The sequence below is a fragment of the Pseudophryne corroboree genome, unplaced genomic scaffold, assembly GCF_028390025.1.
Source record: "Pseudophryne corroboree isolate aPseCor3 unplaced genomic scaffold, aPseCor3.hap2 scaffold_494, whole genome shotgun sequence".
NCBI classification, from domain to species: Eukaryota; Metazoa; Chordata; class Amphibia; order Anura; family Myobatrachidae; genus Pseudophryne; species Pseudophryne corroboree.
Window position 1 is genome coordinate 38,589 of NW_026970101.1, and position 239,334 is coordinate 277,922.

Sequence of the window (239,334 nt, forward strand, 5' to 3'; positions counted from 1 at the left end):
TAGGAAACGTTCTAGATGAATGCTTATTAGTCTTTGTCAGTATGTACTTTTTGCAAAGTGTCTCTGTGGCGCAATCGGTTAGTGTGTTCAGCTATTAATCAAAAGGTTGGTGGTTCAATCCCACCCAGGGACATAATTGACCTTGTGATCAGATTTTGGTGATATTTAAGTAGACAAGTCAAAATTTCGAAAACCCCTGTTATGGTGTAGGGTACCTGGCCTTCTCTGATGTAATCAGAGTTAGATTTGATTCAGTGATTTTATAAAAACAGCTAGGAAGCACAATTTAGCAGTGGGTTGCAGAGAAAAAGAAATATGCTGGCAAAAAAATCCAATTGACTGATTAAACAGCTCTTCATTTTCTGGCTTTATTTTTATGCTAACAAATTTGTTCTCTGAAAAGTGTCCACAAAGCCAAGTATCTGATTAACATCTTTGTAGGGATGGTTTTTCACCTATTACTAAATTAAACTTGCTTCATTGGAAAGGCAGCAAGATGCATCCTCATTTCAATATCTACTGAAATAATACAGGTTGACACCAGGAAACATTAACGCCACTGCATCCTTGCTGCTTTCTCATGTGGAAGTCTGTTTAATGTGAAAACAAGGTGATATCTAATTAGCACACAGGTAAGGAATTAAGAAAATCTTTATTTAAGGGTGAAGATGTTTCTCACAAAATCGTTGCCCCAATGCATCATTGAAATTCAAGCTGGAAAGATGATTTTAATATATCACTTGTACATTTTGTATTGCTCTTCTGGTGACAATGTAGTTTGCTTTTGTCAATTACCATTTTAATAATCGGGTAAAGAAAATTAATTGGATTTTTGAAAGAAAACAATACTGTCAATATACTATTAAAACAAATTAAAATGGTAAAAGTTATTGTACTTTAAGTAAAAATAAAAGAGCAAAAATATCAATCCCAGTTTTGGATTACTTTAATTAACAAAAAAAAAATGCATATAGCAGAGGATAGTTTCAATCTGCCTACCTCTGGGTTATGGACCCAGCATGCTTCCATTACAGTACTCTGCTGCACATGTAAGTGCAAGAGATCCTGAAGCACTCACTCATCATGGGAAAGTACCAATGTGTTTTTTCATTGGTTGATGGAAGAAACATCATACAAAAACTCTCCACATTATTGACTTTTTAAAATGTTTCTAGGAATCGTTCTAGATGAATGCTTATTAGCCTTTGTCAGTATGTAATTTTGCAAAGTGTCGCGGTGGCGCAATCAGTTAGTGTGTAAGGCTATTAACCAAAAGGTTGGTGGTTCAATCCCACCCAGGGACTTAATTGACCTTGTTATCAGATTTTGGTGATCTTTAAGTAGACAAGTCAAAATTTCAAACCCCCTGTTATGGTGTAGGGTACCTGGCCTTCTCTGATGTAATCAGAGTTAGATTTGATTCAGTGATTTTATAAAAACAGCTAGGAAGCACAATTTAGCAGTGGGTTGCAGAGAAAAAGAAAAATGCTGGCAGAAAAATCCAATTGAGTGATTAAACAGCTCTTCATTTTCTGGCTTTATTTTTATGCTAACTAATTTGTTCTCTGAAAAGTGTCCACAAAGCCAAGTATCTGATTAACATATTTGTAGGGATGGTTTTTCACCTATTACTAAATTAAACTTGCTTCATTGGAAAGGCAGCAAGATGCATCCTCATTTCAATATCTACTGAAATAATACAGGTTGACACCAGGAAACATTAACGCCACTGCATCCTTGCTGCTTTCTCATGTGGAAGTCTGTTTAATGTGAAAACAAGGTGATATCTAATTAGCACACAGGTAAGGAATTAAGAAAATCTTTATTTAAGGGTGAAGATGTTTCTCACAAAATCGTTGCCCCAATGCATCATTGAAATTCAAGCTGGAAAGATGATTTTAATATATCACTTGTACATTTTGTATTGCTCTTCTGGTGACAATGTAGTTTGTTTTTGTCAATTACCATTTTAATAATAGGGTAAAGAAAATTAAGTGGATTTTTGAAAGAAAACAATACTGTCAATATACTATTAAAACAAATTAAAATGGTAAAAGTTATTGTACTTTAAGTAAAAATAAAAGCTAAAATATCAATCCCAGTTTTGGATTACTTTAATGAACAAAAAAAAAATGCATATAGCAAAGGATAGTTTCAATCTGCCTACCTCTGGGTTATGGACCCAGCATGCTTCCAATGCAGTACTCTGCTGCACATGTAAGTGCAATAGATCCTGAAGCACTCACTCATCATGCGAAAGTACCAATGTGTTTCTTCATTGGTTGCTGGAAGAAACATCTTACAAACACTCTCCAGATTATTGACTTTTTAAAGTTTTTCTAGGAAACGTTCTAGATGAATGCTTATTAGTCTTTGTCAGTATATACTTTTTGCAAAGTGTCTCTGTGGCGCAATCGGTTAGTGTGTTCAGCTATTAATCAAAAGGTTGGTGGTTCAATCCCACCCAGGGACGTAATTGACCTTGTGATCAGATTTTGGTGATATTTAAGTAGACAAGTCAAAATTGCAAACCCCCTCTTATGGTGTAGGGTACCTGGCCTTCTCTGATGTAATCAGAGTTAGATTTGATTCAGTGATTTTATAAAAACAGCTAGGAAGCACAATTTAGCAGTGGGTTGCAGAGAAAAAGAAATATGCTGGCAGAAAAATCCAATTGAGTGATTAAACAGCTCTTCATTTTCTGGCTTTATTTTTATGCTAACTAATTTGTTCTCTGAAAAGTGTCCACAAAGCCAAGTATCTGATTAACATATTTGTAGTGATGGTTTTTCACCTATTACTAAATTAAACTTGCTTCATTGGAAAGGCAGCAAGATGCATCCTCATTTCAATATCTACTGAAATAATACAGGTTGACACCAGGAAACATTAACGCCACTGCATCCTTGCTGCTTTCTCATGTGGAAGTCTGTTTAATGTGAAAACAAGGTGATATCTAATTAGCACACAGGTAAGGAATTAAGAAAATCTTTATTTAAGGGTGAAGATGTTTCTCACAAAATCGTTGCCCCAATGCATCATTGAAATTCAAGCTGGAAAGATGATTTTAATATATCACTTGTACATTTTGTATTGCTCTTCTGGTGACAATGTAGTTTGTTTTTGTCAATTACCATTTTAATAATCGGGTAAAGAAAATTAATTGGATTTTTGAAAGAAAACAATACTGTCAATATACTATTAAAAAAAATTAAAATGGTAAAAGTTATTGTACTTTAAGTAAAAATAAAAGCTAAAATATCAATCCCAGTTTTGGATTACTTTAATGAACAAAAAAAAATGCATATAGCAAAGGATAGTTTCAATCTGCCTACCTCTGGGTTATGGGCCCAGCATGCTTCCAGTGCAGTACTCTGCTGCACATGTAAGTGCAAGAGATCCTGAAGCACTCACTCATCATGCGAAAGTACCAATGTGTTTCTTCATTGGTTGCTGGAAGAAACATCTTACAAAAACTCTCCAGATTATTGACTTTTTAAAGTTTTTCTAGGAAACGTTCTAGATGAATGCTTATTAGTCTTTGTCAGTATGTACTTTTTGCAAAGTGTCTCTGTGGCGCAATCGGTTAGTGTGTTCAGCTATTAATCAAAAGGTTGGTGGTTCAATCCCACCCAGGGACATAATTGACCTTGTGATCAGATTTTGGTGATATTTAAGTAGACAAGTCAAAATTTCGAAAACCCCTGTTATGGTGTAGGGTACCTGGCCTTCTCTGATGTAATCAGAGTTAGATTTGATTCAGTGATTTTATAAAAACAGCTAGGAAGCACAATTTAGCAGTGGGTTGCAGAGAAAAAGAAATATGCTGGCAAAAAAATCCAATTGACTGATTAAACAGCTCTTCATTTTCTGGCTTTATTTTTATGCTAACAAATTTGTTCTCTGAAAAGTGTCCACAAAGCCAAGTATCTGATTAACATCTTTGTAGGGATGGTTTTTCACCTATTACTAAATTAAACTTGCTTCATTGGAAAGGCAGCAAGATGCATCCTCATTTCAATATCTACTGAAATAATACAGGTTGACACCAGGAAACATTAACGCCACTGCATCCTTGCTGCTTTCTCATGTGGAAGTCTGTTTAATGTGAAAACAAGGTGATATCTAATTAGCACACAGGTAAGGAATTAAGAAAATCTTTATTTAAGGGTGAAGATGTTTCTCACAAAATCGTTGCCCCAATGCATCATTGAAATTCAAGCTGGAAAGATGATTTTAATATATCACTTGTACATTTTGTATTGCTCTTCTGGTGACAATGTAGTTTGCTTTTGTCAATTACCATTTTAATAATCGGGTAAAGAAAATTAATTGGATTTTTGAAAGAAAACAATACTGTCAATATACTATTAAAACAAATTAAAATGGTAAAAGTTATTGTACTTTAAGTAAAAATAAAAGAGCAAAAATATCAATCCCAGTTTTGGATTACTTTAATTAACAAAAAAAAAAATGCATATAGCAGAGGATAGTTTCAATCTGCCTACCTCTGGGTTATGGACCCAGCATGCTTCCATTACAGTACTCTGCTGCACATGTAAGTGCAAGAGATCCTGAAGCACTCACTCATCATGGGAAAGTACCAATGTGTTTCTTCATTGGTTGCTGGAAGAAACATCTTACAAAAACTCTCCAGATTATTGACTTTTTAAAGTTTTTCTAGGAAACGTTCTAGATGAATGCTTATTAGTCTTTGTCAGTATGGACTTTTTGCAAAGTGTCTCTGTGGCGCAATCGGTTAGTGTGTTCAGCTATTAGTCAAAAGGTTGGTGGTTCAATCCCACCCAGGGACGTAATTGACCTTGTGATCAGATTTTGGTGATATTTAAGTAGACAAGTCAAAATTTCGAAAACCCCTGTTATGGTGTAGGGTACCTGGCCTTCTCTGATGTAATCAGAGTTAGATTTGATTAAGTGATTTTATAAAAAATCAGCTAGGAAGCACAATTTAGCAGTGGGTTGCAGAGAAAAAGAAAAATGCTGGCAGAAAAATCCAATTGAGTGATTAAACAGCTCTTCATTTTCTGGCTTTATTTTTATGATAACAAATTTGTTCTCTGAAAAGTGTCCACAAAGCCAAGTATCTGATTAACATCTTTGTAGGGATGGTTTTTCACCTATTACTAAATTAAACTTGCTTCATTGGAAAGGCAGCAAGATGCATCCTCATTTCAATATCTACGGAAATAATACAGGTTGACACCAGGAAACATTAACGCCACTGCATCTTTGCTGTTTTCTCATGTGGAAGTCTGTTTAATGTGAAAACAAGGTGATATCTAATTAGCACACAGGTAAGGAATTAAGAAAATCTTTATTTAAGGGTGAAGATGTTTCTCACAAAATCGTTGCCCCAATGCATCATTGAAATTCAAGCTGGAAAGATGATTTTAATATATCACTTGTACATTTTGTATTGCTCTTCTGGTGACAATGTAGTTTGTTTTTGTCAATTACCATTTTAATAATCGGGTAAAGAAAATTAATTGGATTTTTGAAAGAAAACAATACTGTCAATATACTATTAAAACAAATTAAAATGGTAAAAGTTATTGTACTTTAAGTAAAAATAAAAGAGCAAAAATATCAATCCCAGTTTTGGATTACTTTAATTAACAAAAAAAATGCATATAGCAGAGGATAGTTTCAATCTGCCTACCTCTGGGTTATGGACCCAGCATGCTTCCATTACAGTACTCTGCTGCACATGTAAGTGCAAGAGATCCTGAAGCACTCACTCATCATGGGAAAGTACCAATGTGTTTCTTCATTGGTTGATGGAAGAAACATCTTACAAAAACTCTCCACATTATTGACTTTTTAAAATGTTTCTAGGAATCGTTCTAGATGAATGCTTATTAGCCTTTGTCAGTATATAGTTTTGCAAAGTGTCGCTGTGGCGCAATCAGTTAGTGTGTAAGGCTATTAACCAAAAGGTTGGTGGTTCAATCCCACCCAGGGACTTAATTGACCTTGTTATCAGATTTTGGTGATCTTTAAGTAGACAAGTCAAAATTTCAAACCCCCTGTTATGGTGTAGGGTACCTGGCCTTCTCTGATGTAATCAGAGTTAGATTTGATTCAGTGATTTTATAAAAACAGCTAGGAAGCACAATTTAGCAGTGGGTTGCAGAGAAAAAGAAATATGCTGGCAGAAAAATCCAATTGAGTGATTAAACAGCTCTTCATTTTCTGGCTTTATTTTTATGCTAACTAATTTGTTCTCTGAAAAGTGTCCACAAAGCCAAGTATCTGATTAACATATTTGTAGTGATGGTTTTTCACCTATTACTAAATTAAACTTGCTTCATTGGAAAGGCAGCAAGATGCATCCTCATTTCAATATCTACTGAAATAATACAGGTTGACACCAGGAAACATTAACGCCACTGCATCCTTGCTGCTTTCTCATGTGGAAGTCTGTTTAATGTGAAAACAAGGTGATATCTAATTAGCACACAGGTAAGGAATTAAGAAAATCTTTATTTAAGGGTGAAGATGTTTCTCACAAAATCGTTGCCCCAATGCATCATTGAAATTCAAGCTGGAAAGATGATTTTAATATATCACTTGTACATTTTGTATTGCTCTTCTGGTGACAATGTAGTTTGTTTTTGTCAATTACCATTTTAATAATCGGGTAAAGAAAATTAATTGGATTTTTGAAAGAAAACAATACTGTCAATATACTATTAAAACAAATTAAAATGGTAAAAGTTATTGTACTTTAAGTAAAAATAAAAGCTAAAATATCAATCCCAGTTTTGGATTACTTTAATGAACAAAAAAAAATGCATATAGCAAAGGATAGTTTCAATCTGCCTACCTCTGGGTTATGGGCCCAGCATGCTTCCAGTGCAGTACTCTGCTGCACATGTAAGTGCAAGAGATCCTGAAGCACTCACTCATCATGCGAAAGTACCAATGTGTTTCTTCATTGGTTGCTGGAAGAAACATCTTACAAAAACTCTCCAGATTATTGACTTTTTAAAGTTTTCTAGGAAACGTTCTAGATGAATGCTTATTAGTCTTTGTCAGTATGTACTTTTTGCAAAGTGTCTCTGTGGCGCAATCGGTTAGTGTGTTCAGCTATTAATCAAAAGGTTGGTGGTTCAATCCCACCCAGGGACGTAATTGACCTTGTGATCAGATTTTGGTGATATTTAAGTAGACAAGTCAAAATTTCGAAAACCCCTGTTATGGTGTAGGGTACCTGGCCTTCTCTGATGTAATCAGAGTTAGATTTGATTCAGTGATTTTATAAAAACAGCTAGGAAGCACAATTTAGCAGTGGGTTGCAGAGAAAAAGAAATATGCTGGCAAAAAAATCCAATTGACTGATTAAACAGCTCTTCATTTTCTGGCTTTATTTTTATGCTAACAAATTTGTTCTCTGAAAAGTGTCCACAAAGCCAAGTATCTGATTAACATCTTTGTAGGGATGGTTTTTCACCTATTACTAAATTAAACTTGCTTCATTGGAAAGGCAGCAAGATGCATCCTCATTTCAATATCTACTGAAATAATACAGGTTGACACCAGGAAACATTAACGCCACTGCATCCTTGCTGCTTTCTCATGTGGAAGTCTGTTTAATGTGAAAACAAGGTGATATCTAATTAGCACACAGGTAAGGAATTAAGAAAATCTTTATTTAAGGGTGAAGATGTTTCTCACAAAATCGTTGCCCCAATGCATCATTGAAATTCAAGCTGGAAAGATGATTTTAATATATCACTTGTACATTTTGTATTGCTCTTCTGGTGACAATGTAGTTTGTTTTTGTCAATTACCATTTTAATAATCGGGTAAAGAAAATTAATTGGATTTTTGAAAGAAAACAATACTGTCAATATACTATTAAAACAAATTAAAATGGTAAAAGTTATTGTACTTTAAGTAAAAATAAAAGAGCAAAAATATCAATCCCAGTTTTGGATTACTTTAATTAACAAAAAAAAAATGCATATAGCAGAGGATAGTTTCAATCTGCCTACCTCTGGGTTATGGACCCAGCATGCTTCCATTACAGTACTCTGCTGCACATGTAAGTGCAAGAGATCCTGAAGCACTCACTCATCATGGGAAAGTACCAATGTGTTTCTTCATTGGTTGATGGAAGAAACATCATACAAAAACTCTCCACATTATTGACTTTTTAAAATGTTTCTAGGAATCGTTCTAGATGAATGCTTATTAGCCTTTGTCAGTATGTACTTTTGCAAAGTGTCGCGGTGGCGCAATCAGTTAGTGTGTAAGGCTATTAACCAAAAGGTTGGTGGTTCAATCCCACCCAGGGACTTAATTGACCTTGTTATCAGATTTTGGTGATCTTTAAGTAGACAAGTCAAAATTTCAAACCCCCTGTTATGGTGTAGGGTACCTGGCCTTCTCTGATGTAATCAGAGTTAGATTTGATTCAGTGATTTTATAAAAACAGCTAGGAAGCACAATTTAGCAGTGGGTTGCAGAGAAAAAGAAATATGCTGGCAGAAAAATCCAATTGAGTGATTAAACAGCTCTTCATTTTCTGGCTTTATTTTTATGCTAACTAATTTGTTCTCTGAAAAGTGTCCACAAAGCCAAGTATCTGATTAACATATTTGTAGTGATGGTTTTTCACCTATTACTAAATTAAACTTGCTTCATTGGAAAGGCAGCAAGATGCATCCTCATTTCAATATCTACTGAAATAATACAGGTTGACACCAGGAAACATTAACGCCACTGCATCCTTGCTGCTTTCTCATGTGGAAGTCTGTTTAATGTGAAAACAAGGTGATATCTAATTAGCACACAGGTAAGGAATTAAGAAAATCTTTATTTAAGGGTGAAGATGTTTCTCACAAAATCGTTGCCCCAATGCATCATTGAAATTCAAGCTGGAAAGATGATTTTAATATATCACTTGTACATTTTGTATTGCTCTTCTGGTGACAATGTAGTTTGTTTTTGTCAATTACCATTTTAATAATCAGGTAAAGAAAATTAATTGGATTTTTGAAAGAAAACAATACTGTCAATATACTATTAAAACAAATTAAAATGGTAAAAGTTATTGTACTTTAAGTAAAAATAAAAGCTAAAATATCAATCCCAGTTTTGGATTACTTTAATGAACAAAAAAAAAATGCATATAGCAAAGGATAGTTTCAATCTGCCTACCTCTGGGTTATGGGCCCAGCATGCTTCCAGTGCAGTACTCTGCTGCACATGTAAGTGCAAGAGATCCTGAAGCACTCACTCATCATGCGAAAGTACCAATGTGTTTCTTCATTGGTTGCTGGAAGAAACATCTTACAAAAACTCTCCAGATTATTGACTTTTTAAAGTTTTTCTAGGAAACGTTCTAGATGAATGCTTATTAGTCTTTGTCAGTATGTACTTTTTGCAAAGTGTCTCTGTGGCGCAATCGGTTAGTGTGTTCAGCTATTAATCAAAAGGTTGGTGGTTCAATCCCACCCAGGGACGTAATTGACCTTGTGATCAGATTTTGGTGATATTTAAGTAGACAAGTCAAAATTTCGAAAACCCCTGTTATGGTGTAGGGTACCTGGCCTTCTCTGATGTAATCAGAGTTAGATTTGATTCAGTGATTTTATAAAAACAGCTAGGAAGCACAATTTAGCAGTGGGTTGCAGAGAAAAAGAAATATGCTGGCAAAAAAATCCAATTGACTGATTAAACAGCTCTTCATTTTCTGGCTTTATTTTTATGCTAACAAATTTGTTCTCTGAAAAGTGTCCACAAAGCCAAGTATCTGATTAACATCTTTGTAGGGATGGTTTTTCACCTATTACTAAATTAAACTTGCTTCATTGGAAAGGCAGCAAGATGCATCCTCATTTCAATATCTACTGAAATAATACAGGTTGACACCAGGAAACATTAACGCCACTGCATCCTTGCTGCTTTCTCATGTGGAAGTCTGTTTAATGTGAAAACAAGGTGATATCTAATTAGCACACAGGTAAGGAATTAAGAAAATCTTTATTTAAGGGTGAAGATGTTTCTCACAAAATCGTTGCCCCAATGCATCATTGAAATTCAAGCTGGAAAGATGATTTTAATATATCACTTGTACATTTTGTATTGCTCTTCTGGTGACAATGTAGTTTGTTTTTGTCAATTACCATTTTAATAATCGGGTAAAGAAAATTAATTGGATTTTTGAAAGAAAACAATACTGTCAATATACTATTAAAACAAATTAAAATGGTAAAAGTTATTGTACTTTAAGTAAAAATAAAAGAGCAAAAATATCAATCCCAGTTTTGGATTACTTTAATTAACAAAAAAAAAAATGCATATAGCAGAGGATAGTTTCAATCTGCCTACCTCTGGGTTATGGACCCAGCATGCTTCCATTACAGTACTCTGCTGCACATGTAAGTGCAAGAGATCCTGAAGCACTCACTCATCATGGGAAAGTACCAATGTGTTTCTTCATTGGTTGATGGAAGAAACATCATACAAAAACTCTCCACATTATTGACTTTTTAAAATGTTTCTAGGAATCGTTCTAGATGAATGCTTATTAGCCTTTGTCAGTATGTACTTTTGCAAAGTGTCGCGGTGGCGCAATCAGTTAGTGTGTAAGGCTATTAACCAAAAGGTTGGTGGTTCAATCCCACCCAGGGACTTAATTGACCTTGTTATCAGATTTTGGTGATCTTTAAGTAGACAAGTCAAAATTTCAAACCCCCTGTTATGGTGTAGGGTACCTGGCCTTCTCTGATGTAATCAGAGTTAGATTTGATTCAGTGATTTTATAAAAACAGCTAGGAAGCACAATTTAGCAGTGGGTTGCAGAGAAAAAGAAAAATGCTGGCAGAAAAATCCAATTGAGTGATTAAACAGCTCTTCATTTTCTGGCTTTATTTTTATGCTAACTAATTTGTTCTCTGAAAAGTGTCCACAAAGCCAAGTATCTGATTAACATATTTGTAGGGATGGTTTTTCACCTATTACTAAATTAAACTTGCTTCATTGGAAAGGCAGCAAGATGCATCCTCATTTCAATATCTACTGAAATAATACAGGTTGACACCAGGAAACATTAACGCCACTGCATCCTTGCTGCTTTCTCATGTGGAAGTCTGTTTAATGTGAAAACAAGGTGATATCTAATTAGCACACAGGTAAGGAATTAAGAAAATCTTTATTTAAGGGTGAAGATGTTTCTCACAAAATCGTTGCCCCAATGCATCATTGAAATTCAAGCTGGAAAGATGATTTTAATATATCACTTGTACATTTTGTATTGCTCTTCTGGTGACAATGTAGTTTGTTTTTGTCAATTACCATTTTAATAATAGGGTAAAGAAAATTAAGTGGATTTTTGAAAGAAAACAATACTGTCAATATACTATTAAAACAAATTAAAATGGTAAAAGTTATTGTACTTTAAGTAAAAATAAAAGCTAAAATATCAATCCCAGTTTTGGATTACTTTAATGAACAAAAAAAAATGCATATAGCAAAGGATAGTTTCAATCTGCCTACCTCTGGGTTATGGACCCAGCATGCTTCCATTGCAGTACTCTGCTGCACATGTAAGTGCAAGAGATCCTGAAGCACTCACTCATCATGCGAAAGTGCCAATGTGTTTCTTCATTGGTTGCTGGAAGAAACATCTTACAAACACTCTCCAGATTATTGACTTTTTAAAGTTTTTCTAGGAAACGTTCTAGATGAATGCTTATTAGTCTTTGTCAGTATATACTTTTTGCAAAGTGTCTCTGTGGCGCAATCGGTTAGTGTGTTCAGCTATTAATCAAAAGGTTGGTGGTTCAATCCCACCCAGGGACGTAATTGACCTTGTGATCAGATTTTGGTGATATTTAAGTAGACAAGTCAAAATTGCAAACCCCCTCTTATGGTGTAGGGTACCTGGCCTTCTCTGATGTAATCAGAGTTAGATTTGATTCAGTGATTTTATAAAAACAGCTAGGAAGCACAATTTAGCAGTGGGTTGCAGAGAAAAAGAAATATGCTGGCAGAAAAATCCAATTGAGTGATTAAACAGCTCTTCATTTTCTGGCTTTATTTTTATGCTAACTAATTTGTTCTCTGAAAAGTGTCCACAAAGCCAAGTATCTGATTAACATATTTGTAGTGATGGTTTTTCACCTATTACTAAATTAAACTTGCTTCATTGGAAAGGCAGCAAGATGCATCCTCATTTCAATATCTACTGAAATAATACAGGTTGACACCAGGAAACATTAACGCCACTGCATCCTTGCTGCTTTCTCATGTGGAAGTCTGTTTAATGTGAAAACAAGGTGATATCTAATTAGCACACAGGTAAGGAATTAAGAAAATCTTTATTTAAGGGTGAAGATGTTTCTCACAAAATCGTTGCCCCAATGCATCATTGAAATTCAAGCTGGAAAGATGATTTTAATATATCACTTGTACATTTTGTATTGCTCTTCTGGTGACAATGTAGTTTGTTTTTGTCAATTACCATTTTAATAATCGGGTAAAGAAAATTAATTGGATTTTTGAAAGAAAACAATACTGTCAATATACTATTAAAACAAATTAAAATGGTAAAAGTTATTGTACTTTAAGTAAAAATAAAAGCTAAAATATCAATCCCAGTTTTGGATTACTTTAATGAACAAAAAAAAAATGCATATAGCAAAGGATAGTTTCAATCTGCCTACCTCTGGGTTATGGGCCCAGCATGCTTCCAGTGCAGTACTCTGCTGCACATGTAAGTGCAAGCGATCCTGAAGCACTCACTCATCATGCGAAAGTACCAATGTGTTTCTTCATTGGTTGCTGGAAGAAACATCTTACAAAAACTCTCCAGATTATTGACTTTTTAAAGTTTTTCTAGGAAACGTTCTAGATGAATGCTTATTAGTCTTTGTCAGTATGTACTTTTTGCAAAATGTCTCTGTGGCGCAATCGGTTAGTGTGTTCAGCTATTAATCAAAAGGTTGGTGGTTCAATCCCACCCAGGGACGTAATTGACCTTGTGATCAGATTTTGGTGATATTTAAGTAGACAAGTCAAAATTTCGAAAACCCCTGTTATGGTGTAGGGTACCTGGCCTTCTCTGATGTAATCAGAGTTAGATTTGATTCAGTGATTTTATAAAAACAGCTAGGAAGCACAATTTAGCAGTGGGTTGCAGAGAAAAAGAAATATGCTGGCAAAAAAATCCAATTGACTGATTAAACAGCTCTTCATTTTCTGGCTTTATTTTTATGCTAACAAATTTGTTCTCTGAAAAGTGTCCACAAAGCCAAGTATCTGATTAACATCTTTGTAGGGATGGTTTTTCACCTATTACTAAATTAAACTTGCTTCATTGGAAAGGCAGCAAGATGCATCCTCATTTCAATATCTACTGAAATAATACAGGTTGACACCAGGAAACATTAACGCCACTGCATCCTTGCTGCTTTCTCATGTGGAAGTCTGTTTAATGTGAAAACAAGGTGATATCTAATTAGCACACAGGTAAGGAATTAAGAAAATCTTTATTTAAGGGTGAAGATGTTTCTCACAAAATCGTTGCCCCAATGCATCATTGAAATTCAAGCTGGAAAGATGATTTTAATATATCACTTGTACATTTTGTATTGCTCTTCTGGTGACAATGTAGTTTGCTTTTGTCAATTACCATTTTAATAATCGGGTAAAGAAAATTAATTGGATTTTTGAAAGAAAACAATACTGTCAATATACTATTAAAACAAATTAAAATGGTAAAAGTTATTGTACTTTAAGTAAAAATAAAAGCTAAAATATCAATCCCAGTTTTGGATTACTTTAATGAACAAAAAAAAAATGCATATAGCAAAGGATAGTTTCAATCTGCCTACCTCTGGGTTATGGGCCCAGCATGCTTCCAGTGCAGTACTCTGCTGCACATGTAAGTGCAAGAGATCCTGAAGCACTCACTCATCATGCGAAAGTACCAATGTGTTTCTTCATTGGTTGCTGGAAGAAACATCTTACAAAAACTCTCCAGATTATTGACTTTTTAAAGTTTTTCTAGGAAACGTTCTAGATGAATGCTTATTAGTCTTTGTCAGTATGTACTTTTTGCAAAGTGTCTCTGTGGCGCAATCGGTTAGTGTGTTCAGCTATTAATCAAAAGGTTGGTGGTTCAATCCCACCCAGGGATGTAATTGACCTTGTGATCAGATTTTGGTGATATTTAAGTAGACAAGTCAAAATTTCGAAAACCCCTGTTATGGTGTAGGGTACCTGGCCTTCTCTGATGTAATCAGAGTTAGATTTGATTCAGTGATTTTATAAAAACAGCTAGGAAGCACAATTTAGCAGTGGGTTGCAGAGAAAAAGAAATATGCTGGCAAAAAAATCCAATTGACTGATTAAACAGCTCTTCATTTTCTGGCTTTATTTTTATGCTAACAAATTTGTTCTCTGAAAAGTGTCCACAAAGCCAAGTATCTGATTAACATCTTTGTAGGGATGGTTTTTCACCTATTACTAAATTAAACTTGCTTCATTGGAAAGGCAGCAAGATGCATCCTCATTTCAATATCTACTGAAATAATACAGGTTGACACCAGGAAACATTAACGCCACTGCATCCTTGCTGCTTTCTCATGTGGAAGTCTGTTTAATGTGAAAACAAGGTGATATCTAATTAGCACACAGGTAAGGAATTAAGAAAATCTTTATTTAAGGGTGAAGATGTTTCTCACAAAATCGTTGCCCCAATGCATCATTGAAATTCAAGCTGGAAAGATGATTTTAATATATCACTTGTACATTTTGTATTGCTCTTCTGGTGACAATGTAGTTTGTTTTTGTCAATTACCATTTTAATAATCGGGTAAAGAAAATTAATTGGATTTTTGAAAGAAAACAATACTGTCAATATACTATTAAAACAAATTAAAATGGTAAAAGTTATTGTACTTTAAGTAAAAATAAAAGAGCAAAAATATCAATCCCAGTTTTGGATTACTTTAATTAACAAAAAAAAAATGCATATAGCAGAGGATAGTTTCAATCTGCCTACCTCTGGGTTATGGACCCAGCATGCTTCCATTACAGTACTCTGCTGCACATGTAAGTGCAAGAGATCCTGAAGCACTCACTCATCATGGGAAAGTACCAATGTGTTTCTTCATTGGTTGATGGAAGAAACATCATACAAAAACTCTCCACATTATTGACTTTTTAAAATGTTTCTAGGAATCGTTCTAGATGAATGCTTATTAGCCTTTGTCAGTATGTACTTTTGCAAAGTGTCGCGGTGGCGCAATCAGTTAGTGTGTAAGGCTATTAACCAAAAGGTTGGTGGTTCAATCCCACCCAGGGACTTAATTGACCTTGTTATCAGATTTTGGTGATCTTTAAGTAGACAAGTCAAAATTTCAAACCCCCTGTTATGGTGTAGGGTACCTGGCCTTCTCTGATGTAATCAGAGTTAGATTTGATTCAGTGATTTTATAAAAACAGCTAGGAAGCACAATTTAGCAGTGGGTTGCAGAGAAAAAGAAATATGCTGGCAGAAAAATCCAATTGAGTGATTAAACAGCTCTTCATTTTCTGGCTTTATTTTTATGCTAACTAATTTGTTCTCTGAAAAGTGTCCACAAAGCCAAGTATCTGATTAACATATTTGTAGTGATGGTTTTTCACCTATTACTAAATTAAACTTGCTTCATTGGAAAGGCAGCAAGATGCATCCTCATTTCAATATCTACTGAAATAATACAGGTTGACACCAGGAAACATTAACGCCACTGCATCCTTGCTGCTTTCTCATGTGGAAGTCTGTTTAATGTGAAAACAAGGTGATATCTAATTAGCACACAGGTAAGGAATTAAGAAAATCTTTATTTAAGGGTGAAGATGTTTCTCACAAAATCGTTGCCCCAATGCATCATTGAAATTCAAGCTGGAAAGATGATTTTAATATATCACTTGTACATTTTGTATTGCTCTTCTGGTGACAATGTAGTTTGTTTTTGTCAATTACCATTTTAATAATCGGGTAAAGAAAATTAATTGGATTTTTGAAAGAAAACAATACTGTCAATATACTATTAAAACAAATTAAAATGGTAAAAGTTATTGTACTTTAAGTAAAAATAAAAGCTAAAATATCAATCCCAGTTTTGGATTACTTTAATGAACAAAAAAAAATGCATATAGCAAAGGATAGTTTCAATCTGCCTACCTCTGGGTTATGGGCCCAGCATGCTTCCAGTGCAGTACTCTGCTGCACATGTAAGTGCAAGAGATCCTGAAGCACTCACTCATCATGGGAAAGTACCAATGTGTTTCTTCATTGGTTGCTGGAAGAAACATCTTACAAAAACTCTCCAGATTATTGACTTTTTAAAGTTTTTCTAGGAAACGTTCTAGATGAATGCTTATTAGTCTTTGTCAGTATGTACTTTTTGCAAAGTGTCTCTGTGGCGCAATCGGTTAGTGTGTTCAGCTATTAATCAAAAGGTTGGTGGTTCAATCCCACCCAGGGACGTAATTGACCTTGTGATCAGATTTTGGTGATATTTAAGTAGACAAGTCAAAATTTCGAAAACCCCTGTTATGGTGTAGGGTACCTGGCCTTCTCTGATGTAATCAGAGTTAGATTTGATTCAGTGATTTTATAAAAACAGCTAGGAAGCACAATTTAGCAGTGGGTTGCAGAGAAAAAGAAATATGCTGGCAAAAAAATCCAATTGACTGATTAAACAGCTCTTCATTTTCTGGCTTTATTTTTATGCTAACAAATTTGTTCTCTGAAAAGTGTCCACAAAGCCAAGTATCTGATTAACATCTTTGTAGGGATGGTTTTTCACCTATTACTAAATTAAACTTGCTTCATTGGAAAGGCAGCAAGATGCATCCTCATTTCAATATCTACTGAAATAATACAGGTTGACACCAGGAAACATTAACGCCACTGCATCCTTGCTGCTTTCTCATGTGGAAGTCTGTTTAATGTGAAAACAAGGTGATATCTAATTAGCACACAGGTAAGGAATTAAGAAAATCTTTATTTAAGGGTGAAGATGTTTCTCACAAAATCGTTGCCCCAATGCATCATTGAAATTCAAGCTGGAAAGATGATTTTAATATATCACTTGTACATTTTGTATTGCTCTTCTGGTGACAATGTAGTTTGTTTTTGTCAATTACCATTTTAATAATCGGGTAAAGAAAACTAATTGGATTTTTGAAAGAAAACAATACTGTCAATATACTATTAAAACAAATTAAAATGGTAAAAGTTATTGTACTTTAAGTAAAAATAAAAGAGCAAAAATATCAATCCCAGTTTTGGATTACTTTAATTAACAAAAAAAAAATGCATATAGCAGAGGATAGTTTCAATCTGCCTACCTCTGGGTTATGGACCCAGCATGCTTCCATTACAGTACTCTGCTGCACATGTAAGTGCAAGAGATCCTGAAGCACTCACTCATCATGGGAAAGTACCAATGTGTTTCTTCATTGGTTGATGGAAGAAACATCATACAAAAACTCTCCACATTATTGACTTTTTAAAATGTTTCTAGGAATCGTTCTAGATGAATGCTTATTAGCCTTTGTCAGTATGTACTTTTGCAAAGTGTCGCGGTGGCGCAATCAGTTAGTGTGTAAGGCTATTAACCAAAAGGTTGGTGGTTCAATCCCACCCAGGGACTTAATTGACCTTGTAATCAGATTTTGGTGATCTTTAAGTAGACAAGTCAAAATTTCAAACCCCCTGTTATGGTGTAGGGTACCTGGCCTTCTCTGATGTAATCAGAGTTAGATTTGATTCAGTGATTTTATAAAAACAGCTAGGAAGCACAATTTAGCAGTGGGTTGCAGAGAAAAAGAAAAATGCTGGCAGAAAAATCCAATTGAGTGATTAAACAGCTCTTCATTTTCTGGCTTTATTTTTATGCTAACTAATTTGTTCTCTGAAAAGTGTCCACAAAGCCAAGTATCTGATTAACATATTTGTAGGGATGGTTTTTCACCTATTACTAAATTAAACTTGCTTCATTGGAAAGGCAGCAAGATGCATCCTCATTTCAATATCTACTGAAATAATACAGGTTGACACCAGGAAACATTAACGCCACTGCATCCTTGCTGCTTTCTCATGTGGAAGTCTGTTTAATGTGAAAACAAGGTGATATCTAATTAGCACACAGGTAAGGAATTAAGAAAATCTTTATTTAAGGGTGAAGATGTTTCTCACAAAATCGTTGCCCCAATGCATCATTGAAATTCAAGCTGGAAAGATGATTTTAATATATCACTTGTACATTTTGTATTGCTCTTCTGGTGACAATGTAGTTTGTTTTTGTCAATTACCATTTTAATAATCGGGTAAAGAAAATTAATTGGATTTTTGAAAGAAAACAATACTGTCAATATACTATTAAAACAAATTAAAATGGTAAAAGTTATTGTACTTTAAGTAAAAATAAAAGAGCAAAAATATCAATCCCAGTTTTGGATTACTTTAATTAACAAAAAAAATGCATATAGCAGAGGATAGTTTCAATCTGCCTACCTCTGGGTTATGGACCCAGCATGCTTCCATTACAGTACTCTGCTGCACATGTAAGTGCAAGAGATCCTGAAGCACTCACTCATCATGGGAAAGTACCAATGTGTTTCTTCATTGGTTGATGGAAGAAACATCTTACAAAAACTCTCCACATTATTGACTTTTTAAAATGTTTCTAGGAATCGTTCTAGATGAATGCTTATTAGCCTTTGTCAGTATATAGTTTTGAAAAGTGTCGCTGTGGCGCAATCAGTTAGTGTGTAAGGCTATTAACCAAAAGGTTGGTGGTTCAATCCCACCCAGGGATGTAATTGACCTTGTGATCAGATTTTGGTGATATTTAAGTAGACAAGTCAAAATTTCGAAAACCCCTGTTATGGTGTAGGGTACCTGGCCTTCTCTGATGTAATCAGAGTTAGATTTGATTCAGTGATTTTATAAAAACAGCTAGGAAGCACAATTTAGCAGTGGGTTGCAGAGAAAAAGAAATATGCTGGCAAAAAAATCCAATTGACTGATTAAACAGCTCTTCATTTTCTGGCTTTATTTTTATGCTAACAAATTTGTTCTCTGAAAAGTGTCCACAAAGCCAAGTATCTGATTAACATCTTTGTAGGGATGGTTTTTCACCTATTACTAAATTAAACTTGCTTCATTGGAAAGGCAGCAAGATGCATCCTCATTTCAATATCTACTGAAATAATACAGGTTGACACCAGGAAACATTAACGCCACTGCATCCTTGCTGCTTTCTCATGTGGAAGTCTGTTTAATGTGAAAACAAGGTGATATCTAATTAGCACACAGGTAAGGAATTAAGAAAATCTTTATTTAAGGGTGAAGATGTTTCTCACAAAATCGTTGCCCCAATGCATCATTGAAATTCAAGCTGGAAAGATGATTTTAATATATCACTTGTACATTTTGTATTGCTCTTCTGGTGACAATGTAGTTTGCTTTTGTCAATTACCATTTTAATAATCGGGTAAAGAAAATTAATTGGATTTTTGAAAGAAAACAATACTGTCAATATACTATTAAAACAAATTAAAATGGTAAAAGTTATTGTACTTTAAGTAAAAATAAAAGAGCAAAAATATCAATCCCAGTTTTGGATTACTTTAATTAACAAAAAAAAAATGCATATAGCAGAGGATAGTTTCAATCTGCCTACCTCTGGGTTATGGACCCAGCATGCTTCCATTACAGTACTCTGCTGCACATGTAAGTGCAAGAGATCCTGAAGCACTCACTCATCATGGGAAAGTACCAATGTGTTTCTTCATTGGTTGCTGGAAGAAACATCTTACAAAAACTCTCCAGATTATTGACTTTTTAAAGTTTTTCTAGGAAACGTTCTAGATGAATGCTTATTAGTCTTTGTCAGTATGGACTTTTTGCAAAGTGTCTCTGTGGCGCAATTGGTTAGTGTGTTCAGCTATTAGTCAAAAGTTTGGTGGTTCAGTCCCACCCAGGGACGTAATTGACCTTGTGATCAAATTTTGGTGATATTTAAGTAGACAAGTCAAAATTGCAAACCCCCTCTTATGGTGTAGGGTACCTGGCCTTCTCTGATGTAATCAGAGTTAGATTTGATTAAGTGATTTTATAAAAAATCAGCTAGGAAGCACAATTTAGCAGTGGGTTGCAGAGAAAAAGAAAAATGCTGGCAGAAAAATCCAATTGAGTGATTAAACAGCTCTTCATTTTCTGGCTTTATTTTTATGATAACAAATTTGTTCTCTGAAAAGTGTCCACAAAGCCAAGTATCTGATTAACATCTTTGTAGGGATGGTTTTTCACCTATTACTAAATTAAACTTGCTTCATTGGAAAGGCAGCAAGATGCATCCTCATTTCAATATCTACGGAAATAATACAGGTTGACACCAGGAAACATTAACGCCACTGCATCTTTGCTGTTTTCTCAATTGGAAGTCTGTTTAATGTGAAAACAAGGTGATATCTAATTAGCACACAGGTAAGGAATTAAGAAAATCTTTATTTAAGGGTGAAGATGTTTCTCACAAAATCGTTGCCCCAATGCATCATTGAAATTCAAGCTGGAAAGATGATTTTAATATATCACTTGTACATTTTGTATTGCTCTTCTGGTGACAATGTAGTTTGTTTTTGTCAATTACCATTTTAATAATCGGGTAAAGAAAATTAATTGGATTTTTGAAAGAAAACAATACTGTCAATATACTATTAAAACAAATTAAAATGGTAAAAGTTATTGTACTTTAAGTAAAAATAAAAGAGCAAAAATATCAATCCCAGTTTTGGATTACTTTAATTAACAAAAAAAATGCATATAGCAGAGGATAGTTTCAATCTGCCTACCTCTGGGTTATGGACCCAGCATGCTTCCATTACAGTACTCTGCTGCACATGTAAGTGCAAGAGATCCTGAAGCACTCACTCATCATGGGAAAGTACCAATGTGTTTCTTCATTGGTTGATGGAAGAAACATCTTACAAAAACTCTCCACATTATTGACTTTTTAAAATGTTTCTAGGAATCGTTCTAGATGAATGCTTATTAGCCTTTGTCAGTATATAGTTTTGCAAAGTGTCGCTGTGGCGCAATCAGTTAGTGTGTAAGGCTATTAACCAAAAGGTTGGTGGTTCAATCCCACCCAGGGACTTAATTGACCTTGTTATCAGATTTTGGTGATCTTTAAGTAGACAAGTCAAAATTTCAAATCCCCTGTTATGGTGTAGGGTACCTGGCCTTCTCTGATGTAATCAGAGTTAGATTTGATTCAGTGATTTTATAAAAACAGCTAGGAAGCACAATTTAGCAGTGGGTTGCAGAGAAAAAGAAATATGCTGGCAGAAAAATCCAATTGAGTGATTAAACAGCTCTTCATTTTCTGGCTTTATTTTTATGCTAACTAATTTGTTCTCTGAAAAGTGTCCACAAAGCCAAGTATCTGATTAACATATTTGTAGTGATGGTTTTTCACCTATTACTAAATTAAACTTGCTTCATTGGAAAGGCAGCAAGATGCATCCTCATTTCAATATCTACTGAAATAATACAGGTTGACACCAGGAAACATTAACGCCACTGCATCCTTGCTGCTTTCTCATGTGGAAGTCTGTTTAATGTGAAAACAAGGTGATATCTAATTAGCACACAGGTAAGGAATTAAGAAAATCTTTATTTAAGGGTGAAGATGTTTCTCACAAAATCGTTGCCCCAATGCATCATTGAAATTCAAGCTGGAAAGATGATTTTAATATATCACTTGTACATTTTGTATTGCTCTTCTGGTGACAATGTAGTTTGTTTTTGTCAATTACCATTTTAATAATCGGGTAAAGAAAATTAATTGGATTTTTGAAAGAAAACAATACTGTCAATATACTATTAAAACAAATTAAAATGGTAAAAGTTATTGTACTTTAAGTAAAAATAAAAGCTAAAATATCAATCCCAGTTTTGGATTACTTTAATGAACAAAAAAAAAATGCATATAGCAAAGGATAGTTTCAATCTGCCTACCTCTGGGTTATGGGCCCAGCATGCTTCCAGTGCAGTACTCTGCTGCACATGTAAGTGCAAGAGATCCTGAAGCACTCACTCATCATGCGAAAGTACCAATGTGTTTCTTCATTGGTTGCTGGAAGAAACATCTTACAAAAACTCTCCAGATTATTGACTTTTTAAAGTTTTTCTAGGAAACGTTCTAGATGAATGCTTATTAGTCTTTGTCAGTATGTACTTTTTGCAAAGTGTCTCTGTGGCGCAATCGGTTAGTGTGTTCAGCTATTAATCAAAAGGTTGGTGGTTCAATCCCACCCAGGGACGTAATTGACCTTGTGATCAGATTTTGGTGATATTTAAGTAGACAAGTCAAAATTTCGAAAACCCCTGTTATGGTGTAGGGTACCTGGCCTTCTCTGATGTAATCAGAGTTAGATTTGATTCAGTGATTTTATAAAAACAGCTAGGAAGCACAATTTAGCAGTGGGTTGCAGAGAAAAAGAAATATGCTGGCAAAAAAATCCAATTGACTGATTAAACAGCTCTTCATTTTCTGGCTTTATTTTTATGCTAACAAATTTGTTCTCTGAAAAGTGTCCACAAAGCCAAGTATCTGATTAACATCTTTGTAGGGATGGTTTTTCACCTATTACTAAATTAAACTTGCTTCATTGGAAAGGCAGCAAGATGCATCCTCATTTCAATATCTACTGAAATAATACAGGTTGACACCAGGAAACATTAACGCCACTGCATCCTTGCTGCTTTCTCATGTGGAAGTCTGTTTAATGTGAAAACAAGGTGATATCTAATTAGCACACAGGTAAGGAATTAAGAAAATCTTTATTTAAGGGTGAAGATGTTTCTCACAAAATCGTTGCCCCAATGCATCATTGAAATTCAAGCTGGAAAGATGATTTTAATATATCACTTGTACATTTTGTATTGCTCTTCTGGTGACAATGTAGTTTGCTTTTGTCAATTACCATTTTAATAATCGGGTAAAGAAAATTAATTGGATTTTTGAAAGAAAACAATACTGTCAATATACTATTAAAACAAATTAAAATGGTAAAAGTTATTGTACTTTAAGTAAAAATAAAAGCTAAAATATCAATCCCAGTTTTGGATTACTTTAATGAACAAAAAAAAAAATGCATATAGCAAAGGATAGTTTCAATCTGCCTACCTCTGGGTTATGGGCCCAGCATGCTTCCAGTGCAGTACTCTGCTGCACATGTAAGTGCAAGAGATCCTGAAGCACTCACTCATCATGCGAAAGTACCAATGTGTTTCTTCATTGGTTGCTGGAAGAAACATCTTACAAAAACTCTCCAGATTATTGACTTTTTAAAGTTTTTCTAGGAAACGTTCTAGATGAATGCTTATTAGTCTTTGTCAGTATGTACTTTTTGCAAAGTGTCTCTGTGGCGCAATCGGTTAGTGTGTTCAGCTATTAATCAAAAGGTTGGTGGTTCAATCCCACCCAGGGATGTAATTGACCTTGTGATCAGATTTTGGTGATATTTAAGTAGACAAGTCAAAATTTCGAAAACCCCTGTTATGGTGTAGGGTACCTGGCCTTCTCTGATGTAATCAGAGTTAGATTTGATTCAGTGATTTTATAAAAACAGCTAGGAAGCACAATTTAGCAGTGGGTTGCAGAGAAAAAGAAATATGCTGGCAAAAAAATCCAATTGACTGATTAAACAGCTCTTCATTTTCTGGCTTTATTTTTATGCTAACAAATTTGTTCTCTGAAAAGTGTCCACAAAGCCAAGTATCTGATTAACATCTTTGTAGGGATGGTTTTTCACCTATTACTAAATTAAACTTGCTTCATTGGAAAGGCAGCAAGATGCATCCTCATTTCAATATCTACTGAAATAATACAGGTTGACACCAGGAAACATTAACGCCACTGCATCCTTGCTGCTTTCTCATGTGGAAGTCTGTTTAATGTGAAAACAAGGTGATATCTAATTAGCACACAGGTAAGGAATTAAGAAAATCTTTATTTAAGGGTGAAGATGTTTCTCACAAAATCGTTGCCCCAATGCATCATTGAAATTCAAGCTGGAAAGATGATTTTAATATATCACTTGTACATTTTGTATTGCTCTTCTGGTGACAATGTAGTTTGCTTTTGTCAATAACCATTTTAATAATCGGGTAAAGAAAATTAATTGGATTTTTGAAAGAAAACAATACTGTCAATATACTATTAAAACAAATTAAAATGGTAAAAGTTATTGTACTTTAAGTAAAAATAAAAGAGCAAAAATATCAATCCCAGTTTTGGATTACTTTAATTAACAAAAAAAAAATGCATATAGCAGAGGATAGTTTCAATCTGCCTACCTCTGGGTTATGGACCCAGCATGCTTCCATTACAGTACTCTGCTGCACATGTAAGTGCAAGAGATCCTGAAGCACTCACTCATCATGGGAAAGTACCAATGTGTTTCTTCATTGGTTGATGGAAGAAACATCATACAAAAACTCTCCACATTATTGACTTTTTAAAATGTTTCTAGGAATCGTTCTAGATGAATGCTTATTAGCCTTTGTCAGTATGTACTTTTGCAAAGTGTCGCGGTGGCGCAATCAGTTAGTGTGTAAGGCTATTAACCAAAAGGTTGGTGGTTCAATCCCACCCAGGGACTTAATTGACCTTGTTATCAGATTTTGGTGATCTTTAAGTAGACAAGTCAAAATTTCAAACCCCCTGTTATGGTGTAGGGTACCTGGCCTTCTCTGATGTAATCAGAGTTAGATTTGATTCAGTGATTTTATAAAAACAGCTAGGAAGCACAATTTAGCAGTGGGTTGCAGAGAAAAAGAAAAATGCTGGCAGAAAAATCCAATTGAGTGATTAAACAGCTCTTCATTTTCTGGCTTTATTTTTATGCTAACTAATTTGTTCTCTGAAAAGTGTCCACAAAGCCAAGTATCTGATTAACATATTTGTAGGGATGGTTTTTCACCTATTACTAAATTAAACTTGCTTCATTGGAAAGGCAGCAAGATGCATCCTCATTTCAATATCTACTGAAATAATACAGGTTGACACCAGGAAACATTAACGCCACTGCATCCTTGCTGCTTTCTCATGTGGAAGTCTGTTTAATGTGAAAACAAGGTGATATCTAATTAGCACACAGGTAAGGAATTAAGAAAATCTTTATTTAAGGGTGAAGATGTTTCTCACAAAATCGTTGCCCCAATGCATCATTGAAATTCAAGCTGGAAAGATGATTTTAATATATCACTTGTACATTTTGTATTGCTCTTCTGGTGACAATGTAGTTTGTTTTTGTCAATTACCATTTTAATAATAGGGTAAAGAAAATTAAGTGGATTTTTGAAAGAAAACAATACTGTCAATATACTATTAAAACAAATTAAAATGGTAAAAGTTATTGTACTTTAAGTAAAAATAAAAGCTAAAATATCAATCCCAGTTTTGGATTACTTTAATGAACAAAAAAAAATGCATATAGCAAAGGATAGTTTCAATCTGCCTACCTCTGGGTTATGGACCCAGCATGCTTCCATTGCAGTACTCTGCTGCACATGTAAGTGCAAGAGATCCTGAAGCACTCACTCATCATGCGAAAGTACCAATGTGTTTCTTCATTGGTTGCTGGAAGAAACATCTTACAAACACTCTCCAGATTATTGACTTTTTAAAGTTTTTCTAGGAAACGTTCTAGATGAATGCTTATTAGTCTTTGTCAGTATATACTTTTCGCAAAGTGTCTCTGTGGCGCAATCGGTTAGTGTGTTCAGCTATTAATCAAAAGGTTGGTGGTTCAATCCCACCCAGGGACGTAATTGACCTTGTGATCAGATTTTGGTGATATTTAAGTAGACAAGTCAAAATTGCAAACCCCCTCTTATGGTGTAGGGTACCTGGCCTTCTCTGATGTAATCAGAGTTAGATTTGATTCAGTGATTTTATAAAAACAGCTAGGAAGCACAATTTAGCAGTGGGTTGCAGAGAAAAAGAAATATGCTGGCAGAAAAATCCAATTGAATGATTAAACAGCTCTTCATTTTCTGGCTTTATTTTTATGCTAACTAATTTGTTCTCTGAAAAGTGTCCACAAAGCCAAGTATCTGATTAACATATTTGTAGTGATGGTTTTTCACCTATTACTAAATTAAACTTGCTTCATTGGAAAGGCAGCAAGATGCATCCTCATTTCAATATCTACTGAAATAATACAGGTTGACACCAGGAAACATTAACGCCACTGCATCCTTGCTGCTTTCTCATGTGGAAGTCTGTTTAATGTGAAAACAAGGTGATATCTAATTAGCACACAGGTAAGGAATTAAGAAAATCTTTATTTAAGGGTGAAGATGTTTCTCACAAAATCGTTGCCCCAATGCATCATTGAAATTCAAGCTGAAAAGATGATTTTAATATATCACTTGTACATTTTGTATTGCTCTTCTGGTGACAATGTAGTTTGTTTTTGTCAATTACCATTTTAATAATCGGGTAAAGAAAATTAATTGGATTTTTGAAAGAAAACAATACTGTCAATATACTATTAAAAAAAATTAAAATGGTAAAAGTTATTGTACTTTAAGTAAAAATAAAAGCTAAAATATCAATCCCAGTTTTGGATTACTTTAATGAACAAAAAAAAAATGCATATAGCAAAGGATAGTTTCAATCTGCCTACCTCTGGGTTATGGGCCCAGCATGCTTCCAGTGCAGTACTCTGCTGCACATGTAAGTGCAAGAGATCCTGAAGCACTCACTCATCATGCGAAAGTACCAATGTGTTTCTTCATTGGTTGCTGGAAGAAACATCTTACAAAAACTCTCCAGATTATTGACTTTTTAAAGTTTTTCTAGGAAACGTTCTAGATGAATGCTTATTAGTCTTTGTCAGTATGTACTTTTTGCAAAGTGTCTCTGTGGCGCAATCGGTTAGTGTGTTCAGCTATTAATCAAAAGGTTGGTGGTTCAATCCCACCCAGGGACGTAATTGACCTTGTGATCAGATTTTGGTGATATTTAAGTAGACAAGTCAAAATTTCGAAAACCCCTGTTATGGTGTAGGGTACCTGGCCTTCTCTGATGTAATCAGAGTTAGATTTGATTCAGTGATTTTATAAAAACAGCTAGGAAGCACAATTTAGCAGTGGGTTGCAGAGAAAAAGAAATATGCTGGCAAAAAAATCCAATTGACTGATTAAACAGCTCTTCATTTTCTGGCTTTATTTTTATGCTAACAAATTTGTTCTCTGAAAAGTGTCCACAAAGCCAAGTATCTGATTAACATCTTTGTAGGGATGGTTTTTCACCTATTACTAAATTAAACTTGCTTCATTGGAAAGGCAGCAAGATGCATCCTCATTTCAATATCTACTGAAATAATACAGGTTGACACCAGGAAACATTAACGCCACTGCATCCTTGCTGCTTTCTCATGTGGAAGTCTGTTTAATGTGAAAACAAGGTGATATCTAATTAGCACACAGGTAAGGAATTAAGAAAATCTTTATTTAAGGGTGAAGATGTTTCTCACAAAATCGTTGCCCCAATGCATCATTGAAATTCAAGCTGGAAAGATGATTTTAATATATCACTTGTACATTTTGTATTGCTCTTCTGGTGACAATGTAGTTTGCTTTTGTCAATTACCATTTTAATAATCGGGTAAAGAAAATTAATTGGATTTTTGAAAGAAAACAATACTGTCAATATACTATTAAAACAAATTAAAATGGTAAAAGTTATTGTACTTTAAGTAAAAATAAAAGAGCAAAAATATCAATCCCAGTTTTGGATTACTTTAATTAACAAAAAAAAAATGCATATAGCAGAGGATAGTTTCAATCTGCCTACCTCTGGGTTATGGACCCAGCATGCTTCCATTACAGTACTCTGCTGCACATGTAAGTGCAAGAGATCCTGAAGCACTCACTCATCATGGGAAAGTACCAATGTGTTTCTTCATTGGTTGATGGAAGAAACATCATACAAAAACTCTCCACATTATTGACTTTTTAAAATGTTTCTAGGAATCGTTCTAGATGAATGCTTATTAGCCTTTGTCAGTATGCACTTTTGCAAAGTGTCGCGGTGGCGCAATCAGTTAGTGTGTAAGGCTATTAACCAAAAGGTTGGTGGTTCAATCCCACCCAGGGACTTAATTGACCTTGTTATCAGATTTTGGTGATCTTTAAGTAGACAAGTCAAAATTTCAAACCCCCTGTTATGGTGTAGGGTACCTGGCCTTCTCTGATGTAATCAGAGTTAGATTTGATTCAGTGATTTTATAAAAACAGCTAGGAAGCACAATTTAGCAGTGGGTTGCAGAGAAAAAGAAAAATGCTGGCAGAAAAATCCAATTGAGTGATTAAACAGCTCTTCATTTTCTGGCTTTATTTTTATGCTAACTAATTTGTTCTCTGAAAAGTGTCCACAAAGCCAAGTATCTGATTAACATATTTGTAGGGATGGTTTTTCACCTATTACTAAATTAAACTTGCTTCATTGGAAAGGCAGCAAGATGCATCCTCATTTCAATATCTACTGAAATAATACAGGTTGACACCAGGAAACATTAACGCCACTGCATCCTTGCTGCTTTCTCATGTGGAAGTCTGTTTAATGTGAAAACAAGGTGATATCTAATTAGCACACAGGTAAGGAATTAAGAAAATCTTTATTTAAGGGTGAAGATGTTTCTCACAAAATCGTTGCCCCAATGCATCATTGAAATTCAAGCTGGAAAGATGATTTTAATATATCACTTGTACATTTTGTATTGCTCTTCTGGTGACAATGTAGTTTGTTTTTGTCAATTACCATTTTAATAATCGGGTAAAGAAAATTAATTGGATTTTTGAAAGAAAACAATACTGTCAATATACTATTAAAAAAATTAAAATGGTAAAAGTTATTGTACTTTAAGTAAAAATAAAAGCTAAAATATCAATCCCAGTTTTGGATTACTTTAATGAACAAAAAAAAAATGCATATAGCAAAGGATAGTTTCAATCTGCCTACCTCTGGGTTATGGGCCCAGCATGCTTCCAGTGCAGTACTCTGCTGCACATGTAAGTGCAAGAGATCCTGAAGCACTCACTCATCATGCGAAAGTACCAATGTGTTTCTTCATTGGTTGCTGGAAGAAACATCTTACAAAAACTCTCCAGATTATTGACTTTTTAAAGTTTTTCTAGGAAACGTTCTAGATGAATGCTTATTAGTCTTTGTCAGTATGTACTTTTTGCAAAGTGTCTCTGTGGCGCAATCGGTTAGTGTGTTCAGCTATTAATCAAAAGGTTGGTGGTTCAATCCCACCCAGGGATGTAATTGACCTTGTGATCAGATTTTGGTGATATTTAAGTAGACAAGTCAAAATTTCGAAAACCCCAGTTATGGTGTAGGGTACCTGGCCTTCTCTGATGTAATCAGAGTTAGATTTGATTCAGTGATTTTATAAAAACAGCTAGGAAGCACAATTTAGCAGTGGGTTGCAGAGAAAAAGAAATATGCTGGCAAAAAAATCCAATTGACTGATTAAACAGCTCTTCATTTTCTGGCTTTATTTTTATGCTAACAAATTTGTTCTCTGAAAAGTGTCCACAAAGCCAAGTATCTGATTAACATCTTTGTAGGGATGGTTTTTCACCTATTACTAAATTAAACTTGCTTCATTGGAAAGGCAGCAAGATGCATCCTCATTTCAATATCTACTGAAATAATACAGGTTGACACCAGGAAACATTAACGCCACTGCATCCTTGCTGCTTTCTCATGTGGAAGTCTGTTTAATGTGAAAACAAGGTGATATCTAATTAGCACACAGGTAAGGAATTAAGAAAATCTTTATTTAAGGCTGAAGATGTTTCTCACAAAATCGTTGCCCCAATGCATCATTGAAATTCAAGCTGGAAAGATGATTTTAATATATCACTTGTACATTTTGTATTGCTCTTCTGGTGACAATGTAGTTTGCTTTTGTCAATTACCATTTTAATAATCGGGTAAAGAAAATTAATTGGATTTTTGAAAGAAAACAATACTGTCAATATACTATTAAAACAAATTAAAATGGTAAAAGTTATTGTACTTTAAGTAAAAATAAAAGAGCAAAAATATCAATCCCAGTTTTGGATTACTTTAATTAACAAAAAAAAAATGCATATAGCAGAGGATAGTTTCAATCTGCCTACCTCTGGGTTATGGACCCAGCATGCTTCCATTACAGTACTCTGCTGCACATGTAAGTGCAAGAGATCCTGAAGCACTCACTCATCATGGGAAAGTACCAATGTGTTTCTTCATTGGTTGATGGAAGAAACATCATACAAAAACTCTCCACATTATTGACTTTTTAAAATGTTTCTAGGAATCGTTCTAGATGAATGCTTATTAGCCTTTGTCAGTATGTACTTTTGCAAAGTGTCGCGGTGGCGCAATCAGTTAGTGTGTAAGGCTATTAACCAAAAGGTTGGTGGTTCAATCCCACCCAGGGACTTAATTGACCTTGTTATCAGATTTTGGTGATCTTTAAGTAGACAAGTCAAAATTTCAAACCCCCTGTTATGGTGTAGGGTACCTGGCCTTCTCTGATGTAATCAGAGTTAGATTTGATTCAGTGATTTTATAAAAACAGCTAGGAAGCACAATTTAGCAGTGGGTTGCAGAGAAAAAGAAAAATGCTGGCAGAAAAATCCAATTGAGTGATTAAACAGCTCTTCATTTTCTGGCTTTATTTTTATGCTAACTAATTTGTTCTCTGAAAAGTGTCCACAAAGCCAAGTATCTGATTAACATATTTGTAGGGATGGTTTTTCACCTATTACTAAATTAAACTTGCTTCATTGGAAAGGCAGCAAGATGCATCCTCATTTCAATATCTACTGAAATAATACAGGTTGACACCAGGAAACATTAACGCCACTGCATCCTTGCTGCTTTCTCATGTGGAAGTCTGTTTAATGTGAAAACAAGGTGATATCTAATTAGCACACAGGTAAGGAATTAAGAAAATCTTTATTTAAGGGTGAAGATGTTTCTCACAAAATCGTTGCCCCAATGCATCATTGAAATTCAAGCTGGAAAGATGATTTTAATATATCACTTGTACATTTTGTATTGCCCTTCTGGTGACAATGTAGTTTGTTTTTGTCAATTACCATTTTAATAATAGGGTAAAGAAAATTAAGTGGATTTTTGAAAGAAAACAATACTGTCAATATACTATTAAAAAAATTAAAATGGTAAAAGTTATTGTACTTTAAGTAAAAATAAAAGCTAAAATATCAATCCCAGTTTTGGATTACTTTATTGAACAACAAAAAAATGCATATAGCAAAGGATAGTTTCAATCTGCCTACCTCTGGGTTATGGACCCAGCATGCTTCCATTGCAGTACTCTGCTGCACATGTAAGTGCAAGAGATCCTGAAGCACTCACTCATCATGCGAAAGTACCAATGTGTTTCTTCATTGGTTGCTGGAAGAAACATCTTACAAACACTCTCCAGATTATTGACTTTTTAAAGTTTTTCTAGGAAACGTTCTAGATGAATGCTTATTAGTCTTTGTCAGTATATACTTTTTGCAAAGTGTCTCTGTGGCGCAATCGGTTAGTGTGTTCAGCTAACCCTTGTGCACTATCCTGACTTCTCCTCCTGTCTGCTTACTTTGTGCCTTCCAATGCACAATGCAAACTACAGGTAGTGCTGCAGGGCCCACACCCTTTTACTTGCCTTACGGAGCAGCTCTGGAGCTGTTTCAGTGCCAAGCTGCTGTAAGAAATAAGCTTGAATGCTTCAGAGGCTGGGGCATTGTCAACATGAGCCCCACACCAAAGGAGGGTGGAGGTGTTTAATGCGAACTAGGGGTCATCCAAGCGCCGCAAAAGGCCGCCATACCCTGCACGCCCCTTTTCTCTTTTCATATGCAGATGAGGATTGAAGCCAACTTTGACCCACTGCTTGGATGACATCACCATATGCAAATCCATCTGCTGCAGGCCTTCCCCCCGGAATGCTTGCACTAGTTGTTGCATTTGGTTTGTTGTTTGGGGGTGCTTCAGTATTAGGCAGCCTTCTGCCCTCCCATGTTCATCTGAAAATATGTGTTCTCCCTGCAGTTGTTGTCCCCAGATGAGAGTTCCCTTGTGCTGCCTCAGTTGAATCTCCTTTACTTGACAGAGATGTGCCTGAGCAGCGGCCCTCCCCAGCCCTATCCCAAATCATACTTATTTTGCATAGGAGATACCATGGTCATGAAGATTGTTCTCCCAGGGTGAGGTTCATTCATTGCATTTTGGGTATGCTGACCCCTGTGATTTCCCCAAATGTGGATAACTCGACTGCATTATTTGTGGTAGTGGGGGACTGTGTTTGTGTTTTCCTCTGGTCAGCTCTGGTAAAAGTCAGATTTCTTTGTTTCAGATCTTCCTCTAGCCTTGTTCTTCTTTCGAGAGTTCCCTTGTGCTTCCTCAGTTGGATCTCCTTCAGTTGACAGGGCGGTGCCCGAGCAGCGACCCTCCCCAGCTCAAGCCGAACTCCTACTTACCTGCCAGGTGAGATACTATGATCATGAAGGTGCGTCTTCCAGGGCAAGGCTTACCCATTGCACTCTGGGTGTGCTGCCCCTGCGATTTCCCCAAATGTGGGAAACTTGACTGCATAATTTGTGTTTCCCCTGGTCGGCTCTCGTATAATTCAGATCTCTTTGTCTCAGGTCTCTCTCCAGCCTAGTTTGCTGTCTGTTTCCACTTCTTTTTTCTTGAGCCCCTCCCTTTTATACCCTTGTGCACTATCCTGACTTCTCCTCCTGTCTGCTTACTTTGTGCCTTCCAATGCACAATGCAAACTACACACCCTTTTACTTGCCTTACAGAGCAGCTCTGGAGCTGTTACAGTGCCAAGCTGCTGTAAGAAATCAGCTTGAATGCTTCAGGGGCTGGGGCATTGTCAACATGAGCCCCACACCGAAGGAGGGTGGGGGTGTTTAATGCGAACTAAGGGTCATCCAAGCGCCGCAAAAGGCCGCCATGCCCTGCATGCCCCTTTTCTCTTTTCATATGCAGATGAGGGTTCCAGCCAACTTTGGCCCACTGCTTGGATGACATCACCGTATGCAAATCCGTCTTCTGCAGAACTTCCCCCAGGAATGCTTGTACTAGTTGTTGCATTTGGTTTGTTGTTTGGGGGTGCTTCAGTATTAGGCAGCCTTCTGCCCTCCCATGTTCATCTGAAAATATGTGTTCTCCCTGCAGTTGTTGTCCCCAGATGAGAGTTCCCTTGTGCTGCCTCAGTTGAATCTCCTATACTTGACAGAGATGTGCCTGAGCAGCGGCCCTCCCCAGCCCTATCCCAAATCATACTTATTTTGCATAGGCGATACCATGGTCATGAAGATTGTTCTCCCAGGGTGAGGTTCATTCATTGCATTCTGGGTATGCTGACCCCTGTGATTTCCAAAATGTGGGAAACTCGACTGCATTATTTGTGGTAGTGGGGGACTGTGTTTGTGCTTTCCTCTGGTCAGCTCTGGTAAAAGTCAGATTTCTTTGTCTCAGATCTTCCTCTAGCCTTGTTCTTCTTTCGAGAGTTCCCTTGTGCTGCCTCAGTTGGATCTCCTTCACTTCACAGGGGGTGCCCGAGCAGCAATCCTCCACAGCTCTGGCCCAACTCCTACTTACCTGCCAGGTGAGATACTATGATCTTCACTGTTAGGGCAATCAGGATGTGGAATTCCCTGCCAGGGAAGGTGGTAATGGCGGACTCTGTAATTGGATTTAAAAAAGGAATGGATACATTTCTGAATGAAAAAGCTATCCAAGTTTATAATACTTAAAATATCAACATGGTTAATCCGGGGGTAACATGAGTTGTAGTAGCTAACTAGTCATAATACATTATTAAGCAAGTATGTAGAATCATCACAACTTAAAACAGGTTGAACACGATGGGCAATTTGCCTCTATTCAACCTCAAAAACTATGTTACTATATGTTACTATATTACTATGTTACTGTAGTATACAGAACACCACAATGCAATGAGCAGTGATAGTGAGCACTGATGAGGATACTAGAACTGACACTGAGCAGCAAGATGCAGCACTGGACTATTAGTAATGTACTGTAGTATGCTGAGCACAACAATGCAGCACAAGACAATGAGCAGTGATACTGAGCACTGATGAGGATACTACTGAGAACTGACACTGAGCAGGAGAGACACACTACTAGTATTACTGAGCAGCAATAAGTATCCACTGATACTGAGCACTGATATTGAGATTTCCACTGAGAGAACATAGCCACGTCCTCTCCGCTCTCTCTTCAATGCACGAGTAAAAATGGCGGCAACGCGCAGCTCTTTATATGGAATCCGAATCTCGCGAGAATCCGACAGCGGGATGATGACATTTTCCCTTGTTCATAGAATTTGGGAGTCATTTTGATCCCAAAGTATTATTAACCTCAATAACCATAATTTCCACTCATTTTCAGTCTATTCTTAACACCTTACACCTCACAATATTATTTTTAGTCCTAAAATTTGCACCGAGGTCGCTGGATGACTAAGCTCAGCGACCCAAGTGGCCGACACAAACACCTGGCCCATCTAGGAGTGGCACTGCAGTGTCACGCAGGATAGCCCTTCCAAAAAACACTCCCCAAACAGCACATGACGCAAAGAAAAAAAGAGGCGCAATGAGGTAGCTGTGTGACTAAGCTCAGCGACCCAAGTGGCCGACACAAACACCTGGCCCATCTAGGAGTGGCACTGCAGTGTCACGCAGGATGGCCCTTCCAAAAAACACTCCCCAAACAGCACATGACGCAAAGAAAAAAAGAGGCGCAATGAGGTAGCTGTGTGACTAAGCTCAGCGACCCAAGTGGCCGACACAAACACCTGGCCCATCTAGGAGTGGCACTGCAGTGTCACGCAGGATGGCCCTTCCAAAAACACTCCCCAAACAGCACATGACGCAAAGAAAAAAAGAGGCGCAATGAGGTAGCTGTGTGACTAAGCTCAGCGACCCAAGTGGCCGACACAAACACCTGGCCCATCTAGGAGTGGCACTGCAGTGTCACGCAGGATGGCCCTTCCAAAAAACACTCCCCAAACAGCACATGACGCAAAGAAAAAAAGAGGCGCAATGAGGTAGCTGTGTGACTAAGCTCAGCGACCCAAGTGGCCGACACAAACACCTGGCCCATCTAGGAGTGTCACTGCAGTGTCACGCAGGATGGCCCTTCCAAAAAACACTCCCCAAACAGCACATGACGCAAAGAAAAAAAGAGGCGCAATGAGGTAGCTGTGTGACTAAGCTCAGCGACCCAAGTGGCCGACACAAACACCTGGCCCATCTAGGAGTGGCACTGCAGTGTCACGCAGGATGGCCCTTCCAAAAAACACTCCCCAAACAGCACATGACGCAAAGAAAAATGAAAGAAAAAAGAGGTGCAAGATGGAATTGTCCTTGGGCACTCCCACCCACCCTTATGTTGTATAAACAGGACATGCACACTTTAACCAACCCATCATTTCAGTGACAGGGTCTGCCACACGACTGTGACTGAAATGACGGGTTGGTTTGGACCCCCACCAAAAAAGAAGCAATTAATCTCTCCTTGCACAAACTGGCTCTACAGAGGCAAGATGTCCACCTCATCATCATCCTCCGATTCATCACCGTGTACATCCCCCTCCTCACAGATTATCAATTCGTCCCCACTGGAATCTACCATCTCAGCTCCCTGTGTACTTTGTGGAGGCAATTGCTGCTGGTCAATGTCTCCACGGAGCAATTGATTATAATTCATTTTAATGAACATCATCTTCTCCACATTTTCTGGAAGTAACCTCGTACGCCGATTGCTGACAAGGTGAGCGGCGGCACTAAACACTCTTTCGGAGTACTACTTGTGGGAGGGCAACTTAGGTAGAATAAAGCCAGTTTGTCCAAGGGCCTCCAAATTGCCTCTTTTTCCTGCCAGTATACGTACGGACTGTCTGACGTGCCTACTTGGATGCGGTCACTCATATAATCCTCCACCATTCTTTCAATGGTGAGAGAATCATATGCAGTGACAGTAGACGTCATGTCCGTAATCGTTGGCAGGTCCTTCAGTCCGGACCAGATGTCAGCATCAGCAGTCGCTCCAGACTGCCCTGCATCACCGCCAGCGGGTGGGCTCGGAATTCTGAGCCTTTTCCTCGCACCCCCAATTGCGGGAGAATGTGAAGGAGGAGCTGTTGACCGATCAAGTTCCACTTGACTTGATAATTTTCTCACCAGCAGGTCTTTGAACCCCTGCAGACTTGTGTCTGCCGGAAAGAGAGATACAACGTAGGTTTTAAATCTAGGATCGAGCACGGTGGCCAAAATGTAGTGCTCTGATTTCAACAGATTGACCACCCGTGAATCCTGGTTAAGCGAATGAAGGGCTCCATCCACAAGTCCCACATGCCTAGCGGAATCGCTCTGTCTTAGCTCCTCCTTCAATGTCTCCAGCTTCTTCTGCAAAAGCCTGATGACGGGAATGACCTGACTCAGGCTGGCAGTGTCTGAACTGACTTCACGTGTGGCAAGTTCAAAAGGTTGCAGAACCTTGCACAACGTTGAAATCATTCTCCACTGCGCTTGAGACAGGTGCATTCCACCTCCTATATCGTGGTCAGATGTATAGGCTTGAATGGCCTTTTGCTGCTCCTCCATCCTCTGAAGCATATAGAGGGTTGAATTCCACCTCGTTACCACTTCTTGCTTCAGATGATGGCAGGGCAGGTTCAGGCGTTTTTGGTGTTGCTCCAGTCTTCTGTACGTGGTGCCTGTACGCCGAAAGTGTCCCGCAATTCTTCTGGCCACCGACAGCATCTCTTGCACACCCCTGTCGTTTTTTAAATAATTCTGCACCACCAAATTCAAGGTATGTGCAAAACATGGGACGTGCTGGAATTTGCCCAGATATAATGCACGCACAATATTGCTGGCGTTGTCCGATGCCACAAATCCACAGGAGAGTCCAATTGGGGTAAGCCATTCTGCGATGATCTTCCTCAGTTGCCGTAAGAGGTTTTCAGCTGTGTGCGTATTCTGGAAAGCGGTGATACAAAGCGTAGCCTGCCTAGGAAAGAGTTGGCGTTTGCGAGATGCTGCTACTGGTGCCGCCGCTGCTGTTCTTGCGGCGGGAGTCAATACATCTACCCAGTGGGCTGTCACAGTCATATAGTCCTGAGTCTGCCCTGCCCCATTTGTCCACATGTCCGTGGTTAAGTGGACATTGGGTACAACTGCATTTTTTAGGACACTGGTGAGTCTTTTTCTGAGGTCTGTGTACATTTTCGGTATCGCCTGCCTAGAGAAATGGAACCTAGATGGTATTTGGTACCGGGGACACAGTACCTCAATCAAGTCTATAGTTGGCTCTGAAGTAATGATGGATACCGGAACCACGTTTCTCACCGCCCAGGATGCCAAGGCCTCAGTTATCCGCTTTGCAGCAGGATGACTGCTGTGATATTTCATCTTCCTTGCAAAGGACTGTTGGACAGTCAATTGCTTGGTGGAAGTAGTAAAAGTGGTCTTACGACTTCCCCTCTGGGATGACCATCGACTCCCAGCAGCAACAACAGCAGCGCCAGCAGCAGTAGGCGTTACACTCAAGGATGCATCGGAGGAATCCCAGGCAGGAGAGAACTCGTCAGAATTGCCAGTGACATGGCCTGCAGGACTATTGGCATTCCTGGGGAAGGAGGAAATTGACACTGAGGGAGTTGGTGGGGTGGTTTGCGTGAGCTTGGTTACAAGAGGAAGGGATTTACTGGTCAGTGGACTGCTTCCGCTGTCGCCCAAAGTTTTTGAACTTGTCACTGACTTATGATGAATGCGCTGCAGGTGACGTATAAGGGAGGATGTTCCGAGGTGGTTAACGTCCTTACCCCTACTTATTACAGCTTGACAAAGGCAACACACGGCTTGACACCTGTTGTTCGCATTTCTGTTGAAATACTTCCACACCGAAGAGCAGTTTTTTTTGGTATTTTCACCAGGCATGTCAATGGCCATATTCCTCCCACGGACAACAGGTGTCTCCCCGGGTGCCTGACTTAAACAAACCACCTCACCTCCCCAGCGCCAGCAACACCCATATCCTCCTCATCCTGGTGTACTTCAACACTGACATCTTCAATCTGACTATCAGGAACTGGACTGCGGGTGCTCCTTCCAGCACTTGCAGGGGGTGTGCAAATGGTGGAAGGTGCATGCTCTTCACGTCCAGTGTTGGGAAGGTCAGGCATCGCAACCGACACAATTGGACTCTCCTTGTGGATTTGTGATTTTGAAGAACGCACAGTTCTTTGCTGTGCTTTTGCCAGCTTAAGTCTTTTCATTTTTCTAGCGAGAGGCTGAGTGCTTCCATCCTCATGTGAAGCTGAACCACTAGCCATGAACATAGGCCAGGGCCTCAGCCGTTCCTTGCCACTCCGTGTGGTAAATGGCATATTGGCAAGTTTACGCTTCTCCTCCGACGATTTTTATTTAGATTTTTGAGTCCTTTTTTTTACTGATCTTTTGTGTTTTGAATTTTACATGCTCTGTACTATGACATTGGGCATCGGCCTCGGCAGACGACGTTGATGGAATTTCATCGTCTCGGCCATGACTAGTGGCAGCAGCTTCAGCACGAGGTGGAAGTGGATCTTGATCTTTCCCTATTTTTGGAACCTCAACATTTTTGTTCTCCATATTTTAATAGGCACAACTAAAAGGCACCTCAGGTAAACAATGGAGATGGATGGATACTAGTATACTTATGGATGACGAGTGACTGACGACACAGAGGTAGCTACAGCCGTGGACTACCGTACTGCGTCTGCTAGTATAGAGATGATAATTAATGATATAAAAAAAATATATATATAACTACTGTAGGTATATATTATATAATGACGGACCTGGTGGACACTGTCAGCAGACTGCTAAACTACTAGTATGATGAAGATAGAAAAAAAAACCCCACCACAGGTAGGTAGGTATACAATTATGGACGAGCACTGACGACACAGAGATAGCCACAGCCGTGGCCTACCGTACTGCGTCTGCTAGTATAGAGATGATAATTAATGATATAAAAAAAAATATATATAACTACTGTAGGTATATATAATGTAATGACGGACCTGGTGGACACTGTCAGCAGACTGCTAAACTACTAGTATGAAGAAGATAGAAAAAAAACTTCACCACAGGTAGGTATACAATTATGGACGAGTGACGACACAGAGGTAGGTACAGCCGTGGACTACCGTACTGCGTCTGCTAGTATATATAATATACTAAATATATTACTACTGTAGGTATATAATATAATGACGGACCTGGTGGACACTGTCAGCAGACTCCTAAACTACTAGTATGAAGAAGATAGAAAAAAAAACCCACCACAGGTAGGTAGGTATACAATTATGGACGAGCACTGACGACACAGAGATAGCCACAGCCGTGGCCTACCGTACTGCGTCTGCTAGCATAGATAATATACTAAATATATTACTACTGTAGGTATATAATATAATGACGGACCTGGTGGACACTGTCAGCAGACTGCTAAACTACTAGTATGAAGAAGATAGAAAAAAAAACCCCACCACAGGTAGGTATACAATTATGGACGAGTGACGACACAGAGGTAGGTACAGCCGTGGACTACAGTACTGCGTCTGCTAGTATAGATAATATACTAAATATATTACTACTGTAGGTATATAATATAATGACGGACCTGGTGGACACTGTCAGCAGACTCCTAAACTACTAGTATGAAGAAGATAGAAAAAAAAAACCCCACCACAGTTAGGTATACAATTATGGACGAGTGACGACACAGAGGTAGGTACAGCCGTGGACTACCGTACTGCGTCTGCTAGTATAGATAATATACTAAATATATTACTACTGTAGGTATATAATATAATGACGGACCTGGTGGACACTGTCAGCAGACTCCTAAACTACTAGTATGAAGAAGATAGAAAAAAAACACCCCACCACAGGTAGGTATACAATTATGGACGAGCACTGACGACACAGAGATAGCCACAGCCGTGGACTACCGTACTGCGTCTGCTAGTATAGATAATATAATAAATATATTACTACTGTAGGTATATAATATAATGATGGACCTGGTGGACACTGTCAGCAGACTCCTAAACTACTAGTATGAAGAAGATAGAAAAAAAAAACCACCACAGGTAGGTAGGTATACAATTATGGACGAGCACTGACGACACAGAGATAGCCACAGCCGTGGACTACCGTACTGCGTCTGCTAATATAGAGATGATAAAGATGATAGAGATGAAAAAAAAATATAACACTACTGCAGGTAAATATTTATATAATGTAATGTATGACCGACCTGCTGGACACTGTCAGCAGAATGCGTTTATAGAATAAAATAAAAAAAACACCACAGGAGTGTTTAACTTTTTCAGGCAGACAATATACTGGTGGTCACACTGGCAGCAAAAGTGTGCACTGTACTCCTGCTATAACTGCTCCCCAGTCTCCCCCACAATTAAGCTGTGTGAGCAGTGAGCACTCAGCACAGTCAGATATACATAGATGATATATCATGCAGCACACTGAGGCTGAGCACATATATGGTATGTGTATCGTTTTTTTTCAGGCAGAGAACGGATTATAAATAATAAAACTGGTGGTCACTATCAGCAAAACTCTGCACTACTGAGTACTCCTGACAAGTTCAACTGCTCCCCAAATTAGTAGTAAATCAAATGTCACTCGTCTCTATCTTCTAATCTAAACGGAGAGGACGCCAGCCACGTCCTCTCCCTATCAATCTCAATGCACGTGTGAAAATGGCGGCGACGCGCGGCTCCTTATATAGAATCCGAGTCTCGTGAGAATCCGACAGCGGGATGATGACGTTCGGGCGCGCTCGGGATAACCGAGCAAGGCGGGAGGATCCGAGTCTGCTCGGACCCGTGCAAAAAAGGGTGAAGTTCGGGCGGGTTCGGATTCCGAGGAACCGAACCCGCTCATCTCTAATGGCCACCCAGCATGACGCCTCCCTTCTTGACCATGCTGTAATTGCAGTCGCACTGCAGTTCAGCGTGATCATAAAAAATGGTGTAGCCTCCTGCTGGTGCAGACTGTATGTGCGCGCAGGAAGCCGCCACCATTTTTGTGATCACAGCGGCTGAATGTGATGTAATACAGCCGCTGTGACCACGCCCCCTGTGTCTCCTCCATTGCAGACCCCATTTTGAAGCCTTGCCCCCGCACCGCTCCATCCCTGACTTGGAAATGGAGTGTTGCTGACCCCCCTCTCCCCCCCTGCCCCGATTGACAGGCAGAGGCGATCGCATTCTCTGCGGGGTGCCGCAGAAAATGCAGGCACATGCGTATGCTCTTAGCAATTTTTGCAGTTGGATCGCTTATTGTGATTGCAATCCAACCTGAATCAGGCCCTATTACCTATCACAATGCGCTGCGGGCAGTACAAAATTGGTTTAATATAGGAGAAAAACCCCCAGACCTGTGCTCCTTAACTGTACCTGGTGGCTAGTGGAGCGGCTGCCCAGTAATCAGTGTCCACGCCAGTGCGCACACGGTCCACCCCCTACGGCCACGCTCCCCTTCATCAGCGGCCTCGTGATCCGGAAGGGCGGTGTGTGTGTGACTGACCTTAGGAAGAAACCGGAGCCTCCGCTGCAGTGACCCAGCAACCAGGGCACGGGAGTATACAGCGCCGCTGGGAGTGATGAAGCTGCAGTAAAGATGTCTATTAGACCTAGCCTGCTGCAGCCCTTGTAGATTCTCATAAAACAAGTTCTTCTTTTCTTGTCAAAATTAATAGCTAAGAATAGGCTGCCTGAGGCAGGCCCCTGTTAAGTGGCCTGCTACTGAAGGCACCAACTGCAAACTGAGCTCCCTGTTCATGGAAGCGGGGTTATAGAGGAGAATGCACTGAGCTTCTTGGGAACAGTCAAAAGCTTTGAGCCGGTTGGTGCCTCAGATCAAGATCCTACTCTACACCCCAATGTGAATCCTTGTGGAGTCCAGTGTACCCCACAGAAGAAATTAATGTGTCACACCCATTGGCAGCAACCTTAGAATAGCTGCTGACGGGCACAATTGAGAAAGGAAGTGGGGGGGGGGGACATTTGAATCCAACACATAGATGCAATTCAAATATGTAATTTGTACCTTCCTATTTTAAAATATAATGGATGAACCTCACCCTGTGAGAACAATCTTCATGATCAAGAGATCTCATATGCAAAATAAGTATGAGTTGGGATAGGGCTGGGGAGGGTGGCTGCTCGGGCAGCCCCTCCCCCGTCAAGTTAAGGAGATTCAACTGAGGAAGCACAAGGGAACTTTCGTCTGGGGACAACAACTGCAGGGAGACCACATCTTTTCAGATGAACATGGGAGGGCGGAAGGCTGCCTAATACTGAAGCACCATCAAATATCAAACCATATGCAACAACTAGTACAAGCATTCCTGGGGGAAGGTCTGCAGAAGACGGATTTGCATACGGTGATGTCATCCAAGCAGTGGGCCAAAGTTGGCTGGAACCCTCATCTGCATATGAAAAGAGAAAAGGGGCATGCAGGGCATGGCGGCCTTTTGCGGTGCTTGGATGACCCTTAGTTCGCATTAAACACCCCCACCCTCCTTTTGTGTGGGGCTCATGTTGGCTCTGCCCCAGCCCCTGAAGCATTCAAGCTGATTTCTTGCAGCAGCTGGGCACTGTAACAGCTCCAGAGCTGCTCTGTAAGGCAACTAAAAGGGTGTGGGCCCTGCAGCACTACCTGTAGTTCGCATTGTGCGTTTGAAGGCACAAAGTAAGCAGACAGGAGGATAAGTCAGGATAGTGCGCAAGGGCATAGAAGGGAGCGGCTCAAGAAAAGAGAAGTGGAAACAGACAGCAAACTAGGCTGGAGAGAGACCTGAGACAAAGAGATCTGAATTATACGAGAGCCGACCAGGGGAAACACAAATTATGCAGTCAAGTTTCCCACATTTGGGGAAATCGCAGGGGCAGCACACCCAGAGTGCAATGGGTGAGCCTTGCCCTGGGAGAAGCACCTTCATGATCATAGTATCTCACCTGGCAGGTAAGTAGGAGTTGGGCTAGAGCTGGGGAGGGTCGCTGCTCGGGTACCCCCCTGTAAAGTGAAGGAGATCCAACTGAGGCAGCACAAGGGAACTCTCGAAAGAAGAACAAGGCTAGGGGAAAATCTGAGACAAAGAAATCTGACTTTTACCAGAGCTGACCAGAGGAAAGCACAAACACAGTCCCCCACTACCAAAAATAATGCAGTCAAGTTTCCCACATTTGGGGAAATCACAGGGGTCAGCATACCCAAAATGCAATGAATGAACCTCACCCTGGGAGAACAATCTTCATGACCATGGTATCTCCTATGCAAAATAAGTATGATTTGGAATAGGGCTGGGGAGGGCCGCTGCTCAGGCACATCTCTGTCAAGTAAAGGAGATTCAACTGAGGCAGCACAAGGGAACTCTCATCTGGGGACAACAACTGCAGGGAGAACACATATTTTCAGATGAACATGGGAGGGCAGAAGGCTGCCTAATACTGAAGCACCCCCAAACAACAAACCAAATGCAACAACTAGTGCAAGCATTCCTGGGGGAAGTTCTGCAGAAGACGGATTTGCATACGGTGATGTCATCCAAGCAGTGGGTCAAAGTTGGCTTCAACCCTCATCTGCATATGAAAAGAGAAAAGGGGCGTGCAGGGCTTGGCGGCCTTTTGCGGTGCTTGGATGACCCCTAGTTCGCATTAAACTCCTCCACCCTCCTTTGGTGTGGGGCTCATGTTGGCCATGCCCCATCCCCTGAAGCATTCAAGCTGATTTCTTGCAGCAGCTGGGCACTGTAACAGCTCCAGAGCTGCTCTGTAAGGCAAGTAAAAGGGTGTGGGCCCTGCAGCACTACCTGTAGTTTGCATTGTGCATTGGAAGGCACAAAGTAAGCAGACGGGAGGAGAAGTCAGGATAGTGCACAAGGGTATAGAAGGGAGCGGCTAAAGAAAAGAGAAGTGGAAACAGACAGCAAACTAGGCTGGAGAGAGACCTGAGACAAAGAGATCTGAATTATACGAGAGCCGACCAGGGGAAACACAAATTATGCAGTCAAGTTTCCCACATTTGGGGAAATCGCAGGGGCAGCACACCCAGAGTGCAATGGGTGAGCCTTGCCCTGGGAGAAGCACCTTCATGATCATAGTATCTCACCTGGCAGGTAAGTAGGAGTTGGGCTAGAGCTGGGGAGGGTCGCTGCTCGGGCACCCCCCTGTCAAGTGAAGGAGATCCAACTGAGGCAGCACAAGGGAACTCTCGAAAGAAGAACAAGGCTAGAGGAAGATCTGAAACAAAGAAATCTGACTTTTACCAGAGCTGACCAGAGGAAAACACAAACACAGTCCCCCACTACCACAAATAAAGCAGTCGAGTTTCCCACATTTGGGGAAATCACAGGGGTCAGCATACCCAGAATGCAATGAATGAACCTCACCCTGGGAGAATAATCTTCATGACCATGGTATCTCCTATGCAAAATAAGTATGATTTGGGATAGAGCTGGGGAGGGCCGCTGCTCAGGCACATCTCTGTCAAGTAAAGGAGATTCAACTGAGGCAGCACAAGGGAACTCTCATCTGGGGATAACAACTGCAGGGAGAACACATATTTTCAGATGAACATGGAGGGCAGAAGGCTGCCTAATACTGAAGCACCCCCAAACAACAAACCAAATGCAACAACTAGTGCAAGCATTCCTGGGGGAAGGCCTGCCGCAGATGGATTTGCATATGGTGATGTCATCCAAGCAGTGGGTCAAAGTTGGCTTCAACCCTCGTCTGCATATGAAAAGAGAAAAGGGGCGTGCAGGGCATGGTGGCCTTTTGCGGCGCTTGGCTGACCCCTAGTTTGCATTAAACACCTCCACCCTCCTTCGGTGTGGGGCTCATGTTGGCTATGCCCCAGCCCCTGAAGCATTCAAGCTGATTTCTTGCAGCAGCTGGGCACTGTAACAGCTCCAGAGCTGCTCTGTAAGGCAAGTAAAAGGGTGTGGGCCCTGCAGCACTACCTGTAGTTTGCATTGTGCATTGGAAGGCACAAAGTAAGCAGACGGGAGGAGAAGTCAGGATAGTGCACAAGGGTATAGATGGGAGGGGCTCAAGAAAAAAGAAGTGGAAACAGACAGCAAACTAGGCTGGAGAGAGACCTGAGACAAAGAGATCTAAATTATACGAGAGCCGACCAGGGGAAACACAAATTATGCAGTCAAGTTTCCCACATTTCGGGAAATCGCAGGGGCAGCACACCCAGAGTGCAATGGTGGGCCTTGCCCTGGGAGAAGCACCTTCATGATCATAGTATCTCACCTGGCAGGTAAGTAGGAGTTGGGCTAGAGCTGGGGAGGGTCGCTGCTCGGGCACCCCCCTGTCAAGTGAAGGAGATCCAACTGAGGCAGCACAAGGGAACTCTCGAAAGAAGAACAAGGCTAGAGGAAGATCTGAAACAAAGAAATCTGACTTTTACCAGAGCTGACCAGAGGAAAACACAAACACAGTCCCCCACTACCACAAATAAAGCAGTCGCGTTTCCCACATTTGGGGAAATCACAGAGGTCAGCATACCCAGAATGCAATGAATGAACCTCACCCTGGGAGAACAATCTTCATGACCATGGTATCTCCTATGCAAAATAAGTATGATTTGGAATAGGGCTGGGGAGGGCCGCTGCTCATGCACATCTCTGTCAAGTAAAGGAGATTCAACTGAGGCAGCACAAGGGAACTCTCATCTGGGGACAACAACTGCAGGGAGAACACATATTTTCAGATGAACATGGGAGGGCAGAAGGCTGCCTAATACTGAAGCACCCCCAAACAACAAACCAAATGCAACAACTAGTACAAGCATTCCTGGGGGAAGTTCTGCAGAAGACGGATTTGCATATGGTGATGTCATCCAAGCAGTGGGTCAAAGTTGGCTTCAACCCTCGTCTGCATATGAAAAGAGAAAAGGGGCGTGCAGGGCATGGCGGCCTTTTGCGGCGCTTGGATGACCCCTAGTTCGCATTAAACACCTCCACCCTCCTTCGGTGTGGGGCTCATGTTGGCTATGCCCCAGCCCCTGAAGCATTCAAGCTGATTTCTTGCAGCAGCTGGGCACTGTAACAGCTCCAGAGCTGCTCTGTAAGGCAAGTAAAAGGGTGTGGGCCCTGCAGCACTACCTGTAGTTCGCATTGTGCGTTGGAAGGCACAAAGTAAGCAGAGAGGAGGAGAAGTCAGGATAGTGCGCAAGGGCATAGAAGGGAGCGGCTCAAGAAAAGAGAAGTGGAAACAGACAGCAAACTAGGCTGGAGAGAGACCTGAGACAAAGAGATCTGAATTATACGAGAGCCGACCAGGGGAAACACAAATTATGCAGTCAAGTTTCCCACATTTGGGGAAATCGCAGGAGCAGCACACCCAGAGTGCAATGGGTGAGCCTTGCCCTGGGAGAAGCACCTTCATGATCATAGTATCTCACCTGGCAGGTAAGTAGGATTTGGGCTAGAGCTGGGGAGGGTCGCTGCTCGGGTACCCCCCTGTCAAGTGAAGGAGATCCAACTGAGGCAGCACAAGGGAACTCTCGAAAGAAGAACAAGGCTAGAGTAAAATATGAGACAAAGAAATCTGACTTTTACCAGAGCTGACCAGAGGAAAACACAAACACAGTCCCCCACTACCACAAATAAAGCAGTCGCGTTTCCCACATTTGGGGAAATCACAGAGGTCAGCATACCCAGAATGCAATGAATGAACCTCACCCTGGGAGAACAATCTTCATGACCATGGTATCTCCTATGCAAAATAAGTATGATTTGGAATAGGGCTGGGGAGGGCCGCTGCTCATGCACATCTCTGTCAAGTAAAGGAGATTCAACTGAGGCAGCACAAGGGAACTCTCATCTGGGGACAACAACTGCAGGGAGAACACATATTTTCAGATGAACATGGGAGGGCAGAAGGCTGCCTAATACTGAAGCACCCCCAAACAACAAACCAAATGCAACAACTAGTACAAGCATTCCTGGGGGAAGTTCTGCAGAAGACGGATTTGCATATGGTGATGTCATCCAAGCAGTGGGTCAAAGTTGGCTTCAACCCTCGTCTGCATATGAAAAGAGAAAAGGGGCGTGCAGGGCATGGCGGCCTTTTGCGGCGCTTGGATGACCCCTAGTTCGCATTAAACACCTCCACCCTCCTTCGGTGTGGGGCTCATGTTGGCTATGCCCCAGCCCCTGAAGCATTCAAGCTGATTTCTTGCAGCAGCTGGGCACTGTAACAGCTCCAGAGCTGCTCTGTAAGGCAAGTAAAAGGGTGTGGGCCCTGCAGCACTACCTGTAGTTCGCATTGTGCGTTGGAAGGCACAAAGTAAGCAGAGAGGAGGAGAAGTCAGGATAGTGCGCAAGGGCATAGAAGGGAGCAGCTCAAGAAAAGAGAAGTGGAAACAGACAGCAAACTAGGCTGGAGAGAGACCTGAGACAAAGAGATCTGAATTATACGAGAGCCGACCAGGGGAAACACAAATTATGCAGTCAAGTTTCCCACATTTGGGGAAATCGCAGGAGCAGCACACCCAGAGTGCAATGGGTGAGCCTTGCCCTGTTCGAAGCACCTTCATGATCATAGTATCTCACCTGGCAGGTAAGTAGGATTTGGGCTAGAGCTGGGGAGGGTCGCTGCTCGGGTACCCCCCTGTCAAGTGAAGGAGATCCAACTGAGGCAGCACAAGGGAACTCTCGAAAGAAGAACAAGGCTAGAGTAAAATATGAGACAAAGAAATCTGACTTTTACCAGAGCTGACCAGAGGAAAGCACAAACACAGTCCCCCACTACCACAAATAATGCAGTCAAGTTTCCCACATTTGGGGAAATCACAGGGGTCAGCATACCCAAAATGCAATGAATGAACCTCACCCTGAGAGAACAATCTTCATGACCATGGTATCTCCTATGCAAAATAAGTATGATTTGGAATAGGGCTGGGGAGGGCCGCTGCTCAGGCACATCTCTGTCAAGTAAAGGAGATTCAACTGAGGCAGCACAAGGGAACTCTCATCTGGGGACAACAACTGCAGGGAGAACACATATTTTTAGATGAACATGGGAGGGCAGAAGGCTGCCTAATACTGAAGCACCCCCAAACAACAAACCAAATGCAACAACTAGTGCAAGCATTCCTGGGGGAAGTTCTGCAGAAGACGGATTTGCATACGGTGATGTCATCCAAGCAGTTGGTCAAAGTTGGCTTCAACCCTCATCTGCATATGAAAAGAGAAAAGGGGCGTGCAGGGCATGGCGGCCTTTTGCGGCGCTTGGATGACCCCTAGTTCGCATTAAACACCTCCACCCTCCTTTGGTGTGGGGCTCATGTTGGCCATGCCCCATCCCCTGAAGCATTCAAGCAGATTTCTTGCAGCAGCTGGGCACTGTAACAGCTCCAGAGCTGCTCTGTAAGGCAAGTAAAAGGGTGTGGGCCCTGCAGCACTACCTGTAGTTTGCATTGTACATTGGAAGGCACAAAGTAAGCAGACGGGAGGAGAAGTCAGGATAGTGCACAAGGGTATAGAAGGGAGCGGCTGAAGAAAAGAGAAGTGGAAACAGACAGCAAACTAGGCTGTAGAGAGATCTGAGACAAAGAGATCTGAATTATACGAGAGCCGACCAGGGGAAACACAAATTATGCAGTCAAGTTTCCCACATTTGGGGAAATCGCAGGGGCAGCACACCCAGAGTGCAATGGGTGAGCCTTGCCCTGGGAGAAGCACCTTCATGATCATAGTATCTCACCTGGCAGGTAAGTAGGAGTTGGGCTAGAGCTGGGGAGGGTCGCTGCTCGGGCACCCCCCTGTTAAGAGAAGGAGATCCAACTGAGGCAGCACAAGGGAACTCTCAAAAGAAGAACAAGGCTAGAGGAAGATCTGAAACAAAGAAATCTGACTTTTACCAGAGCTGACCAGAAGAAAACACAAACACAGTCCCCCACCACCACAAATAAAGCAATCGAGTTTCCCACATTTGGGGAAATCACAGGGGTCAGCATACCCAGAATGCAATGAATGAACCTCACCCTGGGAGAATAATCTTCATGACCATGGTATCTCCTATGCAAAATAAGTATGATTTGGGATAGAGCTGGGGAGGGCCGCTGCTCAGGCACATCTCTGTCAAGTTAAGGAGATTCAACTGAGGCAGCACAAGGGAACTCTCATCTGGGGACAACAACTGCAGGGAGAACACATATTTTCAGATGAACATGGGAGGGCAGAAGGCTGCCTAATACTGAAGCACCCCCAAACAACAAACCAAATGCAACAACTAGTGCAAGCATTCCTGGGGGAAGGCCTGCCGCAGATGGATTTGCATATGGTGATGTCATCCAAGCAGTGGGTCAAAGTTGGCTTCAACCCTCGTCTGCATATGAAAACAGAAAAGGGGCGTGCAGGGCATGGTGGCCTTTTGCGGCGCTTGACTGACCCCTAGTTTGCATTAAACACCTCCACCCTCCTTCGGTGTGGGGCTCATGTTGGCTATGCCCCAGCCCCTGAAGCATTCAAGCTGATTTCTTGCAGCAGCTGGGCACTGTAACAGCTCCAGAGCTGCTCTGTAAGGCAAGTAAAAGGGTGTGGGCCCTGCAGCACTACCTGTAGTTTGCATTGTGCATTGGAAGGCACAAAGTAAGCAGACGGGAGGAGAAGTCAGGATAGTGCACAAGGGTATAGAAGGAAGCGGCTGAAGAAAAGAGAAGTGGAAACAGACAGCAAACTAGGCTGGAGAGAGACCTGAGACAAAGAGATCTGAATTATACGAGAGCCGACCAGGGGAAACACAAATTATGCAGTCAAGTTTCCCACATTTGGGGAAATCGCAGGAGCAGCACACCCAGAGTACAATGGGTGAGCCTTGCCCTGGGAGAAGCACCTTCATGATCATAGTATCTCACCTGGCAGGTAAGTAGGAGTTGGTCTAGAGCTGGGGAGGGTTGCTGCTCGGGTACCCCCCTGTAAAGTGAAGGAGATCCAACTGAGGCAGCACAAGGGAACTCTCGAAAGAAGAACAAGGCTAAAGGAAAATCTGAGACTAAGAAATCTGACTTTTACCAGAGCTGACCAGAAGAAATCACAAACACAGCCTCCCACTACCACAAATAATGCAGTCAAGTTTCCCACATTTGGGGAAATCACAGGGGTCAGCATACCCAAAATGCAATGAATGAACCTCACACTGGGAGAAAAATCTTCATGACCATGGTATCTCCTATGCAAAATAAGTATGATTTGGAATAGGGCTGGGGAGGGCCGCTGCTCATGCACATCTCTATCAAGTAAAGGAGATTCAACTGAGGCAGCACAAGGGAACTCTCATCTGGGGACAACAACTGCAGGGAGAACATATATTTTCAGATGAACATGGGAGGGCAGAAGGCTGCCTAATACTGAAGCACCCCCAAACAACAAACCAAATGCAACAACTAGTGCAAGCATTCCTGGGGGAAGGCCTGCCGCAGATGGATTTGCATATGGTGATGTCATCCAAGCAGTGGGTCAAAGTTGGCTTCAACCCTCGTCTGCATATGAAAAGAGAAAAGGGGCGTGCAGGGCATGGTGGCCTTTTGCGGCGCTTGTCTGACCCCTTGTTTGCATTAAACACCTCCACCCTCCTTCGGTGTGGGGCTCATGTTGGCTATGCCCCAGCCCCTGAAGCATTCAAGCTGATTTCTTGCAGCAGCTGGGCACTGTAACAGCTCCAGAGCTGCTCTGTAAGGCAAGTAAAAGGGTGTGGGCCCTGCAGCACTACCTGTAGTTCGCATTGTGCGTTGGAAGGCACAAAGTAAGCAGACAGGAGGAGAAGTCAGGATAGTGCGCAAGGGCATAGAAGGGAGCGGCTTAAGAAAAGAGAAGTGGAAACAGACAGCAAACTAGGCTGGAGAGAGACCTGAGACAAAGAGATCTGAATTATACGAGAGCCGACCAGGGGAAACACAAATTATGCAGTCAAGTTTCCCACATTTGGGGAAATCGCAGGGGCAGCACACCCAGAGTGCAATGGGTGAGCCTTGCCCTGGGAGAAGCACCTTCATGATCATAGTATCTCACCTGGCAGGTAAGTAGGAGTTGGGCTAGAGCTGGGGAGGGTCTCTGCTCGGGCACCCCCCTGTCAAGTGAAGGAGATCCAACTGAGGCAGCACAAGGGAACTCTCGAAAGAAGAACAAGGCTAGAGGAAGATCTGAAACAAAGAAATCTGACTTTTACCAGAGCTGACCAGAGGAAAACACAAACACAGTCCCCCACTACCACAAATAAAGCAGTCAAGTTTCCCACATTTGGGGAAATCACAGGGGTCAGCATACCCAGAATGCAATGAATGAACCTCACCCTGGGAGAATAATCTTCATGACCATGGTATCTCCTATGCAAAATAAGTATGATTTGGGATAGAGCTGGGGAGGGCCGCTGCTCAGGCACATCTCTGTCAAGTTAAGGAGATTCAACTGAGGCAGCACAAGGGAACTCTCATCTGGGGACAACAACTGCAGGGAGAACACATATTTTCAGATGAACATGGGAGGGCAGAAGGCTGCCTAATACTGAAGCACCCCCAAACAACAAACCAAATGCAACAACTAGTGCAAGCATTCCTGGGGGAAGGCCTGCCGCAGATGGATTTGCATATGGTGATGTCATCCAAGCAGTGGGTCAAAGTTGGCTTCAACCCTCGTCTGCATATGAAAACAGAAAAGGGGCGTGCAGGGCATGGTGGCCTTTTGCGGCGCTTGTCTGACCCCTTGTTTGCATTAAACACCTCCACCCTCCTTCGGTGTGGGGCTCATGTTGGCTATGCCCCAGCCCTTGAAGCATTCAAGCTGATTTCTTGCAGGAGCTGGGCACTGTAACAGCTCCAGAGCTGCTCTGTAAGGCAAGTAAAAGGGTGTGGGCCCTGCAGCACTACCTGTAGTTTGCATTGTGCATTGGAAGGCACAAAGTAAGCAGACGGGAGGAGAAGTCAGGATAGTGCACAAGGGTATAGAAGGGAGCGGCTGAAGAAAAGAGAAGTGGAAACAGACAGCAAACTAGGCTGGAGAGAGACCTGAGACAAAGAGATCTGAATTATACGAGAGCCGACCAGGGGAAACACAAATTATGCAGTCAAGTTTCCCACATTTGGGGAAATCGCAGGAGCAGCACACCCAGAGTACAATGGGTGAGCCTTGCCCTGGGAGAAGCACCTTCATGATCATAGTATCTCACCTGGCAGGTAAGTAGGAGTTGGGCTAGAGCTGGGGAGGGTCGCTGCTCGTGTACCCCCCTGTAAAGTGAAGGAGATCAAACTGAGGCAGCACAAGGGAACTCTCGAAAGAAGAACAAGGCTAAAGGAAAATCTGAGACAAAGAAATCTGACTTTTACCAGAGCTGACCAGAGGAAAGCACAAACACAGTCTCCCACTACCACAAATAATGCAGTCAAGTTTCCCACATTTGGGGAAATCACAGCGGTCAGCATACCCAAAATGCAATGAATGAACCTCACCCTGGGAGAAAAATCTTCATGACCATGGTATCTCCTATGCAAAATAAGTATGATTTGGAATAGGGCTGGGGAGGGCCGCTGCTCATGCACATCTCTGTCAAGTAAAGGAGATTCAACTGAGGCAGCACAAGGGAACTCTCATCTTGGGACAACAACTGCAGGGAGAACATATATTTTCAGATGAACATGGGAGGGCAGAAGGCTGCCTAATACTGAAGCACCCCCAAACAACAAACCAAATGCAACAATTAGTGCAAGCATTCCTGGGGGAAGGCCTGCCACAGATGGATTTGCATATGGTGATGTCATCCAAGCAGTGGGTCAAAGTTGGCTTCAACCCTCGTCTGCATATGAAAATAAAAAAGGGGTGTGCAGGGCATGGCGGCCTTTTGCGGCGCTTGGATGACCCCTAGTTCGCATTAAACACCTCCACCCTCCTTCGGTGTGGGGCTCATGTTGGCTATGCCCCAGCCCCTGAAGCATTCAAGCTGATTTCTTGCAGCAGCTGGGCACTGTAACAGCTCCAGAGCTGCTCTGTAAAGCAAGTAAAAGGGTGTGGGCCCTGCAGCACTACCTGTAGTTTGCATTGTGCGTTGGAAGGCACAAAGTAAGCAGACGGGGAAGTCAGGATAGTGCACAAGGGCATAGAAGGGAGCGGCTCAAGAAAAGAGAAGTGGAAACAGACAGCAAACTAGGCTGGAGAGAGACCTGAGACAAAGAGATCTGAATTATACGAGAGCCGACCAGAGGAAACACAAATTATGTAATCAAGTGTCCCACATTTGGGGAAATCTTAGGAGCAGCACACCCAGAGTGCATTGGGTGAGCCTTGCCCTGGGAGAAGCACCTTCCTGATCATAGTATCTCACCTGGCAGGTAAGTAGGAGTTGGGCTAGAGCTGGGGAGGGTCGCTGTTCGGGCACCCCCCTGCCAAGTGAAGGAGATCCATCTGAGGCAGCACAAGGAAACTCTCGAAAAAAGAACAAGGCTAGAGGAAGATCTGAGACAAAGAAATCTGACTTTTACCAGAGCTGACCAGAGGAAAGCACAAACACAGTCCCCCACTACCACAAATAATGCAGTCGAGTTTCCCACATTTGGGGAAATCACAGGGGTCAGCATACCCAGAATGCAATGAATGAACCTCACCCTGGGAGAACAATCTTCATGATAATGGTATCTCCTATGCAAAATAAGTATGATTTGGGATAGGGCTGGGGAGGGCCGCTGCTCAGGCACATCTCTGTCAAGTAAAGGAGATTCAACTGAGGCAGCACAAGGGAACTCTCATCTGGGGACAACAACAGCAGGGAGAACACATATTTTCAGATGAAAATGGGAGAGCAGAAGGCTGCCTAATACTGAAGCACCCCCAAACAACAAACCAAATGCAACAACTAGTACAAGCATTCCTGGGAAAAGGTCTGCAGAAGACGGATTTGCATACGGTGATGTCATCCAAGCAGTGGGCCAAGGTTGGCTGGAACCCTCATCTGCATATGAAAAGAGAAAAGGGTTATGCAGGGCATGGCGGCCTTTTGCGGTGCTTGGATGACCCTTAGTTCGCATTAAACACCTCCACCCTCCGTCGGTGTGGGGCTCATGTTGGCTATGCCCCAGCCCCTGAAGCATTCAAGCTGATTTCTTGCAGCAGCTGGGCACTGTAACAGCTCCAGAGCTGCTCTGTAAGGCAAGTAAAAGGGTGTTGGCCCTGCAGCACTACCTGTAGTTTGCATTGTGCGTTGGAAGGCACAAAATAAGCAGACAGGAGAAGTCAGGAGAGTGCACAAGGGCATAGAAGGCAGGGGCTCAAGAAAAGAGAAGTGGAAACAGACAGCAAACTAGGCTAAAGAGAGACCTGAGACAAAGAGATCTGAATTATACGAGTAGCCGACCAGAGGAAACACAAATTATGCAATCAAGTGTCCCACATTTGGGGAAATCGTAGGAGCAGCACACCCAGAGTGCAATGGGTGAGCCTTGCCCTGGGAGAAGCACCTTCCTGATCATAGTATCTCACCTGGCAGGTAAGTAGGAGTTGGGCTTGAGCTGGGGAGGGTCGCTGCTCGGGCACCCCCCTGTCAAGTGAAGGAGATCCAACTGAGGCAGCACAAGGAAACTCTCAAAAAGAGAACAAGGCTAGAGGAAGATCTGAGACAAAGAAATCTGACTTTTACCAGAGCTGACCAGAGGAAAGCACAAACACAGTCCCCCACTACCACAAATAATGCAGTCGAGTTTCCCACATTTGGGGAAATCACAGGGGTCAGCATACCCAGAATGCAATGAATGAACCTCACCCTGGGAGAACAATCTTCATGACCATGGTATCTCCTATGCAAAATAACTATGATTTGGGATAGGGCTGGGGAGGGCCGCTGCTCAGGCACATCTCTGTCAAGTAAAGGAGATTCAACTGAGGCAGCACAAGGGAACTCTCATCTGGGGACAACAACTGCAGGGAGAACACATATTTTCAGATGAACATGGGAGAGCAGAAGGCTGCCTAATACTGAAGCACCCCAAACAACAAACCAAATGCAACAAATAGTACAAGCATTCCTGGGGGAAGGTCTGCAGAAGACGGATTTGCATACGGTGATGTCATCCAAGCAGTGGGCCAAAGTCGGCTGGAACCCTCATCTGCATATGAAAAGAGAAAAGGGGTATGCAGGGCATGGCGGCCTTTTGCGGCGCTTGGATGACCCTTAGTTCGCATTAAACACCTCCACCCTCCGTCGGTGTGGGGCTCATGTTGGCTATGCCCCAGCCCCTGAAGCATTCAAGCTGATTTCTTGCAGCAGCTGGGCACTGTAACAGCTCCAGAGCTGCTCTGAAAGGCAAGTAAAAGGGTGTGGGCCCTGCAGCACTACCTGTAGTTTGCATTGTGCGTTGGAAGGCACAAAGTAAGCAGACAGGAGGAGAAGTCAAGAGAGTCCACAAGGGTATAGAAGGGAGGGGCTCAAGAAAAAAGAAGTGGAAACAGACAGCAAACTAGGCTGGAGAGAGACCTGAGACAAAGAGATCTGAATTATATGAGAGCCGACCAGGGGAAACACAAATTATGCAGTCAAGTTTCCCACATTTGGGGAAATCGCAGGGGCAGCACACCCAGAGTGCAATGGGTGAGCCTTGCCCTGGGAGAAGCACCTACATGATCATAGTATCTCACCTGGCAGGTAAGTAGGAGTTGGGCTAGAGCTGGGGAGGGTCGCTGCTCGGGCACCCCCCTGTCAAGTGAAGGAGATCCAACTGAGGCAACACAAGGGAACTCTCGAAAGAAGAACAAGGCTAGAGGAAGATCTGAGACAAAGAAATCTGACTTTTACCAGAGCTGACCAGAGGAAAGCACAAACACAGTCCCCCACTACCACAAATAATGCAGTTGAGTTTCCCACATTTGGGGAAATCACAGGGGTCAGCATACCCAGAATGCAATGAATGAACCTAACCCTGGGAGAACAATCTTCATGACCATGGTATCTCCTATGCAAAATAAGTATGATTTGGGATAGGGCTGGGGAGGGCCGCTGCTCAGGCACATCTCTGTCAAGTAAAGGAGATTCAACTGAGGCAGCACAAGGGAACTCTCATCTGGGGACAACAACTGCAGGGAGAACACATATTTTCAGATGAACATGGGAGGGCAGAAGGCTGCCTAATACTGAAGCACCCCCAAACAACAAACCAAATGCAACAACTAGTAAAAGCATTCCTGGGAGAAGGTCTGCAGAAGACGGATTTGCATACGGTGATGTCATCCAAGCAGTGGGCCAAAGTTGGCTGGAACCCTCATCTGCATATGCAAAGAAAAAAGGGTTATGCAGGGCATGGCGGCCTTTTGCGGTGCTTGGATGACCCCTAGTTCGCATTAAACACCTCCATTCTCCTTCGGTGTGGGGCTCATGTTGGCTATGCCCCAGCCCCTGAAGTATTCAAGCTGATTTCTTGCAGCAGCTGGGCACTGTAACAGCTCCAGAGCTGCTCTGTAAGGCAAGTAAAAGGGTGTGGGCCCTGCAGCACTACCTGTAGTTTGCATTGTGCATTGGAAGGCACTTAAGAAAAGAGAAGTGGAAACAGACAGCAAACTAGGCAGGAGAGAGACCTGAGACAAAGAGATCTGAATTATACGAGAGCCGACCAGGGGAAACACAAATTATGCAGTCAAGTTTCCCACATTTGGGGAAATCGCAGGAGCAGCACACCCAGAGTGCAATGGGTGAGCCTTGCCCTGGGAGAAGCACCTACGTGATCATAGTATCTCACCTGGCAGGTAAGTAGGAGTTGGGCTAGAGCTGGGGAGGGTCGCTGCTCGGGTACCCCCCCTGTCAAGTGAAGGAGATCCAACTGAGGCAGCACAAGGGAATTCTCGAAAGAAGAACAAGGCTAGAGGAAGATCTGAGACAAAGAAATCTGACTTTTACCAGAGCTGACCAGAGGAAAACACAAACACAGTCCCCCACTACCACAAATAATGCTGTCGAGTTTCCCACATTTGGGGAAATCACAGGGGTCAGCATACCCAGAATGCAATGAATGAACCTCATACTGGGAGAATAATCTTCATGACCATGGTCTCTCCTATGCAAAATAAGTATGATTTGGGATAGGGCTGGGGAGGGCCGCTGCTCAGGCACATCTCTGTCAAGTAAAGGAGATTCAACTGAGGCAGCATAAAGGAACTCTCATCTGGGGACAACAACTGCAGGGAGAACACATATTTTCAGATGAACATGGGAGGGCAGAAGGCTGCCTAATACTGAAGCACCCCCAAACAACAAACCAAATGCAACAACTAGTGCAAGCATTCCTGGGGGAAGGCCTGCAGCAGATGGATTTGCATATGGTGATGTCATCCAAAGCAGTGGGTCAAAGTTGGCTTCAACCCTCGTCTTTATATGAAAAGAGAAAAGGGGCGTGCAGGGCATGGCGGCCTTTTGCGGCGCTTGGATGACCCCTAGTTCGCATTAAACACCTCCACCCTCCTTCGGTGTCGGGCTCATGTTGGCTATGCCCCAGCCCCTGAAGCATTCAAGCTGATTTCTTGCATTAGCTGGGCACTGTAACTGCTCCAGAGCTGCTCTGTACGGCAAGTAAAAGGGTGTGGGCCCTGCAGCACTACCTGTAGTTTGCATTGTGCATTGGAAGGCACAAAGTAAGCAGACGGGAGAAGTAAGGATAGTGCGCAAGGCCATAGAATGGAGCGGCTTAAGAAAAGAGAAGTGGAAACAGACAGCAAACTAGGCTGGAGAGAGACCTGAGACAAAGAGATCTGAATTATACCAGAGCCGACCAGGGGAAACACAAATTATGCAGTCAAGTTTCCCACATTTGGGGAAATCGCAGGGGCAGCACATCCAGAGTGCAATGGGTGAGCCTTGCCCTGGGAGAAGCACCTTCATGATTATAGCATCTCACCTGGCAGGTAAGTAGAAGTTGGGCTAGAGCTGGGGAGAGTCGCTGCACGGGCACCCCCCTGTCAAGTGAAGGAGATCCAACTGAGGCAGCACAAGGGAACTCTCGAAAGAAGAACAAGGCTAGAGGAAGATCTGAAACAAAGAAATCTGACTTTTACCAGAGCAGACCAGAGGAAAGCACAAACACAGTCCCCCACTACCACAAATAATGCAGTTGAGTTTCCCACATTTGGGGAAATCACAGGGGTCAGCATACCCAGAATGCAATGAATGAACCTCACCCTGGGAGAACAATCTTCAAGACCATGGTCTCTCCTATGCAAAATAAGTATGATTTGGGATAGGGCTGGGGAGGGCCGCTGCTCAGGCACATCTCTGTCAAGTAAAGGAGATTCAACTGAGGCAGCACAAGGGAACTCTCATCTGGGGACAACAACTGCAGGGAGAACACATATTTTCAGATGAACATGGGAGGGCAGAAGGCTGCCTAATACTGAAGCACCCCCAAACAACAAACCAAATGCAACAACTAGTGCAAGCATTCCTGGGGGAAGGCCTGCAGCAGATGGATTTGCATATGGTGATGCCATCCAAGCAGTGGGTCAAAGTTGGCTTCAACCCTCGTCTGCATATGAAAAGAGAAAAGGGGCGTGCAGGGCATGGCGGCCTTTTGCGGCGCTTGGATGACCCCTAGTTCGCATTACACACCTCCACCCTCCTTCGGTGTGGGGCTCATGTTGGCTATGCCCCAGCCCCTGAAGCATTCAAGCTGATTTCTTGCAGCAGCTGGGCACTGTAACTGCTCCAGAGCTGCTCTGTAAGGCAAGTAAAAGGGTGTGGGCCCTGCAGCACTACCTGTAGTTTGCATTGTGCGTTGGAAGGCACGAAGTAAGCAGACGGGAGAAGTCAGGATAGTGCGCAAGGGCATAGAACGGAGCGGCTCAAGAAAAGAGAAGTGGAAACAGACAGCAAACTAGGCTGGAGAGAGACCTGAGACAAAGAGATCTGAATTATACGAGAGATGACCAAGGGAAACACAAATTATGCAGTCAAGTTTCCCACATTTGGGGAAATCGCAGGGGCAGCACAACCAGAGTGCAATGGGTGAGCCTTGCCCTGGGAGAAGCACCTTCATGATCATAGTATCTCACCTGGCAGGTAAGTAGGAGTTGGGCTAGAGCTGGGGAGGGTCACTGCTCGGGCACCCCCCTCTCAAGTGAAAGAGATCCAACTGAGGCAGCACAAGGGAACTCTCGAAAGAAGAACAAGGCTAGAGGAAGATCTGATATAAAGAAATCTGATTTTTACCAGAGCTGACCAGAGGAAAGCACAAACACAGTCCCCCACTACCACAAATAATGCAGTCGAGTTTCCCACATTTGGGGAAATCACAGGGGTCAGCATACCCAAAATGCAATGAATGAACCTCACCCTCGGAGAACAATCTTCATGAAAATGGTATCTCCTATGCAAAATAAGTATGATTTGGGATAGGGCTGGGGAGGGCCGCTGCTCAGGCACATCTCTGTCAAGTAAAGGAGATTCAACTGAGGCAGCACAAGGGAACTCCCATCTGGGGACAACAACTGCAGGGAGAACACATATTTTCAGATGAACATGGGAGGGCAGAAGGCTGCCTAATACTGAAGCACCCCCAAACAACAAACCAAATGCAACAACTAGTACAAGCATTCCTGGGGGAAGTTCTGCAGAAGACGGATTTGCATACGGTGATGTCATCCAAGCAGTGGGCCAAAGTTGGCTGGAACCCTCATCTGCATATGAAAAGAGAAAAGGGGTATGCAGGGCATGGCGGCCTTTTGCGGCGCTTGGATGACCCTTAGTTCACATTAAACACCCCCACCCTCCTTCGGTGTGGGGCTCATGTTTGCTATGCCCCAGCCCCTGAAGCATTCAAGCTGATTTCTTGCAGCAGCTGGGCACTGTAACAGCTCCAGAGCTGCTCTGTACGGCAAGTAAAAGGGTGTGGGCCCTGCAGCACTACCTGTAGTTTGCATTGTGCATTGGAAGGCACTTAAGAAAAGAGAAGTGGAAACAGACAGCAAACTAGGCTGGAGAGAGACCTGAGACAAAGAGATCTGAATTATACGAGAGATGACCAAGGGAAACACAAATTATGCAGTCAAGTTTCCCACATTTGGGGAAATCGCAGGGGCAGCACAACCAGAGTGCAATGGGTGAGCCTTGCCCTGGGAGAAGCACCTTCATGATCATAGTATCTCACCTGGCAGGTAAGTAGGAGTTGGGCTAGAGCTGGGGAGGGTCACTGCTCGGGCACCCCCCTCTCAAGTGAAAGAGATCCAACTGAGGCAGCACAAGGGAACTCTCGAAAGAAGAATAAGGCTAGAGGAAGATCTGATATAAAGAAATCTGATTTTTACCAGAGCTGACCAGAGGAAAGCACAAACACAGTCCCCCACTACCACAAATAATGCAGTCGAGTTTCCCACATTTGGGGAAATCACAGGGGTCAGCATACCCAAAATGCAATGAATGAACCTCACCCTCGGAGAACAATCTTCATGAAAATGGTATCTCCTATGCAAAATAAGTATGATTTGGGATAGGGCTGGGGAGGGCCGCTGCTCAGGCACATCTCTGTCAAGTAAAGGAGATTCAACTGAGGCAGCACAAGGGAACTCCCATCTGGGGACAACAACTGCAGGGAGAACACATATTTTCAGATGAACATGGGAGGGCAGAAGGCTGCCTAATACTGAAGCACCCCCAAACAACAAACCAAATGCAACAACTAGTGCAAGCATTCCTGGGGGAAGGCCTGCAGCAGATGGATTTGCATATGGTGATGTCATCCAAAGCAGTGGGTCAAAGTTGGCTTCAACCCTCGTCTGCATATGAAAAGAGAAAAGGGGCATGCAGGGCATGGCGGCCTTTTGCGGCGCTTGGATGACCCCTAGTTCGCATTAAACACCTCCACCCTCCTTCGGTGTGGGGCTCATGTTGGCTATGCCCCAGCCCCTGAAGCATTCAAGCTGATTTCTTGCAGTAGCTGGGCACTGTAACTGCTCCAGAGCTGCTCTGTACGGCAAGTAAAAGGGTGTGGGCCCTGCAGCACTACCTGTAGTTTGCATTGTGCATTGGAAGGCACAAAGTAAGCAGACGGGAGAAGTAAGGATAGTGCGCAAGGCCATAGAATGGAGCGGCTTAAGAAAAGAGAAGTGGAAACAGACAGCAAACTAGGCTGGAGAGAGACCTGAGACAAAGAGATCTGAATTATACGAGAGCCGACCAGGGGAAACACAAATTATGCAGTCAAGTTTCCCACATTTGGGGAAATCGCAGGGGCAGCACATCCAGAGTGCAATGGGTGAGCCTTGCCCTGGGAGAAGCACCTTCATGATTATAGTATCTCACCTGGCAGGTAAGTAGAAGTTGGGCTAGAGCTGGGGAGAGTCGCTGCACGGGCACCCCCCTGTCAAGTGAAGGAGATCCAACTGAGGCAGCACAAGGGAACTCTCGAAAGAAGAACAAGGCTAGAGGAAGATCTGAAACAAAGAAATCTGACTTTTACCAGAGCTGACCAGAGGAAAGCACAAACACAGTCCCCCACTACCACAAATAATGCAGTTGAGTTTCCCACATTTGGGGAAATCACAGGGGTCAGCATACCCAGAATGCAATGAATGAACCTCACCCTGGGAGAACAATCTTCAAGACCATGGTCTCTCCTATGCAAAATAAGTATGATTTGGGATAGGGCTGGGGAGGGCCGCTGCTCAGGCACATCTCTTTCAAGTAAAGGAGATTCAACTGAGGCAGCACAAGGGAACTCTCATCTGGGGACAACAACTGCAGGGAGAACACATATTTTCAGATGAACATGGGAGGGCAGAAGGCTGCCTAATACTGAAGCACCCCCAAACAACAAACCAAATGCAACAACCAGTGCAAGCATTCCTGGGGGAAGGCCTGCAGCAGATGGATTTGCATATGGTGATGCCATCTAAGCAGTGGGTCAAAGTTGGCTTCAACCCTCGTCTGCATATGAAAAGAGAAAAGGGGCGTGCAGGGCATGGCGGCCTTTTGCGGCGCTTGGATGACCCCTAGTTCGCATTACACACCTCCACCCTCCTTCGGTGTGGGGCTCATGTTGGCTATGCCCCAGCCCCTGAAGCATTCAAGCTGATTTCTTGCAGCAGCTGGGCACTGTAACTGCTCCAGAGCTGCTCTGTAAGGCAAGTAAAAGGGTGTGGGCCCTGCAGCACTACCTGTAGTTTGCATTGTGCGTTGGAAGGCACGAAGTAAGCAGACGGGAGAAGTCAGGATAGTGCGCAAGGGCATAGAAGGGAGCGGCTCAAGAAAAGAGAAGTGGAAACAGACAGCAAACTAGGCTGGAGAGAGACCTGAGACAAAGAGATCTGAATTATACGAGAGATGACCAAGGGAAACACAAATTATGCAGTCAAGTTTCCCACATTTGGGGAAATCGCAGGGGCAGCACAACCAGAGTGCAATGGGTGAGCCTTGCCCTGGGAGAAGCACCTTCATGATCATAGTATCTCACCTGGCAGGTAAGTAGGAGTTGGGCTAGAGCTGGGGAGGGTCGCTGCTCGGGCACCCCCCTCTCAAGTGAAAGAGATCCAACTGAGGCAGCACAAGGGAACTCTCGAAAGAAGAACAAGGCTAGAGGAAGATCTGATATAAAGAAATCTGATTTTTACCAGAGCTGACCGGAGGAAAGCACAAACACAGTCCCCCACTACCACAAATAATGCAGTCGAGTTTCCCACATTTGGGGAAATCACAGGGGTCAGCATACCCAGAATGCAATGAATGAACCTCACCCTGGGAGAACAATCTTCATGACCATGGTATCGCCTATGCAAAATAAGTATGATTTGGGATAGGGCTGGGGAGGGCCGCTGCTCAGGCACATCTCTGTCAAGTAAAGGAGATTCAACTGAGGCAGCACAAGGGAACTCTCATCTGGGGACAACAACTGCAGGGAGAACACATATTTTCAGATAAACATGGGAGGGCAGAAGGCTGCCTAATACTGAAGCACCCCCAAACAACAAACCAAATGCAACAACTAGTGCAAGCATTCCTGGGGGAAGGCCTGCAGCAGATGGATTTGCATATGGTGATGTCATCCAAACAGTGGGTCAAAGTTGGCTTCAACCCTCGTCTGCATATGAAAAGAGACAAGGGGCGTGCAGGGCATGGCGGCCTTTTGCGGCGCTTGGATGACCCCTAGTTCGCATTACACACCTCCACCCTCCTTCGGTGTGGGGCTCATGTTGGCTATGCCCCAGCCCCTGAAGCATTCAAGCTGATTTCTTGCAGCAGCTGGGCACTGTAACTGCTCCAGAGACGCTCTGTAAGGCAAGTAAAAGGGTGTGGGCCCTGCAGCACTACCTGTAGTTTGCATTGTGCGTTGGAAGGCACGAAGTAAGCAGACGGTAGAAGTCAGGATAGTGCGCAAGGGCATAGAAGGGAGCGGCTCAAGAAAAGAGAAGTGGAAACAGACAGCAAACTAGGCTGGAGAGAGACCTGAGACAAAGAGATCTGAATTATACGAGAGCCGACCAGGGGAAACACAAATTATGCAGTCAAGTTTCCCACATTTGGGGAAAACGCAGAAGCAGCACACCCAGAGTGCAATGGGTGAGCCTTGCCCTGGGAGAAGCACCTTCATGATCATAGTATCTCACCTGGCAGGTAAGTAGGAGTTGGGCTAGAGCTGGGGAGGGTCGCTGCTCGAGCATCCCCCTGTCAAGTAAAGGAGATTCAACTGAGGCAGCACAAGGGAACTCTCATCTGGGGACAACAACTGCAGGGAGAACACATATTTTCAGATTAAAATCTTGGTCATGCTCTGGTTTCTCTTCAGAACGAACAAATCTTTCGCCTTTTACTAAAGATTTCCGTGGAGAGGAGCAAAACCGAGTTTTATCTCAATTTTTGCATGCCCCATCTTTTTGGGGTTTCTTTTATCGGTTTAAAGATAGAATGAGTGTGCTTTAATGTAAGCTCATTTGCATAGAAATGACAGTAAATGTTTGTTTCTTTTCAAACAGAACTTTCTTGACCATGCTACTTGCTTGAAAGATCTGGGAGCACATGGAATACAGTACAAACCATGCTTATAGCAAGGAGAAGACAGGTGAGAAATCTGCTTTCTTTCAAATTGGGCGCTCACTTTGATCTGAATGAGGACTGCTGGCACGGCACTCAGGCGACAGGTGGAATCTTGGTCATGCTCTGGTTTCTCTTCAGAACGAACAAATCTTTCGCCTTTTACTAAAGATTTCCGTGGAGAGGAGCAAAACTGAGTTTTATCTCAATTTTTGCATGCCCCATATTATTGGGGTTTCTTTTATCGGATTAAAGACAGAACGAGTGTGCTTTCTTGTTAGCTTTAATGTAAGTTTATTTGCATAACAATGACAATAAATGTCTGTTTCTTTTCAAGCAGAACTTTCTTGACCATACTAATTGCTTGAAAGATCTGGGAGCACATGGAAAAGAGTACAAACCATGCTTATAGCAAGGGGAAGCCTGGTGAGAAATCTGCTTTCTTTCTTTCAAATTGGGTGCTCACTTTGAGCTGAATGAGGACTGCTGGCATGGCACTCAGGCGACAGGTGGAATCTTGGTCATGCTCTGGTTTCTCTTCAGAACGAACAAATCTTTCGCCTTTTACTAAAGATTTCCGTGGAGAGGAGCAAAACTGAGTTTTATCTCAATTTTTGCATGCCCCGTCTTATTGGGGTTTCTTTTATCAGTTTAAAGATAGAACGAGTGTGCTTTAATGTAAGCACATTTGCATAGAAATGACAGTAAATGTTTGTTTCTTTTCAAACATAACTTTCTTGACTATACTAATTGCTTGAAAGATGTGGGAGCACATGGAAAAGAGTACAAACCATGTTTATAGCAAGGGGAAGCCTGGTGAGAAATCTGCTTTCTTTCTTTCTTTCAAATTGGGTGCTCACTTTGAGCTGAATGAGGACTGCTGGCATGGCACTCAGGCGACAGGTAGAATCTTGGTCATGCTGTGGTTTCTCTTCAGAACGAACAAATCTTTCGCCTTTTACTAAAGATTTCCGTGAAGAGGAGCAAAACTGAGTTTTATCTCAATTTTTGCATGCCCCATCTTATTGGGGTTTTATTTTATCGGTTTAAAGATAGAACGAGTGTGCTTTAATGTAAGCTCATTTGCATAGAAATGACAGTCAATGTTTGTTTCTTTTCAAACAGAACTTTCTTGACCACACTAATTGTTTGAAAGATCTGGGAGCACATGGAAAAGAGTACAAACCATGTTTATAGCAAGGGGAAGCCTGGTGAGAAATCTGCTTTCTTTCATTCAAATTGGGTGCTCACTTTGAGCTGAATGAGAACTGCTGGCATGGCACTCAGGCGACAGGTGGAATCTTGGTCATGCTCTGGTTTCTCTTCAGAACTAACAAATATTTCGCCTTTTATTAAAGATTTCCGTGGAGAGGAGCAAAACTGAGTTTTATCTCAATTTTTGCATGCCCCATATTATTGGGGTTTCTTTTATCAGTTTAAAGACAGAACGAGTGTGCTTTCTTGTTAGCTTTAATGTAAGTTTATTTGCATAACAATGACAGTAAATGTTTGTTTCTTTTCAAACAGAACTTTCTTGACCATGCTACTTGCTTGAAAGATCTGGGAGCACATGGAAAACAGTACAAACCATGCAGTATCACAAGAGCCTTTATTTGATCTTTCATGAAGATAGAGCAGAATTGAGGACACGTCAACAATTTCTGCCAAAGGTGGTTCATCTTTCCACATGGTGCCTTTGGCCACTGACACCTTCGTTGAGTCAAAGTCTCTGGCTGTGGTCAGAACTTTGAAAATTTATGTCACCAGAATGGTTCAGATTAGGAAAACAGAGGCTCTGTTTGTCCTGTATGCTCCCAACAGGATTGGGTGTCCTGCTTCCATGCAGACCATTATGCGCTGAATCTGTGGTAAGATTCAGCATGCTCATTCCACGGCAGGATTGCCGTTACTGAATTAGGTGAAGACCCATTCTACTAGAAAGGTGGGTTCATCCTGGGCAGCTGGTCGGGGAGTCTCAGCATTGCAACTTTGCCGAGCAGCTATTTAGTAAACACTTTTGCTAAGTTTTACAAGTTTGATACCTTGGCTGATGATAACCTCAAGTTGGGTCATTCGGTGCTGCAGAGTCGTACGCACTCTCCCACCCGTTCAAGAGCTTTGGTATAACCCCATGGTTCTTAATGTGACCCCAGCATCCTCTAGGTCGTATGAGAAAATAGGATTTTAATACCTACCGGTAAATCCTTTTCTCTTAGTACGTAGAGGATGCTGGGCACCCGTCCCAGTCCATACTGTGTCTGCAGTTATTACTTGTGGTTATACACATGTTGTGTTACGGTTCTGGTCAGCTTTTTGCTGCAATTGTTCATGCCGTTGGCTTGTGTTCTGTTGAATGCCACGTTCTGCGGCATGCTTAAGGTGTGAGCTGGTAAGATGCTCACCTTAGTTTAACAATAAATCCTTTCCTCGAAATGTCCGTCTCCCTGGGCACAGTTCCTATAACTGGAGTCTGGAGGAGGGGCATAGAGGGAGGAGCCAGTTCACACCCTTTGAAAGTCTTAAAGTGCCCATGTCTCTTGCGGATCCCGTCTATACCCCATGGTTCTTAATGTGACCCCAGCATCCTTTACGGACTAAGAGAAAAGGATGCCCTTGTGTACTATCCTGACTTCTCCTCCCGTCTGCTTACTTTGTGCCTTCCAACGCACAATGCGAACTACAGGTGGTGCTGCAGGGCCCACACCCTTTTACTTGCCTTACAGAGCAGCTCTGGAGCTGTTACAGTGCCCAGCTGCTGCAAGAAATCAGCATGAATGCTTCAGGGGATGGGGCATGGCCAACATGAGCCCCACACCAAAGGAGGGTGGGGGTGTTTAATGCAAACTAGGGGTCATCCAAGCACTGCAAAAGGCCGCCATGCCCTGCATGCCCCTTTTCTCTTTTTATATGCAGATGAGGGTTCCAGCCAACTTTGGCCCACTGCTTGGATGACATCACCGTATGCAAATCCGTCTGCTGCAGACCTTCCCCCAGGAATGCTTGTACAAGTTGTTGGATATGGTTTGATATTTGATGGTGCTTCAGTATTAGGCAGCCTTCCGCCCTCCCATGTTCATCTGAAAAGATGTGGTCTCCCTGCAGTTGTTGTCCCCAGACGAGAGTTCCCTTGTGCTTCCTCAGTTGAATCTCCTTAACTTGACGGGGGAGGGGCTGCCCGAGCTGCCACCCTCCCCAGCCCTATCCCAACTCATACTTATTTTACATATTAGGTCTCTTGATCATGAAGATTGTTCTCACAGGGTGAGGTTCATCCATTATATTTTAAAATAGGAAGGTACAAATTACATATTTGAATTGCATCTATGTGCTGGATTCAAATGCCCCCCCCCCCTTCCTTTCTCAATTGTGCCCGTCAGCAGCTATTCTAAGGTTGCTGCCAATGGGTGTGACACATTAATTTCTTCTGTGGGGTACACTGGACTCCACAAGGATTCACATTGGGGTGTAGAGTAGGATCTTGATCTGAGGCACCAACCGGCTCAAAGCTTTTGACTGTTCCCAAGATGCTCAGCGCATCCTCCTCTATAACCCCGCTTCCATGAACAGGGAGCTCAGTTTGTAGTTGGTGCCTTCAGTAGCAGGCCACTTAACAGGGGCCTGCCTCAGGCAGCCTATTCTTAGCTATTAATTTTGACAAGAAAAGAAGAACTTGTTTTATGAGAATCTACAAGGGCTGCAGCAGGCTAGGTCTAAAAGACATCTTTACTGCAGCTTCATCACTCCCAGCGGCGCTGTATACTCCCGTGCCCTGGTTGCTGGGTCACTGCAGCGGAGGCTCCGGTTTCTTCCTAAGGTCAGTCACACACACACACCGCCCTTCCGGATCACGAGGCCGCTGATTAAGGGGAGCGTGGCCGTAGGGGGTGGGCCGTGTGCGCACTGGGGTGGACACTGATTACTGGGCAGCCGCTCCACTAGCCACCAGGTACAGTTAAGGAGCACAGGTCTGGGGGTTTTTCTCCTATATTAACCCAATTTTGTACTGCCCGCAGCGCATTGTGATAGGTAATAGGGCCTGATTCAGGTTGGATTGCAATCACAATAAGCGATCCAACTGCAAAAATTGCTAAGAGCATACGCATGTGCCTGCATGCGATCGCCTCTGCCTGTCAATCGGGGCAGGGGGGGAGAGTGGGGTCAGCAACACTCCATTTCCAAGTCAGGGATGGAGCAGTGCGGGGGCAAGGCTTCAAAATGGGGTCTGCAATGGAGGAGACACAGGGGGCGTGGTCACAGCGGCTGTATGACATCACATTCAGCCGCTGTGATCACAAAAATGGTGGCGGCTTCCTGCGCGCACATACAGTCTGCACCAGCAGGAGGCTACACCATTGTTTATGATCACGCTGAACTGCAGTGCGACTGCAATTACAGCATGGTCAAGAAGGGAGGTGTCATACTGGGTGGCCATGCCCTGTCACTGTGCAGGAGCCAGCACCGCTTACACACTAGTCCCCGGGTGCAGCACCCAACCCCCGGGACACCCGGAGCAACAAAATGTAGATTCAGGCCACCAGGCCACGCCCCTACCTATGAAATCATGCCTCCTTTTTACCATTGCGCTGCTTATTTGCACGCACTGCATTACAATCTCCCTCGACACCTCTCTGGGTGTCACCAGTGATAGTGACACCTCTGCCATGCTTGTAGCAGCTAGTCCAAAGATCTATGCCTCAAGCCCTGAGTGTTTGCCCTTGTGACTTGTTGATCATCATAGCGAAGCAGATGCTTACAGAAAACTGCAGGGGCTTAGATTGAAAATAAAAAAAATTGATGGGTATAAGGTAGAGAGGAGCGGGTTCGGTTCTCCGAGAACCGAATTCCCCACGAACTCCACGTGGTTTACACTGGTCTGAGGCAGGCTCGGTTGTTCCCGCCTGACTCGGAAAACCTGAACAAGGGAAAATGTCATCATCCCGCTGTCGGATTCTCGCGAGATTCGGATATTATATATAGAGCTGCGCGTTGCCGCCATTTTTACTCGTGCATTGAAGAGAGCGCGGAGAGGATGTGGCTATGTTCTCTCAGTGGAAATCTCAATATCAGTGCTCAGTATCAGTGGTTACTTATTGCTGCTCAGTAATACTAGTAGTGTGTCTCTCCTGCTCAGTGTCAGTTCTCAGTAGTATCCTCATCAGTGCTCAGTATCACTGCTCATTGTCTTGTGCTGCATTGTGGTGCTCAGCATACTACAGTACATTACTAATAGTCCAGTGCTGCATCTTGCTGCTCAGTGTCAGTTCTAGTATCCTCATCAGTGCTCACTATCACTGCTCATTGCATTGTGGTGTTCTGTATACTACAGTAATATAGTAACATATAGTAACATAGTTTTTGAGGTTGAATAGAGGCAAATTGCCCATCGTGTTCAACCTGTTTTAAGTTGTGATGATTCTACATACTTGCTGAATAATGTTTTATGACTAGTTAGCTACTATAACTCATGTTACCCCCGGATTAACCATGTTGATATTTTAAGTATTATAACCTTGGATAGCTTTTTCATTCAGAAATGTATCCATTCCTTTTTTAAATCCAATTACAGAGTCCGCCATTACCACCTTCCCTGGCAGGGAATTCCACATCCTGATTGCCCTAACAGTGAAGAAACCTTTCCTCCATTGCGTTCTGAACTTTCCTCCAGTCGCAGCGAGTGACCACGTGTTCTTTTAATAAATAATTCCTCTGATAACTCTTTGTTATGTATCTTTACATATTTGAAGATATTAATAATATATCCTCTTAGGCACCTCTTTTCTAGTGTATACATATTCAGCCTAGTAAGTCTTTCCTTATAGTCCAGTACTTTTAGGCCTTTAATCAATTTAGTCTTCAGGATCTCTCGGACTTCCATGAGCAGCAGAGTAGTGCAATGGAAGGATGCTGGGCGCATAACCCAGAGGTCGATTAATCGAAACTATCCTCTGCTATGTGCATTTTTTTTTATAATTAAAGTAATCAAAAACTGGGATTGATATTTTGGCTCTTTTATTTTTACTTAAAGTACAATAACTTTTATCATTTTAATTTGTTTTAATAGTATATTGACAGCATTGTTTTCTTTAAAAAAACCACTTAATTTTCTTTACCCTATTACTGAAATGGTAATTGACAAAAACAAACTACATTGTCACCAGAAGAGCAATGCAAAATGTACAAGTGATATATTAAAATCATCTTCCATCTTGAATTTCAATGATGCATTGGGACAACAATTTTGTGAGAAACATCTTCACCCATAAAGAAAGATTTTCTTAATTCCTTATCTGTGTGCTGATTAGATATTACCTTGTTTTCACATTAAACAGACTTCCACATGAGAAAGCAGCAAGGATGCAGTAACGTTTATGTTTCCTGGTGTCAACCTGTATTATTTCAGTAGACATTGAAATGAGGATGCATCTTGCTGCCTTTCCAATGTAGCAAGTTTAATTCAGTAATAGGTGAAAAAACATTCCTACAAAGGTGTTAATCAGAGACTTGGCTTTGTGGACACTTTTCAGAGAGCAAATTTGTTAGCATAAAAATAAAGTCAGAAAATGAAGAGCTGTTTAATCACTCAATTGGACTTTTCTGCCAGCATAATTTTTTTTTCTCTGCAACCCACTGCTAAATTGTGCTTCCTAGCTGTTTTTTATAAAATCACTTAATCAAATCTAACTCTGATTACATCAGAGAAGGCCAGGTACCCTACACCATAAGAGGGGGTTTGAAATTTTGACTTGTCTATTTAAAGATCACCAAAATCTGATCACAAGGTCAATTACATCCCTGGGTGGGATTGAACCACCAACCTTTTGGTTAATAGCCAAACATGCTAACCGATTGCACCACAGAGACACCTCGTAAAAGTCCATTCTGACAAAGGCTAATAAGCATTCATCTAGAACGTTTCCTAGAAAAACTTTAAAAAGTCAATAATCTGGAGAGTTTTTGTAAGAAACACATTGCTACTTTCCCATGATGAGTGAGTGCTTCAGGATCTCTTGCACTTACATGAGCAGCAGAGTACTGCAACGGAAGCATGCTGGGCCCATAACCCAGATGTAGGCAGATTGAAACTATCTTCTGCTATATGCATTGTTTTTTGTTAATTAAAGTAATCCAAAACTGGGATTGATATTTTGGCTCTTTTATTTTTACTTAAAGTACAATAACTTTTACCATTTTAATTTGTTTTAATAGTAAATTGACAGTATTGTTTTCTTTCAAAAATCCACTTAATTTTCTTTACCCTATTATTAAAATGGTAATTGACAAAAACAAACTACATTGTCACCAGAAGAGCAGTATAAAATGTACAAGTGATATATTAAAATCATCATTCCAGCTTGAATTTCAATGATGCTTTGGTGCAACAATTTTGTGAGAAACATCTTCACCCATAAAGAAAGATTTTCTTAATTCCTTACCTGTGTGCTGATTAGATATCACCTTGTTTTCACATTAAACAGACTTCCCCATGAGGAAGCAGCAAGGATGCAGTGACGTTTATGTTTCCTGGTGTCAACCTGTATTATTTCAGTAGACATTGAAATGAGGATGCATCTTGCTGCCTTTCCAATGAAGCAAGTTTAATTCAGTAATAGGTGAAAAACCATTCCTACAAAGGTGTTAATCAGAGACTTTACTTTGTGGACACTTTTCAGAGAGCAAATTTGTTAGCATAAACATAAAATCAGAAAATGAAGAGCTGTTTAATCACTCAATTGGACTTTTCTGCCAGCATAGTTTTTTTTCTCTACAACCCACTGCTAAATTGTGCTTCCTAGCTGTTTTTTATAAAATCACTTAATCAAATCTAACTCTGATTACATCAGAGAAGGCCAGGTACCCTACACCATAAGAGGGAGTTTGACATTTTGACTTGTCTACTTAAAGATTACCAAAATCTAATCACAAGGTCAATTACATCCATGGGTGGGATTGAACCACCAACCTTTTGGTTAATAGCCAAACATGCTAACCGATTGCACCACAGAGACACCTCGTAAAAGTATATACTGACAAAGGCTAATAAGCATTCATCTAGAACGTTTCCTAGAAAAACTTTAAAAAGTCAATAATCTGGAGAGTTTTTGTAAGAAACACATTGGTACTTTCCCATGATGAGTGAGTGCTTCAGGATCTCTTGCACTTACATGAGCAGCAGAGTACTGCAACGGAAGCATGCTGGGCCCATAACCCAGAGGTAGGCAGATTGAAACTATCCTCTGCTATATGCATTGTTTTTTGTTAATTAAAGTAATCCAAAACTGGGATTGATATTTTGGCTCTTTTATTTTTACTTAAAGTACAATAACTTTTACCATTTTAATTTGTTTTAATAGTATATTGACAGTATTGTTTTCTTTCAAAAATCCACTTAATTTTCTTTACCCTATTATTAAAATGGTAATTGACAAAAACAAACTACATTGTCACCAGAAGAGCAGTACAAAATGTACAAGTGATATATTAAAATCATCTTTCCAGCTTGAATTTCAATGATGCTTTGGTGCAACAATTTTGTGAGAAACATCTTCACCCATAAAGAAAGATTTTCTTAATTACTTACCTGTGTGCTGATTAGATATCACCTTGTTTTCACATTAAACAGACTTCCCCATGAGGAAGCAGCAAGGATACAGTGACGTTTATGTTTCCTGGTGTCAACCTGTATTATTTCAGTAGACATTGAAATGAGGATGCATCTTGCTGCCTTTCCAATGAAGCAAGTTTAATTCAGTAATAGGTGAAAAACCATCCCTACAAAGGTGTTAATCAGAGACTTGGCTTTGTGGACACTTTTCAGAGAGCAAATTTGTTAGCATAAACATAAAATCAGAAAATGAAGAGCTGTTTCGTCACTAAATTGGACTTTTCTGCCAGCATAATTTTTTTTCTCTGCAACCCACTGCTAAATTGTGCTTCCTAGCTGTTTTTTTATAAAATCACTTAATCAAATCTAACTCTGATTACATCAGAGAAGGCCAGGTACCCTACACCATAAGAGGGGGTTTGAAATTTTGACTTGTCTATTTAAAGATCACCAAAATCTGATTACAAGGTTATTTACATCCCTGGGTGGGATTGAACCACCAACCTTTTGGTTAATAGCCAAACATGCTAACCGATTGCGCCACATAGACACCTTGCAAAAGTAGATACTGACAAAGGCTAATAAGCATTTATCTAGAACGTTTCCTAGAAAAACTTTAAAAAGTCAATAATCTGGAGAATTTTTGTAAGAAACACATTGGTACTTTCCCATGATGAGTGAGTGCTTCAGGATCTCTTTCACTTACATGGGCTATTAACCAAAAGGTTGGTGGTTCAATCCCACCCAGGGATGTAATTGACCTTGTGATCAGATTTTGGTGATCTTTAAGTAGACAAGTCAAAATGTCAAACCCCCTCTTATGGTGTAGGGTACCTGGCCTTCTCTGACGTAATCAGAGTTAGATTTAATTAAGTGATTTTATAAAAAACAGCTAGGAAGCACAATTTAGCAGTGGGTTGCAGAGAAAAAAATAACATTTTAAACCTACCGGTAAATTTTTTTTCTCGTAGTCCGTAGAGGATGATGGGGACTCCGTAAGGACCATGGGGGATAGACGGGCTCCGCAGCAGACATGGGCACTTTAAGAAAGACTTTAGATCTGGGTGTGCACTGGCTCCTCCCTCTATGCCCCTCCTCCATACCTCAGTTAGAGAAACTGTGCCCAGAGGAGACGGACAGTACGAGGAAAGGATTTTTGTTAATCCAAGGTCAAGATTCATACCAGCCACACCAATCACACCGTATAACTTGTGATATACTACCCAGTTAACAGTATGAAAACAACATAGCATCAGTCCAAGACCGATGAAAACTAACATATAACCCTTATGTAAGCAATAACTATATACAAGTCTTGCAGAAGTAGTCCGCACTTGGGACGGGCACCCAGCATCCTCTACGGACTACGAGAAAAAGATTTACCGGTAGGTTTAAAATCTTATTTTCTCTTACGTCCTAAAAGATGCTGGGGACTCCGTAAGGACCATGGGGATTATACCAAAGCTCCCAAACGGGCTCCTGCGGATGACTCTGCAGCACCGATTGAGCAAACAGGAGGTCCTCCTCAGCCAGGGTATCAAACTTATAGAACTTTGCAAAGGTGTTTGAACCCGACCAAGTAGCAGCTTGGCACAGCTGTAGTGCCGAGACCCCCGGGCAGCTGCCCAAGAAGAGCCCACCTTCCTAGTGGAATGGGCCTTGACTGAATTAGGCAACGGCAATCCCGCCATAGAATGCGCCTGCTGAATCGTGTTACAGATCCAGAGAGCAATAGTCTGATTTGAAGCAGGGGTGCCAATCTTGTTGGCTGCATACAGGACAAACAGTGCTTCTGTTTTTCTGACTCTAGCCGTTCTGGCCACGTAAATTTTCAAAGCCCTGACCACATCAAGGGACTCGGAATCCTCCAAGTCACGCGTAGCCACAGGCACCACAATAGGTTGGTTCATATGAAAGGATGAGTCCACTTTTAGCAGGAATTGAGGACGGGTCTGCAATTCCGCTCTATCCATATGGAAAACCAGATAGGGGATTTTATGTGATAAAGCTGCTAATTCCGACACTCGCCTAGCGGAAGCCAAGGCTAATAACATGACCACCTTCCAAGTGAGATATTTAAACTCCACCATTTTAAGTGGTTCAAACCATAACCTTAACACCACGTTAAGGTCCCAAGGGACCACCGGAGGTACAAAAGGAGGCTGAATATGCAGTACTCCCTTCACAAAAGTTTGTACTTACTTCAGGAAGAGAGGCCAATTCCTTTTGAAAGAAAATGGATAAGGCCAAAATCTGAACCTTAATAGAGCCTAATTTTAGGCCCAAATTCACTCCAGTTTGTAGGAAGTGAAGGAAGTGGCCCAGGTGGAATTCTTACGTATGAGCATTCCTGGCCTCACACAAAGAAACATATTTTCGCCATATACAGTGATAATGTTTAGATGTCACGTCCTTCCTAGCCTTTATTAGCGTAGGAATGACCTCATCTGGAATACCCTTTTCCGCTAGGATCCGGCGTTCAACCGCCATGCCGTCAAACGCAGCCGCGGTAAGTCTTGGAACAGACAGGGCCCCTGTTGCAACAGGTCCTGTCTTAGAGGAAGTGGCCACGGATCTTCTGTGAGCATTTCCTGCAGATCTGGATACCAGGTCCTTCGCGGCCAATCTGGAACAATGAGAATTGTTCTTACTCCTCTTTTTCTTACTATTATCAACACCTTGGGTATGAGAGGTAGAGGAGGAAATACATAGACCGACCGGAACACCCACGGTGTCACTAGGGCGTCTACAGCTACTGCCCGAGGGTCTCTTGACCTGTTGCAATACCTCTGTAGCTTTTTGTTGAGGCGGGACGCCATCATGTCTATCTGGAACAGTCCCCACCGACTTGCAATCTGTGCGAAGACTTCCTGATGGAGTCCCCACTCTCCTGGATGTAGGTCGTGTCTGCTGAGGAAGTCTGCATCCCAGTTGTCCACTCCCGGAATGAACACTGCTGACAGTGCGCTTTGATAAAGCTAAATATTTATCTTATTTAAAACCCTTTGTGAGGTCTAAGAACACTGTACGCTATTTGCGTATGGAGTACCGTAAGGGTACGCTCGTTGCGTAACAATCGCTTAGCCGTGGTCGAGACGCTCAAGCGTCACGTTCGCTCACGGCCAAGAGATCACAGGCAGGCACGCTATTGGCTGCTGACTAACGTAATGGTTCGCTATAGCGTAACGGACGCTGTATCGGGAGCGGGCTGCTCGAGCGATACAGACGCTCACGAGAATACGCTGTTGGTATCGGGCACACTTATAGGTGAGCGACTACCGTAATGCTACGCTATCAGCGTAGCGGACGCTCGAGACCACGAGGAGATCACGAGCGGCGCCGACGCTCACAATGTTAAACCTTTATGTCTAAACCACAAACAATGTAATTTGCTGTAAAACCTTAGTGTAGAGATAGGGTGTAAATGCAACACTGTATAACCTTATTAACTCAAAAGCTGTTCGAGCGTCACCGACGCTCTGAGAATACTTAACACTATAAGAAATACACAAATACCGTGCTTAGGGTCCAACGCCTAATATATATATTATGAATGTTATACTTGCAAAAGAATTAATACAATACAAGTCATACACTACAATATAACATAGACTAACTAACCAGGTAACTACACAGTAAATACAATACAAGTACGTTTAAGAGAAAATGAGAGAAAGAGAAGAGAGAGAGAGAAAGATATGGCCCATAATAACAAGAAAAGACAATATGATTACGGAGAAAACTTACGCACAAAGGAAACGATCGCATGCGCCTCTGGACATCCAGCTCCCGATTTTCAGCAATGATAACCGATGAAGAGTGAGTGCTGGATGTGATCGGCCTGTCTATTTATGCCCCACACACAATACAATTCAATGGTCCCTACAATCTCATTGTTCATTGGACACAGGAATTCGTCTTCGCATTATAACAAAAGGTCATAGGTTGATTCATACAGGTGGGCTGTGACTATTTCCAACAGCTCAGGTGGGAGGGAAACTGGGTTTCCCGCCGCATGGATAAGTAAGTGCAAATACAGTAAATGTTCATAAACTTCTTATGTCCATAACTATTCGCACGAGCGATTGATCCGCTTCAAACCAACACCGGAATATTGCTAATTAAATACTCTTCCGATGGATACTAAACACCACTGTATTACTCCTGTCTGACCCTTCGTATCAAACAATGAGGGATCTCTCTGTCCAGGAACATACTACATTAACTAAACTTTCAGAATCTATCAAAGGGACCATAATCTACAAAATGCATTATATGGTGAAAATATGTAACGAAAGAGTCGCCCGCTAGACGCACACAATCTCTACCGTAAATGTGCATACCGTGCGCCTGCGGGTGCCCGCAACAGCGAGTATGCGCACGCACGGTAGAGCGCACGCATGCGCAGCAGGGACACATATGAGGTGCAAATATGGCAGTGTGCATCGTGATATTTTTCTGACTTTGACAGTCCACCCTTTGGCAGTCAACAATAACTGCCACTTCCTAAAACATTTCAAAAAGAGAAAAATATATGTCAGGGGTTAATACATTTACATGGTTGGGTAGGGGAGGAGAGGAGAAGGTAGGAAAAGGGTATGACCTAGTGAGATAGCAGAAGCATGTGTGTATGAATCCATGTTTGGGGGGTCATGTATCATCGTGCCGTACGTGTTTTAAATCAAGCTTTGAGGTATTGCGAAGTATACATTTGAATTCCTTCTTATCCCGTGGTACGGGTCTGTGGATGGGCTGTCAAACTTTACCGAGCTTTTTTCGGATTTTGGTTGTAACAAAAATGGGGAGCACATTTTAGTTGATGATACATGAATGGGGGAATATGTGATTGCTGATATCTGTGCCTGTATTCCCTATACTATGTGTGTAATTACCTGAAGGTTGTAGAGATGAAGAAAATACATAGTTACGGTAAATGCAGTGGTATTCTATGTCAGGTTAATGAACATTCGTCGATTGAGGTCTTGTTTGGTGTCTGTTGAATGCAGTCTTCTTTGTGCTTTTGCCCATAAGGTGCGAGCAAAAAGCTTTGTCAATGTCCATAGATTTACAAAAGTGTTGGGCTAGAGTAATTTTAAAATTTCTAGGGAAACTGGGGATCTATGGCATAGTTCATCAAAAATCTGTGTATAAGGTTGTCAAAACTTCTTCTTTAATCCATCTGTTGTCTGTATATCGGCTCATCAAATTCCTCATCCAAGTGGGTCTTTTTACCTCAGAGGAAAACGGAAAAACAGGTGAAAGAAACGGACCGTAGAAATCGCATTACAATTTCCTCACTCCTTAAACTCATCACCCTGGTACTTCGTTTGCACTTCGTTAAAGCCTGACCGCATCTAAATATCAAGCCAATCGTTATGATAACACCTAAGATACATAGGAGAAACTTCCCTACATCCATTATAACTCCTTGAGCCCATTCTCCTAAACCGGAGAACCAATTTCGCGGGTTCAACCATGACACCCAACTAGTCAGCTCATTACTCACAGCAGCAAGGGTGAGATTGTGTCTCCTGCGAAATTCCCACTTCAATTGGAGAATATCGTCCATCTTTTGGTCTATGACCTCGACCGGGTCCTCGGTACTATTCGTTATATATGTGCAGCATTTCACGCCGTACTGCGTTGCCAGTGTGACACAATATCCACCTGTTACTGCTGTGAGATAATTGAGAATCATTCTATGCTGAACTAGTTCTGTTTTATAAGCTTGAAGTTCTCTTCCAGTATACCTAAACGTGTCATCATACATTTCTGTGATATTGTCTAACAAATTTGCGAGCGCAGATATGTATTTATAATTCAACACTCCTCTGGCGGTGCGAGTGAGGTCTAACGCAAGTAGAAACTGAATCCCGGTGGATTCATGGATCATGTCAGAGGCCGGGTGCTCTGTTCTTTCTATCAGGTGCCGTTTAACTACGTGCTCGTAATGGGTGTGAGTATAAGGAGTTTGGGCAACACGGTGTATGTCTTTCATTTTGGCATGTGATACAGTCATTACCTCAGGCAATACTTTTCCAATATAACACAATCCTTCAGAGTTTGGGGCAAGCCACTTATACGCCTTCCTCCCGCATATGAAATATGCATCATCGGGGAGAACATATGGGACGGAGTAGGACATAACCATATTACACATTTTCCATGTGAAATCTCCTAACCCTAATTCTCCCATCTGTCTAGTACACGTATCAGCTTGTACGATATGTGCACAGTATCCTGGTGATACCTCTCCAACTCTCGTAATCCTACTTCCTAGGGTATACCTATACCGGAAAGATTTTCCTCTACTGGCTATGTGGCGTATAAGCTCTGTATCTGTCGGCATTCTATCTGCTCTATATGAAAAGGTCATGGTTTGGTTACTCCATGACACTTCCCAATTTCCCGGCTTTCGGGGATTGGAAATGTTAAAACATATGAGGGATCTATCCACATGATATTGGTGGAGCTTCAAACTAGGAGGACTGGAGATATTAAACCTCCTGTCCACCGGTCTCCCACCACTTAGCTCAAGTACCTCCCCTATCGTTAAAGGAAATGGTACTAGTCCTGATTTGCTATGACCTTGAGGTACTTGAGAGCATACCCAACAATCTGTTTGATTTAACACGCTACCCACTAAGGAGTGATAGTCACTCAAGGGATGCCGGTCCATGTGGATATTAAAACTGGATTGGCATTTCTTAATGCACCCATCCTCGACTACGTTGTCACAGAGCCTACAGATACAGTTTTCTTCAGCTAACAATCCTTCACAATTCCTTCTATTGTCAATGCTATCGGATCGTTTTCTGATACTCGCCTTTGCTTGTTGATTATGTTGTTCTCGGAAAACTACGCCTCCATCTCTGTCATCAGAACCCATTCCAGAACCTCTCTCGACCTCCATGGTACTCTCGCCGGAACAGACTGCTCTGGTCAACATCATGGTCAACAGGAAAATCCGGATCACAGTCTCTTGGGGCAAGTCCATCTTATAGGAGGAAACGAAGAAGAATGAGAAGGGGGGGGAAATAATTTGAGGGAGAGGGGATGGGAAGTTGGAGAAAAACAATAAAAGGGAACAGGGAATCGACAACTGCTTTTGATCTTGTGATTTTCAATGCTCAGGTGCCGCCTCAGTCCTCCTGGAACAGACACTCCAGTGATACAACGTCCTCTACCGTCTGTTCCTTATCACGGGACCTCTCTGGATCAGCAACCTTCTTACAATGGGACGAATGAACCCAAGTCTCTCTCTCGGCAACTTTCAATGCTGTAGTGCTAGTCAATAAGACTTGGTATGGTCCTTCCCATCTGTCAATAAGGCAACCTGAGCGTAGAAAATTTTGTATCATTACATACTCCCCAGGTTCAATGTCATGACAATTACTATCTGGTAAATCAGGAATCACCAACTTCAAATTATTATTTTGATTCCTTAGCTGTTAACTCATATTAACCAGGTACTTTACAGTCACTTCATTGTTACACTTCAAATCATCCTGAGGGTTAATCATAACATGCGGTTGTTGACCAAACAAGATTTCAAAAGGGGACAGATTAAGAGGGGACCTGGGAGTGGTTCTGATGCTGTACAGTACAATGGGTAAAGCTTCTGGCCATGTCAATCCTGTTTCTGCCATAACTTTGCTCAAATTATTTTTAATAGTGCTATTCACTCTTTCCACCTTCGCACTCGCCTGTGGACGGTATGGAGTGTGCAGCTTGCTATCAATTCCCATCAACTTACACATTCCTTGAAAGACATCACCTGTAAAATGGGTACCCCTATCACTTTCGATAATTCTAGGGATACCATATCTACATACAAATTCCTGCACAATTTTCTTAGCAGTAAACATAGCGGTATTTGTGGCCGCCGGGAATGCTTCAACCCAATTTGAGAACACATCTATACAAACAAGTACATATTTCAAATTTCGACAAGGGGGTAATTGAATGAAGTCAATCTGTATTGCCTGGAAAGGACCGCCTGCAGGTGGGATATGAGATGGTTCTGTTGGTATTGCCTTTCCGATATTCTTTCTCAAACAGGTAAGGCATGACATTGCTCTCTTACTTGCATGAGATGAAAATCCTGGGGCGCACCAATATGCTCTTACCAACTTGCACATTCCTTCCTTGCCCAGATGAGTCAGCCCGTGAGCTGCCTCAGCTAAACATGGAAGATATGCTCTGGGGGCCACCGGTTTACCTTGTCCATCCGTCCAGAGTCCTGAGGACTCCTGGCCATATCCCTTCGCCTTCCAGACTGCCTTTTCCTGTGTGGAACACAAATTTTGCATTTCACACAACTTCTGTGTGTTGATGGTATTAAATACCATCAGTTGTGTGGTGTCTGTCTGTCTGGGGGTACCAGCTGCTAACTTAGCTGCTTCGTCTGCTTGGCTGTTACCAAGTGATACTGGGTCCTGGCTATATGTGTGTGCTTTACACTTGATAACAGCCACTCTGTCGGGTTCCTGTATCGCTGTTAGAAGCCTTTTGATGTGAGCTGCATGCGCTACCGGTGTACCAGCTGCCGTCATGAAATTTCTGAGGCGCCATAGGGCTCCGAAATCATGGACTACCCCGAATGCGTATCTAGAGTCGGTGTAGATATTGGCTGATTTGCCCTTAGCCAATTCACATGCTCTGGTTAGGGCGACCAGTTCAGCAACCTGGGCTGAGTGAGGTGGGCCTAGCGGTTCCGCTTCTATGGTGCCTTGGTCATCTACGACTGCGTATCCAGTACACAAGTCTCCCGAGTCTGACTGTCTGTGACAACTACCGTCCGTGTAGAAAGTTAGATCTACATTTTCCAGCGGGTTGTCACTGATGTCAGGCCTTGCGGTAAAATTTTGGGTCAAATATTCCATACAATCATGTGTGTCCTCCTGTGTGTTAAATTCTCCTTCCCCACCACTCTCATCCTCCACCCTTTGTGCCTGTCCAGGCACACCTGGGAGATATGTTGCAGGATTTAATGCACTGCATCTCCTTATGGTGATGTTTACGGGGGCCATTAGTGCCAATTCCCATCTTGTAAACCGCGCTGATGAGACGTGCCTGGTTTGGGCAGAATTTAGCAAGGCTGACACTGCATGTGGTGTATGAATTGTGAGGTTGTGACCTAGCACTACATCTTCGCTTTTCGTTACTAGCAATGCTATCGCAGCGACGCTTCGCAAGCATGTGGGGAGGGATCGCGCTACCGTGTCTAGCTGAGCGCTGTAGTATGCTACTGGCCCGCTGGCATCACCGTGCTTTTGGGTTAAGACGCCTGCCGCGCAACCAGCACTTTCTGTTCCGTACAGCTCAAAGGGTTTCCCATAGTCTGGCATACCTAATGCTGGTGCCTGCGTTAGGCACTGTTTAAGTCTCTCAAATGCCATCTCGGACTCGTCTGTATGCGAAATCCGATCAGGTTTGTTTGAGGAGACCATCTCCTGCAGAGGTAACGCTAGAATGGAAAACCCTGGGATCCAGTTACGGCAATACCCACACATTCCTAAAAATGTTCTGATCTGTTGCTGGGTTTTTGGCAGAGTCATGTCTCTAATTGCTTGAATTCTATCAGTGGTCAGGTGTCTCAGTCCTTGTGTTAGACAGTGTCCCAAATATTTTACCTTAGTTTGGCATAATTGCAACTTGTCTTTGGAAACCTTGTGTCCTGTGTCTGAAAGATGAAACAGGAGCTGTTTCGTATCCTTCAGGGATGCTTCCAATGAATCAGAACACAGTAGTAGATCATCCACGTACTGTATTAATACTGATCCACTCTCTGGTTGGAAAGACTGTAAACAATCATGCAAAGCCTGGGAAAATATACTTGGACTGTCTATGAAACCTTGTGGTAATCGAGTCCATGTGTATTGGACTCCTCTGTATGTGAATGCAAACAAATATTGGCTGTCAGGGTGCAGAGGTACCGAAAAGAAAGCGGAGCAGAGGTCAATAACAGTGAAAAATTTCGCAGTGGGAGGGATTTGCATAAGGATGACAGCTGGATTTGGCACTACGGGGAACTGACTCTCAACTATTTTGTTGATCCCCCTTAGATCCTGCACTAGCCGGTAACCCCTCCCCCCACTCTTTTTCACAGGGAAGATGGGACTATTGGCAGTGCTGGACGTTCTTACCAGAATACCCTGTTGTAGCAAGCGCTCTATTACGGGATACACTCCTAACTCCACCTCTGGCTTCAGAGGGTACTGTGGGATTTTTGGAGCTATCCTACCATCTTTTACTTGTACAACTACTGGAGCTACGTTTGCCATTAATCCAGTGTCCTGTCCATCTTTAGTCCAAAGTGACTCTGGTATCTGGGATGTCATTTCTTCTACTTTGGATGGAGTCCTATTTGTCATAATGGTATGTGACATTAATTTTGATGGGGAGTCTAACATGTCTCGCACTTCCTGAGCGTGATTCTCAGGTATGTCCAAGAATACACCTTCAGGAGTACAATAAATGACGCACCCCATTTTACACAATAAGTCTCTTCCCAGGAGATTAGTCGGTGCCGATGCAGCCAGCAAAAAGGAATGCTTGGTATGTAAAGGCCCTACTGTAATCTCGGCTGGTTTGCTAACAGGGTAGTGCTGGACTACTCCCGTTACCCCTATGGCTGGAATTGTCTTACCAGTGGTTCTCATGCCCACTGTCGAATTTATCACTGATTTGGCCGCCCCTGTGTCTACAAGAAAGTTTAATGATTTACCAGCTACATTGATTGCAATTTCAGGTTCACTCCCAAGGCTTGCAATCAATTTTACTGGCTGCAGATTACAGGTATGGCTACACCCCTATTGGGTATGGTGACCTCCCTGAATCCCGCTGGCAGCAACTACTTGTGAAGGGGTTAAATGGGAACTGCCAGGAGTTTGCCAGTCTCTGTTCGGGGGGTATCTTTTTGTTTCTCCTGCATGTGGCTCATAACTCCGTCTCTGCGGACCTTGCTCCCAATGTCGTGTGTCGTGTCGTTGTCTAGGGGGTTGGTAAGATCTTTGCGAATTTTTCGCTCTACAGTCTCGTGCTATGTGTCCCTGTTTATGACAAAAATAACATGTTACCACATTTGACTTACCCACAGGGTTTGGTGATATAAACACAGGCTGTTTTGTGGTCAGGGCCTGTATACTTACTGACATTAACTTATCACCTTGCGACTCCCTGTGTCTGGTGATATTCCGGTCGTGATCAATAGCAGCCTCTCTCAAAGTAGCCACTGACAGACCTCGCCAACATGGTTGCGTGGTCTGTACCCTTGTCTTTAATGCTTCTTTTAAACCATCCATTAGCACAGATACTGCTACTTCTTGATGGTTTGCATTGGTCCTAATGTCCTCTATGCCAGTGTACTTTGCCATTTCTAATAATGCCCGGTGAAAATAATCAGCAGCTGTTTCTGTCTCTTTTTGTTTAATGGAAAAAATTCTATTCCATTTGGCTACAGCTGGGAAATACTCCTTTAACTGTAAATTTATTCTTTTTACGTTATCTTTGTTGTACACATCTGTAAGAGGTACATCCAGATCCAATCCACAGTCAGCTAAAAATTGAGCTGAGTCGACATTGGAGGGTAAACATGCCCTCAGCAATATCTGCCAGTCTTTGTTATTGGGCTCTAAAGTGTTTCCTAGGTCTCTGATGTATTTTTGGCTAGCAACTAAGTCTTTTCTGGGGTCAGGGAATTCAGACACTATGGTCCTTAATTCCATTCTGGAAAATGGGATATACATGGCAATGTTCCTGATAGGAGTGACTCCTGATGTGTCAGTTTTCCCATTTGGAACAGCTATTACCCTAACAGGATTAAGTCTACTAACATCATTCTGTGTAGATTCTACAGCCTGTGGTGAAATGGTTTCAGCATAGTGTAAGGTGCCGTACTTACCCGTTGATACGACCTCACCTGTCCCTCCGCTAGGGGGCTTTGTTACTAATCTTATGGGTTGGGCCGTGCCTACTGTCGTTTCTGATATAGTGGCTGCTAGAGAGAGCGCCGATATTGTTGCCGATTCGTCCTCTTGATCACACTCCTGGGGAAAGTTCAAAACAGGGTACAACTTGCACGGGTTAATGCTTGCATTGGTTAACTTATTAACATTATCCTTAACATTTATACAGTTGCTAAGTGCCTGTTTGTTACCCCCTGATGCGTCATTCTCCGCAACCAATTTCTCTCCTGATATGTATGGTGGCGGCGGGGCCGTGGCTATCAGTTTCCTGATAGGGCCAGATCCCGCCGCCAGAGCCAATCCTCTCTGTATTTCACCCTCCTGTTGCCATAGCTGCAAATAATCATAATGTTGGATTTGTCTCTTTGTTGATTTAATGAGACATATCCTCCTCCTTAAATTCATTAACACTTCTGGGCTGAAGCTACCTACTCTTGGGAATTTCTCCCCGTCATGTACTGTCATTCTCTCCCATTCATCACATAAAATTTCTGTATGTAAACCATATTTTTCACACATTACATACCTTGCCGACCCGACTGGTCGGTTTACTGAATCAACCCGAACCGAGGTTGATCGCCCCCTTCCTGAACAACTGGCCCCCATAATTTGCAGGTGTTGCTTGCTCTACCTCTGACCTTTATCTCAGGGTCTTCAGCGAACCCTTACAAAAAACCAAAATATTAAAAGATAGGTTGACGGTGAAGTTTACCGAGCACCTCACTCACTCGCCCACGCCGACCAATACGCCCACACACTGATATAGCGCTGGCGTACTCGACCCAGGGCCCCTATGAACCTCTATTTACTGGAACATGCGAGAGATATCCGAAGAACACTTACTCTTTCCAGTAACTATTGGTTGTTGGACAATTCCTGAGTGACCAGCGAACTTCCCTTCAGAAAATAAAAAATTACACAAATAACGTCAGAATGTACAAATAGTTTTATGACCGGGTTTGTACACAAATGGTACTGGTCAGACTAACTTAATGCACACAATTACGTGCGGTACAATCGTTCAGCACATAAGCAACTAATCTTATGTACGGAGCGACCAGTGGAATCGACATTCAGCAGCTGCGAATTCCTTCAGCCTGAGCTTTTTATGGCCTATATGGGTGTCGCACCAACCCTTCTTGGTGTTGTGCCTTGTCTCTATAGCGGACTTCCTTGTCTGCTGTACTTGGACCTCCTGGTCTGTTATGCGACCTCCTGGTCTGACCTCCTGGTCTGTTACAGTATGACCTCCTGGTCTGCTACACTCTAATGCTCAAATTTTATGTTTAACCAGAGATGCCTCCCTAGCCACCACGTATGTCACTTACACGTATGTACTTCACGAGAACTCGATGATTTCTGTGGTTCAATCCCCAAAATTGTAAAAACAAACACTCACTCACCACATACACACTTTTGTTTCTATTTCTATTTCTGCGCAGAAATTTTTCTTTAGACCAGATGTGTTGTAAATTTGGAGAAGGATCTGTTAATTTAAATTTCGGATTTAAAATAGATTTGCGCTATTTATCGCCTGTTGCGCTATTTATCGCTTGTTGCGCTATTTATCGCCTGTTGCGATATTTATCGCTTATTGCGCTATTTATCGCTTATTGTGCTATTTAAAAATCAACACTATCGTGTGATTTGAGTTACGTGGGCGTACCCAGACGCTCCGTTGCATAATTTACGCTGCGTGCGTCGGCCTTTGCGTACGCGAGTCTCAGCCTTTTGTTAGAGACACGTGTATACAAAACCAATGTCCACCGTAACACAACTAACACGTTTTATCAATGTAGATGATCCTCAGTCGTCTACCGTGCAACACACCAATCTCTCCTTTTACCTTTAGGTAGAGCTGCGTGTGTGCTTTACACTTTATCCCTTAACGCATTACTTTTACACTTTAACTATGAAATAGCGACAAATCTCTCTTAGCACGTTTTATCAATTATAAAATGGCAAACAGGAGAGTGATATATGAAAATACACGAATGAAAAAGAAATGCAGATATGCGTGTGTGCGTACGCAAGATAGAAATAAACAGTTTTAAAAGACACTAGTGTGTTGTTCTTACCTCCGGTTCCCGGATTCCTTCAGCACCCTTTACTAAGCGAAACAGACGCTTATCCCGTCAGCACTGCGAAGAATATGATCTCCCGCCCTTTGCTGATGGATAATGTCTGCTGAAATTACCTAGCAGAGATATGTGAAGGACAGGACGAGCCGCCAATTGATAAAGCTAAATATTTATCTTATTTAAAACCCTTTGTGAGGTCTAAGAACACTGTACGCTATTTGCGTATGGAGTACCGTAAGGGTACGCTCGTTGCGTAACAATCGCTTAGCCGTGGTCGAGACGCTCAAGCGTCACGTTCGCTCACGGCCAAGAGATCACAGGCAGGCACGCTATTGGCTGCTGACTAACGTAATGGTTCGCTATAGCGTAACGGACGCTGTATCGGGAGCGGGCTGCTCAAGCGATACAGACGCTCACGAGAATACGCTGTTGGTATCGGGCACACTTATAGGTGAGCGACTACCGTAATGCTACGCTATCAGCGTAGCGGACGCTCGAGACCACGAGGAGATCACGAGCGGCGCCGACGCTCACAATGTTAAACCTTTATGTCTAAACCACAAACAATGTAATTTGCTGTAAAACCTTAGTGTAGAGATAGGGTGTAAATGCAACACTGTATAACCTTATTAACTCAAAAGCTGTTCGAGCGTCACCGACGCTCTGAGAATACTTAACACTATAAGAAATACACAAATACCGTGCTTAGGGTCCAACGCCTAATATATATATTATGAATGTTATACTTGCAAAAGAATTAATACAATACAAGTCATACACTACAATATAACATAGACTAACTAACCAGGTAACTACACAGTAAATACAATACAAGTACGTTTAAGAGAAAATGAGAGAAAGAGAAGAGAGAGAGAGAAAGATATGGCCCATAATAACAAGAAAAGACAATATGATTACGGAGAAAACTTACGCACAAAGGAAACGATCGCATGCGCCTCTGGACATCCAGCTCCCGATTTTCAGCAATGATAACCGATGAAGAGTGAGTGCTGGATGTGATCGGCCTGTCTATTTATGCCCCACACACAATACAATTCAATGGTCCCTACAATCTCATTGTTCATTGGACACAGGAATTCGTCTTCGCATTATAACAAAAGGTCATAGGTTGATTCATACAGGTGGGCTGTGACTATTTCCAACAGCTCAGGTGGGAGGGAAACTGGGTTTCCCGCCGCATGGATAAGTAAGTGCAAATACAGTAAATGTTCATAAACTTCTTATGTCCATAACTATTCGCACGAGCGATTGATCCGCTTCAAACCAACACCGGAATATTGCTAATTAAATACTCTTCCGATGGATACTAAACACCACTGTATTACTCCTGTCTGACCCTTCGTATCAAACAATGAGGGATCTCTCTGTCCAGGAACATACTACATTAACTAAACTTTCAGACTCTATCAAAGGGACCATAATCTACAAAATGCATTATATGGTGAAAATATGTAACGAAAGAGTCGCCCGCTAGACGCACACAATCTCTACCGTAAATGCGCATACCGTGCGCCTGCGGGTGCCCGCAACAGCGAGTATGCGCACGCACGGGAGAGCGCACGCATGCGCAGCAGGGACACATATGAGGTGCAAATATGGCAGTGTGCATCGTGATATTTTTCTGACTTTGACAGCTTACATGATTCTCCGCCCAGCGAAGAATTCTGGTGGCTTCCGCCATCGCCACTCTGCTCCTTGTGCCGCCTTGGCGGTTTACATGAACTAGTGCGGTGACGTTGTCTGACTGGATCAGAACTGGTTGGTCGCGAAGTAAGGTCTCCGCTTGACATAGGGCGTTGTATATGGCCCTTAGCTCCAGGATGTTGATGTGAAGACAAGTCTCCTGACTTGACCAAAGACCTTGAAAATTTCTTCCCTGTGTGGCTGCTCCCCAACCTCGGAGGCTCGCGTTCGTGGTCACCAGGATCCAGTCCTGAATGCCGAACCTGCGGCCCTCTAGAAGGTGAGCACTCTGCAGCCACCACAGGAGAGATACCCTGGCCCTGGGGGACAGGGTGATCAACTGATGAATCTGTAGATGTGACCCGGACCACTTGTCCAGTAGGTCCCATTGCAAGATCCTCGCATGGAACCTGCCGAAGGGAATGGCCTCGTATGATGCCACCATCATTCCCAGGACTCGAGTGCAGTGATGCACTGACACCTGTTTTGGTTTCAATAGGTTCCTGACCAGAGTCATGAGTTCCTGGGCCTTTTCTATCGGAAGATAAACCCTTTTCTGGTCCGTATCCAGAATAATGCCCAAGCAAAGTCAGACGAGTCGTAGGAACCAACTGCGACTTCGGGATATTGAGAATCCAGCCGTGTTGCTGTAACACCTTCAGTGAAAGTTATACGCTGTTCAGCAACTGCTCTCTTGATCTCGCTTTTATGAGGAGATCGTTCAAGTACGGGATAATTGTGACACCTTGCTTTCGCAGGAGCACCATAATTTCCGTCATTACCTTGGTGAAAATTCTCGGAGAAAATTCTGGAGAGACCAAACGGCAACGTCTGAAATTGGTAATGACAATACTGTACCGCAAATCTTAGGTACGCCTGATGAGGTGGATAAATGAGTACATGAAGGTATGCATCCTTTATGTCCAGAGATATCATAAAATCCCCCCCTTCTAGGCTGGCGATGACCGCTCTTAGCGATTCCATCTTGAACTTGAACCTTTTCAAGTATAGGTTCAGGGATTTTAAATTTAATATGGGTCTGACCAAACCGTCCGGTTTTGGGACTACAAACAGGGTCGAATAATTTCCATTTCCTTGTTGAAGCAGGGGAACCTTGACCACCACCTGTTGAAGATACAATTTGTGAATTGCATTTAACACTATCTCCCTTTCCTGGGGAGAAGATGGTAGGGCCGATTTGAAAAACCGGCGAGGAGGCACCTCTTCGAATTTCAGCTTGTAACCCTGAGAAACAATTTCTATTGCCTAGGGATCCACCTGCGAATGAACCCAGATGTGGCTGAAAACTCGAAGACGTGCCCCCAACTGGGCGGACTCCTTTAGCGGAGCCCCAGCGTCATGCGGTGGATTTTGTAGAGGCCGGGGAGGACTTCTGTTCCTGGGAACTAGCTGTGTTGTGCAGCTTCTTCCCTCTGCCCTTACCTCTGGCAAGAAAGGACACACCTCGTACTTTCTTGTTTCTCTGTGATCGAAAGGACTGCATTTGATAATGTGGTGCTTTCTTAGGCTGTGAGGGAATATAAGGCAAAAAATTTGATTTACCAGCTGTAGCTGTGGAGACTAGGTCCGAGAGACCTTCCCCAAACAATTCCTCACCCCTGTAAGGTAAAACCTCCATATACCTTTTTGAGTCGGCATCACCTGTCCATTGCCGGGTCCATAGGACTCGTCTAGCAGAAATTGACATAGCGTTTATTCTAGAACCCAGTAGACTAATGTCACTTTGAGCATCTCTTATATATAGGACAGCATCTTTTATATGCCCTATGGTCAATAACATAGCATCCTTATCTAGGGTCTCAATCTCTGCTGATAAGGTATCTGTCCATGCTGCCACCGCGCTACAACCCCGGCCGACGCAATTGCCGGTCTGAGTAAGGTACCAGAATGTGTGTAAATGGACTTTAGGGTAACCTCCTGCTTGCGGTCAGCATGGTCCCTGATGGTAGCCGTATCCTGGGATGGCAGCGCTACCTTTTTGGATAAGCGTGTCAATGCTTTATCCACCCTAGGGGAGGATTCCCACCGTATCCTGTCCATTGGCGGGAAAGGATACGCCATAAGAATCCTTTTGGGAATCTGCAGCTTTTTGTCTGGAGATTCCCAAGCTTTTTCACATAATTCGTTCAACTCATGTGAGGGGGGAAAGGTTATCTCAGGTTTCTTTCCCTTATAGATGTGTACCCTCGTGTCAGGGACAGGGGACTCTGTGATGTGCAAAACATCTTTTATTGCAATAATCATATATCGAATACATTTAGCCAATTTTGGCTGTAACTTTGCATCATCGTAGTCGACACTGGAGTCAGAATCCGTGTCGGTATCTGTGTCAACTATTTGGGATAGTGGGCGCTTTTGAGACCCCGAAGGTCCCTGCGACATAGGGACAGGCATGGGTTGACTCCCTGACTGTTCCCTAGCTTCTGCTTTGTCTAATCTCTTGTGTAATAAGTTTACATTAGCACTTAAAACATTTCACATATCCATTCAGTCAGGTGTCGGCGTTGTCGATGGAGACACCACATTAATTTGCTCCTGCTCCTCTCTAGGAGAGCCTTCTACCTCATACATGTCGACACACGTGTACCGACACACCATACACTCAGGGAATCCTCTTATCTGAGGACAGTTCCCCAACAAGGCCCTTTGGAGAGACAGAGAGAGAGAGTATGCCAGCACACACCCCAGCGCTATATGACCCAGGAAAAAAACACAATAATTTTATGTTTACCCAGTAGCGCTGTATTTCCATATATATATGCGCCTAATTATGTGCCCCCCTCTTCTTTAAGACCCTCTTTCTACCGTGGTATAAGCAGGGGAGAGTCCGTGGAGCTTCCCCTCAGCGGTGCTGTGGAGAAAATGGTGCTGGTGAGTGCTGAGGGAGAAGCCCCACCCCCTCAGCGACGGGCTTCTGTCCCGCTCAAATATAGTAAAAAAATGGCGGGGGCTCTTATATATATATACAGTGCCTAGCTGCATATATATTTATTTTGCCAAAGAGAGGTCTATATTGCTGCCCAGGGCGTCCCCCCTGAGCCCTTCACCCTTACACTGACTGCCGTGTGTGAGGTGTATGGGAGCAATGGAGCACAGCTTTACTGCTGTGCGTTACCTCAGTGAAGATCATGAAGTCTTCCGCCGCCTCTGAAGTCTTCTTTTCTTCTCATACTCACCCGGCTTCTATCTTCCGGCTCTGCGAGGGGGACGGCGGCGCGGCTCTGGGACGGACGGCGAGGGTGAGACCTGCGTACCGATCCCTCTGGAGCTAATGCTGTACAGTAGCCTAAGAAGCAGAGCCTATCAACTCACAGAAGTAGGTGTGCATCTCTCCCCTCCGCCCCTCGATGCAGGGAGTCTGTTGCCAGCAGGCTCCCTGAAAATAAAAAAATCTAACAAATATACTTTCTGTCAGGAAACTCAGGAGAGCTCCCTGAAAAGCACCCAGTCTCCTCTGGGCACAGTAGTAAACTGAGGTCTGGAGGAGGGGCATAGAGGGAGGAGCCAGTGCACACCCAGATCTAAAGTCTTTCTTTAAGTGCCCATGTCTCCTGCGGAGCCCGTCTATCCCCCATGGTCCTTACGGAGTCCCCAGCATCCTCTAGGACGTAAGAGAAAAATTATGCTGGCAGAAAAATCCAATTGAGTGATTAAACAGCTCCAGAGCTGCTCTGTAAGGCAAGTAAAAGGGTGTGGGCCCTGCAGCACTACCTGTAGTTTGCATTGTGCATTGGAAGCCTAGTTTGCTGTCTGTTTCCACTTCTTTTTTCTTGAGCCCCTCCCGTCTATACCCTTGTGCACTATCCTGACTTCTCCTCCCGTCTGCTTACTTTGTGCCTTCCAATGCACAATGCAAACTACAGGTAGTGCTGCAGGGCCCACACCCTTTTACTTGCCTTACAGAGCAGCTCTTGAGCTGTTACAGTGCCCAGCTGCTGCAAGAAATCAGCGTGAATGCTTCAGGGGCTGGGGCATGGCCAACATGAGCCCCACACCGAAGGAGGGTGGAGGTGTTTAATGCAAACTAGGGGTCATCCAAGTGCCGCAAAAGGCTGCCATGCCCTGCACGCCCCTTTTCTCTTTTCATATGCAGACGAGGGTTGAAGCCAACTTTGACCCACTGCTTGGATGACATCGCCATATGCAAATCCATCTGCTGCAGGCCTTCCCCCAGGAATGCTTGCACTAGTTGTTGCATTTGGTTTGTTGTTTGGGGGTGCTTCAGTATTAGGCAGCCTTCTGCCCTCCCATGTTCATCTGAAAATATGTGTTCTCCCTGCAGTTGTTGTCCCCAGATGAGAGTTCCCTTGTGCTGCCTCAGTTGAATCTCCTTTACTTGACAGAGATGTGCCTGAGCAGCGGCCCTCCCCAGCCCTATCCCAAATCATACTTATTTTGCATAGGAGATACCATGGTCATGAAGACTGTTCTCCCAGGGTGCGGTTCATTCATTGCATTCTGGGTATGCTGACCCCTGTGATTTCCCCAAATGTGGGAAACTCGACTGCATTATTTAATGCGAACTAGGGGTCATCCAAGCACCGCAAAAGGCCGCCATGCCCTGCATACCCCTTTTCTCTTTTCATAAGCAGACGAGGTTTGAAGCCAACTTTGACCCACTGCTTGGATGACATCACTTGCTGCCTTTCCAATGAAGCAAGTTTAATTTAATAATAGGTGAAAAACCATCCCTACAAAGGTGTTAATCAGATACTTGGCTTTGTGGACACTTTTCAGAGCACAAATTTGTTAGCATAAAAATAAAGCCAGAAAATGAAGAGCTGTTTAATCACTCAATTGGATTTTTCTGCCAGCATATTTCTTTTTCTCTGCAACCCACTGCTAAATTGTGCTTCGTGGCTGTTTTTTTTATAAAATCACTTAATCAAATCTAACTCTGATTACATCAGAGAAGGCCAGGTACCCTACACCATAAGAGGTGGTTTGAAATTTTTACTTGTCTACTTAAAGATCACCAAAATCTGATAACGAGGTCAATTACGTCCCTAGGTGGGATTGAACCACCAACCTTTTGGTTAACAACTGAACACGCTAACTGTTTGCGCCTCAGAGACACTTTGCAAAAGTACATACTGACAAAGGTTAATAAGCATTCATCTAGAACGTTTCCTAGAAAAACTTTAAAAAGTCAATAATCTGGAGAGTTTTTGTAAGATGTTCCTTCCATCAACCAATGAAGAAACACATTGGTACTTCCCCATGATGAGTGAGTGCTTCAGGATCTCTTGCACTTACATGTGCAGCAAAGGACTACAATGGAAGCATGCTGGGCCTATAACCCAGAGGTAGGCAGATTGCAACTGTCCTCTGCTATATGCATTTTTTTTGTTAATTAAAGTAATCCAAAACTGGGATTGATATTTTGGCTCTTTTATTTTTACTTAAAGTACAATAACTTTTACTGTTTTAATTTGTTTTAATAGTATATTGACAGTATTGTTTTCTTTCAAAAATCCAATTAATTTTCTTTACCCGATTATTAAAATGGTAATTGACAAAAACAATCTACATTGTCACCAGAAGAGCAGTACAAAATGTACAAGTGATATATTAAAATCATCTTTCCAGCTTGAATTTCAATGATGCCTTGGTGCAACAATTTTGTGAGAAACATCTTCACCCATAAAGAAAGATTTTCTTAATTCCTTACCTGTGTGCTGATTAGATATCACCTTGTTTTCACATTAAACAGACTTCCCCATGAGGAAGCAGCAAGGATGCAGTGACGTTTATGTTTCCTGGTGTCAACCTGTATTATTTCAGTAGACATTGAAATGAGGATGCATCTTGCTGCCTTTCCAATGAAGCAAGTTTAATTCAGTAATAGGTGAAAAACCATTCCTACAAAGGTGTTAATCAGAGACTTGGCTTTGTGGACACTTTTCAGAGAGCAAATTTGTTAGCATAAACATAAAATCAGAAAATGAAGAGCTGTTTAATCACTCAATTGGACTTTTCTGCCAGCATAATTTTTTTTCTCTGCAACCCACTGCTAAATTGTGCTTCCTAGCTGTTTTTTATAAAATCACTTAATCAAATCTAATTCTGATTACATCAGAGAAGGCCGGGTACCCTACACCATAAGAGGGGGTTTGAAATTTTGACTTGTCTACTTAAAGATCACCAAAATCTGATAACAAGGTCTATTACGTCCCTGGGTGGGATTGAATCACCAACCTTTAGGTTAATAGCCATACACACTAACTGATTGCGCCACAGCGACACTTTGCAAAAGTACATACTGACAAAGGCTAATAAGCATTCATCTAGAACGTTTCCTAGAAAAACTTTAAAAAGTCAATAATCTGGAGAATTTTTGTAAGAAACACATTGGTACATTCCCATGATGAGTGAGTGCTTCAGGATCTCTTGCACTTACATGGGCTATTAACCAAAAGGTTCCCACCCAGTGATGTAATTGACCTTGTGATCAGATTTTGGTGATCTTTAAGTAGACAAGTCAAAATTTCAAACCCCCTCTTATGGTGTAGGGTACCTGGCCTTCTCTGACGTAATCAGAGTTAGATTTAATTAAGGTGCACAAGGGAATAGAAGGGAGCGGTTTAAGAAAAGAGAAGTGGAAACAGACAGCAAACTAGGCTGGAGAGAGACCTGAGACAAAGAGATCTGAATTATACGAGAGCCGACCAGGGGAAACACAAATTATGCAGTCAAGTTTCCCACATTTGGGGAAATCGCAGGAGCAGCACACCCAGAGTGCAATGGGTGAGCCTTTCCCTGGGAGAAGCACCTTCCTGATCATAGTATCTCACCTGGCAGGTAAGTAGGAGTTGGGCTAGTGCTGGGGAGGGTCGCTGCTCGGGTACCCCCCTGTCAAGTGAAGGAGATCCAACTGAGGCAGCACAAGGGAACTCTCGAAAGAAGAACAAGGCTAGAGGAAGATCTGAGACAAAGAAATCTGACTTTTACTAGAGCTGACCAGAGGAAAGCACAAACACAGTACCCCACTACCACCAGGAAACATTAACGCCACTGCATCCTTGCTGCTTTCTCATGTGGAAGTCTATTTAATGTGAAAACAAGGTGATATCTAATTAGCACACAGAAAAGAAAATTAAGTGAATTTTTGAAAGAAAACAATACTGTCAATATACTATTAAAACAAATTAAAATGGTAAAAGTTATTGTACTTTAAGTAAAAATAAAAGAGCAAAAATATCAATCCCAGTTTTGGATTACTTTAATTAACAATAAAAAATGCATATAGCAGAGGATAGTTTCAATCTTTCTACCTCTGGGTTATGGGCCCAGCATGCTTCCATTGCAGTACTCTGCTGCACATGTAAGTGCAAGAGATCCTGAAGCACTCACTCATCATGGGAAAGTACCAATGTGTTTCTTCATTGGTTGATGGCAGAAACATCTTACAAAAACACTCCAGATTATTGACTTTTTAAAGTTTTTCTAGGAAACGTTCTAGATGATTGTTTATTAGCCTTTGTCAGTATGTAATTTTGCAAAGTGTCGCTGTGGCGCAATCAGTTAGTGTGTATGGCTGTTAACCAAAAGGTTGGTGGTTCAATCCCACCCAGGGATGTAATTGACTTTGTTATCAGATTTTGGTGATCTTTAAGTAGACAAGTCAAAATTTCAAACCCCCTGTTATGGTGTTAGGTATTTAGACTTCTCTGATGTAATCAGAGTTAGATTTGATTCAGTGATTTTATAAAAACAGCTAGGAAGCACAATTTAGCAGTGGGTTGCAGAGAAAAAGAAATATGCTGGCAAAAAAATCCAATTGAGTGATTAAACAGCTCTTGGATGGTTTTTCACCTATTACTAAATTAAACTTGCTTCATTGGAAAGGCAGCAAGATGCATCCTCATTTCAATATCTACTGAAATAATACAGGTTGACACCAGGAAACATTAACGCCACTGCATCCTTGCTGCTTTCTCATGTGGAAGTCTGTTTAATGTGAAAACAAGGTGATATCTAATTAGCACACAGGTAAGGAATTAAGAAAATCTTTATTAAAGGGTGAAGATGTTTCTCACAAAATCGTTGCCCCAATGCATCATTGAAATTCAAGCTGGAAAGATGATTTTAATATATCACTTGTACATTTTGTATTGCTCTTCTGGTGACAATGTAGTTTGTTTTTGTCAATTACCATTTTAATAATCGGGTAAAGAAAATTAATTGGATTTTTGAAAGAAAACAATACTGTCAATATACTATTAAAACAAATTAAAATGGTAAAAGTTATTGTACTTTAAGTAAAAATAAAAGAGCAAAAATATCAATCCCAGTTTTGGATTACTTTAATTAACAAAAAAAAATGCATATAGCAGAGGATAGTTTCAATCTGCCTACCTCTGGGTTATGGACCCAGCATGCTTCCATTACAGTACTCTGCTGCACATGTAAGTGCAAGAGGTCCTGAAGCACTCACTTATCATGGGAAAGTTCCAATGTGTTTCTTCATTGGTTGATGGAAGAAACATCTTACAAAAACTCTCCACATTATTGACTTTTTAAAATGTTTCTAGGAAACGTTCTAGATGAATGCTTATTAGCATTTGTCAGTATGTACTTTTGCAAAGTGTCGCTGTGGCGCAATCAGTCTGTGTGTATGGTTATTAACCAAAAGGTTGGTGGTTCAATCCCACCCAGGGACGTAATTGACCTTGTTATCAGATTTTGGTGATCTTTAAGTAGACAAGTCAAAATTTCAAACCCCCTGTTATGGTGTAGGGTACCTGGCCTTCTCTGATGTAATCAGAGTTAGATTTGATTCAGTGATTTTATAAAAACAGCTAGGAAGCACAATTTAGCAGTGAGTTGCAGAGAAAAAGAAATATGCTGGCAAAAAAATCCAATTGAGTGATTAAACAGCTCTTCATTTTCTGGCTTTATTTTTATGCTAACAAATTTGTTCTCTGAAAAGTGTCCACAAAGCCAAGTCTCTGATTAACACCTTTGTAGGGATGGTTTTTCACCTATTACTAAATTAAACTTGCTTCATTGGAAAGGCAGCAAGATGCATCCTCATTTCAATGTCTACTGAAATAATACAGGTTGACACCAGGAAACATTAACGCCACTGCATCCTTGCTGCTTTCGCATGTGGAAGTCTGTTTAATGTGAAAACAAGGTGATATCTAATTAGCACACAGGTAAGGAATTAAGAAAATCTTTATTTAAGGGTGAAGATGTTTCTCACAAAATCGTTGCCCCAATGCATCATTGAAATTCAAGCTGGAAAGATGATTTTAATATATCACTTGTACATTTTGTATTGCTCTTCTGGTGACAATGTAGTTTGTTTTTGTCAATTACCATTATAAAAATAGGGTAAAGAAAATTAAGTGGATTTTTGAAAGAAAACAATACTGTCAATATACTATTAAAACAAATTAAAATGGTAAAAGTTATTGTACTTTAAAGTAAAAATAAAAGAGCAAAAATATCAATCCCAGTTTTGGATTACTTTAATTAACAATAAAAAATGCATATAGCAGAGGATAGTTTCAATCTGCCTACCTCTGGGTTATGGGCCCAGCATGTTTCCAATGCAGTACTCTGCTGCACATGTAAGTGCAAGAGATCCTGAAGCACTCACTCATCATGGGAAAGTACCAATGTGTTTCTTCGTTGGTTGATGGAAGAAACATCTTACAAAAACTCTCCAGATTATTGACTTTTTAAAGTTTTTCTAGGAAACGTTCTAGATGAATGCTTATTAGCCTTTGTCAGTATGTAAGTTTGCAAAGTGTCTCTGTGGCGCAATCGGTTAGTGTGTTTGGTTATTAATCAAAGGGTTGGTGGTTCAATCCCACCCAGGGATGTAATTGACCTTGTTATCAGATTTTGGTGATCTTTAAGTAGACTAGTCAAAATTTCAAACCCCCTCTTATGGTGTAGGGTACCTGGCCTTCTCTGATGTAATCAGAGTTAGATTTGATTAAGTGATTTTATAAAAAAACAGCTAGGAAGCACAATTTAGCAGTGGGTTGCAGAGAAAAAGAAATATGCTGGCAGAAAAATCCAATTGAGTGATTAAACTGCTCTTCATTTTCTGGCTTTATTTTTATGCTAACTAATTTGTTCTCTGAAAAGTGTCCACAAAGCCAAGTGTCTGATTAACATCTTTGTAGGGATGGTTTTTCACCTATTACTAAATTAAACTTGCTTCATTGGAAAGGCAGCAAGATGCATCCTCATTTCAATATCTACGGAAATAATACAGGTTGACACCAGGAAACATTAACGCCACTGCATCTTTGCTGTTTTCTCATGTGGAAGTCTGTTTAATGTGAAAACAAGGTGATATCTAATTAGCACACAGGTAAGGAATTAAGAAAATCTTTATTTAAGGGTGAAGATGTTTCTCACAAAATCGTTGCCCCAATGCATCATTGAAATTCAAGCTGGAAAGATGATTTTAATATATCACTTGTACATTTTGTATTGCTCTTCTGGTGACAATGTAGTTTGTTTTTGTCAATTACCATTTTAATAATCGGGTAAAGAAAATTAATTGGATTTTTGAAAGAAAACAATACTGTCAATATACTATTAAAACAAATTAAAATGGTAAAAGTTATTGTACTTTAAGTAAAAATAAAAGAGCACAAATATCAATCCCAGTTTTGGATTACTTTAATTAACAAAAAAAAGGCATATAGCAGAGGATAGTTTCAATCTGCCTACCTCTGGGTTATGGACCCAGCATGCTTCCATTACAGTACTCTGCTGCACATGTAAGTGCAAGAGATCCTGAAGCACTCACTCATCATGGGAAAGTACCAATGTGTTTCTTCATTGGTTGATGGAAGAAACATCTTACAAAAACTCTCCAGATTATTGACTATTTAAAGTTTTTATAGGAAACGTTCTAGATGAATGCTTATTAGCCTTTGTCAGTAAGTACTTTTGCAAAGTGTCGCTGTGGCTCAATCAGTTAGTGTGTATGGCTATTAACCAAAAGGTTGTTGGTTCAACCCCACCCAGGGACATAATTGACCTTGTTATCAGATTTTGTTGATCTTTAAGTAGACAAGTCAAAATTTCGAAAACCGCTGTTATGGTGTAGGGTACCTGGCCTTCTCTGATGTAATCAGAGTTAGATTTGATTCAGTGATTTTATAAAAACAGCTAGGAAGCACAATTTAGCAGTGGGTTGCAGAGAAAAAGAAATATGCTGGCAAAAAAATCCAATTGAGTGATTAAACAGCTCTTCATTTTCTGGCTTTATTTTTATGCTAACAAATTTGTTCTCTGAAAAGTGTCCACAAAGCCAAGTATCTGATTAACATCTTTGTAGGGATGGTTTTTCACCTATTACTAAATTAAACTTGCTTCATTGGAAAGGCAGCAAGATGCATCCTCATTTCAATATCTACTGAAATAATACAGGTTGACACCAGGAAACATTAACGCCACTGCATCCTTGCTGCTTTCTCATGTGGAAGTCTGTTTAATGTGAAAACAAGGTGATATCTAATTAGCACACAGGTAAGGAATTAAGAAAATCTTTATTTAAGGGTGAAGATTTTTCTCACAAAATCGTTGCCCCAATGCATCATTGAAATTCAAGCTGGAAAGATGATTTTAATATATCACTTGTACATTTTGTATTGCTCTTCTGGTGACAATGTAGTTTGCTTTTGTCAATTACCATTTTAATAATCGGGTAAAGAAAATTAATTGGATTTTTGAAAGAAAACAATACTGTCAATATACTATTAAAACAAATTAAAATGGTAAAAGTTATTGTACTTTAAGTAAAAATAAAAGAGCAAAAATATCAATCCCAGTTTTGGATTACTTTAATTAACAAAAAAAATGCATATAACAGAGGATAGTTTCAATCTGCCTACCTCTGGGTTATGGACCCAGCATGCTTCCATTACAGTACTCTGCTGCACATGTAAGTGCAAGAGATCCTGAAGCACTCACTCATCATGGGAAAGTACCAATGTGTTTCTTCATTGGTTGATGGAAGAAACATCTTACAAAAACTCTCCACATTATTGACTTTTTAAAATGTTTCTAGGAATCGTTCTAGATGAATGCGTATTAGTCTTTGTCAGTAAGTACTTTTGCAAAGTGTCGCTGTGGCGCAATCAGTTAGTGTGTGAGGCTATTAACCAAAAGGTTGGTGGTTCAATCCCACCCAGGGACTTAATTGACCTTGTTATCAGATTTTGGTGATCTTTAAGTAGACAAGTCAAAATTTCAAACCCCCTGTTATGGTGTAGGGTACCTGTCCTTCTCTGATGTAATCAGAGTTAGATTTGATTTAGTGATTTTATAAAAACAGCTAGGAAGCACAATTTAGCAGTGAGTTGCAGAGAAAAAGAAATATGCTGGCAAAAAAATCCAATTGAGTGATTAAACAGCTCTTCATTTTCTGGCTTTATTTTTATGCTAACAAATTTGTTCTCTGAAAAGTGTCCACAAAGCCAAGTCTCTGATTAACATCTTTGTAGGGATGGTTTTTCACCTATTACTAAATTAAACTTGCTTCATTGGAAAGGCAGCAAGATGCATCCTCATTTCAATGTCTACTGAAATAATACAGGTTGACACCAGGAAACATTAACGCCACTGCATCCTTGCTGCTTTCGCATGTGGAAGTCTGTTTAATGTGAAAACAAGGTGATATCTAATTAGCACACAGGTAAGGAATTAAGAAAATCTTTATTTAAGGGTGAAGGTGTTTCTCACAAAATCGTTGCCCCAATGCATCATTGAAATTCAAGCTGGAAAGATGATTTTAATATATCACTTGTACATTTTGTATTGCTCTTCTGGTGACAATGTAGTTTGTTTTTTTCAATTACCATTATAATAATAGGGTAAAGAAAATTAAGTGGATTTTTGAAAGAAAACAATACTGTCAATATACTATTAAAACAAATTAAAATGGTAAAAGTTATTGTACTTTAAGTAAAAATAAAAGAGCAAAAATATCAATCCCAGTTTTGGATTACTTTAATTAACAATAAAAAATGCATATAGCAGAGGATAGTTTCAATCTGCCTACCTCTGGGTTATGGGCCCAGCATGTTTCCAATGCAGTACTCTGCTGCACATGTAAGTGCAAGAGATCCTGAAGCACTCACTCATCATGGGAAAGTACCAATGTGTTTCTTCGTTGGTTGATGGAAGAAACATCTTACAAAAACTCTCCAGATTATTGACTTTTTAAAGTTTTTCTAGGAAACGTTCTAGATGAATGCTTATTAGCCTTTGTCAGTATGTAAGTTTGCAAAGTGTCTCTGTGGCGCAATCGGTTAGTGTGTTTGGTTATTAATCAAAGGGTTGGTGGTTCAATACCACCCAGGGATGTAATTGACCTTGTTATCAGATTTTGGTGATCTTTAAGTAGACAAGTCAAAATTTCAAACCCCCTCTTATGGTGTAGGGTACCTGGCCTTCTCTGATGTAATCAGAGTTAGATTTGATTAAGTGATTTTATAAAAAAACAGCTAGGAAGCACAATTTAGCAGTGGGTTGCAGAGAAAAAGAAATATGCTGGCAGAAAAATCCAATTGAGTGATTAAACAGCTCTTCATTTTCTGGCTTTATTTTTATGCTAACTAATTTGTTCTCTGAAAAGTGTCCACAAAGCCAAGTGTCTGATTAACATCTTTGTAGGGATGGTTTTTAACCTATTACTAAATTAAACTTGCTTCATTGGAAAGGCAGCAAGATGCATCCTCATTTCAATATCTACGGAAATAATACAGGTTGACACCAGGAAACATTAACGCCACTGCATCTTTGCTGTTTTCTCATGTGGAAGTCTGTTTAATGTGAAAACAAGGTGATATCTAATTAGCACACAGGTAAGGAATTAAGAAAATCTTTATTTAAGGGTGAAGATGTTTCTCACAAAATCGTTGCCCCAATGCATCATTGAAATTCAAGCTGGAAAGATGATTTTAATATATCACTTGTACATTTTGTATTGCTCTTCTGGTGACAATGTAGTTTGTTTTTGTCAATTACCATTATAATAATAGGGTAAAGAAAATTAAGTGGATTTTTGAAAGAAAACAATACTGTCAATATACTATTAAAACAAATTAAAATGGTAAAAGTTATTGTACTTTAAGTAAAAATAAAAGAGCAAAAATATCAATCCCAGTTTTGGATTACTTTAATTAACAATAAAAAATGCATATAGCAGAGGATAGTTTCATTCTGCCTACCTCTGGGTTATGGGCCCAGCATGTTTCCAATGCAGTACTCTGCTGCACATGTAAGTGCAAGAGATCCTGAAGCACTCACTCATCATGGGAAAGTACCAATGTGTTTCTTCGTTGGTTGATGGAAGAAACATCTTACAAAAACTCTCCAGATTATTGACTTTTTAAAGTTTTTCTAGGAAACATTCTAGATGAATGCTTATTAGCCTTTGTCAGTAAGTACTTTTGCAAAGTGTCGCTGTGGCGCAATCAGTTAGTGTGTACGGCTATTAACCAAAAGGTTGGTGGTTCAATCCCACCCAGGGACGTAATTGACCTTGTTATCAGATTTTGTTGATCTTTAAGTAGACAAGTCAAAATTTCGAAAACCCCTGTTATGGTGTAGGGTACCTGGCCTTCTCTGATGTAATCAGAGTTAGATTTGATTCAGTGATTTTATAAAAACAGCTAGGAAGCACAATTTAGCAGTGGGTTGCAGAGAAAAAGAAATATGCTGGCAAAAAAATCCAATTGAGTGATTAAACAGCTCTTCATTTTCTGGCTTTATTTTTATGCTAACAAATTTGTTCTCTGAAAAGTGTCCACAAAGCCAAGTATCTAATTAACATCTTTGTAGGGATGGTTTTTCACCTATTACTAAATTAAACTTGCTTCATTGGAAAGGCAGCAAGATGCATCCTCATTTCAATATCTACTGAAATAATACAGGTTGACACCAGGAAACATTAACGCCACTGCATCCTTGCTGCTTTCTCATGTGGAAGTCTGTTTAATGTGAAAACAAGGTGATATCTAATTAGCACACAGGTAAGGAATTAAGAAAATCTTTATTTAAGGGTGAAGATGTTTCTCACAAAATCGTTGCCCCAATGCATCATTGAAATTCAAGCTGGAAAGATGATTTTAATATATCACTTGTACATTTTGTATTGCTCTTCTGGTGACAATGTAGTTTGCTTTTGTCAATTACCATTTTAATAATCGGGTAAAGAAAATTAATTGGATTTTTGAAAGAAAACAATACTGTCAATATACTATTAAAACAAATTAAAATGGTAAAAGTTAATGTACTTTAAGTAAAAATAAAAGAGCAAAAATATCAATCCCAGTTTTGGATTACTTTAATTAACAAAAAAAAAATGCATATAGCAGAGGATAGTTTCAATCTGCCTACCTCTGGGTTATGGACCCAGCATGCTTCCATTACAGTACTCTGCTGCACATGTAAGTGCAAGAGATCCTGAAGCACTCACTCATCATGGGAAAGTACCAATGTGTTTCTTCATTGGTTGATGGAAGAAACATCTTACAAAAACTCTCCACATTATTGACTTTTTAAAATGTTTCTAGGAATCGTTCTAGATGAATGCTTATTAGCCTTTGTCAGTAAGTACTTTTGCAAAGTGTCACTGTGGCGCAATCAGTTAGTGTGTAAGGCTATTAACCAAAAAGTTGGTGGTTCAATCCCACCCAGGGACTTAATTGATCTTGTTATCAGATTTTGGTGATCTTTAAGTAGACAAGTCAAAATTTCAAACCCCCTGTTATGGTGTAGGGTACCTGGCCTTCTCTGATGTAATCAGAGTTAGATTTGATTCAGTGATTTTATAAAAACAGCTAGGAAGCACAATTTAGCAGTGGGTTGCAGAGAAAAAGAAATATGCTGGCAGAAAAATCCAATTGAGTGATTAAACAGCTCTTCATTTTCTGGCTTTATTTTTATGCTAACTAATTTGTTCTCTGAAAAGTGTCCACAAAGCCAAGTATCTGATTAACATATTTGTAGGGATGGTTTTTCACCTATTACTAAATTAAACTTGCTTCATTGGAAAGGCAGCAAGATGCATCCTCATTTCAATATCTACTGAAATAATACAGGTTGACACCAGGAAACATTAACGCCACTGCATCCTTGCTGCTTTCTCATGTGGAAGTCTGTTTAATGTGAAAACAAGGTGATATCTAATTAGCACACAGGTAAGGAATTAAGAAAATCTTTATTTAAGGGTGAAGATGTTTCTCACAAAATCGTTGCCCCAATGCATCATTGAAATTCAAGCTGGAAAGATGATTTTAATATATCACTTGTACATTTTGTATTGCTCTTCTGGTGACAATGTAGTTTGTTTTTGTCAATTACCATTTTAATAATAGGGTAAAGAAAATTAAGTGGATTTTTGAAAGAAAACAATACTGTCAATATACTATTAAAACAAATTAAAATGGTAAAAGTTATTGTACTTTAAGTAAAAATAAAAGCTAAAATATCAATCCCAGTTTTGGATTACTTTAATGAACAAAAAAAAAAAATGCATATAGCAAAGGATAGTTTCAATCTGCCTACCTCTGGGTTATGGGCCCAGCATGCTTTCATTGCAGTACTCTGCTGCACATGTAAGTGCAAGAGATCCTGAAGCACTCACTCATCATGCGAAAGTACCAATGTGTTTCTTCATTGGTTGCTGGAAGAAACATCTTACAAAAACTCTCCAGATTATTGATTTTTTAAAGTTTTTCTAGGAAACGTTCTAGATGAATGCTTATTAGTCTTTGTCAGTATGTACTTTTTGCAAAGTGTCTCTGTGGCGCAATCGGTTAGTGTGTTCAGCTATTAATCAAAAGGTTGGTGGTTCAATCCCTCCCAGGGACATAATTGACCTTGTGATCAGATTTTGGTGATATTTAAGTAGACAAGTCAAAATTGCAAACCCCCTGTTATGGTGTAGGGTACCTGGCCTTCTCTGATGTAATCAGAGTTAGATTTGATTAAGTGATTTTATAAAAAAACAGCTAGGAAGCACAATTTAGCAGTGGGTTGCAGAGAAAAAGAATAATGCTGGCAGAAAAATCCAATTGAGTGATTAAACAGCTCTTCATTTTCTGGTTTTATTTTTATGATAACAAATTTGTTCTCTGAAAAGTGTCCACAAAGCCAAGTATCTGATTAACATCTTTGTAGGGATGGTTTTTCACCTATTACTAAATTAAACTTGCTTCATTGGAAAGGCAGCAAGATGCATCCTCATTTCAATATCTACGGAAATAATACAGGTTGACACCAGGAAACATTAACGCCACTGCATCTTTACTGTTTTCTCATGTGGAAGTCTGTTTAATGTGAAAACAAGGTGATATCTAATTAGCACACAGGTAAGGAATTAAGAAAATCTTTATTTAAGGGTGAAGATGTTTCTCACAAAATCGTTGCCCCAATGCATCATTGAAATTCAAGCTGGAAAGATGATTTTAATATATCACTTGTACATTTTGTATTGCTCTTCTGGTGACAATGTAGTTTGTTTTTGTCAATTACCATTTTAATAATCGGGTAAAGAAAATTAAGTGGATTTTTGAAAGAAAACAATACTGTCAATATACTATTAAAACAAATTAAAATGGTAAAAGTTATTGTACTTTAAGTAAAAATAAAAGAGCAAAAATATCAATCCCAGTTTTGGATTACGTTAATTAACAAAAAAAAATGCATATAGCAGAGGATAGTTTCAATCTGCCTACCTCTGGGTTATGGACCCAGCATGCTTCCATTACAGTACTCTGCTGCACATGTAAGTGCAAAAGATCCTGAAGCACTCACTCATCATGGGAAAGTACCAATGTGTTTCTTCATTGGTTGATGGAAGAAACATCTTACAAAAACTCTCCACATTATTGACTTTTTAAAATGTTTCTAGGAATCGTTCTAGATGAATGCTTATTAGCCTTTGTCAGTATGTACTTTTGCAAAGTGTCGCTGTGGCGCAATCAGTTAGTGTGTAAGGCTATTAACCAAAAGGTTGGTGGTTCAATCCCACCCAGGGACTTAATTGACCTTGTTATCAGATTTTGGTGATCTTTAAGTAGACAAGTCAAAATTTCAAACCCCCTGTTATGGTGTAGGGTACCTGGCCTTCTCTGATGTAGTTAGATTTGATTCAGTGATTTTATAAAAACAGCTAGGAAGCACAATTTAGCAGTGGGTTGCAGAGAAAAAGAAATATGCTGGCAGAAAAATCCAATTGAGTGATTAAACAGCTCTTCATTTTCTGGCTTTATTTTTATGCTAACTAATTTGTTCTCTGAAAAGTGTCCACAAAGCCAAGTATCTGATTAACATATTTGTAGGGATGGTTTTTCATCTATTACTAAATTAAACTTGCTTCATTGGAAAGGCAGCAAGATGCATCCTCATTTCAATATCTACTGAAATAATACAGGTTGACACCAGGAAACATTAACGCCACTGCATCCTTGCTGCTTTCTCATGTGGAAGTCTGTTTAATGTGAAAACAAGGTGATATCTAATTAGCACACAGGTAAGGAATTAAGAAAATCTTTATTTAAGGGTGAAGATGTTTCTCACGTAATAGTTGCCCCAATGCATCATTGAAATTCAAGCTGGAAAGATGATTTTAATGTATCACTTGTACATTTTGTATTGCTCTTCTGGTGACAATGTAGTTTGTTTTTGTCAATTACCATTTTAATAATCGGGTAAAGAAAATTAATTGGATTTTTGAAAGAAAACAATACTGTCAATATACTATTAAAACAAATTAAAATGGTAAAAGTTATTGTACTTTAAGTAAAAATAAAAGCTAAAATATCAATCCCAGTTTTGGATTACTTTAATGAACAAAAAAAAATGCATATAGCAAAGGATAGTTTCAATCTGCCTACCTCTGGGTTATGGGCCCAGCATGCTTCCATTGCAGTACTCTGCTGCACATGTAAGTGCAAGAGATCCTGAAGCACTCACTCATCATGCGAAAGTACCAATGTGTTTCTTCGTTGGTTGCTGGAAGAAACATCTTACAAAAACTCTCCAGATTATTGACTTTTTAAAGTTTTTTTAGGAAACGTTCTAGATGAATGCTTATTAGTCTTTGTCAGTATGTACTTTTTGCAAAGTGTCTCTGTGGCGCAATTGGTTAGTGTGTTCAGCTATTAATCAAAAAGTTGGTGGTTCAATCCCACCCAGGGACATAATTGACCTTGTGATCAGATTTTGGTGATATTTAAGTAGACAAGTCAAAATTGCAAACCCCCTCTTATGGTGTAGGGTACCTGGCCTTCTCTGATGTAATCAGAGTTAGATTTGATTAAGTGATTTTATAAAAAAAACAGCTAGGAAGCACAATTTAGCAGTGGGTTGCAGAGAAAAAGAAAAATGCTGGCAGAAAAATCCAATTGAGTGATTAAACAGCTCTTCATTTTCTGGCTTTATTTTTATGATAACAAATTTGTTCTCTGAAAAGTGTCCACAAAGCCAAGTATCTGATTAACATTTTTGTAGGGATGGTTTTTCACCTATTACTAAATTAAACTTGCTTCATTGGAAAGGCAGCAAGATGCATCCTCATTTCAATATCTACGGAAATAATACAGGTTGACACCAGGAAACATTAACGCCACTGCATCTTTGCTGTTTTCTCATGTGGAAGTCTGTTTAATGTGAAAACAAGGTGATATCTAATTAGCACACAGGTAAGGAATTAAGAAAATCTTTATTTAAGGGTGAAGATGTTTCTCACAAAATCGTTGCCCCAATGCATCATTGAAATTCAAGCTGGAAAGATGATTTTAATATATCACTTGTACATTTTGTATTGCTCTTCTGGTGACAATGTAGTTTGTTTTTGTCAATTACCATTTTAAAAATCGGGTAAAGAAAATTAATTGGATTTTTGAAAGAAAACAATACTGTCAATATACTATTAAAACAAATTAAAATGGTAAAAGTTATTGTACTTTAAGTAAAAATAAAAGCTAAAATATCAATCCCAGTTTTGGATTACTTTAATGAACAAAAAAAAAATGCATATAGCAAAGGATAGTTTCAATCTGCCTACCTCTGGGTTATGGGCCCAGCATACTTCCAGTGCAGTACTCTGCTGCACATGTAAGTGCAAGAGATCCTGAAGCACTCACTCATCATGCGAAAGTACCAATGTGTTTCTTCATTGGTTGCTGGAAGAAACATCTTACAAAAACTCTCCAGATTATTGACTTTTTAAAGTTTTTCTAGGAAACGTTCTAGATGAATGCTTATTAGTCTTTGTCAGTATGTACTTTTTGCAAAGTGTCTCTGTGGCGCAATCGGTTAGTGTGTTCAGCTATTAATCAGAAGGTTGGTGGTTCAATCCCACCCAGGGACGTAATTGACCTTGTGATCAGATTTTGGTAATATTTAAGTAGACAAGTCAAAATTGCAAAACCCCTCTTATGGTGTAGGGTACCTGGCCTTCTCTGATGTAATCAGAGTTAGATTTGATTAAGTGATTTTATAAAAAAAACAGCTAGGAAGCACAATTTAGCAGTGGGTTGCAGAGAAAAAGAAAAATGCTGGCAGAAAAATCCAATTGAGTGATTAAACAGCTCTTCATTTTCTGGCTTTATTTTTATGATAACAAATTTGTTCTCTGAAAAGTGTCCACAAAGCCAAGTATCTGATTAACATCTTTGTAGGGATGGTTTTTCACCTATTACTAAATTAAACTTGCTTCATTGGAAAGGCAGCAAGATGCATCCTCATTTCAATATCTACGGAAATAATACAGGTTGACACCAGGAAACATTAACGCCACTGCATCTTTGCTGTTTTCTCATGTGGAAGTCTGTTTAATGTGAAAACAAAGTGATATCTAATTAGCACACAGGTAAGGAATTAAGAAAATCTTTATTTAAGGGTGAAGATGTTTCTCACAAAATCGTTGCCCCAATGCATCATTGAAATTCAAGCTGGAAAGATGATTTTAATATATCACTTGTACATTTTGTATTGCTCTTCTGGTGACAATGTAGTTTGTTTTTGTCAATTACCATTTTAATAATCGGGTAAAGAAAAGTAATTGGATTTTTGAAAGAAAACAATACTGTCAATATACTATTAAAACAAATTAAAATGGTAAAAGTTATTGTACTTTAAGTAAAAATAAAAGAGCAAAAATATCAATCCCAGTTTTGGATTACTTTAATTAACAAAAAAAAAATGCATATAGCAGAGGATAGTTTCAATCTGCCTACCTCTGGGTTATGGACCCAGCATGCTTTCATAACAGTACTCTGCTGCACATGTAAGTGCAAGAGATCCTGAAGCACTCACTCATCATGGGAAAGTACCAATGTGTTTCTTCATTGGTTGATGGAAGAAACATCTTACAAAAACTCTCCAGATTATTGACTATTTAAAGTTTTTATAGGAAACGTTCTAGATGAATGCTTATTAGCCTTTGTCAGTATGTTCTTTTGCAAAGTGTCGCTGTGGCGCAATCAGTTAGTGTGTACAGCTATTAACCAAAAGGTTGGTGGTTCAATCCCACCCAGGGACATAATTGACCTTGTTATCAGATTTTGTTGATCTTTAAGTAGACAAGTCAAAATTTCGAAAACCCCTGTTATGGTGTAGGGTACCTGGCCTTCTCTGATGTAATCAGAGTTAGATTTGATTCAGTGATTTTATAAAAACAGCTAGGAAGCACAATTTAGCAGTGGGTTGCAGAGAAAAAGAAATATGCTATCAAAAAAATCCAATTGAGTGATTAAACAGCTCTTCATTTTCTGGCTTTATTTTTATGCTAACAAATTTGTTCTCTGAAAAGTGTCCACAAAGCCAAGTCTCTGATTAACACCTTTGTAGGGATGGTTTTTCACCTATTACTAAATTAAACTTGCTTCATTGGAAAGGCAGCAAGATGCATCCTCATTTCAATATCTACTGAAATAATACAGGTTGACACCAGGAAACATTAACGCCACTGCATCCTTGCTGCTTTCTCATGTGGAAGTCTGTTTAATGTGAAAACAAGGTGATATCTAATTAGCACACAGGTAAGGAATTAAGAAAATCTTTATTTAAGGGTGAAGATGTTTCTCACAAAATCGTTGCCCCAATGCATCATTGAAATTCAAGCTGGAAAGATGATTTTAATATATCACTTGTACATTTTGTATTGATCTTCTGGTGACAATGTAGTTTGTTTTTGTCAGTTACCATTTTAATAATCGGGTAAAGAAAATTAATTGGATTTTTGAAAGAAAACAATACTGTCAATATACTATTAAAACAAATTAAAATGGTAAAAGTTATTGTACTTTAAGTAAAAATAAAAGCTAAAATATCAATCCCAGTTTTGGATTACTTTAATGAACAAAAAAAAATGCATATAGCAGAGGATAGTTTCAATCTGCCTACCTCTGGGTTATGGACCCAGCATGCTTCCATTACAGTACTCTGCTGCACATGTAAGTGCAAGAGATCCTGAAGCACTCACTCATCATGGGAAAGTACCAATGTGTTTCTTCATTGGTTGATGGAAGAAACATCTTACAAAAACTCTCCACATTATTGACTTTTTAAAATGTTTCTATGAATCGTTCTAGATGAATGCTTATTAGCCTTTGTCAGTAAGTACTTTTGCAAAGTGTCGCTGTGGCGCAATCAGTTAGTGTGTAAGGCTATTAACCAAAAGGTTGGTGATTCAATCCCACCCAGGGACTTAATTGACCTTGTTATCAGATTTTGGTGATCTTTAAGCAGACAAGTCAAAATTTCAAACCCCCTGTTATGGTGTAGGGTACCTGGCCTTCTCTGATGTAATCAGAGTTAGATTTGATTCAGTGATTTTATAAAAACAGCTAGGAAGCACAATTTAGCAGTGGGTTGCAGAGAAAAAGAAATATGCTGGCAGAAAAATCCAATTGAGTGATTAAACAGCTCTTCATTTTCTGGCTTTATTTTTATGCTAACTAATTTGTTCTCTGAAAAGTGTCCACAAAGCCAAGTATCTGATTAACATATTTGTAGGGATGGTTTTTCACCTATTACTAAATTAAACTTGCTTCATTGGAAAGGCAGCAAGATGCATCCTCATTTCAATATCTACTGAAATAATACAGGTTGACACCAGGAAACATTAACGCCACTGCATCCTTGCTGCTTTCTCATGTGGAAGTCTGTTTAATGTGAAAACAAGGTGATATCTAATTAGCACACAGGTAAGGAATTAAGAAAATCTTTATTTAAGGGTAAAGATGTTTCTCACAAAATCATTGCCCCAATGCATCATTGAAATTCAAGCTGGAAAGATGATTTTAATATATCACTTGTACATTTTGTATTGCTCTTCTGGTGACAATGTAGTTTGTTTTTGTCAATTACCATTTTAATAATAGGGTAAAGAAAATTAAGTGGATTTTTGAAAGAAAACAATACTGTCAATATACTATTAAAACAAATTAAAATGGTAAAAGTTATTGTACTTTAAGTAAAAATAAAAGCTAAAATATCAATCCCAGTTTTGGATTACTTTAATGAACAAAAAAAAAATGCATATAGCAAAGGATAGTTTCAATCTGCCTACCTCTGGGTTATGGGCCCAGCATGCTTCCATTGCAGTACTCTGCTGCACATGTAAGTGCAAGAGATCCTGAAGCCCTCACTCATCATGCGAAAGTACCAATGTGTTTCTTCATTGGTTGCTGGAAGAAACATCTTACAAAAACTCTCCAGATTATTGACTTTTTAAAGTTTTTCTAGGAAACGTTCTAGATGAATGCTTATTAGTCTTTGTCAGTATATTCTTTTTGCAAAGTGTCTCTGTGGCGCAATCGGTTAGTGTGTTCAGCTATTAATCAAAAGGTTGGTGGTTCAATCCCACCCAGGGACGTAATTGACCTTGTGATCAGATTTTGGTGATATTTAAGTAGACAAGTCAAAATTGCAAACCCCCTCTTATGGTGTAGGGTACCTGGCCTTCTCTGATGTAATCAGAGTTAGATTTGATTAAGTGATTTTATAAAAAAACAGCTAGGAAGCACAATTTAGCAGTGGGTTGCAGAGAAAAAGAAAAATGCTGGCAGAAAAATACAATTGAGTGATTAAACAGCTCTTCATTTTCTGGCTTTATTTTTATGATAACAAATTTGTTCTCTGAAAAGTGTCCACAAAGCCAAGTCTCTGATTAACACCTTTGTAGGGATGGTTTTTCACCTATTACTGAATTAAACTTGCTTCATTGGAAAGGCAGCAAGATGCATCCTCATTTCAATATCTACTGAAATAATACAGGTTGACACCAGGAAACATTAACGCCACTGCATCCTTGCTGCTTTCTCATGTGGAAGTCTGTTTAATGTGAAAACAAGGTGATATCTAATTAGCACACAGGTAAGGAATTAAGAAAATCTTTATTTAAGGGTGAAGATGTTTCTCACAAAATCGTTGCCCCAATGCATCATTGAAATTCAAGCTGGAAAGATGATTTTAATATATCACTTGTACATTTTGTATTGCTCTTCTGGTGACAATGTAGTTTGTTTTTGTCAGTTACCATTTTAATAATCGGGTAAAGAAAATTAATTGGATTTTTGAAAGAAAACAATACTGTCAATATACTATTAAAACAAATTAAAATGGTAAAAGTTATTGTACTTTAAGTAAAAATAAAAGCTAAAATATCAATCCCAGTTTTGGATTACTTTAATGAACAAAAAAAAATGCATATAGCAGAGGATAGTTTCAATCTGCCTACCTCTGGGTTATGGACCCAGCATGCTTCCATTACAGTACTCTGCTGCACATGTAAGTGCAAGAGATCCTGAAGCACTCACTCATCATGGGAAAGTACCAATGTGTTTCTTCATTGGTTGATGGAAGAAACATCTTACAAAAACTCTCCACATTATTGACTTTTTAAAATGTTTCTAGGAATCGTTCTAGATGAATGCTTATTAGCCTTTGTCAGTAAGTACTTTTGCAAAGTGTCGCTGTGGCGCAATCAGTTAGTGTGTAAGGCTATTAACCAAAAGGTTGGTGGTTCAATCCCACCCAGGGACTTAATTGACCTTGTTATCAGATTTTGGTGATCTTTAAGCAGACAAGTCAAAATTTCAAACCCCCTGTTATGGTGTAGGGTACCTGGCCTTCTCTGATGTAATCAGAGTTAGATTTGATTCAGTGATTTTATAAAAACAGCTAGGAAGCACAATTTAGCAGTGGGTTGCAGAGAAAAAGAAATATGCTGGCAGAAAAATCCAATTGAGTGATTAAACAGCTCTTCATTTTCTGGCTTTATTTTTATGCTAACTAATTTGTTCTCTGAAAAGTGTCCACAAAGCCAAGTATCTGATTAACATATTTGTAGGGATGGTTTTTCACCTATTACTAAATTAAACTTGCTTCATTGGAAAGGCAGCAAGATGCATCCTCATTTCAATATCTACTGAAATAATACAGGTTGACACCAGGAAACATTAACGCCACTGCATCCTTGCTGCTTTCTCATGTGGAAGTCTGTTTAATGTGAAAACAAGGTGATATCTAATTAGCACACAGGTAAGGAATTAAGAAAATCTTTATTTAAGGGTAAAGATGTTTCTCACAAAATCATTGCCCCAATGCATCATTGAAATTCAAGCTGGAAAGATGATTTTAATATATCACTTGTACATTTTGTATTGCTCTTCTGGTGACAATGTAGTTTGTTTTTGTCAATTACCATTTTAATAATAGGGTAAAGAAAATTAAGTGGATTTTTGAAAGAAAACAATACTGTCAATATACTATTAAAACAAATTAAAATGGTAAAAGTTATTGTACTTTAAGTAAAAATAAAAGCTAAAATATCAATCCCAGTTTTGGATTACTTTAATGAACAAAAAAAAAATGCATATAGCAAAGGATAGTTTCAATCTGCCTACCTCTGGGTTATGGGCCCAGCATGCTTCCATTGCAGTACTCTGCTGCACATGTAAGTGCAAGAGATCCTGAAGCACTCACTCATCATGCGAAAGTACCAATGTGTTTCTTCATTGGTTGCTGGAAGAAACATCTTACAAAAACTCTCCAGATTATTGACTTTTTAAAGTTTTTCTAGGAAACGTTCTAGATGAATGCTTATTAGTCTTTGTCAGTATATTCTTTTTGCAAAGTGTCTCTGTGGCGCAATCGGTTAGTGTGTTCAGCTATTAATCAAAAGGTTGGTGGTTCAATCCCACCCAGGGACGTAATTGACCTTGTGATCAGATTTTGGTGATATTTAAGTAGACAAGTCAAAATTGCAAACCCCTTCTTATAGTGTAGGGTACCTGGCCTTCTCTGATGTAATCAGAGTTAGATTTGATTAAGTGATTTTATAAAAAAACAGCTAGGAAGCACAATTTAGCAGTGGGTTGCAGAGAAAAAGAAAAATGCTGGCAGAAAAATACAATTGAGTGATTAAACAGCTCTTCATTTTCTGGCTTTATTTTTATGATAACAAATTTGTTCTCTGAAAAGTGTCCACAAAGCCAAGTATCTGATTAACATATTTGTAGGGATGGTTTTTCACCTATTACTAAATTAAACTTGCTTCATTGGAAAGGCAGCAAGATGCATCCTCATTTCAATATCTACTGAAATAATACAGGTTGACACCAGGAAACATTAACGCCACTGCATCCTTGCTGCTTTCTCATGTGGAAGTCTGTTTAATGTGAAAACAAGGTGATATCTAATTAGCACACAGGTAAGGAATTAAGAAAATCTTTATTTAAGGGTAAAGATGTTTCTCACAAAATCATTGCCCCAATGCATCATTGAAATTCAAGCTGGAAAGATGATTTTAATATATCACTTGTACATTTTGTATTGCTCTTCTGGTGACAATGTAGTTTGTTTTTGTCAATTACCATTTTAATAATAGGGTAAAGAAAATTAAGTGGATTTTTGAAAGAAAACAATACTGTCAATATACTATTAAAACAAATTAAAATGGTAAAAGTTATTGTACTTTAAGTAAAAATAAAAGCTAAAATATCAATCCCAGTTTTGGATTACTTTAATGAACAAAAAAAAAATGCATATAGCAAAGGATAGTTTCAATCTGCCTACCTCTGGGTTATGGGCCCAGCATGCTTCCATTGCAGTACTCTGCTGCACATGTAAGTGCAAGAGATCCTGAAGCACTCACTCATCATGCGAAAGTACCAATGTGTTTCTTCATTGGTTGCTGGAAGAAACATCTTACAAAAACTCTCCAGATTATTGACTTTTTAAAGTTTTTCTAGGAAACGTTCTAGATGAATGCTTATTAGTCTTTGTCAGTATATTCTTTTTGCAAAGTGTCTCTGTGGCGCAATCGGTTAGTGTGTTCAGCTATTAATCAAAAGGTTGGTGGTTCAATCCCACCCAGGGACGTAATTGACCTTGTGATCAGATTTTGGTGATATTTAAGTAGACAAGTCAAAATTTCAAAAACCCCTGTTATGGTGTAGGGTACCTGGCCTTCTCTGATGTAATCAGAGTTAGATTTGATTCAGTGATTTTATAAAAACAGCTAGGAAGCACAATTTAGCAGTGGTTTGCAGAGAAAAAGAAATATGCTGGCAAAAAAATCCAATTGAGTGATTAAACAGCTCTTCATTTTCTGGCTTTATTTTTATGCTAACAAATTTGTTCTCTGAAAAGTGTCCACAAAGCCAAGTATCTGATTAACATCTTTGTAGGGATGGTTTTTCACCTATTACTAAATTAAACTTGCTTCATTGGAAAGGCAGCAAGATGCATCCTCATTTCAATATCTACTGAAATAATACAGGTTGACACCAGGAAACATTAACGCCACTGCATCCTTGCTGCTTTCTCATGTGGAAGTCTGTTTAATGTGAAAACAAGGTGATATCTAATTAGCACACAGGTAAGGAATTAAGAAAATCTTTATTTAAGAGTGAAGATGTTTCTCACAAAATCGTTGCCCCAATGCATCATTGAAATTCAAGCTGGAAAGATGATTTTAATATATCACTTGTACATTTTGTATTGCTCTTCTGGTGACAATGTAGTTTGTTTTTGTCAATTACCATTTTAATAATAGGGTAAAGAAAATTAAGTGGATTTTTGAAAGAAAACAATACTGTCAATATACTATTAAAACAAATTAAAATGGTAAAAGTTATTGTACTTTAAGTAAAAATAAAAGAGCAAAAATATCAATCCCAGTTTTGGATTACTTTAACAAAAAAAATGCATATAGCAGAGGATAGTTTCAATCTGCCTACCTCTGGGTTATGGGCCCAGCATGCTTCCATTGCAGTACTCTGCTGCACATGTAAGTGCAAGAGATCCTGAAGCACTCACTCATCATGGGAAAGTACCAATGCGTTTCTTCATTGGTTGATGGAAGAAACATCTTACAAAATCTCTCCAGATTATTGACTTTTTAAAGTTTTCTAGGAATTGTTCTAGATGAATGCTTATTAGCCTTTGTCAGTATGTACTTTTGCAAAGTGTCTCTGTGGTGCAATCGGTTAGTGTGTTTGGTTATTAACCAAAGGGTTGGTGGTTCAATCCCACCCAGGGATGTTATTGACCTTGTCATCAGATTTTGGTGATCTTTAAGTAGACAAGTCAAAATTTCAAACCCCCTCTTATGGTGTAGGGTACCTGGCCTACTCTGATGTAATCAGAGTTAGATTTGATTAAGTGATTTTATCAAAAAACAGCTAGGAAGCACAATTTAGCAGTGGGTTGCAGAGAAAATGAAATATGCTGGCAGAAAAATCCAATTGAGTGATTAAACAGCTCTTCATTTTCTGGCTTTATTTTTATGCTAACTAATTTGTTCTCTGAAAAGTGTCCACAAAGCCAAGTATCTGATTAACATCTTTGTAGGGATGGTTTTTCACCTATTACTAAATTAAACTTGCTTCATTGGAAAGGCAGCAAGATGCATCCTCATTTCAATATCTACTGAAATAATACAGGTTGACACCAGGAAACATTAACGCCACTGCATCCTTGCCGATGATAACCTCAAGTTGGGTCATTCGGTGCTGCAGAGTCGTACGCACTCTTCCACCCGTTCAAGAGCTTTGGTATAACCCCATGGTTCTTAATGTGACCCCAGCATCCTCTAGGTCGTATGAGAAAATAGGATTTTAATACCTACCGGTAAATCCTTTTCTCTTAGTCTGTAGAGGATGCTGGGCACCCGTCCCAGTCCATACTGTGTCTGCAGTTATTACTTGTGGTTATACACATGTTGTGTTATGGTTCTGGTCAGCTTTTTGCTGCAATTGTTCATGCCGTTGGCTTGTGTTCTGTTGAATGCCACGTTCTGCGGCATGCTTAAGGTGTGAGCTGGTAAGATGCTCACCTTAGTTTAACAATAAATCCTTTCCTCGAAATGTCCGTCTCCCTGGGCACAGTTCCTATAACTGGAGTCTGGAGGAGGGGCATAGAGGGAGGAGCCAGTTCACACCCTTTGATAGTCTTAAAGTGCCCATGTCTCTTGCGGATCCCGTCTATACCCCATGGTTCTTAATGTGACCCCAGCATCCTCTACGGACTAAGAGAAAAGGATGCCCTTGCGCACTATCCTGACTTCTCCTCCCGTCTGCTTACTTTGTGCCTTCCAACGCACAATGCGAACTACAGGTGGTGCTGCAGGGCCCACACCCTTTTACTTGCCTTACAGAACAGCTCTGGAGCTGTTACAGTGCCCAGCTGCTGCAAGAAATCAGCTTGAATGCTTCAGGGGATGGGGCATGGCCAACATGAGCCCCACACCAAAGGAGGGTGTGGGTGTTTAATGAGACCTAGGGGTCATCCAAGCACTGCAAAAGGCCGCCATGCCCTGCACGCCCCTTTTCTCTTTTCATATGCAGATGAGGGTTCCAGCCAACTTTGGCCCACTGCTTGGATAACATCACTGTATGCAAATCCGTCTGCTGCAGACCTTCCCCCAGGAATGCTTGTACTTGATGTTGCATATGGTTTGATATTTGATGGTGCTTCAGTATTAGGCAGCCTTCCGCCCTCCCATGTTCATCTGAAAAGATGTGGTCTCCCTGCAGTTGTTGTCCCCAGACGAGAGTTCCCTTGTGCTTCCTCAGTTGAATCTCCTTAACTTGACGGGGGAGGGGCTGCCCGAGCAGCCACCCTCCCCAGCCCTATCCCAACTCATACTTATTTTGCATATGAGATCTCTTGATCATGAAGATTGTTCTCACATGGTGAGGTTCATCCATTATATTTTAAAATAGGAAGGTACAAATTACATATTTGAATTGCATTTATGTGCTGGATTCAAATGTCCCCCCCCCCCCCCCTTCCATTCTCAATTGTGCCCGTCAGCAGCTATTCTAAGGTTGCTGCCAATGGGTGTGACACATTAATTTCTTCTGTGGGGTACACTGGACTCCACAAGGATTCACATTGGGGTGTAGAGTAGGATCTTGATCTGAGGCACCAACCGGCTCAAAGCTTTTGACTGTTCCCAAGATGCTCAGTGCATTCTCCTCTATAACCCCGCTTCCATGAACAGGGAGCTCAGTTTGTAGTTGGTGCCTTCAGTAGCAGGCCACTTAACAGGGGCCTGCCTCAGGCAGCCTATTCTTAGCTATAAATTTTGACAAGAAAAGAAGAACTTGTTTTATGAGAATCTACAAGGGCTGCAGCAGGCTAGGTCTAATAGACATCTTTACTGCAGCTTCATCACTCCCAGCGGCGCTGTATACTCCCATGCCCTGGTTGCTGGGTCACTGCAGCGGAGGCTCCGGTTTCATCCTAAGGTCAGTCACACACACACCACCCTTCCGGATCACGAGGCCGCTGATGAAGGGGAGCGTGGCCGTAGGGGGTGGACCGTGTGCGCACTGGCGTGGACACTGATTACTGGGCAGCCGCTCCACTAGCCACCAGGTACAGTTAAGGAGCACAGGTCTGGGGGTTTTTCTCCTATATTAACCCAATTTTGTACTGCCCGCAGCGCATTGTGATAGGTAATAGGGCCTGATTCAGGTTGGATTGCAATCACAATAAGCGATCCAACTGCAAAAATTGCTAAGAGCATACGCATGTGCCTGCATTTTCTGTGGCACCCCGCACAGAATGCGATCGCCTCTGCCTGTCAATCGGGGCGGGGGGGGGGATAGGTGGGTCAGCAACACTCCATTTCCAAGTCAGGGATGGAGCGGTGCGGGGGCAAGGCTTCAAAATGGGGTCTGCAACGGAGGAGACACAGGGGGCGTGGTCACAGCGGCTGTATGACATCACATTCAGCCGCTGTGATCACAAAAATGGTGGCGGCTTCCTGCGCGCACATACAGTCTGCACCAGCAGGAGGCTACATCATTTTTTATGATCACGCTGAACTGCAGTGCGACTGCAATTACAGCATGGTCAAGAAGGGAGGCGTCATGCTGGGTGGCCATGCCCTTTCACTGTGCAGGAGCCAGCACCGCTCACACACTAGTCCCCGGGTGCAGCCCCCAACCCCCGGGACACCCGGAGCAACAAAATGTAGATTCAGGCCACCAGGCCACGCCCCTACCTATGAAACCATGCCTCCTTTTTACCATTGCGCTGCTTATCTGCGCGCACTGCATTACAATCTCCCTCGCCACCTCTCTGGGTGTCACCAGTGATAGTGACACCTCTGCCATGCTTGTAGCAGCTGGTCCTAAGATCTACGCCTCAAGCCCTGAGTGTTTGCCCTTGTGACTTGTTGATCATCATAGCGAAGCAGATGCTTACAGAAAACTGCAGGGGCTTAGATTGAAAATAAAAAAATTGATAGGTATAAGGTAGAGAGGAGCGGGTTCGGTTCTCCGAGAACCGAATTCCCCACGAACTCCACGTTGTTTACACTGGTCCGAGGCAGGCTCGGTTGTTCCCGCCTGACTCGGAAAACCTGAAAAAGGGAAAATGTCATCATCCCGCTGTCGGATTCTCGCGAGATTCGGATTCCATATAAAGAGCTGCGCGTTGCCGCCATTTTTACTCGTGCATTGAAGATAGAGCGGAATGGACGTGGCTATGTTCTCTCAGTGGAAATCTCAATATCAGTGCTCAGTATCAGTGGTTACTTATTGCTGCTCAGTAATACTAGTAGTGTGTCTCTCCTGCTCAGTGTCAGTTCTCAGTAGTATCCTCATCAGTGCTCAGTATCACTGCTCATTGTCTTGTGCTGCATTGTGGTGCTCAGCATACTACAGTACATTACTAATAGTCCAGTGCTGCATCTTGCTGCTCAGTGTCAGTTCTAGTATCCTCATCAGTGCTCACTATCACTGTTCATTGCATTTTGGTTTTCTGTATACTACAGTAACATAGTAATATAGTAACATATAGTAACATAGTTTTTGAGGTTGAATAGAGGCAAATTGCCCATCGTGTTCAACCTGTTTTAAGTTGTGATGATTCTACATACTTGCTGAATAATGTTTTATGACTAGTTAGCTACTATAACTCATGTTACCCCCGGATTAACCATGTTGATATTTTAAGTATTATAACCTTGGATAGCTTTTTCATTCAGAAATGTATCCATTCCTTTTTTAAATCCAATTACAGAGTCCACCATTACCACCTTCCCTGGCAGGGAATTCCACATCCTGATTGCCCTAACAGTGAAGATCATAGTATCTCACCTGGCAGGTAAGTAGGAGTTGGGCTAGAGCTGTGGAGGATTGCTGCTCGGGCACCCCCTGTCAAGTGAAGGAGATCCAACTGAGGCAGCACAAGGGAACTCTCGAAAGAAGAACAAGGCTAGAGGAAGATCTGAGACAAAGAAATCTGACTTTTACCAGAGCTGACCAGAGGAAAGCACAAACACAGTCCCCCACTACCACAAATAATGCAGTCGAGTTTCCCACATTTGGGGAAATCACAGGGGTCAGCATACCCAGAATGCAATGAATGAACCTCACCCTGGGAGAACAATCTTCATGACCATGGTATCTCCTATGCAAAATAAGTATGATTTGGGATAGGGCTGGGGAGGGCCGCTGCTCAAGCACATCTCTGTCAAGTAAAGGAGATTCAACTGAGGCAGCACAAGGGAACTCTCATCTGGGGACAACAACTGCAGGGAGAACACATATTTTCAGATGAAAATCTTGGTCATGCTCTGGTTTCTCTTCAGAACGAACAAATCTTTCGCCTTTTACTAAAGATTTCCGTGGAGAGGAGCAAAACTGAGTTTTACCTCAATTTTTGCATGCCCCATCTTTTTGGGGTTTCTTTTATCGGTTTAAAGATAGAATGAGTGTGCTTTAATGAAAGCTCATTTGCATAGAAATTACAGTAAATGTTTGTTTCTTTTCAAACAGAACTTTCTTGACCATGCTACTTGCTTGAAAGATCTGGGAGCACATGTAATACAGTACAAACCATGCTTATAGCAAGGAGAAGCCAGGTGAGAAATCTGCTTTCTTTCAAATTGGGCGCTCACTTTGATCTGAATGAGGACTGCTGGCATGGCACTCAGGCGACAGGTGGAATCTTGGTCATGCTCTGGTTTCTCTTCAGAACTAACAAATATTTCGCCTTTTATTAAAGATTTCCGTGGAGAGGAGCAAAACTGAGTTTTATCTCAATTTTTGCATGCCCCATATTATTGGGGTTTCTTTTATCAGTTTAAAGACAGAACGAGTGTGCTTTCTTGTTAGCTTTAATGTAAGTTTATTTGTATAACAATGACAGTAAATGTCTGTTTCTTTTCAAGCAGAACTTTCTTGACCATACTAATTGCTTGAAAGATCTGGGAGCACATGGAAAAGAGTACAAACCATGCTTATAGCAAGGGGAAGCCTGGTGAGAAATCTGCTTTCTTTCTTTCAAATTGGGTGCTCACTTTGAGCTGAATGAGGACTGCTGGCATCAGGGCCGGCTCTAGGCATGTTCGAATAGAGCGGCCGCGCAGGGCGCCACCCTTAATGGGCGCCACGCGCTGGCGCCGCCATATTCGATGCTGGAGCCGGCCCTGTGTGTGTGCTGCTGCAGCATTTGGCGGTCGCGCTGTGTATGCGCGCTGCGCGGCGCCGGTATCTAACGTCAGACGCCGGCGCCGCGCATAGCCCGCCTGCACAAGTGGCCGCCCACCCGCCCGCCAGCCCGGACCCAGGCTCAGGCTCACTCGCCCGGCCTCCCGCCCGCCCGCCAGCGCTCCCACACAGGCGGACAGCAGTACTCCTCCCCAGCGCCGCAGGTATTTTTTTTTTTGGGGGGGGGGGGAGATCCGCACTGTGGGGGCATTTCTGGCACACAGGGGGCATTTTTGGTTATGTGGGGGCATTTCTGGCACTGTGGGGGCATTTCTGGCTCTGTGGGGGGCATTTCTGGCACTGTGGGGGCATTTCTGGCACTGTGGGGGCATTGCATATCTGGCTCTGTGGGGGCATATTTGGCACTGTGGGGACATATCTGGCCCTGTGGGGGCATATCAGGCACTGTGGGGACATTTCTGGCACTGTGGGGGCATTTCTGGCACTGTGTGGGCATTTCTGGCACTGTGGGGGCATTTCTGGCACTGTGGGGGCATTTATCTGGCTCTGTGGGGGCATTTATCTGGCTCTGTGGGGGCATTTATCTGGCTCTGTGGGGGCATTTATCTGGCACTGTGGGGGCATTTCTGGCACTGTGGGGGCATTTCTGGCACTGTGGGGACATATCAGGCACTGTGGGGGCATATCTGGCACTGTGGGGGCATATCTGGCACTGTGGGGGCATATCTGGCACTGTGGGGGCATTTCTGGCACTGTGGGGGCATTTATCTGGCACTGTGGGGGCATTTATCTGGCACTGGGGGCATTTATCTGGCACTGTGGGGGCATTTCTGGCACCGTGGGGGCATATCTGGCACTGTGGGGGCATATCTGGCACTGTGGGGACATATCTGGCACTGTGGGGGCATTTATCTGGCTCTGTGGGGGCATTTATGTATCAGGCACCGTGGGGGCATTTATGTATCAGGCACCGTGGGGGCATTTATGTATCATGCACCGTGGGGGCATTTATGTATCATGCACCGTGGGGGCATTTATGTATCAGGCACCGTGGGGACATTTATGTATCTGGCACCGTGGGGGCATTTATGTATCTGGCACCGTGGGGGCATTTATGTATCTGGCACCGTGGGGGCATTTATGTATCAGGCACCGTGGGGGCATTTATGTATCTGGCACCGTGGGGGCATTTATGTATCTGGCACCGTGGGGGCATTTATGTATCTGGCACCGTGGGGGCATTTCTTGCACTGTGGGGGCATTTCTTGCACTGTGGGGACATTTCTTGCACTGTGGGGGCATATCTTGCACTGTGAGGGCATTAATGTATGTGGCACTGTGGGGGCATATCTGCGCTGTGGGGGCATTTATCCATCTGGAACTGTGTGGCCATTTATGTAGCTGGCACTGCTGGGGGGCATGTCACGTGTAGCTGGCACTGCTGGGGGGCATGTCATGTGTAGCTGGCACTGCTGGGGGGCATATCATGTAGTGTTCCCGCTAGGCGTCTGTGGCTGGGCAGTGTGTCTCAGTGCTCTACCTGGCGCAATGTGTCTAACGTGCTCTTATAGGAGGTTCTACCTGGTGCAATGTGTATTAGCTGCACTACTGTGTGGTGTAATGTGAATTGCCACTATAATGTGGCTACGCACCTTCCCCACGAAGTAACTCCCCTAAATTTTTGCTGCGCGCCTTTGGCGCGCACTGTCCATGCTTTAGCGTGTGGAAATGGGAACAACAAGCATTACAGTATGTACATCATTTTGCCCACCTAACTTAAAAATGTGCCCTCCCTGTGATCAGCAACCTGCCCTAAAAAGTGAACACTAGCACGTGTAGCTGGCACTGCTGGAGGGCATGTCATGTGTAGCTGGCACTGCTGGGGGACGAGACCACGCCCACTTTTTCAAGAGGCCACGCCCACTTTTCCAAGGGCGCGCGCGCCTTCGGCGCGCGCATGGGGGGGGGGCACTTTTACATTTTCTCGCTCAGGGTGCTAGTAGGCCTGGAGCCAGCCCTGGCTGGCATGGCACTCAGGCGACAGGTGGAATCTTGGTCATGCTCTGGTTTCTCTTCAGAACGAACAAATCTTTCGCCTTTTACTAAAGATTTCCGTGGAGAGGAGCAAAACTGAGTTTTATCTCAAATTTTGCATGCCCCATCTTATTGGGGTTTTATTTTATCGGTTTAAAGATAGAACGAGTGTGCTTTAATGTAAGCTCATTTGCATAGAAATGACAGTAAATGTTTGTTTCTTTTCAAACAGAACTTTCTTGACTATACTAATTGCTTGAAAGATCTGGGAACACATGGAAAAAAATACAAACCATGTTTATAGCTAGGGGAAGCCTGGTGAGAGATCTGCTTTCTTTCTTTCAAATTGGGTGCTCACTTTGAGCTGAATAAGAACTGCTGGCATGGCACTCAGGCGACAGGTGGAATCTTGGTCATGCTCTGGTTTCTCTTCAGAACGAACAAATCTTTCGCCTTTTACTAAAGATTTCCGTGGAGAGGAGCAAAACTGAGTTTTATCTCATTTTTTCCTTGCCCCATCTTATTGGGGTTTTATTTTATCTGTTTAAAGATAGAACGAGTGTGCTTTAATGTAAGCTCATTTGCATAGAAATTACAGTAAATGTTTGTTTCTTTTCAAACAGAACTTTCTTGACCACACTAATTGCTTGAAAGATCTGGGAGCACATGGAAAAGAGTACAAACCATGTTTATAGCAAGGGTAAGCCTGGTGAGAAATCTGCTTTCTTTCATTCAAATTGGGTGCTCACTTTCAGCTGAATGAGAACTGCTGGCATGGCACTCAGGCGACAGGTGGAATCTTGGTCATGCTCTGGTTTCTCTTCAGAACTAACAAATATTTCGCCTTTTATTAAAGATTTCCGTGGAGAGGAGCAAAACTGAGTTTTATCTCAATTTTTGCATGCCCCATATCATACCTCCCAACTGTCCCGATTTTCGCGGGACAGTCCCGTTTTTTGGGGACTGTCCCGCTGTCCCACCTGCGGGCCGCAGTGTCCCGCGGTGGGGAGGACAGTTGGGAGGCTCTGTCTGTCGCTGCCCTGCTTAGCAGAGCAGCGGTGAATAGACGCTGTGCGCATGCGCACAGCGTCTATTCACTGAAGTCAGAGGGAGAGGTGGCATGCCAGCGGCTCACAGAGCGCTGGGCATGCCCCCTCAGTGCCGAAAACGGGGGCGTGACTCGCGATCGCGGGTCCTCCCGCGAAGTCACACCCCCTTTTACTTAGGCCACGCTGCAATTGTTCATGCCGTTGGCTTGTGTTCTGTTGAATGCCACGTTCTGCGGCATGCTTAAGGTGTGAGCTGGTAAGATGCTCACCTTAGTTTAACAATAAATCCTTTCCTCGAAATGTCCGTCTCCCTGGGCACAGTTCCTATAACTGGAGTCTGGAGGAGGGGCATAGAGGGAGGAGCCAGTTCACACCCTTTGATAGTCTTAAAGTGCCCATGTCTCTTGCGGATCCCGTCTATACCCCATGGTTCTTAATGTGACCCCAGCATCCTCTACGGACTAAGAGAAAAGGATGCCCTTGCGCACTATCCTGACTTCTCCTCCCGTCTGCTTACTTTGTGCCTTCCAACGCACAATGCGAACTACAGGTGGTGCTGCAGGGCCCACACCCTTTTACTTGCCTTACAGAACAGCTCTGGAGCTGTTACAGTGCCCAGCTGCTGCAAGAAATCAGCTTGAATGCTTCAGGGGATGGGGCATGGCCAACATGAGCCCCACACCAAAGGAGGGTGGGGGTGTTTAATGAGAACTAGGGGTCATCCAAGCACTGCAAAAGGCCGCCATGCCCTGCACGCCCCTTTTCTCTTTTCATATGCAGATGAGGGTTCCAGCCAACTTTGGCCCACTGCTTGGATAACATCACTGTATGCAAATCCGTCTGCTGCAGACCTTCCCCCAGGAATGCTTGTACTAGATGTTGCATATGGTTTGATATTTGATGGTGCTTCAGTATTAGGCAGCCTTCCGCCCTCCCATGTTCATCTGAAAAGATGTGGTCTCCCTGCAGTTGTTGTCCCCAGACGAGAGTTCCCTTGTGCTTCCTCAGTTGAATCTCCTTAACTTGACGGGGGAGGGGCTGCCAGAGCAGACACCCTCCCCAGCCCTATCCCAACTCATACTTATTTTGCATATGAGATTTCTTGATCATGAAGATTGTTCTCACAGGGTGAGGTTCATCCATTATATTTTAAAATAGGAAGGTACAAATTACATATTTGAATTGCATTTATGTGCTGGATTCAAATGTCCCCCCCCCCTTCCATTCTCAATTGTGCCCGTCAGCAGCTATTCTAAGGTTGCTGCCAATGGGTGTGACACATTAATTTCTTCTGTGGGGTACACTGGACTCCACAAGGATTCACATTGGGGTGTAGAGTAGGATCTTGATCTGAGGCACCAACCGGCTCAAAGCTTTTGACTGTTCCCAAGATGCTCAGTGCATTCTCCTCTATAACCCCGCTTCCATGAACAGGGAGCTCAGTTTGTAGTTGGTGCCTTCAGTAGCAGGCCACTTAACAGGGGCCTGCCTCAGGCAGCCTATTCTTAGCTATAAATTTTGACAAGAAAAGAAGAACTTGTTTTATGAGAATCTACAAGGGCTGCAGCAGGCTAGGTCTAATAGACATCTTTACTGCAGCTTCATCACTCCCAGCGACGCTGTATACTCCCGTGCCCTGGTTGCTGGGTCACTGCAGCGGAGGCTCCGGTTTCATCCTAAGGTCAGTCACACACACACCACCCTTCCGGATCACGAGGCCGCTGTTGAAGGGGAGCGTGGCCGTAGGGGGTGGACCGTGTGCGCACTGGCGTGGACACTGATTACTGGGCAGCCGCTCCACTAGCCACCAGGTACAGTTAAGGAGCACAGGTCTGGGGGTTTTTCTCCTATATTAACCCAATTTTGTACTGCCCGCAGCGCATTGTGATAGGTAATAGGGCCTGATTCAGGTTGGATTGCAATCACAATAAGCGATCCAACTGCAAAAATTGCTAAGAGCATACGCATGTGCATGCATTTTCTGCGGCACCCCGCAGAGAATGCGATCGCCTCTGCCTGTCAATCGGGGCGGGGGGGGGGGATAGGTGGGTCAGCAACACTCCATTTCCAAGTGAGGGATGGAGCGGTGCGGGTGCAAGGCTTCAAAATGGGGTCTGCAATGGAGGAGACACAGGGGGCGTGGTCACAGCGGCTGTATGACATCACATTCAGCCGCTGTGATCACAAAAATGGTGGCGGCTTCCTGCGCGCACATACAGTCTGCACCAGCAGGAGGCTACACCATTTTTTATGATCACGCTGAACTGCAGTGCGACTGCAATTACAGCATGGTCAAGAAGGGAGGCGTCATGCTGGGTGGCCATGCCTTTTCACTGTGCAGGAGCCAGCACCGCTCACACACTAGTCCCCGGGTGCAGTCCCCAACCCCCGGGACACCCGGAGCAACAAAATGTAGATTCAGGCCACCAGGCCACGTCCCTACCTATGAAACCATGCCTCCTTTTTACCATTGCGCTGCTTATCTGCGCGCACTGCATTACAATCTCCCTCGCCACCTCTCTGGGTGTCACCAGTAATAGTGACACCTCTGCCATGCTTGTAGCAGCTGGTCCTAAGATCTACGCCTCAAGCCCTGAGTGTTTGCCCTTGTGACTTGTTGATCATCATAGCGAAGCAGATGCTTACAGAAAACTGCAGGGGCTTAGATTGAAAATAAAAAAATTGATGGGTATAAGGTAGAGAGGAGCGGGTTCGGTTCTCCGAGAACCGAATTCCCCACGAACTCCACGTGGTTTACACTGGTCCGAGGCAGGCTCGGTTGTTCCCGCCTGACTCGGAAAACCTGAACAAGGGAAAATGTCATCATCCCGCTGTCGGATTCTCGCGAGATTCGGATTCCATATAAAGAGCTGCGCGTTGCCGCCATTTTTACTCGTGCATTGAAGAGAGAGCGGAATGGACGTGGCTATGTTCTCTCAGTGGAAATCTCAATAGCAGTGCTCAGTATCAGTGGTTACTTATTGCTGCTCAGTAATACTAGTAGTGTGTCTCTCCTGCTCAGTGTCAGTTCTCAGTAGTATCCTCATCAGTGCTCAGATCACTGCTCATTGTCTTGTGCTGCATTGTGGTGCTCAGCATACTACAGTACATTACTAATAGTCCAGTGCTGCATCTTGCTGCTCAGTGTCAGTTCTAGTATCCTCATCAGTGCTCACTATCACTGTTCATTGCATTTTGGTTTTCTGTATACTACAGTAACATAGTAATATAGTAACATATAGTAACATAGTTTTTGAGGTTGAATAGAGGCAAATTGCCCATCGTGTTCAACCTGTTTTAAGTTGTGATGATTCTACATACTTGCTGAATAATGTTTTATGACTAGTTAGCTACTATAACTCATGTTACCCCCGGATTAACCATGTTGATATTTTAAGTATTATAACCTTGGATAGCTTTTTCATTCAGAAATGTATCCATTCCTTTTTTAAATCCAATTACAGAGTCCGCCATTACCACCTTCCCTGGCAGGGAATTCCACATCCTGATTGCCCTAACAGTGAAGATCATAGTATCTCACCTGGCAGGTAAGTAGGAGTTGGGCTAGAGCTGTGGAGGATTGCTGCTCGGGCACCCCCTGTCAAGTGAAGGAGATCCAACTGAGGCAGCACAAGGGAACTCTCGAAAGAAGAACAAGGCTAGAGGAAGATCTGAGACAAAGAAATCTGACTTTTACCAGAGCTGACCAGAGGAAAGCACAAACACAGTCCCCCACTACCACAAATAATGCAGTCGAGTTTCCCACATTTGGGGAAATCACAGGGGTCAGCATACCCAGAATGCAATGAATGAACCTCACCCTGGGAGAACAATCTTCATGACCATGGTATCTCCTATGCAAAATAAGTATGATTTGGGATAGGGCTGGGGAGGGCCGCTGCTCAGGCACATCTCTGTCAAGTAAAGGAGATTCAACTGAGGCAGCACAAGGGAACTCTCATCTGGGGACAACAACTGCAGGGAGAACACATATTTTCAGATGAAAATCTTGGTCATGCTCTGGTTTCTCTTCAGAACGAACAAATCTTTCGCCTTTTACTAAAGATTTCCGTGGAGAGGAGCAAAACTGAGTTTTACCTCAATTTTTGCATGCCCCATCTTTTTGGGGTTTCTTTTATCGGTTTAAAGATAGAATGAGTGTGCTTTAATGAAAGCTCATTTGCATAGAAATTACAGTAAATGTTTGTTTCTTTTCAAACAGAACTTTCTTGACCATGCTACTTGCTTGAAAGATCTGGGAGCACATGGAATACAGTACAAACCATGCTTATAGCAAGGAGAAGCCAGGTGAGAAATCTGCTTTCTTTCAAATTGGGCGCTCACTTTGATCTGAATGAGGACTGCTGGCATGGCACTCAGGCGACAGGTGGAATCTTGGTCATGCTCTGGTTTCTCTTCAGAATGAACAAATCTTTCGCCTTTTATTAAAGATTATCCGTGGAGAGGAGCAAAACTGAGTTTTATCTCAATTTTTGCATGCCCCATATTATTGGGGTTTCTTTTATCAGTTTAAAGACAGAACGAGTGAGCTTTCTTGTTGGCTTTAATGTAAGTTTATTTGTATAACAATGACAGTAAATGTCTGTTTCTTTTCAAGCAGAACTTTCTTGACCATACTAATTGCTTGAAAGATCTGGGAGCACATGGAAAAGAGTACAAACCATGCTTATAGCAAGGGGAAGCCTGGTGAGAAATCTGCTTTCTTTCTTTCATATTGGGTGCTCACTTTGAGCTGAATGAGGACTGCTGGCATGGCACTCAGGCGACAGGTGGAATCTTGGTCATGCTCTGGTTTCTCTTCAGAACGAACAAATCTTTCGCCTTTTACTAAAGATTTCCGTGGAGAGGAGCAAAACTGAGTTTTATCTAAATTTTTGCATGCCCCATATTATTGGGGTTTCTTTTATCTGTTTAAAGACAGAACGAGTGTGCTTTCTTGTTAGCTTTAATGTAAGTTGCCATAGATGCAGTGAAACACGCGTGTAGGGCACGGCGTGTCCTCGTGTATTTGACTCATGTGAAATGTTATAAAACAAAAATATATGATTATGATGTTAGCTGTTAGTCTCCACTAATAGGGAATAGAAGCTGAGCTATAAGAAAGGAATACACTAGATATGATGTCACTTAGCAATTACAATGTCTAAAGTGCATACAGATAGCTACTAATAACTCTTGATAAGAAAGTATATCAGTGTGGGTATATTTATATGATGGGATATTGGGACTAGTGAATATATATCACTCCTGCTGTCCAGATTGGCAATAACCAGACAATTATGATAAGAGTAGAGATGTCACATGGGCTGCTATAGATATTAATTTAATGCTGTATGTGTCATTTGTTACAAATGGATACATTTTCTATGAGTCAGCCTAGCAGCTGCATGTTCTAACAGAACACTATCCTCACACAGAATCTGCTAACCTTGAGATAACTAAATGACAGTGTGTAACAGTCTCTTTACTATAAGACTGTTACAAAGTAATATATATATTTGAAGTCAGTCTAGCAGCTGTGTGTTCCAGCAGTTTATAAGACAAAGAAAATCTCCTATTGTGGAATCTAGACACATGGGACTGCTGGCCTGTGTCATACTATTTCTATGTAATACCAGTAACATGTATATAACTGTTACATAATTGTTACAAATGGATAAATCTTTGAGTCAGCCTAGCAGCTGCATGTCCTAACAGGACACCATAAATCCTTTACAGTGTAACAAATTGATTGGTAACACTTAAAGGCTGGAGAGCAGTTATATGCCTTACTAGCATACTCAATATACCACATTATTACACCAGTTACCACGATTATTGACAGCGCATTTGATATATTATATTACCCTCACACTGAGTCTGTTTACCTTTAGATAACTAAGTGACCGAATATGTAACAGTTTCTCTATCATAAGACTGTTACAAAGTGAGATAGATATATTTGGAAGTCAGTCAAACAGCTGTGTGTTTCAGCGGTTTATAAGAAAATTCCTCATTGTGGAATCTGGACCACTAAGGGTTATTATATATATATAGCACATGGAATTGCCACATCTCCCTATATGATAATTTCATTACACTGTAACATAATAAGAATTAACTCTTTAACAGTGTAAATAGAGAGTAATGAATCTCTGACACATGGAATATATTATTTCTTAGATGAATTGGATAAACCATTATGACAGACACTTTGCTTCCTAATAAGAATTGAGGTGGCTATACCTCTAAGGAAAGCATTATTGCCTACGCCTAGATCAGATTAAATAAGATCTGGCTGAATATATGAAGGAAGGTTGCTATTTATATGAGAATTGGAATTGCTATATTCCTTAAGGCAACCCCACCGATTGATATATGTTGTCAATTAAGTATATCTGAACGGCTATATCTGGACCAGATTTAATAAGATCTGGCTGATTATATGAAGGAGGGCTGCTATTTATATTGGAATTGCCATATTCCTTAAGGCAACCGCACCTGTTGGTATATCTCGCCAATTAACTATATCTAAACAGCTAAATTAAAGCTATTCATCATTTTTTTAGTTTGGATATTAATAAATATGATCTTTCCATGATGCATAGAGATTTCCCTATCAAGTGATTCCTTATCCGATATAGAAAGCTATCCCCCTATGGTATTGAATTTAGGAATATAGTCTTAGGGGACACAGAGAAATAAGTGATCCCCATCTACCTAAGCACCCCACAAATTGGAGGTTAGCTTACCGGTTATACTCAATCACCCCCACAAATTCGCCAATGGGGATGGCTTCCCGGGAGGTAACCCCTATTGAGTGAAGGGAGTATATAGGATACGACCCAGTGGTACCTGACGACATAGATACTAACAGCTATTTAATAACATTACGCTAGAAAGTGATTATTAGCAACATATATATCTATATAAACAACCCCGCCAGGGTTGTGCCTTCAAAAATAATCACACACGGACACGCTTTTTAAACCTTTTTTTCACATCTCTTTATTCTTCTTATGCACATGTATGTTAGTTCTGTGATTTTAACCTTTATGTTTCACTGCAGTTTGGGATAATAATATTAATATTTATCCAATTTTAATACATACTTAATAAAGGTTATATTTTATGATTCATTCATTCTGTCCAGTGCGTCAACAGTGCAGATTTCTTCTTGTTTTTTCTCCCAAATTCTATAACAATGACAGTAAATGTTGTTACTTTTCAAACAGAACTTTCTTGACCATGCTACTTGCTTGAAAGATCTGGGAGCACATGGAAAACAGTACAAACCATGCAGTATCACAAGAGCCTTTATTTGATCTTTCATGAAGATAGAGCAGAATTGAGGACACGTCAACAATTTCTGCCGAAGGTGGTTCATCTTTCCACATGGTGCCTTTGGCCACTGACACCTTCGTTGAGTCAAAGTCTCTGGCTGTGGTCAGAACTTTGAAAATTTATGTCACCAGAACGGTTCAGATTAGGAAAACAGAGGCTCTGTTTGTCCTGTATGCTCCCAACAGGATTGGGTGTCCTGCTTCCATGTAGACCATTATGCGCTGGATCTGTGGTAAGATTCAGCATGCTCATTCCACGGCAGGATTGCCGTTACTGAAATAGGTGAAGACCCATTCTACTAGAAAGGTGGGTTCATCCTGGGCAGCTGGTCGGGGAGTCTCGGCATTGCAATTTTGCCGAGCAGCTATTTAGTAAACACTTTTGCTAAGTTTTACAAGTTTGATACCTTGGCTGATGATAACCTCAAGTTGGGTCATTCGGTGCTGCAGAGTCGTACGCACTCTCCCACCCGTTCAAGAGCTTTGGTATAACCCCATGGTTCTTAATGTGACCCCAGCATCCTCTAGGTCGTATGAGAAAATAGGATTTTAATACCTACCGGTAAATCCTTTTCTCTTAGTCCGTAGAGGATGCTGGGCACCCGTCCCAGTCCATACTGTGTCTGCAGTTATTACTTGTGGTTATACACATGTTGTGTTATGGTTCTGGTCAGCTTTTTGCTGCAATTGTTCATGCCGTTGGCTTGTGTTCTGTTGAATGCCACGTTCTGCGGCATGCTTAAGGTGTGAGCTGGTAAGATGCTCACCTTAGTTTAACAATAAATCCTTTCCTCGAAATGTCCGTCTCCCTGGGCTCAGTTCCTATAACTGGAGTCTGGAGGAGGGGCATAGAGGGAGGAGCCAGTTCACACCCTTTGAAAGTCTTAAAGTGCCCATGTCTCTTGCGGATCCCGTCTATACCCCATGGTTCTTAATGTGACCCCAGCATCCTCTACGGACTAAGAGAAAAGGATGCCCTTGCGCACTATCCTGACTTCTCCTCCCGTCTGCTTACTTTGTGCCTTCCAACGCACAATGCGAACTACAGGTGGTGCTGCAGGGCCCACACCCTTTTACTTGCCTTACAGAACAGCTCTGGAGCTGTTACAGTGCCCAGCTGCTGCAAGAAATCAGCTTGAATGCTTCAGGGGATGGGGCATGGCCAACATGAGCCCCACACCAAAGGAGGGTGGGGGTGTTTAATGCGAACTAGGGGTCATCCAAGCACCGCAAAAGGCCGCCATGCCCTGCATGCCCCTTTTCTCTTTTCATATGCAGATGAGGGTTCCAGCCAACTTTGGTCCACTGCTTGGATGACATCACCGTATGCAAATCCGTCTTCTGCAGACCTTCCCCCTGGAATGCTTGTACTAGTTGTTGCATATGGTTTGATATTTGATGGTGCTTCAATATTAGGCAGCCTTCCACCCTCCCATGTTCATCTGAACAGATGTGGTCTCCCTGCAGTTGTTGTCCCCAGACGAGAGTTCCCTTGTGCGTCCTCAGTTGAATCTCCTTAACTTGACGGGGGAGGGGCTGCCCGAGCAGCCACCCTCCCCAGCCCTATCCCAACTCATACTTATTTTGCATATGAGATCTCTTGATCATGAAGATTGTTCTCACAGGGTGAGGTTCATCCATTATATTTTAAAATAGGAAGGTACAAATTACATATTTGAATTGCATCTATGTGCTGGATTCAAATGTCCCCCCCCCCCTTCCTTTCTCAATTGTGCCCGTCAGCAGCTATTCTAAGGTTGCTGCCAATGGGTGTGACACATTAATTTCTTCTGTGGGGTACACTGGACTCCACAAGGATTCACATTGGGGTGTAGAGTAGGATCTTGATCTGAGGCACCAACCGGCTCAAAGCTTTTGACTGTTCCCAAGATGCTCAGTGCATTCTCCTCTATAACCCCGCTTCCATGAACAGGGAGCTCAGTTTGTAGTTGGTGCCTTCAGTAGCAGGCCTCTTAACAGGGGCCTGCCTCAAGCAGCCTATTCTTAGCTATTAATTTTGACAAGAAAAGAAGAACTTGTTTTATGAGAATCTACAAGGGCTGCAGCAGGCTAGGTCTAATAGACATCTTTACTGCAGCTTCATCACTCCCAGCGGCGCTGTATACTCCCGTGCCCTGGTTGCTGGGTCACTGCAGCGGAGGCTCCAGTTTCTTCCTAAGGTCAGTCACACACACACCGCCCTTCCGGATCACGAGGCCGCTGATGAAGGGGAGCGTGGCCGTAGGGGGTGGACCGTGTGCGCACTGGCGTGGACACTGATTACTGGGCAGCCGCTCCACTAGCCACCAGGTACAGTTAAGGAGCACAGGTCTGGGAGTTTTACTCCTATATTAACCCAATTTTGTACTGCCCGCAGCGCATTGTGATAGGTAATAGGGCCTGATTCAGGTTGGATTGCAATCACAATAAGCGATCCAACTGCAAAAATTGCTAAGAGCATACGCATGTGCCTGCATTTTCTGCGGCACCCCGCAGAGAATGCGATCGCCTCTGCCTGTCAATCGGGGCGGGGGGGGGGGGAGAGGGGGGTCAGCAACACTCCATTTCCAAGTCAGGGATGGAGCGGTGCGGGGGCAAGGCTTCAAAATGGGGTCTGCAACGGAGGAGACACAGGGGGCGTGGTCACAGCGGCTGTATGACATCACATTCAGCCGCTGTGATCACAAAAATGGTGGCGGCTTCCTGCGCGCACATACAGTCTGCACCAGCAGGAGGCTACACCATTTTATATGATCACGCTGAACTGCAGTGCGACTGCAATTACAGCATGGTCAAGAATGGAGGCGTCATGCTCGGTGGCCATGCACTGTCACTGTGCAGGAGCCAGCACCGCACACACACTAGTCCCCGGGTGCAGCCCCCAACCCCCGGGACACCCGGAGCAACAAAATGTAGATTCAGGCCACCAGGCCACGCCCCTACCTATGAAACCATGCCTCCTTTTTACCATTGCACTGCTTATCTGCGCGCACTGCATTACAATCTCCCTCGCCACCTCTCTGGGTGTCACCAGTGATAGTGACACCTCTGCCATGCTTGTAGCAGCTGGTCCTAAGATCTACGCCTCAAGCCCTGAGTGTTTGCCCTTGTGACTTGTTGATCATCATAGCGAAGCAGATGCTTACAGAAAACTGCAGGGGCTTAGATTGAAAATAAAAAAATTGATGGGTATAAGGTAGAGAGGAGCGGGTTCGGTTCTCCGAGAACCGAATTCCCGACGAACTCCACGTGGTTTACACTGGTCCGAGGCAGGCTCGGTTGTTCCCGCCTGACTCGGAAAACCTGAACAAGGGAAAATGTCATCATCCCGCTGTCGGATTCTCGCGAGATTCGGATTCCATATAAAGAGCTGCGCGTTGCCGCCATTTTTACTCGTGCATTGAAGAGAGAGCGGAGAGGACGTGGCTATGTTCTCTCAGTGGAAATCTCAATATCAGTGCTCAGTATCAGTGGTTACTTATTGCTGCTCAGTAATACTAGTAGTGTGTCTCTCCTGCTCAGTGTCAGTTCTCAGTAGTATCCTCATCAGTGCTCAGTATCACTGCTCATTGTCTTGTGCTGCATTGTGGTGCTCAGCATACTACAGTACATTACTAATAGTCCAGTGCTGCATCTTGCTGCTCAGTGTCAGTTCTAGTATCCTCATCAGTGCTCACTATCACTGCTCATTACATTGTGGTGTTCTGTATACTACAGTAACATAGTAATATAGTAACATATAGTAACATAGTTTTTGAGGTTGAATAGAGGCAAATTGCCCATCGTGTTCAACCTGTTTTAAGTTGTGATGATTCTACATACTTGCTGAATAATGTTTTATGACTAGTTAACTACTATAACTCATGTTACCCCCGGATTAACCATGTTGATATTTTAAGTATTATAACCTTGGATAGCTTTTTCATTCAGAAATGTATCCATTCCTTTTTTAAATCCAATTACAGAGTCCGCCATTACCACCTTCCCTGGCAGGGAATTCCACATCCTGATTGCCCTAACAGTGAAGATCATAGTATCTCACCTGGCAGGTAAGTAGGAGTTGGGCTAGAGCTGTGGAGGATTGCTGCTCGGGCACCCCCTGTCAAGTGAAGGAGATCCAACTGAGGCAGCACAAGGGAACTCTCGAAAGAAGAACAAGGCTAGAGGAAGATCTGAGACAAAGAAATCTGACTTTTACCAGAGCTGACCAGAGGAAAGCACAAACACAGTCCCCCACTACCACAAATAATGCAGTCGAGTTTCCCACATTTGGGGAAATCACAGGGGTCAGCATACCCAGAGTGCAATGAATGAACCTCACCCTGGGAGAACAATCTTCATGACCATGGTATCTCCTATGCAAAATAAGTATGATTTGGGATAGGGCTGGGGAGGGCCGCTGCTCAGGCACATCTCTGTCAAGTAAAGGAGATTCAACTGAGGCAACACAAGGGAACTCTCATCTGGGGACAACAACTGCAGGGAGAACACATATTTTCAGATGAACATGGGAGGGCAGAAGGCTGCCTAATACTGAAGCACCCCCAAACAACAAACCAAATGCAACTACTAGTGCAAGCATTCCTGGGGGAAGGCCTGCAGCAGATGGATTTGCATATGGTGATGTCATCCAAGCAGTGGGTCAAAGTTGGCTTCAACCCTCGTCTGCATATGAAAATAAAAATGGGGTGTGCAGGGCATGGCGGCCTTTTGCGGCGCTTGGATGACCCCTAGTTCGCATTAAACACCTCCACCTTCCTTCGGTGTGGGGCTCATGTTGGCTATGCCCCAGCCCCTGAAGCATTCAAGCTGATTTCTTGCAGCAGCTGGGCACTGTAACAGCTCCAGAGCTGCTCTGTAAAGCAAGTAAAAGGGTGTGGGCCCTGCAGCACTACCTGTAGTTTGCATTGTGCTTTGGAAGGCACAAAGTAAGCAGACGGGAGAAGTCAGGATAGTGCACAAGGGCATAGAAGGGAGCGGCTCAAGAAAAGAGAAGTGGAAACAGACAGCAAACTAGGCTGGAGAGAGACCTGAGACAAAGAGATCTGAATTATACGAGAGCCGACCAGAGGAAACACAAATTATGTAATCAAGTGTCCCACATTTGGGGAAATCGTAGGAGCAGCACACCCAGAGTGCATTGGGTGAGCCTTGCCCTGGGAGAAGCACCTTCCTGATCATAGTATCTCACCTGGCAGGTAAGTAGGAGTTGGGCTAGAGCTGGGGAGGGTCGCTGTTCGGGCACCCCCCTGTCAAGTGAAGGAGCTCCAACTGAGGCAGCACAAGGAAACTCTCGAAAAAAGAACAAGGCTAGAGGAAGATCTGAGACAAAGAAATCTGACTTTTACCAGAGCTGACCAGAGGAAAGCACAAACACAGTCCCCCACTACCACAAATAATGCAGTCGAGTTTCCCACATTTGGGGAAATCACAGGGGTCAGCATACCCAGAATGCAATGAATGAACCTCACCCTGGGAGAACAATCTTCATGACAATGGTATCTCCTATGCAAAATAAGTATGAATTGGGATAGGGCTGGGGAGGGCCGCTGCTCAGGCACATCTCTGTCAAGTAAAGGAGATTCAACTGAGGCAGCACAAGGGAACTCTCATCTGGGGACAACAACTGCAGGGAGAACACATATTTTCAGATGAACATGGGAGAGCAGAAGGCTGCCTAATACTGAAGCACCCCCAAACAACAAACCAAATGCAACAACTAGTACAAGCATTCCTGGGAAAAGGTCTGCAGAAGACGGATTTGCATACGGTGATGTCATCCAAGCAGTGGGCCAAAGTTGGCTGGAACCCTCATCTGCATATGAAAAGAGAAAAGGGGTATGCAGGGCATGGCGGCCTTTTGCGGCGCTTGGATGACCCTTAGTTCGCATTAAACACCTCCACCCTCCGTCGGTGTGGGGCTCATGTTGGCTATGCCCCAGCCCCTGAAGCATTCAAGCTGATTTCTTGCAGCAGCTGGGCACTGTAACAGCTCCAGAGCTGCTCTGAAAGGCAAGTAAAAGGGTGTGGGCCCTGCGGCACTACCTGTAGTTTGCATTGTGCGTTGGAAGGCACAAAGTAAGCAGACAGGAGAAGTCAGGAGAGTGCACAAGGGCATAGAAGGCAGCGGCTCAAGAAAAGAGAAGTGGAAACAGACAGCAAACTAGGCTGGAGAGAGACCTGAGACAAAGAGATCTGAATTATACGAGAGCCGACCAGGGGAAACACAAATTATGCAGTCAAGTTTCCCACATTTGGGGAAATCGCAGGAGCAGCACACCCAGAGTGCAATGGGTGAGCCTTGCCCTGGGAGAAGCACCTTCATGATCATAGTATCTCACCTGGCAGGTATGTAGGAGTTGGGCTAGAGCTGGGGAGGGTCGCTGCTTGGGTACCCCCCTGTCAAGTGAAGGAGATCAAACTGAGGCAGCACAATGGAACTCTCGAAAGAAGAACAAGGCTAGAGGAAGATCTGAGACAAAGAAATCTGACTTTTACCAGAGCTGACCAGAGGAAAACACAAACACAGTCCCCCACTACCACAAATAATGCAGTTGAGTTTCCCACATTTGGGGAAATCACAGGGGTCAGCATACCCAGAATGCAATGAATGAACCTCACCCTGGGAGAACAATCTTTATGACCATGGTATCTCCTATGCAAAATAAGTATGATTTGGGAAAGGGCTGGGGAGGGCCGCTGCTCAGGCACATCTCTGTCAAGTAAAGGAGATTCAACTGAGGCAGCACAAAGGAACTCTCATCTGGGGACAACAACTGCCGGGAGAACACATATTTTCAGATGAACATGGGAGGGCAGAAGGCTGCCTAATACTGAAGCACCCCCAAACAACAAACCAAATGCAACAACTAGTTCAAGCATTCCAGGGGGAAGGTCTGCAGAAGACGGATTTGCATACAGTGATGTCATCCAAGCAGTGGGCCAAAGTTGGCTGGAACCCTCATCTGCATATGAAAAGAGAAAAGGGGTATGCAGGGCATGGCGGCCTTTTGCGGCGCTTGGATGACCCTTAGTTCGCATTAAACACCCCCACCCTCCTTCGGTGTGGGGCTCATGTTGGCCATGCCCCAGCCCCTGAAGCATTCAAGCTGATTTCTTTCAGCAGCTTGGCACTGTAACAGCTCCAGAGCTGCTCTGTAAGGCAAGTAAAAGGGTGTGGGCCCTGCAGCACTACCTGTAGTTTGCATTGTGCATCGGAAGGCACAAAGTAAGCAGACAGGAGGAGAAGTCAGGATAGTGCACAAGGGTGTAGAAGGGAGGGGCTCAAGAAAAAAGAAGTGGAAACAGACAGCAAACTAGGCTGGAGAGAGACCTGAGACAAAGAGATCTGAATTATATGAGAGCCGACTAGGGGAAACACAAATTATGCAGTCAAGTTTCCCACATTTGGGGAAATCGCAGGGGCAGCACACCCAGAGTGCAATGGGTGAGCCTTGCCCTGGGAGAAGCAACTTCATGATCATAGTATCTAACCTGGCAGGTAAGTAGGAGTTGGGCTAGAGCTGGGGAGGGTCGCTGCTCGGGCACCCCCCTGTCAAGTGAAGGAGATCCAACTGAGGCAGCACAAGGGAACTCTTGAAAGAAGAACAAGGCTAGAGGAAGATCTGAGACAAAGAAATCTGACTTTTACCAGAGCTGACCAGAGGAAAGCACAAACACAGTCCCCCACTACCACAAATAATGCAGTTGAGTTTCCCACATTTGGGGAAATCACAGAGGTCAGCATACCCAGAATGCAATGAATGAACCTAACCCTGGGAGAACAATCTTCATGACCATGTTATCTCCTATGCAAAATAAGTATGATTTGGGATAGGGCTGGGGAGGGCCGCTGCTCAGGCACATCTCTGTCAAGTAAAGGAGATTCAACTGAGGCAGCACAAGGGAACTCTCATCTGGGGACAACAACTGCAGGGAGAACACATATTTTCAGATGAACATGGGAGGGCAGAAGGCTGCCTAATACTGAAGCACCCCCAAACAACAAACCAAATGCAACAACTAGTGCAAGCATTCCTGGGGGAAGGCCTGCCGCAGATGGATTTGCATATGGTGATGTCATCCAAGCAGTGGGTCAAAGTTGGCTTCAACCCTCGTCTGCATATGAAAAGAGAAAAGGGGCATGCAGGGCATGGCGGCCTTTTGCGGCGCTTGGCTGACCCCTAGTTTGCATTAAACACCTCCACCCTCCGTCGGTGTGGGGCTCTTGTTGGCTATGCCCCAGCACCTGAAGCATTCAAGCTGATTTCTTGCTGCAGCTGGGCACTGTAACAGCTCCAGAGCTGCTCTGTAAGGCAAGGTAAAAGGGTGTGGGCCCTGCAGCACTACCTGTAGTTTGCATTGTGCGTTGGAAGGCACAAAGTAAGCAGACAGGAGAAGTCAGGAGAGTGCACAAGGGCATAGAAGGCAGCGGCTCAAGAAAAGAGAAGTGGAAACAGACAGCAAACTAGGCTGGAGAGAGACCTGAGACAAAGAGATCTGAATTACACCAGGTCCGTCATTATATTATATATACCTACAGTAGTTATATATATATTTTTTTATATCATTAATTATCATCTCTATACTAGCAGACGCAGTACGGTAGTCCACGGCTGTGGCTATCTCTGTGTCGTCAGTGCTCGTCCATAATTGTATACCTACCTACCTGTGGTGGAAGTTTTTTTCTATCTTCTTCATACTAGTAGTTTAGCAGTCTGCTGACAGTGTCCACCAGGTCCGTCATTATATTATATATACCTACAGTAGTTATATATATATTTTTTTTATATCATTAATTATCATCTCTATACTAGCAGACGCAGTACGGTAGTCCACGGCTGTAGCTACCTCTGTGTCGTCAGTCACTCGTCATCCATAAGTATACTAGTATCCATCCATCTCCATTGTTTACCTGAGGTGCCTTTTAGTTGTGCCTATTAAAATATGGAGAACAAAAATGTTGAGGTTCCAAAAATAGGGAAAGATCAAGATCCACTTCCACCTCGTGCTGAAGCTGCTGCCACTAGTCATGGCCGAGACGATGAAATTCCATCAACGTCGTCTGCCAAGGCCGATGCCCAATGTCATAGTACAGAGCATGTAAAATCCAAAACACAAAAGATCAGTAAAAAAAGGACTCAAACATCTAAATAAAAATCGTCGGAGGAGAAGCGTAAACTTGCCAATATGCCATTTACCACACGGAGTGGCAAGGAACGGCTGAGGCCCTGGCCTATGTTCATGGCTAGTGGTTCAGCTTCACATGAGGATGGAAGCACTCAGCCTCTCGCTAGAAAAATGAAAAGACTTAAGCTGGCAAAAGCACAGCAAAGAACTGTGCGTTCTTCAAAATCACAAATCCACAAGGAGAGTCCAATTGTGTCGGTTGCGATGCCTGACCTTCCCAACACTGGACGTGAAGAGCATGCACCTTCCACCATTTGCACGCCCCCTGCAAGTGCTGGAAGGAGCACCCGCAGTCCAGTTCCTGATAGTCAGATTGAAGATGTCAGTGTTGAAGTACACCAGGATGAGGAGGATATGGGTGTTGCTGGCGCTGGGGAGGAAATTGACAAGGAGGATTCTGATGGTGAGGTGGTTTGTTTAAGTCAGGCACCCGGTGAGACACCTGTTGTCCGTGGGAGGAATATGGCCATTGACATGCCTGGTGAAAATACCAAAAAAATCAGCTCTTCGGTGTGGAAGTATTTCAACAGAAATGCGGACAACAGGTGTCAAGCCGTGTGTTGCCTTTGTCAAGCTGTAATAAGTAGGGGTACGGACGTTAACCACCTCGGAACATCCTCCCTTATACGTCACCTGCAGCGCATTCATCATAAGTCAGTGACAAGTTCAAAAACTTTGGGCGACAGCGGAAGCAGTCCACTGACCAGTAAATCCCTTCCTCTTGTAACCAAGCTCACGCAAACCACCCCACCAACTCCCTCAGTGTCAATTTCCTCCTTCCCCAGGAATGCCAATAGTCCTGCAGGCCATGTCACTGACAATTCTGACGAGTTCTCTCCTGCCTGGGATTCCTCCGATGCATCCTTGAGTGTAACGCCTACTGCTGCTGGCGCTGCTGTTGTTGCTGCTGGGAGTCGATGGTCATCCCAGAGGGGAAGTCGTAAGACCACTTTTACTACTTCCACCAAGCAATTGACTGTCCAACAGTCTTTTGCAAGGAAGATGAAATATCACAGCAGTCATCCTGCTGCAAAGCGGATAACTGAGGCCTTGGCATCCTGGGCAGTGAGAAACGTGGTTCCGGTATCCATCATTACTTCAGAGCCAACTATAGACTTGATTGAGGTACTGTGTCCCCGGTACCAAATACCATCTAGGTTCCATTTCTCTAGGCAGGCGATACAGAAAATGTACACAGACCTCAGAAAAAGACTCACCAGTGTCCTAAAAAATGCAGTTGTACCCAATGTCCACTTAACCACGGACATGTGGACAAGTGGAGCAGGGCAGACTCAGGACTATATGACTGTGACAGCCCACTGGGTAGATGTATTGACTCCCGCCGCAAGAACAGCAGCGGCGGCACCAGTAGCAGCATCTCGCAAACGCCAACTCTTTCCTAGGCAGGCTACGCTTTGTATCACCGCTTTCCAGAATACGCACACAGCTGAAAACCTCTTACGGCAACTAAGGAAGATCATCACAGAATGGCTTACCCCAATTGGACTCTCCTGTGGATTTGTGGCATCGGACAACGCCAGCAATATTGTGCGTGCATTATATCTGGGCAAATTCCAGCACGTCCCATGTTTTGCACATACCTTGAATTTGGTGGTGCAGAATTATTTAAAAAACGACAGGGGCGTGCAAGAGATGCTGTCGGTGGCAACAAGAATTGCGGGACACTTTCGGCGTACAGGCACCACGTACAGAAGACTGGAGCAACACCAAAAACGCCTGAACCTGCCCTGCCATCATCTGAAGCAAGAAGTGGTAACGAGGTGGAATTCAACCCTCTATATGCTTCAGAGGATGGAGGAGCAGCAAAAGGCCATTCAAGCCTATACATCTGACCACGATATAGGAGGTGGAATGCACCTGTCTCAAGCGCAGTGGAGAATGATTTCAACGTTGTGCAAGGTTCTGCAACCTTTTGAACTTGCCACACGTGAAGTCAGTTCAGACACTGCCAGCCTGAGTCAGGTCATTCCCGTCATCAGGCTTTTGCAGAAGAAGCTGGAGACATTGAAGGAGGAGCTAAGACAGAGCGATTCCGCTAGGCATGTGGGACTTGTGGATGGAGCCCTTCATTCGCTTAACCAGGATTCACGGGTGGTCAATCTGTTGAAATCAGAGCACTACATTTTGGCCATCGTGCTCGATCCTAGATTTAAAACCTACGTTGTATCTCTCTTTCCGGCAGACACAAGTCTGCAGGGGTTCAAAGACCTGCTGGTGAGAAAATTATCAAGTCAAGCGGAACTTGATCGGTCAACAGCTCCTCCTTCACATTCTCCCGCAATTGGGGGTGCGAGGAAAGGCTCAGAATTCCGAGCCCACCCGCTGGCGGTGATGCAGGGCAGTCTGGAGCGACTGCTGATGCTGACATCTGGTCCGGACTGAAGGACCTGCCAACGATTACGGACATGTCGTCTACTGTCACTGCATATGATTCTCTCACCATTGAAAGAATGGTGGAGGATTATATGAGTGACCGCATCCAAGTAGGCACGTCAGACAGTCCGTACGTATACTGGCAGGAAAAAGAGGCAATTTGGAGGCCCTTGCACAAACTGGCTTTATTCTACCTAAGTTGCCCTCCCACAAGTGTGTACTCCGAAAGAGTGTTTAGTGCCGCCGCTCACCTTGTCAGCAATCGGCGTACAAGGTTACTTCCAGAAAATGTGGAGAAGATGATGTTCATTAAAATGAATTATAATCAATTTCTCCGTGGAGACATTGACCAGCAGCAATTGCCTCCACAAAGTATACAGGGAGCTGAGATGGTGGATTCCAGTGGGGACGAATTGATAATCTGTGAGGAGGGGGATGTACACGGTGATGAATCGGAGGATGATGAGGTGGACATCTTGCCTCTATAGAGCCAGTTTGTGCAAGGAGAGATTAATTGCTTCTTTTTTGGTGGGGGTCCAAACCAACCCGTCATTTCAGTCACAGTCGTGTGGCAGACCCTGTCACTGAAATGATGGGTTGGTTAAAGTGTGCATGTCCTGTTTATACAACATAAGGGTGGGTGGGAGGGCCCAAGGCAATTCCACCTTGCACCTCTTTTTTCTTTTATTTTTCTTTGCGTCATGTGCTGTTTGGGGAGTGTTTTTTGGAAGGGCCATCCTGCGTGACACTGCAGTGCCACTCCTAGATGGGCCAGGTGTTTGTGTCGGCCACTTGGGCGCTGAGCTTAGTCACACAGCTACCTCATTGCGCCTCTTTTTTTCTTTGCGTCATGTGCTGTTTGGGGAGTGTTTTTTGGAAGGGCCATCCTGCGTGACACTGCAGTGACACTCCTAGATGGGCCAGGTGTTTGTGTCGTCCACTTGGGTCGCTGAGCTTAGTCACACAGCTACCTCATTGCGCCTCTTTTTTTCTTTGCGTCATGTGCTGTTTGGGGAGTGTTTTTTGGAAGGGCCATCCTGCGTGACACTGCAGTGCCACTCCTAGATGGGCCAGGTGTTTGTGTCGGCCACTTGGGTCGCTGAGCTTAGTCACACAGCTACCTCATTGCGCCTCTTTTTTTCTTTGCGTCATGTGCTGTTTGGGGAGTGTTTTTTGGAAGGGCCATCATGCGTGACACTGCAGTGCCACTCCTAGATGGGCCAGGTGTTTGTGTCGGCCACTTGGGTCACTGAGCTTAGTCATCCAGCGACCTCGGTGCAAATTTTAGGACTAAAAATAATACTGTGAGGTGTGAGGTGTTAAGAATAGACTGAAAATGAGTGGAAATTATGGTTATTGAGGTTAATAATACTTTGGGATCAAAATGACTCCCAAATTCTATGATTTAAGCTGTTTTTTAGGGTTTTTTGAAAAAAACACCCGAATCCAAAACACACCCGAATCCGACAAAAAAAATTCGGTGAGGTTTAGCCAAAACGCGTTCGAACCCAAAACACGGCCGCGGAACCGAACCCAAAACCAAAACACAAAACCCGAAAAATTTCCGGTGCACATCTCTAGTGGCCATGCCATGTCACTGTGCAGGAGCCAGCACCGCTCACACACTAGTCCCCGGTGCAGCCCCCAACCCCCGGGACACCCGGAGCAACAAAATGTAGATTCAGGTCACCAGGCCACGCCCCTACCTATGAAACCATGCCTCCTTTTTACCATTGCGCTGCTTATCTGCGCGCACTGCATTACAATCTCCCTCGCCACCTCTCTGGGTGTCACCAGTGATAGTGACACCTCTGCCATGCTTGTAGCAGCTGGTCCTAAGATCTACGCCTCAAGCCCTGAGTGTTTGCCCTTGTGACTTGTTGATCATCATAGCAAAGCAGATGCTTACAGAAAACTGCAGGGGCTTAGATTGAAAATAAAAAAAATTGATGGGTATAAGGTAGAGAGGAGCGGGTTCGGTTCTCCGAGAACCGAATTCCCCACGAACTCCACGTGGTTTACACTGGTACGAGGCAGGCTCGGTTGTTCCCGCCTGACTCGGAAAACCTGAACAAGGGAAAATGTCATCATCCCGCTGTCGGATTCTCGCGAGATTCGGATTCCATATAAAGAGCTGCGCGTTGCCGCCATTTTTACTCGTGCATTGAAGAGAGAGCGGAGAGGACGTGGCTATGTTCTCTCAGTGGAAATCTCAATATCAGTGCTCAGTATCAGTGGATACTTATTGCTGCTCAGTAATACTAGTAGTGTGTCTCTCCTGCTCAGTGTCAGTTCTCAGTAGTATCCTCATCAGTGCTCAGTATCACTGCTCATTGTCTTGTGCTGCATTGTTGTGCTCAGCATACTACAGTACATTACTAATAGTCCAGTGCTGCATCTTGCTGCTCAGTGTCAGTTCTAGTATCCTCATCAGTGCTCACTATCACTGCTCATTGCATTGTGGTGTTCTGTATACTACAGTAACATAGTAATATAGTAACATATAGTAACATAGTTTTTGAGGTTGAATAGAGGCAAATTGCCCATCGTGTTCAACCTGTTTTAAGTTGTGATGATTCTACATACTTGCTGAATAATGTTTTATGACTAGTTAGCTACTACAACTCATGTTACCCCCGGATTAACCATGTTGATATTTTAAGTATTATAACCTTGGATAGCTTTTTCATTCAGAAATGTATCCATTCCTTTTTTAAATCCAATTACAGAGTCCGCCATTACCACCTTCCCTGGCAGGGAATTCCACATCCTGATTGCCCTAACAGTGAAGATCATAGTATCTCTCCTGGCAGGTAAGTAGGAGTTGGGCCAGAGCTGTGGAGGATTGCTGCTCGGGCACCCCCTGTCAAGTGAAGGAGATCCAACTGAGGCAGCACAAGGGAACTCTCGAAAGAAGAACAAGGCTAGAGGAAGATCTGAGACAAAGAAATCTGACTTTTACCAGAGCTGACCAGAGGAAAGCACAAACACAGTCCCCCACTACCACAAATAATGCAGTCGAGTTTCCCACATTTGGGGAAATCACAGGGGTCAGCATACCCAGAATGCAATGAATGAACCTCACCCTGGGAGAACAATCTTCATGACCATGGTATCGCCTATGCAAAATAAGTATGATTTGGGATAGGGCTGGGGAGGGCCGCTGCTCAGGCACATCTCTGTCAAGTAAAGGAGATTCAACTGAGGCAGCACAAGGGAACTCTCATCTGGAGACAACAACTGTAGGGAGAACACATATTTTCAGATGAACATGGGAGGGCAGAAGGCTGCCTAATACTGAAGCACCCCCAAACAACAAACCAAATGCAACAACTAGTACAAGCATTCCTGGGGGAAGTTCTGCAGAAGATGGATTTGCATACGGTGATGTCATCCAAGCAGTGGGCCAAAGTTGGCTGGAACCCTCATCTGCATATGAAAAGAGAAAAGGGGTATGCAGGGCATGGCGGCCTTTTGCGGCGCTTGGATGACCCTTAGTTCGCATTAAACACCCCCACCCTCCTTCGGTGTGGGGCTCATGTTGACAATGCCCCAGCCCCTGAAGCATTCAAGCTGATTTCTTACAGCAGCTTGGCACTGTAACAGCTCCAGAGCTGCTCTGTAAGGCAAGTAAAAGGGTGTGTAGTTTGCATTGTGCATTGGAAGGCACAAAGTAAGCAGACAGGAGGAGAAGTCAGGATAGTGCACAAGGGTATAAAAGGGAGGGGCTCAAGAAAAAAGAAGTGGAAACAGACAGCAAACTAGGCTGGAGAGAGACCTGAGACAAAGAGATCTGAATTATACGAGAGCCGACCAGGGGAAACACAAATTATGCAGTCAAGTTTCCCACATTTGGGGAAATCGCAGGGGCAGCACACCCAGAGTGCAATGGGTGAGCCTTGCCCTGGGAGAAACACCTTCATGATCATAGTATCTCACCTGGCAGGTAAGTAGGAGTTGGGCTTGAGCTGGGGAGGGTCGCTGCTCGGGCACCCCCCTGTCAAGTGAAGGAGATCCAACTGAGGCAGCACAAGGGAACTCTCGAAAGAAGAACAAGGCTAGAGGAAGATCTGAAACAAAGAAATCTGACTTTTACCAGAGCTGACCAGAGGAAAACACAAACACAGTCCCCCACTACCACAAATAATGCAGTCGAGTTACCCACATTTGGGGAAATCACAGGGGTCAGCATACCCAGAATGCAATGAATGAACCTCACCCTGGGAGAATAATCTTCATGACCATGGTATCTCCTATGCAAAATAAGTATGATTTGGGATAGGGCTGGGGAGGGCCGCTGCTCAGGCACATCTCTGTCAAGTAAAGGAGATTCAACTGAGGCAGCACAAGGGAACTCCAGCATCCTCTACAGACTAAGAGAAAAGGATTTACCGGTAGGTATTAAAATCCTATTTTCTCATACGACCTAGAGGATGCTGGGGTCACATTAAGAACCATGGGGTTATACCAAAGCTCTTGAACGGGTGGAAGAGTGCGTACGACTCTGCAGCACCGAATGACCCAACTTGAGGTTATCATCGGCAAGGATGCAGTGGCGTTAATGTTTCCTGGTGTCAACCTGTATTATTTCAGTAGATATTGAAATGAGGATGCATCTTGCTGCCTTTCCAATGAAGCAAGTTTAATTTAGTAATAGGTGAAAAACCATCCCTACAAAGATGTTAATCAGATACTTGGCTTTGTGGACACTTTTCAGAGAACAAATTTGTTAGCATAAAAATAAAGCCAGAAAATGAAGAGCTGTTTAATCACTCAAATGGATTTTTTTGCCAGCATATTTCTTTTTCTCTGCAAACCACTGCTAAATTGTGCTTCCTAGCTGTTTTTATAAAATCACTGAATCAAATCTAACTCTGATTACATCAGAGAAGGCCAGGTACCCTACACCATAACAGAGGTTTTTGAAATTTTGACTTGTCTACTTAAAGATCACCAAAATCTGATAACAAGGTCAATTACATCCCTGGGTGGGATTGAACCACCAACCCTTTGGTTAATAACCAATCACACTAACCAATTGCGCCACAGAGACACTTTGCAAAAGTCCATACTGACAAAGGCTAATAAGCATTCATCTAGAACGTTTCCTAGAAAAACTTTAAAAAGTCAATAATCTGGAGAGTTTTTGTAAGATGTTTCTTCCATCAACCAACGAAGAAACACATTGTTACTTTCCCATGATGAGTGAGTGCTTCAAGATCTCTTGCACTTACATGTGCAGCAGAGTACTGTAATGAAAGCATGCTGGGTTCATAACCCAGAGGTAGGCAGATTGAAACTATCCTCTGCTATATGCATTTTTTTTTTGTTAATTAAAGTAATCCAAAACTGGGATTGATATTTTTTCTCTTTTATTTTTACTTAAAGTACAATAACTTTTACCATTTTAATATGTTTTAATAGTATATTGACAGTATTGTTTTCTTTCAAAAATCCACTTAATTTTCTTTACCCGATTATTAAAATGGTAATTGACAAAAACAAACTACATTGTCACCAGAAGAGCAATACAAAATGTACAAGTGATATATTAAAATCATCTTTCCAGCTTGAATTTCAATGATGCATTGGGGCAACAATTTTGTGAGAAACATCTTCACCCTTAAATAAAGATTTTCTTAATTCCTTACCTGTGTGCTAATTAGATATCACCTTGTTTTCACATTAAACAGACTTCCACATGAGAAAGCAGCAAGGATGCAGTGGCGTTAATGTTTCCTGGTGTCAACCTGTATTATTTCAGTAGATATTGAAATGAGGATGCATCTTGCTGCCTTTCCAATGAAGCAAGTTTAATTTAGTAATAGGTGAAAAACCATCCCTACAAAGATGTTAATCAGATACTTGGCTTTGTGGACACTTTTCAGAGAACAAATTTGTTAGCATAAAAATAAAGCCAGAAAATGAAGAGCTGTTTAATCACTCAATTGGATTTTTCTGCCAGCATATTTCATTTTCTCTGCAACCCACTGCTAAATTGTGCTTCCTAGCTGTTTTTTGATAAAATCACTTAATCAAATCTAACTCTGATTACATCAGAGTAGGCCAGGTACCCTACACCATAAGAGGGGGTTTGAAATTTTGACTTGTCTACTTAAAGATCACCAAAATCTGATGACAAGGTCAATAACATCCCTGGGTGGGATTGAACCACCAACCCTTTGGTTAATAACCAAACACACTAACCGATTGCACCACAGAGACACTTTGCAAAAGTACATACTGACAAAGGCTAATAAGCATTCATCTAGAACGTTTCCTAGAAAACTTTAAAAAGTCAATAATCTGGAGAGATTTTGTAAGATGTTTCTTCCATCAACCAATGAAGAAACGCATTGGTACTTTCCCATGATGAGTGAGTGCTTCAGGATCTCTTGCACTTACATGTGCAGCAGAGTACTGCAATGGAAGCATGCTGGGCCCATAACCCAGAGGTAGGCAGATTGAAACTATCCTCTGCTATATGCATTTTTTTTTGTTAATTAAAGTAATCCAAAACTGGGATTGATATTTTTGCTCTTTTATTTTTACTTAAAGTACAATAACTTTTACCATTTTAATTTGTTTTAATAGTATATTGACAGTATTGTTTTCTTTCAAAAATCCACTTAATTTTCTTTACCCTATTATTAAAATGGTAATTGACAAAAACAAACTACATTGTCACCAGAAGAGCAATACAAAATGTACAAGTGATATATTAAAATCATCTTTCCAGCTTGAATTTCAATGATGCATTGGGGCAACGATTTTGTGAGAAACATCTTCACCCTTAAATAAAGATTTTCTTAATTCCTTACCTGTGTGCTAATTAGATATCACCTTGTTTTCACATTAAACAGACTTCCACATGAGAAAGCAGCAAGGATGCAGTGGCGTTAATGTTTCCTGGTGTCAACCTGTATTATTTCAGTAGATATTGAAATGAGGATGCATCTTGCTGCCTTTCCAATGAAGCAAGTTTAATTTAGTAATAGGTGAAAAACCATCCCTACAAAGATGTTAATCAGATACTTGGCTTTGTGGACACTTTTCAGAGAACAAATTTGTTAGCATAAAAATAAAGCCAGAAAATGAAGAGCTGTTTAATCACTCAATTGGATTTTTTTGCCAGCATATTTCTTTTTCTCTGCAAACCACTGCTAAATTGTGCTTCCTAGCTGTTTTTATAAAATCACTGAATCAAATCTAACTCTGATTACATCAGAGAAGGCCAGGTACCCTACACCATAACAGGGGTTTTTGAAATTTTGACTTGTCTACTTAAAGATCACCAAAATCTGATAACAAGGTCAATTACGTCCCTGGGTGGGATTGAACCACCAACCTTTTGGTTAATAGCCGTACACACTAACTGATTGCGCCACAGCGACACTTTGCAAAAGTACATACTGACAAAGGCTAATAAGCATTCATCTAGAACGTTTCCTAGAAAAACTTTAAATAGTCAATAATCTGGAGAGTTTTTGTAAGATGTTTCTTCCATCAACCAATGAAGAAACACATTGGTACTTTCCCATGATGAGTGAGTGCTTCAGGATCTCTTGCAATTACATGTGCAGCAGAGTACTGTAATGGAAGCTCGCTGGGTCCATAACCCAGAGGTAGGCAGATTGAAACTATCCTCTGCTATATGCATTTTTTTTTTGTTAATTAAAGTAAACCAAAACTGGGATTGATATTTTTGCTCTTTTATTTTTACTTAAAGTACAATAACTTTTACCATTTTAATTTGTTTTAATAGTATATTGACAGTATTGTTTTCTTTCAAAAATCCACTTAATTTTCTTTACCCGATTATTAAAATGGTAATTGACAAAAACAAACTACATTGTCACCAGAAGAGCAATACAAAATGTACAAGTGATATATTAAAATCATCTTTCCAGCTTGGATTTCAATGATGCATTGGGGCAACGATTTTGTGAGAAACATCTTCACCCTTAAATAAAGATTTTCTTAATTCCTTACCTGTGTGCTAATTAGATATCACCTTGTTTTCACATTAAACAGACTTCCACATGAGAAAACAGCAAAGATGCAGTGGCGTTAATGTTTCATGGTGTCAACCTGTATTATTTCCGTAGATATTGAAATGAGGATGCATCTTGCTGCCTTTCCAATGAAGCAAGTTTAATTTAGTAATAGGTGAAAAACCATCCCTACAAAGATGTTAATCAGATACTTGGCTTTGTGGACACTTTTCAGAGAACAAATTTGTTATCATAAAAATAAAGCCAGAAAATGAAGAGCTGTTTAATCACTCAATTGTATTTTTCTGCCAGCATTTTTCTTTTTCTCTGCAACCCACTGCTAAATTGTGCTTCCTAGCTGTTTTTTTATAAAATCACTTAATCAAATCTAACTCTGATTACATCAGAGAAGGCCAGGTACCCTACACCATAAGAGGGGGTTTGCAATTTTGACTTGTCTACTTAAATATCACCAAAATCTGATCACAAGGTCAATTACGTCCCTGGGTGGGATTGAACCACCAACCTTTTGATTAATAGCTGAACACACTAACCGATTGCGCCACAGAGACACTTTGCAAAAAGAATATACTGACAAAGACTAATAAGCATTCATCTAGAACGTTTCCTAGAAAAACTTTAAAAAGTCAATAATCTGGAGAGTTTTTGTAAGATGTTTCTTCCAGCAACCAATGAAGAAACACATTGGTACTTTCGCATGATGAGTGAGTGCTTCAGGATCTCTTGCACTTACATGTGCAGCAGAGTACTGCAATGGAAGCATGCTGGGCCCATAACCCAGAGGTAGGCAGATTGAAACTATCCTTTGCTATATGCATTTTTTTTTTGTTCATTAAAGTAATCCAAAACTGGGATTGATATTTTAGCTTTTATTTTTACTTAAAGTACAATAACTTTTACCATTTTAATTTGTTTTAATAGTATATTGACAGTATTGTTTTCTTTCAAAAATCCACTTAATTTTCTTTACCCGATTATTAAAATGGTAATTGACAAAAACAAACTACATTGTCACCAGAAGAGCAATACAAAATGTACAAGTGATATATTAAAATCATCTTTCCAGCTTGAATTTCAATGATGCATTGGGGCAATGATTTTGTGAGAAACATCTTTACCCTTAAATAAAGATTTTCTTAATTCCTTACCTGTGTGCTAATTAGATATCACCTTGTTTTCACATTAAACAGACTTCCACATGAGAAAGCAGCAAGGATGCAGTGGCGTTAATGTTTCCTGGTGTCAACCTGTATTATTTCAGTAGATATTGAAATGAGGATGCATCTTGCTGCCTTTCCAATGAAGCAAGTTTAATTTAGTAATAGGTGAAAAACCATCCCTACAAATATGTTAATCAGATACTTGGCTTTGTGGACACTTTTCAGAGAACAAATTTGTTATCATAAAAATAAAGCCAGAAAATGAAGAGCTGTTTAATCACTCAATTGGATTTTTCTGCCAGCATTTTTCTTTTTCTCTGCAACCCACTGCTAAATTGTGCTTCCTAGCTGTTTTTTTATAAAATCACTTAATCAAATCTAACTCTGATTACATCAGAGAAGGCCAGGTACCCTACACCATAAGAAGGGGTTTGCAATTTTGACTCGTCTACTTAAATATCACCAAAATCTGATCACAAGGTCAATTACGTCCCTGGGTGGGATTGAACCACCAACCTTTTGATTAATAGCTGAACACACTAACCGATTGCGCCACAGAGACACTTTGCAAAAAGAATATACTGACAAAGACTAATAAGCATTCATCTAGAACGTTTCCTAGAAAAACTTTAAAAAGTCAATAATCTGGAGAGTTTTTGTAAGATGTTTCTTCCAGCAACCAATGAAGAAACACATTGGTACTTTCCCATGATGAGTGAGTGCTTCAGGATCTCTTGCAATTACATGTGCAGCAGAGTACTGTAATGGAAGCTCGCTGGGTCCATAACCCAGAGGTAGGCAGATTGAAACTATCCTCTGCTATATGCATTTTTTTTTGTTAATTAAAGTAAACCAAAACTGGGATTGATATTTTTGCTCTTTTATTTTTACTTAAAGTACAATAACTTTTACCATTTTAATTTGTTTTAATAGTATATTGACAGTATTGTTTTCTTTCAAAAATCCACTTAATTTTCTTTACCCGATTATTAAAATGGTAATTGACAAAAACAAACTACATTGTCACCAGAAGAGCAATACAAAATGTACAAGTGATATATTAAAATCATCTTTCCAGCTTGGATTTCAATGATGCATTGGGGCAACGATTTTGTGAGAAACATCTTCACCCTTAAATAAAGATTTTCTTAATTCCTTACCTGTGTGCTAATTAGATATCACCTTGTTTTCACATTAAACAGACTTCCACATGAGAAAACAGCAAAGATGCAGTGGCGTTAATGTTTCATGGTGTCAACCTGTATTATTTCCGTAGATATTGAAATGAGGATGCATCTTGCTGCCTTTCCAATGAAGCAAGTTTAATTTAGTAATAGGTGAAAAACCATCCCTACAAATATGTTAATCAGATACTTGGCTTTGTGGACACTTTTCAGAGAACAAATTTGTTATCATAAAAATAAAGCCAGAAAATGAAGAGCTGTTTAATCACTCAATTGGATTTTTCTGCCAGCATTTTTCTTTTTCTCTGCAACCCACTGCTAAATTGTGCTTCCTAGCTGTTTTTTTATAAAATCACTTAATCAAATCTAACTCTGATTACATCAGAGAAGGCCAGGTACCCTACACCATAAGAAGGGGTTTGCAATTTTGACTCGTCTACTTAAATATCACCAAAATCTGATCACAAGGTCAATTACGTCCCTGGGTGGGATTGAACCACCAACCTTTTGATTAATAGCTGAACACACTAACCGATTGCGCCACAGAGACACTTTGCAAAAAGAATATACTGACAAAGACTAATAAGCATTCATCTAGAACGTTTCCTAGAAAAACTTTAAAAAGTCAATAATCTGGAGAGTTTTTGTAAGATGTTTCTTCCAGCAACCAATGAAGAAACACATTGGTACTTTCGCATGATGAGTGAGTGCTTCAGGATCTCTTGCACTTACATGTGCAGCAGAGTACTGCAATGGAAGCATGCTGGGCCCATAACCCAGAGGTAGGCAGATTGAAACTATCCTTTGCTATATGCATTTTTTTTTTGTTCATTAAAGTAATCCAAAACTGGGATTGATATTTTAGCTTTTATTTTTACTTAAAGTACAATAACTTTTACCATTTTAATTTGTTTTAATAGTATATTGACAGTATTGTTTTCTTTCAAAAATCCACTTAATTTTCTTTACCCTATTATTAAAATGGTAATTGACAAAAACAAACTACATTGTCACCAGAAGAGCAATACAAAATGTACAAGTGATATATTAAAATCATCTTTACAGCTTGAATTTCAATGATGCATTGGGGCAATGATTTTGTGAGAAACATCTTTACCCTTAAATAAAGATTTTCTTAATTCCTTACCTGTGTGCTAATTAGATATCACCTTGTTTTCACATTAAACAGACTTCCACATGAGAAAGCAGCAAGGATGCAGTGGCGTTAATGTTTCCTGGTGTCAACCTGTATTATTTCAGTAGATATTGAAATGAGGATGCATCTTGCTGCCTTTCCAATGAAGCAAGTTTAATTTAGTAATAGGTGAAAAAACATCCCTACAAATATGTTAATCAGATACTTGGCTTTGTGGACACTTTTCAGAGAACAAATTAGTTAGCATAAAAATAAAGCCAGAAAATGAAGAGCTGTTTAATCACTCAATTGGATTTTTTTGATAGCATATTTCTTTTTCTCTGCAACCCACTGCTAAATTGTGCTTCCTAGCTGTTTTTATAAAATCACTGAATCAAATCTAACTCTGATTACATCAGAGAAGGCCAGGTACCCTACACCATAACAGGGGTTTTCGAAATTTTGACTTGTCTACTTAAAGATCAACAAAATCTGATAACAAGGTCAATTATGTCCCTGGGTGGGATTGAACCACCAACCTTTTGGTTAATAGCTGTACACACTAACTGATTGCGCCACAGCGCAAGAGTGCATACTGACAAAGGCTAATAAGCATTCATCTAGAACGTTTCCTATAAAAACTTTAAATAGTCAATAATCTGGAGAGTTTTTGTAAGATGTTTCTTCCATCAACCAATGAAGAAACACATTGGTACTTTCCCATGATGAGTGAGTGCTTCAGGATCTCTTGCACTTACATGTGCAGCATAGTACTGTTATGAAAGCATGCTGGGTCCATAACCCAGAGGTAGGCAGATTGAAACTATCCTCTGCTATATGCATTTTTTTTTTGTTAATTAAAGTAATCCAAAACTGGGATTGATATTTTTGCTCTTTTATTTTTACTTAAAGTACAATAACTTTTACCATTTTAATTTGTTTTAATAGTATATTGACAGTATTGTTTTCTTTCAAAAATCCAATTAATTTTCTTTACCCGATTATTAAAATGGTAATTGACAAAAACAAACTACATTGTCACCAGAAGAGCAATACAAAATGTACAAGTGATATATTAAAATCATCTTTCCAGCTTGAATTTCAATGATGCATTGGGGCAACGATTTTGTGAGAAACATCTTCACCCTTAAATAAAGATTTTCTTAATTCCTTACCTGTGTGCTAATTAGATATCACTTTGTTTTCACATTAAACAGACTTCCACATGAGAAAACAGCAAAGATGCAGTGGCGTTAATGTTTCCTGGTGTCAACCTGTATTATTTCCGTAGATATTGAAATGAGGATGCATCTTGCTGCCTTTCCAATGAAGCAAGTTTAATTTAGTAATAGGTGAAAAACCATCCCTACAAAGATGTTAATCAGATACTTGGCTTTGTGGACACTTTTCAGAGAACAAATTTGTTATCATAAAAATAAAGCCAGAAAATGAAGAGCTGTTTAATCACTCAATTGGATTTTTCTGCCAGCATTTTTCTTTTTCTCTGCAACCCACTGCTAAATTGTGCTTCCTAGCTGTTTTTTTTATAAAATCACTTAATCAAATCTAACTCTGATTACATCAGAGAAGGCCAGGTACCCTACACCATAAGAGGGGTTTTGCAATTTTGACTTGTCTACTTAAATATTACCAAAATCTGATCACAATGTCAATTACGTCCCTGGGTGGGATTGAACCACCAACCTTCTGATTAATAGCTGAACACACTAACCGATTGCGCCACAGAGACACTTTGCAAAAAGTACATACTGACAAAGACTAATAAGCATTCATCTAGAACGTTTCCTAGAAAAACTTTAAAAAGTCAATAATCTGGAGAGTTTTTGTAAGATGTTTCTTCCAGCAACCAATGAAGAAACACATTGGTACTTTCGCATGATGAGTGAGTGCTTCAGGATCTCTTGCACTTACATGTGCAGCAGAGTACTGCACTGGAAGCATGCTGGGCCCATAACCCAGAGGTAGGCAGATTGAAACTATCCTTTGCTATATGCATTTTTTTTTTGTTCATTAAAGTAATCCAAAACTGGGATTGATATTTTAGCTTTTATTTTTACTTAAAGTACAATAACTTTTACCATTTTAATTTGTTTTAATAGTATATTGACAGTATTGTTTTCTTTCAAAAATCCAATTAATTTTCTTTACCCGATTTTTAAAATGGTAATTGACAAAAACAAACTACATTGTCACCAGAAGAGCAATACAAAATGTACAAGTGATATATTAAAATCATCTTTCCAGCTTGAATTTCAATGATGCATTGGGGCAACGATTTTGTGAGAAACATCTTCACCCTTAAATAAAGATTTTCTTAATTCCTTACCTGTGTGCTAATTAGATATCACCTTGTTTTCACATTAAACAGACTTCCACATGAGAAAACAGCAAAGATGCAGTGGCGTTAATGTTTCCTGGTGTCAACCTGTATTATTTCCGTAGATATTGAAATGAGGATGCATCTTGCTGCCTTTCCAATGAAGCAAGTTTAATTTAGTAATAGGTGAAAAACCATCCCTACAAAAATGTTAATCAGATACTTGGCTTTGTGGACACTTTTCAGAGAACAAATTTGTTATCATAAAAATAAAGCCAGAAAATGAAGAGCTGTTTAATCACTCAATTGGATTTTTCTGCCAGCATTTTTCTTTTTCTCTGCAACCCACTGCTAAATTGTGCTTCCTAGCTGTTTTTTTATAAAATCACTTAATCAAATCTAACTCTGATTACATCAGAGAAGGCCAGGTACCCTACACCATAAGAGGGGGTTTGCAATTTTGACTTGTCTACTTAAATATCACCAAAATCTGATCACAAGGTCAATTATGTCCCTGGGTGGGATTGAACCACCAACTTTTTGATTAATAGCTGAACACACTAACCAATTGCGCCACAGAGACACTTTGCAAAAAGTACATACTGACAAAGACTAATAAGCATTCATCTAGAACGTTTCCTAAAAAAACTTTAAAAAGTCAATAATCTGGAGAGTTTTTGTAAGATGTTTCTTCCAGCAACCAACGAAGAAACACATTGGTACTTTCGCATGATGAGTGAGTGCTTCAGGATCTCTTGCACTTACATGTGCAGCAGAGTACTGCAATGGAAGCATGCTGGGCCCATAACCCAGAGGTAGCCAGATTGAAACTATCCTTTGCTATATGCATTTTTTTTTGTTCATTAAAGTAATCCAAAACTGGGATTGATATTTTAGCTTTTATTTTTACTTAAAGTACAATAACTTTTACCATTTTAATTTGTTTTAATAGTATATTGACAGTATTGTTTTCTTTCAAAAATCCAATTAATTTTCTTTACCCGATTATTAAAATGGTAATTGACAAAAACAAACTACATTGTCACCAGAAGAGCAATACAAAATGTACAAGTGATATATTAAAATCATCTTTCCAGCTTGAATTTCAATGATGCATTGGGGCAACGATTTTGTGAGAAACATCTTCACCCTTAAATAAAGATTTTCTTAATTCTTTACCTGTGTGCTAATTAGATATCACCTTGTTTTCACATTAAACCGACTTCCACATGAGAAAACAGCAAAGATGCAGTGGTGTTAATGTTTCCTGGTGTCAACCTGTATTATTTCTGTAGATATTGAAATGAGGATGCATCTTGCTGCCTTTTTAATGAAGCAAGTTTAATTTAGTAATAGGTGAAAAACCATCCCTACAAAGATGTTAATCAGATACTTGGCTTTGTGGACACTTTTCAGAGAACAAATTTGTTATCATAAAAATAAAGCCAGAAAATGAAGAGCTGTTTAATCACTCAATTGGATTTTTCTGCCAGCATTTTTCTTTTTCTCTGCAACCCACTGCTAAATTGTGCTTCCTAGCTGTTTTTTTTATAAAATCACTTAATCAAATCTAACTCTGATTACATCAGAGAAGGCCAGGTACCCTACACCATAAGAGAGGGTTTGCAATTTTGACTTGTCTACTTAAATATCACCAAAATCTGATCACTAGGTCAATTACGTCCCTGGGTGGGATTGAACCACCAACCTTTTGATTAATAGCTGAACACACTAACAGATTGCGCCACAGAGACACTTTGCAAAAAGTCCATACTGACAAAGACTAATAAGCATTCATGTAGAACGTTTCCTAGAAAAACTTTAAAAAGTCAATAATCTGGAGAGTTTTTGTAAGATGTTTCTTCCAGCAACCAATGAAGAAACACATTGGTACTTTCGCATGATGAGTGAGTGCTTCAGGATCTCTTGCACTTAAATGTGCAGCAGAGTACTGCAATGGAAGCATGCTGGGCCCATAACCCAGAGGTAGGCAGATTGAAACTATCCTTTGCTATATGCATTTTTTTTTGTTCATTAAAGTAATCCAAAACTGGGATTGATATTTTAGCTTTTATTTTTACTTAAAGTACAATAACTTTTACCATTTTAATTTGTTTTAATAGTATATTGACAGTATTGTTTTCTTTCAAAAATCCACTTAATTTTCTTTACCCTATTATTAAAATGGTAATTGACAAAAACAAACTACATTGTCACCAGAAGAGCAATACAAAATGTACAAGTGATACATTAAAATCATCTTTCCAGCTTGAATTTCAATGATGCATTGGGGCAACGATTATGTGAGAAACATCTTCACCCTTAAATAAAGATTTTCTTAATTCCTTACCTGTGTGCTAATTAGATATCACCTTGTTTTCACATTAAACAGACTTCCACATGAGAAAGCAGCAAGGATGCAGTGGCGTTAATGTTTCCTGGTGTCAACCTGTATTATTTCAGTAGATATTGAAATGAGGATGCATCTTGCTGCCTTTCCAATGAAGCAAGTTTAATTTAGTAATAGATGAAAAACCATCCCTACAAATATGTTAATCAGATACTTGGCTTTGTGGACACTTTTCAGAGAACAAATTAGTTAGCATAAAAATAAAGCCAGAAAATGAAGAGCTGTTTAATCACTCAATTGGATTTTTCTGCCAGCATATTTCTTTTTCTCTGCAACCCACTGCTAAATTGTGCTTCCTAGCTGTTTTTATAAAATCACTGAATCAAATCTAACTACATCAGAGAAGGCCAGGTACCCTACACCATAACAGGGGGTTTGAAATTTTGACTTGTCTACTTAAAGATCACCAAAATCTGATAACAAGGTCAATTAAGTCCCTGGGTGGGATTGAACCACCAACCTTTTGGTTAATAGCCTTACACACTAACTGATTGCGCCACAGCGACACTTTGCGAAAGTACATACTGACAAAGGCTAATAAGCATTCATCTAGAACGATTCCTAGAAACATTTTAAAAAGTCAATAATGTGGAGAGTTTTTGTAAGATGTTTCTTCCATCAACCAATGAAGAAACACATTGGTACTTTCCCATGATGAGTGAGTGCTTCAGGATCTTTTGCACTTACATGTGCAGCAGAGTACTGTAATGGAAGCATGCTGGGTCCATAACCCAGAGGTAGGCAGATTGAAACTATCCTCTGCTATATGCATTTTTTTTTGTTAATTAACGTAATCCAAAACTGGGATTGATATTTTTGCTCTTTTATTTTTACTTAAAGTACAATAACTTTTACCATTTTAATTTGTTTTAATAGTATATTGACAGTATTGTTTTCTTTCAAAAATCCACTTAATTTTCTTTACCCGATTATTAAAATGGTAATTGACAAAAACAAACTACATTGTCACCAGAAGAGCAATACAAAATGTACAAGTGATATATTAAAATCATCTTTCCAGCTTGAATTTCAATGATGCATTGGGGCAACGATTTTGTGAGAAACATCTTCACCCTTAAATAAAGATTTTCTTAATTCCTTACCTGTGTGCTAATTAGATATCACCTTGTTTTCACATTAAACAGACTTCCACATGAGAAAACAGTAAAGATGCAGTGGCGTTAATGTTTCCTGGTGTCAACCTGTATTATTTCCGTAGATATTGAAATGAGGATGCATCTTGCTGCCTTTCCAATGAAGCAAGTTTAATTTAGTAATAGGTGAAAAACCATCCCTACAAAGATGTTAATCAGATATTTGGCTTTGTGGACACTTTTCAGAGAACAAATTTGTTATCATAAAAATAAAGCCAGAAAATGAAGAGCTGTTTAATCACTCAATTGGATTTTTCTGCCAGCATTATTCTTTTTCTCTGCAACCCACTGCTAAATTGTGCTTCCTAGCTGTTTTTTTATAAAATCACTTAATCAAATCTAACTCTGATTACATCAGAGAAGGCCAGGTACCCTACACCATAACAGGGGGTTTGCAATTTTGACTTGTCTACTTAAATATCACCAAAATCTGATCACAAGGTCAATTATGTCCCTGGGAGGGATTGAACCACCAACCTTTTGATTAATAGCTGAACACACTAACCGATTGCGCCACAGAGACACTTTGCAAAAAGTACATACTGACAAAGACTAATAAGCATTCATCTAGAACGTTTCCTAGAAAAACTTTAAAAAATCAATAATCTGGAGAGTTTTTGTAAGATGTTTCTTCCAGCAACCAATGAAGAAACACATTGGTACTTTCGCATGATGAGTGAGTGCTTCAGGATCTCTTGCACTTACATGTGCAGCAGAGTACTGCAATGAAAGCATGCTGGGCCCATAACCCAGAGGTAGGCAGATTGAAACTATCCTCTGCTATATGCATTTTTTATTGTTAATTAAAGTAATCCAAAACTGGGATTGATATTTTTGCTCTTTTATTTTTACTTAAAGTACAATAACTTTTACCATTTTAATTTGTTTTAATAGTATATTGACAGTATTGTTTTCTTTCAAAAATCCACTTAATTTTCTTTACCCTATTATTATAATGGTAATTGACAAAAACAAACTACATTGTCACCAGAAGAGCAATACAAAATGTACAAGTGATATATTAAAATCATCTTTCCAGCTTGAATTTCAATGATGCATTGGGGCAACGATTTTGTGAGAAACACCTTCACCCTTAAATAAAGATTTTCTTAATTCCTTACCTGTGTGCTAATTAGATATCACCTTGTTTTCACATTAAACAGACTTCCACATGCGAAAGCAGCAAGGATGCAGTGGCGTTAATGTTTCCTGGTGTCAACCTGTATTATTTCAGTAGACATTGAAATGAGGATGCATCTTGCTGCCTTTCCAATGAAGCAAGTTTAATTTAGTAATAGGTGAAAAACCATCCCTACAAAGATGTTAATCAGAGACTTGGCTTTGTGGACACTTTTCAGAGAACAAATTTGTTAGCATAAAAATAAAGCCAGAAAATGAAGAGCTGTTTAATCACTCAATTGGATTTTTTTGCCAGCATATTTCTTTTTCTCTGCAACTCACTGCTAAATTGTGCTTCCTAGCTGTTTTTATAAAATCACTAAATCAAATCTAACTCTGATTACATCAGAGAAGGCCAGGTACCCTACACCATAACAGGGGGTTTGAAATTTTGACTTGTCTACTTAAAGATCACCAAAATCTGATAACAAGGTCAATTAAGTCCCTGGGTGGGATTGAACCACCAACCTTTTGGTTAATAGCCTCACACACTAACTGATTGCGCCACAGTGACACTTTGCAAAAGTACTTACTGACAAAGACTAATAAGCATTCATCTAGAACGATTCCTAGAAACATTTTAAAAAGTCAATAATGTGGAGAGTTTTTGTAAGATGTTTCTTCCATCAACCAATGAAGAAACACATTGGTACTTTCCCATGATGAGTGAGTGCTTCAGGATCTCTTGCACTTACATGTGCAGCAGAGTACTGTAATGGAAGCATGCTGGGTCCATAACCCAGAGGTAGGCAGATTGAAACTATCCTCTGCTATATGCATTTTTTTTTGTTAATTAAAGTAAACCAAAACTGGGATTGATATTTTTGCTCTTTTATTTTTACTTAAAGTACAATAACTTTTACCATTTTAATTTGTTTTAATAGTATATTGACAGTATTGTTTTCTTTCAAAAATCCAATTAATTTTCTTTACCCGATTATTAAAATGGTAATTGACAAAAGCAAACTACATTGTCACCAGAAGAGCAATACAAAATGTACAAGTGATATATTAAAATCATCTTTCCAGCTTGAATTTCAATGATGCATTGGGGCAACGATTTTGTGAGAAAAATCTTTACCCTTAAATAAAGATTTTCTTAATTCCTTACCTGTGTGCTAATTAGATATCACCTTGTTTTCACATTAAACAGACTTCCACATGAGAAAGCAGCAAGGATGCAGTGGCGTTAATGTTTCCTGGTGTCAACCTGTATTATTTCAGTAGATATTGAAATGAGGATGCATCTTGCTGCCTTTCCAATGAAGCAAGTTTAATTTAGTAATAGGTGAAAAACCATCCCTACAAAGATGTTAATCAGATACTTGGCTTTGTGGACACTTTTCAGAGAACAAATTTGTTAGCATAAAAATAAAGCCAGAAAATGAAGAGCTGTTTAATCACTCAATTGGATTTTTTTGCCAGCATATTTCTTTTTCTCTGCAACCCACTGCTAAATTGTGCTTCCTAGCTGTTTTTATAAAATCACCGAATCAAATCTAACTCTGATTACATCAGAGAAGGCCAGGTACCCTACACCATAACAGGGGTTTTCGAAATTTTGACTTGTCTACTTAAAGATCAACAAAATCTGATAACAAGGTCAATTACGTCCCTGGGTGGGGTTGAACCACCAACCTTTTGGTTAATAGCCATACACACTAACTGATTGCGCCACAGCGACACTTTGCAAAAGTATTTACTGACAAAGGCTAATAAGCATTCATCTAGAACGTTTCCTATAAAAACTTTAAATAGTCAATAATCTGGAGAGTTTTTGTAAGATGTTTCTTCCATCAACCAATGAAGAAACACATTGGTACTTTCCCATGATGAGTGAGTGCTTCAGGATCTCTTGCACTTACATGTGCAGCAGAGTACTGTAATGGAAGCATGCTGGGTCCATAACCCAGAGGTAGGCAGATTGAAACTATCCTCTGCTATATGCATTTTTTTTGTTAATTAAAGTAATCCAAAACTGGGATTGATATTTGTGCTCTTTTATTTTTACTTAAAGTACAATAACTTTTACCATTTTAATTTGTTTTAATAGTATATTGACAGTATTGTTTTCTTTCAAAAATCCAATTAATTTTCTTTACCCGATTATTAAAATGGCAATTGACAAAAACAAACTACATTGTCACCAGAAGAGCAATACAAAATGTACAAGTGATATATTAAAATCATCTTTCCAGCTTGAATTTCAATGATGCATTGGGGCAACGATTTTGTGAGAAACATCTTCACCCTTAAATAAAGATTTTCTTAATTCCTTACCTGTGTGCTAATTAGATATCACCTTGTTTTCACATTAAACAGACTTCCACATGAGAAAACAGCAAAGATGCAGTGGCGTTAATGTTTCCTGGTGTCAACCTGTATTATTTCCGTAGATATTGAAATGAGGATGCATCTTGCTGCCTTTCCAATGAAGCAAGTTTAATTTAGTAATAGGTGAAAAACCATCCCTACAAAGATGTTAATCAGACACTTGGCTTTGTGGACACTTTTCAGAGAACAAATTAGTTAGCATAAAAATAAAGCCAGAAAATGAAGAGCAGTTTAATCACTCAATTGGATTTTTCTGCCAGCGTATTTCTTTTTCTCTGCAACCCACTGCTAAATTGTGCTTCCTAGCTGTTTTTTTATAAAATCACTTAATCAAATCTAACTCTGATTACATCAGAGAAGGCCAGGTACCCTACACCATAACAGGGGGTTTGAAATTTTGACTAGTCTACTTAAAGATCACCAAAATCTGATAACAAGGTCAATTACATCCCTGGGTGGGATTGAACCACCAACCCTTTGATTAATAACCAAACACACTAACCGATTGCGCCACAGAGACACTTTGCAAACTTACATACTGACAAAGGCTAATAAGCATTCATCTAGAACGTTTCCTAGAAAAACTTTAAAAAGTCAATAATCTGGAGAGTTTTTGTAAGATGTTTCTTCCATCAACCAACGAAGAAACACATTGGTACTTTCCCATGATGAGTGAGTGCTTCAGGATCTCTTGCACTTACATGTGCAGCAGAGTACTGCATTGGAAACATGCTGGGCCCATAACCCAGAGGTAGGCAGATTGAAACTATCCTCTGCTATATGCATTTTTTATTGTTAATTAAAGTAATCCAAAACTGGGATTGATATTTTTGCTCTTTTATTTTTACTTTAAAGTACAATAACTTTTACCATTTTAATTTGTTTTAATAGTATATTGACAGTATTGTTTTCTTTCAAAAATCCACTTAATTTTCTTTACCCTATTTTTATAATGGTAATTGACAAAAACAAACTACATTGTCACCAGAAGAGCAATACAAAATGTACAAGTGATATATTAAAATCATCTTTCCAGCTTGAATTTCAATGATGCATTGGGGCAACGATTTTGTGAGAAACATCTTCACCCTTAAATAAAGATTTTCTTAATTCCTTACCTGTGTGCTAATTAGATATCACCTTGTTTTCACATTAAACAGACTTCCACATGCGAAAGCAGCAAGGATGCAGTGGCGTTAATGTTTCCTGGTGTCAACCTGTATTATTTCAGTAGACATTGAAATGAGGATGCATCTTGCTGCCTTTCCAATGAAGCAAGTTTAATTTAGTAATAGGTGAAAAACCATCCCTACAAAGGTGTTAATCAGAGACTTGGCTTTGTGGACACTTTTCAGAGAACAAATTTGTTAGCATAAAAATAAAGCCAGAAAATGAAGAGCTGTTTAATCACTCAATTGGATTTTTTTGCCAGCATATTTCTTTTTCTCTGCAACTCACTGCTAAATTGTGCTTCCTAGCTGTTTTTATAAAATCACTGAATCAAATCTAACTCTGATTACATCAGAGAAGGCCAGGTACCCTACACCATAACAGGGGGTTTGAAATTTTGACTTGTCTACTTAAAGATCACCAAAATCTGATAACAAGGTCAATTACGTCCCTGGGTGGGATTGAACCACCAACCTTTTAGTTAATAACCATACACACAGACTGATTGCGCCACAGCGACACTTTGCAAAAGTACCTACTGACAAATGCTAATAAGCATTCATCTAGAACGTTTCCTAGAAACATTTTAAAAAGTCAATAATGTGGAGAGTTTTTGTAAGATGTTTCTTCCATCAACCAATAAAGAAACACATTGAAACTTTCCCATGATGAGTGAGTGCTTCAGGACCTCTTGCACTTACATGTGCAGCAGAGTACTGTAATGGAAGCATGCTGGGTCCATAACCCAGAGGTAGGCAGATTGAAACTATCCTCTGCTATATGCATTTTTTTTTGTTAATTAAAGTAATCCAAAACTGGGATTGATATTTTTGCTCTTTTATTTTTACTTAAAGTACAATAACTTTTACCATTTTAATTTGTTTTAATAGTATATTGACAGTATTGTTTTCTTTCAAAAATCCAATTAATTTTCTTTACCCGATTATTAAAATGGTAATTGACAAAAACAAACTACATTGTCACCAGAAGAGCAATACAAAATGTACAAGTGATATATTAAAATCATCTTTCCAGCTTGAATTTCAATGATGCATTGGGGCAACGATTTTGTGAGAAACATCTTCACCCTTTAATAAAGATTTTCTTAATTCCTTACCTGTGTGCTAATTAGATATCACCTTGTTTTCACATTAAACAGACTTCCACATGAGAAAGCAGCAAGGATGCAGTGGCGTTAATGTTTCCTGGTGTCAACCTGTATTATTTCAGTAGATATTGAAATGAGGATGCATCTTGCTGCCTTTCCAATGAAGCAAGTTTAATTTAGTAATAGGTGAAAAACCATCCAAGAGCTGTTTAATCAGTCAATTGGATTTTTTTGCCAGCATATTTCTTTTTCTCTGCAACCCACTGCTAAATTGTGCTTCCTAGCTGTTTTTATAAAATCACTGAATCAAATCTAACTCTGATTACATCAGAGAAGTCTAAATACCTAACACCATAACAGGGGGTTTGAAATTTTGACTTGTCTACTTAAAAATCACCAAAATCTGATAACAAAGTCAATTACATCCCTGGGTGGGATTGAACCACCAACCTTTTGGTTAATAGCCATACACACTAACTGATTGCGCCACAGCGACACTTTGCAAAATTACATACTGACAAAGGCTAATAAACAATCATCTAGAACGTTTCCTAGAAAAACTTTAAAAAGTCAATAATCTGGAGTGTTTTTGTAAGATGTTTCTGCCATCAACCAATGAAGAAACACATTGGTACTTTCCCATGATGAGTGAGTGCTTCAGGATCTCTTGCACTTACATGTGCAGCAGAGTACTGCAATGGAAGCATGCTGGGCCCATAACCCAGAGGTAGAAAGATTGAAACTATCCTCTGCTATATGCATTTTTTTTGTTAATTAAAGTAATCCAAAACTGGGATTGATATTTTTGCTCTTTTATTTTTACTTAAAGTACAATAACTTTTACCATTTTAATTTGTTTTAATAGTATATTGACAGTATTGTTTTCTTTCAAAAATTCACTTAATTTTCTTTTCTGTGTGCTAATTAGATATCACCTTGTTTTCACATTAAATAGACTTCCACATGAGAAAGCAGCAAGGATGCAGTGGCGTTAATGTTTCCTGGTGGTAGTGGGGTACTGTGTTTGTGCTTTCCTCTGGTCAGCTCTGGTAAAAGTCAGATTTCTTTGTCTCAGATCTTCCTCTAGCCTTGTTCTTCTTTCGAGAGTTCCCTTGTGCTGCCTCAGTTGGATCTCCTTCACTTGACAGGGGGGTACCCGAGCAGCGACCCTCCCCAGCACTAGCCCAACTCCTACTTACCTGCCAGGTGAGATACTATGATCAGGAAGGTGCTTCTCCCAGGGAAAGGCTCACCCATTGCACTCTGGGTGTGCTGCTCCTGCGATTTCCCCAAATGTGGGAAACTTGACTGCATAATTTGTGTTTCCCCTGGTCGGCTCTCGTATAATTCAGATCTCTTTGTCTCAGGTCTCTCTCCAGCCTAGTTTGCTGTCTGTTTCCACTTCTCTTTTCTTAAACCGCTCCCTTCTATGCCCTTGTGCACCTTAATTAAATCTAACTCTGATTACGTCAGAGAAGGCCAGGTACCCTACACCATAAGAGGGGGTTTGAAATTTTGACTTGTCTACTTAAAGATCACCAAAATCTGATCACAAGGTCAATTACATCACTGGGTGGGAACCTTTTGGTTAATAGCCCATGTAAGTGCAAGAGATCCTGAAGCACTCACTCATCATGGGAATGTACCAATGTGTTTCTTACAAAAATTCTCCAGATTATTGACTTTTTAAAGTTTTTCTAGGAAACGTTCTAGATGAATGCTTATTAGCCTTTGTCAGTATGTACTTTTGCAAAGTGTCGCTGTGGCGCAATCAGTTAGTGTGTATGGCTATTAACCTAAAGGTTGGTGATTCAATCCCACCCAGGGACGTAATAGACCTTGTTATCAGATTTTGGTGATCTTTAAGTAGACAAGTCAAAATTTCAAACCCCCTCTTATGGTGTAGGGTACCCGGCCTTCTCTGATGTAATCAGAATTAGATTTGATTCAGTGATTTTATAAAAAACAGCTAGGAAGCACAATTTAGCAGTGGGTTGCAGAGAAAAAAAATTATGCTGGCAGAAAAGTCCAATTGAGTGATTAAACAGCTCTTCATTTTCTGATTTTATGTTTATGCTAACAAATTTGCTCTCTGAAAAGTGTCCACAAAGCCAAGTCTCTGATTAACACCTTTGTAGGAATGGTTTTTCACCTATTACTGAATTAAACTTGCTTCATTGGAAAGGCAGCAAGATGCATCCTCATTTCAATGTCTACTGAAATAATACAGGTTGACACCAGGAAACATAAACGTCACTGCATCCTTGCTGCTTCCTCATGGGGAAGTCTGTTTAATGTGAAAACAAGGTGATATCTAATCAGCACACAGGTAAGGAATTAAGAAAATCTTTCTTTATGGGTGAAGATGTTTCTCACAAAATTGTTGCACCAAGGCATCATTGAAATTCAAGCTGGAAAGATGATTTTAATATATCACTTGTACATTTTGTACTGCTCTTCTGGTGACAATGTAGATTGTTTTTGTCAATTACCATTTTAATAATCGGGTAAAGAAAATTAATTGGATTTTTGAAAGAAAACAATACTGTCAATATACTATTAAAACAAATTAAAATGGTAAAAGTTATTGTACTTTAAGTAAAAATAAAAGAGCAAAAATATCAATCCCAGTTTTGGATTACTTTAATTAATAAAAACAATGCATATAGCAGAGGATAGTTTCAATCTGCCTACCTCTGGGTTATGGACCCAGCATGCTTCCATTACAGTACTCTGCTGCACATGTAAGTGCAAGAGATCCTGAAGCACTCACTCATCATAGGAAAGTACCAATGTGTTTCTTCATTGGTTGATGGAAGAAACATCTTACAAAAACTCTCCACATTATTGACTTTTTAAAATGTTTCTAGGAAACGTTCTAGATGAATGCTTATTAGCCTTTGTCAGTATGTACTTTTGAAAAGTGTCGCTGTGGCGCAATCAGTTAGTGTATAAGGCTATTTACCAAAAGGTTGGTGGTTCAATCCCACCCAGGGACGTAATTGACCTTGTTATCAGATTTCGGTGACCTTTAAGTAGACAAGTCAAAATTTCAAACCCCCTCTTATGGTGTAGGGTACCTGGCCTTCTCTGATGTAATCAGAGTTAGATTTGATTAAGTGATTTTATAAAAAAAACAGCTAGGAAGCACAATTTAGCAGTGGGTTGCAGAGAAAAAGAAAAATGCTGGCAGAAAAATCCAATTGAGTGATTAAACAGCTCTTCATTTTCTGGCTTTATTTTTATGCTAACAAATTTGTTCTCTGAAAAGTGTCCACAAAGCCAAGTCTCTGATTAACACCTTTGTAGGGATGGTTTTTAACCTATTACTAAATTAAACTTGCTTCATTGGAAAGGCAGCAAGATGCATCCTCATTTCAATGTCTACTGAAATAATACAGGTTGACACCAGGAAACATTAACGCCACTGCATCCTTGCTGCTTTCTCATGTGAAAGTCTGTTTAATGTGAAAACAAGGTGATATCTAATTAGCACACAGGTAGGGAATTAAGAAAATCTTTATTTAAGGGTGAAGATGTTTCTCACAAAATCGTTACCTCAATGCATCATTGAAATTCAAGCTGAAAAGATGATTTTAATATATCACTTGTACATTTTGTATTGCTCTTCTGGTGACAATGTAGTTTGTTTTTGTCAATTACCATTTTAATAATAGGGTAAAGAAAATTAAGTGGATTTTTGAAAGAAAACAATACTGTCAATATACTATTAAAACAAATTAAAACAGTAAAAGTTATTGTACTTTAAGTAAAAATAAAAGAGCCAAAATATCAATCCCAGTTTTGGATTACTTTAATTAACAAAAAAAATGCATATAGCAGAGGACAGTTGCAATCTGCCTACCTCTGGGTTATAGGCCCAGCATGCTTCCATTGTAGTCCTTTGCTGCACATGTAAGTGCAAGAGATCCTGAAGCACTCACTCATCATGGGAAAGTACCAATGTGTTTCTTCATTGGTTGATGGAAGGAACATCTTACAAAAACTCTCCAGATTATTGACTTTTTAAAGTTTTTCTAGGAAACGTTCTAGATGAATGCTTATTAACCTTTGTCAGTATGTACTTTTGCAAAGTGTCTCTGAGGCGCAAACAGTTAGCGTGTTCAGTTGTTAACCAAAAGGTTGGTGGTTCAATCCCACCTAGGGACGTAATTGACCTCGTTATCAGATTTTGGTGATCTTTAAGTAGACAAGTAAAAATTTCAAACCACCTCTTATGGTGTAGGGTACCTGGCCTTCTCTGATGTAATCAGAGTTAGATTTGATTAAGTGATTTTATAAAAAAAACAGCCACGAAGCACAATTTAGCAGTGGGTTGCAGAGAAAAAGAAATATGCTGGCAGAAAAATCCAATTGAGTGATTAAACAGCTCTTCATTTTCTGGCTTTATTTTTATGCTAACAAATTTGTGCTCTGAAAAGTGTCCACAAAGCCAAGTATCTGATTAACACCTTTGTAGGGATGGTTTTTCACCTATTATTAAATTAAACTTGCTTCATTGGAAAGGCAGCAAGTGATGTCATCCAAGCAGTGGGTCAAAGTTGGCTTCAAACCTCGTCTGCTTATGAAAAGAGAAAAGGGGTATGCAGGGCATGGCGGCCTTTTGCGGTGCTTGGATGACCCCTAGTTCGCATTAAATAATGCAGTCGAGTTTCCCACATTTGGGGAAATCACAGGGGTCAGCATACCCAGAATGCAATGAATGAACCGCACCCTGGGAGAACAGTCTTCATGACCATGGTATCTCCTATGCAAAATAAGTATGATTTGGGATAGGGCTGGGGAGGGCCGCTGCTCAGGCACATCTCTGTCAAGTAAAGGAGATTCAACTGAGGCAGCACAAGGGAACTCTCATCTGGGGACAACAACTGCAGGGAGAACACATATTTTCAGATGAACATGGGAGGGCAGAAGGCTGCCTAATACTGAAGCACCCCCAAACAACAAACCAAATGCAACAACTAGTGCAAGCATTCCTGGGGGAAGGCCTGCAGCAGATGGATTTGCATATGGCGATGTCATCCAAGCAGTGGGTCAAAGTTGGCTTCAACCCTCGTCTGCATATGAAAAGAGAAAAGGGGCGTGCAGGGCATGGCGGCCTTTTGCGGCACTTGGATGACCCCTAGTTTGCATTAAACACCTCCACCCTCCGTCGGTGTGGGGCTCATGTTGGCTATGCCCCAGCCCCTGAAGCATTCAAGCTGATTTCTTGCAGCAGCTGGGCACTGTAACAGCTCCAGAGCTGCTCTGTAAGGCAAGTAAAAGGGTGTGGGCCCTGCAGCACTACCTGTAGTTCGCATTGTGCGAGACCCCTAGTTCGCATTAAACACCCCCACCCTCCTTCGGTGTGGGGCTCATGTTGGCCATGCCCCAGCCCCTGAAGCATTCACGCTGATTTCTTGCAGCAGCTGGGCACTGTAACAGCTCAAGAGCTGCTCTGTAAGGCAAGTAAAAGGGTGTGGGCCCTGCAGCACTACCTGTAGTTTGCATTGTGCATTGGAAGGCACAAAGTAAGCAGACGGGAGGAGAAGTCAGGATAGTGCACAAGGGTATAGACGGGAGGGGCTCAAGAAAAAAGAAGTGGAAACAGACAGCAAACTAGGCTTCCAATGCACAATGCAAACTACAGGTAGTGCTGCAGGGCCCACACCCTTTTACTTGCCTTACAGAGCAGCTCTGGAGCTGTTTAATCACTCAATTGGATTTTTCTGCCAGCATAATTTTTCTCTTACGTCCTAGAGGATGCTGGGGACTCCGTAAGGACCATGGGGGATAGACGGGCTCCGCAGGAGACATGGGCACTTAAAGAAAGACTTTAGATCTGGGTGTGCACTGGCTCCTCCCTCTATGCCCCTCCTCCAGACCTCAGTTTACTACTGTGCCCAGAGGAGACTGGGTGCTTTTCAGGGAGCTCTCCTGAGTTTCCTGACAGAAAGTGTATTTGTTAGATTTTTTTATTTTCAGGGAGCCTGCTGGCAACAGACTCCCTGCATCGAGGGGCGGAGGGGAGAGATGCACACCTACTTCTGTGAGTTGATAGGCTCTGCTTCTTAGGCTACTGTACAGCATTAGCTCCAGAGGGATCGGTACGCAGGTCTCACCCTCGCCGTCCGTCCCAGAGCCGCGCCGCCGTCCCCCTCGCAGAGCCGGAAGATAGAAGCCGGGTGAGTATGAGAAGAAAAGAAGACTTCAGAGGCGGCGGAAGACTTCATGATCTTCACTGAGGTAACGCACAGCAGTAAAGCTGTGCTCCATTGCTCCCATACACCTCACACACGGCAGTCAGTGTAAGGGTGAAGGGCTCAGGGGGGACGCCCTGGGCAGCAATATAGACCTCTCTTTGGCAAAATAAATATATATGCAGCTAGGCACTGTATATATATATATAAGAGCCCCCGCCATTTTTTTACTATATTTGAGCGGGACAGAAGCCCGTCGCTGAGGGGGTGGGGCTTCTCCCTCAGCACTCACCAGCACCATTTTCTCCACAGCACCGCTGAGGGGAAGCTCCACGGACTCTCCCCTGCTTATACCACGGTAGAAAGAGGGTCTTAAAGAAGAGGGGGGGCACATAATTAGGCGCATATATATATGGAAATACAGCGCTACTGGGTAAACATAAAATTATTGTGTTTTTTTCCTGGGTCATATAGCGCTGGGGTGTGTGCTGGCATACTCTCTCTCTCTGTCTCTCCAAAGGGCCTTGTTGGGGAACTGTCCTCAGATAAGAGGATTCCCTGAGTGTATGGTGTGTCGGTACACGTGTGTCGACATGTCTGAGGTAGAAGGCTCTCCTAGAGAGGAGCAGGAGCAAATTAATGTGGTGTCTCCATCGACAACGCCGACACCTGACTGAATGGATATGTGAAATGTTTTAAGTGCTAATGTAAACTTATTACACAAGAGATTAGACAAAGCTGAAGCTAGGGAACAGTCAGGGAGTCAACCCATGCCTGTCCCTATGTCGCAGGGACCTTCGGGGTCTCAAAAGCGCCCACTATCCCAAATAGTTGACACAGATACCGACACGGATTCTGACTCCAGTGTTGACTACGATGATGCAAAGTTACAGCCAAAATTGGCTAAATGTATTCGATATATGATTATTGCAATAAAAGATGTTTTGCACATCACAGAGTCCCCTGTCCCTGACACGAGGGTACACATGTATAAGGGAAAGAAACCTGAGATAACCTTTCCCCCCTCACATGAGTTGAACGAATTATGTGAAAAAGCTTGGGAATCTCCAGACAAAAAGCTGCAGATTCCCAAAAGGATTCTTATGGCGTATCCTTTCCCGCCAATGGACAGGATACGGTGGGAATCCTCCCCTAGGGTGGATAAAGCATTGACACGCTTATCCAAAAAGGTAGCGCTGCCATCCCAGGATACGGCTACCATCAGGGACCCTGCTGACCGCAAGCAGGAGGTTACCCTAAAGTCCATTTACACACATTCTGGTACCTTACTCAGACCGGCAATTGCGTCGGCCGGGGTTGTAGCGCGGTGGCAGCATGGACAGATACCTTATCAGCAGAGATTGAGACCCTAGATAAGGATGCTATGTTATTGACCATAGGGCATATAAAAGATGCTGTCCTATATATAAGAGATGCTCAAAGTGACATTAGTCTACTGGGTTCTAGAATAAACGCTATGTCAATTTCTGCTAGACGAGTCCTATGGACCCGGCAATGGACAGGTGATGCCGACTCAAAAAGGTATATGGAGGTTTTACCTTACAGGGGTGAGGAATTGTTTGGGGAAGGTCTCTCGGACCTAGTCTCCACAGCTACAGCTGGTAAATCAAATTTTTTGCCTTATATTCCCTCACAGCCTAAGAAAGCACCACATTATCAAATGCAGTCCTTTCGATCACAGAGAAACAAGAAAGTACGAGGTGTGTCCTTTCTTGCCAGAGGTAAGGGCAGAGGGAAGAAGCTGCACAACACAGCTAGTTCCCAGGAACAGAAGTCCTCCCCGGCCTCTACAAAATCCACCGCATGACGCTGGGGCTCCGCTAAAGGAGTCCGCCCAGTTGGGGGCACGTCTTCGAGTTTTCAGCCACATCTGGGTTCATTCGCAGGTGGATCCCTAGGCAATAGAAATTGTTTCTCAGGGTTACAAGCTGAAATTCGAAGAGGTGCCTCCTCGCCGGTTTTTCAAATCGGCCCTACCATCTTCTCCCCAGGAAAGGGAGATAGTGTTAAATGCAATTCACAAATTGTATCTTCAACAGGTGGTGGTCAAGGTTCCCCTGCTTCAACAAGGAAATGGAAATTATTCGACCCTGTTTGTAGTCCCAAAACCGGACGGTTTGGTCAGACCCATATTAAATTTAAAATCCCTGAACCTATACTTGAAAAGGTTCAAGTTCAAGATGGAATCGCTAAGAGCGGTCATCGCCAGCCTAGAAGGGGGGGATTTTATGATATCTCTGGACATAAAGGATGCATACCTTCATGTACTCATTTATCCACCTCATCAGGCGTACCTAAGATTTGCGGTACAGTATTGTCATTACCAATTTCAGACGTTGCCGTTTGGTCTCTCCAGAATTTTCTCCGAGAATTTTCACCAAGGTAATGACGGAAATTATGGTGCTCCTGCGAAAGCAAGGTGTCACAATTATCCCGTACTTGAACGATCTCCTCATAAAAGCAAGATCAAGAGAGCAGTTGCTGAACAGCGTATAACTTTCACTGAAGGTGTTACAGCAACACGGCTGGATTCTCAATATCCCGAAGTCGCAGTTGGTTCCTACGACTCGTCTGACTTTGCTTGGGCATTATTCTGGATACGGACCAGAAAAGGGTTTATCTTCCGATAGAAAAGGCCCAGGAACTCATGACTCTGGTCAGGAACCTATTGAAACCAAAACAGGTGTCAGTGCATCACTGCACTCGAGTCCTGGGAATGATGGTGGCATCATACGAGGCCATTCCCTTCGGCAGGTTCCATGCGAGGATCTTGCAATGGGACCTACTGGACAAGTGGTCCGGGTCACATCTACAGATTCATCAGTTGATCACCCTGTCCCCCAGGGCCAGGGTATCTCTCCTGTGGTGGCTGCAGAGTGCTCACCTTCTAGAGGGCCGCAGGTTCGGCATTCAGGACTGGATCCTGGTGACCACGAACGCGAGCCTCCGAGGTTGGGGAGCAGCCACACAGGGAAGAAATTTCCAAGGTCTTTGGTCAAGTCAGGAGACTTGTCTTCACATCAACATCCTGGAGCTAAGGGCCATATACAACGCCCTATGTCAAGCGGAGACCTTACTTCGCGACCAACCAGTTCTGATCCAGTCAGACAACGTCACCGCACTAGTTCATGTAAACCGCCAAGGCGGCACAAGGAGCAGAGTGGCGATGGCGGAAGCCACCAGAATTCTTCGCTGGGCGGAGAATCATGTAAGCTGTCAAAGTCAGAAAAATATCACGATGCACACTGCCATATTTGCACCTCATATGTGTCCCTGCTGCGCATGCGTGCGCTCTCCCGTGCGTGCGCATACTCGCTGTTGCGGGCACCCGCAGGCGCACGGTATGCGCATTTACGGTAGAGATTGTGTGCGTCTAGCGGGCGACTCTTTCGTTACATATTTTCACCATATAATGCATTTTGTAAATTATGGTCCCTTTGATAGATTCTGAAAGTTTAGTTAATGTAGTATGTTCCTGGACAGAGAGATCCCTCATTGTTTGATACGAAGGGTCAGACAGGAGTAATACAGTGGTGTTTAGTATCCATCGGAAGAGTATTTAATTAGCAATATTCCGGTGTTGGTTTGAAGCGGATCAATCGCTCGTGCGAATAGTTATGGACATAAGAAGTTTATGAACATTTACTGTATTTGCACTTACTTATCCATGCGGCGGGAAACCCAGTTTCCCTCCCACCTGAGCTGTTGGAAATAGTCACAGCCCACCTGTATGAATCAACCTATGACCTTTTGTTATAATGCGAAGACGAATTCCTGTGTCCAATGAACAATGAGATTGTAGGGACCATTGAATTGTATTGTGTGTGGGGCATAAATAGACAGGCCGATCACATCCAGCACTCACTCTTCATCGGTTATCATTGCTGAAAATCGGGAGCTGGATGTCCAGAGGCGCATGCGATCGTTTCCTTTGTGCGTAAGTTTTCTCCGTAATCATATTGTCTTTTCTTGTTATTATGGGCCATATCTTTCTCTCTCTCTCTTCTCTTTCTCTCATTTTCTCTTAAACGTACTTGTATTGTATTTACTGTGTAGTTACCTGGTTAGTTAGTCTATGTTATATTGTAGTGTATGACTTGTATTGTATTAATTCTTTTGCAAGTATAACATTCATAATATATATATTAGGCGTTGGACCCTAAGCACGGTATTTGTGTATTTCTTATAGTGTTAAGTATTCTCAGAGCGTCGGTGACGCTCGAACAGCTTTTGAGTTAATAAGGTTATACAGTGTTGCATTTACACCCTATCTCTACACTAAGGTTTTACAGCAAATTACATTGTTTGTGGTTTAGACATAAAGGTTTAACATTGTGAGCGTCGGCGCCGCTCGTGATCTCCTCGTGGTCTCGAGCGTCCGCTACGCTGATAGCGTAGCATTACGGTAGTCGCTCACCTATAAGTGTGCCCGATACCAACAGCGTATTCTCGTGAGCGTCTGTATCGCTTGAGCAGCCTGCTCCCGATACAGCGTCCGTTACGCTATAGCGAACCATTACGTTAGTCAGCAGCCAATAGCGTGCCTGCCTGTGATCTCTTGGCCGTGAGCGAACGTGACGCTTGAGCGTCTCGACCACGGCTAAGCGATTGTTACGCAACGAGCGTACCCTTACGGTACTCCATACGCAAATAGCGTACAGTGTTCTTAGACCTCACAAAGGGTTTTAAATAAGATAAATATTTAGCTTTATCAATTGGCGGCTCGTCCTGTCCTTCACATATCTCTGCTAGGTAATTTCAGCAGACATTATCCATCAGCAAAGGGCGGGAGATCATATTCTTCGCAGTGCTGACGGGATAAGCGTCTGTTTCGCTTAGTAAAGGGTGCTGAAGGAATCCGGGAACCGGAGGTAAGAACAACACACTAGTGTCTTTTAAAACTGTTTATTTCTATCTTGCGTACGCACACACGCATATCTGCATTTCTTTTTCATTCGTGTATTTTCATATATCACTCTCCTGTTTGCCATTTTATAATTGATAAAACGTGCTAAGAGAGATTTGTCGCTATTTCATAGTTAAAGTGTAAAAGTAATGCGTTACGGGATAAAGTGTAAAGCACACACGCAGCTCTACCTAAAGGTAAAAGGAGAGATTGGTGTGTTGCACGGTAGACGACTGAGGATCATCTACATTGATAAAACGTGTTAGTTGTGTTACGGTGGACATTGGTTTTGTATACACGTGTCTCTAACAAAAGGCTGAGACTCGCGTACGCAAAGGCCGACGCACGCAGCGTAAATTATGCAACGGAGCGTCTGGGTACGCCCACGTAACTCAAATCACACGATAGTGTTGATTTTTAAATAGCACAATAAGCGATAAATAGCGCAATAAGCGATAAATATCGCAACAGGCGATAAATAGCGCAACAAGCGATAAATAGCGCAACAGGCGATAAATAGCGCAAATCTATTTTAAATCCGAAATTTAAATTAACAGATCCTTCTCCAAATTTACAACACATCTGGTCTAAAGAAAAATTTCTGCGCAGAAATAGAAATAGAAACAAAAGTGTGTATGTGGTGAGTGAGTGTTTGTTTTTACAATTTTGGGGATTGAACCACAGAAATCATCGAGTTCTCGTGAAGTACATACGTGTAAGTGACATACGTGGTGGCTAGGGAGGCATCTCTGGTTAAACATAAAATTTGAGCATTAGAGTGTAGCAGACCAGGAGGTCATACTGTAACAGACCAGGAGGTCAGACCAGGAGGTCGCATAACAGACCAGGAGGTCCAAGTACAGCAGACAAGGAAGTCCGCTATAGAGACAAGGCACAACACCAAGAAGGGTTGGTGCGACACCCATATAGGCCATAAAAAGCTCAGGCTGAAGGAATTCGCAGCTGCTGAATGTCGATTCCACTGGTCGCTCCGTACATAAGATTAGTTGCTTATGTGCTGAACGATTGTACCGCACGTAATTGTGTGCATTAAGTTAGTCTGACCAGTACCATTTGTGTACAAACCCGGTCATAAAACTATTTGTACATTCTGACGTTATTTGTGTAATTTTTTATTTTCTGAAGGGAAGTTCGCTGGTCACTCAGGAATTGTCCAACAACCAATAGTTACTGGAAAGAGTAAGTGTTCTTCGGATATCTCTCGCATGTTCCAGTAAATAGAGGTTCATAGGGGCCCTGGGTCGAGTACGCCAGCGCTATATCAGTGTGTGGGCGTATTGGTCGGCGTGGGCGAGTGAGTGAGGTGCTCGGTAAACTTCACCGTCAACCTATCTTTTAATATTTTGGTTTTTTGTAAGGGTTCGCTGAAGACCCTGAGATAAAGGTCAGAGGTAGAGCAAGCAACACCTGCAAATTATGGGGGCCAGTTGTTCAGGAAGGGGGCGATCAACCTCGGTTCGGGTTGATTCAGTAAACCGACCAGTCGGGTCGGCAAGGTATGTAATGTGTGAAAAATATGGTTTACATACAGAAATTTTATGTGATGAATGGGAGAGAGAAATATGTTAATCAGATACTTGGCTTTGTGGACACTTTTCAGAGAACAAATTAGTTAGCATAAAAATAAAGCCAGAAAATGAAGAGCTGTTTAATCACTCAATTGGATTTTTCTGCCAGCATATTTCTTTTTCTCTGCAACCCACTGCTAAATTGTGCTTCCTAGCTGTTTTTATAAAATCACTGAATCAAATCTAACTCTGATTACATCAGAGAAGGCCAGGTACCCTACACCATAACAGGGGGTTTGAAATTTTGACTTGTCTACTTAAAGATCACCAAAATCTGATAACAAGGTCAATTAAGTCCCTGGGTGGGATTGAACCACCAACCTTTTGGTTAATAGCCTTACACACTAACTGATTGCGCCACAGCAACACTTTGCAAAACTATATACTGACAAAGGCTAATAAGCATTCATCTAGAACGATTCCTAGAAACATTTTAAAAAGTCAATAATGTGGAGAGTTTTTGTAAGATGTTTCTTCCATCAACCAATGAAGAAACACATTGGTACTTTCCCATGATGAGTGAGTGCTTCAGGATCTCTTGCACTTACATGTGCAGCAGAGTACTGTAATGGAAGCATGCTGGGTCCATAACCCAGAGGTAGGCAGATTGAAACTATCCTCTGCTATATGCATTTTTTTTGTTAATTAAAGTAATCCAAAACTGGGATTGATATTTTTGCTCTTTTATTTTTACTTAAAGTACAATAACTTTTACCATTTTAATTTGTTTTAATAGTATATTGACAGTATTGTTTTCTTTCAAAAATCCAATTAATTTTCTTTACCCGATTATTAAAATGGTAATTGACAAAAACAAACTACATTGTCACCAGAAGAGCAATACAAAATGTACAAGTGATATATTAAAATCATCTTTCCAGCTTGAATTTCAATGATGCATTGGGGCAACGATTTTGTGAGAAACATCTTCACCCTTAAATAAAGATTTTCTTAATTCCTTACCTGTGTGCTAATTAGATATCACCTTGTTTTCACATTAAACAGACTTCCACATGAGAAAACAGCAAAGATGCAGTGGCGTTAATGTTTCCTGGTGTCAACCTGTATTATTTCCATAGATATTGAAATGAGGATGCATCTTGCTGCCTTTCCAATGAAGCAAGTTTAATTTAGTAATAGGTGAAAAACCATCCCTACAAAGATGTTAATCAGATACTTGGCTTTGTGGACACTTTTCAGAGAACAAATTTGTTATCATAAAAATAAAGCCAGAAAATGAAGAGCTGTTTAATCACTCAATTGGATTTTTCTGCCAGCATTTTTCTTTTTCTCTGCAACCCACTGCTAAATTGTGCTTCCTAGCTGATTTTTTATAAAATCACTTAATCAAATCTAACTCTGATTACATCAGAGAAGGCCAGGTACCCTACACCATAAGAGGGGGTTTGCAATTTTGACTTGTCTACTTAAATATCACCAAAATCTGATCACAAGGTCAATTACGTCCCTGGGTGGGATTGAACCACCAACCTTTTGACTAATAGCTGAACACACTAACCGATTGCGCCACAGAGACACTTTGCAAAAAGTACATACTGACAAAGACTAATAAGCATTCATCTAGAACGTTTCCTAGAAAAACTTTAAAAAGTCAATAATCTGGAGAGTTTTTGTAAGATGTTTCTTCCAGCAACCAATGAAGAAACACATTGGTACTTTCGCATGATGAGTGAGTGCTTCAGGATCTCTTGCACTTACATGTGCAGCAGAGTACTGCAATGGAAGCATGCTGGGCCCATAACCCAGAGGTAGGCAGATTGAAACTATCCTTTGCTATATGCATTTTTTTTTTGTTCATTAAAGTAATCCAAAACTGGGATTGATATTTTAGCTTTTATTTTTACTTAAAGTACAATAACTTTTACCATTTTAATTTGTTTTAATAGTATATTGACAGTATTGTTTTCTTTCAAAAATCCACTTAATTTTCTTTACCCTATTATTAAAATGGTAATTGACAAAAACAAACTACATTGTCACCAGAAGAGCAATACAAAATGTACAAGTGATATATTAAAATCATCTTTCCAGCTTGAATTTCAATGATGCATTGGGGCAACGATTTTGTGAGAAACATCTTCACCCTTAAATAAAGATTTTCTTAATTCCTTACCTGTGTGCTAATTAGATATCACCTTGTTTTCACATTAAACAGACTTCCACATGAGAAAGCAGCAAGGATGCAGTGGCGTTAATGTTTCCTGGTGTCAACCTGTATTATTTCAGTAGATATTGAAATGAGGATGCATCTTGCTGCCTTTCCAATGAAGCAAGTTTAATTTAGTAATAGGTGAAAAACCATCCCTACAAATATGTTAATCAGATACTTGGCTTTGTGGACACTTTTTAGAGAACAAATTAGTTAGCATAAAAATAAAGCCAGAAAATGAAGAGCTGTTTAATCACTCAATTGGATTTTTCTGCCAGCATATTTCTTTTTCTCTGCAACCCACTGCTAAATTGTGCTTCCTAGCTGTTTTTATAAAATCACTGAATCAAATCTAACTCTGATTACATCAGAGAAGGCCAGGTACCCTACACCATAACAGGGGGTTTGAAATTTTGACTTGTCTACTTAAAGATCACCAAAATCTGATAACAAGGTCAATTAAGTCCCTGGGTGGGATTGAACCACCAACCTTTTGGTTAATAGCCTTACACACTAACTGATTGCGCCACAGCGACACTTTGCAAAAGTACATACTGACAAAGGCTAATAAGCATTCATCTAGAACGATTCCTAGAAACATTTTAAAAAGTCAATAATGTGGAGAGTTTTTGTAAGATGTTTCTTCCATCAACCAATGAAGAAACACATTGGTACTTTCCCATGATGAGTGAGTGCTTCAGGATCTCTTGCACTTACATGTGCAGCAGAGTACTGTAATGGAAGCATGCTGGGTCCATAACCCAGAGGTAGGCAGATTGAAACTATCCTCTGCTATATGCATTTTTTTTTGTTAATTAAATTAATCCAAAACTGGGATTGATATTTTTGCTCTTTTATTTTTACTTAAAGTACAATAACTTTTACCATTTTAATTTGTTTTAATAGTATATTGACAGTATTGTTTTCTTTCAAAAATCCAATTAATTTTCTTTACCCGATTATTAAAATGGTAATTGACAAAAACAAACTACATTGTCACCAGAAGAGCAATACAAAATGTACAAGTGATATATTAAAATCATCTTTCCAGCTTGAATTTCAATGATGCATTGGGGCAACGATTTTGTGAGAAACATCTTCACCCTTAAATAAAGATTTTCTTAATTCCTTACCTGTGTGCTAATTAGATATCACCTTGTTTTCACATTAAACAGACTTCCACATGAGAAAACAACAAAGATGCAGTGGCGTTAATGTTTCCTGGTGTCAACCTGTATTATTTCCGTAGATATTGAAATGAGGATGCATCTTGCTGCCTTTCCAATGAAGCAAGTTTAATTTAGTAATAGGTGAAAAAACATCCCTACAAAGATGTTAATCAGATACTTGGCTTTGTGGACACTTTTCAGAGAACAAATTTGTTATCATAAAAATAAACCCAGAAAATGAAGAGCTGTTTAATCACTCAATTGGATTTTTCTGCCAGCATTTTTCTTTTTCTCTGCAACCCACTGCTAAATTGTGCTTCCTAGCTGTTTTTTTTATAAAATCACTTAATCAAATCTAACTCTGATTACATCAGAGAAGGCCAGGTACCCTACACCATAAGAGGGGGTTTGCAATTTTGACTTGTCTACTTAAAGATCACCAAAATCTGATTACAAGGTCAATTACGTCCCTGGGTGGGATTGAACCACCAACCTTTTGATTAATAGCTGAACACACTAACCGATTGCGCCACAGAGACACTTTGCAAAAAGTACATACTGACAAAGATTAATAAGCATTCATCTAGAACGTTTCCTAGAAAAACTTTAAAAAGTCAATAATCTGGAGAGTTTTTGTAAGATGTTTCTTCCAGCAACCAATGAAGAAACACATTGGTACTTTCGCATGATGAGTGAGTGCTTCAGGATCTCTTGCACTTACATGTGCAGCAGAGTACTGCAATGGAAGCATGCTGGGCCCATAACCCAGAGGTAGGCAGATTGAAACTATCCTTTGCTATATGCATTTTTTTTTTTGTTCATTAAAGTAATCCAAAACTGGGATTGATATTTTAGCTTTTATTTTTACTTAAAGTACAATAACTTTTACCATTTTAATTTGTTTTAGTGCAAAAGGCATATCAGCAGTCAGCACTAACTGGTGACATGCCATTTGTACAAGTAAGCCATGTGTGACTAATATATAAACATACTTTATTAAATAACACCTCAAACTATCATACCCTGGATTCAAACCTATAACCTGTTGAATTCTAATCAAACACCCTAACCATGGAGCTACTTGATCCTGCATCTTTTCTAACCTCCAAAAACAGATTCAGTTGCATTTTCCAGCGTGTTTTGTTTGCGCCTTTGCAAATGTCTTACATCGACAAACTTATTTAGTACTATTTTGCAAATAGGGTTACATTGTCGCAACATTGTGTTCCCTAATTGCTTGATTTTTTAAATGCAACAATTGATAAAGACACCTGATAATTGCTCTGTGGAGTCTTATTTTGTGTTTTGTGTTTAGTCTTTAGATCTGAATTTGAATGTACTTGTGAACTAACTTAATTTCCTACTTCTAAATTCATTCCTAAATTCACTACTTACATGAATCCTGTAGTTGGGCATTTTGGGACTTCGATTGTGGGCATTGTTTTGTGTCCAGACCAGCAGCAGGTGGTGTGCATTTGCTGGAAAGGCATCGAAGACCTCCGATATGCTGCATCTCCTGATGTGTGTCTCCCTCAAGTGGCTGTCAGCAAATGCCTGCTAGACACCCCATTCCAAGCTGATTGTGACATCATGGAACATGCATCATAGAACAGGCATGCTAAAACATGGGTCTTCAACCTGCGACCCTCCAGCTGCTGTGGAACTACACATCCCAGCATGCCCTGCCTCAGTTTTAGCATACCTTAATAGCAAAACTGTGGCAGGGCATGCTGGGATGTGTAGTTTCACAGCAGCTGGAGGGCCACAGGATGAAGACCCATGTGCTAGAGCCAAGCCGCAGGTACATTGAATGCTAGCAAGCTGAATATTTAAATCCTTTTTGTTCCGCAGCATTCCAATGCGGAAGATTCCATGGAACCAGAGATCCTTCCATTGAGAAGGACATGCTGCCTGGATGACTACACTGTGCAAATTAAATCACGGAGCCAGTTGGCTTGTGGGTGGCTCTGGTGACTGGGTGGTTGGGTGGGTGGTGTGTTGGAAGTGGAGCGCATGCAAATGATTGTGTATCATCCAGCTAGTGAGAGAGAAAACTCATGCAGGAGTGTGCCTGCTTGTCAGTGGGTTATGCACCTTGCCAGACGTTAAATCTACATAGAGCAGCTGGAGGGGACAAGAGCAGGTTTGCAAAATATAGATAGAAGAGCATATATGCTGGCGCATTCTCCATGATTGTGTCAGCTTATGTTTTGGTGCACTGCACTTTCCTCCACTAAGTTTTAGCCATTTTTGTTAAGCTCAAGTGTAGTTGCTTCTCGGCCTTTTGGCTGTGATCTTGTATCGTGGTTGAAGGGTCTGCTGGAGGGAGGGATTGTTTTCTTCATTGGCGAAAGACCAAAGATATTCCAGGATGGAAGGCTTGGGAACACTATCTGTTTTTCAGTTGTGGAAGAGCACAGAGGTCGGATTGGACTACATTCTATAGTAAAGGATATCTTTCTATTTATTGACCCTCCCCTTATATGTGTCTGTGTTACAATAAAGCTTCGGTTTTGTGAATCCCTCACCCTCTTACACTCCACACCCATAGCCTTATTAACTGTTGTATTATTGTATAGTTTAAATGTATAGTGCAGTTCATGATTTATAGTGTAGGCTGGCCTGTGCTGTAGTTCTGGAACTGTACTATACCGTCAGCATTTGTATTGTGTTTTGGCTGTGCTGCAACACTGTACTTATGTGTGTAATGTTTATGTATGTTTTTTTAATGTCAATAAAAACTGCTTTTTCAAGCCAATATCTGAAAACAATCAATGTTTATCTTTGATGGCAATAAAAGTGGTATGATATTTGATGCTTTTGAAAGGCAATATCTGATATGTCCCCTATCTGGGAACCATATATTAAATGGCTTTTCAGAAAAGGGAGATGGGAGAAGAGCTTTCAGTACTTGTAGGACCGATGCACATAAAGAAGCAAAAAAACATACATAAACATTACACACATAAGTACCGCGTTGCGGCAATGCCAAAACACAATAGAAATGCTGACGGTATAGTACAGTTCAAGAACTACAGCACAGGCCAGCCTACACTATAAATCATGAACTGCACTATACATTTAAACTGTACAATAATACAACAGTTAATAAGGCTATGGGTGTGGAGTGTAAGAGGGTGAGGGAATCACAAGCCCGAAGCTTTATTGAAAGACTGACACATATAAGGGGAGGATTAATAAATAGAAAGACATCCTTTACTATAGAATGTAGTCCAATCCGGTCTTTCAACTCTTCCACAATTGAAAAACGGATAGTGTTCCCAAGCCTTCCATCCTGGAATATCTTTGGTCTTTCGCCAATGAAGAAAGCAATCCCTCCCTCCAGCAGACCCTTCAACCACAATACAAGATCACAGCCAAAAGGCCGAGAAGCAACTACACTTGAGCTTAACAAAAATGGCTAAAACTTAGTGGAGGAAAGTGCAGTGCACCAAAACATAAGCTGACACAATCATGGAGAATGCGCCAGCATATATGCTCTTCTATCTATATTTTGCAAACCTGCTCTTGTCCCCTCCAGCTGCTCTATGTAGATTTAACGTCTGGCAAGGTGCATAACCCACTGACAAGCAGGCACACTCCTGCATGAGTTTTCACTCTCACTAGCTGGATGATACACAATCATTTGCATGTGCTCCACCTCCGACACACCACCCACCCAACCACCCAGTCACCAGAGCCACCCACAAACCAACTGGCTCCGTGATTTAATTTGCACAGTGTAGTCATCCAGGCAGCATGTCCTTCTCAATGGAAGGATCTCTGGTTCCATGGAATCTTCCGCATTGGAATGCTGCGGAACAAAAAGGATTTAAATATTCAGCTTGCTAGCATTCAATGTACCTGCGGCTTGGCTCTAGCACATGGGTCTTCATCCTGTGGCCCTCCAGCTGCTGTGAAACTACACATCCCAGCATGCCCTGCCACAGTTTTGCTATAAGGTATGCTAAAACTGAGGCAGGGCATGCTGGGATGTGTAGTTCCACAGCAGCTGGAGGGTCGCAGGTTGAAGACCCATGTTTTAGCATGCCTGTTCTATGATGCATGTTCCGTGATGTCACAATCAGCTTGGAATGGGGTGTCTAGCAGGCATTTGCTGACAGCCACTTGAGGGAGACACACATCAGGAGATGCAGCATATCGGAGGTCTTCGATGCCTTTCCAGCAAATGCACACCACCTGCTGCTGGTCTGGACACAAAACAATGCCCACAATCGAAGTCCCAAAATGCCCAACTACAGGATTCATGTAAGTAGTAAATTTAGGAATGAATTTAGAAGTAGGAAATTAAGTTAGTTCACAAGTACATTCAAATTCAGATCTAAAGTCTAGGTAGGCCTCACGTCCTGGCAGCCGCCAGCATTTAAAAATGCCTTGATTAGAGGTACGGAATTAAATGTAGATAAGAAGTAGACACAAAATAAGACTCCGCAGAGCAGTTATCAGGTGTTTTTATCAATTGTTGCATTTAAAAAATCAAGCAATTAGGTTGCAACAATGTAACCCTATTTGCAAAATAGTACTAAATAAGTTTGTCGATGTAAGACATTTGCAAAGGCGCATCCAAAACACGCTGGAAAATGCAACTGAATCTGTTTTTGGAGGCTAGAATAGGAAATGTGCATCGGTCCTACAAGTACTGAAAGCTCTTCTCCCATCTCCCTTTTCTGAAAAGCCATTTAATATATGGTTCCCAGATAGGGGACATATCAGATATTGCCTTTCAAAAGCAGCAAATATCATACCACTTCTATTGCCATCAAAGATAAACATTGATTGTTTTCAGATATTGGATTGAAAAAGCAGTCTTTATTGACATAAAGAAGCAAAAAAACATACATAAACATTACACACATAAGTACTGTGTTGCAGCACAGCCAAAACACAATACAAATGCTGTCGGTATAGTACAGTTCAAGAACTACAGCACAGGTCAGCCTACACTATAAATCATGAACTGCACTATACATTTAAACAATACAATAGTTAATAAGGCTATGGGTGTGGAGTGTAAGAGGGTGACGGAATCACAAGCCCAAAGCTTTATTGAAAGACAGACACATATAAAGGGAGGATTAATAAATACAAAGATACCCTTTACTATAGAATGTAGTCCAATCCGGTCTTTCAACTCTTCCACAACTGAAAAACGGATAGTGTTCCCAAGCCTTCCATCCTGGAATATCTTCAGTCTCTCGCCAATGAAGAAAACAATCCCTCCAGCAGACTCTTCAACCACAATACAATATCACAGCCAAAAGAGCGAGAAGCAACTACACTTGCGTTTAAACAAAATGGCTAAAACTTAGTGGAGGAAAGTGCAGTGCACCAAAACATAAGCTGACACAATCATGGAGAATGCGCCAGCATATATGCTCTTCTGTCTATATTTTCCAAACCTGCTCTTGTCCCCTCCAGTTGCTCCATGTAGATTTGACGTCTGGCAAGGTGCATAACTCACTGACAAGCAGGCACACTCCTACATGAGTTTTCTCTCTCACTAGCTGGATGATACACATTCATTTGCATGTGCTCCACCTCCGACACACCGCCCACCCAACCACCCAGTCACCAGAGCCACCCACAAGCCAACTGGCTCCGTGATTTAATTTGCACAGTGCAGTCATCCAGGCAGCATGTCCTTCTCAATGGAATAATCTCTGGTTCCATGGAATCTTCCGCATTGGAATGCTGCGGAACAAAAAGGATTTAAACATTCAGCTTGCTAGCATTCAATGTACCTGCGGTTTGGTTCTAGCACATGGGTCTTCATCCTGTGGCCCTCCAGCTGCTGTGAAACTACACATCCCAGCATGCCCTGCCACAGTTTTGCTTTTAAGGTATGCTAAAACTGAGGCAGGGCATGCTGGGATATGTAGTTCCACAGCAGCTGGAGGGTCGCAGGTTGAAGACCCATGTTCTAGCATGCCTGTTCTATGATGCATGTTCCGTGATGTCACAATCAGCTTGGAATGGGGTGTCTAGCATGCATTTGCTGACAGCCACTTGAGGCAGACACACATCAGGAGATGCAGCATATCGGAGGTCTTCGATGCCTTTCCAGCAAATGCACACCACCAGCTGCTGGTCTGGACACAAAACAATGCCCACAATTGAAGGCTCAAAATGCCCAACTACAGGATTAATGTAAGTAGTGAATTTAGGAATGAATTTAGAAGTAGGAAATTAAGTTAGTTCACAAGTACATTCAAATTCAGATCTAAAGACTAGGTAGGCCTCACGTCCTGGCAGCACCCAGCATTTAAAAATGCCTTGATTATAGGTAGGGAATTAAATGTAGATAAGAAGTAGACACAAAAGAAGACTCCACAGAGCAATTATCAGGTGTCTTTATCAATTTTTGCATTTAAAAAATCAAGCAATTAGGGAACACAATGTTGCGACAATGTAACCCTATTTGCAAAATAGTACTAAATAAGTTTGTCGATGTAAGACATTTGCAAAGGCGCAAACAAAACACGCTGGAAAATGCAACTGAATCTGTTTTTGGAGGTTAGAATAGATGCAGGATCAAGTAGCTCAATGGGTAGGGTGTTTGATTAGAATTTAACAGGTTTTAGGTTTGAATCCTGGGTATGATAGTTTGAGGTGTTATTTAATAAAGTATGTTTATATATTAGTCACACATGGCTTACTTGTACAAATGGCATGTCACCAGTTAGTGCTGACTGCTGATATGCCATTTACACAAACATGCCATGTGTGACTGTATATGCATTTAAGGAGGGCACCCCTGCAATACCACAAACCATTGAGTGTCAAGTATACTAGATATATCTTCATATCTCATGTGCTTTCTCTGAGACCAATCTTGTTATGCCCCTTCCCCACAAGGCATGCGCCTTTTGTCCATATTGCAAAAATGGGGGGGAGGGCATATAATTCTCTGTCACAGGGCACCAAAAAGTCTAGTTATGGCTCTGGTATGCATTATGTAATCTGGCAGACCATCTCTCCAACACTGGCTGGTTGGAATAGAAATCCGGTTATCTATGTGAGCAAATGACCATCAACGATTTACTCTCAAACACTAAAAAATGGACAAAAATGGTCCCCTAAACAAATTGGTTAAATTTTGGGTTTAACCAATTTGTGTAATGACCATTTTTGACCACTTTTCTAGTGTTTGGGAGCAAATGGTTAATTGACATTTGCTCCTATACATTACCAGATTTTCATTCCAACCATCCAGACTGGATAGATAGCCTGACAGATAATTGTGTAGTGTACGCCCAGGATAACTGTTAGTCATGCTTTATTTTATGGCGGCACATAAATGGGTGGACATATCCAGGGCAAGCACTGCCCACTCATGCATAGTTGTCAACTGATGTGAAGTTCCAGGGGGCAATCTCAGTTATAAAGGGAAGTATCTGGAAATTGTCCCTAGTTAAAAAAAAAAAAAAAATTTGATCAACTCCATTTATTTAGTATGATATCCCAGGTGATAGGATGCCGGCAGTCAGAACAACATACTTTATTAAATAACACATCTCAAACTACCATACCCAGGATTCAAACCTATAACCTGTTGAATTCTAATCAAACACCCTACCTATTGAGCTATTTGATCCTGCATAAAAATTGTGAACATTATATGAAGCTATTGGTACTTTGCAAAAAAAAAGAATCAGCATTACAACGCAGCAGATCCATGCAGTTTGCAGCCACACACTACATGTATCTGCTCAGCCACAATGCTGATTATTTCTTCACAAAGTACAAGGTGAGCTCCAAACAGAATTCTCTAGCTTAGAATTATACCTTTCTTTGCCAAACCTAGAAGTCGGGCCCCCCACCCTGGGATCCCCCAGAGGGAGGCCTGCACCGTCATGCGGCAGGCTTGTCCGTTTTGGAAGCAGGCTGATGGGCAGCCCAGGATTGCTTCAGTCTGGGCTTGGCAGGTCTGGAAACATGAGCTTGCTTTGGGTATGCCTGACCTTGGGTACGCTTTACCTGGAGGATGAAAGGGCCAAGAAAAGTACTTTTAGCCTTCTGCGTGGTAGGAGTCATACTAGGTAGGCAAGCTGTTTTAGCAGTAGCCAGATCAGCTACAATCTTATTGAGGTCTTCTCCAAAAGGAGATTCAACTGAGGCAGCACAAGGGAACTCTCATCTGGGGACAACAACTGCAGGGAGAACACATATTTTCAGATGAACATGGTAGGGCAGAAGGCTGCCTAATACTGAAGCACCCCCAAACAACAAATCAAATGCAACTTACTTGACAGAGATGTGCCTGAGCAACGGCCCTCCCCAGCCCTATCCCAAATCATACTTATTTTGCATAGGAGATACCATGGTCATGAAGATTGTTCTCCCAGGGTTAGGTTCATTCATTGCATTCTGGGTATGCTGACCCCTGTGATTTCCCCAAATGTGGGAAACTCGACTGCATTATTTGTGGTAGTGGGGGACTGTATTTGTGCTTTCCTCTGGTCAGCTCTGGTAAAATTCAGATTTCTTTGTCTCAGATCTTCCTCTAGCCTTGTTCTTCTTTCGAGAGTTCCCTTGTGCTGCCTCAGTTGGATCTCCTTCACTTGACAGGGGGGTGCCCGAGCAGCGACCCTCCCCAGCTCTAGCCCAACTCCTACTTACCTGCCAGGTGAGATACTATGATCATGAAGTTGCTTCTCCCAGGGCAAGGCTCACCCATTGCACTCTGGGTGTGCTGCCCCTGCGATTTCCCCAAATGTGGGAAACTTGACTGCATAATTTGAGTTTTCCCTGGTCGGCTCTCATGTAATTCAGATCTCTTTGTCTCAGGTCTCTCTCCAGCCTAGTTTGCTGTCTGGTTCCACTTCTTTTTTCTTGAGCCCCTCCCTTCTATACCCTTGTGCACTATCCTGACTTCTCCTCCCGTCTGCTTACTTTGTGCCTCCCAATGCACAATGCAAACTACGGGTAGTGCTGCAGGGCCCACACCCTTTTACTTGCTTTACAGAGCAGCTCTGGAGCTGTTACAGTGCCCAGCTGCTGCAAGAAATCAGCTTGAATGCTTCAGGGGCTGGGGAATGGCCAACATGAGCCCCACACCGAAGGAGGGTGGGGGTGCTTAATGCCAACTAGGGGTCATCCAAGCACCACAAAAGGCCTCCATGCCCTGCACGCTCCTTTTCTCTTTTCATATGCAGACAAGGGTTGAAGCCACCTTTGACCCACTGCTTGGATGACATCACCATATTCAAATCCATCTGCTGCAGGCCATCCCCCAGGAATGCTTGCACTAGTTGTTGCATTTGGTTTGTTGTTTGGGGGTGCTTCAGTATTAGGCAGCCTTCTGCCACCCCATGTTCATCTGAAAATATGTGTTCTCCCTGCAGTTGTTGTCCCCAGATGAGAGTTCCCTTGTGCTGCCTCAGTTGAATCTCCTTTACTTGACAGAGATGTGCCTGAGCAGCGGCCCTCCCCAGCTCTATCCCAAATCATACTTATTTTGCATAGGAGATACTATTGTCATGAAGATTGTTTTCCCAGGGTGAGGTTCATTCATTGCATTCTGGGTATGCTGACCCCTGTGATTTCCCCAAATGTGGGAAACTCGACTGCATTATTTGTGGTAGTGGTGGACTGTGTTTGTGCTTTCCTCTGGTCAGCTCTGGTAAAGTCAGATTTCTTTGTCTCAGATCTTCCTCTAGCCTTGTTCTTCTTTTGAGAGTTCCCTTGTGCTGCCTCAGTTGGATCTCCTTCACTTGAAAGGTAGTGCCCGAGCAGCGACCCTCCCCAGCTCTAGCCCAACTCCTACTAACCTGCCAGGTGAGATACTATGATCATGAAGGTGCTTCTCCCAGGGCAAGGCTCACCCATTGCACTCTGGGTGTGCTGCCCCTTGCGATTTCCCCAAATGTGGGAAACTTGACTGCATAATTTGTGTTTCCCCTGGACGGCTCTCGTATAATTCAGATCTCTTTGTCTCAGGTCTCTCTCCAGCCTAGTATGCTGTCTGTTTCCACTTCTCTTTTCTTGAGCCCCTCCCTTCTATAACCTTGTGCACTATCCTGACTTCTCCTCCCGTCTGCTTACTTTGTGCCTTCCAATGCACAATGCAAACTACAGGTAGTGCTGCAGGGCCCACACCCTTTTACTTGCCTTACAGAGCAGCTCTGGAGCTGTTACAGTACCCAGCTGCTGCAAGAAATCAGCTTGAATGCTTCAGGGGCTGGGGCATGGCCAACATGAGCCCCACACCGAAGGAGGGTGGGGGTGTTTAATGCGAACTAGGGGTCATCCAAGCGTCGCAAAAGGCCGCCATGCCCTGCATATCCCTTTTCTCTTTTCATAAGCAGACGAGGGTTGAAGCCAACTTTGACCCACTGCTTGGATGACATCACTTGCTGCCTTTCCAATGAAGCAAGTTTAATTTAGTAATAGGTGAAAAACCATCCCTACAAAGGTGTTAATCAGATACTTGGCTTTGTGGACACTTTTCAGAGAACAAATTAGTTAGCATAAAAATAAAGCCAGAAAATGAAGAGCTGTTTAATCACTCAATTGGATTTTTCTGCAAGCGTATTTCTTTTTCTCTGCAACCCACTGCTAAGTTGTGCTTCCTAGCTGTTCTTTTATAAAATCACTTAATCAAATCTAACTCTGATTACATCAGAGAAGGCCAGGTACCCTACACCATAAGAGGGGGTTTGAAATTTTGACTTGTCTACTTAAAGATCACCAAAATCTGATGACAAGGTCAATAACATCCCTGGGTGGGATTGAACCACCAACCCTTTGGTTAATAACCAAACACACTAACCGATTGCACCACCGAGACACTTTGCAAAAGTACATACTGACAAAGGTTAATAAGCATTCATCTAGAACGTTTCCTAGAAAACTTTAAAAAGTCAATAATCTGGAGAGTTTTTGTAAGATGTTTCTTCCATCAACCAATGAAGAAACGCATTGGTACTTTCCCATGATGAGTGAGTGCTTCAGGATCTCTTGCACTTACATGTGCAGCAGAGTACTGCAATGGAAGCATGCTGGGCCCCTTAACCCAGAGGTAGGCAGATTGAAACTATCCTCTGCTATATGCATTTTTTTTTTGTTAATTAAAGTAATCCAAAACTGGGATTGATATTTTTGCTCTTTTATTTTTACTTAAAGTACAATAACTTTTACCATTTTAATTTGTTTTAATAGTATATTGACAGTATTGTTTTCTTTCAAAAATCCACTTAATTTTCTTTACCCTATTATTAAAATGGTAATTGACAAAAACAAACTACATTGTCACCAGAAGAGCAATACAAAATGTACAAGTGATATATTAAAATCATCTTTCCAGCTTGAATTTCAATGATGCATTGGGGCAACGATTTTGTGAGAAACATCTTCACCCTTAAATAAAGATTTTCTTAATTCCTTACCTGTGTGCTAATTAGATATCACCTTGTTTTCACATTAAACAGACTTCCACATGAGAAAGCAGCAAGGATGCAGTGGCGTTAATGTTTCCTGGTGTCAACCTGTATTATTTCAGTAGATATTGAAATGAGGATGCATCTTGCTGCCTTTCCAATGAAGCAAGTTTAATTTAGTAATAGGTGAAAAACCATCCCTACAAAGATGTTAATCAGATACTTGGCTTTGTGGACACTTTTCAGAGAACAAATTTGTTAGCATAAAAATAAAGCCAGAAAATGAAGAGCTGCTTAATCACTCAATTTGATTTTTTTGCCAGCATATTTCTTTTTCTCTGCAAACCACTGCTAAATTGTGCTTCCTAGCTGTTTTTATAAAATCACTGAATCAAATCTAACTCTGATTACATCAGAGAAGGCCAGGTACCCTACACCATAACAGGGGTTTTTGAAATTTTGACTTGTCTACTTAAAGATCACCAAAATCTGATAACAAGGTCAATTACATCCCTGGGTGGGATTGAACCACCAACCTTTTGGTTAATAGCTGTACACACTAACTGATTGCGCCACAGCGACACTTTGCAAAAGTACATACTGACAAAGGCTAATAAGCATTCATCTAGAACGTTTCCTAGAAAAACTTTAAATAGTCAATAATCTGGAGAGTTTTTGTAAGATGTTTCTTCCATCAACCAATGAAGAAACACATTGGTACTTTCCCATGATGAGTGAGTGCTTCAGGATCTCTTGCAATTACATGTGCAGCAGAGTACTGTAATGGAAGCATGCTGGGTCCATAGCCCAGAGGTAGGCAGATTGAAACTATCCTCTGCTATATGCGTTTTTTTTTTTGTTAATTAAAGTAATCCAAAACTGGGATTGATATTTTTGCTCTTTTATTTTTACTTAAAGTACAATAACTTTTACCATTTTCATTTGTTTTAATAGTATATTGACAGTATTGTTTTCTTTCAAAAATCCACTTAATTTTCTTTACCCGATTATTAAAATGGTAATTGACAAAAACAAACTACATTGTCACCAGAAGAGCAATACAAAATGTACAAGTGATATATTAAAATCATCTTTCCAGCTTGAATTTCAATGATGCATTGGGGCAACGATTTTGTGAGAAACATCTTCACCCTTAAATAAAGATTTTCTTAATTCCTTACCTGTGTGCTAATTAGATATCACCTTGTTTTCACATTAAACAGACTTCCACATGAGAAAGCACAAAGGATGCAGTGGCGTTAATGTTTCCTGGTGTCAACCTGTATTATTTCAGTAGATATTGAAATGAGGATGCATCTTGCTGCCTTTCCAATGAAGCAAGTTTAATTTAGTAATAGGTTAAAAACCATCCCTACAAATGTGTTAATCAGAAACTTGGCTTTGTGGACACTTTTCAGAGAACAAATTTGTTAGCATAAAAATAAAGCCAGAAAATGAAAAGCTGTTTAATCACTCAATTGGATTTTTTTGCCAGCATATTTCTTTTTCTCTGCAACCCACTGCTAAATTGTGCTTCCTAGCTGTTTTTATAAAATCACTGAATCAAATCTAACTCTGATTACATCAGAGAAGGCCAGGTACCCTACACCATAAGAGGGGGTTTGAAATTTTCACTTGTCTACATAAAGATCACCAAAATCTGATAACAAGGTCAATTACGTCCCTGGGTGGGATTGAACCACCAACCTTTTGGTTAATAGCCTTACACAGTAACTGATTGCGCCACAGCAACACTTTGTAAAAGTCCATACTGACAAAGGCTAATAAGCATTCATCTAGAACGATTCCTAGAAACATTTTAAAAAGTCAATAATGTGGAGAGTTTTTGTAAGATGTTTCTTCCATCAACCAATGAAGAAACACATTGGTACTTTCCCATGATGAGTGAGTGCTTCAGGATCTCTTGCACTTACATGTGCAGCAGAGTACTGTAATGGAAGCATGCTGGGTCCATAACCCAGAGGTAGGCAGATTGAAACTATCCTCTGCTATATGCATTTTTTTTTTGTTCATTAAAGTAATCCAAAACTGGGATTGATATTTTAGCTTTTATTTTTACTTAAAGTACAATAACTTTTACCATTTTAATTTGTTTTAGTGCAAATGGCATATCAGCAGTCAGCACTAACTGGTGACATGCCATTTGTACAAGTAAGCCATGTGTGACTAATATATAAACATGCTTTATTAAATAACACCTCAAACTATCATACCCAGGATTCAAACCTATAACCTGTTGAATTCTAATCAAACACCCTACCCATGGAGCTACTTGATCCTGCATCTTTTCTAACCTCCAAAAACAGATTCAGTTGCATTTTCCAGCGTGTTTTGTTTGCGCCTTTGCAAATGTCTTACATCGACAAACTTATTTAGTACTATTTTGCAAATAGGGTTACATTGTCGCAACATTGTGTTCCCTAATTGCTTGATTTTTTAAATGCAACAATTGATAAAGACACCTGATAATTGCTCTGTGGAGTCTTATTTTGTGTTTTGTGTTTAGTCTTTAGATCTGAATTTGAATGTACTTGTGAACTAACTTAATTTCCTACTTCTAAATTCATTCCTAAATTCACTACTTACATGAATCCTGTAGTTGGGCATTTTGGGACTTCGATTGTGGGCATTGTTTTGTGTCCAGACCAGCAGCAGGTGGTGTGCATTTGCTGGAAAGGCATCGAAGACCTCCGATATGCTGCATCTCCTGATGTGTGTCTCCCTCAAGTGGCTGTCAGCAAATGCCTGCTAGACACCCCATTCCAAGCTGATTGTGACATCATGGAACATGCATCATAGAACAGGCATGCTAAAACATGGGTCTTCAACCTGCGACCCTCCAGCTGCTGTGGAACTACACATCCCAGCATGCCCTGCCTCAGTTTTAGCATACCTTAATAGCAAAACTGTGGCAGGGCATGCTGGGATGTGTAGTTTCACAGCAGCTGGAGGGCCACAGGATAAAGACCCATGTGCTAGAGCCAAGCCACAGGTACATTGAATGCTAGCAAGCTGAATATTTAAATCCTTTTTGTTCCGCAGCATTCCAATGCGGAAGATTCCATGGAACCAGAGATCCTTCCATTGAGAAGGACATGCTGCCTGGATGACTACACTGTGCAAATTAAATCACGGAGCCAGTTGGCTTGTGGGTGGCTCTGGTGACTGGGTGGTTGGGTGGGTGGTGTGTCGGAAGTGGAGCGCATGCAAATGATTGTGTATCATCCAGCTAGTGAGAGAGAAAACTCATGCAGGAGTGTTCCTGCTTGTCAGTGGGTTATGCACCTTGCCAGACGTTAAATCTACATAGAGCAGCTGGAGGGGACAAGAGCAGGTTTGCAAAATATAGATAGAAGAGCATATATGCTGGCGCATTCTCCATGATTGTGTCAGCTTATGTTTTGGTGCACTGCACTTTCCTCCACTAAGTTTTAGCCATTTTTGTTAAGCTCAAGTGTAGTTGCTTCTCGGCCTTTTGGCTGTGATCTTGTATCGTGGTTGAAGGGTCTGCTGGAGGGAGGGATTGTTTTCTTCATTGGCGAAAGACCAAAGATATTCCAGGATGGAAGGCTTGGGAACACTATCTGTTTTTCAGTTGTGGAAGAGCACAGAGGTCGGATTGGACTACATTCTATAGTAAAGGATATCTTTCTATTTATTGACCCTCCCCTTATATGTGTCTGTGTTACAATAAAGCTTCGGTTTTGTGAATCCCTCACCCTCTTACACTCCACACCCATAGCCTTATTAACTGTTGTATTATTGTATACTTTAAATGTATAGTGCAGTTCATGATTTATAGTGTAGACTGGCCTGTGCTGTAGTTCTTGAACTGTACTATACCGTCAGCATTTGTATTGTGTTTTGGCTGTGCTGCAACACTGTATTTATGTGTGCAATGTTTATGTATGTTTTTTTTTTATGTCAATAAAGACTGCTTTTTCAAGCCAATATCTGAAAACAATCAATGTTTATCTTTGATGGCAATAAAAGTGGTATGATATTTGATGCTTTTGAAATCCAATATCTGATATGTCCCCTATCTGGGAACCATATATTAAATGGCTTTTCAGAAAAGGGAGATGGGAGAAGAGCTTTCATTACTTGTAGGACCGATGCACATAAAGAAGCAAAAAAACATACATAAACATTACACACATAAGTACCGCGTTGCGGCACAGCCAAAACACAATAGAAATGCTGATGGTATAGTACAGTTCAAGAACTACAGCACAGGCCAGCCTACACTATAAATCATGAACTGCACTATACATTTAAACTGTACAATAATACAACAGTTAATAAGGCTATGGGTGTGGAGTGTAAGAGGGTGAGGGAATCACAAGCCCGAAGCTTTATTGAAAGACTGACACATATAAGGGGAGGTTTAATAAATAGAAAGACATCCTTTACTATAGAATGTAGTCCAATCCGACCTCTGTGCTCTTCCACAACTGAAAAACAGATAGTGTTCCCAAGCCTTCCATCCTGGAATATCTTTGGTCTTTCGCCAATGAAGAAAGCAATCCCTCCCTCCAGCAGACCCTTCAACCACAATACAAGATCACAGCCAAAAGGCCGAGAAGCAACTACACTTGAGCTTAACAAAAATGGCTAAAACTTAGTGGAGGAAAGTGCAGTGCACCAAAACATAAGCTGACACAATCATGGAGAATGCGCCAGCATATATGCTCTTCTATCTATATTTTGCAAACATGCTCTTGTCCCCTCCAGCTGCTCTATGTAGATTTAACGTCTGGCAAGGTGCATAACCCACTGACAAGCAGGCACACTCCTGCATGAGTTTTCACTCTCACTAGCTGGATGATACACAATCATTTGCATGTGCTCCACCTCCGACACACCACCCACCCAACCACCCAGTCACCAGAGCCACCCACAAACCAACTGGCTCCGTGATTTAATTTGCACAGTGTAGTCATCCAGGCAGCATGTCCTTCTCAATGGAAGGATCTCTGGTTCCATGGAATCTTCCGCATTGGAATGCTGCGGAACAAAAAGGATTTAAATATTCAGCTTGCTAGCATTCAATGTACCTGCGGCTTGGCTCTAGCACATGGGTCTTCATCCTGTGGCCCTCCAGCTGCTGTGAAACTACACATCCCAGCACGCCCTGCCACAGTTTTGCTATAAGGTATGCTAAAACTGAGGCAGGGCATGCTGGGATGTGTAGTTCCACAGCAGCTGGAGGGTCGCAGGTTGAAGACCCATGTTTTAGCATGCCTGTTCTATGATGCATGTTCCGTGATGTCACAATCAGCTTGGAATGGGGTGTCTAGCAGGCATTTGCTGACAGCCACTTGAGGGAGACACACATCAGGAGATGCAGCATATCGGAGGTCTTCGATGCCTTTCCAGCAAATGCACACCACCTGCTGCTGGTCTGGACACAAAACAATGCCCACAATCGAAGTCCCAAAATGCCCAACTACAGGATTCATGTAAGTAGTGAATTTAGGAATGAATTTAGAAGTAGGAAATTAAGTTAGTTCACAAGTACATTCAAATTCAGATCTAAAGTCTAGGTAGGCCTCACGTCCTGGCAGCCGCCAGCATTTAAAAATGCCTTGATTAGAGGTACGGAATTAAATGTAGATAAGAAGTAGACACAAAATAAGACTCCGCAGAGCAGTTATCAGGTGTTTTTATCAATTGTTGCATTTAAAAAATCAAGCAATTAGGGAACACAATGTTGCAACAATGTAAACCTATTTGCAAAATAGTACTAAATAAGTTTGTCGATGTAAGACATTTGCAAAGGCGCATCCAAAACACGCTGGAAAATGCAACTGAATCTGTTTTTGGAGGCTAGAATAGGAAATGTGCATCGGTCCTACAAGTACTGAAAGCTCTTCTCCCATCTCCCTTTTCTGAAAAGCCATTTAATATATGGTTCCCAGATAGGGGACATATCAGATATTGCCTTTCAAAAGCAGCAAATATCATACCACTTCTATTGCCATCAAAGATAAACATTGATTGTTTTCAGATATTGGATTGAAAAAGCAGTCTTTATTGACATAAAGAAGCAAAAAAACATACATAAACATTACACACATAAGTACTGTGTTGCAGCACAGCCAAAACACAATACAAATGCTGTCGGTATAGTACAGTTCAAGAACTACAGTACAGGTCAGCCTAAACTATAAATCATGAACTGCACTATACATTTAAACAATACAATAGTTAATAAGGCTATGGGTGTGGAGTGTAAGAGGGTGACGGAATCACAAGCCCAAAGCTTTATTGAAAGACAGACACATATAAAGGGAGGATTAATAAATACAAAGATACCCTTTACTATAGAATGTAGTCCAATCCGGTCTTTCAACTCTTCCACAACTGAAAAACGGATAGTGTTCCCAAGCCTTCCATCCTGGAATATCTTCAGTCTCTCGCCAATGAAGAAAACAATCCCTCCAGCAGACTCTTCAACCACAATACAATATCACAGCCAAAAGAGCGAGAAGCAACTACACTTGCGTTTAAACAAAATGGCTAAAACTTAGTGGAGGAAAGTGCAGTGCACCAAAACATAAGCTGACACAATCATGGAGAATGCGCCAGCATATATGCTCTTCTGTGTATATTTTCCAAACCTGCTCTTGTCCCCTCCAGTTGCTCCATGTAGATTTGACGTCTGGCAAGGTGCATAACTCACTGACAAGCAGGCACACTCCTGCATGAGTTTTCTCTCTCACTAGCTGGATGATACACATTCATTTGCATGTGCTCCACCTCCGACACACCGCCCACCCAACCACCCAGTCACCAGAGCCACCCACAAGCCAACTGGCTCCGTGATTTAATTTGCACAGTGCAGTCATCCAGGCAGCATGTCCTTCTCAATGGAATAATCTCTGGTTCCATGGAATCTTCCGCATTGGAATGCTGCGGAACAAAAAGGATTTAAACATTCAGCTTGCTAGCATTCAATGTACCTGCGGTTTGGTTCTAGCACATGGGTCTTCATCCTGTGGCCCTCCAGCTGCTGTGAAACTACACATCCCAGCATGCCCTGCCACAGTTTTGCTATTAAGGTATGCTAAAACTGAGGCAGGGCATGCTGGGATATGTAGTTCCACAGCAGCTGGAGGGTCGCAGGTTGAAGACCCATGTTCTAGCATGCCTGTTCTATGATGCATGTTCCGTGATGTCACAATCAGCTTGGAATGGGGTGTCTAGCATGCATTTGCTGACAGCCACTTGAGGCAGACACACATCAGGAGATGCAGCATATCGGAGGTCTTCGATGCCTTTCCAGCAAATGCACACCACCAGCTGCTGGTCTGGACACAAAACAATGCCCACAATTGAAGGCTCAAAATGCCCAACTACAGGATTAATGTAAGTAGTGAATTTAGGAATGAGTTTAGAAGTAGGAAATTAAGTTAGTTCACAAGTACATTCAAATTCAGATCTAAAGACTAGGTAGGCCTCACGTCCTGGCAGCACCCAGCATTTAAAAATGCCTTGATTATAGGTAGGGAATTAAATGTAGATAAGAAGTAGACACAAAAGAAGACTCCACAGAGCAATTATCAGGTGTCTTTATCAATTTTTGCATTTAAAAAATCAAGCAATTAGGGAACACAATGTTGCGACAATGTAACCCTATTTGCAAAATAGTACTAAATAAGTTTGTCGATGTAAGACATTTGCAAAGGCGCAAACAAAACACGCTGGAAAATGCAACTGAATCTGTTTTTGGAGGTTAGAATAGATGCAGGATCAAGTAGCTCAATGGGTAGGGTGTTTGATTAGAATTTAACAGGTTATAGGTTTGAATCCTGGGTATGATAGTTTGAGGTGTTATTTAATAAAGTATGTTTATATATTAGTCACACATGGCTTACTTGTACAAATGGCATGTCACCAGTTAGTGCTGACTGCTGATATGCCATTTACACAAACATGCCATGTGTGACTGTATATGCATTTAAGGAGGGCACCCCTGCAATACCACAAACCATTGAGTGTCAAGTATACTAGATTTATCTTCATATCTCATGTGCTTTCTCTGAGACCAATCTTGTTATGCCCCTTCCCCACAAGGCATGCGCCTTTTGTCCATATTGCAAAAATGGGGGGGAGGGCATATAATTCTCTGTCACAGGGCACCAAAAAGTCTAGTTATGGCTCTGGTATGCATTATGTAATCTGGCAGACCATCTCTCCAACACTGGCTGGTTGGAATAGAAATCCGGTTATCTATGTGAGCAAATGACCATCAACGATTTACTCTCAAACACTAAAAAATGGACAAAAATGGTCCCCTAAACAAATTGGTTAAATTTTGGGTTTAACCAATTTGTGTAATGACCATTTTTGACCACTTTTCTAGTGTTTGGGAGCAAATGGTTAATTGACATTTGCTCCTATACATTACCAGATTTTCATTCCATCCATCCAGACTGGATAGATAGCCTGACAGATAATTGTGTAGTGTACGCCCAGGATAACTGTTAGTCATGCTTTATTTTATGGCGGCACATAAATGGGTGGACAGATCCAGGGCAAGCACTGCCCACTCATGCATAGTTGTCAACTGATGTGAAGTTCCAGGGGGCAATCTCAGTTATAAAGAGAAGTATCTGGAAATTGTCCCTAGTTAAAAAAAAAAAAAAATTTTTTATCAACTCCATTTATTTAGTATGATATCCCAGGTGATAGGATGCCGGCAGTCAGAACAACATACTTTATTAAATAACACATCTCAAACTACCATACCCAGGATTCAAACCTATAACCTGTTGAATTCTAATCAAACACCCTACCTATTGAGCTATTTGATCCTGCATAAAAATTGTGAACATTATATGAAGCTATTGGTACTTTGCAAAAAAAAAGAATCAGCATTACAACGCAGCAGATCCATGCAGTTTGCAGCCACACACTACATGTATCTGCTCAGCCACAATGCTGATTATTTCTTCACAAAGTACAAGGTGAGCTCCAAACAGAATTCTCTAGCTTAGAATTATACCTTTCTTTGCCAAACCTAGAAGTCGGGCCCCCCACCCTGGGATCCCCCAGAGGGAGGCCTGCACCGTCATGCGGCAGGCTTGTCCGTTTTGGAAGCAGGCTGATGGGCAGCCCAGGATTGCTTCAGTCTGGGCTTGGCAGGTCTGGAAACATGAGCTTGCTTTGGGTATGCCTGACCTTGGGTACGCTTTACCTGGAGGATGAAAGGGCCAAGAAAAGTACTTTTAGCCTTCTGCGTGGTAGGAGTCATACTAGGTAGGCAAGCTGTTTTAGCAGTAGCCAGATCAGCTACAATCTTATTGAGGTCTTCTCCAAAAGGAGATTCAACTGAGGCAGCACAAGGGAACTCTCATCTGGGGACAACAACTGCAGGGAGAACACATATTTTCAGATGAACATGGGAGGGCAGAAGGCTGCCTAATACTGAAGCACCCCCAAACAACAAATCAAATGCAACTTACTTGACAGAGATGTGCCTGAGCAACGGCCCTCCCCAGCCCTATCCCAAATCATACTTATTTTGCATAGGAGATACCATGGTCATGAAGATTGTTCTCCCAGGGTTAGGTTCATTCATTGCATTCTGGGTATGCTGACCCCTGTGATTTCCCCAAATGTGGGAAACTCGACTGCATTATTTGTGGTAGTGGGGGACTGTGTTTGTGCTTTCCTCTGGTCAGCTCTGGTAAAAGTCAGATTTCTTTGTCTCAGATCTTCCTCTAGCCTTGTTCTTCTTTCGAGAGTTCCCTTGTGCTGCCTCAGTTGGATCTCCTTCACTTGACAGGGGGGTGCCCGAGCAGCGACCCTCCCCAGCTCTAGCCCAACTCCTACTTACCTGCCAGGTGAGATACTATGATCATGAAGTTGCTTCTCCCAGGGCAAGGCTCACCCATTGCACTCTGGGTGTGCTGCCCCTGCGATTTCCCCAAATGTGGGAAACTTGACTGCATAATTTGAGTTTTCCCTGGTCGGCTCTCATGTAATTCAGATCTCTTTGTCTCAGGTCTCTCTCCAGCCTAGTTTGCTGTCTGGTTCCACTTCTTTTTTCTTGAGCCCCTCCCTTCTATACCCTTGTGCACTATCCTGACTTCTCCTCCCGTCTGCTTACTTTGTGCCTCCCAATGCACAATGCAAACTACAGGTAGTGCTGCAGGGCCCACACCCTTTTACTTGCTTTACAGAGCAGCTCTGGAGCTGTTACAGTGCCCAGCTGCTGCAAGAAATCAGCTTGAATGCTTCAGGGGCTGGGGAATGGCCAACATGAGCCCCACACCGAAGGAGGGTGGGGGTGCTTAATGCGAACTAGGGGTCATCCAAGCACCACAAAAGGCCTCCATGCCCTGCACGCTCCTTTTCTCTTTTCATATGCAGACGAGGGTTGAAGCCAACTTTGACCCACTGCTTGGATGACATCACCATATTCAAATCCATCTGCTGCAGGCCATCCCCCAGGAATGCTTGCACTAGTTGTTGCATTTGGTTTGTTGTTTGGGGGTGCTTCAGTATTAGGCAGCCTTCTGCCACCCCATGTTCATCTGAAAATATGTGTTCTCCCTGCAGTTGTTGTCCCCAGATGAGAGTTCCCTTGTGCTGCCTCAGTTGAATCTCCTTTACTTGACAGAGATGTGCCTGAGCAACGGCCCTCCCCAGCCCTATCCCAAATCATACTTATTTTGCATAGGAGATACTATTGTCATGAAGATTGTTCTCCCAGATTTAATTAAGTGATTTTATAAAAAACAGCTAGGAAGCACAATTTAGCAGTGGGTTGCAGAGAAAAAAATAACATTTTAAACCTACCGGTAAATTTTTTCTCTCGTAGTCCGTAGAGGATGATGGGGACTCCGTAAGGACCATGGGGGATAGACGGGCTCCGCAGCAGACATGGGCACTTTAAGAAAGACTTTAGATCTGGGTGTGCACTGGCTCCTCCCTCTATGCCCCTCCTCCATACCTCAGTTAGAGAAACTGTGCCCAGAGGAGACGGACAGTACGAGGAAAGGATTTTTGTTAATCCAAGGTCAAGATTCATACCAGCCACACCAATCACACCGTATAACTTGTGATATACTACCCAGTTAACAGTATGAAAACAACATAGCATCAGTCCAAGACCGATGAAAACTAACATATAACCCTTATGTAAGCAATAACTATATACAAGTCTTGCAGAAGTAGTCCGCACTTGGGACGGGCACCCAGCATCCTCTACGGACTACGAGAAAAAGATTTACCGGTAGGTTTAAAATCTTATTTTCTCTTACGTCCTAAAAGATGCTGGGGACTCCGTAAGGACCATGGGGATTATACCAAAGCTCCCAAACGGGCTCCTGCGGATGACTCTGCAGCACCGATTGAGCAAACAGGAGGTCCTCCTCAGCCAGGGTATCAAACTTATAGAACTTTGCAAAGGTGTTTGAACCCGACCAAGTAGCAGCTCGGCACAGCTGTAGTGCCGAGACCCCCGGGCAGCTGCCCAAGAAGAGCCCACCTTCCTAGTGGAATGGGCCTTGACTGAATTAGGCAACGGCAATCCCGCCATAGAATGCGCCTGCTGAATCGTGTTACAGATCCAGAGAGCAATAGTCTGATTTGAAGCAGGGGTGCCAATCTTGTTGGCTGCATACAGGACAAACAGTGCTTCTGTTTTTCTGACTCTAGCCGTTCTGGCCACGTAAATTTTCAAAGCCCTGACCACATCAAGGGACTCGGAATCCTCCAAGTCACGCGTAGCCACAGGCACCACAATAGGTTGGTTCATATGAAAGGATGAGTCCACTTTTAGCAGGAATTGAGGACGGGTCTGCAATTCCGCTCTATCCATATGGAAAACCAGATAGGGGATTTTATGTGATAAAGCTGCTAATTCCGACACTCGCCTAGCGGAAGCCAAGGCTAATAACATGACCACCTTCCAAGTGAGATATTTAAACTCCACCATTTTAAGTGGTTCAAACCATAACCTTAACACCACGTTAAGGTCCCAAGGGACCACCGGAGGTACAAAAGGAGGCTGAATATGCAGTACTCCCTTCACAAAAGTTTGTACTTACTTCAGGAAGAGAGGCCAATTCCTTTTGAAAGAAAATGGATAAGGCCAAAATCTGAACCTTAATAGAGCCTAATTTTAGGCCCAAATTCACTCCAGTTTGTAGGAAGTGAAGGAAGTGGCCCAGGTGGAATTCTTACGTATGAGCATTCCTGGCCTCACACAAAGAAACATATTTTCGCCATATACAGTGATAATGTTTAGATGTCACGTCCTTCCTAGCCTTTATTAGCGTAGGAATGACCTCATCTGGAATACCCTTTTCCGCTAGGATCCGGCGTTCAACCGCCATGCCGTCAAACGCAGCCGCGGTAAGTCTTGGAACAGACAGGGCCCCTGTTGCAACAGGTCCTGTCTTAGAGGAAGTGGCCACGGATCTTCTGTGAGCATTTCCTGCAGATCTGGATACCAGGTCCTTCGCGGCCAATCTGGAACAATGAGAATTGTTCTTACTCCTCTTTTTCTTACTATTATCAACACCTTGGGTATGAGAGGTAGAGGAGGAAATACATAGACCGACCGGAACACCCACGGTGTCACTAGGGCGTCTACAGCTACTGCCCGAGGGTCTCTTGACCTGTTGCAATACCTCTGTAGCTTTTTGTTGAGGCGGGACGCCATCATGTCTATCTGGAACAGTCCCCACCGACTTGCAATCTGTGCGAAGACTTCCTGATGGAGTCCCCACTCTCCTGGATGTAGGTCGTGTCTGCTGAGGAAGTCTGCATCCCAGTTGTCCACTCCCGGAATGAACACTGCTGACAGTGCGCTTTGATAAAGCTAAATATTTATCTTATTTAAAACCCTTTGTGAGGTCTAAGAACACTGTACGCTATTTGCGTATGGAGTACCGTAAGGGTACGCTCGTTGCGTAACAATCGCTTAGCCGTGGTCGAGACGCTCAAGCGTCACGTTCGCTCACGGCCAAGAGATCACAGGCAGGCACGCTATTGGCTGCTGACTAACGTAATGGTTCGCTATAGCGTAACGGACGCTGTATCGGGAGCGGGCTGCTCGAGCGATACAGACGCTCACGAGAATACGCTGTTGGTATCGGGCACACTTATAGGTGAGCGACTACCGTAATGCTACGCTATCAGCGTAGCGGACGCTCGAGACCACGAGGAGATCACGAGCGGCGCCGACGCTCACAATGTTAAACCTTTATGTCTAAACCACAAACAATGTAATTTGCTGTAAAACCTTAGTGTAGAGATAGGGTGTAAATGCAACACTGTATAACCTTATTAACTCAAAAGCTGTTCGAGCGTCACCGACGCTCTGAGAATACTTAACACTATAAGAAATACACAAATACCGTGCTTAGGGTCCAACGCCTAATATATATATTATGAATGTTATACTTGCAAAAGAATTAATACAATACAAGTCATACACTACAATATAACATAGACTAACTAACCAGGTAACTACACAGTAAATACAATACAAGTACGTTTAAGAGAAAATGAGAGAAAGAGAAGAGAGAGAGAGAAAGATATGGCCCATAATAACAAGAAAAGACAATATGATTACGGAGAAAACTTACGCACAAAGGAAACGATCGCATGCGCCTCTGGACATCCAGCTCCCGATTTTCAGCAATGATAACCGATGAAGAGTGAGTGCTGGATGTGATCGGCCTGTCTATTTATGCCCCACACACAATACAATTCAATGGTCCCTACAATCTCATTGTTCATTGGACACAGGAATTCGTCTTCGCATTATAACAAAAGGTCATAGGTTGATTCATACAGGTGGGCTGTGACTATTTCCAACAGCTCAGGTGGGAGGGAAACTGGGTTTCCCGCCGCATGGATAAGTAAGTGCAAATACAGTAAATGTTCATAAACTTCTTATGTCCATAACTATTCGCACGAGCGATTGATCCGCTTCAAACCAACACCGGAATATTGCTAATTAAATACTCTTCCGATGGATACTAAACACCACTGTATTACTCCTGTCTGACCCTTCGTATCAAACAATGAGGGATCTCTCTGTCCAGGAACATACTACATTAACTAAACTTTCAGAATCTATCAAAGGGACCATAATCTACAAAATGCATTATATGGTGAAAATATGTAACGAAAGAGTCGCCCGCTAGACGCACACAATCTCTACCGTAAATGTGCATACCGTGCGCCTGCGGGTGCCCGCAACAGCGAGTATGCGCACGCACGGTAGAGCGCACGCATGCGCAGCAGGGACACATATGAGGTGCAAATATGGCAGTGTGCATCGTGATATTTTTCTGACTTTGACAGTCCACCCTTTGGCAGTCAACAATAACTGCCACTTCCTAAAACATTTCAAAAAGAGAAAAATATATGTCAGGGGTTAATACATTTACATGGTTGGGTAGGGGAGGAGAGGAGAAGGTAGGAAAAGGGTATGACCTAGTGAGATAGCAGAAGCATGTGTGTATGAATCCATGTTTGGGGGGTCATGTATCATCGTGCCGTACGTGTTTTAAATCAAGCTTTGAGGTATTGCGAAGTATACATTTGAATTCCTTCTTATCCCGTGGTACGGGTCTGTGGATGGGCTGTCAAACTTTACCGAGCTTTTTTCGGATTTTGGTTGTAACAAAAATGGGGAGCACATTTTAGTTGATGATACATGAATGGGGGAATATGTGATTGCTGATATCTGTGCCTGTATTCCCTATACTATGTGTGTAATTACCTGAAGGTTGTAGAGATGAAGAAAATACATAGTTACGGTAAATGCAGTGGTATTCTATGTCAGGTTAATGAACATTCGTCGATTGAGGTCTTGTTTGGTGTCTGTTGAATGCAGTCTTCTTTGTGCTTTTGCCCATAAGGTGCGAGCAAAAAGCTTTGTCAATGTCCATAGATTTACAAAAGTGTTGGGCTAGAGTAATTTTAAAATTTCTAGGGAAACTGGGGATCTATGGCATAGTTCATCAAAAATCTGTGTATAAGGTTGTCAAAACTTCTTCTTTAATCCATCTGTTGTCTGTATATCGGCTCATCAAATTCCTCGTCCAAGTGGGTCTTTTTACCTCAGAGGAAAACGGAAAAACAGGTGAAAGAAACGGACCGTAGAAATCGCATTACAATTTCCTCACTCCTTAAACTCATCACCCTGGTACTTCGTTTGCACTTCGTTAAAGCCTGACCGCATCTAAATATCAAGCCAATCGTTATGATAACACCTAAGATACATAGGAGAAACTTCCCTACATCCATTATAACTCCTTGAGCCCATTCTCCTAAACCGGAGAACCAATTTCGCGGGTTCAACCATGACACCCAACTAGTCAGCTCATTACTCACAGCAGCAAGGGTGAGATTGTGTCTCCTGCGAAATTCCCACTTCAATTGGAGAATATCGTCCATCTTTTGGTCTATGACCTCGACCGGGTCCTCGGTACTATTCGTTATATATGTGCAGCATTTCACGCCGTACTGCGTTGCCAGTGTGACACAATATCCACCTGTTACTGCTGTGAGATAATTGAGAATCATTCTATGCTGAACTAGTTCTGTTTTATAAGCTTGAAGTTCTCTTCCAGTATACCTAAACGTGTCATCATACATTTCTGTGATATTGTCTAACAAATTTGCGAGCGCAGATATGTATTTATAATTCAACACTCCTCTGGCGGTGCGAGTGAGGTCTAACGCAAGTAGAAACTGAATCCCGGTGGATTCATGGATCATGTCAGAGGCCGGGTGCTCTGTTCTTTCTATCAGGTGCCGTTTAACTACGTGCTCGTAATGGGTGTGAGTATAAGGAGTTTGGGCAACACGGTGTATGTCTTTCATTTTGGCATGTGATACAGTCATTACCTCAGGCAATACTTTTCCAATATAACACAATCCTTCAGAGTTTGGGGCAAGCCACTTATACGCCTTCCTCCCGCATATGAAATATGCATCATCGGGGAGAACATATGGGACGGAGTAGGACATAACCATATTACACATTTTCCATGTGAAATCTCCTAACCCTAATTCTCCCATCTGTCTAGTACACGTATCAGCTTGTACGATATGTGCACAGTATCCTGGTGATACCTCTCCAACTCTCGTAATCCTACTTCCTAGGGTATACCTATACCGGAAAGATTTTCCTCTACTGGCTATGTGGCGTATAAGCTCTGTATCTGTCGGCATTCTATCTGCTCTATATGAAAAGGTCATGGTTTGGTTACTCCATGACACTTCCCAATTTCCCGGCTTTCGGGGATTGGAAATGTTAAAACATATGAGGGATCTATCCACATGATATTGGTGGAGCTTCAAACTAGGAGGACTGGAGATATTAAACCTCCTGTCCACCGGTCTCCCACCACTTAGCTCAAGTACCTCCCCTATCGTTAAAGGAAATGGTACTAGTCCTGATTTGCTATGACCTTGAGGTACTTGAGAGCATACCCAACAATCTGTTTGATTTAACACGCTACCCACTAAGGAGTGATAGTCACTCAAGGGATGCCGGTCCATGTGGATATTAAAACTGGATTGGCATTTCTTAATGCACCCATCCTCGACTACGTTGTCACAGAGCCTACAGATACAGTTTTCTTCAGCTAACAATCCTTCACAATTCCTTCTATTGTCAATGCTATCGGATCGTTTTCTGATACTCGCCTTTGCTTGTTGATTATGTTGTTCTCGGAAAACTACGCCTCCATCTCTGTCATCAGAACCCATTCCAGAACCTCTCTCGACCTCCATGGTACTCTCGCCGGAACAGACTGCTCTGGTCAACATCATGGTCAACAGGAAAATCCGGATCACAGTCTCTTGGGGCAAGTCCATCTTATAGGAGGAAACGAAGAAGAATGAGAAGGGGGGGAAAATAATTTGAGGGAGAGGGGATGGGAAGTTGGAGAAAAACAATAAAAGGGAACAGGGAATCGACAACTGCTTTTGATCTTGTGATTTTCAATGCTCAGGTGCCGCCTCAGTCCTCCTGGAACAGACACTCCAGTGATACAACGTCCTCTACCGTCTGTTCCTTATCACGGGACCTCTCTGGATCAGCAACCTTCTTACAATGGGACGAATGAACCCAAGTCTCTCTCTCGGCAACTTTCAATGCTGTAGTGCTAGTCAATAAGACTTGGTATGGTCCTTCCCATCTGTCAATAAGGCAACCTGAGCGTCGAAAATTTCGTATCATTACATACTCCCCAGGTTCAATGTCATGACAATTACTATCTGGTAAATCAGGAATCACCAACTTCAAATTATTATTTTGATTCCTTAGCTGTTTACTCATATTAACCAGGTACTTTACAGTCACTTCATTGTTACACTTCAAATCATCCTGAGGGTTAATCATAACATGCGGTTGTCGACCAAACAAGATTTCAAAAGGGGACAGATTAAGAGGGGACCTGGGAGTGGTTCTGATGCTGTACAGTACAATGGGTAAAGCTTCTGGCCATGTCAATCCTGTTTCTGCCATAACTTTGCTCAAATTATTTTTAATAGTGCTATTCACTCTTTCCACCTTCGCACTCGCCTGTGGACGGTATGGAGTGTGCAGCTTGCTATCAATTCCCATCAACTTACACATTCCTTGAAAGACATCACCTGTAAAATGGGTACCCCTATCACTTTCGATAATTCTAGGGATACCATATCTACATACAAATTCCTGCACAATTTTCTTAGCAGTAAACATAGCGGTATTTGTGGCCGCCGGGAATGCTTCAACCCAATTTGAGAACACATCTATACAAACAAGTACATATTTCAAATTTCGACAAGGGGGTAATTGAATGAAGTCAATCTGTATTGCCTGGAAAGGACCGCCTGCAGGTGGGATATGAGATGGTTCTGTTGGTATTGCCTTTCCGATATTCTTTCTCAAACAGGTAAGGCATGACATTGCTCTCTTACTTGCATGAGATGAAAATCCTGGGGCGCACCAATATGCTCTTACCAACTTGCACATTCCTTCCTTGCCCAGATGAGTCAGCCCGTGAGCTGCCTCAGCTAAACATGGAAGATATGCTCTGGGGGCCACCGGTTTACCTTGTCCATCCGTCCAGAGTCCTGAGGACTCCTGGCCATATCCCTTCGCCTTCCAGACTGCCTTTTCCTGTGTGGAACACAAATTTTGCATTTCACACAACTTCTGTGTGTTGATGGTATTAAATACCATCAGTTGTGTGGTGTCTGTCTGTCTGGGGGTACCAGCTGCTAACTTAGCTGCTTCGTCTGCTCGGCTGTTACCAAGTGATACTGGGTCCTGGCTATATGTGTGTGCTTTACACTTGATAACAGCCACTCTGTCGGGTTCCTGTATCGCTGTTAGAAGCCTTTTGATGTGAGCTGCATGCGCTACCGGTGTACCAGCTGCCGTCATGAAATTTCTGAGGCGCCATAGGGCTCCGAAATCATGGACTACCCCGAATGCGTATCTAGAGTCGGTGTAGATATTGGCTGATTTGCCCTTAGCCAATTCACATGCTCTGGTTAGGGCGACCAGTTCAGCAACCTGGGCTGAGTGAGGTGGGCCTAGCGGTTCCGCTTCTATGGTGCCTTGGTCATCTACGACTGCGTATCCAGTACACAAGTCTCCCGAGTCTGACTGTCTGTGACAACTACCGTCCGTGTAGAAAGTTAGATCTACATTTTCCAGCGGGTTGTCACTGATGTCAGGCCTTGCGGTAAAATTTTGGGTCAAATATTCCATACAATCATGTGTGTCCTCCTGTGTGTTAAATTCTCCTTCCCCACCACTCTCATCCTCCACCCTTTGTGCCTGTCCAGGCACACCTGGGAGATATGTTGCAGGATTTAATGCACTGCATCTCCTTATGGTGATGTTTACGGGGGCCATTAGTGCCAATTCCCATCTTGTAAACCGCGCTGATGAGACGTGCCTGGTTTGGGCAGAATTTAGCAAGGCTGACACTGCATGTGGTGTATGAATTGTGAGGTTGTGACCTAGCACTACATCTTCGCTTTTCGTTACTAGCAATGCTATCGCAGCGACGCTTCGCAAGCATGTGGGGAGGGATCGCGCTACCGTGTCTAGCTGAGCGCTGTAGTATGCTACTGGCCTGCTGGCATCACCGTGCTTTTGGGTTAAGACGCCTGCCGCGCAACCAGCACTTTCTGTTCCGTACAGCTCAAAGGGTTTCCCATAGTCTGGCATACCTAATGCTGGTGCCTGCGTTAGGCACTGTTTAAGTCTCTCAAATGCCATCTCGGACTCGTCTGTATGCGAAATCCGATCAGGTTTGTTTGAGGAGACCATCTCCTGCAGAGGTAACGCTAGAATGGAAAACCCTGGGATCCAGTTACGGCAATACCCACACATTCCTAAAAATGTTCTGATCTGTTGCTGGGTTTTTGGCAGAGTCATGTCTCTAATTGCTTGAATTCTATCAGTGGTCAGGTGTCTCAGTCCTTGTGTTAGACAGTGTCCCAAATATTTTACCTTAGTTTGGCATAATTGCAACTTGTCTTTGGAAACCTTGTGTCCTGTGTCTGAAAGATGAAACAGGAGCTGTTTCGTATCCTTCAGGGATGCTTCCAATGAATCAGAACACAGTAGTAGATCATCCACGTACTGTATTAATACTGATCCACTCTCTGGTTGGAAAGACTGTAAACAATCATGCAAAGCCTGGGAAAATATACTTGGACTGTCTATGAAACCTTGTGGTAATCGAGTCCATGTGTATTGGACTCCTCTGTATGTGAATGCAAACAAATATTGGCTGTCAGGGTGCAGAGGTACCGAAAAGAAAGCGGAGCAGAGGTCAATAACAGTGAAAAATTTCGCAGTGGGAGGGATTTGCATAAGGATGACAGCTGGATTTGGCACTACGGGGAACTGACTCTCAACTATTTTGTTGATCCCCCTTAGATCCTGCACTAGCCGGTAACCCCTCCCCCCACTCTTTTTCACAGGGAAGATGGGACTATTGGCAGTGCTGGACGTTCTTACCAGAATACCCTGTTGTAGCAAGCGCTCTATTACGGGATACACTCCTAACTCCACCTCTGGCTTCAGAGGGTACTGTGGGATTTTTGGAGCTATCCTACCATCTTTTACTTGTACAACTACTGGAGCTACGTTTGCCATTAATCCAGTGTCCTGTCCATCTTTAGTCCAAAGTGACTCTGGTATCTGGGATGTCATTTCTTCTACTTTGGATGGAGTCCTATTTGTCATAATGGTATGTGACATTAATTTTGATGGGGAGTCTAACATGTCTCGCACTTCCTGAGCGTGATTCTCAGGTATGTCCAAGAATACACCTTCAGGAGTACAATAAATGACGCACCCCATTTTACACAATAAGTCTCTTCCCAGGAGATTAGTCGGTGCCGATGCAGCCAGCAAAAAGGAACGCTTGGTATGTAAAGGCCCTACTGTAATCTCGGCTGGTTTGCTAACAGGGTAGTGCTGGACTACTCCCGTTACCCCTATGGCTGGAATTGTCTTACCAGTGGTTCTCATGCCCACTGTCGAATTTATCACTGATTTGGCCGCCCCTGTGTCTACAAGAAAGTTTAATGATTTACCAGCTACATTGATTGCAATTTCAGGTTCACTCCCAAGGCTTGCAATCAATTTTACTGGCTGCAGATTACAGGTATGGCTACACCCCTATTGGGTATGGTGACCTCCCTGAATCCCGCTGGCAGCAACTACTTGTGAAGGGGTTAAATGGGAACTGCCAGGAGTTTGCCAGTCTCTGTTCGGGGGGTATCTTTTTGTTTCTCCTGCATGTGGCTCATAACTCCGTCTCTGCGGACCTTGCTCCCAATGTCGTGTGTCGTGTCGTTGTCTAGGGGGTTGGTAAGATCTTTGCGAATTTTTCGCTCTACAGTCTCGTGCTATGTGTCCCTGTTTATGACAAAAATAACATGTTACCACATTTGACTTACCCACAGGGTTTGGTGATATAAACACAGGCTGTTTTGTGGTCAGGGCCTGTATACTTACTGACATTAACTTATCACCTTGCGACTCCCTGTGTCTGGTGATATTCCGGTCGTGATCAATAGCAGCCTCTCTCAAAGTAGCCACTGACAGACCTCGCCAACATGGTTGCGTGGTCTGTACCCTTGTCTTTAATGCTTCTTTTAAACCATCCATTAGCACAGATACTGCTACTTCTTGATGGTTTGCATTGGTCCTAATGTCCTCTATGCCAGTGTACTTTGCCATTTCTAATAATGCCCGGTGAAAATAATCAGCAGCTGTTTCTGTCTCTTTTTGTTTAATGGAAAAAATTCTATTCCATTTGGCTACAGCTGGGAAATACTCCTTTAACTGTAAATTTATTCTTTTTACGTTATCTTTGTTGTACACATCTGTAAGAGGTACATCCAGATCCAATCCACAGTCAGCTAAAAATTGAGCTGAGTCGACATTGGAGGGTAAACATGCCCTCAGCAATATCTGCCAGTCTTTGTTATTGGGCTCTAAAGTGTTTCCTAGGTCTCTGATGTATTTTTGGCTAGCAACTAAGTATTTTCTGGGGTCAGGGAATTCAGACACTATGGTCCTTAATTCCATTCTGGAAAATGGGATATACATGGCAATGTTCCTGATAGGAGTGACTCCTGATGTGTCAGTTTTCCCATTTGGAACAGCTATTACCCTAACAGGATTAAGTCTACTAACATCATTCTGTGTAGATTCTACAGCCTGTGGTGAAATGGTTTCAGCATAGTGTAAGGTGCCGTACTTACCCGTTGATACGACCTCACCTGTCCCTCCGCTAGGGGGCTTTGTTACTAATCTTATGGGTTGGGCCGTGCCTACTGTCGTTTCTGATATAGTGGCTGCTAGAGAGAGCGCCGATATTGTTGCCGATTCGTCCTCTTGATCACACTCCTGGGGAAAGTTCAAAACAGGGTACAACTTGCACGGGTTAATGCTTGCATTGGTTAACTTATTAACATTATCCTTAACATTTATACAGTTGCTAAGTGCCTGTTTGTTACCCCCTGATGCGTCATTCTCCGCAACCAATTTCTCTCCTGATATGTATGGTGGCGGCGGGGCCGTGGCTATCAGTTTCCTGATAGGGCCAGATCCCGCCGCCAGAGCCAATCCTCTCTGTATTTCACCCTCCTGTTGCCATAGCTGCAAATAATCATAATGTTGGATTCGTCTCTTTGTTGATTTAATGAGACATATCCTCCTCCTTAAATTCATTAACACTTCTGGGCTGAAGCTACCTACTCTTGGGAATTTCTCCCCGTCATGTACTGTCATTCTCTCCCATTCATCACATAAAATTTCTGTATGTAAACCATATTTTTCACACATTACATACCTTGCCGACCCGACTGGTCGGTTTACTGAATCAACCCGAACCGAGGTTGATCGCCCCCTTCCTGAACAACTGGCCCCCATAATTTGCAGGTGTTGCTTGCTCTACCTCTGACCTTTATCTCAGGGTCTTCAGCGAACCCTTACAAAAAACCAAAATATTAAAAGATAGGTTGACGGTGAAGTTTACCGAGCACCTCACTCACTCGCCCACGCCGACCAATACGCCCACACACTGATATAGCGCTGGCGTACTCGACCCAGGGCCCCTATGAACCTCTATTTACTGGAACATGCGAGAGATATCCGAAGAACACTTACTCTTTCCAGTAACTATTGGTTGTTGGACAATTCCTGAGTGACCAGCGAACTTCCCTTCAGAAAATAAAAAATTACACAAATAACGTCAGAATGTACAAATAGTTTTATGACCGGGTTTGTACACAAATGGTACTGGTCAGACTAACTTAATGCACACAATTACGTGCGGTACAATCGTTCAGCACATAAGCAACTAATCTTATGTACGGAGCGACCAGTGGAATCGACATTCAGCAGCTGCGAATTCCTTCAGCCTGAGCTTTTTATGGCCTATATGGGTGTCGCACCAACCCTTCTTGGTGTTGTGCCTTGTCTCTATAGCGGACTTCCTTGTCTGCTGTACTTGGACCTCCTGGTCTGTTATGCGACCTCCTGGTCTGACCTCCTGGTCTGTTACAGTATGACCTCCTGGTCTGCTACACTCTAATGCTCAAATTTTATGTTTAACCAGAGATGCCTCCCTAGCCACCACGTATGTCACTTACACGTATGTACTTCACGAGAACTCGATGATTTCTGTGGTTCAATCCCCAAAATTGTAAAAACAAACACTCACTCACCACATACACACTTTTGTTTCTATTTCTATTTCTGCGCAGAAATTTTTCTTTAGACCAGATGTGTTGTAAATTTGGAGAAGGATCTGTTAATTTAAATTTCGGATTTAAAATAGATTTGCGCTATTTATCGCCTGTTGCGCTATTTATCGCTTGTTGCGCTATTTATCGCCTGTTGCGATATTTATCGCTTATTGCGCTATTTATCGCTTATTGTGCTATTTAAAAATCAACACTATCGTGTGATTTGAGTTACGTGGGCGTACCCAGACGCTCCGTTGCATAATTTACGCTGCGTGCGTCGGCCTTTGCGTACGCGAGTCTCAGCCTTTTGTTAGAGACACGTGTATACAAAACCAATGTCCACCGTAACACAACTAACACGTTTTATCAATGTAGATGATCCTCAGTCGTCTACCGTGCAACACACCAATCTCTCCTTTTACCTTTAGGTAGAGCTGCGTGTGTGCTTTACACTTTATCCCTTAACGCATTACTTTTACACTTTAACTATGAAATAGCGACAAATCTCTCTTAGCACGTTTTATCAATTATAAAATGGCAAACAGGAGAGTGATATATGAAAATACACGAATGAAAAAGAAATGCAGATATGCGTGTGTGCGTACGCAAGATAGAAATAAACAGTTTTAAAAGACACTAGTGTGTTGTTCTTACCTCCGGTTCCCGGATTCCTTCAGCACCCTTTACTAAGCGAAACAGACGCTTATCCCGTCAGCACTGCGAAGAATATGATCTCCCGCCCTTTGCTGATGGATAATGTCTGCTGAAATTACCTAGCAGAGATATGTGAAGGACAGGACGAGCCGCCAATTGATAAAGCTAAATATTTATCTTATTTAAAACCCTTTGTGAGGTCTAAGAACACTGTACGCTATTTGCGTATGGAGTACCGTAAGGGTACGCTCGTTGCGTAACAATCGCTTAGCCGTGGTCGAGACGCTCAAGCGTCACGTTCGCTCACGGCCAAGAGATCACAGGCAGGCACGCTATTGGCTGCTGACTAACGTAATGGTTCGCTATAGCGTAACGGACGCTGTATCGGGAGCGGGCTGCTCAAGCGATACAGACGCTCACGAGAATACGCTGTTGGTATCGGGCACACTTATAGGTGAGCGACTACCGTAATGCTACGCTATCAGCGTAGCGGACGCTCGAGACCACGAGGAGATCACGAGCGGCGCCGACGCTCACAATGTTAAACCTTTATGTCTAAACCACAAACAATGTAATTTGCTGTAAAACCTTAGTGTAGAGATAGGGTGTAAATGCAACACTGTATAACCTTATTAACTCAAAAGCTGTTCGAGCGTCACCGACGCTCTGAGAATACTTAACACTATAAGAAATACACAAATACCGTGCTTAGGGTCCAACGCCTAATATATATATTATGAATGTTATACTTGCAAAAGAATTAATACAATACAAGTCATACACTACAATATAACATAGACTAACTAACCAGGTAACTACACAGTAAATACAATACAAGTACGTTTAAGAGAAAATGAGAGAAAGAGAAGAGAGAGAGAGAAAGATATGGCCCATAATAACAAGAAAAGACAATATGATTACGGAGAAAACTTACGCACAAAGGAAACGATCGCATGCGCCTCTGGACATCCAGCTCCCGATTTTCAGCAATGATAACCGATGAAGAGTGAGTGCTGGATGTGATCGGCCTGTCTATTTATGCCCCACACACAATACAATTCAATGGTCCCTACAATCTCATTGTTCATTGGACACAGGAATTCGTCTTCGCATTATAACAAAAGGTCATAGGTTGATTCATACAGGTGGGCTGTGACTATTTCCAACAGCTCAGGTGGGAGGGAAACTGGGTTTTCCGCCGCATGGATAAGTAAGTGCAAATACAGTAAATGTTCATAAACTTCTTATGTCCATAACTATTCGCACGAGCGATTGATCCGCTTCAAACCAACACCGGAATATTGCTAATTAAATACTCTTCCGATGGATACTAAACACCACTGTATTACTCCTGTCTGACCCTTCGTATCAAACAATGAGGGATCTCTCTGTCCAGGAACATACTACATTAACTAAACTTTCAGAATCTATCAAAGGGACCATAATTTACAAAATGCATTATATGGTGAAAATATGTAACGAAAGAGTCGCCCGCTAGACGCACACAATCTCTACCGTAAATGCGCATACCGTGCGCCTGCGGGTGCCCGCAACAGCGAGTATGCGCACGCACGGGAGAGCGCACGCATGCGCAGCAGGGACACATATGAGGTGCAAATATGGCAGTGTGCATCGTGATATTTTTCTGACTTTGACAGCTTACATGATTCTCCGCCCAGCGAAGAATTCTGGTGGCTTCCGCCATCGCCACTCTGCTCCTTGTGCCGCCTTGGCGGTTTACATGAACTAGTGCGGTGACGTTGTCTGACTGGATCAGAACTGGTTGGTCGCGAAGTAAGGTCTCCGCTTGACATAGGGCGTTGTATATGGCCCTTAGCTCCAGGATGTTGATGTGAAGACAAGTCTCCTGACTTGACCAAAGACCTTGGAAATTTCTTCCCTGTGTGGCTGCTCCCCAACCTCGGAGGCTCGCGTTCGTGGTCACCAGGATCCAGTCCTGAATGCCGAACCTGCGGCCCTCTAGAAGGTGAGCACTCTGCAGCCACCACAGGAGAGATACCCTGGCCCTGGGGGACAGGGTGATCAACTGATGAATCTGTAGATGTGACCCGGACCACTTGTCCAGTAGGTCCCATTGCAAGATCCTCGCATGGAACCTGCCGAAGGGAATGGCCTCGTATGATGCCACCATCATTCCCAGGACTCGAGTGCAGTGATGCACTGACACCTGTTTTGGTTTCAATAGGTTCCTGACCAGAGTCATGAGTTCCTGGGCCTTTTCTATCGGAAGATAAACCCTTTTCTGGTCCGTATCCAGAATAATGCCCAAGCAAAGTCAGACGAGTCGTAGGAACCAACTGCGACTTCGGGATATTGAGAATCCAGCCGTGTTGCTGTAACACCTTCAGTGAAAGTTATACGCTGTTCAGCAACTGCTCTCTTGATCTTGCTTTTATGAGGAGATCGTTCAAGTACGGGATAATTGTGACACCTTGCTTTCGCAGGAGCACCATAATTTCCGTCATTACCTTGGTGAAAATTCTCGGAGAAAATTCTGGAGAGACCAAACGGCAACGTCTGAAATTGGTAATGACAATACTGTACCGCAAATCTTAGGTACGCCTGATGAGGTGGATAAATGAGTACATGAAGGTATGCATCCTTTATGTCCAGAGATATCATAAAATCCCCCCCTTCTAGGCTGGCGATGACCGCTCTTAGCGATTCCATCTTGAACTTGAACCTTTTCAAGTATAGGTTCAGGGATTTTAAATTTAATATGGGTCTGACCAAACCGTCCGGTTTTGGGACTACAAACAGGGTCGAATAATTTCCATTTCCTTGTTGAAGCAGGGGAACCTTGACCACCACCTGTTGAAGATACAATTTGTGAATTGCATTTAACACTATCTCCCTTTCCTGGGGAGAAGATGGTAGGGCCGATTTGAAAAACCGGCGAGGAGGCACCTCTTCGAATTTCAGCTTGTAACCCTGAGAAACAATTTCTATTGCCTAGGGATCCACCTGCGAATGAACCCAGATGTGGCTGAAAACTCGAAGACGTGCCCCCAACTGGGCGGACTCCTTTAGCGGAGCCCCAGCGTCATGCGGTGGATTTTGTAGAGGCCGGGGAGGACTTCTGTTCCTGGGAACTAGCTGTGTTGTGCAGCTTCTTCCCTCTGCCCTTACCTCTGGCAAGAAAGGACACACCTCGTACTTTCTTGTTTCTCTGTGATCGAAAGGACTGCATTTGATAATGTGGTGCTTTCTTAGGCTGTGAGGGAATATAAGGCAAAAAATTTGATTTACCAGCTGTAGCTGTGGAGACTAGGTCCGAGAGACCTTCCCCAAACAATTCCTCACCCCTGTAAGGTAAAACCTCCATATACCTTTTTGAGTCGGCATCACCTGTCCATTGCCGGGTCCATAGGACTCGTCTAGCAGAAATTGACATAGCGTTTATTCTAGAACCCAGTAGACTAATGTCACTTTGAGCATCTCTTATATATAGGACAGCATCTTTTATATGCCCTATGGTCAATAACATAGCATCCTTATCTAGGGTCTCAATCTCTGCTGATAAGGTATCTGTCCATGCTGCCACCGCGCTACAACCCCGGCCGACGCAATTGCCGGTCTGAGTAAGGTACCAGAATGTGTGTAAATGGACTTTAGGGTAACCTCCTGCTTGCGGTCAGCATGGTCCCTGATGGTAGCCGTATCCTGGGATGGCAGCGCTACCTTTTTGGATAAGCGTGTCAATGCTTTATCCACCCTAGGGGAGGATTCCCACCGTATCCTGTCCATTGGCGGGAAAGGATACGCCATAAGAATCCTTTTGGGAATCTGCAGCTTTTTGTCTGGAGATTCCCAAGCTTTTTCACATAATTCGTTCAACTCATGTGAGGGGGGAAAGGTTATCTCAGGTTTCTTTCCCTTATAGATGTGTACCCTCGTGTCAGGGACAGGGGACTCTGTGATGTGCAAAACATCTTTTATTGCAATAATCATATATCGAATACATTTAGCCAATTTTGGCTGTAACTTTGCATCATCGTAGTCGACACTGGAGTCAGAATCCGTGTCGGTATCTGTGTCAACTATTTGGGATAGTGGGCGCTTTTGAGACCCCGAAGGTCCCTGCGACATAGGGACAGGCATGGGTTGACTCCCTGACTGTTCCCTAGCTTCAGCTTTGTCTAATCTCTTGTGTAATAAGTTTACATTAGCACTTAAAACATTTCACATATCCATTCAGTCAGGTGTCGGCGTTGTCGATGGAGACACCACATTAATTTGCTCCTGCTCCTCTCTAGGAGAGCCTTCTACCTCAGACATGTCGACACACGTGTACCGACACACCATACACTCAGGGAATCCTCTTATCTGAGGACAGTTCCCCAACAAGGCCCTTTGGAGAGACAGAGAGAGAGAGTATGCCAGCACACACCCCAGCGCTATATGACCCAGGAAAAAAACACAATAATTTTATGTTTACCCAGTAGCGCTGTATTTCCATATATATATGCGCCTAATTATGTGCCCCCCTCTTCTTTAAGACCCTCTTTCTACCGTGGTATAAGCAGGGGAGAGTCCGTGGAGCTTCCCCTCAGCGGTGCTGTGGAGAAAATGGTGCTGGTGAGTGCTGAGGGAGAAGCCCCACCCCCTCAGCGACGGGCTTCTGTCCCGCTCAAATATAGTAAAAAAATGGCGGGGGCTCTTATATATATATATACAGTGCCTAGCTGCATATATATTTATTTTGCCAAAGAGAGGTCTATATTGCTGCCCAGGGCGTCCCCCCTGAGCCCTTCACCCTTACACTGACTGCCGTGTGTGAGGTGTATGGGAGCAATGGAGCACAGCTTTACTGCTGTGCGTTACCTCAGTGAAGATCATGAAGTCTTCCGCCGCCTCTGAAGTCTTCTTTTCTTCTCATACTCACCCGGCTTCTATCTTCCGGCTCTGCGAGGGGGACGGCGGCGCGGCTCTGGGACGGACGGCGAGGGTGAGACCTGCGTACCGATCCCTCTGGAGCTAATGCTGTACAGTAGCCTAAGAAGCAGAGCCTATCAACTCACAGAAGTAGGTGTGCATCTCTCCCCTCCGCCCCTCGATGCAGGGAGTCTGTTGCCAGCAGGCTCCCTGAAAATAAAAAAATCTAACAAATATACTTTCTGTCAGGAAACTCAGGAGAGCTCCCTGAAAAGCACCCAGTCTCCTCTGGGCACAGTAGTAAACTGAGGTCTGGAGGAGGGGCATAGAGGGAGGAGCCAGTGCACACCCAGATCTAAAGTCTTTCTTTAAGTGCCCATGTCTCCTGCGGAGCCCGTCTATCCCCCATGGTCCTTACGGAGTCCCCAGCATCCTCTAGGACGTAAGAGAAAAATTATGCTGGCAGAAAAATCCAATTGAGTGATTAAACAGCTCCAGAGCTGCTCTGTAAGGCAAGTAAAAGGGTGTGGGCCCTGCAGCACTACCTGTAGTTTGCATTGTGCATTGGAAGCCTAGTTTGCTGTCTGTTTCCACTTCTTTTTTCTTGAGCCCCTCCCGTCTATACCCTTGTGCACTATCCTGACTTCTCCTCCCGTCTGCTTACTTTGTGCCTTCCAATGCACAATGCAAACTACAGGTAGTGCTGCAGGGCCCACACCCTTTTACTTGCCTTACAGAGCAGCTCTTGAGCTGTTACAGTGCCCAGCTGCTGCAAGAAATCAGCGTGAATGCTTCAGGGGCTGGGGCATGGCCAACATGAGCCCCACACCGAAGGAGGGTGGGGGTGTTTAATGCGAACTAGGGGTCTCGCACAATGCGAACTACAGGTAGTGCTGCAGGGCCCACACCCTTTTACTTGCCTTACAGAGCAGCTCTGGAGCTGTTACAGTGCCCAGCTGCTGCAAGAAATCAGCTTGAATGCTTCAGGGGCTGGGGCATAGCCAACATGAGCCCCACACCGACGGAGGGTGGAGGTGTTTAATGCAAACTAGGGGTCATCCAAGTGCCGCAAAAGGCCGCCATGCCCTGCACGCCCCTTTTCTCTTTTCATATGCAGACGAGGGTTGAAGCCAACTTTGACCCACTGCTTGGATGACATCGCCATATGCAAATCCATCTGCTGCAGGCCTTCCCCCAGGAATGCTTGCACTAGTTGTTGCATTTGGTTTGTTGTTTGGGGGTGCTTCAGTATTAGGCAGCCTTCTGCCCTCCCATGTTCATCTGAAAATATGTGTTCTCCCTGCAGTTGTTGTCCCCAGATGAGAGTTCCCTTGTGCTGCCTCAGTTGAATCTCCTTTACTTGACAGAGATGTGCCTGAGCAGCGGCCCTCCCCAGCCCTATCCCAAATCATACTTATTTTGCATAGGAGATACCATGGTCATGAAGACTGTTCTCCCAGGGTGCGGTTCATTCATTGCATTCTGGGTATGCTGACCCCTGTGATTTCCCCAAATGTGGGAAACTCGACTGCATTATTTAATGCGAACTAGGGGTCATCCAAGCACCGCAAAAGGCCGCCATGCCCTGCATACCCCTTTTCTCTTTTCATAAGCAGACGAGGTTTGAAGCCAACTTTGACCCACTGCTTGGATGACATCACTTGCTGCCTTTCCAATGAAGCAAGTTTAATTTAATAATAGGTGAAAAACCATCCCTACAAAGGTGTTAATCAGATACTTGGCTTTGTGGACACTTTTCAGAGCACAAATTTGTTAGCATAAAAATAAAGCCAGAAAATGAAGAGCTGTTTAATCACTCAATTGGATTTTTCTGCCAGCATATTTCTTTTTCTCTGCAACCCACTGCTAAATTGTGCTTCGTGGCTGTTTTTTTTTATAAAATCACTTAATCAAATCTAACTCTGATTACATCAGAGAAGGCCAGGTACCCTACACCATAAGAGGTGGTTTGAAATTTTTACTTGTCTACTTAAAGATCACCAAAATCTGATAACGAGGTCAATTACGTCCCTAGGTGGGATTGAACCACCAACCTTTTGGTTAACAACTGAACACGCTAACTGTTTGCGCCTCAGAGACACTTTGCAAAAGTACATACTGACAAAGGTTAATAAGCATTCATCTAGAACGTTTCCTAGAAAAACTTTAAAAAGTCAATAATCTGGAGAGTTTTTGTAAGATGTTCCTTCCATCAACCAATGAAGAAACACATTGGTACTTTCCCATGATGAGTGAGTGCTTCAGGATCTCTTGCACTTACATGTGCAGCAAAGGACTACAATGGAAGCATGCTGGGCCTATAACCCAGAGGTAGGCAGATTGCAACTGTCCTCTGCTATATGCATTTTTTTTGTTAATTAAAGTAATCCAAAACTGGGATTGATATTTTGGCTCTTTTATTTTTACTTAAAGTACAATAACTTTTACTGTTTTAATTTGTTTTAATAGTATATTGACAGTATTGTTTTCTTTCAAAAATCCACTTAATTTTCTTTACCCTATTATTAAAATGGTAATTGACAAAAACAAACTACATTGTCACCAGAAGAGCAATACAAAATGTACAAGTGATATATTAAAATCATCTTTTCAGCTTGAATTTCAATGATGCATTGAGGTAACGATTTTGTGAGAAACATCTTCACCCTTAAATAAAGATTTTCTTAATTCCCTACCTGTGTGCTAATTAGATATCACCTTGTTTTCACATTAAACAGACTTTCACATGAGAAAGCAGCAAGGATGCAGTGGCGTTAATGTTTCCTGGTGTCAACCTGTATTATTTCAGTAGACATTGAAATGAGGATGCATCTTGCTGCCATTCCAATGAAGCAAGTTTAATTTAGTAATAGGTTAAAAACCATCCCTACAAAGGTGTTAATCAGAGACTTGGCTTTGTGGACACTTTTCAGAGAACAAATTTGTTAGCATAAAAATAAAGCCAGAAAATGAAGAGCTGTTTAATCACTCAATTGGATTTTTCTGCCAGCATTTTTCTTTTTCTCTGCAACCCACTGCTAAATTGTGCTTCCTAGCTGTTTTTTTTATAAAATCACTTAATCAAATCTAACTCTGATTACATCAGAGAAGGCCAGGTACCCTACACCATAAGAGGGGGTTTGAAATTTTGACTTGTCTACTTAAAGATCACCGAAATCTGATAACAAGGTCAATTACGTCCCTGGGTGGGATTGAACCACCAACCTTTTGGTAAATAGCCTTATACACTAACTGATTGCGCCACAGCGACACTTTTCAAAAGTACATACTGACAAAGGCTAATAAGCATTCATCTAGAACGTTTCCTAGAAACATTTTAAAAAGTCAATAATGTGGAGAGTTTTTGTAAGATGTTTCTTCCATCAACCAATGAAGAAACACATTGGTACTTTCCTATGATGAGTGAGTGCTTCAGGATCTCTTGCACTTACATGTGCAGCAGAGTACTGTAATGGAAGCATGCTGGGCCCATAACCCAGAGGTAGGCAGATTGAAACTATCCTCTGCTATATGCATTGTTTTTATTAATTAAAGTAATCCAAAACTGGGATTGATATTTTTGCTCTTTTATTTTTACTTAAAGTACAATAACTTTTACCATTTTAATTTGTTTTAATAGTATATTGACAGTATTGTTTTCTTTCAAAAATCCAATTAATTTTCTTTACCCGATTATTAAAATGGTAATTGACAAAAACAATCTACATTGTCACCAGAAGAGCAGTACAAAATGTACAAGTGATATATTAAAATCATCTTTCCAGCTTGAATTTCAATGATGCCTTGGTGCAACAATTTTGTGAGAAACATCTTCACCCATAAAGAAAGATTTTCTTAATTCCTTACCTGTGTGCTGATTAGATATCACCTTGTTTTCACATTAAACAGACTTCCCCATGAGGAAGCAGCAAGGATGCAGTGACGTTTATGTTTCCTGGTGTCAACCTGTATTATTTCAGTAGACATTGAAATGAGGATGCATCTTGCTGCCTTTCCAATGAAGCAAGTTTAATTCAGTAATAGGTGAAAAACCATTCCTACAAAGGTGTTAATCAGAGACTTGGCTTTGTGGACACTTTTCAGAGAGCAAATTTGTTAGCATAAACATAAAATCAGAAAATGAAGAGCTGTTTAATCACTCAATTGGACTTTTCTGCCAGCATAATTTTTTTTCTCTGCAACCCACTGCTAAATTGTGCTTCCTAGCTGTTTTTTATAAAATCACTGAATCAAATCTAATTCTGATTACATCAGAGAAGGCCGGGTACCCTACACCATAAGAGGGGGTTTGAAATTTTGACTTGTCTACTTAAAGATCACCAAAATCTGATAACAAGGTCTATTACGTCCCTGGGTGGGATTGAATCACCAACCTTTAGGTTAATAGCCATACACACTAACTGATTGCGCCACAGCGACACTTTGCAAAAGTACATACTGACAAAGGCTAATAAGCATTCATCTAGAACGTTTCCTAGAAAAACTTTAAAAAGTCAATAATCTGGAGAATTTTTGTAAGAAACACATTGGTACATTCCCATGATGAGTGAGTGCTTCAGGATCTCTTGCACTTACATGGGCTATTAACCAAAAGGTTCCCACCCAGTGATGTAATTGACCTTGTGATCAGATTTTGGTGATCTTTAAGTAGACAAGTCAAAATTTCAAACCCCCTCTTATGGTGTAGGGTACCTGGCCTTCTCTGACGTAATCAGAGTTAGATTTAATTAAGGTGCACAAGGGCATAGAAGGGAGCGGTTTAAGAAAAGAGAAGTGGAAACAGACAGCAAACTAGGCTGGAGAGAGACCTGAGACAAAGAGATCTGAATTATACGAGAGCCGACCAGGGGAAACACAAATTATGCAGTCAAGTTTCCCACATTTGGGGAAATCGCAGGAGCAGCACACCCAGAGTGCAATGGGTGAGCCTTTCCCTGGGAGAAGCACCTTCCTGATCATAGTATCTCACCTGGCAGGTAAGTAGGAGTTGGGCTAGTGCTGGGGAGGGTCGCTGCTCGGGTACCCCCCTGTCAAGTGAAGGAGATCCAACTGAGGCAGCACAAGGGAACTCTCGAAAGAAGAACAAGGCTAGAGGAAGATCTGAGACAAAGAAATCTGACTTTTACCAGAGCTGACCAGAGGAAAGCACAAACACAGTACCCCACTACCACCAGGAAACATTAACGCCACTGCATCCTTGCTGCTTTCTCATGTGGAAGTCTATTTAATGTGAAAACAAGGTGATATCTAATTAGCACACAGAAAAGAAAATTAAGTGAATTTTTGAAAGAAAACAATACTGTCAATATACTATTAAAACAAATTAAAATGGTAAAAGTTATTGTACTTTAAGTAAAAATAAAAGAGCAAAAATATCAATCCCAGTTTTGGATTACTTTAATTAACAAAAAAAATGCATATAGCAGAGGATAGTTTCAATCTTTCTACCTCTGGGTTATGGGCCCAGCATGCTTCCATTGCAGTACTCTGCTGCACATGTAAGTGCAAGAGATCCTGAAGCACTCACTCATCATGGGAAAGTACCAATGTGTTTCTTCATTGGTTGATGGCAGAAACATCTTACAAAAACACTCCAGATTATTGACTTTTTAAAGTTTTTCTAGGAAACGTTCTAGATGATTGTTTATTAGCCTTTGTCAGTATGTAATTTTGCAAAGTGTCGCTGTGGCGCAATCAGTTAGTGTGTATGGCTATTAACCAAAAGGTTGGTGGTTCAATCCCACCCAGGTATGTAATTGACTTTGTTATCAGATTTTGGTGATCTTTAAGTAGACAAGTCAAAATTTCAAACCCCCTGTTATGGTGTTAGGTATTTAGACTTCTCTGATGTAATCAGAGTTAGATTTGATTCAGTGATTTTATAAAAACAGCTAGGAAGCACAATTTAGCAGTGGGTTGCAGAGAAAAAGAAATATGCTGGCAAAAAAATCCAATTGAGTGATTAAACAGCTCTTGGATGGTTTTTCACCTATTACTAAATTAAACTTGCTTCATTGGAAAGGCAGCAAGATGCATCCTCATTTCAATATCTACTGAAATAATACAGGTTGACACCAGGAAACATTAACGCCACTGCATCCTTGCTGCTTTCTCATGTGGAAGTCTGTTTAATGTGAAAACAAGGTGATATCTAATTAGCACACAGGTAAGGAATTAAGAAAATCTTTATTAAAGGGTGAAGATGTTTCTCACAAAATCGTTGCCCCAATGCATCATTGAAATTCAAGCTGGAAAGATGATTTTAATATATCACTTGTACATTTTGTATTGCTCTTCTGGTGACAATGTAGTTTGTTTTTGTCAATTACCATTTTAATAATCGGGTAAAGAAAATTAATTGGATTTTTGAAAGAAAACAATACTGTCAATATACTATTAAAACAAATTAAAATGGTAAAAGTTATTGTACTTTAAGTAAAAATAAAAGAGCAAAAATATCAATCCCAGTTTTGGATTACTTTAATTAACAAAAAAAAATGCATATAGCAGAGGATAGTTTCAATCTGCCTACCTCTGGGTTATGGACCCAGCATGCTTCCATTACAGTACTCTGCTGCACATGTAAGTGCAAGAGGTCCTGAAGCACTCACTCATCATGGGAAAGTTCCAATGTGTTTCTTTATTGGTTGATGGAAGAAACATCTTACAAAAACTCTCCACATTATTGACTTTTTAAAATGTTTCTAGGAAACGTTCTAGATGAATGCTTATTAGCATTTGTCAGTATGTACTTTTGCAAAGTGTCGCTGTGGCGCAATCAGTCTGTGTGTATGGTTATTAACTAAAAGGTTGGTGGTTCAATCCCACCCAGGGACGTAATTGACCTTGTTATCAGATTTTGGTGATCTTTAAGTAGACAAGTCAAAATTTCAAACCCCCTGTTATGGTGTAGGGTACCTGGCCTTCTCTGATGTAATCAGAGTTAGATTTGATTCAGTGATTTTATAAAAACAGCTAGGAAGCACAATTTAGCAGTGAGTTGCAGAGAAAAAGAAATATGCTGGCAAAAAAATCCAATTGAGTGATTAAACAGCTCTTCATTTTCTGGCTTTATTTTTATGCTAACAAATTTGTTCTCTGAAAAGTGTCCACAAAGCCAAGTCTCTGATTAACACCTTTGTAGGGATGGTTTTTCACCTATTACTAAATTAAACTTGCTTCATTGGAAAGGCAGCAAGATGCATCCTCATTTCAATGTCTACTGAAATAATACAGGTTGACACCAGGAAACATTAACGCCACTGCATCCTTGCTGCTTTCGCATGTGGAAGTCTGTTTAATGTGAAAACAAGGTGATATCTAATTAGCACACAGGTAAGGAATTAAGAAAATCTTTATTTAAGGGTGAAGATGTTTCTCACAAAATCGTTGCCCCAATGCATCATTGAAATTCAAGCTGGAAAGATGATTTTAATATATCACTTGTACATTTTGTATTGCTCTTCTGGTGACAATGTAGTTTGTTTTTGTCAATTACCATTATAAAAATAGGGTAAAGAAAATTAAGTGGATTTTTGAAAGAAAACAATACTGTCAATATACTATTAAAACAAATTAAAATGGTAAAAGTTATTGTACTTTAAAGTAAAAATAAAAGAGCAAAAATATCAATCCCAGTTTTGGATTACTTTAATTAACAATAAAAAATGCATATAGCAGAGGATAGTTTCAATCTGCCTACCTCTGGGTTATGGGCCCAGCATGTTTCCAATGCAGTACTCTGCTGCACATGTAAGTGCAAGAGATCCTGAAGCACTCACTCATCATGGGAAAGTACCAATGTGTTTCTTCGTTGGTTGATGGAAGAAACATCTTACAAAAACTCTCCAGATTATTGACTTTTTAAAGTTTTTCTAGGAAACGTTCTAGATGAATGCTTATTAGCCTTTGTCAGTATGTAAGTTTGCAAAGTGTCTCTGTGGCGCAATCGGTTAGTGTGTTTGGTTATTAATCAAAGGGTTGGTGGTTCAATCCCACCCAGGGATATAATTGACCTTGTTATCAGATTTTGGTGATCTTTAAGTAGACTAGTCAAAATTTCAAACCCCCTGTTATGGTGTAGGGTACCTGGCCTTCTCTGATGTAATCAGAGTTAGATTTGATTAAGTGATTTTATAAAAAAACAGCTAGGAAGCACAATTTAGCAGTGGGTTGCAGAGAAAAAGAAATATGCTGGCAAAAAAATCCAATTGAGTGATTAAACAGCTCTTCATTTTCTGGCTTTATTTTTATGCTAACAAATTTGTTCTCTGAAAAGTGTCCACAAAGCCAAGTATCTGATTAACATCTTTGTAGGGATGGTTTTTCACCTATTACTAAATTAAACTTGCTTCATTGGAAAGGCAGCAAGATGCATCCTCATTTCAATATCTACTGAAATAATACAGGTTGACACCAGGAAACATTAACGCCACTGCATCCTTGCTGCTTTCTCATGTGGAAGTCTGTTTAATGTGAAAACAAGGTGATATCTAATTAGCACACAGGTAAGGAATTAAGAAAATCTTTATTTAAGGGTGAAGATTTTTCTCACAAAATCGTTGCCCCAATGCATCATTGAAATTCAAGCTGGAAAGATGATTTTAATATATCACTTGTACATTTTGTATTGCTCTTCTGGTGACAATGTAGTTTGCTTTTGTCAATTACCATTTTAATAATCGGGTAAAGAAAATTAATTGGATTTTTGAAAGAAAACAATACTGTCAATATACTATTAAAACAAATTAAAATGGTAAAAGTTATTGTACTTTAAGTAAAAATAAAAGAGCAAAAATATCAATCCCAGTTTTGGATTACTTTAATTAACAAAAAAAATGCATATAGCAGAGGATAGTTTCAATCTGCCTACCTCTGGGTTATGGACCCAGCATGCTTCCATTACAGTACTCTGCTGCACATGTAAGTGCAAGAGATCCTGAAGCACTCACTCATCATGGGAAAGTACCAATGTGTTTCTTCATTGGTTGATGGAAGAAACATCTTACAAAAACTCTCCACATTATTGACTTTTTAAAATGTTTCTAGGAATCGTTCTAGATGAATGCTTATTAGTCTTTGTCAGTATGTACTTTTTGCAAAGTGTCTCTGTGGCGCAATCGGTTAGTGTGTTCAGCTATTAATCAAAAGGTTGGTGGTTCAATCCCTCCCAGGGACATAATTGACCTTGTGATCAGATTTTGGTGATATTTAAGTAGACAAGTCAAAATTGCAAACCCCCTGTTATGGTGTAGGGTACCTGGCCTTCTCTGATGTAATCAGAGTTAGATTTGATTAAGTGATTTTATAAAAAAACAGCTAGGAAGCACAATTTAGCAGTGGGTTGCAGAGAAAAAGAATAATGCTGGCAGAAAAATCCAATTGAGTGATTAAACAGCTCTTCATTTTCTGGCTTTATTTTTATGATAACAAATTTGTTCTCTGAAAAGTGTCCACAAAGCCAAATATCTGATTAACATCTTTGTAGGGATGGTTTTTCACCTATTACTAAATTAAACTTGCTTCATTGGAAAGGCAGCAAGATGCATCCTCATTTCAATATCTACGGAAATAATACAGGTTGACACCAGGAAACATTAACGCCACTGCATCTTTACTGTTTTCTCATGTGGAAGTCTGTTTAATGTGAAAACAAGGTGATATCTAATTAGCACACAGGTAAGGAATTAAGAAAATCTTTATTTAAGGGTGAAGATGTTTCTCACAAAATCGTTGCCCCAATGCATCATTGAAATTCAAGCTGGAAAGATGATTTTAATATATCACTTGTACATTTTGTATTGCTCTTCTGGTGACAATGTAGTTTGTTTTTGTCAATTACCATTTTAATAATCGGGTAAAGAAAATTAAGTGGATTTTTGAAAGAAAACAATACTGTCAATATACTATTAAAACAAATTAAAATGGTAAAAGTTATTGTACTTTAAGTAAAAATAAAAGAGCAAAAATATCAATCCCAGTTTTGGATTACGTTAATTAACAAAAAAAAATGCATATAGCAGAGGATAGTTTCAATCTGCCTACCTCTGGGTTATGGACCCAGCATGCTTCCATTACAGTACTCTGCTGCACATGTAAGTGCAAAAGATCCTGAAGCACTCACTCATCATGGGAAAGTACCAATGTGTTTCTTCATTGGTTGATGGAAGAAACATCTTACAAAAACTCTCCACATTATTGACTTTTTAAAATGTTTCTAGGAATCGTTCTAGATGAATGCTTATTAGCCTTTGTCAGTATGTACTTTTGCAAAGTGTCGCTGTGGCGCAATCAGTTAGTGTGTAAGGCTATTAACCAAAAGGTTGGTGGTTTAATCCCACCCAGGGACTTAATTGACCTTGTTATCAGATTTTGGTGATCTTTAAGTAGACAAGTCAAAATTTCAAACCCCCTGTTATGGTGTAGGGTACCTGGCCTTCTCTGATGTAGTTAGATTTGATTCAGTGATTTTATAAAAACAGCTAGGAAGCACAATTTAGCAGTGGGTTGCAGAGAAAAAGAAATATGCTGGCAGAAAAATCCAATTGAGTGATTAAACAGCTCTTCATTTTCTGGCTTTATTTTTATGCTAACTAATTTGTTCTCTGAAAAGTGTCCACAAAGCCAAGTATCTGATTAACATATTTGTAGGGATGGTTTTTCATCTATTACTAAATTAAACTTGCTTCATTGGAAAGGCAGCAAGATGCATCCTCATTTCAATATCTACTGAAATAATACAGGTTGACACCAGGAAACATTAACGCCACTGCATCCTTGCTGCTTTCTCATGTGGAAGTCTGTTTAATGTGAAAACAAGGTGATATCTAATTAGCACACAGGTAAGGAATTAAGAAAATCTTTATTTAAGGGTGAAGATGTTTCTCACATAATCGTTGCCCCAATGCATCATTGAAATTCAAGCTGGAAAGATGATTTTAATGTATCACTTGTACATTTTGTATTGCTCTTCTGGTGACAATGTAGTTTGTTTTTGTCAATTACCATTTTAATAATAGGGTAAAGAAAATTAAGTGGATTTTTGAAAGAAAACAATACTGTCAATATACTATTAAAACAAATTAAAATGGTAAAAGTTATTGTACTTTAAGTAAAAATAAAAGCTAAAATATCAATCCCAGTTTTGGATTACTTTAATGAACAAAAAAAAATGCATATAGCAAAGGATAGTTTCAATCTGCCTACCTCTGGGTTATGGGCCCAGCATGCTTCCATTGCAGTACTCTGCTGCACATTTAAGTGCAAGAGATCCTGAAGCACTCACTCATCATGCGAAAGTACCAATGTGTTTCTTCATTGGTTGCTGGAAGAAACATCTTACAAAAACTCTCCAGATTATTGACTTTTTAAAGTTTTTCTAGGAAACGTTCTAGATGAATGCTTATTAGTCTTTGTCAGTATGGACTTTTTGCAAAGTGTCTCTGTGGCGCAATCTGTTAGTGTGTTCAGCTATTAATCAAAAGGTTGGTGGTTCAATCCCACCCAGGGACGTAATTGACCTTGTGATCAGATTTTGGTGATATTTAAGTAGACAAGTCAAAATTGCAAACCCTCTCTTATGGTGTAGGGTACCTGGCCTTCTCTGATGTAATCAGAGTTAGATTTGATTAAGTGATTTTATAAAAAAAACAGCTAGGAAGCACAATTTAGCAGTGGGTTGCAGAGAAAAAGAAAAATGCTGGCAGAAAAATCCAATTGAGTGATTAAACAGCTCTTCATTTTCTGGCTTTATTTTTATGATAACAAATTTGTTCTCTGAAAAGTGTCCACAAAGCCAAGTATCTGATTAACATCTTTGTAGGGATGGTTTTTCACCTATTACTAAATTAAACTTGCTTCATTAAAAAGGCAGCAAGATGCATCCTCATTTCAATATCTACAGAAATAATACAGGTTGACACCAGGAAACATTAACACCACTGCATCTTTGCTGTTTTCTCATGTGGAAGTCTGTTTAATGTGAAAACAAGGTGATATCTAATTAGCACACAGGTAAGGAATTAAGAAAATCTTTATTTAAGGGTGAAGATGTTTCTCACAAAATCGTTGCCCCAATGCATCATTGAAATTCAAGCTGGAAAGATGATTTTAATATATCACTTGTACATTTTGTATTGCTCTTCTGGTGACAATGTAGTTTGTTTTTGTCAATTACCATTTTAATAATCGGGTAAAGAAAATTAATTGGATTTTTGAAAGAAAACAATACTGTCAATATACTATTAAAACAAATTAAAATGGTAAAAGTTATTGTACTTTAAGTAAAAATAAAAGCTAAAATATCAATCCCAGTTTTGGATTACTTTAATGAACAAAAAAAAATGCATATAGCAAAGGATAGTTTCAATCTGCCTACCTCTGGGTTATGGGCCCAGCATGCTTCCATTGCAGTACTCTGCTGCACATGTAAGTGCAAGAGATCCTGAAGCACTCACTCATCATGCGAAAGTACCAATGTGTTTCTTCGTTGGTTGCTGGAAGAAACATCTTACAAAAACTCTCCAGATTATAGACTTTTTAAAGTTTTTTTAGGAAACGTTCTAGATGAATGCTTATTAGTCTTTGTCAGTATGTACTTTTTGCAAAGTGTCTCTGTGGCGCAATTGGTTAGTGTGTTCAGCTATTAATCAAAAAGTTGGTGGTTCAATCCCACCCAGGGACATAATTGACCTTGTGATCAGATTTTGGTGATATTTAAGTAGACAAGTCAAAATTGCAAACCCCCTCTTATGGTGTAGGGTACCTGGCCTTCTCTGATGTAATCAGAGTTAGATTTGATTAAGTGATTTTATAAAAAAACAGCTAGGAAGCACAATTTAGCAGTGGGTTGCAGAGAAAAAGAAAAATGCTGGCAGAAAAATCCAATTGAGTGATTAAACAGCTCTTCATTTTCTGGCTTTATTTTTATGATAACAAATTTGTTCTCTGAAAAGTGTCCACAAAGCCAAGTATCTGATTAACATTTTTGTAGGGATGGTTTTTCACCTATTACTAAATTAAACTTGCTTCATTGGAAAGGCAGCAAGATGCATCCTCATTTCAATATCTACGGAAATAATACAGGTTGACACCAGGAAACATTAACGCCACTGCATCTTTGCTGTTTTCTCATGTGGAAGTCTGTTTAATGTGAAAACAAGGTGATATCTAATTAGCACACAGGTAAGGAATTAAGAAAATCTTTATTTAAGGGTGAAGATGTTTCTCACAAAATCGTTGCCCCAATGCATCATTGAAATTCAAGCTGGAAAGATGATTTTAATATATCACTTGTACATTTTGTATTGCTCTTCTGGTGACAATGTAGTTTGTTTTTGTCAATTACCATTTTAAAAATCGGGTAAAGAAAATTAATTGGATTTTTGAAAGAAAACAATACTGTCAATATACTATTAAAACAAATTAAAATGGTAAAAGTTATTGTACTTTAAGTAAAAATAAAAGCTAAAATATCAATCCCAGTTTTGGATTACTTTAATGAACAAAAAAAAATGCATATAGCAAAGGATAGTTTCAATCTGCCTACCTCTGGGTTATGGGCCCAGCATGCTTCCAGTGCAGTACTCTGCTGCACATGTAAGTGCAAGAGATCCTGAAGCACTCACTCATCATGCGAAAGTACCAATGTGTTTCTTCATTGGTTGCTGGAAGAAACATCTTACAAAAACTCTCCAGATTATTGACTTTTTAAAGTTTTTCTAGGAAACGTTCTAGATGAATGCTTATTAGTCTTTGTCAGTATGTACTTTTTGCAAAGTGTCTCTGTGGCGCAATCGGTTAGTGTGTTCAGCTATTAATCAGAAGGTTGGTGGTTCAATCCCACCCAGGGACGTAATTGACATTGTGATCAGATTTTGGTAATATTTAAGTAGACAAGTCAAAATTGCAAAACCCCTCTTATGGTGTAGGGTACCTGGCCTTCTCTGATGTAATCAGAGTTAGATTTGATTAAGTGATTTTATAAAAAAAACAGCTAGGAAGCACAATTTAGCAGTGGGTTGCAGAGAAAAAGAAAAATGCTGGCAGAAAAATCCAATTGAGTGATTAAACAGCTCTTCATTTTCTGGCTTTATTTTTATGATAACAAATTTGTTCTCTGAAAAGTGTCCACAAAGCCAAGTATCTGATTAACATCTTTGTAGGGATGGTTTTTCACCTATTACTAAATTAAACTTGCTTCATTGGAAAGGCAGCAAGATGCATCCTCATTTCAATATCTACGGAAATAATACAGGTTGACACCAGGAAACATTAACGCCACTGCATCTTTGCTGTTTTCTCATGTGGAAGTCTGTTTAATGTGAAAACAAAGTGATATCTAATTAGCACACAGGTAAGGAATTAAGAAAATCTTTATTTAAGGGTGAAGATGTTTCTCACAAAATCGTTGCCCCAATGCATCATTGAAATTCAAGCTGGAAAGATGATTTTAATATATCACTTGTACATTTTGTATTGCTCTTCTGGTGACAATGTAGTTTGTTTTTGTCAATTACCATTTTAATAATCGGGTAAAGAAAATTAATTGGATTTTTGAAAGAAAACAATACTGTCAATATACTATTAAAACAAATTAAAATGGTAAAAGTTATTGTACTTTAAGTAAAAATAAAAGAGCAAAAATATCAATCCCAGTTTTGGATTACTTTAATTAACAAAAAAAAAATGCATATAGCAGAGGATAGTTTCAATCTGCCTACCTCTGGGTTATGGACCCAGCATGCTTTCATAACAGTACTATGCTGCACATGTAAGTGCAAGAGATCCTGAAGCACTCACTCATCATGGGAAAGTACCAATGTGTTTCTTCATTGGTTGATGGAAGAAACATCTTACAAAAACTCTCCAGATTATTGACTATTTAAAGTTTTTATAGGAAACGTTCTAGATGAATGCTTATTAGCCTTTGTCAGTATGTACTTTTGCGCTGTGGCGCAATCAGTTAGTGTGTACAGCTATTAACCAAAAGGTTGGTGGTTCAATCCCACCCAGGGACATAATTGACCTTGTTATCAGATTTTGTTGATCTTTAAGTAGACAAGTCAAAATTTCGAAAACCCCTGTTATGGTGTAGGGTACCTGGCCTTCTCTGATGTAATCAGAGTTAGATTTGATTCAGTGATTTTATAAAAACAGCTAGGAAGCACAATTTAGCAGTGGGTTGCAGAGAAAAAGAAATATGCTATCAAAAAAATCCAATTGAGTGATTAAACAGCTCTTCATTTTCTGGCTTTATTTTTA

The 239,334-nt window shown here is 41.6% G+C and overlaps 71 non-coding genes and 7 pseudogenes across 71 annotated transcripts; 25 read left to right on the forward strand and 53 right to left on the reverse strand.

Annotated features, from left to right (window-relative positions):
- The first annotated feature begins 32,275 nt into the window (after positions 1 to 32,275).
- On the forward strand, positions 32,276 to 32,439 carry LOC135030151 (U1 spliceosomal RNA). The gene has a single exon (XR_010226204.1). It is a non-coding gene; the product is annotated as a U1 spliceosomal RNA (small nuclear RNA).
- Positions 32,440 to 32,591: 152 nt separating this feature from the next.
- Positions 32,592 to 32,754, forward strand: LOC135030052 (U1 spliceosomal RNA). The gene has a single exon (XR_010226118.1). It is a non-coding gene; the product is annotated as a U1 spliceosomal RNA (small nuclear RNA).
- A 655-nt stretch (positions 32,755 to 33,409) lies between these two features.
- LOC135029966 (U1 spliceosomal RNA) lies at positions 33,410 to 33,572 on the forward strand. The gene has a single exon (XR_010226036.1). It is a non-coding gene; the product is annotated as a U1 spliceosomal RNA (small nuclear RNA).
- Positions 33,573 to 43,046: 9,474 nt separating this feature from the next.
- On the reverse strand, positions 43,047 to 43,209 carry LOC135029995 (U1 spliceosomal RNA). Its single transcript, XR_010226065.1, has one exon. It is a non-coding gene; the product is annotated as a U1 spliceosomal RNA (small nuclear RNA).
- Positions 43,210 to 43,361: 152 nt separating this feature from the next.
- On the reverse strand, positions 43,362 to 43,525 carry LOC135030133 (U1 spliceosomal RNA). Its single transcript, XR_010226186.1, has one exon. It is a non-coding gene; the product is annotated as a U1 spliceosomal RNA (small nuclear RNA).
- Positions 43,526 to 44,199: 674 nt separating this feature from the next.
- Positions 44,200 to 44,362, reverse strand: LOC135029996 (U1 spliceosomal RNA). Its single transcript, XR_010226066.1, has one exon. It is a non-coding gene; the product is annotated as a U1 spliceosomal RNA (small nuclear RNA).
- A 152-nt stretch (positions 44,363 to 44,514) lies between these two features.
- LOC135029960 (U1 spliceosomal RNA) lies at positions 44,515 to 44,678 on the reverse strand. The gene has a single exon (XR_010226030.1). It is a non-coding gene; the product is annotated as a U1 spliceosomal RNA (small nuclear RNA).
- A 694-nt stretch (positions 44,679 to 45,372) lies between these two features.
- Positions 45,373 to 45,513, reverse strand: LOC135030068 (U1 spliceosomal RNA; annotated as a pseudogene).
- A 152-nt stretch (positions 45,514 to 45,665) lies between these two features.
- Positions 45,666 to 45,829, reverse strand: LOC135029974 (U1 spliceosomal RNA). The gene has a single exon (XR_010226044.1). It is a non-coding gene; the product is annotated as a U1 spliceosomal RNA (small nuclear RNA).
- A 674-nt stretch (positions 45,830 to 46,503) lies between these two features.
- On the reverse strand, positions 46,504 to 46,666 carry LOC135030005 (U1 spliceosomal RNA). The gene has a single exon (XR_010226074.1). It is a non-coding gene; the product is annotated as a U1 spliceosomal RNA (small nuclear RNA).
- A 152-nt stretch (positions 46,667 to 46,818) lies between these two features.
- Positions 46,819 to 46,982, reverse strand: LOC135029975 (U1 spliceosomal RNA). The gene has a single exon (XR_010226045.1). It is a non-coding gene; the product is annotated as a U1 spliceosomal RNA (small nuclear RNA).
- A 674-nt stretch (positions 46,983 to 47,656) lies between these two features.
- LOC135030050 (U1 spliceosomal RNA) lies at positions 47,657 to 47,819 on the reverse strand. The gene has a single exon (XR_010226116.1). It is a non-coding gene; the product is annotated as a U1 spliceosomal RNA (small nuclear RNA).
- Positions 47,820 to 47,971: 152 nt separating this feature from the next.
- LOC135030154 (U1 spliceosomal RNA) lies at positions 47,972 to 48,135 on the reverse strand. Its single transcript, XR_010226206.1, has one exon. It is a non-coding gene; the product is annotated as a U1 spliceosomal RNA (small nuclear RNA).
- Positions 48,136 to 48,809: 674 nt separating this feature from the next.
- LOC135029997 (U1 spliceosomal RNA) lies at positions 48,810 to 48,972 on the reverse strand. Its single transcript, XR_010226067.1, has one exon. It is a non-coding gene; the product is annotated as a U1 spliceosomal RNA (small nuclear RNA).
- A 152-nt stretch (positions 48,973 to 49,124) lies between these two features.
- LOC135029977 (U1 spliceosomal RNA) lies at positions 49,125 to 49,288 on the reverse strand. Its single transcript, XR_010226047.1, has one exon. It is a non-coding gene; the product is annotated as a U1 spliceosomal RNA (small nuclear RNA).
- Positions 49,289 to 49,962: 674 nt separating this feature from the next.
- LOC135030010 (U1 spliceosomal RNA) lies at positions 49,963 to 50,125 on the reverse strand. Its single transcript, XR_010226079.1, has one exon. It is a non-coding gene; the product is annotated as a U1 spliceosomal RNA (small nuclear RNA).
- A 152-nt stretch (positions 50,126 to 50,277) lies between these two features.
- Positions 50,278 to 50,441, reverse strand: LOC135029988 (U1 spliceosomal RNA). The gene has a single exon (XR_010226058.1). It is a non-coding gene; the product is annotated as a U1 spliceosomal RNA (small nuclear RNA).
- Positions 50,442 to 51,115: 674 nt separating this feature from the next.
- Positions 51,116 to 51,278, reverse strand: LOC135029999 (U1 spliceosomal RNA). Its single transcript, XR_010226068.1, has one exon. It is a non-coding gene; the product is annotated as a U1 spliceosomal RNA (small nuclear RNA).
- Positions 51,279 to 51,430: 152 nt separating this feature from the next.
- On the reverse strand, positions 51,431 to 51,594 carry LOC135029970 (U1 spliceosomal RNA). Its single transcript, XR_010226040.1, has one exon. It is a non-coding gene; the product is annotated as a U1 spliceosomal RNA (small nuclear RNA).
- Positions 51,595 to 52,268: 674 nt separating this feature from the next.
- On the reverse strand, positions 52,269 to 52,431 carry LOC135030011 (U1 spliceosomal RNA). The gene has a single exon (XR_010226080.1). It is a non-coding gene; the product is annotated as a U1 spliceosomal RNA (small nuclear RNA).
- A 152-nt stretch (positions 52,432 to 52,583) lies between these two features.
- LOC135029982 (U1 spliceosomal RNA) lies at positions 52,584 to 52,747 on the reverse strand. The gene has a single exon (XR_010226052.1). It is a non-coding gene; the product is annotated as a U1 spliceosomal RNA (small nuclear RNA).
- A 670-nt stretch (positions 52,748 to 53,417) lies between these two features.
- Positions 53,418 to 53,580, reverse strand: LOC135030080 (U1 spliceosomal RNA). The gene has a single exon (XR_010226134.1). It is a non-coding gene; the product is annotated as a U1 spliceosomal RNA (small nuclear RNA).
- Positions 53,581 to 53,732: 152 nt separating this feature from the next.
- On the reverse strand, positions 53,733 to 53,896 carry LOC135030057 (U1 spliceosomal RNA). Its single transcript, XR_010226123.1, has one exon. It is a non-coding gene; the product is annotated as a U1 spliceosomal RNA (small nuclear RNA).
- A 671-nt stretch (positions 53,897 to 54,567) lies between these two features.
- LOC135030014 (U1 spliceosomal RNA) lies at positions 54,568 to 54,731 on the reverse strand. Its single transcript, XR_010226083.1, has one exon. It is a non-coding gene; the product is annotated as a U1 spliceosomal RNA (small nuclear RNA).
- Positions 54,732 to 54,883: 152 nt separating this feature from the next.
- LOC135030146 (U1 spliceosomal RNA) lies at positions 54,884 to 55,047 on the reverse strand. Its single transcript, XR_010226199.1, has one exon. It is a non-coding gene; the product is annotated as a U1 spliceosomal RNA (small nuclear RNA).
- A 694-nt stretch (positions 55,048 to 55,741) lies between these two features.
- Positions 55,742 to 55,883, reverse strand: LOC135030043 (U1 spliceosomal RNA; annotated as a pseudogene).
- Positions 55,884 to 56,035: 152 nt separating this feature from the next.
- Positions 56,036 to 56,199, reverse strand: LOC135030046 (U1 spliceosomal RNA). The gene has a single exon (XR_010226112.1). It is a non-coding gene; the product is annotated as a U1 spliceosomal RNA (small nuclear RNA).
- Positions 56,200 to 56,814: 615 nt separating this feature from the next.
- Positions 56,815 to 56,977, reverse strand: LOC135030021 (U1 spliceosomal RNA). Its single transcript, XR_010226089.1, has one exon. It is a non-coding gene; the product is annotated as a U1 spliceosomal RNA (small nuclear RNA).
- Positions 56,978 to 57,130: 153 nt separating this feature from the next.
- On the reverse strand, positions 57,131 to 57,294 carry LOC135029985 (U1 spliceosomal RNA). Its single transcript, XR_010226055.1, has one exon. It is a non-coding gene; the product is annotated as a U1 spliceosomal RNA (small nuclear RNA).
- Positions 57,295 to 57,977: 683 nt separating this feature from the next.
- Positions 57,978 to 58,129, reverse strand: LOC135030059 (U1 spliceosomal RNA; annotated as a pseudogene).
- A 152-nt stretch (positions 58,130 to 58,281) lies between these two features.
- Positions 58,282 to 58,445, reverse strand: LOC135030116 (U1 spliceosomal RNA). The gene has a single exon (XR_010226169.1). It is a non-coding gene; the product is annotated as a U1 spliceosomal RNA (small nuclear RNA).
- Positions 58,446 to 59,116: 671 nt separating this feature from the next.
- On the reverse strand, positions 59,117 to 59,279 carry LOC135030037 (U1 spliceosomal RNA). The gene has a single exon (XR_010226105.1). It is a non-coding gene; the product is annotated as a U1 spliceosomal RNA (small nuclear RNA).
- Positions 59,280 to 59,431: 152 nt separating this feature from the next.
- LOC135030157 (U1 spliceosomal RNA) lies at positions 59,432 to 59,595 on the reverse strand. Its single transcript, XR_010226209.1, has one exon. It is a non-coding gene; the product is annotated as a U1 spliceosomal RNA (small nuclear RNA).
- A 615-nt stretch (positions 59,596 to 60,210) lies between these two features.
- On the reverse strand, positions 60,211 to 60,373 carry LOC135030038 (U1 spliceosomal RNA). Its single transcript, XR_010226106.1, has one exon. It is a non-coding gene; the product is annotated as a U1 spliceosomal RNA (small nuclear RNA).
- A 152-nt stretch (positions 60,374 to 60,525) lies between these two features.
- On the reverse strand, positions 60,526 to 60,689 carry LOC135030158 (U1 spliceosomal RNA). Its single transcript, XR_010226210.1, has one exon. It is a non-coding gene; the product is annotated as a U1 spliceosomal RNA (small nuclear RNA).
- A 672-nt stretch (positions 60,690 to 61,361) lies between these two features.
- Positions 61,362 to 61,524, reverse strand: LOC135030047 (U1 spliceosomal RNA). The gene has a single exon (XR_010226113.1). It is a non-coding gene; the product is annotated as a U1 spliceosomal RNA (small nuclear RNA).
- A 152-nt stretch (positions 61,525 to 61,676) lies between these two features.
- LOC135030127 (U1 spliceosomal RNA) lies at positions 61,677 to 61,840 on the reverse strand. The gene has a single exon (XR_010226180.1). It is a non-coding gene; the product is annotated as a U1 spliceosomal RNA (small nuclear RNA).
- A 671-nt stretch (positions 61,841 to 62,511) lies between these two features.
- LOC135030039 (U1 spliceosomal RNA) lies at positions 62,512 to 62,674 on the reverse strand. The gene has a single exon (XR_010226107.1). It is a non-coding gene; the product is annotated as a U1 spliceosomal RNA (small nuclear RNA).
- Positions 62,675 to 62,826: 152 nt separating this feature from the next.
- On the reverse strand, positions 62,827 to 62,990 carry LOC135030144 (U1 spliceosomal RNA). The gene has a single exon (XR_010226197.1). It is a non-coding gene; the product is annotated as a U1 spliceosomal RNA (small nuclear RNA).
- Positions 62,991 to 63,661: 671 nt separating this feature from the next.
- Positions 63,662 to 63,824, reverse strand: LOC135030056 (U1 spliceosomal RNA). Its single transcript, XR_010226122.1, has one exon. It is a non-coding gene; the product is annotated as a U1 spliceosomal RNA (small nuclear RNA).
- Positions 63,825 to 63,968: 144 nt separating this feature from the next.
- On the forward strand, positions 63,969 to 64,084 carry LOC135030092 (U5 spliceosomal RNA). The gene has a single exon (XR_010226146.1). It is a non-coding gene; the product is annotated as a U5 spliceosomal RNA (small nuclear RNA).
- Positions 64,085 to 64,354: 270 nt separating this feature from the next.
- On the forward strand, positions 64,355 to 64,470 carry LOC135030088 (U5 spliceosomal RNA). Its single transcript, XR_010226141.1, has one exon. It is a non-coding gene; the product is annotated as a U5 spliceosomal RNA (small nuclear RNA).
- Positions 64,471 to 64,756: 286 nt separating this feature from the next.
- Positions 64,757 to 64,872, forward strand: LOC135030095 (U5 spliceosomal RNA). The gene has a single exon (XR_010226149.1). It is a non-coding gene; the product is annotated as a U5 spliceosomal RNA (small nuclear RNA).
- A 278-nt stretch (positions 64,873 to 65,150) lies between these two features.
- Positions 65,151 to 65,266, forward strand: LOC135030101 (U5 spliceosomal RNA). Its single transcript, XR_010226154.1, has one exon. It is a non-coding gene; the product is annotated as a U5 spliceosomal RNA (small nuclear RNA).
- A 275-nt stretch (positions 65,267 to 65,541) lies between these two features.
- LOC135030113 (U5 spliceosomal RNA) lies at positions 65,542 to 65,657 on the forward strand. Its single transcript, XR_010226166.1, has one exon. It is a non-coding gene; the product is annotated as a U5 spliceosomal RNA (small nuclear RNA).
- Positions 65,658 to 71,020: 5,363 nt separating this feature from the next.
- TRNAN-AUU (transfer RNA asparagine (anticodon AUU)) lies at positions 71,021 to 71,094 on the reverse strand. Its single transcript has one exon. It is a non-coding gene; the product is annotated as a tRNA-Asn (tRNA).
- A 21,902-nt stretch (positions 71,095 to 92,996) lies between these two features.
- On the forward strand, positions 92,997 to 93,175 carry LOC135030076 (U1 spliceosomal RNA; annotated as a pseudogene).
- A 2,081-nt stretch (positions 93,176 to 95,256) lies between these two features.
- LOC135030007 (U1 spliceosomal RNA) lies at positions 95,257 to 95,419 on the reverse strand. Its single transcript, XR_010226076.1, has one exon. It is a non-coding gene; the product is annotated as a U1 spliceosomal RNA (small nuclear RNA).
- A 25,969-nt stretch (positions 95,420 to 121,388) lies between these two features.
- Positions 121,389 to 121,552, reverse strand: LOC135029956 (U1 spliceosomal RNA). The gene has a single exon (XR_010226026.1). It is a non-coding gene; the product is annotated as a U1 spliceosomal RNA (small nuclear RNA).
- A 144-nt stretch (positions 121,553 to 121,696) lies between these two features.
- LOC135030083 (U5 spliceosomal RNA) lies at positions 121,697 to 121,812 on the forward strand. The gene has a single exon (XR_010226137.1). It is a non-coding gene; the product is annotated as a U5 spliceosomal RNA (small nuclear RNA).
- A 270-nt stretch (positions 121,813 to 122,082) lies between these two features.
- Positions 122,083 to 122,198, forward strand: LOC135030114 (U5 spliceosomal RNA). Its single transcript, XR_010226167.1, has one exon. It is a non-coding gene; the product is annotated as a U5 spliceosomal RNA (small nuclear RNA).
- Positions 122,199 to 124,636: 2,438 nt separating this feature from the next.
- LOC135030096 (U5 spliceosomal RNA) lies at positions 124,637 to 124,752 on the forward strand. Its single transcript, XR_010226150.1, has one exon. It is a non-coding gene; the product is annotated as a U5 spliceosomal RNA (small nuclear RNA).
- Positions 124,753 to 125,027: 275 nt separating this feature from the next.
- LOC135030107 (U5 spliceosomal RNA) lies at positions 125,028 to 125,143 on the forward strand. Its single transcript, XR_010226160.1, has one exon. It is a non-coding gene; the product is annotated as a U5 spliceosomal RNA (small nuclear RNA).
- A 275-nt stretch (positions 125,144 to 125,418) lies between these two features.
- Positions 125,419 to 125,531, forward strand: LOC135030125 (U5 spliceosomal RNA). Its single transcript, XR_010226178.1, has one exon. It is a non-coding gene; the product is annotated as a U5 spliceosomal RNA (small nuclear RNA).
- A 3,837-nt stretch (positions 125,532 to 129,368) lies between these two features.
- LOC135029967 (U1 spliceosomal RNA) lies at positions 129,369 to 129,532 on the reverse strand. Its single transcript, XR_010226037.1, has one exon. It is a non-coding gene; the product is annotated as a U1 spliceosomal RNA (small nuclear RNA).
- Positions 129,533 to 129,676: 144 nt separating this feature from the next.
- Positions 129,677 to 129,792, forward strand: LOC135030084 (U5 spliceosomal RNA). The gene has a single exon (XR_010226138.1). It is a non-coding gene; the product is annotated as a U5 spliceosomal RNA (small nuclear RNA).
- Positions 129,793 to 130,062: 270 nt separating this feature from the next.
- Positions 130,063 to 130,179, forward strand: LOC135030122 (U5 spliceosomal RNA). Its single transcript, XR_010226175.1, has one exon. It is a non-coding gene; the product is annotated as a U5 spliceosomal RNA (small nuclear RNA).
- Positions 130,180 to 130,465: 286 nt separating this feature from the next.
- LOC135030090 (U5 spliceosomal RNA) lies at positions 130,466 to 130,581 on the forward strand. Its single transcript, XR_010226143.1, has one exon. It is a non-coding gene; the product is annotated as a U5 spliceosomal RNA (small nuclear RNA).
- Positions 130,582 to 137,212: 6,631 nt separating this feature from the next.
- LOC135030132 (U1 spliceosomal RNA) lies at positions 137,213 to 137,376 on the reverse strand. The gene has a single exon (XR_010226185.1). It is a non-coding gene; the product is annotated as a U1 spliceosomal RNA (small nuclear RNA).
- A 671-nt stretch (positions 137,377 to 138,047) lies between these two features.
- On the reverse strand, positions 138,048 to 138,210 carry LOC135030072 (U1 spliceosomal RNA). The gene has a single exon (XR_010226130.1). It is a non-coding gene; the product is annotated as a U1 spliceosomal RNA (small nuclear RNA).
- A 152-nt stretch (positions 138,211 to 138,362) lies between these two features.
- LOC135030140 (U1 spliceosomal RNA) lies at positions 138,363 to 138,526 on the reverse strand. Its single transcript, XR_010226193.1, has one exon. It is a non-coding gene; the product is annotated as a U1 spliceosomal RNA (small nuclear RNA).
- Positions 138,527 to 139,197: 671 nt separating this feature from the next.
- LOC135030017 (U1 spliceosomal RNA) lies at positions 139,198 to 139,360 on the reverse strand. The gene has a single exon (XR_010226086.1). It is a non-coding gene; the product is annotated as a U1 spliceosomal RNA (small nuclear RNA).
- Positions 139,361 to 139,512: 152 nt separating this feature from the next.
- Positions 139,513 to 139,676, reverse strand: LOC135030135 (U1 spliceosomal RNA). Its single transcript, XR_010226188.1, has one exon. It is a non-coding gene; the product is annotated as a U1 spliceosomal RNA (small nuclear RNA).
- Positions 139,677 to 140,378: 702 nt separating this feature from the next.
- Positions 140,379 to 140,513, reverse strand: LOC135030065 (U1 spliceosomal RNA; annotated as a pseudogene).
- A 152-nt stretch (positions 140,514 to 140,665) lies between these two features.
- On the reverse strand, positions 140,666 to 140,829 carry LOC135029957 (U1 spliceosomal RNA). The gene has a single exon (XR_010226027.1). It is a non-coding gene; the product is annotated as a U1 spliceosomal RNA (small nuclear RNA).
- A 6,730-nt stretch (positions 140,830 to 147,559) lies between these two features.
- LOC135030147 (U1 spliceosomal RNA) lies at positions 147,560 to 147,723 on the reverse strand. Its single transcript, XR_010226200.1, has one exon. It is a non-coding gene; the product is annotated as a U1 spliceosomal RNA (small nuclear RNA).
- A 655-nt stretch (positions 147,724 to 148,378) lies between these two features.
- LOC135029990 (U1 spliceosomal RNA) lies at positions 148,379 to 148,541 on the reverse strand. Its single transcript, XR_010226060.1, has one exon. It is a non-coding gene; the product is annotated as a U1 spliceosomal RNA (small nuclear RNA).
- A 152-nt stretch (positions 148,542 to 148,693) lies between these two features.
- LOC135029964 (U1 spliceosomal RNA) lies at positions 148,694 to 148,857 on the reverse strand. Its single transcript, XR_010226034.1, has one exon. It is a non-coding gene; the product is annotated as a U1 spliceosomal RNA (small nuclear RNA).
- Positions 148,858 to 168,965: 20,108 nt separating this feature from the next.
- Positions 168,966 to 169,128, forward strand: LOC135030008 (U1 spliceosomal RNA). Its single transcript, XR_010226077.1, has one exon. It is a non-coding gene; the product is annotated as a U1 spliceosomal RNA (small nuclear RNA).
- A 3,252-nt stretch (positions 169,129 to 172,380) lies between these two features.
- Positions 172,381 to 172,559, reverse strand: LOC135030077 (U1 spliceosomal RNA; annotated as a pseudogene).
- Positions 172,560 to 192,145: 19,586 nt separating this feature from the next.
- Positions 192,146 to 192,309, forward strand: LOC135030105 (U1 spliceosomal RNA). The gene has a single exon (XR_010226158.1). It is a non-coding gene; the product is annotated as a U1 spliceosomal RNA (small nuclear RNA).
- Positions 192,310 to 192,461: 152 nt separating this feature from the next.
- On the forward strand, positions 192,462 to 192,624 carry LOC135030030 (U1 spliceosomal RNA). Its single transcript, XR_010226098.1, has one exon. It is a non-coding gene; the product is annotated as a U1 spliceosomal RNA (small nuclear RNA).
- Positions 192,625 to 193,298: 674 nt separating this feature from the next.
- LOC135029955 (U1 spliceosomal RNA) lies at positions 193,299 to 193,462 on the forward strand. The gene has a single exon (XR_010226025.1). It is a non-coding gene; the product is annotated as a U1 spliceosomal RNA (small nuclear RNA).
- Positions 193,463 to 193,612: 150 nt separating this feature from the next.
- Positions 193,613 to 193,776, forward strand: LOC135029994 (U1 spliceosomal RNA). The gene has a single exon (XR_010226064.1). It is a non-coding gene; the product is annotated as a U1 spliceosomal RNA (small nuclear RNA).
- A 10,993-nt stretch (positions 193,777 to 204,769) lies between these two features.
- Positions 204,770 to 204,933, forward strand: LOC135030139 (U1 spliceosomal RNA). Its single transcript, XR_010226192.1, has one exon. It is a non-coding gene; the product is annotated as a U1 spliceosomal RNA (small nuclear RNA).
- Positions 204,934 to 205,085: 152 nt separating this feature from the next.
- LOC135030031 (U1 spliceosomal RNA) lies at positions 205,086 to 205,248 on the forward strand. Its single transcript, XR_010226099.1, has one exon. It is a non-coding gene; the product is annotated as a U1 spliceosomal RNA (small nuclear RNA).
- Positions 205,249 to 225,462: 20,214 nt separating this feature from the next.
- Positions 225,463 to 225,641, forward strand: LOC135030078 (U1 spliceosomal RNA; annotated as a pseudogene).
- A 3,253-nt stretch (positions 225,642 to 228,894) lies between these two features.
- Positions 228,895 to 229,057, reverse strand: LOC135030009 (U1 spliceosomal RNA). Its single transcript, XR_010226078.1, has one exon. It is a non-coding gene; the product is annotated as a U1 spliceosomal RNA (small nuclear RNA).
- Between the last annotated feature and the right edge of the window lie 10,277 nt (positions 229,058 to 239,334).